This window comes from Bos taurus, chromosome 7 (assembly GCF_002263795.3).
Source record: "Bos taurus isolate L1 Dominette 01449 registration number 42190680 breed Hereford chromosome 7, ARS-UCD2.0, whole genome shotgun sequence".
NCBI classification, from domain to species: Eukaryota; Metazoa; Chordata; class Mammalia; order Artiodactyla; family Bovidae; genus Bos; species Bos taurus.
The window spans coordinates 73,741,539-74,029,896 of record NC_037334.1 but is presented as its reverse complement, the minus strand read 5'-3'; the positions used below and the strand labels follow the sequence as shown (position 1 = coordinate 74,029,896).

Sequence of the window (288,358 nt, the reverse complement as noted above, 5' to 3'; positions counted from 1 at the left end):
TGTGTGAAAGCTCAGAGTAGGACTTGAAGAAAATTACGTAAGTAGCACTGAAAGACTAATCTTCCTCTTTTGTTATTTTGCTTGGCTCTAGTCCTTCTGTCAAAGTCCTTCCAAGGTTAGAACTATGGTTTTTCCTTGCAGTGAGAAAATGTGCTTGAAGGCTTTTCAGAACTCTAGAAGTCCAAGGGCAAGAAAACCTTCAACAAAGATTTTTATAATAGGATACTGAAATGGATAAAAGCAATGGAAGCCTTCGCCAATAACTTTGTCTTTGCCCAGTGAAAGTTTAGCTTTTATAATAGCTACATATTTAAGGTTGAATAAATGTTATTGGCATTTAGCAACATAGGATCTTGTTCCAGTACATATATGACATTTAAAAGCTGTTAAAAAGCTTTTTATTAAGTTGATAAAAGTTTATCATCTGGAATTTTTTAAAACATCTGGGATTTCCTCAAGGAAGTATTTTACTAAGAAATTGTCCAAAGGAGGCCCAAGAAATGAAAGGTTAACATAACTTGAGAGACAAAAGATGAATGCATTTTAAGTTAATCTGATCTTGGAGACTTCTGTGGTGATCCAATAGTTAAGACTTAGCCTTCTAATGCAGGGAGTCCAGATTTGAGCCCTAGTTGGAGAGCTAAGATGCCATGTGCCTCATGGCCAAAAAACCAAATCATAAAACAGAAGCAATATTGTAACAAATTCAATAAACACTCTTTAAAAAATGGTCCACATCAAAAAATATATTAAAAAAGAATCTGATCTTGACTTGGGACCTAGTTATATCTGTGATCATTTGACATCATACAGTATGCAGTTTCAGATTAATCCTGTGATGTTATTTGTTCAGTGCAGTTCACTTCCCCACTTTTTTTCCTTTGTAAGCAAGTGAAGTGAAGTCGCTCAGTTGTGTCCTACTCTTTGCAACCCCATGGAAGGGGATTTTCCATCCATGGGGTTTTCTAGGCAAGAGTTACTGGAGTGGGTTGCCATTTCCTTCTCCAGGGAATCTTCCCTACCCAGGGATCGAACCCAGGTGTCCTACATTGTAGACAGACGCTTTACGTCTGAGCCACCGGGGAAGCCAAACAAACCTGCAAATACCAACAGCAAAGAAACCAAAGCAAAGGAAAAAAATTGCTCAGACCCAGAAACTGTGTGGTAGGAACCCGTTGAAAAACAAGTTTACAGTCTAATCCCAACCTCTCCCACCAGACTATAAAGTTAGATATAGCATATAAGAAACCAATCGCCAGTCCAGGTTCGATGCAGGATACAGGAAGCTTGGGGCTGGTGCACTGGGATGACCCAGAGGGATAGTATGGGGAGGAGGGTGGGAGTGGGGTTCAGGATGGGGAATAGCAGCCCACCCGTGTACACCCGTCGCGGATGCATGTTCAGTTCAGTCGCTCAGTCGTGTCCGACTCTTTGCGACCTCCTCCCGGTCCATCACTAACTCCCGGAGTTCACTCAGACTCACGTTCATTGAGTCAGTGATGCCATCCAGCCATCTCATCCTCTGTCGTCCCCTTCTCCTCTTGCCCCCAATCCCTCCCAGCATCAGAGTCTTTTCCAATGAGTCAACTCTTCGCATGAGGTGGCCAAAGTACTGGAGTTTCAGCTTTAGCATCATTCCTTCCAAAGAAATCCCAGGGCTGATCTCCTTCAGAATGGATTGGTTGGATCTCCTTGCAGTCCAGGGGACTCTCAAGAGCCTTCTCCAACACCACAGTTCAAAAGCATCAATTCTTCAGTGCTCAGCCTTCTTCACAGTCCAACTCTCACATCCATACATGACCACAGGAAAAACCATAGCCTTGACTAGATGGACCTTTGCTGGCAAAAGTAATGTCTCTGTGTTTGAATATGCTATCTAGGTTGGTCATAACTTTCCTTCTAAGGAGTAAGCGTTTTTTAAATTTCATGGCTGCAGTCACCATCTGCAGTGATTTTGGAGCCCAGAAAAATAAAGTCTGACACTGTTTCCACTGTTTCCCCATCTATTTCCCATGAAGTGATGGGACCAGATGCCATGATCTTCGTTTTCTGAATGTTGAGCTTTAGGCCAACTTTTTTACTCTCCACTTTCACTTTCATCAAGAGGCTTTTTAGTTCCTCTTCACTTTCTGCCATAAGGGTGGTGTCATCTGCATAGCTGAGGTTATTGATATTTCTCCCGGCAATCTGGATTCCAGCTTGTGTTTCTTCCAGCCCAGCGTTTCTCATGATGTACTCTGCATAGAAGTTAAATAAGCAGGGTGACAGTATACAGCCTTGACGTACTCCTTTTCCTATTTGGAACGAGTCTGTTGTTCCATGTCCAGTTCTAACTGTTGCTTCCTGACCTACATACAGATTTCTCAAGAGGCAGGTCAGGTGGTCTGGTATTCCTATCTCTTTCAGAATTTTCCACAGGATGCATGTTGATGTATGGCAAAACCAATACAATATTGTAAAGTAAAATAATAATAATAATAATAAAAGTTAGATATGACTATTTTTGGAGTCCACCTGTTTGCTTTACTTAATTTTTTATTTCAACGGTGTTGTTGAAAGTAAGGTGAAGTCCTGTGCCAGATGGTCACACAGCAAAAAATAAACTTTCTCAAGCTGTTTGGAAATAGATACATCTCCTAAGTTGAAACTTTCCAAAACAAAGTCATTGGAATTAGAGGCCGGTAATGGAGAGGGTGTGATGAAAAGATCACCATTAGTCATAAATCAACATTTATGATTTCTAACTCAGAGATGACTTAAGTAGTCAAAATACATTCAAGTTTGTTATAGCTCTTTACACATTTTTAATTGGATGGTAATTTTATTAGTTAGGGCTACCATAACAAAGTACCACAGAATAAATGGATTAAACAACAGAATATATGTTCTCATAATTCTAGAAAAAGTCTGAGATCAGGTTTTAGCAGGATTGGTTTCCCTGATGCTATCTCTCCCCTTGACTTGTGTATGGCTATTTTCTCCCCATGTCTTCGCATGATTTCTTTTAAAACTGTGTCCTAATGTCCTCTTCATATAAGGATACTAGTGATAACAGATTGCTAGGAGCTCCCCAGGTGGCACTAGTGGTAAAGAATCCGTCTACCAATGCAGGAGATGCCAGGAGATGCAGGTTTGATCTCTGGCTAGGGAAGATTCTCTGGAGGAGAAACTGACAACCCACTCCAGTATTCTTGCCCGGAAAGTTCCATGGGCAGATGAGCCTGGTAGGCTACAGTTCATGGCCTTGCAAAGAGCTGGACGCAACTGAGCACACACGCAAGCGTAAGCATGTGTTTGCTAGAGACCTGAATAGAGGCATATCAGATTATGGCCCATTTTAATTTAATTGCACTTTTAAAGTCCTAACCTACAAATACAATCACATTCTGAGGTACCAAGGGTGAGGACTTCAGCATGTTAATTCTAAGGAGACACAATTCAGCCCATAAAATAGATATTTATATTTTATAAATGATTTTATATACGTATACTGATGGATATGTAATCATATACACTATATGTGTGTCTGTATGTACATATATATATATATATATATATATATGATATACGTGTATATGTGTGTGTGCATTTAACTCAGTGGGGAATAAAAACACTGTACTATGTTGCTTTCTCTTAAAATCTGTAGATCTGAGTACATATGACTTTTATTTACCCAAGGTAACAATTGGTTAGATAATTTTTACTTGGTTTTAAAATGTCTTAGCGCTGTCTTAGCTCTTAGCGCTGGTCACGTTTTCGGGTGCTACGGCAATTAGAAAGGCAGCCGAGGAGCCCGCGGCTCTGTTGCCTGAGGACACCTGCTCATGTGTCAGCCCAGCCCCCACACACAGACCACATCAGTTATTTAGGTTCCCTACCTGGCCTGTAGGCATTTGAGCTTATAGCAGATGCTCTGACCACTTACAGAACATGTGAATCGTGCCAACTAGCCTGATTTCTGGCTTTCTCTTCCTGGAGGGAATGAATGGTGGTTTTGATTTATTGTCGAACATTTAGGAGTTTCTGAGGGCATGGCTTAGTTAAGGCTTATAGCGCAACATCAAGTAAAAGTGGTTCAGTATGTTTGATGTTTGCTTGGCTGGTTATCTCTGAAAAAGAGTATCTTCACACATAGACTGAATCTCCTTATTTGATACAGCTCTGTCAATGCAGTTGTCGGTTAAAACTGGGCAACTTCCTAAGTTGTGCAATGGTAAAGAATCTGCCTGCCAACCAGGATACACAAGATATGTGGGTTCAATTCCTGGGTCAGGAAGGTCACCTGGAGAAGGAAATGACAACCTACTCCAATATTCTTGCCTGGAAAATGCTATGGACAGAGGAGCCTGGCAGGCTAGAGTCTATGGGGTAACAAAGAGTTGGACATTACTGAGCACAGCACATCAGCAATTAAAACTGTTTATATAAAAACAATTGAAAAATAAAAAATTAAGCCAAACTCCTATGGTTGTATAACTTACATTATACCATATAATAAGCTATTTCATTTATTTTTCAATAAGTTAACCAAAGTGCATGCATGATTAGCTATTTTTTTGGAAGGAAATGAAAAACACAAATAAAACCAGGTTGTTTGTCTATTATATAATTTTGGAAGAGCTACTTAGATGATAGAATGTTTTCACTTTTTCCTGGATTGCTACTCTGGGATAAACATGATCACAGATACTTATGAAGTTTGCTTTCTATGAAAGCTGGAAATTTGCAAGGACTGGAGAAGGAAATGGCAACCCACTCCAGTACTCTTGCCTGGAGAATCCCATGGAGAGAGGAGCCTGGTAGGCTACAGTCCATGGGGTCGCAGAGAGTCGGATACGACTGAGTGAAGACTGCATGACCAATTATGTGGAGAAGGAAATGGGAACCCACTCCAGTATTCTTGCCTGGAGAGTCCTGTGGACAGGGGAGCCTGGTGGGCTGCTGTCCATGGAGTTGCACAGAGTTGGACACGACTGAAGTGAATTAGCATGCATCATGCATTGGAGAAGGAAATGGCAACCCACTCCAGTATTCTTGCCTGAAGAATCCTACGGACAGGGGAGCCTGGTGGGCTGCTGTCTATGGGGTCACACAAAGTTAGACATGACCGAAGCGACTTAGCAGCAGCAGCAGCATGACCAATTATGAATGGTTTCAGATGATTATAAAAAGAAGAGGCTTTCAAAGTTTTAACTTACACCAACAGTCAAGTAAATAATAATAAATGAACCTCATTATAGTCTCACAAAATATTTGTGATGTGTCTAATTTCATGGAATTCTGGGTTTGATCTACCTTGAATGAATTTCATAGAGACAGATTTTATTCTTCAAGTGGTTCACATCCAGGATGTATCATTCTAAAGCTCTTCAGGTGGTAGAGTATTTGTGCATACACAGCTCAGGTGCTCTCAGAGCTGGTGAAAAATGAAAATATTAAATGAAAAGTGAATATATTAAATCAGATATTTTCCTTTTTATCTGCTTTCTTTTCTTTTTCATTTTATTTATTTTTTTAAATTTTATTTTATTTTTAAACTTTACCAATTGTATTAGTTTTGCCAAATATCAAAATGAATCCGCCACAGGTATACATGTGTTCCCCATCCTGAACCCTCCTCCATCTTCCCTCCCCATACCATCCCTCTGGGTCATCCCAGTGCACTAGCCCCAAGCATCCAGTATCGTGCATCGAACCTGGACTGGCAACTTGTTTCATATATGATATTATACATGTTTCAATGCCATTCTCCCAAATCTTCCCACCCTCTCCCTCTGCAACAGAGTCCATAAGACTGTTCTATACATCGGTGTCTCTTTTGCTGTCTCATACACAGGGTTATTGTTACCATCTTTCTAAATTCCATATATATGCGTTAGTATACTGTATTGGTGTTTTTCTTTCTGGCTTACTTCACTCTGTATAATAGGCTCCAGTTTCACCCACCTCATTAGAACTGATTCAAATGCATTCTTTTTAATGGCTGAGTAATACTCCATTGTGTATATGTACCACAGCTTTCTTATCCATTCATCTGCTGATGGACATCTAGGTTGCTTCCATGTCCTGAGTATCATAAACAGTGCTGCGATGAACATTGGGGTACACGTGTCTCTTTCCCTTCTGGTTTCCTCAGTGTGTATGCCCAGCAGTGGGATTGCTGGATCATAAGGCAATTCTATTTCTAGTTTTTTAAGGAATCTCCACACTGTTCTCCATAGTGGCTGTACTAGTTTGCATTCCCACCAACAGTGTAAGAGGGTTCCCTTTTCTCCACACCCTCTCCAGCATTTATTGCTTGTAGACTTTTGGATTGCAGCCATTCTGACTGGTGTGAAATGGTACCTCATAGTGGTTTTGATTTGCATTTCTCTGGTAATGAGTGATGTTGAGCATCTTTTCATGTGTTTGTTAGCCATCTGTATGTCTTCTTTGGAGAAATGTCTATTTAGTTCTTTGGCCCATTTGTTGATTGGGTCATTTATTTTTCTGGAGTTGAGCTGTAGGAGTTGCTTGTATATTTTTGAGATTAGTTGTTTGTCAGTTGCTTCATTTGCTATTATTTTCTCCCATTCTGAAGGCTGCCTTTTCACCTTGCTAATAGTTTCCTTTGATGTGCAGAAGCTTTTAAGTTTAATTAGGTCCCATTTGTTTATTTTTGCTTTTATTTCCAATATTCTGGGAGGTGGGTCATAGAGGATCCTGCTGTGATGTATGTCAGGGAGTGTTTTGCCTATGTTCTCCTCTAGGAGTTTTATAGTTTCTGGTCTTACGTTGAGATCTTTAATCCATTTTGAGTTTATTTTTGTGTATGGTGTTAGAAAGTGTTCTAGTTTCATTCTTTTACAAGTGGTTGACCACATTTTCCAGCACCACTTGTTAAAGAGATTGTCTTTAATCCATTGTATATTCTTGCCTCCTTTGTCAAAGATAAGGTGTCCATAGGTGCGTGGATTTATCTCTGGGCTTTCTATTTTGTTCCATTGATCTATATTTCTGTCTTTGTGCCAGTACCATACTGTCTTGATGACTGTGGCTTTGTAGTAGAGCCTGAAGTCAGGTAGGTTGATTCCTCCAGTTCCATTCTTCTTTCTCAAGAGCACTTTGGCTATTCGAGGTTTTTTGTATTTCTATACAAATTGTGAAATTATTTGTTCTAGCTCTGTGAAGAATACTGTTGGTAGCTTGATAGGGATTGCATTGAATCTATAAATTGCTTTGGGTAGTATACTCATTTTCACTATATTGATTCTTCCAATCCATGAACATGGTATATTTCTCCATCTATTAGTGTCCTCTTTGATTTCTTTCACCAATGTTTTATAGTTTTCTATGTATAGGTCTTTAGTTTCTCTAGGTAGATATATTCCTAAATATTTTATTCTTTCCGTTGCAATGGTAAATGGAATTGTTTCCTTAATTTCTCTTTCTGTTTTCTCATTATTAGTGTATAGAAATGCAAGGGATTTCTGTGTGTTGATTTTATATCCTGCAACTTTACTATAATCATTGATTAGTTCTAGTAATTTTCTGGTGGAGTCTTTAGGGTTTTCTATGTAGAGGATCATGTCATCTGCAAATAGTGAGAGTTTTACTTCTTCTTTTCCAATTTGGATTCCTTTTATTTCTTTTTCTGCTCTGATTGCTGTGGCCAAAACTTCCAAAACTCTGTTGAATAGTAATGGTGAAAGTGGGCACCCTTGTCTTGTTCCTGACTTTAGAAGGAATGCTTTCAATTTTTCACCATTGAGGATAACGTTTGCTGTGGGTTTGTCATATATAGCTTTTATTATGTTGAGGTATGTTCCTTCTATTCCTGCTTTCTGGAGAGTTTTTATCATATTGAAGAATCCTTGCATCCCTGGGATAAAGCCCACTTGGTCATGGTGTATGATCTTTTTAATGTGTTGTTGGATTCTGATTGCTTGAATTTTGTTAAGGATTTTTGCATCTATGTTCATCAGTGATATTGGCCTGTAGTTTTCTTTTTTTGTGGCATCATTGTCAGGTTTTGGTATTAGGGTGATGGTGGCCTCATAGAATAAGTTTGGAAGCTTACCTTCCTCTGCAATTTTCTGGAAGAGTTTGAGCAGGATAGGTGTTAGCTCTTCTCTAAATTTTTGGTAGAATTCAGCTGTGAAGCCATCTGGACCTGGGCTTTTGTTTGCTGGAAGATTTTTGATTACAGTTTCAATTTCCATGCTTGAGATGGGTCTGTTAAGATTTTCTATATCTTCCTGGTCCAGTTTTGGAAAGTTGTACTTTTCTAAGAATTTGTCCATTTCTTCCACGTTGTCCATTTTATTGGCATATAATTGTTGATAGTAGTCTCTTATGATCCTTTGTATTTCTGTGTTGTCTGTTGTGATCTCTCCATTTTCATTTCTAATTTTATTGATTTGATTTTTCTCCCTTTGTTTCTTGATGAATCTGGCTAATGGTTTGTCAATTTTATTTATCCTTTCAAAGAACCAGCTTTTGGCTTTGTTGATTTTTGCTATGGTCTCTTTTGTTTCTTTTGCATTTATTTCTGCCCTAATTTTTAAGATTTCTTTCCTTCTACTAACCCTGGGGTTCTTCACTTCTTCCTTTTCTAGTTGCTTTAGGTGTACAGCTAGATTATTTATTTGACTTTTTTCTTGTTTCTTGAGGTATGCCTGTATTGCTATGAACTTTCCCCTTAGGACTGCTTTTACAGTGTCCCACAGGTTTTGGGTTGTTGTGTTTTCATTTTCATTCGTTTCTATGCAAATTTTGATTTCTTTTTTGATTTCTTCTGTGATTTGTTGGTTATTCGGCAGCGTGTTGTTCAGCCTCCATATGTTGGAATTTTTAATAGTTTTTCTCCTGTAATTGAGATCTAATCTTACTGCATTGTGGTCAGAAAAGATGCTTGGAATGATTTCAATTTTTTTGAATTTACCAAGGCTAGATTTATGGCCCAGGATGTGATCTATCCTGGAGAAGGTTCCATGTGCACCTGAGAAAAAGGTGAAATTCATTGTTTTGGGATGAAATGTCCTATAGATATCAATTAGGTTTAACTGGTCTATTGTATCATTACACAAACAAAACACAAACAAAAGTTTGTGTTTCCTTGTTAATTTTCTGTTTAGTTGATCTATCCATAGGTGTGAGTGGGGTATTAAAGTCTCCCACTATTATTGTGTTATTGTTAATTTCTCCTTTCATTCTTGTTAGCATTTGTCTTACATATTGTGGTGCTCCCATGTTGGGTGCATATATATTTATACTTGCTATATCTTCTTCTTGGATTGATCCTTTGATCATTATGTAGTGACCATCTTTGTCTCTTTTCACAGCCTTTGTTTTAAAGTCTATTTTATCTGATATGAGTATTGCTACTCCTGCTTTCTTTTGGTCCCTATTTGCATGGAAAATCTTTTTCCAGCCCTTCACTTTCAGTCTGTATGTGTCCCCTGTTTTGAGGTGGGTCTCCTGTAGACAACATATGTAGGGGTCTTGTTTTTGTATCCATTCAGCCAGTCTTTGTCTTTTGGTTGGGGCATTCAACCCATTTACGTTTAAGGTAATTACTGATAAGTATGATCCTGTTGCCATTTACTTTATTGTTTTGGGTTGGAATTTATACACCGTTTTTGTGTTTCCTGTCTAGAGAATATCCTTTAGTATTTGTTGGAGAGCTGGTTTGGTGGCGCAGAATTCTCTCAGCTTTTGCTTGTCTGAGAAGCTTTTGATTTCTCCTTCATACTTGAATGAGATCCTTGCTGGGTACAATAATCTGGGCTGTAGGTTATTTTCTTTCATCATTTTAAGTATGTCTTGCCATTCCCTCCTGGCTTGAAGAGTTTCTATTGAAAGATCAGCTGTTATCCTTATGGGAATTCCCTTGTGTGTTATTTGTTGTTTTTCCCTTGCTGCTTTTAATATTTGTTCTTTGTGTTTGATCTTTGTTAATTTGATTAATATGTGTCTTGGGGTGTTTCGCCTTGGGTTTATCCTGTTTGGGACTCTCTGGCTTTCTTGGACTTGGGTGATTATTTCCTTCCTCATTTTAGAGAAGTTTTCAACTATTATCTCCTCAAGTATTTTCTCATGGTCTTTCTTTTTGTCTTCTTCTTCTGGGACCCCTATGATTCAAATGTTGTAGCGTTTAATATTGTCCTGGAGGTCTCTGAGATTGTCCTCATTTCTTTTAATTCGTTTTTCTTTTATCCTCTCTGATTCATTTATTTCTGCCATTCTATCTTCTAATTCACTAATCCTATCTTCTGCCTCTGTTATTCTACTATTTGTTGCCTCCAGAGTGTTTTTAATTTCATTTATTGCATTATTCATTATATATTGACTCTTTTATTTCTTCTAGGTCCTTGTTAAACCTTTCTTGCATCTTCTTAATCCTTGTCTCCAGGCTATTTATCTGTGATTCCATTTTGATTTCAAGATTTTGGATCAATTTCACTATCATTATTCGGAATTCTTCATCAGGTAGATTCCCTGTCTCTTCCTCTTTTGTTTGGTTTGGTGGGCATTTATCCTGTTCCTTTATCTGCTGGGTATTCCTCTGTCTCTTCATCTTGTTTAAATTGCTGAGTTTGGGGTGTCCTTTCTGTATTCTGGCAGTTTGTGGAGTTCTCTTTATTGTGGCATTTTCTCACTGTGTGTGGGTTTGTATAGGTGGCTTGTCAAGGTTTCCTGGTTAGGGAAGCTTGTGTTGGTGTTCTGGTGGGTGGAGCTGTATTTCTTCTCTCTGGAGTGCAATGAAGTGTCCAGTAATGAGTTATGAGATGTCTATGGTTTTGGGGTGACTTTGGGCAGCCTGTATCTTGAAGCTCAGGGCTGTGTTCCTTTGTTGCTGGAGAATTTGCTTGATATGTCTTGCCCTGGAACTTGTTGGCCCTTGTGTGGTACTTTGTTTCAGTGTCGGTATGGAGGTGTTTGATGAGCTCCTGTCAATTAATGTTCCTTGGAGTCAGGAGTTCCCTGGAGTCAGGGTTTGGATTTAAGCCTCCTGCTTCCAGTTATTGGTCTTATTTTTACAGTAGTTTCAAAACTTCTCCTTCTATACAGCACCATTGATAAAATATCTACATTAAAGATGAAAAGTTTCTCTACCGTGAAGGTCACCCAGACAGGTTCACAGCATTACATGGAGAAGAGAAGAGGGAGGAGGGAATTAGAGGTGACCCAAATGAGATGAGGTGGAATCAATAGTGGAGAGAGTGGGCTAGCCAATAATCACTTTCTCATGTGCACTCCACAACTGGACTGCTCAGTGATGTTCACAGAGTTATACAGAGAAGAGAAGATGGAGGGAGACAGAGGTGGCCAGAAGGATAAAAGGGGGGAATGAAAAGGAGGGAGACAGATCCAGCCAGTAATCAGTTCCCTAAGTGTTCTCCACTGTCTGGAGCACACAGAAATTCACAGAGTTGGGTAGAGTACAGAGGGGTTAGGGAGGAGACACAGGTGACCTGGTGGAGAAAAAGGAGAGTCCAAAGGGAGAGAGAGCAGTTAAGCCAGTAATCTCATTCCCTAGTGAAAAATGGGTACTGAAGATTGGGTTCTCAAAGGTACAAAATTGGTAACAAATACATAAACGCAAAAATTAAAAATCTAGAGTAGAGTTTGGAATTGTAAAAATACAATGTTAAAGAAAAGAAGAAGGAAAAGAAAGAGAGAAAAAACGAACAAACAAATACAGACAAGGTTGTGAAAATTATAAAGAAAATATAGGTACAAAATAGATAACTAATACCAAAAAGCAAAAGTTAAAAATCTAAAGTAGAGTTTGGAATTTCAGATATACAATGTTATATAAAAGAAAAAGAGAAAGAAACAGAGAAAAAAAAAAGTCATAGAAATTATAAAAAAAACTATAGGTACAAAATTGATAACAAATACCAAAAAGCTAAAATTAAAAATCTAGAGTAGAGTTTGGAATTTCAAAAATACAATGTTAAAGAAAAGAAAAAAAAAATACCATGGTCACAAAATTATAAGAAATATATATATGAAGTTTGCTGAAGAAAAAAAAAATAGGGTCTTTTTCTTTTTTTTTGCAAAGTAATAGGTTATAAAAATGAAAATTAAAGGAATAAAAGAGGACTTAAAATTTAAAAAAAAAATTAAAAAAGAAAAAAAGAATGATCGTAAAAATAGTAAAAATATATCGAGGACTTTCTCTGGTTTTGTTGTGAGTATTGGGTTCAGCTCATTTTTGGCTAGTTCCTTGGTCCGACTTTTATTTCTCAAGATCTATAGGCCCCTTCCTATGTAGTCGGTAGTAACCACAGGGTTTTAATCTATTACCTGTAGCTTCCAAGGCGGTTCCCTCTGTTATAGCTTCTTCTGTTTGCTGGACTCCAGTGTCTGGTTTCCGCCCTGGCACAAAGGGGACGGTGGAGGATACTTTTTTTTTTTTTTTTTCTTTTTAGGCTCACTTGTTCAGTCGTGCTGTGGGGAGGGAGGGAGGGATGCTGCAAACAAGTAACACTGGTGTGTGCTCGCAGTGCCTCAGCCACACTGGGTCTGCCCCCACTCACGGCGCATGTAGCCTCCCTGCCCACACTGCTCAGGCTCTAGGTTGTTCTGCCGGGAACCATCCAAGGCCAGCTCTGGGCTGCCTGCACCTCCCAGGTCCAAGCTGCTCAGGTTCAGGCACTCGGGTAGTCCTCAGAGGCGCAGACTCGGTTGGGCCTGCGTTTTGTGCCCTTCCCAGGTCCGAGCAGCTCAGGTGATGAGGTGTTTAGCAAGCGTGATTGCTGTGACTTATCACCTCACCGCCGCTCAGTTATCTAGGTGTACAACCTGTGCACCTTCTCAGGGAGATGTTGACCGTCTAGACCCCCAAGAAGTTTTAGTTAGCAAAGAAGCCTGCTTACAGTTTTATAGATAATGTCTCTCTGGGGCTGCGATTGACCCCTTCCTGCTCTGGCTGCATGTCACTGGAGGGGGAAGATCTGCAGCCATCTATCTCTGTTCAGTCCTTTGTTCCGTGCGTGGGCCTGGCGGTGTCTTAGGTTAGGGCTGGCTTTTCGCGTGGTAGATATCCCACAGTCTGGTTTGCTAGCCCAGATTATTTTGCTCAGATAGCGCTCAGGGTTTTCAGGTCAGGTCCTTACTCTAAGCGATGCAGCCCACACCGCGCCTCCCTGCCCAGACCCTGCTTGCTAATGGCGTGTGCAGGCATCTGCGCTGCTTCTCCTCTGGGGGCGTTACCGTAGGGCTCACATCTGCGAGTTTTAATTGTTTATTTATTTTTTCTCCCTGTTATGTTGCCCTCTGTGCTTCCAAAGCTCGGCACAGATTCGGCAGTGAGAAGGTTTCCTGATGTTTGGAAACTTCTCTCTTTTTAAGACTCCCTTCCTGGGATGGAACTCCGTCCCTCCCTCTTTTGTCTCTTTTTTTGTCTTCTATATTTTTTCCTACCTCCTTTCGAAGACTTGGGTTGCTTTTCTGGGTACCTGATGTCCTCTGCCGGCATTCAGAAGTTGTTTTGTGGAATTTACTCGGTTTAAATGCTCTTTTGATGAATTTGTGGGGGAGAAAGTGTTCTCCCTGTCCTACTCCTCCACCATCTTGGCTCCTCCCCTTCTTTTTCATTTTAATCTATCATTATCTTATCACTTTCTGATCATCTTTCAGCAAATACTAGATGGCCATTGAGCCCCCCTTTCCCCCTTTTATTCGGCATCTGTTGCTGAGAATGTAACATTTGCATTTTGGAGAAAAGCTAGTACAGATTCTATTTATCCTGCCTGAACACAGCTTGCATTTTACCAGCCTCTACTCCTGCTTTTGTTTACTAATCTTTCTCACCTTGGTCATGTAGATTCACCTTAGCAAACTGAGATGTAGTGAGGCAAGCAGAAAAGTCAAGCCTTTGGCTGGGTTTTCCAGTTGTCATTTCCAAAGGGTCCATGAAGTACATCAAAGATGGCAGTTTAATTCTGTAGTGATCTATGCTGCATATCTCATTTGAGGACTCACCTGATTGAAAGCTTCCCTTGACTTTGGGATATCGAGGTGATTACCGTGGCCTGAGATACCTTCACCTTATGCCTGTACATCTTGAGCAGGGTGAAAGCCAAGTCTGTTTCCTTTCTGTATTGTGTCACTGAGCAGGGAACTGCCAGCCCACTACACCACTATGACTGGCTAAAGCCCTGGGCAAATGTGCTTTGTTAGAGATGACAGCAGGAGATGGGGTAAAGAATAAAAACCAGATCTTGTTTGAAAGAAAGCGTTTCTCAGTGAGGCTGACATGGCCCCAGAGGCTCTGGCAAAGAACAGAAATGTGACCTTCATGATTTGGTAGGCAGCTTGGCATCTGCCTTGGCACGTTCTGCAAAGATGCCCTGAAGAAGTACAAATTCTAAACTTCCCTCCTAGGACTGGCTGGAAATACAAGCCAGTCACCTTATATATTGTGTCACCTTATATATATATATTGTGTGTGTGTATGTGTGTGTGTCACCTTATGTATTGACATTATATTAGGTGGTCATTCCATTTTATTTTTGCTGATTAATTAACATCCAACTTAATTGCCAGCTCACCACTCCTAAATTCATTCACAGCCATTGACTGATTTCTCTTCCAATCCTGCGGAGTTTTAACCTCCCACTGGCTGCAGCCCCAAATGACAGTTGTTTTTCTCCCTCATTCCTACATTATTTTTGGTGAAGCTGGAGGTTTCAAATGAAAGGTGATCTTGCAGAGAAAAGACAAGCTTCTTTACAATCACAGCAGTACCTCCAGTCAGTTCTTCAGTTCTGATTCAAGGTGACTGCTTTTTGTGTTGCATTTCTTATCTTAACATTCTGTTTCAGGAGCTGCCAGAACATTTATTTCATTTTTAAAATGAACGCAAAATTCCCCAAAGCCTCTATGGGACCACTTGAGGCTTGCTAATTAGATTCATTAAACATGCTCTCAAGAGGAAGGGAATTTGGCTCTTACTCTGTGTTTGTGTCCCCCTCACTGCACACCACCACCCCCCCCCCAAAGATTACCTTTCCACACCACTTTATTAAATAGTGTGCTGTGCTGAATGGTCTCTTTTGGCTAAAACACTGGGTCACAAAGTGTCAGCTCATTAGACCTTTTCTCAGTGCCCCTGGATTAGTGTCAATGTTTCTTCTGCTGTGGCTATGTCCCGGATGCTGTTATTCGGGGAGTTATAAAATAAAAAAATATGATTGGCATGACATCTAATTTTGGAGCTATAAATGTACCAGAGGAAGTAGCACAGAAAACCTTCTTGAGGATTCCTTTTATTTTAAGCAAGAGGAAAATATTCTGTTACTGTATTGGTTTTTAAAAATTCACATAAAGCAAAAGTCACCTTTCTTATTGTACATTTCCAAGTTTTAACACATCTGAAACTTATGTAACAACCATCACAATCAGGATACAGAATGATTCCAACAGCTTAAAGAAGGCCCTTGTCATATGACAAAGTTGAAGGGTTAAAACTCCAGGAGATCCAATCCAATCATAGAGGAATCCCCCACCTCCACATTTCTGTTAGTTTTACCTCCAGAAACTTTACCAGGTTCTTATGTGAATATTATGGTACATAATATACCATAATCTCCTTGTACCTTCACATAATCTCCTTGTACCTTCATGCTTCTGGTAGGGGGAGGGGAACTCTAACCATTATGAAATATTCCACAGTATTGTGTTCTTCTTAACAAAACCTGCCTCAGGAGAAACTAGTTAGCCAGAGACCACCCCTGCTTGAGTTTTATCAGAGCCACACCTAATTTGTTGCTGTCGTTCAGTCCCTCAGTAAAGTCCTATTGGAGCTTCAACTTCAGTTCTTCCAATGAATATTCAGGGTTGATTTCCTTTAGGATTGACTTTGATCTCCTTGTTGTTGAAGGGACTCTCAAGAGCCTTCTCCCACACCACAGTTCAAAAGATCAGTTCTTTGGTGTACAGCCCTTTTTATTGTCCAGCTCCCACATCTATACATGGCTATTGCAAAAACCATAACTTTGACTATACAGACATTTCTAGACAAAGTAATGTCTCTCCTTTTTAATATGCTGTCTAGGTTTGTCTTTGCTTTTCTTCCAAGGGGCAAGCGTCTTTTAAATTCGTGGCTGCAGTCACCATCCACAATGATTTTGGAGCCCAAGAAAAGAAAGTCTCTCACTGTTTCCATTGTTTCCCCATCTATTTGCCATAAAGTGATGAGACCAGATGCCCTGATCTTTGTTTTTCCAATGTTGAGTTTTAAGTCAGCTTTTTCACTCTCCTCTTTCACCTTCAGCAAGAGGCTCTTTAATTCCTCTTTGCTTTCTGCCCTAAGGGAGGTGTCATCTATATATTGGAAGTTATTGATGTTTCTCCCAGCAGTGTTGATTCCAGCTTGTGCTTCATCCAGCCCGGCATTTTGCATGATATACTCTGCATATATTAAATAAGCAGGGTGACAATATACAGTCCTAATGCACTCCTTTCCCAATTTAGAGCCAGTCTGTTGTTCCATGTCCGGTTCTGACTGTTGCTTCTTGACCTGCATACAGGTTTCTCAGGAAGCAGGTAAGGTGGTCTGGTATTTCTATCTCTTTAAGAATTTTCCACAGGGTTTTTTTTTTTTTTTTTTTTTTGTGATCTACACAGCCAAAGGCATTAGCCTAGTCAATGAAGCAGAAGTACATGTTTTTTTGGAAACTCTTTTGCTTTGTCTATAATCCAGTGAGTGTTGGCAATTTGATATCTTGTTCCTCTGCCTTTTCTAAATCCAGCTTGCACATCTGGAAGTTCTTGGTTCACATACTGTTGAAGCCTAACTTGAAGGATTTTGAGCATTACTTCGGTAGCATGTGAAATGAGTACAAGTGTGCAGTAGTTTGAACATTCTTTAGCATTGCTCTTCTTTGGGATTGGAATGAAAGTGGACCTTTTTCAGCCCTGTGACCACTGTTTAGTTTTCCAAATTTGCTGGCATATAGAGTACAATACTTTAATAGCATCATCTTTTAGAATTTGAAACAGCTCAGCTGGGATTTCATAACTACCATTTGCTTTGTTATAATGATGCTTCCTACAAAAGTAAGCTTTCATACTTCCATGTACTGTATGAACAGGCAAAAAGATATGACACCTACTTTGGGGAAGAGAAATACCAACTCCAGCCCACTCTACCCATCCTGTCATACTTAAGGTGCAAAGAATTGAAAAAAACTAAGAAGCACTGGTAAGTGTCACAGGCCAAGGGCACAGGCTCACAAAAACTGAGACCTAATCATGGAGCAACAACAACAAAAAGGGCAAAACAGCAAGATGGCTGCTTGAGGAGGCCTTACAAATAGCTGTGAAAAGAAGAGAAGCGAAAAGCAAAGGAGAAAAGGAAAGATATACCAATCTGAACGCAGAGTTTCAAAATATAGCAAGGAGAGATAAGAAAGCCTTCCTCAGTGATCAGTGCAAAGAAATAGAGGAAAACAATAGAATGGGAAAGACTAGAGATCTCTTCAAGAACAGTAGAGATACCAAGGGAACATTTCATGCAAAGAAGGTGTCAATAAAGGACAGAAATGGTATGGACCTGACAAAAGCAGAAGATATTAAGAAGAGGTGGCAAGAATACACAGGAGAACTGTAAAAAAAAAACAGCATCACAACCCAGATAATCACAATGGTGTGATCACTCACCTAGAGCCAGACATCCTGGAATGTGAAGTCAAGTGGGCCTTAGAAAGCATCACTATGAACAAAGCTAGTGGAAGTGATGGAATTCCAGTTAAACTATTTCAAATCCTAAAAGATGATGCTGTGAAAGTGCTGTACTCAATATGCCAGCAAATTTGGAAAACTCAGCAGTGGCCACAGGACTGGAAAAGGTCAGTTTTTATTCCAATCCCAAAGAAAGGCAATGCCAAAGAATGCTCAAACTACTGAACAATTGCACTCATCTCACATGCTAGGAAAGTGATGCTCAAAATTCTCCAAGCCGGGCTTCAGCAATATGTGAACCATGAACTTCAAATGTTCAAGCTGGTTTTGGAAAAGACAGAGGAACCAGAGATCAAATTGCCAACATCCGCTGGATCATGAAAAAAGCAAGAGAGTTCCAGAAAAACATCTATTTCTGCTTTATTGACTATGCCAAAGCTTTTGACTTTGTTGATCACAATATACTGTGGAAAATTCTGAAAGAGATGGGACTACCAGACCACCTGACCTGCCTCTTGAGAAACCTATATGCAGGTCAGGAAGCAACAGTTAGAACTGGACATGCAGCAACAGACTGGTTCCAAATAGGAAAAGGAGTACGTCAAGGCTCTGTGTTGTTACCCTGCTTATTTAACTTATATGCAGAGTACATCATGGAGGAAGCACAAGCTGGAATCAAGATTGATGGGAGAAATATCAATAACCTCAGATATGCAGATGACACCACCTTTAAGGCAGAAAGAGAAGAAGAACTAAAGAGCCTCTTGATGAAAGTGAAAGAGGAGAGTGAAAAAGTTGGCTTAAAGCTCAACATTCAGAAAACTAAGATCATGACATCTGGTCCCATCACTTCATGGGAAATAGATGGAGAAACAGTGGAAACAGTGGCTAACTTTATGTTTCTGGGCTCCAAAATCACTGCAGATGGTGACTTCAGCTACGAAATTAAAAGACACTCCTTTGAAAGAAGGTTATGACCAACCTAGATAGCATATTAAAAAGCAGAGACAATACTTTGTCAACAAAGGTCCATCTAGTCAAGGTTATGGTTTTTCCAGTAGTCATGTATGGATGTGAGAGTTAGACTATAAAGAAAGCTGAGCATCAAAGAATTGATGCTTTTGAACTGTGATGTAGAAGACTCTTGAGAGTCCCTTGGACTACAAGGAGATCCAACCAGTCCATCGTAAAGGAGATCAGTCCTTAGTGTTCATTGGAAGGAGTGATGTTGAAACTGAAACTCCAATACTTTGGCCACCTGATGCAAAGAGCTCACTCATTTGAAAAGACCCTGATGCTGGGAAAAATTGAGGGAAGGAGGAGAAATGGACGACAGAGGATGAGATGGTTGGATGGTATCACCAACTCAATGGACATAAGTTTGGGTAGGCTCCGGGAGTTGGTGATGGACAGAGAGTCCTGGCGTGCTGCAATTTTGGGGTCGGAAAGAGTTGGACACGACTTAGTGACTGAACTGAACTGAGCTGAATCATGGAACTGTAGAATACTTCCTCTCTCCTGACAGACACCTTGCCACTATGTTACTAAAGTCTTATTTACTGCAATTTCTTTTACCTGGCAAACCGTGTCCACCTTTCAACAAAAATTATGCATTTAAAAGAGACAGAGAAACATCAGAACCAGATTCTGATATGGCAGGGCCATTGGATTGTAAGTATGGGAGTTAAAACAACTATGATTAATATCCTAAAGACCCAAATGGGTAAAACAGACAGTATGCAAAAGCAAATGGGCAATATAAGCAGGGTGATAGAATTCTAGGAAAAAAAAAAAACAAAAACAAAAATGAATGCTGGAGATAAAAAAAATCTAATAATAATGAGGAATGTTTTTAATGCACTTACATTAATAGCATGACCATAGCTGAGGAAAGAACCTCTGGGCTTGTGGATATGACATAGGAACTTACAGAACTGAAAAGCAGAGAGAAAAATGACTTAAGAAACAAACAACAAAAAAAAGAATAAAATGTCCAGGGACTAAGTGACAGCTACAAAAGATGTAACATATGAAGAAATATGGAGAATAGGAGTATCAAAAAGAATAAAGAGAGAAAGAAACAAAAAAATCTGAAGCAATAATGGCTGAAAATTTTCCAACATTAATGTCTGACATCAAACCATAGATTCACAAAGTTCAGAAAATACCAAGCAATTCAGTTCAGTTCAGTTCAGTCACTCAGTCATGTCCAGTTCTTTGAGGCCCCATGAACCACAGCACGCCAGGCCTCCCTGTCTATCACCAACTCCTGGAGTTCACCCAAATCCACGTCCATTGAGTTGGTAATGCCATCCAACCATCTCATCCCCTGTCGTCCCCTTCTCCTCCTGCCCTCAATCTTTCCCAGCATCAGTGTTTTTTCAAATGAGTCAGCTCTTTGCATCAGGTGGCCAAAGTATTGGAATTTCAGCTCAACATCAGTCCTACCAATGAATACCCAGGACTGATCTCTTTTAGGATAGACTGATTGGATCTCCTTGCAGTCCAAGGGACTCTCAACCATCTTCTCCAACACCACAGTTCAAAAGCATCAATTCTTCGGCGCTCAGCCTTCTTCACAGTCCAACTCTCACATCCATACATGACCACTGGAAAAACCATAGCCTTGACTAGATGGACCTTTGTTGACAAAGTAATGTCTCTGCTTTTCAGTATGCTGTCTAGGTTGGTCATAAATTTCCTTCCAAAGAGTAAGCGTGTTTTAATTTCATCAAAATTATTGCAGTCACCATCTGCAGTGATTTTGGAGCCCAGAAAAATAAAGTCAGCCACTGTTTCCACTGTTTCTCCATCTATTTGCTATGAAGTGATGGGACCGGATGCCATGATCTTCGTTTTCTGAATGTTGAGCTTTAAGCCAACATTTTCACTCTCCTCTTTCACTTTCATCAAGAGGCTCTTTAGTTCTTCACTTTCTGCCATAAGGGCATTGTCATCTGCATATTTGATATTTCTCCCAGGGATCTTGATTACAGCTTGTGCTTCCTCCAGCCCAGCATTTCTCATGATGTACTCTGCATGTAAGTGAAATAAGCAGGGTGACAATATACAGCCTTGATGTACTCCTTTTCCTATTTGGAATCAGTCTGTTGTTCCATGTTCAGTTCTAACTGTTGCTTCCTGACCTGCATACAGGTTTCTCAAGAGACAGGTCAGGTAGTCTGGTATTCCCATCTCTTTCAGAGTTTTCCACAGTTTATTTTGATCCACACAGTCAAAGGCTTTGACATAGTCAATAAAGGAGAAATAAGATATTTTTCTGGAACTCTTGCTTTTTCCATGATCCAGCAGATGTTGGCAATTTGATCTCTGGTTCCTCAGCCTTTTCTAAAATCAGCTGAACATCTGGAAGTTCACCGTTCACGTATTGCTGAAGCCTGGCTTGGAGAATTTTAAGCATTACTTTACTAGCATGTGAGATGAGAGCAATTGTGCGGTAGTTTGAGCCCCACCAAGCAGGAAGAATGCTAAAAATGATGATGATGATGATGATGATACAACCAGGTGCATTGTTTTGAAACTTTAGAAAACCAAAAAATAATGAAAAAAATCTTAAAAGAAGATACTGCAAAGTTCTTTCAAAACAAAACAAAACACAACAAAACAAAACACCTTTTCATAGAGGAGCACAGATAAATATTGCACCTGAATCATCTGACTTCTCAGATACTATTCGGGAAAGAGAGTAGAATGAAATATTTACAGTGCTGATAGTAGTGAGCAAAGTCTTTTCCTGGGTAGCTATACCATTTCCCACCAGCAATAGTTTCCAGTTGCTCCACTTACTAGCCAGCATTTGGTATGATCAGTGTTTTTCACTATAGGCCTTCTAGCAGGTGTGTATAAGTATGGCATTGTGATATTAATTTGCATTTCATTAATGACTAATAACATTCAGCATCTTTTTATGTGCTCATTTGTAACCCATGTATCTTCTCTAAAGTAGCTGTTATCTTTTTGCCCATGTTTTGATTGAGTTGTTGGTTTTCTTTTTCTTGATTTGTAAAAGTTACATGTATTTTCTAAATATCAAGTATTTTCTTAAATAAACATGTAAGTTGAAATATATTTAAGAAGTTTTTGCCCGACTGAAGGATGCATAGTTTATTTTTTCCTATGTTTCCTTCTAAGAGTTTTAAAACTACATTTTACAATTTATTCCACAATTCATTTTAAGTTAATTTGTAGCAGGCATGGGTTGTGATATTACATTTTTTACTCTGTTTTCTTTTTTTAAAACAATGGACAAATGTTGAAGCAGCATTTCTTAAAAGTACTCTCCTTTCTCCATTGAATTGCCTTTTCATTTTGTTAAAAAATCAATTAACCACATTTATGTAGGTATTTTCCCCTAGTTTTTCTATTTTCTTCATTGATCTATTTCTATTCTTTTTATGATAATGTACAGTTTTGATGGCTATAGCTTTATAATAACTATTTTGACTGATTCTTTGGTCTTTACATGCAAATATTAGGATTAGTTTGTCTACATCTAAAAAAAATCCTGCAGGACTTTTGATTGGGATTGACATCTTAATTATATTGAATCTTGCAGTCAGTGAACACCACATATTTCCTTATATATTGGATCTTATTTGACATCTTCAACTAGGATTTTATAGTTTTCAACATATATGTACTATGTGTTGTTAGATTTATACCTAAGTAATTCATTTTGGTGGAACTCATGAATGAGAGTCTAAAAATATCTTTGTTTGTTGATAGTATATTAAAATATATTGATTTTATTATGTTCACATTCTATTCTGTGACATTGCTAAACCCATTAGGAACTCTTATACAAATTATTTAGGATTTTCTACATAGAAAATCTTGTCTTTCATGAATAGGGACAGTTTGATTTCTTTCTTTCCATTTCAGTGCTTTTTTTTTCTTGTTTCACAGTGATTAATAGAATTTCTGTATAATACTGAGTAGGAGTGGTGAGAATGAACATCCTTGCCTTGGATTTAACCTTAAGTAGGAACATTCAGTCTTTCACAATTAAGTATGATGTTAGTTTTATGTTTTATGTGGCTGCCATTTATTGAATAAAAGAAGGTTCCTGCTTTGTGATTTTTTTTTTTAATCATGAATGGATATTGAGTTTTGTCAGATGCTTTATTTCATGTACTCTTGTAATCATGTGCTTTTTCTTTTTAAGCCTGTAGATTTCATGGATTATATTGATTGATTTTCTAATATTGATTTTTAATACTGCAGTCCCCAGATTAACCTCATTTTGCCATGTTTTGTTTTTTATTTCTAGATTAAACTACTAATATTTTGCTGAGGATTTTATTATCTGTGTTTATTATTGATATTGCAATGTGATTGTATTTTCTTATACTATTATTCTCTGATTTGGTTATGAGAGCTAAACTGACATCATAAAATGAATTGGCATTTCCTTTTCTGTTTTCTGGAAGATATTATGTAAGATTTGTGTTATTTTTTTTCTTTAAACATCTGGTAGAGTTCACAGTAAAACCACCCAGACTTGACATTTTCTTTCATAATAGGTTCTAACCATGAATACAATCTCTTAATTAGATTTAGGACTTTTAAATTATCTCAATCTTCTCAGGAAAGTTTTCTCAATTTGTATTTTCTAAAGATGATCCATTTATCTCGTGTTGTCTATTTATGTTGTTAGTGTTTTCTGTGGACTGAATGGTTGTGTTTCCCCAAACTCTTAAGTTGAAACCCTAATTCCAAATTGATATTTGGAGGTGAGGTCTTTGGGAGATAATGAGGTAATGAGGGTAGAATTTGCAGGAATGGAATTATTGCCCTTATAAGAAGAGACCAGAGAGCTCGTTAGGTTTTTGTCCATCTTGTGATGAAATAGAAAGAAAGCAGCCATCTATGAACTATTTAATATGAAGAGAGCATTTACCAAAACCCTGACCATTCTGGCACTTGGTATGGGATGTCCAGCCTTCAAAACTGTGAGCAATAAATATATGGTATTGATAAGCTACCCAGTTTGATATTTTTTATGGCAGCCTGAGTTGACTAAAACTGTGTTGTTCATAATATTCCCTCATCAAATTTTAGTGTCTGTGGAGCTTATAGAGATAATTACTTCTCTCATTCTTGGCTACTAGAACTTCAAGTTTACTCGTTTCCTTGTTCACTGGCTAGAGTTTATCAGTTTTATTGATGTTAACAAAGAATGTGCTTTTGATTTAATTTTTTCTATTGTTTTGTTTTCAAGTTCTTTGATATCTGCTTATATCTTTATTTTTATACATAATTTGGGTCTTGTAGTTTCCTAAGTCCTTGAGGTATAAAATTAGTGATGTGAGACCTTTATTCTTTTTTCACAATGTTCATTTGCTGCTATAAATCTCTGTAACTCCTGACATTGCATTCCACAAATTTTGATATGCTGTATTTCACTTTCCTTCAGTTCAAAATAGGAGACTTCCCTGGTGGCTCAGACGGTAAAGTGTCTGTCTACAATGTGGGAGACCCGGATTCGAGCCCTGGGTTGGGAAGATCCCCTGGAGAAGGAAATGGCAATCCACTCCAGCAGTATTTCCTGGAAAATCCCATGGACAGAGAAGCCTGGTAGGCTACAGTCTATGGGGTCGCAAAGAGCTGGACATGACTGAGCGACTTCACTTGCAGTTCAAAATACACTGAATTTATCCTGAAACTTCCTCCAGTCACTATCCATTACCAACTCCTGGAGCTTGCTCAAACTCATGTCCATCGAATTGGTGATGCCATCCAACCATTCTCCTCCCACATTCAGTCTTTCCCAGCACCAGGATCTTTTCCAATGAGTCAGTCCTTCACACCAGGTGGCCAAAATTGGAGTTTCAGCTTCAGCATCAGTCCTTCCAATGAATATTCAGGGCTGATTTCCTTTATGATGGACTGGTTGGATCTCCTTGCAGTCCAAGGGACTCGCAAGAGTCTTCTCCAACACCACAGTTCAAAAATATCAATTCTTCAGGTGTTCAGCTTTCCTTATAGTCTAACTCTCCCATCCATACATGACTACTGGGAAAACCTTAGCTTTGACTAGATGGACCTTTGAGGGCAAAGTAATGTCTCTGCTTTTTAATAGGCTGTCTAGATTGTTCATAGCTTTTCTTCCAAGGAGCATCTTTTAATTTCATGGCTGCAGTCACCATCTGCAGTGATTTTGGAATGCAAGAAAATAAAGTCTGTCACTGTTTCCACTGTTTCTCCTTCTATTTGCCAGGGAGTGATGGGACCAGATACCATTATCTTAGTGTTTTGAATGTTGAGATTTAAGTCAACTTTTTCAGTCTCCTCTTTCACTTTTCAAGAAGCTCTTTAGTTTGTCTTCACTTTCTGACAAAAGTTTGGTGTCATCTGCATATTATCACAAGTTATTGATATTTCTCCCTGCAGCCTTGATTCCAGCTGTGCTTCATCCAGCCTGGCATTTTGCATGATGTACTCTGCATATAAGTCAAATAAGCCTGGTGACAATATGCAGCCTTGACATCCTCCTTTCCCAATTTGGAACAAGTCTGTTTTTCCATGTCCAGTTCTAATTTTTGCTTCTTGACCTACATACAGATTTCTTAGGAGACAGATCATGTGGTCTGTTATTTCCATATCTTTAAGAATTTTCCACAGTTTGCTGTGATGCACACAGTCAAAGGATTTGGCATAGTCAATAAAGCAGATGTTTTTCTGCAACTTTCTTGCTTTTTCAATGATCCAATGGATGTCGGCAATTTGATCTCTGGTTCCTTTGCCTTTTCTAAATCCAGCTTGAACGTCTGGAAGTTCATAGTTCATGTACTGTTGAAGACTGGCTTGGAGAATTTTGAGCATTACTTTACTAGCATGTGAAATGAGCGCAATTGTGTGGTAGTCTGAGCGTTCTTTGGCATTGTCTTTCTTTGGGATTGGAATGTAAAGTATCTTTTTCCAGTCCTGTGGACACTGCTTTTTCCAAATTTGCTGGCATTTTGAGTGCAGCACTTTCACAGCATCATCTTTTAGGATTTGAAATAGCTCAACTAGAATTCCATCATCTCAATTAGCTTTGTTTATAGTGATGCTTCCTAAAGCCCACTTGACTTTGCATTCCAGGATGTCTGCACTAGGTCAATGATCATACCATCGTGGTTTTCTGTGTCATAAAGATCTTTTTTTATAGTTCTTCTCTGTATTCTTGCCACCTCTTCTTAATATCTTCTGCTTCTGTTAGATCTGTACCATTTCTGTCCTTTATTGTGCCCATCTTTGCATAAAGTGTACCCGTGGTATCTCTAATTTTCTTGAAGAGATCTCTGGTCTTTCCCAAGTGTTTTATCTGGATAAACAGAAATTCCCACCAGCCAATATTAAATATTATTTCAGTCTCATGCATGCTTTAAATAACTTAAGAGGAGAAAAATGGCTTATGATTTTTATGTATATATTTACCATTTCTTTTATTTTCTCTTATTTCCCATTTTTAAGTTTTCTTTTTTTTTTTTAAGCTTCAGCTCACTTTTTTTTTTCTAATTTTATTTTTAAACTTTACATAATTGTATTAGTTTTCTTTTGAAATCATTTTTATTTTGCCCGAAAATCTGTCTTTAACATTTTGTTAATAGGACTTGAAAAAATATTTTAGTTTTCCTTTATCTGAATATATTTTTACTTTATTATCATTTCTGAATATTTTTGCTGGATACAGAATTTTTGGTTAGCTTTTAAAATCATTGTTTGCTTTCAGCACTTAAAAATTATGTTCAGCTTTCTCCTGGCTCCAGTAGTTTGTAATAAGAAATCAACAGTCATTAGAAATACTACTTCCCATACATATCTCATGAAATATTTCTGGCTGTTTTAAAAGTTATTTTTTTCTTTATCTTTGATATTAAGCGTTTTAATTAGGAGGTGTATAGACATAGTTTTCTGTGAGCTCTTTCTGTTTTCCGTTCATGGTGTTTCTTAAATTTGCAATTTTTTTTTTTCTTTCACCAAATTTAGGCAGTTTTTCAGGTATTATTTTTTCATTTGGGTAAGGATCAGAAAACTTCTGCTATTTTTATGAGACTACAATGCCAAGAATATTAGACTTTTTGGTCTTATTCTATAGGTAGGTCCCTGAAGCTTTTATCATTATTATTTTTTTTTTTTCAGTTGTGTGTGTGTGTGTGTGTGTGTGCGTGTGCATGTGCCTCCTTTCTGTTCAGATTGGATTATTTCTGTTAGTTTATATTCAAGTTCACTTACTCTTCCCTCTATAATTTCTAATCCACTTTCTTCCCTATATAATTTTCAAAACAGTGTTGAATCCATTAAGTAATTTCTTAAAATTTGGTTGCTGTGGTTTTCACTTTTAGAATTTTCACTTTTTGAATAACATAGTACTATAATGAAATTTTCAAGTTTTTATTGGTTTTAAGACCCCTAATTCATCTGGATTGGTTATAGTAATCGCTCTAAAATCTTTGTCTAATCATTCCAAGATATTCAGTCTTTGTGTTTCTCATGAACTCATTTCTATTTTTCTTGAATGTCATTGAGATGTACTTCTCTCTTTGTACATTGATTACTTTTGTATCATGTCCCAGATATTTGATATATTATTTTCTGAGTCATATTAAAATCCTCTAGAGAATCTTGACTTTTTTGCTTGTTTTAATAAATAATTAATATTACTTAATTTAGGCTTCAGTTCCTCTTCTGTCTTATGAGGATTTTGGTTCTAATGTCAGTTCAGTTTTCAAAGCCTTTGTTTTGCTATCTGGATCAGGCCTGCTTATGTCACATTCAGGAATGCATCTGGAAACTGGGTGCTGACCTACACCATAGGGCAGTTCTCAGATAATTACTTTGAGGGTCATTTCCTTAGATACACGCTACAATTTCATGTATAGCTCTTCTTCCTTATCTTCTTATCAAGCTTTGTATTCCCCATAATTTCCCCAGCTCACTGTCTTACAGAGCCTACTCTTCTTGTTCTCTGGCCAGAAAGCAGGATTTTTAATCCCCACATTGTTGTGAATCTTCTGCAACTATTTTCTTCTCCAGGGTAAATAAATGGACCCAGATGTTGCAACCAATTCCACAGCCTAGAAGTGAAGTTTGGGGACTGGGTTTGCAGGCAGATCTAGGAGAGAAAAATAAAAAAGGAGTATATCCACCACTTTCTCTGTTCCAGAGATTTCTTCTCCCTCTCTGACCAGAGAGGAAGGGATTTTCCATGGCCACACTCTTTATGCAGTTGCCAGTTCATCAAGACTATGAGTCCAAGAAACATAATAGAAAGATAAAGATAAAAAGTGGGAGCTGGCCAGTGTATCAGCTTTTCTTCACATTTTTATTTTCCTTTCCAATACACCAGCTGTTATTTACCTTTTAGAGTCCTTGTTTTTATGTACTAAGTACTTTTATGTAGTTTATCCAGAGTTTCAAATTGTTATATATGGAAGAAATTGAATATCTACTCTATCTTCACCATACCAGAATTCTGCTGTATTGATGTTTGAAAATATTGATGTTTAAAGACTTAAAAACCATTCTTTTCCTAGAAAGTTTGAGAATTAACTCTAAACTAGGAAAAGAAGTAGGGACAGAAAATGCTTACCTCAGTTACTGCATCTATATGAAGATGGATGGAATTAATTGATCTTCATTGATCTCAGTGGTCTTTTGGTTTATGCTGCATTTTATATTCATGCTAAATGAGGGGAAGGATCACAGGGTGAGTTGCAAACATAAAGCGCTACACCTGAATTTCAGAGATATCCTTTTATTTCACCACCTGCACAGCCTCACCTCAAAAAACAGATTAATTTTCCAATATAGTGGGAAAGTGCAAGCTAAACACTTCTATGTGCAATCCTGAAAGAGAAGAGCCAGTTTCAATAATTTTTCAAGCAGGAATACCTATTTTCTTTCCATGGAAACAACTTGGCCCAGTTTTTTTCTCCCAGAGTCTTGGGTCTTCCAGATGAGATTGTGTGAGGGATCACCAGTTTCCAACACAGAGAACACTCTCTAATAGGTTCACATTTGAGGGAGCTGCAGGAGGCTGGTGTCAATCTAGCATTTTATATCACAGCATATGTGAATTGCTATGTGGCAGATGTGTGTATATATGAGACTCCATTCAGTAGAACATTTCAACAATTTCCTTCAAGGAGTGAAGAATGAATATTAAAAAGGAAAAAAAAAAGCCTAACAATTGTTTAAATGAAGTCTCTGAAAATAGCAACCCAGTTTTTTCCTCCAAAATCTTCCAGATGCTTTAATTGGAAAGTCTTACAGAAAAATGTTTAAAAACATCTCTTCTCTTTTAAAATGTAATGTGTATCCTATGCACTTAAAAAATCCTTTAGTTATTAACATATTTAAGTAATAAATTTTCATTTATGAACTTCAAGGGACTTACAAGAGTTTGTAGGAAATATGATCCAAAAGACTTTGGTCTTGAGTGGAAGCAACCTTGACATTCTTTTCCAAATCATCATGTTCTATATTCTGTCTGTCTGAGATTCACAGAATGACATGACTTGATATTCATATTATTAACTTATTGGTATTATAACTTTTGTTGTCATCAGAATTCATGAAGTACTTACCATATGCTGGGAACTGAACTAAATCTTTTCATACATTTAATTCTCACAATAACTGAATGTATTACATACTGTTGTTATTTCCACTTTTAAGAAAAGTAAGGGAAGCTTGGAGAAGTTAAGTATATTGTCCAATGATTAACAGATAGAAAACAGCAAAGCCAGGATGTACATATAGTCCTGTAGGACTTCAGTGTGCATGCTCTAAACTATTACAGAACTCTTTAAATTAAGACAAAGAGGTTAAAGGCTAAAAATGTAATTGCTGACCTATCAATAAAATATAAACTAAGCTATCAATGCTGAAGGCCTAGAAATCCTGGTCATTGAGAGAATTTCGAGCAGGTTACTTGTTGATATAATTTAAGTTAGAGGCATCTTTCAGTAGCCTTTATATCATAAATACCAGGGGATTGACCATTGAACCTATGAATAGGTTGCACCTTGGTACCAGTACTGTATCAAATCCCCAAAACCATGTGATATTATACAAAGGAGCCTATCCCAGATCGCCATGATTATTTCTGTGAATGCAAATCTGCAATACCTGTGTTAGTGAGATGATATATATGTTTTTTAAATGTTTGATTTGCCTATTTGTCTGCCCCAGATCTTGGGCTTCCCTGATAGCTCAGTTGGTAAAGAATCCACCTACAGTGCAGGAGACCCCAGTTGGATTCCTGGGTCAGGAAGATCTGCTGGAGAAGGGATAGGCTACCCACTTCAGTATTCTTGGGCTTCCCTTGTGGCTTAGCTGGTAAGGAATCTGCCTGAAATGCGAGAGACCTAGGTTCAATCCCTGGGTTGGGAAGATCCCCTGGAGAAAGGAAAGGTTACCCACACCAGTCTTCTGGCCTGGAGAATTCCATGGACTGTATAGTGTATGGGGTCACAAAGAGTTGGACACAACTGAGCGACTTTCACTTCACTTTTACTGCCCCAGATCTTATTTGCAGCGCTTGGGATCTTTAGTTGCAGCATGTGGGATCTAGTTCCCTGATGAGGGGTCAAACCCCAGTCCACTGCATTGAGAGCATGAAGTCTTAGCCATTGGACACCAGGGAACTCCCAAAATGATACATGTTAATTCCAGGGATTATCAAAATGTGAATTATAGCTTACTGTGACCAATAAATTCAATTTAGTAAATGGTGCCAACATTTAAATATGTTGTATTGCCAGAACTATTGTTTTATAAGGCCTCTCAGGTAGCTGAGCTGGTAAAGAATCTGCCTGCAATGCAGGAAACCCCAGTTCAATTCCTGAGTCAGGAAGATCCCCTGGAGAAGGGATAGGCTACCCATTCTAATATTCTTGGGCTTCCCTGGTGGTTCAGATGGTAAAGAATCTGCCTACAATGCAGGAAACCTGGGTTCAATCCCTGGGTTCAAAAGAACTATAAAATGTTTATTTCTTTATAAATGCTAGTATTCAGTCAGTTCACATAAGGATTCACTGAACCATTTGTTAACAGTAATGAAGTATTTGTCTATAGTTAATAAAAAGTCACAGACTCCTTGGCCCCTGGTGCCCTCTATCCCAGGACACAGCAATCCCTTGGGTCCTCCCATTAGAGCTTTTCAGAATCTAACAGCTCAAGAGATTCCTTGATATGTTGGGGTCTTCTAGCACTACCACCACTATCAGTTTTGATTGATCAGGATCCATGCCAAAATAATTGTTTAATGTTGCATATATATATATCTCCATATATATATATGTATTTATTCATACATATACATACATATATGTATGTATATTTGGGTACTGGGTTGGGATTTGAAATGTATATTTTATTAATGACCATAGAAAAAATTAACCGCCCCAAATTAGTCAGCATAATCTATATCAATAATTCTCAATCAGAAACCTTTTTCTCCTTTGGAGAATATGCAGCAGTGTCTGGAAACATTTTTGAAATATTAGAATGGAGATGGGAGAGTCGAGGAGAGGAGTCTTACTGGCAACCAGCATGTAAAGGGCCAAGAATGCTGCTAAATATCTGACAGTGCATTAGACAGCCTTTTGCAGGATTAAATGGCCCAAAATGCAATAGGGTCAAATTTAGGACATATGGTCTGTCTGGTACCATACAGAGATGAGGACTTCTGTTTTCTTGTATATGATGTCCTATAATTATCATTCTATACCCATTATCATAAGTAGCTTTTAATTTTCTATATGTTCTAAATTAATCTCACTTGGGCAAGCTGTTTCCTCTGAGATTTGGAAAAGTCTGCTCTTCATTTGCATGTAGTTTTTCATTTTGTTTACTACTGTATCTGGTTTGTGAAATGCCTTTTTCCTTGTTTGAGTTTTGATTTGCAAGATAATTCCCACAAAATTATAGTTATTATAATCTGAATGGTTTTCATCACCTGGATGACAAATGAGTTTGTTTTCCTGATGAGAACTATGAATAACCAGGCCAAGGCCACTTCTGGGTCTGTTGTTGGATTTATAGGCTGTGACTGAGTGAACATTCACAAATTGGCAGTAGATTACTTCTTTATACTATGCAAATTACAATGCTGGGTTTAGGATAACTGTTGCAAAGCAATTTTATTGAATTGTACAGTTTCCACTTAAATGTGTTTTGTAATATATTTTTTTCCTGAAAGTGATGTGAGCAGAAAATTTTAAAAAGAAAATTAATTTCTGATATCTCTATTGTTTTTGATATTGCTGTTTGTACTACTGACATTTTAAATTTTAAAAATAATTTATGTGTTTGGCCAAAATATGAACTATTTCAGGCCCTAAGCCACTATTAAAGTTTCTGGGTATTTAATACTCTACCAATTGAAAAATTACACTTATTTTACAAATTTAGGCTTATACTATAAAATATGTTCTGAACCTTACTTTTTGGGTAAATAAACTTTGGAGATTTTTTTTTATATCAGCTTGTATATTTCTACCTTACATTCATATTGTGATCATAAGTTGAAGACAGCAGGAGTATAATACTTAACAATTTAATATATCTCTTAGTGATGGATTTTTGGAGCACTCTCTCTCATTACAAACAATGCTTCATTAAACATTTATATTTCTGTATTTGTTCAGGTATATTTGCAGAGTTGATTTCTAGCAGTGAAATCATAATATGAAATGGAACATGTGCTTTAAACTTTGATAAAAATTGTCAAATTTATAAAATCTGATTTTTGACACCCAGATTATTAAAATAAAGTGTTAATATTGGAGAAGAAACAAATATGTGAGGTTGAGATAAAGAAAAGGTTGACTTTTCAATAGATTGCTGCCATTTTATGTCTAGGAGACAGATTAAATGGGATTAGATGGGATAAATAATAACAGTCAAAAGTAAAATTTTTCATTAGAAGCTTCTTGTTACCTTAGTCTTCATAATGTTATGATCTTGTAGTTGCTAAGTTTTCTAGTGTGTTTAATCTTATTCTAAACTGTATCTTTTTTTTTGAATAGGTACTTAAGATTTTTATTCACTATCAACTTGTATTACATAGAAGAAGGGTAATTTACTATAATCAAATGTGAAAAGTTAAGATTCAATTGTTTGAAGACAATTTCTGTTTAAATTCAACCATCAAACCATAACCTGAGCACTGCTGTTCTCTAGTTGGCAGCTTAGACAAATTACAAAGATAATATGTAGGAGTAAGTAGGCTCATGTGTACCAGAATATTAAGTGATAGCAAACAAAATAATTAGTGATTATTTTCTTTGCATATTTCATTGATGCACACTATCTAACAATTTGCTTCCAAGTTTATTAAATGTTGCTCATTATAATATTTGTTGTTAATAAAATTCATCTTGCAGTTTGGAATATAGGATACATGTTTATTGAAAACTAAACTATAATAACAAAGAAATAAGATTGATATCTTTTTTCCCTTTTTCTTTGACTCAAATATTTCATAATGTCTTGATAACTACGTTTAGTCCCAATCTGTTAAAAGACTGTAAATCTATTGACAAATTTATTCATCTTGGGGGCTTCCCTGGTGGCTCAGACTGTAAAGAATCTGCCTATAGTACAGAAGACCGGTGTTCAGTCCCTGGGTTGGGAAGATCCCCTGGAGAAAGGAATGACTATCCACTCCAGTATTCTTGCCTAGAGAATTCCATGGACAGAGGAACCTGGTTGGGCTACAGTCCATGGGGTTGCAAAGATCTGGACACGATTAAGCAACTTTCACTTTCCCTTTTGAATCAAACATACCAAGGAAGTTAGGAGTAAAAGTCAGTGTTGTATTCTTTCTAACCATAACAAGAGCTACAAATATTGTTGAGATGCAAGGAAACAGAAATACTCTTTCAAAGCCTAGGGAACAGAAGAATGGTTCTCTGTGGTTTTTTTATTATTCATTTTTACACTTGATGTCACAGGAACAGTCTGTTGGTTTTACAGGATTTGTGAATATGGCTTGGATTGTCTTTTATTCTTCTAGAATTGTTCATTTTTAGACACTTTTTTTTTCTTTTTTTATAGCATTCTAGTTTAACCACTATGCTTTCAGGAGTTGATTGCTATTCCTTAGAAACTCTTTAATCTGTATAATCTGTTTATATTTGTTGCAGCAGTCTAAAGTTTTTCCTCATTACTTCCAATACTCCCTTTTATATTGTTTCTTTGTACTGAAATCCCTCAGAGGGCAACAACTTTGTTGCTCTGCATTTTCTACTTTGTGCCTAGCCTCAATTCCTTCGCCAGTTGGCACTTCACTAATTGTATTTCCACTGAGCATTATAAACTGTTCACATTTATAGAAGAGAAGAAGGATAAATTAAGATGTATGTATTCTAAAATTAATGTGAAACTGGCACCTTGATGATTCTGTAAATGGAGATTAAGTTAAAACCACAAGGAATATAATTAATATAATTACTTTAGGAGAGTGTACTTTTCTTTCTATTTTTTTCTAAACAACTTTATTATTTGGAGAAATTTTTAGTGAGTGAAGTCGCTCAGTCGTGCCTGACCCTTTGCGACCCCATGGACTGTAGCCTACCACACTCCTCTGTCCATGGGATTTTCCAGGCAAGAGTACTGGAGTGGGGTGCCGTTTCTTTCTCCAGAGGATCTTCCCAACCTAGGAATCGAACCCGGGTCTCTAGCATTGTAGGCAGACGCTTTACGGTCTGAGCCACCAGGGAGAAGTGTTTGGTTCAAAGCAAAATTGAGTGGAAGATAGACATCCCTAGTGGACCAGTGGTTAAGACTCCACGCTTCCACTGCAGGGTACACTGGTTCAGTCCCTACTGAGGGAAGTTTTGCATGTCATGAAAGAAAAAATGAGTGGAAGGTGCAGGGGTCTCCCGCATAGCCTCTTGACCCCACTTGAACATAATCTCTCTCTATTACCAACATCTCCCACATTTGTTACTACTGGTTTACCTACACTGACACATCAGTGTAATCCAAAATCCAGTTCACGCCTGTGAACTATACAGTTACACTACAATTCCCTCTTGGTTTTGTGCAGTCTATGCATTTGGACAAACGTATAATGATGTGCATCCATCATTATAGTATCATATGATGTAGTTTTACTGCCTTAAAATTCCTCTGTGCTAAGCCTACTCACCCCTTTCTCTGTCCAACACTTAGCAACTATTGGTCTTGTTTTTTTTTTTTTTTTTTTCCACTATATCTTTCTTTTTGTCTTTTCCAGTAGGTACTATAGTTGAAATCATACGGTATGTATCCTTTTAAACTGGTTTCATTCATATAGTAATATGAACGTAAGTTTCCTACATGCCTGCTTGGTAGTTCATTTCTTGATAGTGCTGAAAAATACTCCATTGTCTGTATGTATCACTGTTTATCCATTCACCTACTGATGGGCATCTTGGTTGCTTCCAGGTTGTGACAATTATGAAAAAGCTACTACAAATATGTGGGTGCAAGTTTTTGTGTGGATGTGATGTAGAGCATGTTTTCATTTTTTTTTTTGCCATACAATATCTTCTTTGACCTTTGACCACTATTTAATCAGTTTGCTTATTTTCTTATTGAGTTTTAAAGGTTCATTTTATATTTTGGGTAACAGTCCTTTATCAGATGTATATTTTGCAAATACTTTCTCCCAGTCTGTGGACTTCTTTTCCTTTTCTTGAAGCCACAAAGTTTCAATACTGTAGCTTTGTGATAAGTCATGCATTGTGAATTCTCTTTGTCCTCCTCTTTCACATTGATATAATGTGATTTTTTAGAAGTGTGTGACTTTTTTTGAGGTGAAAATTACAACTTTAATTATGTTACTGTCATATTGCCAACCCACTCCAATGTTCTTGCCTGGAGAATCCCAGGGATGGCAGAGCCTGGTGGGCTGCCATCTATGGGGTCGCAGAGTCGGACATGGCTGAAGTGACTTAGCAGCAGCAGCAGCGTATACCATAGAAATATTGATTATTAAAAATGACTAGGAATGTGCATTTTTCAATGGAAAAGAAGGCTTTTACATAAGATGGGAAAGAGAGTGGGATAGGATATATGCTAAATCATAATTAAAATGAAGATGGCTTGAAGAAGCTATTTATTGTGTTTTCATGCTAATATTACTGAAATACACATAAGATAGTGTTCACTGTTATAAAATAAACTCTACTTAATATAACCTTGAAAATTATTAAGACTTTAACAAACATGGAGTCTTCATTCCTGATAAGAAACAGATTGATAACTGAGAGTTAAAGATGATTTTATGTAAGAGTTAACAGAGTTTTACCTGAAATTCATCAGAAGCAAGTGAGAAAATAGAATAAAAAGAAATAGGCATAATATATCCTAGTTATAGACAGCATTGTTTATATGGCTTGAAAAGTTTCTTTTAAGGATCATACAAATCATTTATGTGCCTCTTAATGGTTTCTCTGACCTGCCTCTTGATAAACCTGTATGCAGGTCTGGAAGCAACAGTTAGAACTGGACATGGAACAACAGACTGGTTCCAAATTGGAAAAGAAGTACGTCAAGGCTGTATATTGCCACCCTGCTTATTTAACTTATGTGCAGAGTACATCATGAGAAACACTGGCCTGGAAGAAGCACAAGCTGGAATCAAGATTGCTGGGAGAAATATCAATAACCTCAGATATGCAGATGACACCACCCTTATGGCAGAAAGTGAAGAGGAACTCCAAAGCCTCTTGATGAAAGTGAAAGGGAAGAGTGAAAAAGTTGGCTTAAAGCTCAACATTCAGAAAACGAAGATCATGGCATCTGGTCCCATCACTTCATGGCAGATAGATGGGGAAACAGTGGAAACAGTGTCAGATTTTGGGCTCCAAAATCACTGCAGATGGTGATTGCAGCCGTGAAATTAAAAGACGCTTACTCCTTGGAAGAAAAGTTATAACCAACCTAGATAGCATATTCAAAAGCAGAGACATTACTTTGCCAACAAAGGTCTGTTTAGTCAAGGCTATGGTTTTTCCTGTGGTCATGTATGGATGTGAGAGTTGGACTGTGAAGAAAGCTGAGTGCCAAAGAACTGATGCTTTTGAACTGTGGTGTTGGAGAAGACTCTTGAGAGTCCCTTGGACTGCAAGGAGATCCAACCAGTCCATTCTGAAGGAGATCAGCCCTGGGATTTCTTTGGAAGGAATGATGCTAAAGCTGAAACTCCAGTACTGTGGCCACCTCATGCGAAGAGGTGACTCATTGGCAAAGACTGTGATGTTGGGAGGGATTGAGGGCAGGAGGAGAAGGGGCCGACAGAGGATGAGATGGCTGGATGGCTTCATTGACTCGATGGACATGAGTTTGAGTGAACTCTGGGAGTTGGTGATGGACAGGGAGGCCTGGTGTGCTGCGTTTCATGGGGTCGCAAAGAGTTGGACACGACTGAGTGAATGAACTAAACTGAACTAAGGGTTTCTCTGGTGGCTCAGACAGTAAAGAATCTGCCTTCAAAGCAGGAGACCTGGGTTCAATCCCTGGGTTGGGAAGATCCCCTGGAGAAGGGCGTGGCAACCCACTCTAGTATTCTTACCTGGAGAATCTTCATGGACAGATGAGCCTGGAGGGCTACAGTCCCTGGGGTTGCAAAGAGTCCGACATGACTGAGAGACTAAGCACTAAGCACTAGGACAAAGCGTCCTTACACGAACAATGCAAAGAAATACAGGAAAACAATCGAATGGGAAAGACTAGTGATCTCTTCAATAAAATCGGAGATACCAAGGGAACATTTAATGCAAAGGTGGGCACAATGAAAAACAGAAACAGCAAGGACCTAACAGAATCAGAAGAGTTTAAGAAGAGGTGGAAAGAATACACAGAAGAACTGTACAAAAAGGTCTCAATGACTGGATAACTATGATGGTGTGGTCACTCACCTAGAACCACACTACCTGGAGTGTGAAGTCATGTGAGCCTTAGGAAGCATTACTATGAACAAAGTTAGTGGAGGTGATAGAATTCCAGCTGAGCTTTTCAAATCCTAAAAGATGATCCTTTTAAAGTGCTGCACTCAGTATGTCAGCAGATTTGGAAAACTCAGCTGTGGCCACAGGACTGAAAAAGGTCAGTTTTCATTCCAGTTCAAAAGAAGGGCAAAGCCAAAACATGTTCAAACTACCAAATGGCTGTGCTCATTTCACATGCTAGCAAGATTATACTCAAAATCCTTCAAGCTAGGCTTCAGAAGTACATGAACCAAGAAATTTCAAGTGTATAAGCTGGATTTAGAAAAGGCAGAGGAACCAGAGATCAAATTGCCAACATCCTTTGGATCATAGAGAAAGCAAAGGAATTCCAGAAATAATTCTATTTCTGCTTCATTGACTACACTAAAGCCTTTGATGTGTGGATCACAACAAGCTTTTAAAGGTTCCTAAAGAGATAGAAATACCAGATCACCTTACCTGTCTCCTGAGAAACCTCTATACAGGTCAAGAAGCAACAGTTAAAACCAGACATGAGCGGACTGGCTCAAAATTGGGAAAGGTGTATATCAAGGCTGTATATTGTCACCCTGCTTATTTAATTTGTATGCAGAGTACATCACATGAATTGCCAGGCTGGATGAAGCACAAACTGGAATCAAGATTGCTGGGAGAAATACCAGTAAACTCAGATATGCAGATGACATCACCCTAATGGCAGAAAGTGAAGAGGAACTAGAGAGGCTTTTGATGCGGGTAAAAGAAGAGAGTGAAAAAGCTGGCTTAAATCTCAACATTCAAAAAATGAAGATCATGGCAGCCAGTCCCATTACTACATGGCAAATAAATGGGGAAAAAAGTGGAAGCAGTGGCAGATTTTATTTTCTTGGCCTCTAAAATCTGCGGACACTGACTGCAGCCATGAAATTCAAGATGCTTGCTCCTTGGAAGGAAAGCTATGACAAACTTAGGCAGCATATTAAAAAGCAGAGACATTACTTTGCTGAAAAAGGTCCATCTAGTCAAAGCTATGGTTTTTCCAGTAGTCATGTACTGATAGGAGAATTAGAACATAAAGAAAGCTGAGCACGGAAGAATCGATGCTTTCAAATTGTGGTGCAGGAGAAGACTTTTCTTTTTTAATTAATTAAATTTTTATTGAAGAATAAAAATGTTGAGTTTTAAGCCAGGGTATCATGGGAGAAGACTTCTGAGAGTTGTATGAACTGCAAGGATATCAAACCAGTCAATCCTAAAGGAAATCAGTTCTGAATGCTCACTGGAAGAACTGTTGCTGAATCTGAAGCTCCAGTATTTTGGCCACTTGATATGAAGAACTGACTAATTGGAAAAGACCCTAATGCTGGGAAAGATTGAGGGCTAGAGGAGAAAGGGGTGACAGAGAATGTGATGGTTGGATAGCATCACCAGCTCAATTGACATGAGTTTGAGTAAACTAAGGAGATAGTGAAGGACAGGGATCCCTGGCATGTTGCAGTCCATGTGGTTTCAGTAGTAAGATATGACTTAACAGCAACAATATAAGAGCAAAGAAAGAAGTCCTGGTGTCAGACTCAAAACTCAATTCCCCAAGCAGGCTGTAACTGCAAATGTCACTAGAAAAGGGTCCAAGAATGAAACAATTGTAAAAAAAAAAAAAAAAATCCAAAGACACCAAGTCAAAGACAACAGTGGCCAATAGAATTGAAAAAGAGTTTTATGTCCAGGGGTCTGGAACCCCGGGTAGTCAAAGTGAGATATGAACTTGAGAGAATGAACAAGTAGAGTAGGCAGAACATCAAGAAATATACATATCTATATTTTAGATTCCTCCCTATCAGGGGGCATTTTTCATATGAATAGACACAAAACCTCCTCAGATAATGACCTTAGAAGTAAGGCAGCTTTTCTAAATTCCACAGTTAATCTATACTATGAAATTAAAAGACGCTTACTCCTTGGAAGGAAAGTTATGACCAACCTAGACAGCATATTCAAAAGCAGAGACATTACTTTGCCAACAAATGTTCATCTAGTCAAGGCTATGGTCTTTCCTGTGGTCATGTATGTATGTGAGAGTTGGACTGTGAAGAAGGCTGAGCGCTGAAGAATTTATGCTTTTGAACTGTGGTGTTGGAGAAGACTCTTGAGAGTCCCTTGGACTGCAAGGAGATCCAACCAGTCCATTCTGAAGGAGATCAGCCCTGGGATTTCTTTGGAAGGAATGATGCTAAAGCTGAAACTCCAGTACTTTGGCCACCTCATGTGAAGAGTTGACTCATTGGAAAAGACTCTGATGCTGGGAGGGATTGGGGGCAGGAGGAGAAGGGGACGACAGAGGATGAGATGGCTGATGGCATCACTGACTCGATGGACGTGAGTCTCAGTGAACTCCGGAAGTTGGTGATGGACAGGGAGGCCTGGTGTGCTGCGATTCATGGGGTCGCAAAGAGTCGGACGCGACTGAGCGACTGATCTGATCTGATCTGATTGTGTATGTTAGTTGCTCAGTTATGTCCAACTCTTTGCAACCCCATGGAGTGTAGCTCACCAGGATCCTCTGTCCATGGGATTCTCTAGGCAAGAATACTGGAGTGGGTTGCCATTTCTTCAGGGGAACTTCCCGACCCAGGAATCAAACTCTAGTCTTCTGGATTGCAGGCAGATTCTTTACCGTCTGAGCCACCAGGGAAACACAATCTAGAATATTAAGATAAAATAATACAAAGCCCACATGTGTGTCATAGATCTACCACTTGTTTCTAAATTAAACTTTTTTAACCCTCAGTTTGCTTTCTACAAAATAGGATACTACGAATAGACTAACCTTGTGAAGTTTTGGAAAAATTAAATGATAGTGTATTTCCACAGACTTTAGCTTTTCATCAGACATGTAAGAACACTTGATAAACTTAGCTGTTTTGAGTCCTTAGCTCTATGTTCCAAGTGTAAATGTCATGAGTGGGAAGGGGAGAAACTGTACCAATGCATTTATTAATTTATGACCCAATTAATTTAATTTTGGGGGCAAGTTTCTACTCTAGCCTTTAAAGATACAAAAGAAAGTGAAAAGTGAAAGTGAAGTCGCTCAGTCATGTCCGACTCTTTGCGACCCCATGGATGGTAGCCTACCAGGCTCCTCTTTCCGTGGGATTTTCCAGGCAATAGTACTGGAGTAGATTGCCATTTCCTTCTCCAGTGGATCTTCCCAACCCAGGGGATTGAACCCGGGTCTCCCGCGTTGTAGACAGACGCTTTACCATCTGAGCCAAAGATAAAAACTAACCAGCAAATTTCCTATCATCTGTGAAATTTGGAGGGTCCCAGAGTCTAGTTGGAGGAGGAACAATATTAGATATGAATAGGATAACCCTTGCTCTCAATGTAGGCTCCCCAGTGCCAGACCTGTAAAATAGTCAGTTTTCAATAAATAGTTTATCAAAAGATATGATGAAGAATGCCTGACTAATACACACACAGACATACAACCAATAGCCAAAAGGATATAGATAAGCAACAGATGGATAAAAATAGGAAAGGATATTGAGTTGAATTGAGTTAGGAGGTAATAAAAATGGGCCATTCAAGATATGTGATGTGAACTGGGTGTGAGGTAGTATGCAAATTGTAAGAGATTTCTGTGATCCTTTAATGGCTCCAAAACCCTGCTAACTCTAGGGGATATGAATGTAAATTACACAGCAATCTGCCCTGAACATTCCTAAAGAGACAGATATAAAAACAAAAGTTGGAAATACAGCAGATTGGTTTCATCATGTACATGCCCATTGCTGTTTATCTCTCACACTTATTGCAATGCCCAGTACATTGTAGAAATATAACAATTTTTGATGCATGATTAAAAAAACTAATTAAGCTAACTAAAAAACAATGAGAAATGCCTAACTCTGGCCAATGATATTAAGAAAGAATTCACAAAGGAGGTAATATTTCACCTGGTCTTGCTGATCAGAAATGACTTTGAGTACCCTGATGGGTGAAAAGAATGAGTAGTCTGTGCTGTCTTTTGCTTTACATCTAATTGGTGGGTTGAGTATGATATGCCACTAAGAAGAAGGCGTAATTCCTGCCCCTAAGTATCTTACTGAAGATAGGTTTCGTTTTCCTTTGAACTATATTCTTCTGAAATTATAGCATTCGAGACTTATAAAATAATCACCTTCTTTACTACTAAATTGAAAAGATCAGTTTACTGATTGCCTTGGTGTAGCTCAGCATGTAGGTGTTTTGTTTTTTTTTTTCCTTCTGTTACTACAGTCTTTCTCCCTGGTTAACTATAATTGAAATTGTAAATTGTCATTTTGCCACCAGGAATGGGAATTTAATCTCAGAGTTTATTAGGAATCAACTCCTTTAGGTACTGGAATCAGTTATTCAGCCTCCATAGAGCTGACTTGATAATTTGTTAGGAAGGTTTCTGCTTTGAGATGCTTCTATTTCCAAATCTAGCCCTTTTCGTCAAGTAGGTGACTTCAAAGACTGCCCCTTTCTCAAGGAACATCTCCTGGTTTAGATACTTAATCCATCATTTATTTGTCCCTGATTCATTTTCTCTGAGTGTTATAATCAACTTCATAATCATTGATCATAATCAAATTTTAATTCTCTCATATTCTTACTGATAAACATTTATGATGATTATAAAAGAAAACTTGAGTGCAAAATACACCTTCATTAGGTGTAGTTAGGAAGTTTCTCATCTAAGAACTTTCAACAGGAATATTTCAAACCCCTAACAATCTGTACTCAGCACTGCACACGATCAGGTATTCATAGATTTGTTTTCTCTGTTGAGGTTAGTAGGATAAAGTGCTAGCCCAGCATCTCAGTATGGAAATCTATGCCCTCAAGACACTGTACTGAACCCCCATAACAACTTCTTGTTACGTCCTCCTGTGCTTGGCTTTTCTAGCCTCTGCATTTAGTTAGAAATTCCTTGTGCATCCAGAAGACTCCTGTTACTTATTCCAACCAAGAAAGATAAAATGCGCCCTGCTTAATCTTTTACCTTCCTGCCACCGCTAAGTCGTTTCAGTCGTATCCAACTCTGTGCGACCCCATAGACAGCAGCCCACCAGGCTTCCCCGTCCCTGGGATTCTCCAGGCAAGAACACTGGAGTGGGTTGCATTTCCTTCTCCAGTGCATGAAAGTGAAAAGTGAAAGTGAAGTCACTCAGTCATGTCAGACTCCTAGCGACCCCAGGGACTGCAGCCTACCAAGCTCCTCCGTCCATGGGATTTTCTAGGCAAGAGTCCTGGAGTGGGATGCCATCCTGAAAATAGCTTAATATTCTGCCTGTCTCTGAAATCCTGACACTCTTTGTTGATGACAGCATATCACATGAGTCAGTTTGTCAGGATTTGTTGATCATGACAGAAATAGTGCCAGTGACTGTTTCCAAGACAAGGGCCTGGCGAGAGTTTAGATGGTTTCCTTTTTGGGGATAGGAAACTGTCCAAAAAGGAAAACCCTCTCATTTAATGAAATAAGAAATTTCATCTGTAATTTGTATTGTTAATAAAGCATTATCATCTGATGGGGGAAATCACTTTGACAGGTAGATGAGAGCACCATGAGATGATGATAATGCAGATTGAGTACGTAGACTGATGGTTTGACTCAAGGTGTTTTTCTTTTATTTTTCTTCCTTCTTTCCTTCATTCTTTTTTTAAATTTAGAAAGTAAGTAACATTTCACACACTGTGGAAACATAGGGAAAGATAGATTCTTTAAAAAATTCTCCATTCAGAGGATGAACAACCTTGAAGATCTTAAAAGTTGTTCATGGTAAAATTACCACCTTTATTATTGCTGGTTTCTACTGGTCATGTGTCCCTTTAGAAAGTCTACAGTGAATACACTTACCACTTCTTTAATTTTATGAACTAAACTGTTCCCTAGTTCTTTTTATGCATTATAAGCAATTTAATTTATGTCTTTTCTTAGATATGTCTGCCTGAGCTTCTAACATGTTTGGTGCCGCATGGCAAATCTACAGATATTTGAGATTATTTTTGTTAATAGTAATTAAAATTTTATATTTTCATTATTTATCAGCATGGAAAATTGAAAATCAACGAGGCCCCTCTGTTATCTCAGAAACTCCACTTGCAGTTAGCAAGATCAATCAATTCGACTTATTCTTGAGCTATCTTCTTGTAGGAAAATTATCCAAAATTTGAAAAAAATAAAAATGTTGATTGTATGACTTCAGTATGATGCTAGATTATTTTCTAGTAAGCCCATCTGAGTGATATCTGATGCCACTAGAAAATGTAATTTTGGCTAATGGTCAGAGCTTGGATGTTTTTTACAGCCCTCTTGCTGCTGCTGCTGCTGCTGCTAAGTCGCTTCAGTCGTGTCCAACTCTGTGCGACCCCATAGACGGCAGCCCACCAGGCTCCCCCATCCCTGGGATTCTCCAGGCAAGAACACTGGAGTGGGTTGCCATTGCCTTCTCCAATGCATGTAAGTAAAAAGTGAAAGTGAGGTCGCTCAGTCGTGTCCGACTCTTCTCGACCCCATGGACTGCAGCCCACCAGGCTCCTCCGTCCATGGGATTTTCCAGGCAAGAGTACTGGAGTGGGGTGCCATTGCCTTCTCCGACAGCCCTCTTAGTTAGCCATTAACTTGTAGAAACTGATGTCAAATAATTGTTTTCCTCTCCAATAGAGATGATAATCCCAAAGATCATGGTTTGCTGTTTTGTAGGATATTCTCCAGTACTGCAATCTTATTTCAGCAGTCCTTTCCCTGCTATGCATGTATGCCACTTTTTCAAATCCTTTCTACATCATCTCTTACATTCTGCTGGTTCTCTAATTAATACACAAATTAAATTTTGGTGTATATTTATTCTTTATGTGTATGAAAATGATGTGTTTAACAGTTTGAAAATTGTCTTTATTCTGTAACATCTTGAGTCATTCTGGTTGAGTACACAAAGGTTTTTAAAGAAAATAACCAATACATGTAAAAGATGAATCTCCATGTTTATAATTTCACATTCACTTGGAGAAGGTACAATAGAGGGATTAAGCATGATTTTTAAAAAGTATCATTGAATATGAATTTGATATTTTGAGGGATTTGTTTTTGCTTTTTTTAATTTCATTTTATTTTTAAACTTTACATAATTTTATTAGTTTTGCCAAATATCAAAATGAATCCACCACAGGTACTACATGTGTTCCCCATCCTGAACCCTCCTCCCTCCTCCCTCCCCATACCATCCCCCTGGGTCGTCCCAGTGCACCAGCCCCAAGCATCCAGCATCATGCATCGAACCTGGACTGGCATCTCATTTCATACATGATATTTTACATGTTTCAAGGGATTTGTTTATTCAAATCTTTGGTCATATTTAGGTAACAGTATCCTAAATGATTTACAAATACTAAATTTTTAAAATTATTAAATAGTAGTAAAAGTAGCTATAGCATTCATATTCTATGACTTATCAGGAGAACATTTATTTTAATTGAGAGAACAATTTCTTCCCCTGTTAAAATCTTCCATGTAACAGATCAGAAACAAATGGCTCACTCACTGACTCCCTAATTTGAAAGGCATGTAAGTCTCAGTCCTGTGGGACTGGCCAAGTTGAAGGTGTTGGGCACACACAGATCACCTCTTTTTTTTTCTCTCAATAGCCATATAGGCCACCCTGTTAAGTCACTTGTGAATTATGAGAGAAATGAGCTCATTTATCATCATTACACTTTCTTTTTTAATTTAATTTTTATTTTATATTGGAGTAGATTTACAATGTTGTGTTAGTTTCAGTTTTACAGCAAAGTGATTCCGTATTTCATACACATACACACACACACACACACATTCTTGTTTAGATTATTTTTCTGTATAGGTTATTATGTGCTTCCCCAGTGGTGTTAGTGGTAAAGAGGGAGAGGGTGGGGAGATTTGGGAGAATAGCATTGAAACATGTATAATATCATGTATGAGACGAGTCGTCAGTTCAGGTTCGATGCACGATACTGGATGCATGGGGCTGGTGCACTGGGACGACCCAGAGGGAGGGTATGGGGAGGGAGGAGGGAGGAGGGTTCAGGATGGGGAACACAGGTATACCTGTGGCAGATTCATTTTGATATTTGGCAAAACTAATACAATATTGTAAAGTTTAAAAATAAAATAAAATTTAAATTTAAAAAATAAAAAAAAGTCTTCAAAAAAAAAAAAGAACCTGCCTGCCAATGCAGGAGAGTTCCCTGTGCAAGAGTAGGTGCTTGTTGGCTATCTATTTTATATATTGTATATATAATATACCCAACCTGTTAATTTCCAACCTCCTAATTTCCCATTACACTTTCTGTGGGAAGGATCTTTTGACAGGCATATTTCTGGCTCAGCTAACTCAATTGTCATAAATACGGGGTCCTTGATTACAGCGACTGTGTCCTGAGGCAGGAGAACCAACTACAGAAGCACAACAAGCCATGGTAGTAGCATTATCAAGGACAGGAAACTTGAGATGTCAAGTGGGCAATTGAGAGAAGACTATTACACACTTACCCCCAGTCAATTCCATGATTATTAGAAGAGTGGCAAGTTTTACTTCTATTTCTTTTGTTCTGTTCATGTCTAATCTTTTCTTCATTGCTCAAGAGTTATTCAATTTCAAGTTATATATCAACCTCAAAGCAGTTTAAAAAAACAAAAAAAAAATACTGTAAAATATGCCTGTCAACAGATCCTTTCCATAGAAAGTATAATGAGAAAATAAGAGGTTGGAAATTAACAGGTTGGGTATATTATATATGCTATATATAAAACAGATACCCAACAGAGACCTACTGTATAGCACAGAGATCATGACTCAGTTGGTAAAGAATCCACCTGCAATGCAGGAGACCCCAGTCAATTCCTTGGTCAGAAACATCTGCTGGAGAAGAAATAGGCTACCCACTCCAGTATTCCTGGGCTTCCCTCGTGGTCAGCTGGTAAAGAATCTGCCTGCAATGTGGGAGACCTGGGTTCAGTCCCTGGGTTGGGAAGATCTCCTGGAGAAGGGAAAGGTTATCCACTCCAGCATTCTGACCTGGAGAATTCCATGGACTGTATAGTCTGCGGGATTGCAAAGAATCGGACACAACTGAGCGACCTTCACTTTCACTCAGATGGTCTTACTGAGACTAACTAAAGAACAAATAATTTGTGAACATCCTGACACATTGAAATTACTTACTATCAGATGAAATCACAGCCAGAAACTGCTTTTTCTTGTACATACTTACTCTGGAAAATAAGTAAGAGTTTTACCTCATTCTATGGAGATAAAAGATGTTCTTCTGCTTCCCAGAAAGAAGCCAATGCCTGAAGCAAGAGTCCCAGGTGAATTTTAGGGAGTGAAAAATGGAAAACGAGATCAGAGAGAGAGAATGCGCATTGATATCCATAAGAGTTGGCTCTGTGTGGACTGAAATGATGTAAAAACAGTTTTTTTACACTGTCTCAACTACATATGCAAGGCTGCCTCTCACACATACAATGCCTTTGTGGGATTAACGGGGAAAAGCCAATTTATCTGCCTCCTCACGGCATATGAATTAGAAAAAGGCACTCTTCTTTGTTTATATAGATCCATGAAAAACAGGTTGTTTAGGATTGTGAGGCCTGAGGGGTGAACCTCATTCAATTCTTTTACCCTACAGTTGCCAAATCTATAAAAATCTGTGTGAGTGTGTCTGATTGGCTATTAATAATGATGCTAAAAACTTGGCCTCTGTGCACCAGTGCTGAATTGAATCTCAGAGACAGAGTTTTGGGTGAAGTATTAATAGAAAAGAATAGCTTTATTGCTTTCCAGGCAAAAGGAGAAACAGCAGGCTTGTATCCTCAAAAACTGTGTGTCCCAACTTGGGTAGGAGGAAATTTGATGAAGAGTTTTATAACAATGATTCAAGGACAGGGTTGCTGATAAGGATCAGGTTGTGTACAGATCCTATACTCTTTTGATATGGCCTCAGGTGGCCTGGAGAAGTATCAATAACCTCAGATATGCAGATGACACCAACCTTATGGCAGAAAGTGAAGAGAAACTACAAAGCCTCTTGATGAAAGTGAAAGAGGAGAGTGGAAAAGTTGGCTTCAAACTCAACATTCAGAAAACTAAGATCATGGCATCTGGTCCCATCACTTCATGGCAGATAGATGGAGAAACAGTGTAAGACTTTGTTTTTTGGGGCTCCAAAATCACTGTGGATGGTGATTGCAGCCATGAAATTAAAAGATGCTTATTCCTTGGAAGGAAAGTTATGACTGACCTAGAGAGCATATTCAAAAGCAGAGATATTACTTTGCCAACAAAAGTCAGTCTAGTCAACGTTATGGTTTTTCCAGTGGTCATGTATGGACGTGAGAGTTGGACTGTGAAGAAAGCTGAGCACCAAAGAATTGATGCTTTTGAACTGTGGTTTTAGAGAAGACTCTTGAGAGTCCCTTGGACTGCAAGGAGATCCAACCAGTCCATCCTAAAGGTCAATCGTGGGTGTTCATCAGAAGGACTGATGTTGAAGCTGAACGTCCAATACTTTGGCCACCTGATGCGAAGAGCTGTCTCATTTGAAAAGACCCTAATACGGGGAAAGATTGAGGGCAGGAGGAAAAGGGGATGACAGAGGATGAGATGGACTGACTCAATGAACATGAGTTTGGGTAAACTCTGGGAGTTGGTGATGAAAAGGGAGGCCTGGTGTGCTACAGTTCCTGGGTTTGCAAAGAGTTAAACAGGACTGAGCGACTGAACTGAATTGAACAATGGGAAAGGCATTATTTGAAGAGTTGAGCAGGCATTATTTCATTTAATCTTTTACAACAACTCTAAGTAATTGATATTAGCTAGAAACTGTTGGTGCTGAAACACCAGTCATTATCAGATCAGATCAGATCAGATCAGTCGCTCAGTTGTGTCCGACTCTTTGCGACCCCATGAATCCCAGCACGCCAGGCCTCCCTGTCCGTCACCAACTGCTGGAGTTCACGGAGACTCACGTCCATCGGGTCAGTGATGCCATCCAGCCATCTCATCCTCTGTCGTCCCCTTCTCCTCCTGCCCCCAATCCCTCCCAGCATCAGAGTCTTTTCCAATGAGTCAACTCTTCACATGAGGTGGCCAAAGTACTGGAGTTTCAGCTTTAGCATCATTCCTTCCAAAGAAATCCCAGGGCTGATCTCCTTCAGAATGGACTGGTTGGATCTCCTTGCAGTCCAAGGGACTCTCAAGAGTCTTCTCCAACACCACAGTTCAAAAGCATCAATTCTTTGGTGCTCAGCCTTCTTCACAGTCCAACTCTCACATCCATACATGACCACAGGAAAAACCATAGCTTTGACTAGACAAACCTTTGTTGGCAAAGTAATGTCTGCTATTTAATATGCTATCTAGGTTGGTTATAACTTTCCTTCGAAGGAGTAAGCTTCTTTTCATTTCATGGCTGCAGTCACCATCTGCAGTGATTTTGGAGCCCAAAAAAATAAAGTCTGACACTGTTTCCACTGTTTCCCCATCTATTTCCCATGAAGTAATGGGACCGGATGCCATGATCTTCATTTTCTGAATGTTGAGCTTTAAGCCAATTTTTTTCACTCTCCTCTTTCACTTTCATCAAGAGGCTGTTTAGTTCCTCTTCACTTTCTGCCATAAGGGTGGTGTCATCTGCATATCTGAGGTTATTGATATTTCTCCCGGGAATCTTGATTCCAGCTTGTGTTTCTTCCAGTCCAGCATTTCTCATGATGTACTCTGCACATAAGTTAAATAAACAGGGTGACAATATACAGCCTTGATGAACTCCTTTCCCTATTTGGAACCAGCCTGTTGTTCCATGTCCAGTTCTAAATGTTGCTTCCTTACCTGCATACAAATTTCTCAAGAGGCATATCAGGTGGTCTGGTATTCCCATCTCTTTCAGAATTGTCCACAGTTTATTGTGATCCACACAGTCAAAGGTTTTGGCATAGTCAATAAGGCAGAAATAGATGTTTTTCTGGAACTCTCTTGCTTTTTCCATTATCCAGCGAATGTTGGCAATTTGGTCTCTGGTTCCTCTGCCTTTTCTAAAACCAGCTTGAATATCTGGAAGTTCACGGTTCACATATTGCTGAAGCCTGGCTTGGAGAATTTTGAGCATTACTTTACTAGCGTGTGAGACGAGTGCAATTGTGCGGTAGTTTGAACATTCTTTGGCATTGCCTTTCTTTGGGATTGGAATGAAAACTGACCTTTTCCAGTCCTGTGGCCACTGCTGAGTTTTCCAAATGTGCTGGCATATTGAGTGCAGCACTTTCAAGGCATCATCTTTCAGGATTTGGGATAGCTCAACTGGAATTCCATCACCTCCACTAGCTTTGTTCGTAGTGATGTTTTCTAAGGCCCACTTGACTTCACATTCCAGAATGTCTGGCTCTAGGTCAGTGATCACACCATCGTGATTATCTGAGTCATGAAGATTTTTTTTGTACAGTTCTTCTGTGTATTCTTGCCATCTCTTCTTAATATCTTCCGCTTCTGTTAGGTCCATACCATTTCTGTCCTTTATCGAGCCCATCTTTGCATGAAATGTTCCTTTGGTATCTCTGATTTTCTTGAAGAAATCTCTAGTCTTTACCATTCTGTTGTTTTCCTCTATTTCTTTGCATTGATCGCTGAAGAAGGCTTTCTTATCTCTTCTTGCTATTCTTTGGAACTCTGCATTCAGATGTTTATATCTTTCCTTTTCTCCTTTGCTTTTTGCTTCTCTTCTTTTCACAGCTATTTGTAAGGCCTCCCCAGACAGCCATTTTGCTTTTTTGCATTTCTTTTCCATGGGAATGGTCTTGATCCCTGTCTCCTGTACAATGTCACGAACCTCATTCCATAGTTCATCAGGCACTCTATCTATCAAATCTAAGCCCTTAAATCTATTTCTCACTTCCACTGCATAATCATAAGGGATTTGATTTAGGTCATACCTGAATGATCTAGTGGTTTTCCCTACTTTCTTCAATTTAAGTCTGAATTTGGCAATAAGGGGTTCATGGTCTGAGCCACAGTCAGCTCCTGGTCTTGTTTTTGCTGACTGTATAGAGCTTCTCCATCTTTAGTTTGACTCAAAAACCTCAGCACTATAGCTATGCAATTTATAATTTCTTTAAGTGGACTGTGGGAATTCAGCTACTCTAATTTTTCTCCAAGTTAGATAAATTCTGTATTTTCACTGTGAATTCATACCATAGGGGAACAAATTTTGCCACCCCAAAATGTGTCTCTTTGGCATGAGATTTAATTTAGGTTGATTATTTTTAGGACACATACGCATCAGGAAGTCTTTTTTATTTTACTTCCCCTTAGCTTCCTAAAGGTTCTGTTTCAGTAACAGAGTATCACCAAAGACAGATGCAAAGAATATGTTCTAGGTATGGTGAAGAAACTTAAGCAGGGCCTAGAGATCAGAGTCTACTCTTTGTCCTATTGTCTCTGTAGGGCCCACAAATCTTTATCAAATATTTTATTTTCTGTGTGTGTTGTTTGTTAGTGGCTCAGCGTGTCTGATTCTTTGCGACACCATAGACTGTAGTCTTCCACTTTCCTCTGTCCATGGGATTTTTCAGGTAAGAATATTGGAATGGGTTGCCATGCCCTTCTCCAGGGGATCTTCCTGACCCAGAGATTAAACCCAGGTCTGCATTGCAGACAGATTCTTTACCACCTGAGCCCAGGGAAGCCTGTCCCCATATGAATTGCCTTCCTACCTTTTGAGGTCCCAAACCACTACCCTCTTTTGTCTTTAGATGATATTTAGGAGGACTTCAGCCATTTTGGTGAGTTACTCAGTTATCCTTGGTCTCTTCCATTGTAAATGTTATAAGTTTTTGTTTGATTTTCTCTTGTTAATCTGCCTCATGTCAATTTAATTCTTAGAACAGTCAGAAGAACCTAGAGAAGTAGAGGAAAATTTCTTCCTCACCAACAGCACCTTGTGTTAGGCTCAGAATCAACTACCTCCTCAGGTTCCATTCCTCTGTTACTGTCTTTTCTTTCCTTCATATCGCACATCCTTTTAATTCCCCTGCCTCAAGTGACACCTGCTCTTCTGAAAGTGAAACGTGGCATTTATCATTTATATTTGCGACACTCAGCAGTGTCCTGCAAAACAAATATAAAAATGAGAGCTCCACTCCACACTATCTCTGGGTTTCACACTTTTGTTTTTCTTTGCAAATCTGGGGACAGTTCAGAATTTTTTTCAAAAAAGTTGTTGATGAAACATACTGCTTCCATTTCCTGACCTTTACAAGACTCCCGCAGTACCTATCTCTTGAGGAACAAAAAATACAAAATAAAGCAACCACACAGCCTCCCTAGAGAGAAAGAAGAATGTTATTATGCCTAGTCTATCATCATTAACATCACCAGATAGTGTTTGCTAGGCTCCAGGAGCACGAGGCAATGGGGTGGTTAAATTGGCATCTTTTCCTCCTCCCAAGAGCTTTCAGTTTAAATAGAAACAGAACAGCAAAGACAAACATATACAAGGTCAGGTTGAGACCAACACTAACACATTAGCATACTCATTAAAATAGAATAGGGCTCATTATAATTCAGTATGAATGGGACCAGCAAGATGCACTATGAAAATATGCTGAACTAGGAGTCAAGGGGCTTTGCATCATGCAGAACATGTGGGTTTGGGCACATCACCTTTCCAACCCTAAGACTTATAGGCTTCCTGGGAAGGTGAACCAAATACAGACTAACATGGAAGTTTCTAAAATGGAAACTTCTAACATGGAAGAAACTGAGTCTTAGAAAAGTCAAGTTCTTGCTTCAGCATCATTTTGATTCGAAAAAGCAGAGGCCAAACATAACTAATGACATAGGGAATTGTAAGGAATGGAATTACAGAAAGTTAGCCTTGGGGAGAAGGTGATGGCACCCCACTCCACTACTCTTGCCTGGAAAATCCCATGGACAGAGGAGCCTGGTGGGATGCAGTCAATGGGGTCGCCAAGAGTCGGACACGACTGAGCAACTTCCCTTTCATTTTTCACCTTCATGCATTTGAGAAGACAATGGCAACCCACTCCAGTGTTCTTGCCTGGAGAATCCCAGGGACGGGGGAGCCTGGTGGACTGCCATCTATGGGGTCGCATAGAGTCGGACACGACTGAAGTGACTTAGCAGTAGCAGCAGCAGCAGCCTTGGGGAAATGGGAAAGTGAGCAGACTGTTCTTTCTGCGTCTTTCTCCCTTGGGTTGTAAGGCTCATCTTTTGGATCATATGTATAATGTAAATATATAAACATATGTATTCAGGGAATATTTATTAGTGTTCCTACTATGGCAAGCACAGTTACATGGACTTAAGATCCCATGGTATACATGAGTATAGTGTAAACCCTGACAGTTGGGTTTTCTTTTTTAACTGCTTGACTTAAGCTTTGATTACTTGGATTACTTCAAAGATGGCTATCTCAAATAAACTCATTGCTGTTATAGGACTAGATGGAGGCAGGCTACACACTTCCTCCTATCCCCTCTCACTCCACCACCAACTCCTTTGTTTTAGAGATCTTTGTAGGTTCCATTAACTAATTGTTTAAGCAACATTTCCCACCCACCCACCCCCCTTTTCTGCTCTTTAAATTACACTGTTATGTTTTAAATTCACTAATAAAGAGTGAGTCTACCAAACCCTAGGGTCTTACCCTCACCTCCAATAAAAGTAGAATCCCAGGCACTCACACTCTTTTTTACCATCTCTGTACCCATGATCTCTCTATATGGCCCCAGGTAAGCCATGTAATTTCCAGGACGTATAAGCAATAAACGTTTTATCCAGTTTTCTGGTGGGTTGCTGAAGGGCATCTTGCAGTCATAATAAGAATCACAAGAGCTGATCCAACCACAACTTTGGTTACATATAGGCTGAGAAAGGCACAAAACAATGAGCAATTAAGTTTACCCTCTTTGTGGAGCTGCTGTTCTAGGACATGTGGAGAGACAGAAGATAAGTAATCAAAAACACAAGAAAATACCAGATGAAAGGGAGTGTCAAGTAAAGAATTAAAACAGGATTGTGTTATAATGAGTTATTAGATTTCTTCTTATATCCAGGAGTCAGAGACAACCTCTTTTGCATTTACTATTTAAGGTAAGACCTAAATAATACATAGGAAAATGTTGAAGATAGGAAAGAAATAGAAGTCAACTAGGAATGAAATCCTTGAGATTATAGAAGAATTTCTCCTTTCCACAAAGCAGCAGCACCTGCATGAGACTCCTAGTTTCTGTCCCAGTATTCTAGGCCATCGCAGAAGGTGGTGGCACCCCACTCCAGGACTCTTGCCTGGAAAATCCCATGGACAGAGGAACCTGGTAGACTGTCGTCCATGGGGTCGCTAGGAGTTGGACACGACTGAGTGACTTCACTTTCACTTTTCACTTTCATGCATTGGAGAAGGAAATGGCAACACACTCCAATATTCTTGCCTGAAGAATCCCAGGGATGGGGGAGCCTGATGGGCTGTCGTCTATGGGGTAGCACAGAGTGGGACACGATTGAAGTGATTTAGCAGCAGCAGCGTACTAGGCCATATACTAGGCAAAAAAAAAAAAAAAAAAGCAGAAGAAGAAGAAGAGAAGCTAAAGGCAAAGGAGAAAAGGAAAGATGTATCCAATTGAATTCAGAGTTCCAAAGAATGGCAAGGAGAAACAAGAAAGCCTTCCTCAGGGATCAGTGCAAAGAAAGAGAGGAAAACAATAGAATGGGAAAGACTAGAGATCTCTTCGAGAAAACTAGGGATACCAAGGGAGCATTTCATGCAAAGATGGGCACAATAAAGGACAAAAATGGTGTGGGCCTAACAGAAGCAGAAGATGTTAAAGAGAGGTGGCAAGAATACACAGAAGAGCTATACAAAAAAGATCTTCATGACCAAGATAACCATGAGGGTGTGATCACTCACCTATAACCAGACATCCTGGAATGTGAAGCTAAGTGGGCCTTAGGAAACATAACCAGGAACAAAGTTACTGGAGGTGTTGGAATTCCAGTTGAGCTACTTCAAATCCTAAAAGATGATGCTGTGAAAGTGCTGCTCTCAAAATGCCAGCAAATTTGGAAAACTCAGCAGTGGCCACAGGACTGGAAGAGATCAATTTTCATTCCAATGCCAAAGAATGTTCAAACTACCGCACAATTGCACTCATCTCACACGCTAGCAAAGTAATGCTCAAAATTCTCCAAGCCAGGCTTCAACAGTACATGAATCGTGAAATTACAGATGTTCAAGCTGGATTTAGTAAAGGCAAGGAACCAGAGATCAAATTGTCAACATCAGTTGGATCATCAAAAAAGCAAGTGAGTTTCAGAAAAACGTCTGCTTTATTGACTGTGCCAAAGCCTTTGACTGTGTGGATCACAACAAACTGTGGAAAATTCTTCAAGAGATTGGAATACCAGACCACCTGACCTGCCTCCTGAGAAATCTGTATGGAGGTCAAGAGGCAACAGTTAGTACCAGACATGGAACAACAGACTTCTTCCAAATCAGGAAAGAAGTATGTCAAGGCTGTATATTGTCACCCTGCTTATTTAACTTATATGCAGAGTACATTATGTGAAATGTCAGGCTGGATGAACCATAAACTGTAATCAAGACTGCTGGGAGAAATATCAATAACCTCATATACATAGATGACACCACCCTTATGGCAGAAAGCAAAGAAGAACTAAAGAGCCTTGTGATGAAAGTGAAAGAGGAGTATGAAAATGTTGCCTTAAAACTCAACATTCAGAAAACTAAGATCATGGCACCTGGTCCCATCACTTCATGGCAAATAGATGGGGAAACAATGAAAACAGTGAGAAACTTTATTTTTGGGGCTCCAGTACCACTGCAGATAGTGACTGCAGCCATGCCATTAAAAGACGCTTGCTCCTTGGAAGAAAAACTATGACCAACCTAGACAGCACATTAAAAAGCAGATATGTTACTTTGCCAACAAAGGTCTGTCAGGTCAAAACTATGGTTTTTCCAGTAGTCATGTATGGATGTGAGAGTTGGAAAGAAAGCTGAGCACCAAAGAGTTGATGCTTTTGAACTGTGATGTTGGAGAAGACTCTTGAGAGTCCTTTGGCTTGCAAGGAGATCAAGCCAATCAATCATAAAGGAAATCAGTCCTGAATATTCATTGGAAGGACTGATGCTGAAGCTGAAATTCCAATACTTTGGCCACCTGATGCAAAGAACTGACTCATTGGAAAAGACCCTGATGCTGGGAAAAATTGAAAGCAGGGAGAGGATAAGGGAATGACAGAAAAAGAGATGATTGGACGGCATCACTGACTCAATGGACATGAGTTTGAGCAAGCTCCAGGTATTGGTGATGGACAGAGAAGCCTGGCGTGCTGCAGTCCATAGGGTTGCAAAGAGTAAGATATGACTGAGTGACTGAGCTGAACTGTACTGATACTAGGCCACCCTTTCAGCTAATCTGTATCTCACTTCCAAACTAACTAAATAAATAAATCTAAAAAGAAAATCTCTTTACTACAGACTAGCTGTAGTATAGCAGGGTCTTTGTACTAGACAAACATGCAAAGGATATGTGGTTTCTTATTCTTTATCTGTAACATATCTATACTTTATATTCAGCACCCACCTCCTACTTCTGGGCACAAAGCAGACTAAAAGACAATCATGTTTGTACAGCCCATATATTCTCTTTGGGACAATGACTTATATGTAGTATTTTAAACAAGACAAGGATCAGTTTTGAAACTAGGCCTGAATTCAGATTAAGCAATGGCCAGAATAATTGTGCAGTACAGTCATCAACAATTTGTAACATTTCCCCTACCCCAGCTTCTTGAACAAATAATATAACAGATAAAACAAATATGAGCAAATAATGTGAATCCTAGGGTAATTTTTTCCAGCTCTTAAGAATGTTGAAATGTTATCAAAATTGTGAATTATTATTTATTCTGTTTCACTCCCAATTCCAAAAAGTCTTATATTGTTACTCAAAATCCATCCTGCAGTGGTCATCATAACCAGTGATGCCTTTATATCTTCAGTTGTTTATGAAGATCGTCATTTTTTTTAAGATGACTATGGTATGTGATAGAATCATGTCTCTAAGAAACAAACGGACCAAAATTTCATCTGTTCTTCTTAATGTCAGAAGCAAAATATTAACTATTTATTCTTTCATTATTGCAAATATTGCCATAACAAGCTAATTGCCTAACATTATCTTGGATGCTTTGGTCCCCAGGAAAAGTGTCAAGCACATGGAAATGTGAAAGAGAAACAATAATATATTTTAAAATATTACCCTCTTATATGTTGTAAACTCTTCCTCTTTCTAACAGGAATGGCCTGAAATCAGGGGAACTTATTATATAACTAACTCTTTCCAGGCAGTATAGATGCACAGCTTTAAAAGGGGGATACTTATGGGGAAAGCATGGTGGGCATATAAAGGTTACCATATATATTTATACAGCCTATCATGGCTGAGTGATTAGAAAACTCATAATCCTAGCAATCATCACATCTTGTGCTAGATTTTGCTGTTACAATTTGAATTTTCACAAGAAAAGTTTGTTGACTGTGAGAAACCTGGGGTTATCCCTATATTTATTACTGTAAAGTGATCTCTAACTAGTTGCATTTCCAGTTCAGTCGCTCAGTCGTGTCTGACTCTTTGCGACCCCATGAACCGCAGCACGCCAGGCCTCCCTGTTCATCACCAACTCCCAGAGTCTACCTAAACTCATGTCCATTGAGTAGGTGATACCATCCAACTATCTCATCCTCTGCCGTCCCCTTCTCCTCCTGCCCTCAATCTTTCCCAGCATCACGGTCTTTTCAAATGAGTCAGCTCTTCGCATCAGGTGGCCAAAGTACTGAAGTTTCAGCTTCAACATCAGTCCTTCCAGTGAACACCCAGGACTGATCTCCTGTAGGATGGACTGGATGGATCTGCTTGCCATCCAAGGGACTCACAAGAGTCTTCTCCAACACCACAGTTCAAAAGCATCAATTCTTCGGTGCTCAGCTTTCTTTATAGTCCCACTCTCACATCCATACATGACTGTTGGAAACACCATAGTCTTGACTAGATGGACCTTTGTTGGCAAAGTAATGTCTCTGCTTTTTAATATGCTGTCAAGGTTTGTCATAACTTTCCTTAACTGGGAGTTAGTAATTAATCAAGAAGCTTCCAGGGCAGGATCAGTTTGGAGGGAAAAGAATACAGTGGAAGGGATAGAAGCTGAACAGCTGACATGCAGCTGGTAAAGGACTCTGCTCCCTTCACAACTGGGAACTGAGCCAACTCTGCACCAAACTCTGGAATTCTGAGCAGTAACATTCCTATTGGTATGAGCAAGTTATAAGCAGCAACTCTTCCTCCAAAGAAATTAGACTCAAGGGACCATCTGATAAGAAGTGGAGAATGTCAGTCCCTAGGGTTGGCAGGAGCAGACCAATTAGCATCTCATTTTCTACCAGAGCTAATTAAGCCACTGTCTGCCACATTCTACCTCAGCACTCTCTGTCTCAGAACCACAGTGCCTCTTAAGCCTGAGGCTCGAAGGTTGCACTTTACACTCTGTTTCTCTTCAGCTCGAAGTCACTTTCCCTCTTGAAATTAATGGAGTGAGACAGGTTCCAGTATTGCCAGGAACTTGTATGTGAGTGAATCATTTCCTAAGGGTACTGGTTTCATCAGAAGTGCAGAAATTCAACTGTGAACAGGTCAAGAAAGGATACTAAAGGCAAATTTGATGTTTAGTTTTTGGAGACCACGTCATCTTCTGCTGGCAGTAATAACTAGGGTTTATTGAATGCTTAGTTAATATGAAATAAACACTGTACTAAAGATCTTGCCTCTTGATGAAAGTGAAAGAGGAGAGTGAAAAAGCTGGCTTAAAACTCAACATTCAGGAAACTAAGATCATAGCATCCAGTCCCATCACTTTATGGCAAATAGATGGGGAAACAATGGAAACAGTGACAGACTTTATTTTCTTGGGCTCCAAAATCACTGCAGATGGTGACTGCAACCATGAAATTAAAAGGCACTTGCTCCTTGGAAGAAAAGCTATGACCAAACTAGACCGCATATTAAAAAGCAGAGACATTACTTTACCAACAAAGGTCCATCTAGTCAAAGCTATGGTTTTCCCAGTAGTCATGTTTGAATGTGAGAGTTGGACTATAAAGAAAGCTGAGCATGAAAGAATTGCTTTTGAACTGTGGTGTCGGAGAAGACTCTTGAGAGTCCCTTCACTGTGAGGAAATCCAACCAGTCAGTCCTAAAGGAAATAAACCCTGAATATTCATTGGAAGGACTAATGTTGAAGCTGATGCGAAGAACTGACTCATTTGAAAAGACTCTGATGCTTGGAAAGATCAAAGGAAGGAAGAGAAGGAGACAACAGAGGTTGCGATGGTTTGATGGCATCACTGACTCAATAGACATGAGTTTGAGCAATCTCCAGGAGTTGATGATGGACAGGGAAGCCTGGCGTGCTGCAGTCCATGGGGTCACAAAGTCAAACACAACTTAGCAACTGATCTCAAACACTGTATCATGAGTTTTTGTTCTAGTTGTTCTTTAGTTGCTAAGTTGTGTCCAACTTCTTGTGACTACATGGACTGTAGCTTGCCAGGCTCCTCTGTCCATGGGATTTCTCAGGCAAGAATACTGGAGTGGGCTGCCATTTCCTTCTCTAGGGGATCTTCCCGACCCAGGGATCAAACCCATATCTTCTGCATTGTAGGCAAATTCCTTACCACTGAACTACCAGAGAAACTCTAAGGAGTTTTACATGGATTATTTTATTTCACCCTTATAACCATCTCATAAAATAGGAATTTCTACCCTTTGACAGATTAGAATGTATTCATAGAGCTATAAAGTTGTAGCCTGAAAGCAAACCCAGACCAGTTGAGCCCAGAGCCAGTACTCTATCCATTGTAGTATATGATCTTGGAATACATACATATTAAAAGTTCTGTTTCTTGATTCTCTTTAATCTCAGAAGCATTAACTCTTTTTCTCCTAATCAGTTTTCAGTTAATGATGAATAGATGATTATTTAATAACTAGTAAATCCATTTTATCAAGCCCTTAATATATACATCAAAGTATCTATAATATATTTGATATAGATCAGGTTTTTACACATTTATTTTGCATATTATATATTTGATACATGTTTTCAGGGAGGGGGAAATTTCCCTCTCTGCTTTTCTTTAGTTCTTATGGCTGAACTAATAATAAAAATTGACACAAGAGAGATTGACAAGAGAAAAAGAAACAAATTTTAATTCATATGCATGGAGGTCTCTTAGAAATGAGAGGGTAACAGACAGGAAGGCCAAGGGTCTCCAAACATAGGAAATAGGCTGCAAGTGTCAGACATTTTTTCTCTCTCTCTTAAGTGGCAGGAGGAAACAAACTGGTGTTACTTTTTTCCCCCTTCTCTATACAAATTTAAAAACAGGTTTCTCTTAAAATTCTGTGTTGCCATAATGATACCTGGTTCCACCTGAACTTAACTTTTCTCAAACCTTGAGCTAACAAATGCATTTTTCTTATGGAAATGTTTGTCTTAAGCTTTGTTAATGTACTATGCATTTACCCTAAACTCTATCTTTAAGTCGGTCCGCCTAAAGGCTCAGATTTAGGCTCAGAACCGACTTGACAAACCAGTATGTTATACTCATGCATTATTCTCCTAATCTATGTTAATGAAACTATATATTTGTATGGATCTCTGCCTTTCTTCAAGATTTATGTCAATTGTTTTATGGCCCGGGATGGCTCACCTGGTGCCATTCTCTGAGTTTTGAGACCTTTCCTTTCTCTAATTAGCAGACTGCTAGTAGCTATATAACATTCAGCTAAATACTAGCAGGGGGGTACTCTTTCTGCCCCCTTCTGATGTCTATGTCAGAAGCTTTCTCTATCTCTTTTATACTTTAATGAAACTTTATTACACAAAAGCTCTGAGCGAGCAAGCCTCGTCTCTGGCCCTGGATTGAATTCTTCTCCTCCAGAGGCCAAGAATCCCAGCGTCTTTCGTGGCTCAGCAACAACTTTGCAGAAATAGAACGTGAGAAGTGACCAAAGCAGGCAGCTTTCATACTTTTAGACCATGAAACAGTCAATTTGTGAGGAATTCACCGAATGAAGAAACTTAGGCTTTGTTTGCTTAATTAGTGAAGAATCCTAGATAGAGTTTGGGCTTGGGGTAGTAAATTAAAGAAGTAACGAGGCTTGTTTATCCAGTCTTGGTTGGCTCCTCTCTCTGATGATGATAAGGGAGTCCTTTTACCTCCAGATGCAGGGAGCATACCTTTCATCTGAGAGATTTATTTCCCACTTTATGGGAGACAAAGGAGGAGGCTCAGAACATCCTTCTTGCATCAGCTGCTTCTTGAGCAGCTTTAAATCAAAATAATCAATATGCCATTGTGGCATATTTGGGGGCTATCCACTCTGAGCCTCATCTATCACTCTATATATGGTTTTTATACAAACACATATGTATATGGTTTATACACATGTATGTATACATTATATATATATATATATATATATATATATATATATATATATATATATATATATATATTTCCTGTCACTATATTTTTAGGAGTAAGAAGTGAGAAAATCACAGCCAAAGCAACAGCTACAACTTTCAAATTAGGGAAAGTCAGTTCATTTAAGTTCTTAGCTGTTTCTTTAGGATAATTCAGTTCCAACTCATCTTCATAATGATGATACTAAGGCCTTCCCAGATATTTAATTATCAAAGAGTAATGTTAGATTATTTAGAAGTAGTTCATTATTATGATAAGACTGTATGGTTTATGTAGATTTTCAATTATAATGATTGAAATAAAGACATTTATAGTTACCTCTTCAATACTCTTATATCTAATTCCCATACTCCATTTCTAAATCATTCTAGAAAATTAACGTCTTAGTGTATGTGGTATGTACTATGTATTTAAAAGTTATTGCTCTTCTGTCCAATAAAACCTGTGTGGTGTTTCAGTCACTTAGTTGTGTCCAACTCTTGTGACCCCATGGACTATAGCCCAACAGGCTTTGGAATTTTCCAGGCAAGAATACTGGAGTGGGTTGCCATTTCCTTCTCTGGGGGATCTTCCCAAGCCAGGGATTGAACCCAGGTCTCCTTCACTGCAGGTAGATTCTTTACTGACTGAGCTACCAGTGGATACACACATAAGTGCATGTATAAATAAGTGTGTGTCTGTGTGTGTGTAATAATGAGCAGTTCTAACTCTGGGGACCATCAGATCTCAGTGTAAATCTCAGCCCTTCTACTAACTTGCTATGTAAACTCAGGAAAATTACTGAAACTCTGTAAGCCTCATTTTATAAAAGCCATTAGAGTTACTGTAAGCATCAGATAAAATAACTGCATGTGAAGCACTAAGCCTAGTGCGTGGCTCATGATAAACAAACCCTGATTAGTTGCTGCTGTTTATTTTTTTTCTGAAATCACAATTTGTTCCACTTGTCCATCTTATTCCTGTTACAAGAAACTGGAAAGAATCACAAAGGTTTCTGACCTTTTTAAAAAAATGTCATTGATAATGGTATCATTTCTTGTTTTCTTCCTCTCATCTCTTCCTTTCTTTTCCAGCTCACTGCTTATGTTGCCATCAAATTTTCATATTGTTGAAAGGAAAAAAATTCCTATTGATGAAAGAAAAAAATTAGGTATAAGCTATACCTTCTATTTTCTATGTTTTGACACTTTGACATCAGAAGCCTTGCTGACCCTGGAGGTACTGTCCTCCAGGGTAAACCACTCCTCCAAGAGCAGGCTTTTCAAATGAGCACCAACCAATCCAGAGCCCACATTCTCAACTACCTCATTCCTGGGGCTCTCACATTTCTGCACCACTATCCACTTTGCCCTAATCACCCCAGGGCCAGGTACCAGACAACTAGGGACAGCGTTATAGCCCCTGAGGCCACTGGAATCATTCAAACCAGCCAAGCCTAAGTGTGCTTATTCTACCTCTCCCATTCCTTCCCATATAAACCACTATGAAGACTTCAGTTCATATTTCCCTGTCTTCCTCTCCTCCTGACCAACCCCAGTGCTTTCCTAGTGGAGCCCATGTGTGACATCATTATTTTCTTCATTTTCTTGGGATCTGTGAGAGTAACAGATTCTCTTTTTAATGGTAGATGTCTCCTGATCTTTTGGCCTCTCTTTACCTAAAACACACAGAACCTTGTATTTTAAAATAATAATTAATTCCAGAGTTAGCAACAAATAAAGCTACCTCTGTCCTTTGACTAGAGGTACCTTGAAAAGAGAGATCATGTCTACACCAACCAATTGATGCTCAGAAAATATTTGTTAAGTGAATGAATATATTATATATCTAAAATGCACTGACATATATCTGTATTTGGAGAAAATGTCTGCATTGTGAGAAGTCGAAAATGTATATTCTTGTATGTCCCCTAGTTGTTCCCTAACAGGAGTTTGTTTGCCATTTAAATGTGCTTTAAAGAAAAATGCTTATTAGCTATACCAATGGGGAAAACATAATGCAGAATTAAAGGACATTACTGGCACTCTGGAAACCTGCCAGAATATGAGGAAGAAAGGGTTCAAGGTTAGGTGTCTTTAACTTTTTAATGGAGAACAGAAGATGCATCATATTCTATCAGAGACTTAATGCTGTTGGCAAGCTTCCCAAGGCCGCTTTCTACTAAGGATATATATATATATATATATATTTTAGGTAGGTAGAAGAGGAAAAAGGAGTCCAGAATGGCCGTGGCTAAAAGACAAAGAAAGGAAAAGCCTGTGAAAATAGAATAAAGGAAGGTCCGAGGACCAGAGTGAGGATCTCAGGTAAAACAAACAGCCCTCCTGGCTAGCCCAATTTATATAGGGCAGGCTCAGGGGGAGGAGAAAAAACATATAAAGAAGCCAAAATTGAGCCTGGGGTTTCTCTTCTCTTTGTGTCTTTTGGGTAGGCCCACCCTCACACCTCCAGGATATATTTTCCTTTGTTAACCAAATAAAACTGAGCTGCAACATGGAGCTAGAACACTGGTTCATCCATTGCTTCAAATTTTTGCTGCAGCAAGACAGAACTGAGGAAATTACACACTCTCCTGACATATATATGCTCCAATAATTCGCATGAGATTAGGAAACCTCTTTGGCAAGAGATAAGTATATTAAATGAATCTGTGGCTCAAGGAGAACCAGGGATTTAGGAAGAGAGAGAATCTTGCATTTTTGGAGTAGCAAGTGGTCTGGAAATAGCCTTTACAGAACTTTTTGGATATTACTATATAATAGGGGATCCTTTGAAATATTAAAGACTAATCTAAAATGTCTTTCTGCTTTTTATAACATCTGCTCTGACAGGCTGAAAATAATGTCAGATAAACTTATTTCTGTTTCTTCTTTGAAGTGTTTTATGTACACTCAATAAATTTGTTGTGGTTGTACTCAATAAACACACGTTTGACACACAGATCTATGCTGAGGTGCATCTTTTCTAGTATCACTTGGGAGACATCTGATTCATTAACATTTTCTTGCTAAGAAATTGAAATGTTTCTGAAGAATTCAAGCTTATATGTATATCAGTTCAGTTTAGTCGCTCAGTCGTGTCTGACTCTTTGCAACCCCATGAATCGCAGCACACCAGGCCTCCCTGTCTATCACCAACTCCCGGAGTTCACTCAGACTCATGTCCATCGAGTCAGTGATGCCATCCAGCCATCTCATCCTCTGTCAGGCCCTTCTCCTCCTGCCTCCAATCCCTCCCAGCATCAGGGTCTTTCCCAATGAGTCAGCTCTTCACATCAGGTGGCCAAAGTATTGGAGTTTCAGCTTCAACATCAGTCCTTCCAAAGAACACCCAGGGCTGATCTCCTTCAGAATGGACTGGTTGGATCTCCTTGCAGTCCAAGGGACTCTCAAGAGTCTTCTCCAACACCACAGTTCAAAACTATCAATTCTTCGGTGCTCAGCCTTCTTCACAATTCAACTCTCACATCCATACATGACCACTGGAAAAACCATAGCCTTGCCTAGACAGACCTTTGTTGGCAAAGTAATGTCTCTGCTTTTCAATATGCTATCTAGGATGGTCATAACTTTCCTTCCAAGGAGTAAGCATCTTTTAATTTCATGGCTGCAGTCACCATCTGCAGTGATTTTGGAGTCCCCAAAAATAGTCTGACACTGTTTCCACTGTTTCCCCATCTATTTCCCATGAAGGGATGGGACCAGATGCCATGATCTTTGTTTTCTGAAGGTTGAGCTTTAAGCCAACTTTTTCACTCTTCCCTTTCACTTTCATCAAGAGGCTGTTTAGTTCCTCTTCACCTTCTGCCGTAAGGGTGGTGTCATCTGCATATCTGAGGTTATTGATATTTCTCCCGGCAATCTTGATTCCAGCTTGTGTTTCTTCCAGTCCAGCGTCCTCGTGATGTACTCTGCATATAAGTTAAATGCAGGCCTTACAAATAGCTGTGAAAAGAAGAGAAGTGAAAAGCAAAGGAGAAAAGGAAAGATATAAGCATCTGAATGCAGAGTTCCAAAAAATAGCAAGAAGAGATAAGAAAGCCTTCCTCAGCGATCAACGCAAAGAAATAGAGGAAAACAGCAGAATGGGAAAGACTAGAGATCTCTTCAAGAAAATTAGAGATACAAAGGGAACATTTCATGCAAAGATGGGCTCAATAAAGGACAGAAATGGTATGGACCTAACAGAAGCAGAAGATATTAAGAAGAGGTGGCAAGAATACACAGAAGAACTGCACAAAAAAATCTTCATGACCCAGATAATCACGATGGTGTGATCACTGACGTAGAGCCAGACATCCTGGAATGTGAAGTCAAGTGGGCCTTAGAAAACATCACTACGAACAAAGCTAGTGGAGGTGATGGAATTCCAGTGGAGCTATTTCAAATCCTGAAAGATGATGCTGTGAAAGTTCTGCACTCAATATGCCAGCACATTTGGAAAACTCAGCAGTGGTCATAGGACTGGAAAAGGTCAGTTTTCATTCCAATCCCAAAGAAAGGCAATGCCAAAGAATGCTCAAACTACTGCACAATTGCACTCATCTCACATGCTAGTAAAGTAATGCTCAAAATTCTCCAAGCCAGGCTTCAGCAATACGTGAACCGTGAACTTCCAGATGTTCAAGCTGGTTTTAGAAAAGGCAGGGGAACCAGAGATAAAATTGCCAACATCCGCTGGATCATGGAAAAAGCAAGAGAGTTCCAGAAAAACATCTATTTCTGCTTTTTTTGCCTATGCCAAAGGCTTTGACTGTGTGGGTCACAATAAACTATGGAAAATTCTGAAAGAGATGGGAATACCAGAATACCTGACCTGCCTCTTGAGAAGTTTGTATGCAGGTCAGGAAGCAACAGTTAGACCTGGACATGGAACAACAGACTGGTTCCAAATTGGAAAAGGAGTAAGTACTTCAAGGCTGTATATTGTTACCCTGCTTATTTAACTTATATGCAGAGTACATCATGAAAATGCTGGGCTGCAAGAAACACAAGCTGGAATCAAGATTTTTGGGAGAAATATCAACAACCTCAGATATACAGATGACACAACCCTTATGGCAGAAAGTGAAGAGGAACTCAAAAGCCTCTTGATGAAAGTGAAAGTGGAGAGTGAAAAAGTTGGCCTAAAGCTCAACATTCAGAAAACGAAGGTCATGGCATCTGGTCACATCACTTCATGGCAAATAGATGGGGAACCAGTGGAAACAGTGGCTGACTTTATTTTGGGGGGGCTCCAAAATCACTACAGATGGTGACTGCAGCCATGAAATTAAAAGACGCTTACTCCTTGGAAGGAAAGGTGTGACCAACCTAGATAGCATATTGAAAAGCAGAGACATTACTTTGCCAACAAAGGTCTGTCTAGGCAAGGCTATGGTTTTTCCAGTGGTCATGTATGGATGTGAGAGTTGGACTATGAAGAAGGCTGAGCACTGAAGAATTGATGCTTTTGAACTGTGGTGTTGGAGAAGACTCTTGAGAGTCCCTTGGACTGCAAGGAGATTCAACCAGTCCATCCTAAAGGAGATCAGCCCTGGGTGTTCATTGGAAGGACTGATGCTGAGGCTGAAACTCCAATACTTTGGCCACCTCATGCAAAGAGTTGAGTCATTGGAAAAGACTGTGATGCTGGGAGGGATTGGGGGCAGGAGGAGAAGGGGAAGAAAGAGGATGAGATCACAGTAACTGGCTTAAGTCCTGTAAGAGGCAGTTTTTTTCACTACATTCATTTTAGCCACTCAGTCATGTTTGACTCTTTACAACCCCATGGACTGCAGCACGCCAGGTTTCCCTGTCCATCACCAACTCCTGGAATTCACTCAAACTCATATCCATTAAGTCAGTGATGCCATCTAACCGTCTCATCCTGTCATTCCCTTCTCTTCCTGCCTTCAGTCTTTCCCAGCATCAGGGTCTTGTCCAGTGAGTCAGTTATTCAAAGTTGGACAGTTGGACAAAGAACTGGAGCTTCAGCTTCAGCATCAGTCCTTCTAATGAATATTCAGGAATGATTTCATTTAGGATTGACTGGTTTGATCTCCTTGAAATCCAAGGGACTCTCAAGAGTCTTCTCCAACACCACAGTTCAAAAGCATCAATTCTTTGGCACTCAACTTTCTTTATAGTCCAACTCTCACATTCATACATGACTGCTGGAAAAACCATAGCTTTGACTAGATGGACCTTTGTTGACAATGTCTCCACTTTTTAATATCCTGTCTAGGTTTGTCATAGCTTTTCTTCCAAGGAGCATGCATCTTTTAATTTCACTACATTAGAGATGAGATGAAACTATATTACTTTAATTATTCTTTCAGAGATTACTAAAATGCTAAGTATTCAACTTCTGGCTTTTTTTTAGCAGCTAAATGGTAAGATGACTTCCTAGAAATACAGGTAGCACACAAGGTAGCTTGCTGTTCTAGCAGTTTTAAGAGGACAGAGAAACTCTCTCTTCCACAAGGCCCCTCATAGACACAGTTCCATAATTAGTAAAGTAGATGGATTTCCTCTGTCTCCTTCCCATTTATATCTTTTAATATGTATTTATTTTTTCAGGGAAGACCCTGGCAATCATCAGACTTTAGGAAACAATGATAAAAGGTGACCATAACAATGCAAATAATGGCAGGAAGTAAAACTACACTCATATTTTGGGTAAAATGAGTGCCTGACTTCTTGTTCCCTCTGCTTTGTCTTTTTAAAGAATATTACAGTCTGGCAGGGAGAGAACTTTCAGTGCTAATAGTAGTGGCTTTATTGTTGCTTTGAGATGTTTTGGCCCTTCAGAGTTTCCCTCTCTCTCTCTTTTTTCTTTAATAGGGCAGGTGGCCAAATAAGGCAGCCTACTTTGTTGTCCGTTGTGTGTTCATTGCCCATGTTGGAGTTCTAGTAGGAATGCAGTCTTTATGACATGAGTGAACGAATGAAATGGCAGTGATTTATCTCAAAACACATGTTGCAAGAAGCAGAAAACTTGTTCCATATAGGCTGTAATAGCTACTGTTCACAATAAGTTCAGTGTTAGTGAGTGGAACTTCCTGTTAGATTCTCCTACAGAAGAAAAGTAGGGAACCTGTGCAAACATATAATGTATAACAGCCCACACAAAGAAATACTCTAAATAATCAGAGCAATAAAACTTTGTATCTGAAAAAGATTTTATGTAAAATCAAGAGGGGGTTATAAAAGCTGTCTAATCTATGAAATTAAAGCAAGCAGATGTGAAGTGTGAAAAATCTAAAGATAGAAAAGTACATCTGATGAATAACACAATTACTAAATTGAAAATAAAGATAGAGAAAAATCCAATATGTATGGAAGACAAAATTGAGATAGTCACTGAAATCCACAGGATAAAAATAAAGTTATATAATAGTTGAAAGACAGTAATATATGCAAGTTGCAGTTTCTATGTATGAAGATGACTTAATTTGGGGGGAGCATGGGTCATGTTTTAAAGAATGGACACAGGAGAAGAAATAATCAATGAAATGATACGTCATACTTCAAATTTTTCTGAGTGGACAATTTGGACATACAGATCACTAAAATTTACAAAGTTTAAAAATTCACACCTAGGTCTGTTATTTCAATTTTATTGAAAATTCAAGAACAAAGAAAATGTAACCTTTAGAAATCAAGGGGGAAAAAGTTACCCACACAGGAAAGAAAAAGGCTGTCTGGGAATTTTCTTCTATAGCATGAAAGACTAGACAGCAATCCAATGATGTTAAGAGTTTTGAGAAAAAGAATTGTGACTCAAAAAGTCTGTGTTGGTTTAAGTTGTCAACTTACCTGTGGAGATACATGATAAATAGATTATAGAAAACACTGTGTGTGTGTGTTTTCAGAAATCCTAAGGACAAGTTAAAAATTTGTATCTGTTATAAATCCTTTATGTTGGAAATACTCATACATGCATACACAGCCTGAAAAATACGTTTACAAATTTAAGATTGGGTAAGTGAGAGTATAAAATAGCTAATGATGTTCAATAAAGTCAGGTATTCAAAGTTAATGTTATAAAACTGAGTCTTCTCTGAATACCGTTTTCAGTTCAAGAGGGGAATGGAGGAGAAAGACCTATTTTGACTTAAGCTTATGCCACCTTCTCCAGTATTCAGAAGCCCTTTGTGTAATGAGTCAGTACTGTTCCAGAATAATACAGTAAAATTCTATTCCCTATTTGAATATTCATCCTTTATTATATGTTCCCCTAACTTACAACCCCCCAAAAGCAGAAAGATTGAGTGTGGCCCCCTTAACCGCTAACATGCAATTAATAAGGGACTATTCTCTTGGAGAAGGCAGTGGCACACCACTCCAGTACTCTTGCCTGGAAAATCCCATGGACGGAGGAGCCTAGCAGGCTGTAGTCCATGGGATCGCTAAGAGTCCAACACGACTGAGCGACTTCACTTTCACTTTTCGTTTTCATGCATTGGAGAGGGAAATGGCAACCCACTCCAGTATTCTTGCCTGGAGAATCCCAGGGACTGGGGAGCATGGTGGGCTGCCGTCTATGGGGTCACACAGAGTCGGACACGACTGAAGCAATGTAGCAGCAGCAGCACCATCTCTTGGGTGCATCTCTTAAGGACACTGTCCTTACTGAGTTAAACTGCCATCGATTTCACTTCCAACGTTAAGAATAAATCACCAGTATCGTGCATCAAACCTGGACTGGCAACTCGGATACTGGATGCTTGGGGCTGGTGCACTGGGATGACCCAGAGGGATGGTATGGGGAGGGAGGAGGAAGGAGGGTTCAGGATGGGGAACACATGTATACCTGTGGCAGATTCATTTTGATATATGGCAAAACCAATACAATATTGTAAAGTTTAAAAATAAAATAAAATTTAAAAAAAAAGAATAAATCACCAACCTTTGAAAAAGAGTTTTTAATTATAAATTTTAAACAATACAGCCTTCTCAGCCTTGCTGAAACTCTTAAGGGTCTTGCCATGGGAGGGTCTCCTTTGAATGGTGAGAGGCATTGAAAGTGCTGTATTGACCCAGCTCTGGGAGCTCTATGGAAAGATCATTAGTGACAAGAGTATTGTAAAGAAAAGGCCTCTGAGCATTTATTAAAATCAAAGTTTTGCTATGAAAAAGAAGTTTTTCAACTATATACTGTTTAACTGGGATACTTGTAAGAGGTTGCAAAACAACCAGGCAACTTTTCCAAATGTTTTGCATTCATGGCAACATCATGAATGGCTACAAAGTATGAGATTCCTATCTTCTTTGGTTGTATAAAGAAATCCCTTCTTATGTTCAAAGAACTAAATAAACAGGGAGAGATATACTAATTTCAGACTCCTGAGACAGCAATCACTTCAAGGCTTCTTGGCTTTGAAGAGAATTGCTTTTTTGTGTGAAAGAGAGGGCAGGAAAAAAGAGAAAGGTGGTGGGATAATAATTGCTAGCTCTGTCAGTAAAGGTATGTATCTTTACTACCAGTCTATGCTTGGCCAAAAAACAAAATAAAAATGTTTAAACTTTTTAAATTGTATTGGGATATTGCTGATTAACAATATTGTGATAGTTTTAGATGGATAGCAAAGGGACTTGGCCATACATGTATATGTATCCATTCTCCCCCAAATTTCCCTCCCACCCAGGCCACCACATAACATTGAGCAGAATTCCCTGTGTTATACAGTAGGTCTTTGTGGGTTATCCATTTTAAATATAGCAGTGTATACATGTCAATCCCAAACTCCCTAACTATCCCCGTCCCCCAATCCTTCCCCCCGCAATCATAAGTTCATTCTCTAAGTCTGTGAATCTGTTTCTGTTTTGTAAATAATTTCATTTGTATCATTTCTTTTTAGATTCTTCATATAAGTTATATCATAAGGTATTTCTCCCTCTCTGACTTACTTTACTCACTATGACAATTTCTAGGTCCATCCATGTTTTTGCAAATAGCATCATTGCATTATTCTTAATGGCTGAGTAATGTCCATTGTTTATGTACCATTGTTTACATCTTCTTTATCCTTTCCTCTGTTAGTGGACATATAGGTTGCTTCCATATATTAGCTATTGTAAACAGTGCTACAATGAACATTGTGGTGTATATATTTTTTTGTATCATGTTTTCCTCCAGATATATGCCCAGGAGTGGAACCAAAGGGTCATATGGTAGCTCTATTTTTAGTTTTTAAAGGAACCTCCATACTGTTCTACATTGTGACTCTATGAATTTACATTTCCACCAAGAGTTTATGAGGGCAAAAAACAAATTTTAAGCAGGGTTTTATTTAACATTATGACAAACCAAATTTACCAAACAGAATATAGTGAAAAAAAATGCAAATAGAAAATAATTCTACTTCATTTTTTTAAATTAACTATTTTAATTGGAGGCTAATTACTTTACAATAGTGTGGTGGGTTTCGCCATACATTGATACAACTCAACCATGGGTGTACATGTGTGCCCCATCCTGAACGCCCCTCCTACTTCCCTCCCCATCCAAACCCTCAGGGTTGTCCCAGTGTACCCTCTTTGAGTGCCCTGTTTCATGCATTGAACTTGGACTGGTGATTTGTTTCACATATGGTATCTAGCAGTAATTCTAGCTGTGCTAGATCAGGTTTATAGGGCGATTAAACATTGCCTGATGGCTAACAATATTGTTTGGTGAGGTCTATGGTATTGTTACTCTAACATGATAGTTCTACAGAAGAGGAAATTAAAATAGACTCAGTTCACCCCGTTATACCTCTGGTGGTGATGTACAGATCAGCTAAGATGGCTACAATATAGACTCAGATTTATAATGGCGTAATGGCCTTTCAACACACATACACAGAGAATTCTGTAATAAATGAAATTCCTTTATAAGATGTTTTTGTTAAAGAATTTTATAAGCAATGCTGTTTTAAAGGTTGGAAAATGATTAAGTGGATGCCTATTAATTTTTTCCCTTTTTGATTCATGAATTGCATGATGCTGATTAGCTTTCTTACATTCTCCAGATTGGCCTTCTTATTATACAGGCTTTTCTCTGCCTCCCGAAGGCTAACCTTTATGGATTTATTGTTCTCTTCCATTGGGTTGACAAATGGAAAGATGGATAGAGGGCATTAGGGGCATTTATTGTCCCAATTCTGTGGTTTCTCTTTGGCCTGACTGCATCCTGTAGCTGAAGGTTGAATCTCTCCAGGTGGCCATCTCCACATGACACTCTGAAGATTTCTTATATAAGTGCTCTGTCCGCTCACCTCTTCAGGGGTATAGACAACCCTGGGGTTGACCCGGTCACATCTCTGTTAAGAGCCTTTTACTGAACTCCCTTGAGTTATCCAATTTGAATATGCCATCTGTTTCCAGCTGGTACCCTGACTAATGTGCACTTGATCAGATCTCAAAACAAAGTAGCACTAGAAGCTCCTGGTGATTGGATCAGTTCTGTCACTCACTCAGTTGTGTCTGACTCTGCGACCCCATGGACTGCAGCATGCCAGGCCTCCCTGTCCATCACCAACTCCCGGAGTTTACTCAAACTCATGTCCATTGAGTCAGTGATGCCATCCAACCATCTCATGTGTGTCGTCCCCTTATCCTCCTGCCTTCAATCTTTCCCAGCATCAGGGTCTTTTCCAATGAGTCAGTTCTTCACAACAGGTGGCCAAAGTATTGGAGTTTCAGCTTCAGCATCAGTCCTTCCAATGAATATTCAGGACTGATTTCCTTTAGGATGGACTGGTTGAATCTCCTTGCAGTCCAAGGGACTCTCAAGAGTCTTCTCCAACACCACAGTTCAAAAGCATCAATTCTTCAGCACTCAGCTTTCTTTATATTTCAACTCTCACATCCATACATGACTACTGGAAAAACCATAGCTTTGACTAAATGGACAAAATAGATGGACTAGTTGGCAAAGTAATGTCTCTGCTTTTTAATATGCTGTCTAGGTTGGTCATAACTTTCCTTCCAAAGAGCAAGTGTCTTTTAACTTCATGGCTGCAATCACCATCTGCAGTGATTTTGGAGCCTAAAAAATAAAGTCTCTCACTGTTTCTACTGTTTCCCCATCTATTTGCCATGAAGTGATGCGACCAGATGCCATGATCTTAGTTTTCTGACTGTTGAGTTTTAAGCCAACTTTTTCACTTTCCTGTTTCACTTTCATCAAGAAGCTCTTTAGTTCTTCACTTTCTGCCATGTGTGGTCATCTGCCTATCTGAGGTTGTATTATTTCTCCCGGCAATCTTGATTCCAGCTTGTGCTTCATCCAGTCCAGCATTTCTCATGATGTACTCTGCATATAAGTTAAATAAGCAGGGTGACAATATACAGCCTTGCCATACTCCTTTCCCGATTTGGAACCAGTCCCTTATTTCCATGTCCAGTTCTAACTGTTGCTCCTTGATAATAATTCAGAAACTAATTCCAAGTGGTTTCTTCTATTTGACAAGTCACAACCAGTATAACAAGGGTCTGCTAGACTTCTTGGATTGTTTTCCCCATTAGATATTTTCATCCTGTTCCTCTTATTTAATTTTTGCAGGATTTTCCAAAAGTATCTCCCTTCTAGATAAAAAGGAATTGAATACCCCACTTCAAGTCTTTTTATACCATCCACATACCACAAACACCAACCTTCACAATTGAATTTCTTTCTCTTCCTTCTTTGGAATTGCTTTAAATATCTTCACCTTTGAAAAGCCATGCCAGATGGTGCAATACTGGAATCTGTGCCACTTTTCTGTGTTTCTTTAATATTTTATATTTATTAGGATACAGCATGTATTTTAAAATATTTAAAGTGCCTATGTAATTGCTACCTATATCCATATGTATATGTGTGTGTGTGTGTGTGTATAAAATATGATACTCTTGAAGACAAGAACCCCGCCTTGTTCATTTGTGCAACATTACATGTACCCCAGTACTGACACATAGCAGTCACTCAGTACAACAGTCCCCTCTTGTCTATGGGGTATATGTTCAAAGACTCCCAGTGAATACATGAAACGAGAGAATACCAAATGCTATATGTATGTCCACAATGGTTTTTTCCTGTACATATTATAAAACGTGATTCATAAATTAGTCACAGTAACAGAATATCCAGATTGCCAGCATCAATACTCTTGTACTTTGTGGCCATTATTAAGTAAAATAAGGGTTATTTGAAAAGAAGCATTGTGATACTGTGACAGTACATCTGATAACCAAGATGGTTCCTGAGTGACTAGTGAGTAGGATACTCTGGAGAAGGAAAAGGATGATTCCCATCCCAGACAGGATTTCATCATGTTACTCAAAATGGTATGTAATTTAAAACTGATGAATTGTTTATTTCCAGAATCTTCCATTTAATATTTTTGAACCATGGTTGACTGTAGGTAACTGAAACCACAGGTAAGCAGCAACTATTGTACTGTGGAATAGAGCTATGAACACAGTAAAGTCGGATTGAGTTTAACTAGCACGGTACCTACAACCGCAAACGTGTCCCTAGATTTAAGAAGACACAGGGGGATTGTAGAACAGCCCAATTCTCTATGATCTTTGACTCCCCATGATACCTGTATGTTGAGGGCTCAAGGTTAGCATAATGAAAAGAGTTCATTAAGGTGTTGTTGAAGCAAAAAGGAAAATTTAATGATTAAATTTTTTTTTAATAAGTGATAATTTTTTGTTACTGTTCCAGAAAGTGTATCAGGACACCTAGATCTTTAATACACCAATATTTCATTAGGGACATAATTTATTTTCAAATCTTAATACAATATAGTATATGTATTTAATCCTAATGGAATTTATTTTTTCAGTAGCTCAATAGCTCATTCTGGCATGCACTTGTAAAATCCTTCTCTATTATTTAGTTCACTTAAGGAGGAAACTAAAGAGCATCTGTTTTTAAAAATAATATTTTGCAATTTAGATAATTTATTTAAGAAATTACTTATGGTAATTTGGACCTTGACATTTTTTCTTAACATAAGTCCTAATGTACCTAAGAATTGCTTAAAAAATACATAAATATATGAATGCAATGAATAAAAATATGTAAGCAGAATGAGTAAATAAATAAGGTTTATAGAAGAAAATTTGAAACACCAGAATAATAACAAGTTGTCATCATACAATTCACCAGGTTTTTAGGAACAGAATAAGACATTGAAATATTCTTCCATGAATGTTTCAGTTCAGTTCAGTTGCTCAGTCATGTCTAATTCTTTGTGATCATCCCATGGATTGCATCACACCAGGCTTCCCTGTCCATCACCAACTCCCAGAGCTTGCTCAAACTCTTGTCCATTAAATCGGTGATACCATCCAACAATCTCATCCTCTATCGCCCCCTTTTCCTCCTGCCTTCAAACTTTCTCAGCATCATAGTCTTTCGCAATGGGTCAGTTCATCACATCAGGTAGCCAAAATATTGGAGCTTCAGCTTTAGCATCAGTCCCTCCTATGAATATTCGGGACTAATTTTCTTTATGATTGACTGGTTTGATCTTGCAGTCTAAGGGACACTCAAGAGTCTTCTCCAACACCACAATTTAAAAGCATCAATTCTTCAGTGCTCAGGCTTCTTTACAGTCCAACTCTCACATCCATACATGACTACTGAAAAAGCTATAACTTTGACTAGACAGACCTTTGTCAGCAAAATAATGTCTCTGCTTTTTAAAATGCTGTCTAGGTTGGTCATAGCTTTTCTTCTAAGGAGAAAGCATCCACGAATGTTTAGATACCTCCTAACTCTGATCCTGTAAAAGATTTAAGTGCAAAACTCAGCAGTGGCCACAGGACTGGAAAAGGTCAGTTTTTATTTTAATCCTAAAGCAAGGCAGTTCCAAAGAATATTCAAACTACGATACAATTGCACTCATTTCACATGCTAGCAACATTATGCTCAAAATCCTTCAAGCTATGCTTCAGCAGGATGTGAACTGAGAACTTCCAGGACCACAAGCTGGATTTAGAAAAGGCAGAGGAACCAGAGATCAAATTGTCAACATCCACTGGATCATAGAAAAAGCAAGGGAATTCCAAAAATCATCTGCTGCATTGAATATACTAAAGCCTTTGAGAGTGCAATCACAACAAACTGTGGAAAATTCTTAAAGAGATGGGAATACCAAGCCATCTTACCTGTCTCGTGAGAAACTTGTATGCAGAAAAAGAAGCAGCAATCAGAACAGGACATGGAATAACAAACTGGTTCAAAATTGGGAAAGGAGTATGTTAAGGTTGTATATCATCTCCCTGCTTCCTTAACTTATATGTGGAGTACATCATGTGAAATGCCAGGCTGGACGAAGCACAAACTGGAATCAAGATTGCTGGGAGAAAAATCAACAACCTCAGATATGCAAATGATACCTCCCTAACGGCAGAAAGCCAGGAAGAACTAAAGAGCCTCTTGATGAAGGTGAAAGAGGAGAGTGAAAAAACTGGCTTAAAACTAATTATTCTAAAAACTAAGATCATGGCATCCACTTTCATCACTTCACTGCAAATAGATGGGGAAAAAGTGGAAACAGTGACAGATTTTATTTTCTTGGACTCCAAAATCACTGTGAACGGTGACTGCAGCCATGAAATTAAAAGATGCTTGCTACTTTTAAGAATAGCTATGGCAGACCTAGACAGTGTATTTAAAAGCAGAGACATTACTTTGCTGACAAAGGTCCATCTAGTCAATGCTATGGTTTTTCCAGTAGTCGTGTATGGATATGAGTGTTGGACCATTAAGATGGCTGAGTGCTGAAGAGTTGATGCTTTTGAACTATGGCACAGGAGACAAAGGAGATGCAGGTTTGATCCCTGGGTTGGGAAGATCCCCTAAAGAGAAAATGTCCACCCATTTCAGCATTCTTGCCTGGGGAATCCCATGGACAGAGGAGCCTGGTGGGCTACAGTCCATGGGACTGTCTGACTGTCTGACTCGCAAAGAATCAGATACAACTGAGTACACACACATCACAGGTTTTATCCAAAGGACATATTTCCTTCTATTAAACCCTTTGATGAAATAAAAAGGTCAGGGCTCAGTGGTTTAAAAACAAAAAATAATAAAAAACAGCAAATTATCTCTCACTGCCTTACTATCTCCTGGTGTTTGGTTCTCTGATGAGACTTCAGCTTGATCACAGGTATTAAAAATAGAAATAATGATTATTTAACCCCTACTCTTAACCATCTTGTATGTTCTACTTATCTTTTTTATATTACATCATTTATTTTTAGACAACCGTATAATGTAGCTTCTACTCTAAATGTGTGATAAGACAGTCCATATTTAGGCAAATTAAGTACTTATACATGATAATGACACTCATAAATGGCAGATCAGACTGAACACCATGCCCATCAAACTTCATTGTCATATTTTTATGCTGTAATATTTACTCTCTAGATTACTCTGTGCAACTCTCTCTGTCAAGCCTTAATAGGCTTGGCTTCAGTTTCTTTCAAGCTTTGTTTGTGTACAATTTTCAAAATGTTCGTATGTATCATCAGTACTGCAACTAATCATCACTAACACATAATGTCTACAATATTTGGTCACTGTTCTGAGCATTTATTTGTATTAACAAATTTAATCCTCCAATAATCCTATAGGTAAATATCATCTCTGCTTTGAACAGAAACAGGTTCATTCCTAAAGAAGTTAAGTGACAGAGTTAGAATTTATATTGTAGTCTGACCCCAGAGTTTGGGTTCTTAAATGTTATACAGTGTTTCTTCTCAATGTTATAAAATTCTTAAATATCTTTATTAAATAGATTCACTATGTATACATTTTATTTTAAAAATCTTTATTCATTTTCACTATAAATACTAGTTAAATATCTAATACTTTTTTAAAAAATTGAAGTATAGTTGATTTATAATATCATGCTAGCTTTAGGTGTACAGCACAGCACAACAATTGTACAGCACAGCAATTCAGTTCAATTATGCATATATATACATACATATATATATATATCTCTTTCAGTTTATTTTCCCTTATTGTTTTTTAAAAACTAGTGAGTATAGATCCCTGTGCTATATAGAAGGTCCTTGTTGGTTATCTATTTTATATATATTAACTATTAATTATATTAATAGTAGTGTATAAATGTTAATTAAGACCTCATTTATCTCCCCATGCCCCTTTCACCTTTGGTAATCATAAATTTGTTTTCTTTGTATGTCTCTTTCTGTTTTGAAAATAAGATAATTTGTATTATCATTTTTGTTGTTGTTGTTGCATTTATAAGTGATATCATATAATATTTATCCTTCCCTGACTGGGCTCCTTCACTTATTATGATCATGTCTAGGTCCATTCATGTTGCTGTAAATGAATTATTTCATTCTTTTTTATGGCTGAGTAATATTCCATTGTATACATGTACCACTTCTTTATGCATTCCTCTGTCAATGGACATTTAAGTTGCTTCCATGTCTTGGCTGTTAGAAATAGTGCTTCAGTGAACATTGGATTGCATATGTCTTTTGAATTATAGTTTTCTCCAAATGTATGCCTAGGAGTGAGCTTTCAGGATCATATGGTAGGTCTATTTTTAGTTTTTTACAGAAGCTCCATGCTTTTCTCCATAGTGACTGTATCAATTTACATTCTCACCAACAGTATAAGAGGGTTCCCTTTTCTCTGCACCATTTACCATATGTATTGTTTGTAGATTTTTTATAATGGCTTCTGACTGGTGTGAGGTAATACCTTATTGTAGTTTTGACATGCATTTCACTAATAAATTCATGATGTTGAGCCCCTTTTCCTATGTTTGTTGGTCATCTCTATGTCTTCTTTGGAGAAATGTCTATTTAGATCATCCACCCATTTTTTGATTGGGTTGTTTTTTTTTTTTAAATGAGCTGTATATGCTACTCATATATTTTTGGACTTAAAATCCTTGTCATTCTTTATAAGTGGCATCATTTGCAGATATTTTAATCTCATCTTGTAGGTTGCTTTTTGATTTATGGTTTCCTATACTGTGCAAAGGCTTATAAGTTTGATTATTAATAGGTTCCATTTGTTTATTTTTGTATTTTGTTTTCATTATTCTAGAAATGGATCCAAAAAGATACTGCTGCAATTTATGTCAAAGTATATTATGCCTGTTTCCCTCTTGGAGTTTTATATTATCTGGTCTTACATTTAGAACCTTAATCCATCTTGAGTTTTAAATTGTATATGGTGTTGAAGAACATTCTAATTTTATTCTTTATATATAACTGTCTGGTTTATTCAAAACCACTTATTGAAGAGACTGCCTTTTCTTCATTGGATATTCTAGCCTTCTTTCTTGTATATTAATTGATCATAGCTGCATGGGTTTATTTCTAAGCTTTCCATCCTGTTCCATTGAACTATGTGTCCTTTTTTGGTGCCAGCACCATACTATTTTTGTTTTTAATTAATTTACTTTTTTTATTGAAGGATAATTGCTTTACAGAATTTTGTTTTCTTTCACACCTCAACATGAATCAGCCATAGGTATACATATATCCCCTCCCTTGTGAACCTCCCTCCCATCTCCCTCCCCATCCCACCCCTCTAGGTTGATACAGAGCCCATGTTTTAGTTTCCTGAGCCATACAGCAAATTTCCATTGGCTATTTAATTTACATATGGTAATGTATGTTTTCACGTTACTCTTTCCATACATCTCACCCTTTCCTCCCCTCTCCTCATGTTGATAAGTCTATTCTCTATGTCTGTTTCTTCATTGCTGCCTTGTAAATAAATTCTTCAGTAGCATTTTTCTAGATTCCGTATGTATGCATTAGTATACAATATTTATCTTTCACTTTCTGACTTACTTCACTCTGTATAATAGGCTTTAAATTCATCCACCTCATTAGAACTGACTCAAATACGTTCCTTATTATGTCTGAGTAATATTCCATTGTGTATCTGTACCACTACTTCTTTATCCATTCATCTGTTGATGGACATCTAGGCTGCTTGCATGATCTAGCTATTGTAAATAGTGCTGCAATGAACAGTGGGATACATACGTCTTTTTCAATTTAGGTTTCCTCAGGATATATACCTAGGAGTGGGATTGCTGGGTCATATGGTTGTTTTATTCCTGGTTTTTAAAGGAATCGCCATGCCGTCTTCCATAGTGTCTGTATTAATTTACATTCCCACCAACAGTGTAAGAGCATTCCCTTTTCTCCACACCCTCTCCAGCATTTATTGTTTGTAGATATTTTGATGAGGGCCATTCTGACTCGTGTGGGGTGATATCTCATTGTAGTTTTGATTTGCATTTCTTTAATAATGAGCAACACTGAGCATCTTTTCATGTGGTTGTTAGCCATCAGTATGTCTTCTTTGGAGAACTGTCTCTTTAGGTCTTTTCCCCACTTTTTGATTGGGTTTTTTGTTTGTCTGGTATTGAGTTGTATGAGATGCTTGTATATTTAAGAAATCAATCCTTTGTCAGTTGTTTCATTTGCTGTTATTTTCTCCCATTCTGAGGATTGTCTTTTCACCTTGCTTATAATTTCTTTTGCTGTGCAGAAGCTTTTAAGTTTAATCAGCCCCACTTGTTTACTTTAGTTTTTATTTCCATTACTCTAGGAGGTGGGTCATAGAGGATCTTGCTTTGATTTCTGTCATCAAGTGTCCTGCCTATGTTTTCCTCTAAGAGTTTTATAGTTTCTGGCCTTACATTTAGGTCTTTAATACATTTTGAGCTTATCTTTGTGTATGGTGTTAGGAAGTGTTCTAATTTCATTCTTTTACATGTAGCTGTCCAGTTCTCCCAGCACCATTTATTGAAGAATCCCTGCATCCCTGGAATGAACACAAGTTGATCATGGTATATGAGCTTTTTGATGTGTTGCTGAATTCTGTTTGCTAAAATTTTGCTGAGGATATTTGCATCTATGTTCATCACTGATACTGGACTGTAGTTTTCTTTCTTTGTGTTGTCTTTGTCTGGTTTTGGTATCAGGGTGATGGTGACCTCATAGAATAAGTTGGAAGTGTTCCTTCCTCTGCAAATTTTTGGAATAGTTTTAGAAGGATAGGCATTAGCTCTTCTCTAAATGTTTGATAGAATTCTCCTCTGAGGCCATCTGGTCCTGGACTTTAGTATTTGTGGATATTTTTGATCAGAGCTTCAACTTCAGTGTTTGTAATTGGGTTGTTCATAATTTCTATTTCTTCCTGGTTCAGTCTTAGAAGATTGAACTTTTCTAAGAATCTGTCCATTTCTTCCAGGTTTACCATTTTATTGCCATATAGTTGTTCATAATGGTCTCTTATAGTCCTTTATATTTCTGCATTATCTGTTGTAACCTCTCCTTTTTCATTTCTACTTTTGTTAGTTTGATTCTTCTCTCTTTTTTTCTTGATGAGTCTGGCTAAAGGGTTGTCAATTATGTTTATCTTCTCAAAGAACCATGTTTCAGTTTTATTAATCTTTACTATTATTTCTTTCATTTCTTTTTCATTTGTTTCTGCTTTGATCCTTATGATTTCTTTACTTCTACTAATTTTGGGGTTTTTTCTTATTGTTGTTCTTCTATTTCCAGTTGTTGTAGGTGTAAATTTCAGTTGTCTATTCAAAGTTTTTCTTGTTTCTTTAGGTAGGATTGTATTGCTGTAAACTTCCCTCTTAGATCTGCTTTTGCTGCATCCCATAGGTTTTGAGTTGTTGTGCTTTGATTGTCATTTGTTTCTAGAAAATGTTTTATTTCCCTTTTGATATCTTCAGTAATTTGTTGGTTATTTAGAAATGCATTGTTTAATCTCCATGTGTTTGTGTTTCTTAGAGTTTTTTCTTGTAATTGATATCTAGTCTCATAGCACTGTGGTCAGAGAAGATGCTTTGTATGATTTCAATTTTCTTAAACTTACTGAGGTTTGATTTGTGACTCAAGATGTGGTCTATTCTGGAGAATGTTCCATGTGCACTTGAGAAGAAGGTGTATTCTTAGGCATTTGGATAGAATGTCTTGAAGATATCAATAAGTTATCAATTAATCTCATCTAATGTATCATTTAAGACTTATGTTTCCTTATTAATTTTCTGTTTTGATGATCTGTCCATTGGTGTGAGTGGGGTATTAAAGTCCCCTACTATTATTGTGTCACTACCAATTTCTCCTTTTGTGTCTGTTAGTGTTTGTCTTATGTATTGAGGTGCTCCTATGTTGGATGCGTCAATTCAGTTCAGTCGCTCAGTCGTGTCCAACTCTTTGTGACCCCATGAACTGCAGCACTCCAGGCCTCACTGTCCATCACCAACTCCCAGAATTCACTCAAACTCATGTACATTGAGTCAGTGATGACATCCAGCCATCTCATCCTCTGTATCCCCTTCTCCTCCTGCACCCAATCCCTCCCAGCATCAGAGTCTTTTCCAATGAGTCAACTCTTCACATGAGGTGGCCAAAGTATTGGAGTTTCAGCTTTAGCATCATCCCTTCCAAAGAACACCCAGGACCGATCTCCTTTAGAATGGATTGGTTGGATCTCCTTGCAGTCCAAGGGACTTTCAAGAGTCTTCTCCAACACCACAGTTCAAAAGCATCAATTCTTTGGCGCTCAGCTTTCTTCATAGTCCAACTCTCACATCCATACATGGCCACTGGAAAAACCATTCCCTTGACTAGACGGACCTTTGTTGGCAAAGTAATGTCTGTGCTTTTGAATATGCTATCTAGGTTGGTCATAACTTTCCTTCCAAGGAGTAAGCATCTTTTAATTTCATGGCTGCAGTGACCATCTGCAGTGATTTTGGAGCCCCAAAAAATCAAGTCTGACACTGTTTCCACTGTTTCGCCATCTATTTCCTGTGAAGTGATGGGACCAGATGCCATGATCTTAGTTTTTTAAATGTTGGGCTTCAAGCCAACTCTCTCTCACTCTTCTCTTTCACTTTCATCAAGAGGCTCTTCAGTTCCTCTTCGCATAGATATTTACAATTATTATGTCTTCCTCTTTGATTGATCCCTGATCATTATGTAGTGTCCTTCCTTATTTCTTGTAATCTTCTTTATTTTAAGGTCTATTTTGTCTGATATGAGGATTTCTACCCCAGCTTTCTTTTGCTTCCCATTTGCACGGAATATATTTTTCTATCCTCTCACTTTCAGTCTGTATGTGTCTTTAGGACTGAAGTGGGTTTCTTTTAGACAGCAGATATATGGGTCTTGTTTTTGTATCCATTCAGCCAGTCTATGTCTTTGGGTGGAGCATTTAATCCATTTACTATTTTTTTAATTTAAATGTATTTATTTTAATTGCAGGCTAATTACTTTACAATATTGTATTGGTTTTGCCATACATCAACATGAATCCGCCATGGGTGTACACGTGCTCCCCATCTTGAACCCCCCTCCCACCTCCCTCCCCATACCATCCCTCTGGGTCATCCCATTTACATTTAAAGTAATTATTGATATATATGTTCCTATTGCCATTTTATTAATTGTTTGAGGTTTTTCTTCTCTTGTATTTCTTGACTATATAAGTCCCTTTAACATTTGTTGTAAAGCTGGTTTGGTGGGACTGAATTCTCTTAACTTTTGCTTGTCTGTAAAGCTTTTGATTTCTCCATCAATTTTGAATGGGATAACTGTTGGGTACAGTGATCTTGGTTGTAGATTTTTCCTTTTCAGTACTTTAAATATATCCTGCCATTCCCTTCTGGCCTGCAGAGTTTCTGCTGAAAGATCAGCTGTTAAACATACGGGGTTTCCCTTGTATGTTACTTATTGCTTCTCCCTTGCTGCTTTTAATATTTTGTGTTTAGTCTTCATCAGTTTGATTAGTATGTGTCTTGGCATGTTTCTCCTTGGGTTTATCCTGTATTGGATTCTTTGTGCCTCTTGGACTTGATTGACTATTTCATTTTCTGCATTGGGGAGATTTTCAACTATAAACTCTTCAAAAATATTTGGATACCCTTTCTTTTTCTCTCCTTCTGGGACCTCTATAATTCGAATGTGGTACATTTGATTGTCCCAGAGGACTCTGAGACTCTCCTCAGTTCCTTTCATTCTTTTTACTTTATTCTGCTCTTCAGAAGTTATTTCCACCATTTTACCTTCCAGCTCACTTATTTGTTCTTCTGCTTCAGATATTCTGTTATTGTTTCCTTCTAGAGTATTTTTAATTTCAGTAATTGTGTTGTCTGTGTCTGTATGTTTATTCTTTAATTCTTCTAGGTCTTTGTTAATTGATTCTTGCATTTTCTCCATTTTGTTTTCAAGGTTTTTGATCATTTTACTATCATTATTCTGAATTATTTTCCAGTTAGTTTGCCTATTTCCTCTTCATTTATTTGGACTTCTGTGTTTCTGGTTTGTTCCTTCATTTCTGTAGTATTTCTCTGCCATTTCATTTTTTTTTTAACTTTATTGTGTTTGAGGTCTCCTTTTCCTGGGCTTCAAGGTTGAATTCTCTCTTCCTTTTGGTTTCTGCCCTCCTAAGGTTTGTCCAGTGGCTTGTGTAAGCTTTGTATAAGGTGAGATTTGTGCTGAGTTTTTTGTTTTTTTTCTCTGATGGGCAAGGCTCAATGAGGTGGCAATTCTGTCTGCTAGTGATTGAGTTTGCATTTTTGTTTTGTTTGTTGTTCAGACTAGGCCTCCTGCACAGGGTGCTACTGGTGATTGGATGATGGCAGGTCTTGTATTCAAGTGGTTTCCTTTGTGTGAGTTCTACTTGATGCTCTCTAGGGTTAGTTCTCTGGTAGTCTAGGGTCTTGAAGTCAGTGCTCCCATGCCAAAGACTCAGGGCTTGATCTCTGGTCAGGAACGAAGATTCCACAAGTGGCTTGTTATGGTATTAAGTGCGATTAAAACAAATGCCTGAAACGAGAAACCAAAGGTGAACCCCAGGCAAGTAACATTTACAAAGTTAGGCAAATGGAATATACAGATATACCTATACACCCATAAGCAAAGTCAAAACAGCCCAACAAAAATAAAGTACAGTAGATTGACCTGGCAAACAAAGGAAATAAAAAATTATATGTACCAGTTAAGTATAAAACTAAAGCACAAACTGGGAGGAAAAAAAAAAAAAAAAAAACCTAAAGCAAGATGCCAAGTGAGGAATAAAGCAATGAAAACAAAACTAATAAATATGTTGAGAGAAAAGGAGAGAAAGAAAAGAAAGAAAGAATAGATATGCAAAGTTAAATATGGGTAGATTAATAAGATCTATATACATTAAATATTAACTGCAAGGGGAAAAGAACAGTAGAAAAATCAAGCAAAGGATTAACTGTAGAAAAATATAATATGTTTAAAAATTAAAATTATAAAACAGAGAAAAGAAAAGAGAGAAAAAAAAAGAAAAAGGAATATTCCACAGAACTGCAAAAGCCCAGTGTAGAGGCAGAGGTTTATAATAACAGTAAAAAGTGTAACTGAATATACACATATACATATACACCCATAAGCAAAATCAAAACAGCCCAACAGAAGTAAAGTAAAGCACAAAGATTGACCCAGTGAACAAAGTAAACCAAAAATTATATCTACCAGTTAAGAACAAAACTAATTAAAGCACAAACTGGAAAACAAAACTAAAGCAGGGTGCCAAGTGGGGAATAAGGCAATGAAAGTAAAACTAACAGATATGTTGAGAGGAAAGGAAAGAAGATAAAGAATAGATATGCAAAGTTGAATAGAGGTAGATAAAGAAGATTTATATACATTAAAGATTAACTGCAAGGGAAAAGAACAGTAGGAAACTAAACAAAGGAAAAAATGTAGAAAATAATAACAATACATTTAAAAAACTAAAATTAAAAAAAGAGAAAAACCAAAAAAAAAAAGGAAAACTCCACAGAACTGCAAAAGCCCAACAAACAGGCAGATTAAACTGTGACTGAGAAAACAATAAAAAATGTGACTGAGAGAAGAAAAAAAAGCTTGATTGGATTTCATAGTGCCAATAAAATCGACAACTACAGGTGAGGCAGAAAAAAGGAAGAAAAAAAGAAAAGAAAAGGAAAAAAAATCCAAAACAAAATCTACAGAACAAGTCAAAACATAAGAATAATATATGTTTTTCTAGAGTCACTGCTGCCAGAATCCTTTCCCTCTCTGGGAGTCAGAGTCCACATCACCTCCCTAGGATGCCCTCCAACACTGTGCTGATCTCTGGACCTGCTGTGGGGGCAGCTCAGATTCTGTTCTGGCCCTACTCCTGTGTTTTCTTGCCTCCAAATGTCCACAGCTGTCAGAACTCATGCGTTTTCTTTTGTGGGAGCTCTCAATGTCCTTTTATATATTCCATAGACACTGAGTCTGCCTAGTTGTGTGAATTTAATCTGCAGCTTGTATAGCTAGTGGGAAGCTTTTGGGTCTTCTTCCTTAGCCACACTGCCCCTGTGTTTCAATTGTGGTTTTACTGCCACCTCTGCATGTAGGTCGTCCACCAGGGTTTGCTCCTAAGGCTGCCCTGGAGGATTTGGGTTTGCCCCTGTGAGGGCCAGGTGTTGAGGTGGTGCAGCTGCTTGGATCGTGGGGGTTCTGGCAATACCAGATGCTCAGGGGAGTTGGCGGCTAGGACAGCAGGAAATATAGTGCTCTAGAAGGGCATGGCAATGGGTATTGGCCAATACATTCCAGTATTCCTGCCTGGAGAAACCCCCTGACAGAGAAGCCCAACAGGCCACAGTCTACAGGGTTACAAAGAGTTGGACATGACTAAAGTGACCCTGAGCTGCATAGATGCAAGACTTTTTTTGCCTGTGGCAGCTCTGCCTCCGTGAGGGTTGAGGGTGAAACTGGAGCAGCTGCTTGGCTTGCAGATAGCCTGGTGGTGCCAAGAATGCAGGAACACGGACTGCACCTGCCATAGGAGTTATGGCCCTATCAGAGTCTTTTTTTGGAGCCTCTGTAGCTGGCGATCAGAAGGCCTCTTTTGCCAGTCTTTGTAGCTCCGCCCATTCAGACACTTAGAGGGCTCCCTTGTCTGGGGTCTTTATTATTCGGCAGGTCAGGCACATAGAGGGACCTCCCTGGCTGGGGTCCTACTTTGTAGATTGGTGCATCAGGCACCTAAAGGGGCACCCTGGGTGGGATCCTACTCTGTAGTTCATTGCATCAGGCGTTTGATGGGCCAGGCTCTCTACTGTTCAGCTGCCATGCTGGCGTGTGGGGCGAGACAGGCTGTGGTGATGGCTCCACCACCTACGTGTGACTCAGCAGTACTTCCTTGCTTCCATGGCTTCCCAGCTTTCCTCCACAGGTATTTCCCACCACAATCTCCTCCTTCACATCCCTCGATGTGTCTCTTTGCAGCCAACAGGAGCGCTCGCCCTGGGATTGCTCTACAATCCCTAAACTCCAGCTTCCAGCCGCTGCTCCTTCCAGGGGACGTGCGTCCCTGTCAGGGTATGTATGGCTGTGGCAAGGACTGCCTGATTCTCATTCCATTTAGGCTGCCACAGATCAGCTGTTTCATTCTCAGCCTTAAATGTTTCTCCTATTACTCAGACACTTGCCCCAAGGTGGGTATCGGACCCCTGCTTCAGTTCCCCCACACCTCGAGGGCAGGTCCAGTTCTACTAACACTCTTGTTTTTCCCCCTAGTTCCTTTGTCCTACCAAGTTTTGCATGGTTCTATATATTCTTTTCCACTGGTCAGGAACTCCTGTCCGCTCTCAGCTGGTGGTTCTGCATGTACTTCTGTATCTGAAGGTGTATTCCTTATGTATCTGCGGAGAGAGATGTACTCCATGTCTACCTACTCCTCTGCTATCTTTTCTCCCATACTGTCTTAATTACTGTATCTTTGTAGTATAGTGTGAAGTCAGGGAACCTGATTCCTTCAGCTCTGTTTTTCTTTCTCAAGATTGCTTTGACTATTCTGGATTTTTTTTTTTTCAGTAGTTCAGTAACTATTTTTTTTTATTACAATGTATTTATTTTTAATTGGAGGATAATTGTTTTACAATGTTGTATTGGTTTCTGCTATACATCAACTTGATTCAGCCATATGTGTACACATGTACCCTCCCTTGTAAATCTCCCTCCCACTTCCAACCACATCCCATCCCTGCAGGTTGTCACAGAGCACCGGGTTTGAGCTCCCTGATGTTGTACAGCAAATTCCCACTGGCTATCTTTTTCACATGGGGTAACAGAGGCTGGATGGCATCACCGATTCAATGGACGTGAGTTTGAGTGAACTCCGGGAGTTGGTGATGGACAGGGAGGCCTGGCGTCCTGCAGTTCATGGGGTCGCAAAGAGTCGGACATGACTGAGCGACTGAACTGAACTGAACTGAACTGAATGTATGTTTCAATGCTACTTTTTCAATTTGTCTCACCTTCACCTTCCCTCACCATGTCCACAAGTCTGATCTCTATGGCTGTGTCTCCATCACTGCCCTGCAAATAGGTTCATCAGTAGCATCTTTGTAGATTCTGTATATATGCATTAATGTTCAAAGTTTGTTTTTCCCTTTATGACTTACTTTTATCTGTATAGTAGGCTCCAGGTTCATCCGTCTCATGAGAACTGACTCAAATGGGATCTTCTGTTGTTCCATACAAATTGTAAAGTTTTTCGTTCTAATTCTGTGAAAAATGTCATTGGTAATTTGATAGGGATTGCGTTGAGTCTGTAGATTGCCTTGGGTGGTATAATTATTTTGACAATATTGATTCTTCTCACCCAAGAACATAGTATATCCTTCCATCCGTTTGTCTCATTTTCAATTTCTTTCATCAGTCTTAAAGTTTTCAGAGTACCAGTCTGTTGCCTCCTTACGTAAGTTTATTCCTAGGTGTTTTTTTTTTTTTCTTTTTTTTTTTTCATTTATTTTTGGTGTGATGATAAATGGAAATGTTTCCTCAATTTCACTTTCTGATCTTTCATTGTTAGCACATAGAAAAGCAACAAATTTCTGTATATTAATTTTGTATCCTGCAACTTTACCAAATTCACTGATGAGGTGTAGTAGTTTCCTGGTGGCATCTTAAGGGTTTTCTTAGTATATTATCATGTCATCTGCAGACAGTGACTAGTTTACTTCTTGTTGCAGCTTAGATCCCTTTTATTTCTTTTTTCTTTTCTCATTCTATAGCTGGGGCTTCCAAAATTATGTTGAATAAAAGTGACGAGAGTGGACATCCTTGTCTTGTTCCTGATCTTAGAGGAAATGCTTCAGTTTTTCACTGTTGAGTATAATGTTAGCTATGAATTTGTCATATATGGACTTCATTATGTTGAGGTGTGTTCCCTCTATGCCTGCTTTCTGAAGAGTTTTTATCATAAACTGGTACAGAATTTTGTCAGAAGCTTTTTATACATCTATTGAGACGGCCGTATGGTTTTTATTCCTTAATTTGTTAATGTGGTATATCACACTGATTGATTTGTGGATATAGAAAAATTCTTGTGTACCCAGGATAAATCCTACTAGATCCTTTCCTTTTAATGTATTGTTGGATTTGGTTTGCTAGTATTTTGTTGAAGATTTTTGAGTCTATGTTCATCAGTGACATTGGCCTGTGATTTTCCTTTTTCCTTGTACTTTTGCTTTTGGTATCAGAGTGATGGTGGCCTCACAGAATCAGTTTGGAGGTATTCCTTCCTCTGTAAATTTTTGGAATAGTTTGAGAAGAATAGTTCTTAACTTTTCTCTAAATGTTTGGTAGCATTCACCTGTGGCGCCATCTGGTCCTGACTTATGTTTGTTGGGAGTTTTTAAATCACAGAATCAATTTCAATGTTTTTACTTCATTTTTTCATATTTTCTATTTCTTCCTGGCTTAGTCTTGGGAAATTCTAACTGTCTAAGAATTTGTCTATTTTAGTTGCTTATAGTCATCTTTTACTGTGAATAATTTTTATCATGAATCACTTCCTTCAACACATATAATACCAAATATTTACATTATCTTATCTTTAAATTGAATTTTCATTTGTAGATTTTTGTTAAACAGCCACAGAAGCATGAATCACGAAACTCATCCCCCTACCCTGGAGTAAGGTGTTAGTCAACAAACTTCCTCTGCTGGATCATCTCAACATACATGCAACATTAGCTTTTGTTTTCTCTGTATCTTGAATATTACTCATGACACAAATCAGATGCTAGAATTGTAATTCTGATGCATAGCAAGTAAGATCAGTCTTGTGGAACGTTTTGCCATAGATGTAAAAGAATAAATACCTATACCAATAGACATTAAACAATTTAACTGTAGCAATGACTGTTTAAATAACAATTTTCTCCTCAGGATTTCCTTCATAGTCTCATTTACAGCAAAGATAACAAATGGGTTTCAACTCTTGTTTTAATTCTGGTTACTTTGTGTACTGTGAGTACATTCTCTCTTGTGCACAGCTTCTAAAATCAGTGTTTATTCCTGGCCAGAACTTGGTAGGTGCTCAAGTAATGTTTATTGAATGGATGAATAGGTGGATGAAGAGTGTTTGATAGAGAATTGTCTTGAGAAAGAATTTGTCCCATCCTCTAACCTGAATGTTAAAGAGTGGTACTACTTTTCTATATAGGCAGAAATAGTGAAATTTACCTCCTACATTTGCCAGGCTTGTAAAACAATGCTTTCTTCAACACGTATATACAAGTGAATCATTTGAGGATCCTTTTAAAATGTAGATTCTAAATCCATAGGCATGAGATAGAGCCCCAAATCTGTTGATTTAACAAGTTGTCGTGGGTTCCCAAAGTTGTTGGTTTTAGGCAACACTTGGGTATCATGAGCTAGACTGAACAGTGGTCCTTGTTAAAACCCAGATTGTCCCACCCACAGAGTTTCTGACTCACTGAATTTTCAGTGGAGCCTGATGATTTGCATTTCTAAGAAGTTATGAGCAGATGCTGATGCTGCTCTTTGCCTTACTGTGCTTTGAGAATCATGGATCCAGAATATGCTGGTAAGAAAGAGTGTAATCTATTCCCCTCCACCCCCCCAATAATGATATATGAATCAACAAGTTTTATGGCATAGCTCCTTGAATTTTATGACCCAACTTGGGTTATTTCCAGTTGCTGGTGTTTCCTTTCTCAGCACTCCAGAAGGAGTCCTGAACTGTTATCCATTTAAAAGATTTCTAAGAAAGCAATAGCATTTGCAAACTAACTACTTGTATATGTGTTGAGGATGAAGAGAGAAATTATTTTCTCTCTACCTCACACATTTAGATATTATAGAAATTCCCCAGGGTTTTTTGCTAAACCATCTGTCCCACTAAAGAGAAAAACAATCTGATATCTATAGCTATGTGTCAGTCACAGCTCAGGACACTTATCTTCTGCTTAGGGAGCTTTAAATTAAACAAACAAAACAGAGTCCTGAGCATGATTGTATCTGGCATTTATCCATAATGAGTTATCTATAGCTGAGTTGATGAGGTATCGACTAACCTTTTAGAAAGTTTCATTTATCACTCTTCTATGAACTGTGAAATCGTTTTCAGAATTTGGTGCATCTAGCTTTGTGGTTTGTCATTTATCATCATAATATTGGGAAAAGAAAGACCACACTGTGCCATTTGAGTCCCTAGAAAAAAATACTAAAGCGATAAGAAGAATCTGATGATTTCTGGGAATGTAATTTCCATACGGCAAGAAAAAAAAAATACTTTATGTTCAAAATCCAGGAAGCAAAGGGTTTGTCCTTATTTATACTTTCATGGCCAAATTTTGATATCTTTAAAATGTAATTTATGAATTAAAATGTATTCTTTGATACATCTGTAGGAGAAGGGGAAGATCCATTTGCACGTGTAATTTGAGATCTCACAATTAAAATAAGCTATTGTTAGAATTGCTTTTTAGATGACTGAGAACGATAATAATTTCATGGGTTTTTATCCATGAAATACTTGCTGATGAAGCATTCTATATTATATTTACAATCCACAGATTTTCATATACTTACCCCACTCCAGTACTCTTGCCTGGAAAATCCCATGGACGGAGGAGCCTGGTGGACTGCAGTCCATGGGGTCACTAAGAGTCGGACATGACTGAGCGACTTCGCTTTCACTTTTCACTTTCACGCATTGGAGAAGGAAATGGCAACCCACTCCAGTGTTCTTGCCTGGAGAATCCCAGGGACGGGGGAGCCTGGTGGGCTGCCGTCTATGGGGTTGCACAGAGTCGGACACGACTGAAGCGACTTAGCAGCAGCAGCAGCAATGCCTTGTTTGGTTAACCTTGCCTAGCATTAGAACCATGGGAAGAGCAATTAGCAAGTTTCCTTTAGAATTCAGTTTTCCTTTCTAGTGCAGAATAGCAAGTTGTTAAACAACTCATGTATACTTATTGATCAATTATGTTCATTTGTACATGCTATATTTCTTTTACAGTATGAATGCAGGTTCAGGCAGCATTTCTTATACTAATGCCTGTGATACAGGCTAGGGCTTTGATTATATTCTCTGATAGTACAGGAAAAAAGAAATCAGTGGTGCTAGATTTTAATCTTGGGTCTGGCACTTTTTAACTATAATGCTGGCCAAGTCACTTTAACTTTCTGTCTTTATCAATAAAATGGGAACACCAAAACTCCTCACTGTGTTGTTGCAAAGACTAAATCAGGTTGTTTATTAATGCCTATAGTATAGTATGGCAGCCCACTCCAGTACTCTTGCCTGGCAAATCCCATAGACGCAGGAGCCTGGAAGGCTGCAGTCCATGCGGTCGCTAGGAGTCGGACACAAAACTTCACTTTCACTTTTCACTTTCATGCATTGGAGAAGGCAATGGCAACCCACTCCAGTGTTCTTGCCTGGAGAATCCCAGGGATAGGGGAGCCTGGTGGGCTGCCATCTCTGGGGTCGCACAGAGTCGGACATGACTGAAGCGACTTAGCAGCAGCAGCAGCAGCACAGTATAGTACCTGACACTTGCAAACCCTCACTAAACTATAATTGTTACTATCATTACAGCATTCCCCCTGCCAATAGAGGCATTTACAACCCCAACAGATTAATTCTCTCAGAAAGGCACTATAAGGGAAATGTAAGATTTTTGAACCTCAGGGTCTTCAAACATTGCTCTGATTTGAAAAGCAGTAGGCACTCTTCCCTCACAGCATATCATAGTGTATTGTTATCTTCCTATGCACAAAGCTATATATATATATATATATATATATATATATATATATATATATATATATAAAATCCATTTTGAAGTATAAACATATAAATAATCAAATGATTTTTTGCTTTCTCTACAATTTTATTGTGACAAAACAGGTACTAGTAAGGGACATTTCTAGCTTTTAAAATACAAGCTTATATATAAAACTGATCTCATTGCTTATTCTTTTTGAAAGGAATGTTTTTATTGCAAAATTTATGTTTTATTCCTTTTTTATATTGGATAGTTTTACATTTCCTTTTTAGTTGACATAATTAATGAAATACCCTACCATAATAAAGCATAAAGAAATGACATTTTGGTGGGAGTTCCAGAAATAAATCATAAATGTTAGAAGTGAACAACTTATAGAACATTACTTCATTCAGTGAATATATTTGATAACACCTTAGATTTTTCTTTCTTGAATTCCTAGAAATTATTCTGACTGAAAAAGAGACATTTTAGAAAAAAATACTTAATGGATTTTGAGATTTTTCTGATTTTTTTCTCCTAGCTCAGAAAAACTGGGCATGGTCTATAATTAATAGTATATTTTATCAACTATTGCCAAAAGCATCTTGGAAATATAGCTTGGAAATCATGAGACCAGCAGTTGAAAATGGTGTCCCACTACTTATATAAAATAAAACTGTCTATCCAGCATACAAGAAGATAACAGTTTTGTCTACATGGATTGCTTGCAGAAATTTGCAGAAGAAAAAATTAGAAGAAGATATGGATAGCTTAGAAATGTATTAAACAGTTTATGAACTATTTATAAAATGAGAGCTTATATCAAGAAATGCCACAACCCTCTTTAAAATCAACTAAATCTTTAATAGAAATATGCCTCAGTTGTTCAATAGTGTCTGACTTTTTGCAATACCATGGACTCTAACCTGCCAGGTTCCTCTGTGTCCATGGGATTTTCCAGGCAAGAATACTGCAGCGGTTGCCACTTCCTGTTCCAGGGAATCTTCCCAACCCAGGGATCGAACCCAAGTTTCTTGTGTTTCCTGCAATGGTAGGTGGATTCTTTACCACTTGCTCCACCTAGGAAACCCCAGGAAATATACCTCAGGAAGCACAAAAATAATAATTAAGATATAAGCCTTAATAGTAAATACTTTCCATTTGGATATTAAAATATTTTAAGAGACTATTTTCCTCGCACTAACAACTACAGCAGAAGTTGTTAGCAGAAACTAAAGAAGATACAAAATCATCATCAAAAGGAGAAAAAAAAATTTAAGAATTGAATATTCAGACCAACAATACCAAAAAAGTATATGAACTCAAGTTCAAAAAATGTTGAATCCCTTTAAAGAGGGGAAAGCCTGCAATTGCTTTGATTCCTGGTAGAGAGAGAGGAGCATAAGAAATCTTCCAGAGAGAGGCGTGTGGAGAATTTAATAAACATTTAATTGCCATTTGTGGGCTGGTTTGATAGAATACTAAGGAGCTGCAGCCACTGAGCTGCTTTCATCCTTTGACTTTCTACAAGCTACCTCTTTAAGCCGAGGCAGGAAAAGATAGTCAAGGGAGATCCACCCCACAGCCCACACCAGAGGCGCTTTTCCATGTGCAAGGCAGCGGCTTACTGAAGCAGAACAGGGTTGAAAAGCTGAGATCAGTCCCCTGTGGTGCAATAGACAGAAATTTTGTGAGCTCAATTGTGTCTGGCTCTTTGCGACCCCATGGACTGTAGCCCTCCAGGCTCGTCTGTCCATGGGATTTCACAGGCAAGAATACTGGAGTGGCTTGCCATTCCTCCCTCCTGGGGATCTTTCTGACCCAGGGATTGAACCCAGGTCTCCTGTGTCTCCTTCATTGGCAGGCAGATTCTTACCACTGAGCTATCTGGAAAGCCCTTAAGGGGCAACAGACTATCATCAAATCTCAGCCTTCCCAAAGGCTGGGAAGAGGGTAGGAAAGCTGAGATTAACCCCTCAAAGGTGGCCCTCCAACTCTTCTCTGAGTGTACTGTAGCAACCTTACTGAAACCCCTGCAATTCTGGTGTTTACTGACAATGTTGCAGTGGTGCTTTAAAGGGTTAAATGTAGATTAAAGGTTAAATCTGTTGCACTCTGCTCAGTTGTGGCCAAAGAGATAGGATTATCTCATGTAAGTAAGTATATTACTAAGGCCCATCTATTCATGTGGTAAATGGTAATGTGTAAGAATGGAGCATGAACTAAACAAGAAAGATGTATTTATTGCAAAGTTTTGACCTCAAAAGTTCATTCTGTGTACCCAATAGTAAAGTGTATATATGATGCAAAGTGGAGTACCTAACATATAGTAAGACAATAACAGGTTTTTTATTATCATAGTAATAATAATTGTTTTAAAATGTAAGAGGGCATATAGCATGGTGTGAACCTTTTTTAAGTTCAGAATATTTGCTTATTCTTTTTTCCTCCTTCATTAAAAAAGAAGGACAACTACACAATGCAAAGAAAATTATTTGATAATCACTATGTCTTTTTGTTCACTTGACTTCTGTTTTTATAGCATCATTTGAAGGGTGGAATAGTTCAAAATAGAGCCATATCATAAATGTATGCCCTACTCATGGCAAATATGTTGCATATATAATAGAACAGTTAATCTAGAATAAAAAGAAAGTATATGATTTCCTATAAGTACACTTCTAGTCTGTGTTACCACTGTTAAAAGATCAATTGAGGCACATTAAAATTTTCAAGAGTTTATTTGAACAAACATCAATCAGAATCCACCAGTGCCAAACGGAAAGTAGTTAGGAGCATACCACCTGATAGGAGCCGGGGGAGAGGTTTTTATAGAGAGGATGAAGAAGCAAAGCAAGGACACTGTTGATTGGCTATCACTGAAGCTTCCCAGATGACAGAGTAATAAAGAATCCACCTACCAATGCAGGAGACGCAAGAGTCACAGGTTAGATCCCTGGTCAGAAAGATCCCCTGGAGGAAGAAATGGCAACCCACTCTGAGGAAGAAATAGCAACCCACTCCAGTATCCATGCCGGGGAAATGGCATGGACTGAGAAGCCTGGTGGGCTACAGTTCACAGGATCACAAAGAGTCAGACATTATCGAACACAGCACACTTACAGTTGTAGCTGAAGCAGTTGCCTTATTCGGGAAAGCCTAGGTAGCTGTGATTTTGTGAATGGTTGTTCTTTCATTTTCTTGGATTCAAGTGCATTTACTCTGCCTTAGGTTTTTGTTTTTGTTTTTGTTTTTTTTTTTTAAATTTTTAAACTTTACAATATTGTATTAGTTTTGCCCAACATCGAAATGAATCTGCCACAGGTATAGCCGTGCTCCCCATCCTGAACCCTCCTCCCTCCTCCATCCCCATACCCTCCCTCTGGGCCGTCCCAGTGCAACAGCCCCAAGCATCCAGCCTTTGCTTAGTAGTCTGCCGAAGTATTAGAGCCATCCCAGTCCAACAGCATCCTCCTTTAATTAGTCTATACCAGCTTTTGCTTGATGTATATGCACCTCATTCTGTGAATCATAAAATAGCTGTAAACAGCATCAACATGAATACTGCTTTTATAGTGATGAAGAAGGTGGTACATAGCTGGACTGCATAAAATATTTTGACTATTAGACCATAATTTTCTTCGGGCCTGGATATATTTTGATCCTTACTTTATCTCTTCATTCAGTAAAGTGCTGGTATGGTGTTGATACACATTAAGTATTGTTATGTAAAGTTAAGACATTGCATTTTCCTTTGTCCTGCTTCACCTATTCTTTATAATGAACATTTGAAGATTACCTCATGGGATTTTGAGAAATTTATGATGAGTTACCTCACATTGCCCCTATTAGTTTATGTAGATAAAAAAATTTTAATGTATTTTATTCAATGTTAATGGAATAGTAAATGAGAAAACTGAGATTACAAATAGATCTTCTGATTAAATAACGAATGTTCTTTTCAAACTTAAAAAGATGCATAAAAGTTAATTAAAATAATTCCTAATCTCCCCAAAAGAGAAGTCTCCACTGAAATTTTAAGTAACTTTCAAGAGACCCCATCAGTTCAGTTCAGTCGCTCAGTTGTGTCCAACTCTTTGCAACCCCATGAATCGCAGCAAGCCAGGCCTCCTGGTCCATCACCAACTCCTGGAAACTCATGTCCATTGAGTCAGTGATGCCATCCAGCCATCTCATCCTCTGTCGTCCCCTTCTCCTCCTGCCCCCAATCCCTCCCAGCATCAGAGGCTTTTCCAATGAGTCAACTCTTCATATGAGGTGGCCAAAGTATTGGAGTTTCAGCTTTAGCATCAGTCCTTCCAATGAACACCCAGGACTGATCTCCCTTAGGATGGACTGGTTGGATCTCCTTGCAGTCCAAGGGACTCTCAAGAGTCTTCTCCAACACCACAGCTCAAAAGCATCAATTCTTTGGTGCTCAGCTTTCTTCACAGTCCAACTCTCACATCCATACATGACCACTGGAAAAACCATAACCTTGACTAGATGGACCTTTGTTGGCAAAGTAATGTCTCTGTTTTCAATATGCTATCTAGGTTGGTCATCACTTTCCTTCCAAGGAGTAAGCATCTTTCAATTTCATGGCTGCAACCACAATCCACAATGATTTTGGAGCCCCAAAAAATAAAGTCTGACACTGTTTCCACTGTTTCCCCATCTATTTCCCATGAAGTGATGGGACCAAATGCCATGATCTTCATTTTCTGAATGTTAAGCTTTAAGCCAACTTTTTCACTCTCCTCTTTCACTTTAATCAAGAGGCTTTTTAGTTCTCTTCACTTTCTGCCATAAGGGTGGTGTCATCTGCATATCTGAGGTTATTGATATTTCTCCTGGCAATCTTGATTCCAGCTTGCGCTTCTTCCAGTCCAGCGTTTCTCATGATGTACTCTGCATATAAGTTAAATAAGCAGGGTGACAATATATAGCCTTGACGTACTCCTTTTCCTCTTTGGAACCAGTCTGTTGTTCCATGTCCAGTTCTAACTGTTGCTTCCTGACCTGCATACAAATTTCTCAAGAGGCAGGTCAGGTGGTCTGGTATTCCCATCTCTTTCAGAATTTTCCACAGTTTATTGTGATCCACACAGTCAAAGGCTTTGGCATAGGCAATAAAGCAGAAATTGATGTTTTTCTGGAACTCTCTTGCTTTTTCCATGATCCAGAGGATGTTGGCAACTTGATCTCTGGTTCTTCTGCCTTTTCTAAAACCAGCTTGAACATCTGGAAGTACACGGTTCACATATTGCTGAAGCCTGGCTTGGAGAATTTTGAGCATTACTTTACTAGCGTGTGAGATGAGTGCAATTGTGCGGTAGTTTGGGCATTCTTTGGCATTGCCTTTCTTTGGGATTGGAATGAAAACTGACCTTTTCCAGTCCTATGACCACTGCTGAGTTTTCCATATTTGCTGGCATATTCTAAGAAGATACATAGAAACAGAAATTCTTTATTTTTATATATTTTTTAAAATTGAAGAACTGTTGATTTACAATGTTGTGTTAGTTTTAGGTTTACAGTAAAGTGATTCAGTTATGTGTACATACACACACACGTACATACACACACACACACACACACACACACACACACCCCCCGTATTCTTGCCTGTAGAATCCCACTGACAGAGGAACCTGGGAAGCTACAGTCCTTGGGGTCACAAAGAATGAAACATGACTGAGAGACTAACACTCTCATTTTTATCATATATATGTGTGTGTGTGTGTGTGTGTGTGTATATATATATATATACACGTATTCTTTTTCAGATTCTTTTCCAGTACAGGTTATTATAATATTTTGAATACAGTTCCCTATGCCATACAGTGGGGCTTCCCTAGGGGCTCAGATGGTAAAGAATCTGCCTATAGTGTGGGAGACCTAGGTTCAGTCCATGGGTTGGGAAGATTCCCTGGAAAATGGAATGGCTATCCACTTCAGTATTCTTGTCTGGAAAAGCCATGGACATAGGAGCCTGGCAGACTACGGTTCATGGGGTCACAAAGAGTTATACATGACTGAGTGACTAACATGCCATCTAGTAGGTTCTTGTTGGAAATAGAAGTTCTTGATTTGAAAACTCGTATTACTATAACGTATGCTCACTAAGGGACCCACCCACTGCATGCTGCATTTTAGAAGAGCTAAATTAAAACTTACTGAGCTGTATGTAGGTTCATTGATACATATATATTTACTACTTCTGTCATATATTTTCTCTAATTAGTATAACTGTTATGTCATTCTGCAAATAGCAGGCAAAATGTTCTTTGGAACGATTTTCACTAAATCATTCCTCTTCTCAGTAGTATTCGGTGACACACTGTCTTAAAAGAACCTAACATATCAAATTATCTCGTGTATTAAGCCCAACGTTCAAGGTCCTTCTTCAATTACTCTATTTCTCAACCTGTCTGTTCTTACCTCTTGTGACATCCTTTATTCCCACAGAGCTTATTTACTTTTTTTAAAATTTATTTATTTTAATTAGAGGCTAATTACTTTACAATATTGTATTGGTTTTGCCATGCATCAACATGAATCCGCCACGGGTGTACATGTGTTCCCAATCCTGAGTACCCTGTTTTTTTGTTTTTTTTTCTTTAAAAAATTTTATTATTATTATTTTTTCTACTCCAATACATGCTCACTCTAACTCCTACTGAAATCTTCCCCAATATGACATGAATTTCTTGATTAGCCATTGTAGCAACCTTTGCTGTTTCTACAGCTTAAAATTCTACCCTCTTCTTGGAAAACCTATTAAATATAATCTGATTGCCAATGTGGAATTGGGCTCTTTCCTATTCTGAATCAACTTATTTCTAGTGAATCTGGTTAACACTGAATGAATATGGTAATCAGGAGTGATATTTGTTTGGAATGATGAAAAGAGTATCCGTTTCACAGAGATCTGAGGCTTTTTACTCTACTGGAATGGTCTTATTCCATGTAGAGAAAAAGGCAAGGGCAAAGGCTTTGAGCCAGTAATGGACTTTGCATTTTTGAGCAACTGAGAGAAGACGTAGTAGGTGTAGTGTGTAGTGAAGGACTGGGGAACCGTGGGAGGTGGGATTGAAGTTTGCCGTGGTGTTGATTTAGTCACTAAGTCATGCACAACTCTTGCGACCCCATGGACTGTAGCCACCCTGCTCCACTGTCTATGGGATTTTCCAGGCAAGAATACTGGAGTGGGTTTCCATTTCCTTCTCCAGAGGATCTTCCCAACCCAGGGATCAAACCTGGGTCTCCTGCATTGCAGGCATATTCTTTATTGACTTAGCTATGAAGGAAACCCCATGTTCAGTTTCTGAATTTTATGTTATGAGTACCAAAATCTACCAGAAAATTTTAACTTTAAAATTTAGAAAGTCTGTATGATAGACATATATGGATAAAAATCAACTTGAATTTGAAGGGAGAATGTGCTACACGGTGTTACAGTGTAAGCCTACTTTCTGGTTATGAGCGAGCCCTCTCCTGCTGTCAAATGAGGGTTACAGTTTCACTCAGTTCAGCTCAGTCGCTCAGTCATGTCTGAGTCTTTGCGACTCCATGGACTGCAGCATGCCAGGCCTCCGTGTCCATCACCAACTCCTGGAGTTTACCCAAACTCATGTCCATTGAGTTGGTGATGCCATCCAAACATCTCATCCTCTGTCCTCCCCTTCTCCTCCTGCCTTCCATCTTTCCCAGCATCACAATTTTTTCCCAATGAGTCAGCTTTTTATATCAGGTAGCCAAAGTATTGGAGAAGGCAATGGCAACCCACTCCAGTACTCCTTTGCCTGGAAAATCCCATGGGCAGAGGAGCCTGGTGGGCTGCAGTCCTTGGGGTCGCTAAAAGTCAGACACGACTGAGCGACTTCACTTTCACTTTTCCCTTTCACGCATTGGAGAAGGAAATGGCAACCCACTCCAGTGTTCTTGCCTGGAGAATCCCAGGGACGGGGGAACCTGGTGGGCTGCTATCTATGGGGTTGCTCAGAGTCGGACACGACTGAAACGACTTAGCAGCAGCAGCAGCAGCCAAAGTATTGGAGTTTCAACTTCAACATCAGTCTTTCCAATGAACAGTCAGGACTGATCTCCTCTAGGATGGACTGGTTGGATCTCCTTGCTGTCCAAGGGACTCTTAAGAGTCTTCTCCAACACCACAGTTCAAAAGCATAAATTCTTCAGCACTCAGCTTTTTTTATAGTCCAACTCTCACATCCATACATGACTACTGGAAAAACCATAGCTTTGACTAGACAGACCTTTGTTGGCAAAGTAATGTCTCTGTTTTTTAATATGCTGTCTAGGTTGGTCATAACTTTGCTTCCAAGAAGCAAACGTTTTTTAGTTTCATGGCTGCAGTCACCATCTGATTCTGGAGCCCCAGAAAATAAAGTCTGCCACTGTTTCCACTGCTTCCACATCTATTTGCCATGAAGTGATGGGACCGGATGCCATGATCTTAGTTTTCTCAATGTTGAGCTTTAAGCCAACTTTTTTACTCTCCTCTTTCACTTTCATCAAGAGTCTCTTTAGTTCTTCTTCACTTTCTGCCATTAGGGTGGTGTCAACAGCTTCACTATGAAGAAATAAATATGGTCTTTTATGAGAAATATTTAGGCAAGGATGTGATAAACAGTAACAATATTAGAAAAGATTTTGGAATTTATATAAAAAATCTAATGTAATGGAAGGAGCAAAATGTCTAGTCAGGAACTCAAAAGAGTTATATAATAAAATATATAAGTTATTCAGAATAGCAGAAGGAATAAAGGAGCAAAACATTTTCTGCTGAGCAAACTTCCTAACTCTTGGGTTTCCCTTGCCCTTGATATGATTTGTGCCAGCGCCCTGATGACCTTGTACAACAGAGGCCACGTGGATAGGCTCAACCACAAGTGACACAGCCTATCAGAATGCCCTGTGTGTCTTCAGCAACAGGGAGAGTTAAGCAGTGTTGTGAGGAGTTGATGCAAAGCAGTTTCTCATTCACTTCCCTATCTTGAGAGAAGCCTTCACAAGGCAGTTTCTCATCTGTCTCTCAATGGACATGAGTTTGAGCAAGCTCTGGGACTTGGTAATGGACAGGGAAGCCTGGGGTTTTGTGGTCCTCAGGGTTGCAGAGTGGACACGACTGGGTGACTGAACTGAACTGAGGGCTGGCAAATTAGAGAGGCTGGTAACTCAAAAAAAGATTTTAGGAAACATATGGACTAACACTCAGAGACCCATCCCTGAACCAGTTAAAGAATTGTTGGCCTTTAAAATTCCAGCAAACAAAAAGAAGGCCCAGCATCTAATAGGCCTATTTGGGTATTGGAGTTAGTTGATACTTCATATGGAGATACTACTCACCCAGTTACATAAGAACACTGAAATGACAGCCACTTTTGAAAGAGGTGGTGGCCAACACCAGACCCTAGAATCTATCCACCAAACTGTACACACACTAATGAACCATGACTAACAATTATATGGATTGGAATTTTTGGCAAACAGTTGTTCCCACTAAGGCAACAATGCCTTCTGGGCCTTTGGACACAGCACGTGCCTTCGTCTGGTGCTTGGTGTACCTCATTGGGTGACAGTTATTGATTTGTTACTGGATGTTGGTGGAGACTGAGAGACTAAGCAACAGTAGATTGATCCCTTGACATCCTTATCTGAGACTGGGGTTTCCCTGGTGGCTCAGATGGTAAAGAATCTGCTTCCAATGCAGGAGACCCAGGTTTGACCCCTGGGTTGGGAAGATCTCCTAGAGAAGGGAATAGCAACCCTCTCTAGTATTCTTGCCTGGAAAATTCTATGAATAGAGAAGTTGGTCCACATGAAAGTACCAACAATAAGGGCACTGACCAGTAAGCATCTATTTTAAATGGAATTAGTATGTCCAGAAAAGAGGTAAGCCGAGGATTAAACAAAGCTACATTAAAAAGTGCCTGCTGCTGCTAAATCACTTCAGTTGTGTCGGAGTCTGTGTGACCCCACAGACGGCAGCCCACCAGGCTCCCCCATCCCTGGGGTTCTCCAGGCAAGAACACTGGAGTGGGTTGCCATTTCCTTCTCCAATGCAGGAAAGTGAAAAGTGAAAGTGAAAGTCAGTCAGTCGTGTCCAACCCTCAGCGATCCCATTGACTGCAGCCTTCCAGGCTCCTCCGTCCATGGGATTTTTCCAGGCAAGAGTACCGGAGTGGGTTGCCATTGCCTTCTCCGTAAAAAGTGCCTAGTCACCCTCAGATGGGACCATCTCAAATGCGGGGTCTACACTGGTCCTTTTATTCTCTGCATTCCTCCTCCACTCCTGTGACAACTCTTCTGTATCCTTCCATGCCAAGGAATTTGGAGGTGTCCTTCCTGGCCTGCCCTTCCTGATGGCCATTGCCTATGCTTGGTACTCCCACAGCCCCACTGAATTGAATCCCTCCTGTATTCTATTATCTCAAGGGCCTATTCTTTGTTTACTAGCGTGTTTGCTTAATTCATGTCTATCTTCATGGTAATTAATGTTAACAAGTCTAATGTATCATCCAGTCTTTCAACTTTGTGCCTCTTTAGAGCTTTTAAGACTAAAGTAGTTACTGATGTAGTAGATTTTAGACCTGGGGACAAAATAATGAAGGAGATTTTTCCCTGCCCCAAGAGGGACGGTGTCTTCCTCTGTTCCTTCTTGCTTTCCCTTATAGAGTGGAATTTGTGGTAAGAGAGAGGAAACTTTACAGAGAGAAGCAGCGTCAGCACAGCCCAGAAAACACACGATGCAGGGCTCCACCCCACGGCCCTTGAACCAGAGCATCTGGTGCAGGTCGCCTCCTGCCATCACTCTTGTGTTTTAAGGAACCCTTCATGTGATTCTGATGCCTTTTTAAGTTTGAGAATCACTGGGATAAATTCATCGATGGACTTAGATAAAGTGTTTCTAACTAATTTGTTTTTATGTGGTATTACTACTTGTCTGTAGTCAAGGACTATTTTTCCAGCAAATAGAGGAGAAATTCCAGGAAGAAATGCAAGTTTTAAGGCTCAAATTTTTCCATACTGCTATGACTCACCAAGCCAAAAAATCTTATTGATAGTTTCTTCTTGTTTGAAATAAGAGTGTTGTGTTCACTTTGAGATTCAGCTCTGTGACCTCCAAGGCCTGGTTTCTGGGGTGGACTCCATCAGGGGCCTGCTGTGAGCAATAATTGCTCCTCATCTCTCGTCTCCCCTTCTCTCTCTGTTCACCCTCCATCCCCTTTCAGCACTAACCTACTCTAAAATACCGTTAGGGTAGCAGTTATATAACTTGAGTTTAGACCAAACACCTGTGTGTCCCCATTTATATATGCAATGGAAGGGTTAATACTTATTTTACCTCTCCCAAAGGTTTTTCAGAAAGCTGAAATAAAATCACATATGTGAAGTTATTTATAAACTGTGAAGTGCTTTGCAATCATAAGATGGGAATAGTAATAGCATGATTCTAAGCTAGACTTTTTTAACTCCAAGAAAGCAGAATTCTTGCTTGGTCAATTGATGTGTAAATTTTGTAAGGAGACTTGATTAAAATAATAGTTTCTACTGTGAATGTTTTCACATATTGAGAGAAAGAGGGAAGAAGGGAGGGGGAAAAGGGAGAGAGAAGGAGAATGAGAATAACATATTGAAAAAAAAAGGTATTTATTTTCTTATTTCAATAATCTAGTTTACCTTCTGGTAGTAAGAATAGGAGCTAAAGCCATCACAAGTATTTAGCCTGGAAAGATGTCTCCTGGTTTCTGTCTCCTCCTAGGTTCAACATTAATTTCCTTTGGGGCATTAAAGAAAAAAAAAAAAAAACAGGAAAGACAAAAATGAACAAATGAAGGCCTGGAAAACAATGTCATCATATTTTGCGAGTTGCCATAAGTATTAGTGAAACCACCCACCCAAGAAAACGAAAACTGGTCTTTGTGGACTCTTAAATTCATCTCAGAATTCACCAGGGCCTTCATAGAGGCACACTTAGCAGTTGGGTCATATTTTTCAACAATACTGACTGAGTCAGAATATAACTGATCGTGGCCCTAGCAGAGGGAGGGGAGAAGGGACAGTTTGTTAATACTTGAGCCAAAACTATGATCCTGACTCCCCCTCACCTCCAGAATTGAGCCCATCTGTGATGATTTTAAAAATGTGTTATCTCGTTTTTTGATACTCTTCCCTTGAATTGGTCTTGACTTAGTATTTATGTCTAAGAAATAGAATGAAGCAGAATTAATGGTATCTTGCGATAAGCTATAGAAGCACTGGTACTTCTGCTCTTTCTCTTGGGTCATTTTTAGTGGGGGAAGCAAGCTGCCATGTTGCTTGCTCTGGAAAACAGCCTGTGAGGACTGGAGGCTTGCCAAAAACCAAAAGAGCCATGAGACTTTAAAATTTTATTTTAAAATACTAATTTGGGGAAAAATTGGTTACACAGCAATAGATAGCTGACACAATATATCTTGATACAATTAAATGATTATTTAGGTCTTTTGCTTTTGCTTGCGGACTCTGGGAGTTGGTGATGGACAGGGAGGCCTGGCGTGCTGGGGTCATGGGGTCACAAAGAGTCGGACACAACTGAGCGACTGAACTGAACTGATCCCCAGTTGACTGGGCTTCCCAGGTGGCACTAGTGGTAAAGAACCCATCTGCCAGTGAAGGAGACACAAGAGACATGATCCCTGGATGGAGAAGATCCCCTGGAGGAGGGCATGGCAACCCACTGCAGTATTCTTGCCTGGAGAATCCCATGGACAGAGGAGCCTGGCAGGGTACAGTCCATAGGGTTGCAAAGATTTGGACATGACGGTGCACCTCAGCACACACAAATGACTGGGAAGGTATTTTATGACAGGAACAGACATGGACACTTGTTCATATTCAATTCAAGGACTTTTTCTGCAAAGTATTTCTGCTAAACGATTTGAATCTTCAAAACTATCTTTTTATTAACTGAGACATTTTAAAGACATTTTAGAGCAGTTTTAGATTCACAACCAAATTGAGAGGAAGGTACAGAGAGGTCCCATATCTTTTCTCCTCCCACACATGCAGAGCCATGCCCTTTATCAATACCACCACCAGAATGGTACCTTTATTACAGCTAGTAAACCTGCATTGGCGTATCATTATCACCCAAACGCCAGTTTAGGGTTCGCTCTTGGTGTTCTACATTCTACAAGTTTGGGCAAATGTGTCAAGACATGGATCCATTATTACAGTGTTACACTAAGTAGTTTCACTTACTTCAAAATCCTCTGTACTCTGCCTATTTATCCTCCCCATAGACCACAATCGCTTTATACTATCTCCACTGATCTTTTTACTAACTCCATAGTTTTGTGTTTTCCAGAATATTATTTAGTTGGAATGATGCAGTATGTAGCATTTTTCAGTGACTTATTTTACTTGGTAAAAATATACATTTAAGCTTCCTCCATGTCTTTTCTTGGCTTGAAAACTTGTTTCTTTTTAGCACTGAATAATATTTCAATATCTTTCTGTTTTGTTTATCCATTATCCTACTGAAGGACATCATGGTTACTTCCAAGCTTTGGTCATTACAGATGAAACTACTATTAACATCCATATGCAGATTTTTGTGTGACCTGTTTTAAACCCCTTTGGGTAATACCAAAGAAAAGGATCATATAGTAAGAGTATGTTTATTTTTGTAAGAAACTACCATACTCTCTTACAAACTGGCTGTACCATTTTGCATTTCCACCTGTGATGAATGAGAGTTCCCATTGCTCTACTTCCTAGCCAGTGTTTGGTGTTGTCAGGGTTCTAGATTTGGCCATTCTACTGGGTACCAAATGGTATCATATTGCTGTTTTAATTTGTTTTTCCCTGGTGACGTATGAGATGGAATATCTTCATGTGCTTATTTAGCATCTGTGCATGTTCTTTGGTGAGGTGTCTGTTAAGGTCTTTGTCCCATATTAAAATTGGTTGTTTATTTTCTTGTTGAGTTTTAAGGGTTCTTTGCATATTTGGGTTAGCAGTGTCTTTTGTTTTTACGATGTGTCTTTTGTCAATATTTTTTCTCAGTCTGTGGCTTGTCTTTCCATTTCCTTTAAAACTAAGACTTTTTGAAAAAAAGTCTCATGACTCATGTGTCATTGCTAAAACTTGATCCCAGGAGCTCATCTTTACCTTTCTGCAGCAAAAGCTGTTCTGAGCACTTGTTATATAGTGTGCAAAGTTATAAGCACTTTGGATTAGACTGAACAAAACAACTTCCAGCCTCCATTCAGCATTGATCATCAGGTCTGATTTTTCTTTACCTGATCACTAGAATTTTCAAAGCCATCGTGACAAAATTTGTATCACATCCCTCTCTCATTTCCTTTACCCTCATCTTATAGGAAAATAGTCTGCAAGAAAGGAGAGAGGTCATATTTGTGTTAGTTTGGGGAACATGGGCATCAGAAGGAAATGACAAAATTGTATCCTTGTGTGAATATCTATTTTTTTCTAAATACAGATGAAATAACATTTATTTGTTTATTTTATTAAGGAAGTGATACATATTCCTCTTGAAAAACACAAGTACAAAATCAAATATTACATATAAGTACACAGAACATGGTAGTAATTACAAGTTTTTTCTAACTCTGTTCCTCCAAATGTTTTTCTCTCTTTGTATCTTTGATGTGCATGTGTATGAATAGGTGTAGAATAAAATATTCTGGCGAATCCTTGCATTGACATAGAGCTTTATGGTTTAAATATTGTTTTAAATCATCTCTAATTGCTCAGTTAATAGTCACTGGACTTTGAAGCCTTTAGAGGCAGAGAGTACGTTGTCTAAATTTTCCATGTCTGTCATAGTTCCTAACATGTATATGGATCTAATCATTGTTGAAAGTGTTATTCCTATTTTATATAAAGTAAAATGACTCAAAGATAAAGCAGAGGGCATATTCAAGTCATACTGTTAGTTCTCAATAGACTCTGGAACAAGAGCTACTGTAATTGCACTGAAACTTCCTCTTTTCTGGGAAGGCACACAGCTGCCTCTGGGAAGGTGAGGTGCTCTCTTGGGAAATAAATTAGTGGAGAGAATGACCAGACCTTGGAGATCGGAATGTAGTGGCCCTTTAAGCCTGGCTTTCCCTTGTAGTTTTGAAAACCTGCAGTGTTTTACCCACAGCTAATCAAAGACCCAAGTCCAGTTAGAAGTGAGAGATGACAGGAGAAAGACCACACCATCGGAGTCTGTTAGAAGTGTGGCTTTTGGAAAAGTATAGTGCTTTTCGTTTCCAGAGTATGTCTGCAGACGGTATAGAGCAGAACCGTTTTGGATTTTTAATGTTTTGTTCACAAAAAGCTATTTCAGAAATCGTCTCAATGCTGCTTGCTCAGTCTTTTCATTCACACCAGACAGAAATTCTGTCAGAACTTGTCACTTTTATTTAAGTAGGGCCCTGACACAGAACAGCTTTATTCTAATCATGTTTGCATTCAGTTTGACACTTGCATGCTATTTTGTGTGTCCAGTGTACATGCTCAGATAGATAATTTATCACTAAACATTTCTCTTTAGCCAACTGTAATAGATTCTCACCTTCTTCTAGCTCAATTTCTGGGGAGCAATAAAGTCTACATTAAAAAGTATTCTAGTTTTCCAGTTCTCTGTGGATGGTATGAGAAGACATATTGTAGAAACAAACACAGTTTTATTCGTTGAGGGGCAGTGAGGGGGTAGGCGGGAAGCCAGTACAGAAAAGATGTAGTTCTCATAGAGAACTGAATCCTGAACTTTCTGATTTTCTCTTAGAATTCTATTTTCCCAAAGGAATAGATCACATTCATTCAGTTGGTTTTGTTGGAGTTTACAAAGCACATTAAAATGCAATTTTAAGTGTTACATTAATAATGATATGTAAACTGAATCTTTTAGTTCTATCTAGCCTTAAAAAAACTGAAGGTCAGAGGAGGACATTACTGAATAATCAGCTTTCATTGGTGCTGCACGAAAAACATTTTCATAGTAATAATATTAGTATTTCTAATTTCTTGAATGTGTATTAAGGCTCAAGCTTTCTATTTGCTTTTATACAGTATTTCATATATCTTTGCATCTACTCTGTGAGGCATTATCAGCTCTACCTTGCAGAAGAGGAGAATGAGCCTCAGAGTAGACAGGTGTCTTGTTCAAGGTCATTCTTTAAAAAGGTTGTTTCAGGGAGATGGTCATCCCTGAATTTTCTATGTAGACAATTAGGTAAATCTGTAAATATTTTTTGAGAGGTGGGGCACAAGTGTGTGCCTTGTTATGGGCCAGAAAACTGATGGGGGAAAATGCTAAGAATGGACTTTGACTAGCAGCCTTTTACAATGTATCAGTCAACAACACACCTCAATCAATGAGGAAACTAAAGAGTGATTTCCCATGAATTGCAGCACTTAATTTGCATCTGTAGGTGCGTGTGTGTTATCACTCTCTACACCCAAACCAAATTTTGGGTGGGGGGTCCCTCCTGTCTCTGAGGGATAGCCAGGTTATCTTGTATGTTTCCTAAAAAGGGGATAATAGCATCTCTTCTGAAAAGTTCTTATGAAGGGAAATAGGAATTTAGTGCATTGTCTGAAAGTCTTACTTCTTACTGCAGAGGGACGTGGTCTTAGACAAGACCCCTTGGCTTTCAGGTGACACTCCTACCCCTGCTCAATTCAGGTTTCTACTTAGATGTCACCCATCAAATAGGATATTCTAACCACTCCAGCTTATACAACATCTCACATACCTTTCAGTATAATTCTCCAAATTAATACCGCTAATGCGTTTGCACATGTTCTGTTAACTTGTGAGAGAAAAAAACGTATGTTTTGTTTTTACTTAGTAATACCCGATTAACTATGTAGCTCTGGATGTGGGTATCATTATAGAAACTGATATGTGCACATCTATGGTTCCTTTTTTTCTGATAATAAAAGTAAACCATGTACATTGTCTAAATTTAAAACCATACATACAGGTAGAAAGAGTAAAATAGCGTTTCCCCTTCCAATTGTTCCTCCTCCTTCCACTTGTTCCTCCTCCTTCCACCTACCCACCTGCCCTCCCTTTTGCTTCTCTTCTTCTCTCCTGAATGTCCTTCCTTTCTTTCCTCTTCATACCCTAAACATGACATACTGTGCTGAGATCAGCATTCTCAGGAATTTAGTGTAAACTCTTATATATTTGAAAAATATTCATTTATGATGCAGTGTATCTGTATATATAGGAGTAGTATGCCTTCTTTACATATGGACTGTAAGTGCAAAATCCAACTTTGCAACTTTTATATCTATCTATAAATAGATATCATTTTACAGTGTGCTTTTTCCACTTACCAATGTATTATGGATTTTTTTAATGTCAGTGAGCTTAGATCGACACCTTTATTTTAGCTGCTGCATAGTAACATATTACATGGGTGTACGTTGCTTATAATAATCAATCTCTTCTTAATGGCTGCTTCAAGTTTATATTAACATAACTTCAGCAAGGCATATATTATATATTACCATATCCTTTATAAATTTGTGTGGACATTATGTTATGCTCTGGTAGACCAGTAAGTAAATAGATCAGATACAGATTCTGAAAATAAATATATATTGATGTTGTATGGCAGAAGAAGAATATACATTTTTTAACTTTTAATTTTATATTGGAGTATAGCTGATTAACAATGTTTTGATAGTTTCATGTGGACATCAAAGGGACTAGGCCATACATATACATGTATCTATTCTACCCTAAACTCCCCTCCCATCCAGGCTGCCACATAACATTGAGCAGAGTTCCCTGTGCTAGACAGTAGGTCTTTGTTGGTTATCCATTTAAAATACAGCAGTGTGTTCATGTCGATCTTAAACTCCCTAATTATCCCTTCCCCCCATCCTTCACCCCTGGTAACCGTAAGTCTGTGAATCTGTTTCTGGTTTGTGCATAAGTTCATTTGTATCATTTCTCTTTAGATTCCACTTGTAAGAGATATCATATGATATTTCTCTTTCCCTGTCTTACTTCACTTGGTATGAGCATCTCTAGGTCCATCCATGTCGCTACAAATGGCATAATTCATTCTTTTCAATGGCTGAATAATGTTCCATTGTATATATGTACCACATCTTTATCCATTCCTCTGTCAATGGACATTTAGGTTGCTTCTGTGTCTTGGATATTGTAAACAGAATAGCATGTACTTTAATGTGGGAGGTAATTGGTTCATGAATAATTTTTTTGAATTAAGCAGTTCAGTATATACACTAAATCCTTTAAATCACACAAAAATAAATTCCAATAGGAATAAGTAATTTAAAAATAATTAAAATCACAGAACTGTTACAATTAAGTATACAAATATAGTTTTCATTCACTGTTTAGGGAAAACTTGCTGAAGAAAAAATACAGAAACTTAATGACAATGAATTGAAAACTTCCGTATGCCACAACAGAAAGTCTAAAAAACAGTGGACAAACTGAGAGAAGGTATTTACAACATCTACACATTTATAACAAAGGCTAGCTATGCAGACCACACAAAAACAAAGCCTACTATGAAGAAGATCAAAAAGCAGAATAAATAAAGAGATATGAAGAAAAACATATCATTTATATGAACAGCTGATTTACAAAAGAGATTTGCATGATCACAAAGATAAGGAAAGATTTGGAAACTCGTTAGTATAAAAGAAATGCAATTTAAAACAAAGCAGCACAATTTCACACGCAATAGCTTAGAAAAAATATTAAAAATTGTAAGGTACTATGTATCAGCAGGAGTATGAAAACATTATTCGCTCCCATTTTTTTCTGGTGAGAGTCTAAATTGATGCAGTTAGTCTGGAGAGAAATGTTAGTAGGCAGGACAGGATGAACATGACCACCAGCATTTCTTTCAAATTATGTACACTGAAGGTTCTTTTTTGATTTGAGTTGGAAAAAATACACACGAGTTTAGAGAATTTACAGAATCCCTGAGATCTAACCCTTAATATTTTAGGCTGTTTATTAACTTCTATACCCCTGGTATATCATTTCCTTGTTTGTGGACTAACAACATTATATAATGATCATCTAATGACTCGCAGAGCCCTTATGGGAGACTGTGAATAATTTAGATACCTCAAAGCTGCTTGTAGAGCAAGAAATGGAGCTTTCTGTGTTATAATTCACCAGTGGTAGAATTCTAGCTGAGAGACGGGTGACTGACTGCCATAGACTGAAGTCTATGTACCTCCAGAATCTGTACATTGAAAACCACTCTCCAGTGCAATGGTCTTTGGAGGTGGGACATTTGGGAGATGACCAGGTCCTAAGAATGGAGCCCTGCTGGACTGGATTAGTGCCCTTATAAAAGGAGCCCCAAAGAGCTCCCTGTCTCCTCCCACCATGTAAGGACAAAGTGAAAAGATGGACATCTTTAAATCAGGAAGTGAGCTCTCACCAGGCATCAAATCTGCCAGCACTTTGATCTTGGATTTCACAGGCTCCCAACACAATGAGAAATAAATTTTTGTTGTTTATAAGACATCTAGAATTTTTGTTGTTTATAAGACATCTAGTCTATATTATTTTGTTATAGCATCCTGAATAGACTATATATATATATAGTATATATATTTATGTGTATAGATTTATGTATATATTTATATATATATTTATGTGTGTATATATATTTATGTATATATTTAATTATCCAGGAGAAATCAAAACACATATATAGAGAGAGAAAGACACATAGAGAAGAGAAAGCCCTGTGAAGACAGAAGCAGAGATTGAGGTTACGCAGGCACAAAATCAAGAAAATCCTGGAGCCACCAGAAACCAAAAGAGACAAGAAAGAATTCTGCCCTAGAGCCTTTGGAGGGAGCATAGATTTGTTGACAACTTGATCTTGACCTTCTGGCCTTGTGGATTGTGAGAGAATTGATTTCCTTCATTGTCAACCGAGAAACTAATTCAGAGTGAAAACAATTTAACCTCTTAGAGCTAGATTCTCCCAAGTGCTCAGGTTAAGTGATTGGACAGTAAGTCAGTCTTCTCGATACTGGTTAACTCTGCTTCAGGCCATAGTAACTAACCCTGGCAAATTTGACTCTATTGCTGTCTATCCTTTACAACTAGACAAGACTCTTGAAAATTCACATAAATCAGTGAGGTATTTTGGCAAGCACATTTGATATTTGTGTCTTAGATGTAATTTATCATTGGCTAACTTTTTAACTTTTGTCGAGTTACTTAAGTCTATGGGTCTCCCTTTCTTTGTAAAATATAGAGGTGATGTAAGGGAGAACAAATTAAAGCAGAAATCAAAGGAATTTCATGTAGAAAAATTTACTTTGTTTCTCTGGTTCCATTTATTCTTCTGTACCAACACATTTGCTTTATGAGAGCACAATGATTCTTGGTTTTGAGAAACTATTTCAGGCATTTACACCTTTCTAATGTATAACATTAGGTTAAATAGTAAAAATCATTTGAGAAGTATGACTTTCAGCTCTGTCACTGCTTACTTCACTGGTGACATTTACGGATCTTCCTATTGCTCCTCATCATTTACTGGAGAATTAAATATCTGACTTACAGCCTTGCTTCTCGCTCTAAGTCCTAAAAAAATCTCAGTTTCTTCAGTGTCTATATGGATCACTCATCCAACAACATAACTTGAGTCTTTATCAGTTCTCAAGACCTTTGACCTTCAGTCAACACCAGTAAGCTGGACATTGCTATTTTCAGTATCTCTTTCCTCTGATCTCCATAGTCTTGTTTCATCTCTTTCTCTCACCTGTTCTTTTTAGTGCCAACTAAGTCACTTCCCAAATGCTTCTTCATGAATCAGGAAATGTTTCTATTTCATAGAAATTATTTAGGATGTTGTTTAAAAATATAACCTTAGGGTCAGATACACAGAGATTCTGATTCTTTGTATCTGGATTGGTGTTTGTGAATTTGCATGACTTAGATTTATTCTGTGACCCTTCACCATCTCAGTCAATATTTATCGCCTTCCATCTCCTTCCTGGATCTTACGATGCATCAGGTGCATCATATCTTTTTGACAAATGGCACACACACCTCAGTACCAATCTTTTGTTGTTCTTTCTTCAATCATGAAGTGAATGGCATTTCCCTTCACCTATGTATCAGGTCCCACTACATTCAGTCTCCTTAAGAATCTGGGTCATCCCTGATAGAATTCATTTTCTTAGTCTTCAACCTTTGTTTTCTTTGGCTCCTTCCCAACAGTATTTAAACCTGTGAAATTCTCTCCCATCTTTAAAAGATTAAACTTTGCCTTCACCTCTTTTAGGCTCCCTAGAGCTATTTTCTTATCTCTCTCCTTCCCTCCACATCCCAGTATCTTAAAGAAGTTGCCTACAATTGCTGTCTCTATTTTTTTCACCTTGCATTTGTACTTCAGACAACTCCAGTCTGACTTCTGCCACCTCCACTCAGCTGAAATTGTTGTAGATAAAACCACTGTTTACTTCTTGGCTACTAAATTCAATGGAAACTTCTCAGTCCTAGGTTGAGTTAACCTTTGTGCAGAATCTGATCAGTTCATGAACCTCTCCTTGCATCACACTGAACTTCAGAGGGATTGAGGTTGCTGAGATGCTACACTTTTCTTGCTGTGTCCTACTGGGCTTCCTTGTAAGAATTTTCTTTTATTTTAACTCAGGGTTACTCTTTTTTTATTCTAAACACTTTCCTTCAGTTATCATATTCATTCCCTGATCTTCATGTACTGTTTTATGTTCTAATAATTTAGACTATACTTTTATCTCATTTTCCCCTTCTTGTCTCCAATCTAAATATCTCAGATCCAAGCATCTACTATATTATCACTACTTGGATGATAATACTACTATTAAATGTAAAGATCATAATAATTGAGAAATAACCATGGACCAAATTCTCTGAAATTTCCATTTCTTGAGTTATTTCACCATAAAGTGTCCCCATTTTAAGATGAATGAACTGAGTCTTGAAGATGTTTAATAAATTACTCACTGCATACAGCTAGAATCCAGATGTGTTTGATTCCCCATTCCTTACCATTATTTATTTTTAATACTGCTTCTAATGATAAATATGCAAGGGTTTCTCCACAAAAACTCAAATCCAACAGATCTAAACTGAAATATTTCATTTATTTCTCTATTGCAATGATTTTCCAATCTCCTTCCATTTACTCAAGCAAGAATTTTTGTCTTACAAACCATATCTAGTAAATCACAAATTTTCTAACTTCTCCTTCCTTAATACCTTGAAAATACAGCACATTCTACTTATCCCCATGGTTCAAAACACTACTAACCCTCCCCTGAATTGCAGCTTCCTAGCTGGTCTCCCCGCTTCAGGTCATGACCCCTCCAATCCATTTTTCACAATGCAGTCTGAGTGATTTTGTGAAGTCAGATCCAATCATGTCATTTCCTTGCTTACTTCAAGCCTGTCAATGCCATTCTGCTGCCCTCGGGATAATGTCTGCTCTCCTTACCAGGCGAGGAAAGGTCATTCGTGAGTGACCTAGTACCTCTTTAAATCTGTTTCTTCTTCTCTGTCCAACTGCTTACTTCATTCTAAGCTCCAACCATTGGACCCTATTCGTAGATCCCTAAGCGGGGTGCACTTTCTTTTCCATTCTAAGATTTTAACAAGATTTTTTTTTTTTCCTCCAGCCTAAAATTTTTATCCTTCCTCCTCCATTCAGTGAGTTAACTGTAACCCATCTTTCATGATTCTGTCTAGATGGAGTTTTCTCTTACAAGCCTTCTCTCTCTCTAACCAAGATCCCCCTATGTTCTTCTGGAGTGCAGAGTGGTTTTCCTGATAATAGAATTCATCACACTAGTGTCATTGCCCATTTTCTTGTCTGACTTTGTAACTACACTTTATCTTCCTTTAAGAATAGGTATCATGACTTTATTTTAGCCTTGTTTTCTTTAGAAGAATAGCCTTAGAGAGGGATTATTCAAGTGCAGATAATTTTACAGGTGTCTTGGGAAACTGGGGACAAAAAGGAAGTGAAATAGGGAAGCTAAATAGACAGTGAAGAGTTCAAGTGCCACTCTGGATAAGTGGATATTAACATGTTGAGGCATTCTGGGAGCCACTTTAAAATCTGTGCCTTACAGTTATCCCAGGCTAGGACAGAGTTGGCATATTCATATACTATCTTGGTTATGCTAAAAGTTACACTTTTAGCACAGGGTAAGCCCTTTATCCCAGATAAAACAGTGTAGTTAATCACCCTGCCACCAGCTCCCCTCAGTTAACTTTTGAAGGTAACTGAGAAGAGGTCAGGGAATTGGAAGAGAGGACATTAATTTCCTAACGCTTGTAACCTACCATGTAAAAAAACAAAATTAACTGCAATAACCAACCCAAATGCACCCAGGCAAAGAAATTTAGGAGCTGGCAGTTGAAGGCTGGGCAAGTATACAATATGTATAGATCCCTACCTTTGCTATAGGTTTACTCTTCTAGACTTAATGCCCCAGTGTCTCATACACAGCATGTAGTCAGTTAGTTATTAAATAATGGAATACTTTATTTTCTAAAAAAGAAGCGCGTTTCTATGACTTTATTATTCTGTCCTCAGCATGGAACATGACCTCTAACACTTGTGTGTGTTCACTAAGTTACTGTGAATCAGTGAATCAGTCACTAAGTTGTGTCTGATTCTTTGCAACCCTATGGACTGCAGCATGCCAGGCTTCCCTGTACTTCACTGCCTCCCAGAGTATGCTCAAATTCACGTCCACTGAGTCGGTGATGCCATCCAACCATCTCAATCTCTGCTGCTCTCTTCTCTTTTTGCCTTCAATCTTTCACAGCATCAGGACCTTTTCCAGTGAGTTGGTTCTTCGCATCAGGTGACCAAAGTACTGGAGCTTAAGCTTCAGCATCAATCCTTCCAATGAATATTCAGGGTTGATTTCCTAGAGTATTGACTGGTTTGATCTCCTTGATGTCCACGGGACTCTCAAAAGCCTGCTCCAACACCACAGTTCAAAAGCATCAATTCTTCAGTGCTCAGCCTTCTTTACGGTCCAACTCTCACATCCGTATATGACTACTGGGAAAATCATAGTTGAGACAATGCAGACCTTTGTTGGCAAAGTGATGTCTCTGCTTTTTAATATGCTTTCTAGGTTTGTCATTGTTTTCCTTCTAAGGAGCAATAGTCTTTTAATTTTATGGCTGCAGTCACCATCTGCAGTGATTTTGGAGGCCAAGAAAATAAAGTCTGTCACTGCTTCCACTTTTTCCCCTTCTATTTGCCATGAATTGATGGGGCCAGATGCCATGATATTAGTTTTTTTAATGTTGAATTTCAAGCCAGCTTTTTCATTCTCCTCTTTCACCCTCATCAAGAGATTCTTTACTTCCTCTTCACTTTCTATCATTAGAGTGGATCACCTGCATATCCAAGGTCATTGATATTTCTCCAGGCAATCTTGACTCCAGTTTGGAATTCAGCCAGCCAGGCATTTTGCATGATGTATCTGCATGGAAGTTAAATAAGCAGGGTGACAATATACAGCTTTGTCATATTCCTTTCCCAATTTTGAACCAGTCTGCTGTTCCATGTCCCGTTGCTTCTTGACTTGCATATGGGTTTCTCAGGAGACAGGAGGTGCTCTGGTATTCCCACCTCTTTAAGAATTTTCTAGTTTGCTGTGATACACCCAAAGGCTTTAGCTTAGTTAATGTAGCAGAAGTAGATGTTTTTCTGGAATTCTCTTGCTTTTTCTGTGATCCAGCAGATCTCTGGTTCTTTTGTCTTTTCTAAACTCAGCTGGTACATCTGGAAGTTCTTGGTTCATGTACCGCTGAAGCCTAGCTTGAAGGATTTTGAGCATATCCTTGGTCACTTCCTTCTGAACAATGTTATAAACCTCTCTCCATAGTTCTTTTTTCTACCAGATCTAAACACTTGAATCTATTCATCACCTCCACTTTATAATCATAAGGGACTTGATTTAGATCAAACCTGAATGAACCAGTAGTTTTCCCTACTTTCTTTAGTTTAAGCTTGAATCTTGCTATGAGAAACTGATGGTCTGAGCCAGCCACAGTCAGCTCCATGTCTTGTTTTTGCTGACTGTATAGAGCTTCTCCATCTTTGGCTCCAAAGAATATAATCAGTCTGATTTCAATATTGACCATCTGGTGATATCCATGTGTAGACTCCTGTCTTGTTGGAAGAGGATGTTTGCTATGACCAGTGTGTTCTCTTGGCAAAGCTGTTAGTCTTTGCCCTGCTTCATTTGTACTCCAAGGCCAAATAAGCCTATTACTCCAGGTATCTCCTGACTTCCTACTTTTGCATCCCAGTCCCCTATGATTTAAAGGAAACCTTTTTTTTTTTTTTTTTGGTGTTAGTTCTAGAAGGTCTTGTATGTCATCATAGAACCATTTAATCTCAGCTTCTTCAGCATTACTGATTGGGGCATAGACTTGGATTACTGATACTGAATGGTTTGCCTTGGAAACTAACAGAGATGATTCTGTAGTTTTTTAAATTGCACCCAAGTACTGCATTTTGGATTCGTTTGTTGACTGTGAGGGCTTCTCCATTTCTTCTAAGGAATTCTAGCCCACAATAGTAGATATATTGGTCATCTGAATTAAATTCGCCTATTCCAGTCCATTTAAGTTCACTGATTCCTAAAATGTAAGTGTTCACTCTTGCCATCTGATTGACCACCTCCAATTTGCCTTGATTCATGGACCTAACATTCTAGGTTCCTATGCAATATTGTTCTTTACAACACTGGACATTATTTCACCACCAGACACATCAGCAGCTGAGCATCATTTTCGCTTTGGCTCAGCATCTTCATTCTTTCTGGAGCTATTAGTAATCATCCTCTGCTCTTCCCCAGTAGCCTACTGGACATCCTCTGACCTGGGGGGCTCATCTTCCAATGTCCTATCTTTTTGCCTTTTCATACTATTCATGTTCATGGGGTTCTCATGGCAAGAATACTGGAGTGGTTTGCCATTCACTCCTCTCTCTGACATTTTGTAATTACTCTCCACTATTTTGGAGAGTATTTTGGGTGGCCCTGCATGGCATGGCTCACTGCTTCACTGAGTTACACAAGCCCCTTTGCCAGGACAAGGCTGTGATCCATGAAGGGCCTCTAGCACTTATTAAGTGCTTAACAAATATTTTGAATGAGTGAAAAATTAAATAGATGCATGAAGTAGAAGACCTTCAAGGTCCTTGTAAGATGTGAGGATCTATAATATTAAAAAAAAAAATTCAATATGCGCCTTCCACTGTGTCCTCTAAACAGGTCACTTCATTATCTCTGTGTGGGTACTGTGGAGGGCAAAGCAGACTGTTTAATCATTCTTAAGCAGTCCACATTAGGGAAAAGGAATGCTGCAACATTATTCCATCAGCCTCACAGCAAAGTAGTTGTGACTAATTGGAGGAGGGCTACCATAACCCATTTTTGGGGCCCTGTCACCGTAGAAACATTGAATACCACACTGTGGGATGGTGGAACACAGACTGACTGTTGCCACATGAGCTCCCCTAGTGATGGAAATGAAAGGAGAACTCTGATCTCCAGAGCTATTACCTTGGTTCTTCCCTTGAGCACTTTCTGTATTTTTCAGAAAGAGAAGAATGAAAGTGGAGGTGTGAGTGTAGGAAGGGCTGTCTTCAAATAGCTTCTTGAAATGCCATCTGACACAGGAAGGGCCTGGAGAAGAGGACAAAGGGAATGTGTGTGAGCTATAGCAGAAAGTGAACGTGCTCTATTTCTGGTCTTCAGAACACTGAACATTTAAAGAAACTCTTTCTCTTGTATGTGTGGTTTTGTGTGTATGAATATGTATGTACCACTGCACTGCAGTCTGCTTTACCAGAAGAGTGTCTTGTTCTCTAAGAAAGTTCTTTTCTAAGCTGACTACATAAAATGTATTTTTAAAATCTAGATTTTACCACAGCAGTTTTAAAATTTAAAAACATATCCATTTTCTGATTATAAGATTAATTCATGTGAATAACTGAGGATTTTAGAAAACTCAGATGAGGATTTTCTTTAAAAAGCAATGATCTCCAATGCTCTAAACATCATAAATATTTTTATCATTTTTTCGTATAATTTATCTGTTGTCTATATCAATCTATCTGTCTAGCTAACAAACTTGGAAGTTATCTTTGTGGTTTTCTGATTTAAAATACACCAGGTAGTCCACTCAGAACTTTACTTTGAAGTACCCAGTGTTAGGATCCCAGAAAAGCTGCAGGTCCTGATTTGCTTTGAACATATGTGGCTTTCACGGTTCATTTTGGAATGGGTGGCAGAAGTCTTGATTTTCCTTGGAAAGCTCTCTCTGAAAGCTGACCTTCAAAGTGACTAAGATCTCTGTGCAGCTCAAGGATCATGTGACTCTAGTCAAGGGAGATAAGGCTAAAAGGTATTAAGGCTGTGAATGGAGAAAACTGATATTTCAGGTCACGTGACAAAAAGACCATTTTTATGTGCCTAAATCTTGGTTGGCAAATGTATATAGCACAGATTAGGGTAAATAGCATTAAGGGGTTCCTCATCTGGTCAGAGTTCATAATCTCAAGCTAAGAAATGAAGAATGGATATGGATTTGCATTAATTTTCACAACTGGATTATTCTTTTCATACATCTTTGTAGAATATTTTCCAAGTGCTAAAATGTTATCTTAATTTTGTTCTACATGGAATTGTATAGTAAAACTTGTGACCAGTGTTAAGAACTGCATTTTGTAAAGTTAACTAGTATAAATATAAATAAACATAATAACAGGTCTGCTGATAATGAACTGTATCCATCCTCTTCATTCTTTTTCAAAGGAAGTACTGGTACTTGTGATGTTTATGTGAAATTTCATGCATAGTTTATATGTGATATAAGAGGTAAACTTGGGAGTTCCATGTGGTCCATATCTCTCATTAGAAAAGTCTGAGCCGATTTTCCACCCCCTAAGGTTACAATCTTATTTACTTGTAAAAAAAACAGAGATGGAATAAAATTGATTTCATTTTCTATCAAGATCCTTTATCTTGTGCCCCATGGCAACTTCTCATATATTGGATCTGAGAAGGGATAAGAATTTTGTAATCAGAATCATTAGTTATGCATTAATAATTCTTACCAACTACTGCATTTCATGGAGAAGGCAATGGCACCCCACTCCAGTACTCTTGCCTGGAAAATCCCATGGACGGAGGAGCCTGGTAGGCTGCAGTCCATGGGGTCACTAGGAGTCAGACACGACTGAGCGACTTCCCTTTCACTTTTCACTTTCATGCATTGGAGAAGGAAATGGCAACCCACTCCAGTGTTCTTGCCTGGAGAATCCCAGGGACGGGGGAGCCTCTTGGGCTGCCATCTATGAGGTCGCACAGAGTTGGACACGACTGAAGCGACTTAGTAGCAGCAGCAGCAGCAGCACTGCATTTCAAACTTAATACTTTTTGGCGTGATACTGTAAACTTTATACAGACAAACCCTATGCCATGACAGCTCCAAAGCATAGTTCAATGTTTGGCATATGATGGGTGCTTAATGTATTTACTGAATTGAATCACATCTTCCTTACTTTCCAAAGGGATCAAGTCTTTTTTGGAAAGAAAAAAAAAAATAATCAAAGAGTGAAAGGGAAGACAGAGTCAGTAGATGTTTAGAAGAGGAAAGGAACTAAACTGAAGTACCATGTAGACTTGCCCAATCTTCTGTTCAGGAGGGTTAAAATCTGGTCCTAATGAGGACTTACTTCCTCTCCTGACTTTCAAAGGAGTGAGGACTCTGCTCAGTGAGGCAGTCATAGTCTTGTACATGGCTGGACACTAGGCTCAAAGAGCCTGTTGAATTTATCTGGTCTCCAAATGGTTCAACTGTAATCACTTCCAGTTAAGTTATATCAATTAAGTTTTAATTGTCCTCTAGTCATTTTGGTTTTGCTATTTTTGCTATTAAGACTGGTTTTGCCATTTTTAGCCTTGAACTCAGAATTGTATCCTTGGGTTTACACTGACTCAGAAGCCTTGCCGTTTTAAAACTGAGCAATAGCAAATGAGAAATACTGGATCAGAAGGTCCACTCTCTCTAAAACATCTCCAGGCTGCTTTGGACTGCAAATCACTGCCTGACATGGCATCCTTGCCATGGGGCTCACCATAGGGCCATGGCTATTAACCCACATTAACTCCCAGAAAGCAGTTTTCTGAAGGCATTTGCTTGATGGTTGTAAAGTCAGTTGGAAAGTTATTTGTGCTGAATAGAATACATGGTCTCTAGAATTCCACTGTGATTCTTTTTAACGATTACTTTTTTCATGCAATAGAAACCATTGAAATGACATAAATATCACCTTTATCATCAGAGAATTATGATAACTAGTATACAAAACAAAGAGACTATGCTGTTATGTGCTAATTTGGGGAGAGATTTTCTGGATAATTTCCATCCATTCCTCTAGATTGACTTTCTACCCTCTCACTATGCAGTATGCCCCAGTGAGGCTAACCTCTGTTGCCCACACTATCTGAGTGGGTTTCCTTGTCTTCCACTATCTATTTGGTTTGACCAACTGATCAAATAACAGGCTGCTTTATGAAGGAGAAGAGAATTCTGGGTAATTATCCTCACCCTCCCTCTCTGTCTGACCACTATTGGAAATGGCTGTATCATTTGTCCAAAGTCACAGCTCCTGTTGGCTTGTTCTGCAGCATGTTCTGGGTCTCGTTACGGCTCTTTCCTCTTGTTAGGACTAGAGAGGTATGATAGGCAGAATAATTGTCCCCCCAAAGATGCTCATGTTCTAATCCTCAGAATCTGTGAATAAGTGTACCTTATTTGGTTAAAAAAAAGAAGGGTGGGTGGGGGGAGATGGTTTGTAGATGGGATTAAGTTAAGGATTTGGAGATGAATAGATTTAAATTTTCCAGGATTGTTAGGTGCTGTTATTTGGGCTTCCCTGGTGGCTCAAACAGTAAAGCATCTGCCTGCAATGAGGGAGACCTGGGTTCGATCCCTGGGTTGGGAAGATCCCCTGGAGAAGGAAATGGCAACCCACTCCAGTATTCTTGTCTGGATAATTCCAAGGACAGAGGAGCCTGGTGGGCTACAGTCTATGGGGTCACAAAGAGTCAGACACGACTGAGCCACTAAGTGACAATGTTATCTCAGTGGTTCTTGCAGGTCAGAGTTCAGAGCTAGAACAGGACATGTGAGGAAGGAAATAGGTTGTACTGATGTGATTGCTGTTTTTGAAGATGGAAGAGGACCCACTAGCCAAGAAGTGCAGGGAGCCTCTATAAACTTGAAAAGCAAAGAGCATATTCTCCCTTAGAGTATCCAGCAAAAACTCAGCTTAGAAGACCCTTCTGTTTTAGCCAGTGAGACTTCCACTGTTCAGAGGTGATGATGAATTTGTGCTGTCATTAAGTCCCTAAGTTTGTGGTTATCTGATACAGGAGCAATAGGACACTAATTCAGATGGTAATGATAGACATGAGTTTGAGCAAGCTCCGGGAGTTGGTGATGGACAGGGAAGCCCAGCGTGCTGCAGTCTGTGGGATCACAGAGTCGTATATGACTGAGCGACTGAACAGAACTGAATGACTTTCCACTCCTGGTAGACCCATGGTACCACCGCATCCTTTTATTGGTGGATCTTAACCTTGCCCATAACCTTGCAAGTAACCCCTCCATTCATTTTTCTTCACTTATCTCTCTGAGTATACCTTCTGATATCTGCTTAGACTCTGTTGAATGCTTATGCCTTTATATTCAACAAAGCCAATTGTTGGTATTTGTTCTATGAAAATTCTGGGAAATATATATAGTATCTGAGATATATATAGATATTGATTGTAGAATTATTTATAACAACAAAAATAAACAGAATAGGGACTGGCTAAATAAATTATAATATAGATGTATGATATAATAATAGAATGCCAGAAAATGTTTGTTAATTCATGCCTAACTGTATGAAAAATCAGGCTGCAAAACATATCTATTGTGTGTTTTTACCTATGCCTCTATTGTATTTATCTATATATCATTTATCTATCTGTTTAAATACATAAAGAAAACTGAAAAAGGAGAAAAAGATAAATGATGCTTTTAGAGGTTAACTCTTGCTAGTGGATAAAGGATAACATTTTTTTTCTTTGTGCATTTTCATATTTTTCAAATTTTCTACAAGGCTTTCCTTAGTAGCCAGAAAGAAAGCTTTAAAGCAGTAATGGGTCCTTCTCACACATGGTGGAATGCTTTGTATTACAGAGGGAATCTTCTCTGATTTCACCCTCAATTAGAACAGTTTCTTCTATCTACAACTATTTTGCACAGCTTCATTATATTTACTTGCATTCTTATCTGACTCCTCTATCATATTATGGACATTTTGATGCAGACCATGTCCTGAAATGTATCTCGTCCTACATCACAGTGACCTGTATGAGGCTTGCAATATGCACTTATTGAAAGCTTTATATTGAATTGCAGTAGATGCTTAATCAAAACTTTTTGATGGGGCACTTATTTTCAGATCCATAAAAATTACAAATAACAGAAAAAAAAAAAAAACCTATGAGGCAAATTTGCATAGCAGGGAGATAGATGGAAGATAAACAACCTGATTTAAGATGCAAATGGATAGTGAATTATTTATATCATATTCTTGTCACAGAACTGTTCATTTAAAATGTGTTTACTATGAGGATTAGATGAATTTAAGTGCTTAGCTGAGATAAATATTAGGATTAGACTATTCAAAAATCTCATCAAGTACTGGAAAGGATGAAAAAAAAAAAAAGCCTATTATACTTTAGTCAGACTGGAAAGACTTCTTGAACCAGGTAGAATCTTTAATTAGTGACTCTTCAGTATGTTGAGCTGAAAAAGGTATTCTAGGAATATGGCACTATTTTAGAAACTACTCAAGGAGGAAATAGGACAGATGTGTCAAGATATCTATATGGAGACATGGCAGAGTTTGCTGCTAAGTCGCTTCAGTCATATCCGACTCTGTGCGACCCCAGAGATGGCAGCCCACCAGGCTCCCCCATCCCTGGGATTCTCCAGGCAAGAACACTGGAGTGGGTTGCCATTTCCTTCTCCAATGCATGAAAGTGAAAAGTGAAAGGGAAGTCGCTCAGTCGTGTCTGACTCCTAGTGACCCCATGGACTGCAGCCTACCAGGCTCCTCTGCCCATAGGATTTTCCATGCAAGAGTACTGGAGTGGGGTGCCATTGCCTTCTCCGATGGCAGAGTTTAGGAGAATCTAAATGGTAGATGGTAATCAATAATATCATACCATAATAAACAGAGAGGAGTGATAGAATTAAGACATGTCAGGAGAAGCAACTAAAATTGGAAGAACTTCAGATGTGACTTAAAAATCTCCATTCTTGGTCCAGTGACATTTTTTTTCTTTTTTTTATGGACAGAGCCCTCAGTAGTGATTAATGAGTCCTCATGTTCATTTCACTAAGGATTTTTGAAACATCTACAAAACAATGTATTGATTTATATCACAAAAATACTATATTAAGATAGAACTACATATTTATTTATGTTACACATGTTTATTTAACAATCTTTTTAGGGATTTAAATATTTTAAGAGAAATCATGTTTAATTTTCAAAAGGTATCAACGTTTGTATCTTCATACATATCACATACAGTGATTTAAATAATATACTGTTCCACTTGAGAGTAGTCCTCTGTTAATACTTAGCTCTATAATTTTCTTTATGTACGTGAATTTCCCAAATATGGGATGATAATACCACATTCCCACAAAGCAGAACAATGTAGTAATTAACTTCATAAATGACAATCATTGTTCTTAAGCCAAGTAGACTATGAGCCTCCTGCTCTTTGTTTTATGATATTTCATATCTGTGCTAAAGAAAATTACTAAAAATCCAATAACTCCTCAGTATTACTTCAGTCACTCATTGTAAAAGAAACTGAGGTAGAGAAACATTGAATATTAAGTCTTGACAGGTCTAGGATTTGAACCTGTGTAATCTGGAGTAAGAGTGTTTGCTTTTCCATTTTGTTTCAAAAACAATAATAAGGGAAAACTTAAAAAAAAAAAAACCCAAATAGAGAAAAATAAAATCACAACTGGATTTTGTAATTGGTATCTAACCTCAGACCAAGTATTAATAGAGTACTTCTACCACTTTTCGGATACAGTGGAAAGAATGAGCCAGTAGAGACAAAATATAAGAAACTCTGGTTTTCTGTTCTTCCACACCCAGAGAGAAAAAGGGGCAACTCTGTCTGGGTCTAGAACTTTTCAGATTCTTGGAGATCCCTTCTTTCAAGCAGAATTCTGAAAGCAGTGAATAACACTGGAAAGTGACTAGAAATAGAATGAAATAAATGTAGAATCCATCAACTTAACTCTGTTGCTACATATTTTAAAATTTGTCTCATTGCAATTAAAATGAAGTCAAGATCAAAGAAAGAAGGCATCTTCAAATTTGACAGATCTTAAAGCATGAAGAGGAAGATAATGTATTCCAGATTTAACTTCCAAATCCTAAAACACCGTGAGGGTCAGTAGAAAGAGTAATGCTTGGGTGGCTGTTCCATGTTTGCCATTAACTGTGTGACCTTTGGCAACTCAGTGAGCATTAAAATTATATAGCAGAGCTATCGGTGTAGGTCATTCTTTCTTTCTTCTACATGTTAAACAAAAATCCATAGTGACAAGGCATAGAGATAGTAGTTTTTGACATAATCCCCAATGACCACATCATTTGGCTAAATGTAATTTGACCTTCGTTAGAGACAAAAAGCATTGCTACTAGTCAGAATAATACTGAGACTTTAAAAAGGGGATGGAAGCTAAAAATAAAGGCATTGAGTTAGACAGGAAACAAGACTGAAATGAAAACTAATTTTTTTATGTGTCTGGAAGGTGAGAAATAGATGTTTAAATTGAATGCAGGAAGACATGAGGGGCCAAGAGAATGATAGCAAGAGGAAGGTAGGGTAGCTAGGTTTGTAAAGGATTATGCTAACTGTTACCCCACTCCAGTACTCTTGCCTGGAAAATCCCACGGACGGAGGAGCCTGGTAGGCTGCAGTCCATGGGGTAGCTAAGAGTTGGACACAACTGAGCGACTTCACTTTCACTTTTGATTTTCATGCATTGGAGAAGGAAATGGCAACCCACTCCAGTGTTCTTGCCTGGAGAATCCCAGGGACGGGATGGTGGGCTGCCGTCTTTGGGGTCACACAGAGTTGGACACGACTGAAGCAACTTAGCAGCAGCAGCATGGTAACCATTCTGAGGAATTCAGAGGACTTAAAAATATGATACTGTCTCTGGAGCATGGTTCCCTATATTTTTAATTTGAGGGGGTGGTTACAGAGACAGGTTCTTTGGCTTTGAAAATAATATAATATGTGAGATTTTTCAATAACAACTTAGATTGTCAGCCTGTAGTATAAAGAATGGTTTGCAGTGCAGTTACTCTTTCAAAATGAAACATCATGCTACAGGGCCTCAATTAAGACATATTTGAATATTGCCAGATGCTATTAGCTGATTTGATGGGAGTGGGAGGAGCCCAGCAGCAGAGCACTGGTGTCACCACATGGGGGGGCCTTATTACACCTAATTCATAGCTGGTAAAATGGAGGCTTATAAAGGCTGACCTGACAATTGTGAAACAGCTGGTCTCTGGTAGAGATGGGATCCCAGTGATGGCTGACACCAGTGTCCATCTTGTTAGCCTCACCAAAGTTTTAGGCACAGAAGTCTTGAGCTACTCCTTCATGCCGTTTCTTTATGTCTCTACTCCACACTCCAAAAACCATCTCTTAATTTCTTTAAAGTGAGTATCATGCAAAACATGATCACACTGCTCACAACTAAAATTTACATAAAGGGAAGGCAGTGTTGGGGAGTGAGACAGAGAAGAGGGATCAGAGAAGAGACAAACAGAAAGTGAAGTTTGTCTCTTTTAAGACAAACAAGTCCAACCAACCACTGACCTGATGCCATGGCTTAGAATGCAGCATTTTTATTGTAAAAGTCCACATATTAGGCAGTTCCCATTGTGAAAAGGTTTTCATATACATAGACCGGGAGCAGCTGATAATTAAGAATCAGATTATATATAATATATATTTATTTTGCCAATACTATGCACACATTGGAAAGCTATCTTTTTTTCTTGAATGTCCCCATTAACGGAATACATTTCAAGTTGACAATAACATGTTTTCTTGTCACTGAAAATTTGCCAACAACTCTCCCAAAGAGTCAACATTTAATATGTTAACAATTCAAAACAAGAAAATAATTAATTCTATTTACACCTGTTTGAGGTTATATACTACAGCACTGATACAGTAAAGGTTTGTAAATTTGGCAGCTATATGTATTTCAAGATTCATCCAGATGACCTGATGATGACTTTACATGGTTTTCTATTAACAATGACACTTTCTCTTCTTTTCTACTCATTGTAGATTATCTGTAGCTATGATTGAATTCTGACTTAAAAGAAATGATTGCCAAAAGGCAGAACTGGTGAAGGACGCAATTTTAGAAAAATAGGAATTCAGGATGAGTACATGAAAACGGAGCTCAACTCATCAAGTCTTAAGCCTGGGATAGCCACTTCGTGTGAGTACAGTCTGGTCAAATGGGGACACAGTCATAGGCTCGACTGCCTTCTAAGTCTTTCAGGTTTCTTTAATCTTGTAAATGTAAACTTCAGTACATTTTGCTTTCCCCAGAACAAAGGATACTGCATTTGAACACCAGTCAGGTATAACTCCTGTTGTTCCTGTCTATGTCCTCGGTGAAAAAGTGGGGGGTCAGGACTGACTCACCCCCAGACCTGGAACCATACTACACAGATTCTAATTATGCCCTGGTAGACTCATTTCTGTACAGAAATATAGGATGTAAATATTGTTCTAAAAGGAATATGGTCTTTGCCTAAAGTAAATGTGTAATAATGAACAAAATAGTCAAAGTTCTTTGGATCCTTCTGTTTACTTCTACAAGATCAAATAGCACTGGACAACGCCTGTGTGAAAAGGTGAATCACTGGTTCCAGACCAGTTCAGAGAGCTTTATCAGAGGCATCTAAAGCCAGTTCACTACAAACCACATTCACTGGCACCAACTGTGTGCCGAGCACTCTACATGGTGCTGAGGACCCAAAGAAGAGATGACAAAGATTCTGCCCACAAGGCACTCACAGTCACGGGAAGCAGATCTTGAGCGTAAGTTCTGTGATGACCTATATCCTAAAAAGAAGAAAAAGTAGCAAGCACATACATTTATTTACTTTATACTCTATGAAATTGGGCATATTTCGAGGTGGCAAATGTCAATTATCCAGTCTGTATTTACTTAGTGTTGTAATACGTCTTACAAGGAAAAAAAAAAAACAAAACAAAACAAGATGTTTGAATCTTCATGCGTGAGGGAGAAGATTCCTCTCTCCTGTTCCAAACCCAAACCCATATAATTACATTCATGATTCATTTAGAGCCCAAAGACACAGAATAAAAGACAATATGATGTTAACGTCAGTCCACTTGTTTCAGCTCTAGAGATGCATGCATTAAACTTGAAGCATTCTATGTTACTGAAATATTTACATCATTGTACATGTGATGTGGAGGAAGTTTCCTTCATATCTTGGAAGGGAGATATAATAGATTTCTAGTCTAGGTTCCTATATTTAAAGCAGGTTGTGATTTTTCTCAAATTAGGGAGATATCCTTTGGGAATCAAATTTACCACAACTTGATCCCAGAACAGAGGGTACACTTTTGGGTCTTTTGCATCTAATTGTATTTTGAATTCAGGAAGGATAACACCATTGTAAATAATATTGGCTTTCACAATTGCAATTGTTGTAGCTGAAAGAAAAGCTTGTTTTGTTTCAATGTTCTTGCTCTAATTTCACTTTGCCTTGCAGGTTTTGAGACACAGCAAACATTACACTTCAAATTACACTTAGCATAGGAGAGTTGGGTGCAAACAATATGACATGAATACAATTTACCAGGCTGGAACACGGAAACAAATTCAAAGTATGGTAAACTACACAGGGGATTATGTAAGTAGACTTAGAAAGGACATCTTCTCTTCATGAGATTTAGTGAGTAAGACCCACATCAGTAACACCCATACCTCTTCACAGGTAAAGGTAGGAGACCCAATAAACCAGATTGAACAAGCAGAAAGCAGTGGGGAAGAAGATCCGCGCATAGGAGTCCATCTTGGCAATACGGATGTGTATCCTCCCGTGTCTCCAAGCCCCTGTTCGGCAATCTTCAAAACAGCAGAAAAAACTGGCACAGTCCTTGCCATCCAGACACTCATACCCGTATTCTTCATCTCTCTCTTGAAGGTGTGTGGCATTGTTCATTTGAATGGTTGCTGATCGTGGGCGGATGTCAATTGTAGGGGCCTGAGATGGAGTAGGGAAGGAGCGGGATAAGAGTTAGTTTTACCTGATAAATCCCAGACCATGTCTCCACAATGTCCCCAGTGTGCGAATGATGAATCTGAAAATGAGTACTCAGGGAATTGCTATGACATCATGATCTACAATGGTGAAATTGAACTTAGAAGGATAGCAGTTGCAGATTTCAAATTTTGAGCTTAAGCAGTGCAGCTGAAAATAATACCACCAAGCTAATAAGCTATAGCAAGAAGATTGAACACCAAAAGAACTCAAAGTTTGAAGATTTAAATCAAACAACTACATGGAATCTTATTCTAGTAACTATTAGATGTGAGGTTGGTTACATGAAGGCATTTAATGGTGTTGCATGTGAGTAGGATAGAGAAATAAAAATGAGTCAATTGTGAAATCAAATTTTGTGTACATGCTTATCTATATAGGCAAATAGTAAATCCCGTTACACTGAGCAAATGTGTTAAACGCTTTTAACAGAAAATGTTAAGCTGTGTATAAATACAGAAGCTTCCTGAGTTTATACCACAATGGTGGGGTTTATACTTTAAAGTAATATAGTACTTTGCCTAACATCACCCTTTAGAAGCTTCAGAATGTCAGCAATATTAAACTACATGTGAGTGAAATTTTTTAAATGTTACTAGCTGTCAAACTCTCTTGAGGATTTGAGAAGAAACTAGTACCAATTAATTAAATGTTAATCTAATCTTTGCTGCTGCACCAATTATAAAATTGCTAGAAAATTCAATTTATTTAATGTTAATTTGGTAAGTTAGTTTTAGGAATGATATATATATGAACTCTATTGTCTCTGAATCAGCTATCAGAAAGTTTAGCTGAGAATAGAAATCTCATTGAATATTGTATGATAGAGCCAAAAGGCCCCTGGATAACCCTGGAAGGAAGGGATGGGTGTTTTAATCTAAAGCATTTCAAAGACAGTATCATTTTTATAGAGCCAAAAGGTAGAGTTCAGGCCAATGGAAATTTTTATATGTACTTATTGAAAAACAATCCTTTTTTGAATTAGGACTTACAGAGTTAAATTTTAGGACATAAATGGAACTTGGTAGGTACAACCAGTGAAACTGGATTCCATTTTTATCTGCATAGAGAGGGTAAGTCTTGGCTTTGATGTTTAATGAGGCCCACTTCACTAATAACATCTCATAGAGCTTAGAGATTTTTAGTCTCATGTTAGGTCAAAACCTCTGAATTAATGTAGGGTTGCTGAATCAACTCTAAAACTCTAAAGAACTTTCTCCATCTTAAATGTGTTATCTCTAGTAGAATGCTTAAAAGTCTATTCATAAAAAATAAATAAAACACCATGTAAGCATTAATAGTTAGATCCAGCAGTTGCATGCAGTGAATTTCCATTCCAAAAACATTATACCTTGAAGGAAAACATCCGAAGAAGCTTTGGGTTTGTAGACAGAAAAGAGAATCGCATTTTTTTAATTAAAAGAAGGGAAAAAAGGAAAAAAAAAAGAGAGACAAAATAAGATAAATTAAAAATACATTTTGAAAACATAGCAAGTGAAATGAACTGAAATTATAAACACAGAAGGACAGTTCTGAGCTTAGAATAAAGTATATGCCTAATTTGGAAAATGAAATTTTGGTGATTCCTAGTGAAATCTTTGATAAATTAATCTATAATGATCTAACTGCAATATTCAGTGCTGCCCACTTATAAGGAAGCTTTGTTGCCTATTTTCCCTGTATAGAAATGCTGATTTTATTTTCTGATTATCATTAAGGAGGCCTTAACTAGGAGAGTCTTGACATAATGAACCCAAGAACATATTAAATGGGAAAGTGAAATTTTAGCTTCTCAGTCACAACTTGGACTCTAGCTCATTCTGATAAATCATCTAATCGGCTTAAAAGGGAAATGTGCACAGAGTTCTTGGGTACTTTCACTTTTGCAGTTTCTTCAATTCCCTTTCTCCTCTGTCACCTTTTCTTTCTGCCATCCTCAGGACCAGGACCCTGGTCTAAGGAATCCAAGTGCTTCTGTCTCTGCAACAAAATCCACTCTGCAATAGAAAGGGCCAAAGGGCTTTGTCCACTGTCAGTCCTCACTGCCTTATTACTACTGGCAGGAAATTTGAGGGGAAAATGAAATGGCAAGTGAAGAAAGGGGGGAAAATAAAAAACAACACGACAAGGAAAATAAACTAAGGATAGAAAAGATGCAAAGGTAAAGAGAGGCCATACAGAAAAAGAAGGGGCTGCAGAAAGTGCAGTGATCGGGAAATTGAAGATAAGCATTTCTTTTACATTAATCATCAAGAACAATGATGCATCTTTCTTTACCTGTTATAATGTTTCACAGTCAAATAAACGTGTGCCGTTTGTCAAATTTCACCTGGGTTTCTGAAGATGCATCAGGATTCAGGCTAGAATCAGCTAGAATCAGTGGTTATAATTCAGCTCCCCAAAGTCCATGGGTCAGAAAGCTAGCCACTGTCATGGCCCTCACCAGGAAAGGCTATAAATTCAGGAGGGTGGGTAAGCTCCTTTGCCCCATTTTTGGAAAGAAATGCACCTTCACTTTCATCGGGCCTCCTGTGAACCAAACACTGGATTTAAGTGGGCAAATGCGTAGCTACGTGCTCTTTTCAGCATCCATAATACAAAACAATTATGTTAGGCTTTTATAAATGTGCTTCTTCAACTCTGTTTAAAGTTTGGTGGCAAGGTAAAGTGTTCTTACCTGTTTCCAAATCACTGAACTCAATCCAGGTTGGTAACTATATAAATCATCAACGTCAGCCATCATCATCATTTTAATACCAGGTACTATTTAATGTCTTTTATATCCATTACACTTATTTCTCACAGCAGCCTCATAAGATATATATAAAATAATACTCATTTATATACGAGAACATGATAACACAGGGAGGCTAAAAATATATATTTTGAGTATAAAACCAACAGAAGTCCTCTGGCAATGCACACACACATACACACACACACACTAAATGATTTGCAAAAAAAAGTATGGTGATCCCTGAAACTTTAAGAACCTCATGGCTTCCTATTGGAAAGCAGTGGATGAAGGACTTAAAACATCAGTAATTTTAAAACATTATAGTTAAGAGTCAGACAGCTGAAAATCAGGAAAACCTAAAATGACAGCTACTAAAAGATGAATGCAGTTTCCAGTCATGGTTATTCTCCCAGTGAAATGAAGAGAGCTACAGTCTGCCTCAGTGAATCAGGTCTCTCCTGATTAACTGATGACCATAATGAATCCTGGGAGCCTGGCCAAACTCACACATGCTGTCTTCACCTTGGGGCCCAAAGTATGGATAGCCCACAATAGGCCAAGCAAGGCCAAACCAAAACAAAGCCAGGTGATCTTTCGGCGTAAAAATGTCAAAGGGCCCAATGAGAAATGATACATACAGGGTTTTTCTTCTTTTTGTCTTTGTCCTTGCTTGGTTTCCGGTTGCTGACAAAATAATGCAGAGTGCCATACTCCACCAAAGCAGAGAAGACAAAGATGAAGCAAACAGATACAAAGAGATCCATCGCTGTGACGTAGGAGACCTTGGGGAGAGACTTCCGGGCAATGGTGCTGAGGGTAGTCATTGTCAGGACAGTGGTGATTCCTGGAGGAAGGCAGGATAAAACAGACCCTGTGACCACATCAGCACATTGGATAACTGCCTCCCTGGTGAGACTAAATGTGTTTTGTGACTTCTGAGGAGTGGCCTCAGTTCTGGGGAAGGAGGCTTGACTGGAATTCATTCACATTGTTCACAGATATGTATCGCCTGCCTACCATGTGTCATCTCCCGTATGTGCTGAGAAATGTGCTAAGAATGTGCTGACTTAGTGCTGAGAAATAAAATAGACAAGGTCTCTGCCCATATGTCCCTTATGTATGCCCATATGTATTTCAGTGAGAGACACCACCATGAATCAAGAAAACAGAGAGAAGTATAATGACAGATTATGGAATGCACCGTGCAGAGGACAGGGGCAGTGAGAACTTAGGTGGAAGGCCTGTTTGAGGAGGTGATATTTAAGGTGAAGCTTAAAAAATTAGAAAAAACCAACCTTCTGGCTATCAACGCTAAAGTAGCAAGGAGTTGGACACAACTGAGCGATGGGACAGAACTGGCTAAATTAATTAAAGGGAGGTTCTGAGGAAGGGAAACCTTATCTGGTTTTGAATTTTTAGAATACCTGGGATGGGCGGCCAAGTCACAGTGATGCTAGGTAAATAGAAGTTACCTAGTTAAGTTATGCAGAGCCTGCCCAGGAGTTTGCATTTTATTCAAAGTGTAAGGAGAAGCCCTTTAAAGGTATTAAATAGAGGAGGTACTTTGTGTGTGACTGACAGGTTCTGATGTATAAATTCTTTAGAGACGATTATATGATGAAAACAGGCATCTCAGAAATGATATAACTAATATTTACTGAAAATGTCCTTGTGCCAGGCACTATGATAAGTATTTCATGTGCATTCTCTCTTTGAATCTTTACAGCAGATATTTTCATTTTGATTTTATAGTTGAGGGAAAGGAAGCCAAAAGGCAAGCTCTGTGTCAGATAGTAAAGTAGCAGAAAGATTTGAGCACAGAAGTTAAATGGCTGATTTCAAAACCCTTCTTTTTCCCATTGTACAACAGTGCCCAAGAAAACTAGTTATCCCCAATAATTGTTTAACAACAAAGTGAAGACAAACTCTATGTATTTACAGCTGTGCTATTTATAACAAGGCAACGTGGATTCAGTACTTGAATAGGTTCTAGCTCATTATAGTAACTCAATTCACTTCAGTATTCTAGGTTTCAGTTTCTGCATCTGACTATCTTTTTGAAGACCCATCCATTTCTTATCATGCTATGATTTTAATTCAACATTTCTTATCATGACTGGATGCAACTTTTCTGTACTCCAAAAATGGTCTTCCCAAGCTTTTACCATCTATAGCCTTGTGACTTAACATTTTTGTTGGAGGCAGGGGAGAGGGACGTTTCCATTGTCTAATGCTGTATGTTAATTCTCACTATTACTAGGACCAAGATACTTCTAGGAGAGAGTCAATGCCCCTGCCTCAAAGAGCAGTCCTGGGAAACTCAGAAGGAATCAGACACGTGAAACTTGAGGAGCAGGGGAAGGAAGCCACAGAGATTAAGAACAGTATCACCATACAGGAAAAGAGAAATAGGATTTTATTCTCTCTTTACAACATGGGTACAGAATGCTCCAAAGATGGTTAAGGGGAGCCAGCCACTCTTGAAGAAAGGTTAAGCCAAGAAGGACATTGACCTTTCTCTTCCTAATTGCTCAGGTTTTTTTTCAGAGCCATTTTTGAAGAGTTTGGGTATGTTTCTAAGAACACTTAGCTTAGTATCAGGTTTGTATGATACATTGTGTGTTATGAAATTCTAGAGAAGGGGAAGATCAGTGTTGGTTAAAAGAACTACACAGAAAGAAGTGCCTTTAATAGAGGCCCTCCACAAGGAAACTTAGTCATAAAGACTGAAGCCTCTCTCGCGTTCCATCATTAGCGATTATGGAGTAATCCATCTCTCTGTCTAGTCTACATACTTTGTGATGACAGATAAAACATGGCTCTTGATGTCCACTGTAACCCCACAGTGAGTATAGAGCTAGGACTCAATATCTGTTGAAAAAATAAAACGATTGAAGAATAGTGTATACATGAAAGATCAAAGAGACTCAACCTACATATGAAAATAGGAATCCATATTGATGATTTGGGAGGATCATTTTAGTTGTACATAACAGTAGCTAACATTTAAGAATCTCTTCATTTGACCAGATACTATGTCAAGCATATGTATAATAATCCCAGAAAACCCTCAAAATGAGGTAATAAGCACTGTTATCCTTCTTCTTGCAAGTGAAAAAAAAAAAAAAAAACAGCACAGAAAGAATAAACCAGTAAGAGAGATAACCTACAAGCCTAGCAAGTCTGACTTTAAATGCAATGTTCTAAACCACATTGTTGTATTTCCTCTCTATAAATAGGTCCATAATGTGCAGGATGAAGTGCCACATTCTTAGGAGCTATTAGGGATTTAGCTATCCCAAATCCCTAATTTGGGATATGATGTGGATCTGTGAATCTTCCATGTTGTCATGATGGAAACATAAGCATGGTCTAGCTTCTCAAGTACAAACTGGGGATGGTAGTGACTTCATAAGGCGCTCATGAAGATTAAATTAAATCACGAACATAGAGTGACAATTCCTAGTAAAGTCTCAATAAATATAAGGTGTTATTATCATTTACTTTAGAGAAGAAAGATATGCTTCTCAAAGTAAAAAAGCTTCACTTAGGTTGTCTATGTATTAATTCACATAGAAGTTCTTGATTATACCTAATCACAGCTGATATTTTTGTGGGATAATTTCAAAAATTAATTAGCACTTTCTTCACTTCATTCAGGCCTCAAAGCAAAAATGACCTATGAGAAGTGAAAATTTCAGTATGCATAGCAGATATCATGCATAAGTTCACTTAAGAAAATTTGGTATGTCTGATATTATTAGGCTACATGGACATTCATCACAGGAATGTAAAGAAGAATCTCAAAAAGTTCCTTCAAGATATTTTCAGGTCTGCTTGGAGCCACAGAGAACAGTGAAGAACAGGACTCTAACTGACTTACCAACCAACAACAAGATAGCTTAATGTGTTTCATTTGTTCCATGGGGTTTTTCAGTCCAGTTTTGCTAAGCAAAGAAACTAGACTTCTCTTACTTGAGATGGATGAAAAATATCTATAAGCTTTTTTCAGTTCCTTCAGTCTTGGCATGAAGTAAGCTCTTTAGGCATGTTGCTTACCTCATAACTTGGGTGAAAAATGCCAAGAGGTATTTTCCTTGTTTAATCCATCATCCTTATACCATGATTAAACCTCCCCAGCTACCACCTGTGTACTAAACTCTACTCAAGTGTTATAACCTTCAAAATGACCTCAAATGTTGTGATCTGCACTTAGAAAGCAGTCACTCTCTTAGCCACATGCATATATTTATCTCACTCCTCAAACAACGTGGCTCTCTGCTTTGTGGCAGTAAACTTTTAGGTTCACAGGCATTCACTGTCATCTGGTTCAACTCTTGATTGTAAACACTGGAAAAGGTAATTGGACCCAATAATCTAGGTCAGTGTTCCTAAACCTAAACCTGATCACGCCTTAGAATCACCTGAGGAATTTTTTATTTTTTTATCCTAAATTCCACCCCCCACCCCCCACCCCACCGTGTGCTCTCAAGAAATTAAATAAGCATATCCTGGGGTTGGACAAAGGCAGTTGTACTTTTGAAAGCCCTCTACTGATTTAAATACACAGTTGGACTTAATAAGCAGTGATAGAGACCTGATACTGCAAAGCTAAAGTTGAGAAATTGGCTCAGCTCACCATCCCACCTCCCACAAGTGGCCCTTCAACAGGGCCCCACACCCAGAGCCAATCTAGTTCTCATCAGCCAAGGCACACATCTGCTATCTGCTGGCAGTGGCCTTGTGCGTGCCATTTAACCTCATGGCACCTCTGGTTCCTTAGTTCTAAAAATGTGATACTAACCTTTGTTTTCATTACAACTTCTGCATGCAGTTATTCTAAAAAGTAGGAAAAGCAGGAGGACCACACTGAGGATGACTGGCTTACGGTAAATGATCTATGAGCAAGAGGAGCGCCTACCTGCTATTTGTTCTGTCCCTCTTCCTCAGCCTACTCTCCTTCCTTTCTTCTCCCACTAGGGTCTCTTGCCGGTGAGCACTCATTGATCAAGTGGTGGAAATGAGCTAGTACTAAAGCCTTAAGAGGGTTTTTTAACCAGCAGGAATCTAGACTTCAAGAGAAGAGATTGATTTGAAATCTTTCCCTAAAGATATTTTTGGGATTGGTGGACTGGAACGCATCAGTGTGCTTGTTCCATCCACTCATATGTGCATATATTACTTGAGTAATCATAGAGGTACCTGCCGTGGACCAGGCACTGTGCTGGGAGTGAAGAAGACATTGATTGATACCCTGATGTGACAGACACAGAAAGCGAGTAAGTAATGTGGTACATTCTACTCAGGATGACAATCGTCCTAAAAAGTAGCAACATATTTTGGGTCTGTCTTAGCATGTAGCATTAGACAAGATATTATAATTGTTAAATACAGCCTGTAACATAAAGTACCGCCTATAACAGAAAAAATCAAAATAACCTTATTTTGAAACAGATGGGAGACTAAATTTGGTTTGGAGAAGAATAAATATGCAAATGATGTCCTTTTTTCCCAGTAATCATTGCTGCTCTCAGTTTTAATAACCTGGTACAGATCACTTTGTTAGAAAATGACTGTAATTGCTCGTATTTCTGAGGCCCTACTGTGTTTTGTGCTCTTTGCATGGAGTGCCTGATTTAACCTGATACAAACCCCAACAGTTAGGTACAGGAAATGATATTCCACACGTGAATGCCGTTTGTAGTAAAATGTGGTTTGTAGAGACTAAAGGACGTATCTAAGGCCATACTGTGTATGAGGGTTGAAATCCATTTGTTGGATTTCAAAATCCAAGCTCTTAACTATTACATGATACTGCCTCTAGCCAAAGAGTGAACAGGAATTGTGGTTCTAGTTGTCACACAGATGATTAAAGAGGATAGCAGCCTTATAATTCATTTTTCAATAGCTTTAGTTAAATCTTTAGGAAATATTATGTAGTGTGAGAATTCTATTCATGGACCTAGCCTCCAGTGTTCCTGTGAGTCTGTGGCTTTGTAATAATCTTTGAGTCCTCTTCCTTATGTGAGGAAAATGATGTGAAACTCCAAGACAGGTATCACCAGACAAGAGATTAAGCAAACTCCAAATAATCCTTCATAGGTAATCATATTTTCTCAAAATAATCTTTCCAACAGCTCTTCTGTATAGAGCCAGTTATGTATACGTATATCTTCAAATGTCATCATCATAATTATGCATGTTGAAATTAATCAGTAGCCAGTGGTATGCTAGTACATGTGTAATAATTGATTCCCTAGGGAAAAGGTGCCCCTGATTTTTTGTGTTTATCTGTTTCCATGGTGTTAATATTTGTACCTGGGTTGATTTCAAGCTACCAAACTGGCATCACTGAAAACAATATTGGAAAAGGATAACTACAACCAACTCTTATGGGTATACAACTGCCCAGAGACCAAAACAAACAAACAAAAAATTTCCTAAAAAGAAGTTTTTAAAAAATTTTTTATCCCCAGTTACTTTATTTAAAAGATTACCTGGATAAAATCCAGGTCTAGTTGGGAAGATCCCTTGGAGAAGGGAATAGCAACCCACTCCAGTATTCTTGCCTGGAGAAACCCATGAACAGAGGAGCCTGGCAGGTTACAGTCCATGGGGTCACAAAGAGTTGGACATCACTGAGCAACTAACACTTTCAAAGCAAGGAGAGAATTTAGCAAAACACAACTAAGAAGCTTTAAACACTGTTTTAATATGCTAGTTTTAAATAAATGGCATTTCTATGTTATTACTAACTGAATTAAAAGCAAATCAACTTAGAAGGGGGAATAAAGATTAGTGTTGTTCAGTACTTACCTTGGGACAGTACAACACAAGAAACTGTCTCTCACCTAAAGAAGTTCTGGCTGGAACAGCATCCTTATTGATCCAGAAAGACACCCAAGATAGGACAACAATGAGTGTACAGGGGATGTAGGTCTGGATGGTGAAGTAGCCCATTCTTCTGCTCAGGTCAAAATAGACAGTCATGACCACATAATCCCCTGGAACAGAGCAAAGGTGGACCATGAAAACCCTTCACAAAACTGGAAAGCGTCTCAGATAAGCACGCATATCACTCTTAGCTGCACTTGAAAGTTTTAATCCACCTGCATTAAGAACAAAAAACAACAAAAAGCAAAACCCAGCCTGTATTCACTGCTATATTTTAAATGGATAACCAACACGGTCCTACTGTAAAGCACTGGAACTTTGCTCAGTCTTCTGTGGCAGCCTGGAAGGGAGGGAGGTTTGGGGAAGAATAGATGCATGCATATATGTGACTGAGTCCCTTCCCTGTTCACCTGAAACTATCACAGCATTGTTAATCGGCTGTACCCCAGTACAAAATAAAACGTTATAGAAAATACCTAACCATACTGAATTCTGATCCTTTAAGAAGCAATGTGACTGCTAGATGAAAGGAAATACCTTTGAGCATATTGCTCATATTTTCTTCTTTCAGGCGATCTTTTACTTTGCCGTCTCTGCTGACTTAATGCACACAATGTAGTTTTACATTTGGTGAAGAAGTAGGGGAATCTTTGTTTCTACCCTGTGCCTCTCTTGCCTGCAATGAATTCTAAGATTTGTTACAATTTCTTCTTGTTCTCAGGACCTTTCTCCATTACAAACCAGGGAATTATCTTTGTGCTTGACACTAATAGATGACTATTTACTCAGTTTATAACCAAATTCCTGTGCTGAGACATTTTCTCATGTTTCCATTGAATCAAGTGGTTTTCCTTTATAACAGTTGCTTCAGTTTGTAACTTCTTGTCCATCCCTGTGGTTGTTTTTGTAAAATCTGTCTCATTGTTAACTTATATCTGCATGAGTCCACAGACTGTGCTTACCCTAGCCCTTCCCTGCCCCTATCACTACACTTAGCATCCCACTGGATTCCAAACAGCCACTCAGCAACATTTGTGAGTAAATGATTAAATGAACAATGTATTTATACATTTAACTATAGAGAAAGAAACCAAAAATCAGGAAGTTGTATTTTGGGACATTTTGGTTATAAAGAAATGTATATAAATATTCCAGAGAGTAGAGTAATTAAGGAATCCAAGAATAACTATACAGCTATGCATGAGAACAGTGTAATGTGACACAGTCTCAAGTCTCTGTAATTTGTTAAGATCATGATACATGCATTGTATTCACTTTACAGTACAAACTGTGAAGTACTTATATAGTATATACCATATTGTACCTTATAGCTCAGACTGATTTAAGACAACATCACTTTCAAACACTGTATCTGCTCTCTTAATGTGAGGCGACACATGAGACTACTTTTCAAATGTTGTGTATTCTTTCCTTATAATTTGTCCTAAAATAAATGGGCAATGAAATCCAGATCATGTGTTTTTGTTTTTTTTTTTTTTAATTACTTGACTTCATGTCTGTGTTTCTCTACTCACTTCAGTTCAGTTCAGTTCAGTCGCTCAGTCGTCTCCGACTCTTTGGGACCCCATGAATCGCAGCACACCAGGCCTCCCTGTCCATCACCAACTCCTAGAGTTCACCCAGACCCATGTTCATCGAGTCAGTGATGCCATCCAGCCATCTCATCCTCTGTTGTCCCCTTCTCCTCCTGCCCCCAATCCCTCCCAGCATCAGAGTCTTTTCCAATGAGTCAACTCTTTGCATGAGGTGGCCAAAGTACTGGAGTTTCAGCTTTAGCATCATTCCTTCCAAAGAAACCCCAGGGCTGATCTCCTTCAGAATGGACTGGTTGGATCTCCTTGCAGTCCAAGGGACTCTCAAGAGTCTTCTCCAACACCACAGTTCAAAAGCATCAATTCTTCGGTGCTCAGCTTTCTTCGCAGTCCAACTCTCACATCCATACATGACCACAGGAAAAACCATAGCCTTGACTAGACGGACCTTTGTTGGCAAAGTCATGTCTCTGCTTTTCAATATGCTATCTAGGTTGGTCATAACTTCCCTTTCAAGGAGTAAGTGTCTTTTAATTTCATGGCTGCAATCACCATCTGCAGTGATTTTGGAGCCCAAAAAAATAAAGTCTGTCACTGTTTCCATTGTTTCCCCATCTATTTGCCATGAAGTGATGGGACCAGATGCCATGATCTTCGTTTTCTTAATGTTGAGCTTTAAGCCAACTTTTTCACTCTCCACTTTCACTTTCATCAAGAGGCTTTTGAGTTCCTCTTCACTTTCTGCCATAAGGGTGGTGTCATCTGCCTACTTGAGGTTATTGCTATTTCTCCCGGCAATCTTGATTCCAGCTTGCGCTTCTTCCAGCCCAGCGTTTCTCATGATGTACTCTGCATATAAGTTAAATAAGCAGGGTGACAATATACAGCCTTGACGTACTCCTTTTCCTATTTGGAACCAGTCTGTTGTTCCATGTCCAGTTCTAACTGTTGCTTCCTGACCTGCATACAAATTTCTCAAGAGGCAGGCCAGGTGGTCTGGTATTCCCATCTCTTTCAGAATTTTCCACAGTTTATTGTGATCCACACAGTCAAAGGCTTTGGCATAGTCAATAAAGCAGAAATAGTTGTTTTTCTGGAACCCTCTTGCTTTTTCCATACTTAGATGACTTAAATCTGATTTGAAAATAAGGCACTTTAAAGAAGACTGTCTTAGCTGGATGAATTATTATTACTTAGTCCACTCCTTCCTTCCCTCTCTCCAGCTTCACTCCACATTCTTCTAAGCTGCTGAGACAGAAGACCCTTCACTGGGTACTCCTCGAGGGAGTCAAGATTCTCTGCTAACCCTGCAGTATTTCCTAAGTGGGGCTATGATTACTTCCTAACACTGCCCTTCGGGGCACTGACAGACTATCACTTGTCTGAATCAGGCCTGGTTAAGGCAGTCATAGTGACCCAGATACGAATTACGGAATTAAGCTCCCATTAGAACATACAGTTCCCTCTCTGAGAGCAGTAATTAGCCATTATTTAGCAATTATCTTTGAAAAGTTAAAGGTAGAAATTTTCTTATTGATCATAAATACATTTGTGCTAGTTCTCTGAGATGATGCTTCTCTGTGTTGATTTATTTGGATTTAGGCTATTTAAAGTCATAGCATTTCATATATTTGTTTGGTCTCTGCTTTTGTTCTAATCTAGAATATTATTCAATTACAGCCTGCCTCTATTTATTATAAAAATATTTAATTGAAGATGATCCCTATTAGTGTCTTTTTCTTTCATGTTCCTTTGACCACAATACCAGAGGCAAATGTAAGTTTCTTATTCTACCTAAGAAACACAAAGAAAGAAAGGGTTTCTTTATAAATAATCATATTCGGGGGCACTTCTTCTCCCTAATTTTTCAAGTCCTTGAGAATTCTCTGAATGCAAATTATAATATTTTAAATAAATCTAGACAATTTTAGTAACATCTTTTTACTCTTTATCATGCACGTAAATGAGAATCTACACATTGGCATTAATGATCTGACTCTTTTAAAGGTGAACTTTAATTTTGCCTCAAGTTAACAGATAATTATCTCAATTCAATTTTCCACTTCCCTTTAGGTCAGAATCTTGACTCCCCTAGCCTATTTATCTATCAATTCCTATTTTAAGGTAATAGCTTCTGAGCATCTTTCATCTTTGCCAACAAATCTGAAGCTTTTCTATCACTAGATTATGGATTCAAACTTGGGAACAGGCCATTTAAAAGCCAAGCAGCTCCACAGTGACAGCCTGACATCTGTCTTATCTCTAAGGCCACATCACTTTTTGTATTTTTAAAAACTCTCAGGCTGAGAAGCCTATAAAATCAAATCCCCTGAAAGTGCCGCATCAGTGATTTCCCCAAGTCCAAAAGCTTTAAATGCCCACCAAGTCAAAGGTGGTTATTTCAGCCACTTCAGATTTATTCTATTGATTTATTCTAACATGATACTTAAAGCCATAGCATCTTAAAAAAACTAGTTTGGTTCCCTGTCTTTGTCCTAATTAAGAATGTAATAGAAACAGGCTATGACTGAGAAGATATATCATTTGAATAACACCCATTAATGTCCATTATTTTTTGTAAGATTCTTATGTCTAGTTTTAGGAAGAGAGCAACGTCAGTGAACAATGGACTTCAATAATTATTTTTTTAGTTGTTTGTCATATTAACAATTTGAAAGCTTTAAAATTCAAATTTATTGGAGTGTTTAGGCTCATACGTGAAACTACCTCCTCGTCAAAACTTGATGGCATGATAAGACATCTGCCCCTCCCGGATGCCCCAAATAATAAAAATAATGGTTTTCTAGTTACAAGTAATAAGGGCCTACTATGTGCAGACACTGGGCTGAATAGTTTGCATATATTTTCTTTAAAATTCTAAACATTTTGTCATGGTGGTGAAAAAACTAAGATTTCACCTGGTTCCTCTCCCATGATTCTTACTCCACTTAACTATAGTTGAATAGAGTATATATTACTCTACTGGATTAATTTTGAAAGCATAATTAGTGTTGATATACTCTACTTTCCTTTCTCTAGTCTCTTTTTATTTGTCAATAAATATTTTTAATCACTTTTATGCAAAGAGCACTAAATTAGGTAACATGGAAACTAAGATCTATGAAACCTCACAGACAGATTCTAAATTAAATGGATTAAATGAGAACAAGATTATTTCATCTCTCACTACAACTCAGAGAGAGAGGTATTGAGACAATGCAGTGAATTTCCTTTATCACTCCTTGTTAAACACTTGAATCTGTGGCCTGGTTCCACAGGGCTGGTTTTGACCACAGGAAGGTAGGGGAGTTCACTTTCTGCAAATTCATTTGGGGAAAAGTGTTTTCTGAAATTAGATCTATACCTCACCTAACACACAACAACACATTTGAGATGTATCGAAGATTCAGATTTAAGCATGAATATAAATACTATCCCAGAAAGAAATGTAAGAGAACACCTTCATAATCTTAGTGTGGAAGACACTTTGTCAAAGCACAACATAAAATACAGAAGGCATAAAGGAGAAAAAAATTATATCATGTTTAGAACTGTATTATACTTCTTTAAGTAATTTTGAAAGGCAAAATACTGCATTTGAATAAAATATTACCTATATAAATAAATCAAAGGCTAATATCACTGATATATAAGTAATTCTCATTAATTATTGAGAGAGAGACCCACATTTTTAACTGGGCTGAAAAAATGAATGAACAATTCATAGACACTAAATATGAAGAAAGATTCTCAACTTCATTAGTGATCAGTGAAATGCAAAGTAAAATAATAGTATTTCATTTTTAGCCTATAATATTGGGAACAAATAAACCGGTAATTTCCTGTACCACAAAATGTGGATGAAGAGCAGAGCTATGTACTCTTGGTGGGGTGTGCACTGATATAAACTTAAAGGTAACCTGGAAGCATATACAATTATTTTACTTCTGTATATTTGGAATTAGCACTATAGAGAAAAATGGTTTTTAAATATTGCCTTTTGATTGGCACCAAGTTTTTTTTCCAGGTTTGCTCTGCGCCCAAAAGTATGAATAGAATACTCAGTCCTTGGGCAGAATCCCAACCCCTGAGTTTATGTGCCCAGTGGAATAGAGCATAGTGGAAGAGAAAAAACTTTCAAATTTAATCGTGCTGCTTACTTCTATGCTGCTGCTGCTAAGTCGCTTCAGTCGTGTCCGACTCTTAGCGACCCCGTGGACTGCAGCCTCCAGGCTCCTCCGTCCGTGGGATTTTCCAGGCAAGAGTACTGGAGTGTATTGCCATTGCCTTCTCCCTACTTCTATGCATGACACCCCTAAGTATTCTGCATCCCTCACTGGCCCACCATTCCCAGGCATGGCTTAGGCCTGCAATTCTTCTGAAATTACATTCAACACTTTTCCAGCAACTAGGTCCTTGGAGGTCAAGAGTGGGCAAAACAACTAAGCTGTAATCCTTGCCACAGGGAGTCCTCTGGGTAAGAACGACATACGAATACAGCATCATTACTCCGTGGCATGCATGCATGCTTAGTTGCTCAGCTGTGGTGTCTCCTGCACTGGCAGGTGGATTCTTTACAACTGCAGCACCTGGGAAGCCCTAATCCATGGCCCGAGGACTATATAAAACAGAGCTGTTAGTTTGCCTTATACACCCTGATTAGATGAAGTTTCTGGCAAGCATATCTCTAAAAGTTCTGCTTAATAATGTTAATATTCACAAACCTTAAAGAGATCCATTCTCTTCACAGATAGTCCAAACTCCTTAGTATGGCCTGTAAGGCTAACTGTAATTTGAATTTAATCTAGGTTTCTCTCCCTCATCATTCTCTTCATGTTCCCAAGGTCCTAAACAAAATAAATAGTTTCATTTCACACTTCTATGATTTTCCTGTCTTTATTCTTCCTGACATGTTATCTCTCCCAGATTCCTGCTGCTGCTAAGTCGCTTCAGTCATGTCCAACTCTTTGCGACTCCATAGATGGCAGCCCACCAGGCTCCTTCGATCATGGGATTCTCCAGGCAAGAACACTGGAGTGAGTTGCCATTCCCTTCTTCACCCAGATTCCTAGCTTATCTCTTTAATCCTTTTTACTCATTCCACCCTTCCAACCACCCACAGCAGCAGCACACACTGCACACACATATCCATACTGTGACTAGACCTGTGCTAGGTGGTAGCAATCTTAAGTAACATTTAAAATTAAAAATCAATTCCTTCAGTTGACCAAGCCAATATTTCAAGTGTTTTAATATTTATTTAGAGCTAGTGGGTACTGTGGGCTTCTCTGGTAGCTCAGATGGTAAAGAATCTGCCTGTAATGCAAGAAACCTGGGTTCAATCTCTGGGTTAGGAAGACCCCCTGGAGAACAGAATGGCAACCCACTTCAGTATTCTTGCCTGGAGAATCCCATGGATAGAGGAGCCTTGCAGGCTATAGTCATAAAGAGTCAGACATCGCTGAGGGACTGACACCTTCAGTGAGTAATATAATAGCACAGATTATAAAAGTTACTAAGTGATAGAAAGTTCAATTAGATAGTGCTGGTCTAAGCTAATCTTTCTAGAAGGCATTTATGCTCATGCCATTCCCTTCCAAGTTTTTCAGAATAAAATCCATACTACTCAACACATGAGTCTAGTGTACTTTCCCCTGATCCACAACGAACCATCCCATTTGTATCTCCCACCATTCATAATCTCTCCATTTTATGCCCACCCAGCCTGATTTACCTTCTGCACTTCCAAGGGATACTGTTGTCCTCATTTTCCTATGATGTCTTCAATTTCTCAAACACTCTCCACATCTCCAATCGTATGATTCACGCATATCTTCAAATCTTTTCATTATTGCCCATTGATGTTAAAAGCTAAATTAAGTTTTTAACTTGTTCTGTAGGAGTTCTTATGGCATTTCCCTGACTACTCTCCATCTTCATCTTAAATAGTATTTCTTCACACTCCAGCCGGGGTTCTTACAGTTACTTTAAATGCTCCCTGCTACCACTCGCAAGGTGGCGCAGTGGTAAAGAATCCACCTGCCAATGCAGGAGACAGAAACATAAGAGACACGGTTCGATGCCTGGATCAGGAAGATCCCCTGGAGCAGGAAATGACAACTGGCTTCAGTATTCTTGCCTGGAAAATCCCATGGACAGAGGAGCCTGGCGGGCTACAGTCCATGATGTCACAAAGGGTTAGACACAGCTGAGTGACTGAGCACACACACACACCTCTTACCTTAGAGTCTTATCACATGCTGGTTCCCTCAGCTCAGAGTCTGATATCTCCATCTCTACTTAACTCCATTCTTTCTTGAGATGTAAATTAATGTATCCCATCATCTGAGAAGCCCTTAGTAAATCAGATGTTCTCAGTAAGATCTCACAGCACCATATGACTCTCATAGTGCTGATCTTGCTAGGAAGTATGTGATTGGTGTGAATATTGGATTACACTCTAGGTTATAACTAATCCATGAACTCTATGAAGTAACTGTAGCTATTTATCTCCAGTATCCATTTACTCTCTATTTACTGCAGCTATTTACTCTTAGTATCTAGTACAGTGCTGGTACACACAGAAGGAATCCAACAGTTATTTGTCAAACGAATAAACGTTTGAGCTCATATGGCCATGAAAAATACCGTGGGTGAACTATACACCCAAAGCATTAAGACCAGGGCAGAAATCAAGGTGGGGTTTTAAAATACTAAATTTTACTTTAGAAACTATTGCTTCTGGAGATATTTCTTACTGGATACCCTGGTGGACTTAATCTCCAGAGATGTAGATATAAGGTCACAGAGAGCTGTTAGCAGCCCTGACTGCTTGCCAAGAAGAAATGAAGGAAAATCAGCCACATCAGAGTGGCTGCATAAAGCTTATTAGAGAATCGATTGGTGATTTGAGTTTTCCAACTGGATGCAATTAGGGAGAGAAAAGGACAAAGGGGCTTGGCTGCTGAAACAGCCGTCACTATCTTCCACATTAAGTCTAATAGGTGTGTTTTTGTTTCAAAACTTGACCATTATTATTTCATCTGTTGCTTGTTCAAGCTCACATGGTGATGAAAAAGAACAACATAGCAATTGGGGAAAATACAGTGAAAAATAAAAAGTGTAATTTGTAATTATTTTCTGGGCTAAATAAATCTTTTCTTTTCAAGACTTCCTCTGACTTCTCCACTGAGGAGTGGGAGCAGGGTTGTCAGGAAGAACAGGAGATGCTTCATGCCAGAAGGCAAGGAGAAGTCCAGAATCCCTGCAGGGGTGACGTTTGGAGCTCAGCTATGGGAAAATGAGGAAAGCACAAAAGGGCAGGGGGACCTGCTAAGGCTAGATTTGCTTCAGCCCAAGGAAGAGAGCTTCCAGGAGGTTCTAGAACAAAGTGCACAAGCAGAGTTAGTGCCACTTGAGACCAGACTGGCAGTCACTTGTCTCCCACAGGCTGAGGTGGGGTGGTGTAAATCTCCAAGTTCAGATGGCCCTACATTGCTCAAGGACATTCTCCAGAGAAGGGGACAGTGATACACTGTTAGCATCCAAACTTTGTAGCACCTGGAGAATGGGGCGCACCAGCTCAGAGAAGGTGAGGTGAAAGAGGGGACATCAAAACTGTCACTGCAAGGACTGGTGTTAGGCTGGGTTCAAAGGTTCTAGTCCAGTCACTCACAGGTTGTGTAATTTTAGGCAAGTATAGAAATGATAAGAGAATATACCTCACAGGGTTATCATGAACTAACATATATAGTGTGCTTGATAAGTTCCTGGTACACAATAAAATGTCCATTAATGTCAGTTATGATTACAAAGTAGTTTAATCTATGGAAAATAATTAACAAAATTCTGGCATGTATAAGCATAGAAATACAGTCCATGTAATTCTCCAGGCCAGAATACTGGAGTGGGTAGCATTTCCCTCCTCCAGGAGATCTTCCCAACCCAGGGATCAAACCCAGGTCTCCCACACTGCAGGCAGATTCTTTACCAGCTGAGCCACAAGTGAAGCCCAAGAATACTGGAGTGGGTAGTCCTTCCCTTTTCCAAGGGATCTTCCCAACCCAGGACTCCCACATTGCAGGTGGATTCTTTACCAGCTGAGCCTCAAGGGAAGCCCAAGAATACTGGAGTGGGTAGCCTATCTCTTCTCCAGCAGATCTTCCCGACTCAGGAATCGAACCAGGGTATCCTTCATTGTAGGTGGATTCTTTACCAACTGAGCTATCAGGAAAGCCCAGTTTAATCTATGGAAAATAATTAACACTATTCTGGCACATATAAGCAGAGAAGAAATGCTACTAAACATTCAGAAAAGAATAAAAATTAGAAAGGGTCCTAGCATTTATTCATGTCAATCAATTCTATCCTCTCACAGGTTAAACAATTGAAATCCACTTAAAAAGACAGAGTTGCAGACCCAAGACTCCTGCCTCCCAAACCAATACTCTTTTTGGAGTAAACAGCCTGCCCATTTTGAGCCAGTGGTGAGGATCATGGAGATAACGCAAAACAGAAAGCAGGATAAAGCAAAACAGGAAGTGGAACAATTACTGAATAGTGTTAATAAAGAAATCTGGTATGGATGACTAGGAGCCCCAACCACAAGAAAAATTCCTTTCATTTGCTTTTAAACCTTGTATAATAGACTTGTTACTTTTAAAAGAGTGGAAACTCATTAGTCTAGAATTCCAGACTAACACAACAACCATTCTAGAATTGTCCTTCTGGAGAATAGCTCTAGATGAAAGGAAGCTCAATATTTGCAAAGCCTCCAGGTAGTGAGATAGCCGATAGACAGACTCCAAGTTGGAAATTCACAATTGGCCAGTCTCCTCTCTGCAGTTCCTGAAGCAAGAGATAGGTGGGCTCCGCTGAGAAATTTATACTCATCTTCCCGTTTGCTCTCCAAAAGGGAAGTAATAACAGAAATAAATAGGATAAATAGCCAGTCTTTGTCTCTTGTAAACACCTCAAGAAAATAATCATGGCAAGGACAAAGAGAGGCAAAACCCTGTCTGAGTAAAGGATAAGGGAGACACTACACATGCACTAAAAGTAGTCAAAAGTCGGGATAATTCCAGGTCAAAGTGAGTCTTGCTCCTCCCAGAAGCATTCACTTTGAGATCAATCAGTGTGCATGCTGAATTTCAACTGAGCTATTTCAAATTCTAAAAGATGATGCTGTGAAAATGCTGCATTCAATGTGCCAGCAAATTTAGAAAACTCAGCAGTGGCCACAGAACTGAAAAAGGTCAGTTTTCATTCCAATTCCAAAAAAGGGCAATGACAAAGTACTTTCTTTTTTATTTTATTTTATTTAACTTTACAATATTGTATTGGTTTTGCCATATATCAAAATGAATCTGCCACAGGTATACATGTGTTCCCCATCCTGAACCCTCCTCCCTCCTCCCTCCCAAAGTACTTTCAAACTATCACACAAACAAACTCATTTCGAATGCTAGCAAAGTAATGCTCAAAATTCTCCAAGCTAGGCTTCAACAGAATGTGAACTGAGAGCTTCCACATGTTCAAGCTGGATTTAGAAAAGGCAGAGGAACCAGAGATCAAATTGCCAACATCCGTTGAATCAGAGAAAAAGCAAGAGAATTCCAAAAAAAAACATCTGCTTCATTGACTATGGTAAAGCCTTTGACTGTGTGGATCACAACAAGTGGGAAAATTCTTATAGAGATGGGAATACCAGACCACCTTACTTGCCTTCTGCAAAACTTATATGCAAGTCAAGAAGCACTAGTTAGAACAGGACATGGAACAATGGACTGCCTCAAAATTGGGAAAGGAGTACATCAAGGCTGTATATTGTCATGCTGCTTATTTAGCTTATATGCAGAGTATATCATGTGAAATTCCAGGCTGGATAAAGCATAAGCTGGAATCCAGATTGCCAGGAGAAATATCAATAACCTCAGACATGCAGATACCACCACCCTTAATGCAGAAAGTGAAGAGGAACTAAAGAGCTTCTTGATAAAGGTGAAAGAGGAGAGTGAAAAAGCTGGCTTAAAACTCAGCATTCAAAAAACGAAGATCATGGCATCCAGTCCCATCACTTCATGGTAAATAGATGGGGAAACAATGGAAACAGTGACACTTTATTTGGGGGGCTCCCAAATCACTGCAGATGGTGACTGCCGCCATGAAATTAAAAGATGCTTGCTCCTTGGAAGAAAAGCTATAAAAACTAGACAGCATATTAAAAAGCAGAGACATTACTTTGCTGACAAAGGTCCATATAGTCAAAGCTATGCTTTTTTCAGTAGTCATGCATGGATGTGATAGTGGACAATAAAGAAGGCTGAGCACTGAAGAACTGATGCTCTTGAACTATGGTGTTGGAGAAGAGTCTCTTGAACTGCAAGGAGATCAAACCAGTCAATCCAAAAGGAAATCAATACTGAATATTCATTGGAGGGACTGATGCTGAGGCTGAAGCTCCAATACTTTGGCCACCTGATGCGAAGATCTAACTCATTGGAAAAGACCCTGATGCTGGGAAAGATTTAAGGCAGGAGGAGAAGGGAAGGACAGAGGAGAAGATGGTTGGATGGCATCATTGACTCAATGGACATGAGTTTGAGCAAGCTCCAGAAGTTGGTGTTGGACAGGGAGGCCTGGCGTGCTTCAGCCCATGGGGTCGCAAAGAGTAGGATACACTGAGTGACTGAACACAACTGTGTTCATGCACACCCCAGGGGAGGGTCCTGAGACAAATTAACCAAGAGGGGACAAAGCAAGATGATTGGCCTGAGGGAAGACAAAGACACAGAAAACTGCGCCTTTATAAAGTATCTAAACTTCCCAAAGGTAGGACTCTCTCTCTCTGAGCTTGCCTACCGTGGGCCTTTCTGCACATACTTTTCTTTTCAATAACCTTTTTACTTTACTCTTTACTCTCTGCCTCCTCACCTGAATTTGTTCTTGACTAGGCAGGCAAAGGCTAGGGGCCTTAGCCCTAACTGCTGGTCCCTATGGTCCAATGGTTAGGACTCCCAGGCTGGGAAGCTGAGACACTGCTTCCAGCTACCACTCTGCTGCTTGCTGCAAACTGCTGCTTACTGCTGCACCTATCCAAAATCAGTAGTGGTTTTCTCTTGATTCACATGGGATCTAGGTATTTGCTAGGATCTCAGTTCTTTGTTCTCTTTTAATGGAACACTTTTTATTAGTGTACAGTAAGTCCCCTGCATATGAACAAGTTCTGTCCTGAAAGCATGTTCATAAGTCCAGTTTGTTCCTAAGTCTGAAAAAGTTAGCCTGGATATCCAACTAACACAGTCAACTGTATAGTACTGTACTGTAATAGGTTTATAGCACTTCTCAGAAATAATACATTAAATAAACAAAAATAAAACATTTTTAATCTTGCAGTACAGTGCCCTGAAATGTACAACAGCTGGTGCACAGGGGATGGACAGAGGGCAAGCTGCAATTTCATGCCTGGCATTGATGGCACAGGTTTTGGCTCTTTGCTGGAACCAGGTGGACGTTCGCATCTTCAAAAGTTCACAACTTGAAGGTTTGTATGTAGGGGACTTACTGTAATAGCTCCTCTTCCTAACCCTCTGAAAAAGACACCGCTGATTCTTAGCTTAGTGTGGCTTTTGTAATTTTGAGCCCATCGTCAAATTCCAACAAAGCAGCAAGTGAATGCACCTTGGGATTTATGTAAATAAAAATCTGGCTCAGAATTCTAAAGCTGAAGACACAAATGAATGCACTCGCTACTTTGATCCATCCAAAGGAAATGCATGTCCCAGCATAATTAAATCGAACTCCTTACAAACATCTGACTAGCTACTAAAACACGTTTCACAGAAGGACAGAGTCTCCAGTCCCAGAATTCAAGTACTAGAGATGTCATTACCGGGTGCAGGGATTTGGATGGATTGTTCAAATTCCCCCAGTAAAATAGGGATAATCATACCTATCACCAAGGCTCCAGTGAAAAACCTTATTTTCTAATGATAGGAAAAGTGTTTTGTAAACTTTCAGAGACGATGCAGGTAGACATGCAGCTTCCTAAGGACAGCTGTCTTGCCAAATAGCATCTATGATATTGGTAGAAAGCTTCTTGTTCAGTGTTTTTCTTTGATTTGTAGCTTTTGTTAAAAGGCTACCTGCAACTGTGAGGAATGATAGTAAAGAAGTCAACCTTGTTCTTGCTAATGTGGCCTTTACCATATCCACCAAAACCACTGATGCCATCATTTTAATACAGTTCACAAAATTTGTGTCCCCAAAATTACACATTCTTTTCTGTTCAACGTGGACTCTGAAGTACAGATAAATTATATAGTAACATGGCTTGAGAGAGAAAGATAACAAAATGCCCATTTATGTGTGGTTCCTTCTTATGTAGAGTATTATTGTGATACCACCAGATCTCACAATGTATCTTTCTGAGAAGTCTCATTTCAGGGAAAATTTTTCAACATGAATTTCTATTCCAGTTCTCCTGGCTTTATGTTACTGACTAGAAATGTTTTTAATAGCTCAGAAGAGAGATACCAATAATGAACACACACCATACAAGAGCTGTATCTGTCAACTTTGATAAGAAACTTAGACTGGCTTAATGGAGGTATCAGTGGAAATATGAGAAATCCTGAGAAAGATGCAGTCGTTTACTTCCAGTCAACCTTAGGTACATGCTAGCTGAGGAAGGACTTTATTCTCTTTGTAACCAGTCAATCCTAAAGGAAATCAACCCTGATTATTCATTGGAAGAACTGATGCTGAAGCTCCAATACATTGACCACCTGATGCAAAGAGCCAACTCAATGGAAAAAGACTCTGATGCTGGGAAAGATTGAGGGCAGGAAGAGAAGGGAATGACAGAGGATGAGATGGTTAGATGGCATCACTGACTCAATGGACAGGAGTCTGAGCAAGCTCTAGTAAAGAACAGGGAAACTTGGTGTGCTGCAATCCATGGGGTGGCAAATAGTCAGATACTACTTACCAACTGGACAGCAACAACTTGAGTTATCATATTTGTAATCTCAGAGCCACAGAAAGGGCACCAATATGTTATATTTTACTCTTCTGGCATAGAAATGATGAGATGATACTTCTCAGGAAATGAGTAGAAATCCTATTTGTGATATTTGGAAAGAATATTTTCCAGTAGGAAAAGGCATGGTTCAGAATTAAGTCCCTGGGAATTGAAGTCTTTAGCCATTATCAGTCAGTTTCTGTCTTCTCTCACTTTTTCCTGACCCGTTAAATAGGAATTTCTACCTTTCAGAAGTACTGGAAAGAAAAGATTCTCCTTTGACTTCTTCCCAATTTTTTCATTCTATGTACTCTGATTGATGAAATTGGGACAGTTACACAATTTCCTAATTTGCGTTTCCTTCTAACAATCACTTTTGTCTGCTCTCCATTTGCTTAGGTATCCTGTGTTAAGCCACAGGCTGATTTTTAGAGGTTAATCTAGAGCTTTATCTTAGTTCCTACTATAGGGATGTAGTTGGAGCCAGTCAGTTAAGCAAGTATGCTGGTCTTACACATGCAACTCTCCTTTGAGTTGGTTAATACCAAAGATTAGATTTGGATGAAATATAGTAAGAATCCCAACTGTGATTACAAATTGATCCTCTAAACCAATACTACCAGCAATGAAGATGATATTTAAATTCTGCTGAATTTATGAATGCATCTCACAAATAGTTTCTAAGTCAAGAAACAAAGGGAAATATTGATAATTAGGTGGCTCAGCTGCTCATTGTAGATACAAAGGCCAGGTTAGACCCTGGTTTGATTCCTAGGTCAGAAAGATCTGCTGGAGAAGGTATAGGCTACCCTCTTTAGTATTCAAGGGCTTCCCTAGTGGCTCAGATGTTTAAAAAATTCACCTACAATGCAGGAGAGCTGGATTCCATCCCTGGGTTGGGAAGATCCCCTCGAGGAGGGCATGACAACTCACTCCAGTATTCTTGCCAGGGAAATCCCATGGACAGAGGAACCTGGTAGGCTACAGTCCATGGGGTCGCAAAGAGTTGGACATGACTGAGCAACTTTCACTTTCACTTTTCACTTTTATACATCAGAACCCAGAAAACTCTTTTGGAGAAAGAAGCAAGCAAAAATTCTTTATTTTTTCATTTTTTTTCCCTCTGTCAATGGGCCTAGCATAACTTTGCCTTTGGAGCCATACCTGATGAGTCTAACCCAGGCATTGACATTTGCTTAAAAAAATGACTCCACAGAGGCTGAGAAACCTAATGTTACCAGAATACCAAGCTTTCTAAAATGACTTTTAAAGCAGTTGGAAAAAGAACATCTGAATTCAGGCAACGGCAGGCAGTGATTGCAAAAGGTCAGATCACAAAATGTTCCCCAAGATGTCAAACCACTCCTGGGGATACTCTGCACAATTGTAGGCTTAAGAACTTGACTTCACTTGCTCTTTGCTCTATGCCCAAGCACTGCATTTTAAAGGTTCTGTTTTCTTTCTTTTTTGTTCCTTCCTACTGGAATTCTCTCAACCAGGAAGTTTTACATTTTGTGATATTCAAGGTAGTTTTTAAATGTCTGTCAAAAGTCATTCAGTTCAGTTCAGTCGCTCAGTCATGTCTGACTCTTTGCGACCCATGGACGGCAGCATGCCAGGCCTCCCTGTCCATCACCAACTGCCGGAGTTTACTCAAACTCATGTCCATTATGTCAGTGATGCCATCCAACCATCTCATCCTCTGTCGTCCCCTTCTCCTCCTGCCTTCAGCCTTTCCCAGCATCAGGGTCTTTTCCAATGAGTCAGTTCTTCACATCAGGTGGCCAAAGTACTGGAGTTTCAGTTTCAACTCAGTCCTTCCAATGAATATTCAGGACTCATCTCCTTTAGGATGGACTGGTTGGATCTCCTTGCAGTCCAAGGGACTCTTAAGAGTCTTCTCCAACACCACAGTTCAAAAGCATCAATTCTTTGGTGCTCAGCTTTCTTTAAAGTCACTACTAAAATAAAAACTATCTAATATATCATAAATTATATCCATTACATGGAGTTGATTATAAAAGAACAGAATATCTCTGAATCATGGCTTTATCTTTTGGGTGGAAAAGCACTAGATTCAAAATGAGCTGACTTATGTACTAATTTATTCTGGCTACAATCTAGTTGTGTGATCTTGGATAACTCACTTTCTCTTTTGTCTTTATAAAATATGACTAATTCAACTAGATAATAGACCTTGTGGAAATTCTATACCAAATGTTAAATATTATTTAAATATTTAAAATGTATTATTAGTGATGTTATTTAAATCTGTGTATTTGAAATGTATGTCCAGATTTCACCAATCAGAATTTAAAAATTTATTTTAAAAGTAAAAGAATGAGAAATTTCATGGAAAAAAAAAGAAAAAATACTCACTATTTCTTAGTTGGAAATTCATTTGCTCCATAACCTTGAGCATGTTATTTAAGGTCTCTGGTCTGTTTTCCCACATGGAAACACAGAGATGATAGTCACTCTTAAATCACAGAGTCATGATGAGGATTAAGTAGAATGATTCCTATAGAGTTTGTGATAGAGACTGAGATACAGTAAGTGCTTGATACATGTTCCTGAAAGTTATTACCATTTTTTTCCCTTTTAAAATGTCTTTACATAACTCAGAGAATCTTATGACCTTGAGAATTTAACTGTATATAGAGCTTTTCATTTTGATTTATATATACCATAAGTATTTCTGTTTTTCCCCATCTGTCATAAAATTGAAAGCCTAACCTCATTCCTTCCTATTCTAGCTTTAAACCTAAAGATTCTACAGCTCTACCCCTGACAGCACAACTCCTTTTGCATTGTAGTGGCCACTTGGGGTAAAAGACAAGAGAGCAGAATAAACCATTCTCTTCTTTCCCCTAAAGCTTCCCTGGTGACTCAGATGGTAAAGAGTCTGTCTGCAATATGGAAGACCTGGGTTCAAACCCTGGGTCGGAAAAATCCCCTGGAGAAGGAAATAGCAATCCACTTTAGTATTCTTGCCTGGAGAATCCCATGGACAGAGGAGCCCGGCAGGCTACAGTCCATAGGGTCACAGAGATTCAGACACGACTTTCCTTTTTAAAATGTCTTTATGTAATTCAGAGAATCTTATGACCTTGAGAATTTAACTGTCTATAGAGCTTTTCATTTTGATTTATATTTACCATAAGTATTTCTGTTTTTCTCTATCTGTCATAAAATCAAAAGCAACTTCACTTCTTTCCCCTAATGAGCCTCTGTTATAGACAAAAGGATAAGGCCACAGGGCAGCCAGGTCAGACAAGCTCCCCGCCGCTGGAGGGCAGCAGGCTTTGAGCTCTGGACATGAATCTGCAGAATCCTTCAAGGCAAGGGTCCACCTCTGCCCTGCCTCTCCTCCACAGGCAGCATGATCGCCTCTGTCTGTCCACCAGAACACCCCTGTTGTGGACTTGATTGTGTAATTGAGGAAAATAATATGAAAGCTTGAAAAAGGTCGGCAACTATATCCACTTCCGATTATATTTGGGATTCAGGCCTCAGGACTCTCTTGGTTTCAATTGATATGCCAGAGAAGGAATTCCAGCATTGATGTGTTGTCCATGTGGAATGTTGTGTCTTTTTTACTCTATACAGGGCCATCTAGATTAGGGGGCTGAGGCCCAGCATTCTCTGTCCACAGGGAAAAGGAAGATTTTGTTTCTGAGCAAAATGGCCCTCTGGGAGCAACCGCTCTGAAAGATGGATCATGTGAATTATAGTTGTGGTATTTGCTTTCTATCTGATTTCTGCTATAGCAGGAGTGATGTAGAAGATTATAAAAAAACCTTCCAAATCCATGTGGGTTTTTTGAGTTGGCAATTGCTTTATTTTCGCAGATGGTATTCTGTGTCTAATCAACATCAAGAACAATGGTGTAATGTTCTGCTCACCGAAACTGAAACTGGCCTCCTTATGTAGAGTTTTCAGTGCTTTCATTGTTGAGTTAGAATTGGGATTTGATCCTACAGTGTCAGAGCTGCAAGAGTTTAAAGATCAGACCAGTCTCTTCATTTCACCAAAGAGAAAGTGGGGGTCTGAGAAGTACAGCTTCTTCCTGAAGGTCAAGGTTGACACCTGCACCAGCAGCTAGGTCCCTCAATTTGCCCCCCAGAATTGTTTCATGTGTCATTTAAATAACTAAACTATGAATTGTAAAACTGAACTGTAGTCTTATGCATTAAAGATTTAGTTAGATTTTTCTCTCTCCTTTCCTATGTTTGAGTTTCTGAATAAACTTAGAGCCAACCAATCTTTGCTATAATTGCTTTTATGATTTGCAAAGAAGCACAAGAATGATCTTTAATTTTAGAGTGTTACATTCTTTGCTTAGCACTATTGTTCTTTCAACATTGAGGTTAACAACTCCTAGGCAGCTGATCAGGAGAGATTTCCCAAGGAGGACTTGGTGTTGGCATAAATGAAACTGTAGCCCACTTGGAATCCCATGTGGCTCAGTGGTGAAGAATCGCCTGCAGGAGATGCAAGAGATGCAGGTTTGATTCAGGAAGGTCAGGAAGATTCCCTGGAGAAGGAAATGGTGACCCACTCCAGTACGCTTGCCTGGAAAATCCCATGGACAGAGGAGCCTGGAGGGCTACAATCCATGGGGTTGCAAAGTCAGACACGACTGAGCTAGTGAGCGATTAGAATCTGGTATTTAAATAGGGAGAAGATGGAAATACCTTTCTTCCCATCTGTAGCCTTCCCTGAAGGGAGGAAATTCCTCACTCATTCCTTTCAAGCAGTTTTTATAGGATGTGTACTTTGTAGTTTATTAACATTAATGTATAACTCATTTGCCCCAATGAATTCTGTAACACATATTGGGTTTTTTGTGACCTGGACATAGTAATGGAAAACATTTGTAAACTGGTTTGCAACTACAGGACATTATAGAATTAAAAATAGCTGCCTTAAGGCATATATTAGCATCTTTAACCTTATTAAATTTAGGTAAGATACTCCTGGTGATGTTTTAGGACTTATATTCCACAAAAAAAGAAAATCCCTCTTTTTTTTTCTTTGCTATGTGTCAGTTCTAGTGGACAATTTATTATCTACCCCAATGTCAGAGTCACCAGGCTTATGTGTAGTTGAGCTTCTGTAGAAAGATCAAAATCTTGTGGTAACATAAACATTCTCCATGTTTCCTCATAGTTCTCCTATGTAGTCCGGTCATTGATCTTATTTAGACAAGACACTGATAAATAAATAATAGAATGTAAATAGACCTCCTTCATCCCCAGTTCTAAAATCATTCCTTTAAACTACTATTGCTTGAAAGTAAGTAAAATATGTATTAAAAGAAAAAAAAAGATAGTATATAGTTTAGATTATTTAAAATTGGAAGGAATCGTAAGCACCATCTCATTTAGCCATAGCTGGAACTCAGAGACTCAAAATTATACATCCAGGTGTACAAAACGTCATATCTAAAAGATAAAATTTCAGTAGCTTGAGTCTCAGAAATTTTCTCAGACTGACTTTCCAGTGAAGACATTGCACCGATTTGGGGGTATATGACACTGAAATAATAGCACAATAACTAAGCCATAGAAATATGCAATTTTAGACCTCAACTTGTTCAATTCTTTCATCTCAGAAGTGAGGAAAGTAAGAGAGACCCATCACTCCCCAATCCTCTCCTAGAGAACTGGAGGTCACCGTCCCTCGTCTGTCATAGGTTACCACCTGTGGTAGTGGGGAAGAAGGCAAAGAGAGGAGAGAGAGCAGGTTCGCTTTGGGGAAAATTGATTATCTGCCTGCCGAGAGCTGGGCTTGGAGCAAAAGTATTTTACAAGTGCTAATGCTTCCTTCCTCTATGTCATGAGAAGAGAAGCCAGGGCAGTTTTAAGCATTCTTCCTTGAAGAACTGTGGCATCCTGTTATGTAAAACAAAGCTATACAAGGGAAGGGATGCCAACAAACAGTCTCACTATACTTAGTCAACTGTCCTCCAGGGAGAGATGACAGAATCTCTCTGCCTCTATGAGTAAAAGAACTCCACTTGCTGAATGTAGGTTGAATGACCCAGATGAAACTCTGAGCTGTAATCAATATAGCTCCTCACTGTGTCTCAGCCAGGGAAGAAAATTCAGGACAGCTAAGCAGAAGAGAGACTTGGCTTGCATGTTGACACGTTTGCATGAAAGGAAAGGCAATCAGGAAGCTGGACCAGCAGTTTTAAGAAAACAGTTTCCCTTTTTTTCTGCTTAATTCTGAAGCTCTAAACAAAAGCGTGATACAAGGTAAAATTATTGAGTTGGCCAAAAAGTTTGTTCAGGTTTTTCTGTGCCATCTTTTGGGAAAACCCAAACGAACGTTTTGCTCGCACAGTATATCATATGTTTTCTGTTTCTCGAGTCCTGCCTCTTGACAGTCTGTCCTGGGTGACCGAGGATGAGCGTTTTACCCACTGCCCAGATTCTTACAGGGCTTTTGGGCCAGGCCACACCTCAATACTCCTCATGTCTGGAGATGGAGCTTCCAGCAGCTGGATTACATGATGAGCAAGAATATTCCTAATTCTAAAATCTTACAAAAAGCTTAGGTTTAGTCATAAACTTCAGAGCGAGTCTACAGGTGATTAGATAAAGGGGATAGATAGACCGAAACATCGTAATATGAAGCTATAACAACCTGAATTTTTAGCATAGTTTTAATTTGTGATGGGGAGCCATTTACCCCAAATAACTCAACTATGCGCAGTAGTGAAAACATGACTTTCATGCCAAAAGAAATGACATTCGTATTCAAAAGTTTTATCAGTGTGTGATTTGATGACTTTGCTAAAAACAATTCCTAACGTGAATCTAGGTGCTCCAAGCTATCTTGGTCCCTTAATCTCCATTACTTCTGTGTATATACTTAAGATTTTTTTCTTTTATCATTTAAAAGTGTTACTAATGAATTCTAATAAGGTAGATTTTAAAGGGGGATGATATCTGGGAATTACATCTGGAATTTTAGAACAGCGAATATAAAAAATTTCAGGAAGATTATTACTGGGAATTGAATAGATTTATAGCAACCAGTGTTTACTGACCACCTGTTATAAGCCTCCTCCGGGAGTAAGAGCTGATGATGCAAGAGTAAACAAGATTGTCCCAGTACAGAGTGCCACTTAGGTACTCCAGGTAACCAGGCAATTTGTAGCTTGTTATAAATGCCATGAAAGAGGAGAATAAAGGAAGAGAGTTGCAAACAGTCTCAGAAGTTGCTTCCTCTCAACTGAATGAGGAAGGACAAAAAGCAGTTGTCAAGTGAAAAACACAAAAGTGGACTTCCCGGGTGGCCCAGTGGTTAAAAATCTGCCTGCCAATGCAGGGGAAATGGGTTCAATCCCTGGTCCAGGAAGATCCCACATGCCACGGGGCAACTAAATCCATGTGCCACAACTCCTGAGGCCACGTTGTGGAGCCCATGCTCTGCGACAAGAGAAGCCACCACAACGAGAAGCCTGTGCACCACTACAAAGAGTAGCCGCTGCTCGCCACATCTAGAGAAAGCCCTCACACAGCTGCAAAGACCCAGCACAGCCAAAAAAGTCCAAGAAGAACATTCCACAGAGGAAGCAGCAAATGCAGACTCCCTGAGGCCCTAAATATGCCAGCGAGAGACTGACATATTTAGGAAACTACAAACAGTTATTGTGACTGTTGTAGAGTGTTGGGATTAGGTGAAGGAGTAGGTAGAGAAGGAAAGGTTGGAGAAGTAGATATCCAGTTTCATATATGCCCTACTAAGGAAAGCAGAATTAGTCCTGAGTGCAATGTGAAGCATGCTGTAGACCTTCTACCAATATTATCAGGCAGAGTAGCAAAACTCCATGCTAGGATAATATCTGCCTTCCCCCAAAGTTTCAACTTTATTTAAAGGGGTCAAGTGGAGTCTCACACTCATGAATAATCCCATCCTCCCCATCAGAGGTAAGAGTGAATCAATGCACTAGTCTAAGACCATGACTCTTCAGGCCTTTTCACTGATCAGGGACCAACTCAGGTGGGAGGTTGGCTTGCACACTGGAAACATGTGCTTCTCCACAATGCTGTTCCTCATTGATGGGGAAGACTGAGTTGCAAACAACTCCTCCCCAGCCATATCCTCAGCAACCACATCAATACCAGCTACCTTGAATCTACCATGTCTAATCTTAATATGCCCTGACTTGCTTCCCCGAATTACTTGAAGACTTTTAATCCTAGCTCACTGCCACACTCTCTGACAGCCCTGATATAAATTCTCTACAAAACTCTGTCCTGTGAGTTGCTTGGATTTCTCTAGTCTGATGATGCAGTGATGTTGATCTCAGCACTACTCCTTTCACACACTTGTGTGGCATATTCAACATCACTTTTTAAAAAAGTAATACCTGCTACTGCTGCTGCTGCTGCTGCTAAGTTGCTTCAGTTGTGTCCGACTCTGTGCAACCCCACAGACGGCAGCCCACCAGGCTCCCCCGTCCCTGGGATTCTCCAGGCAAGAACACTGGAGTGGGTTGCCATTGCCTTCTCCAATGCATGAAAGTGAAAAGTGAAAGTGAAGTTGCTCAGTCATGTCTGACTCTTCGCAACCCCATGGACTGCAGCCTACTAGGCTCCTCTGCCTATGGGATTTTCCAGGCAAGAGTACTGGAGTGGGTTGCCATTGCCTTCTCCGGTAATACCTGCAGCTTGAACATAATCTCCATTTTATGAACCTTGCTACGTGACCCACATCTCATTTGTTTCTCATTAACTCCCTCTGGGAGTCTAGTCTCTACAACCTTTTGGCCTAACTGCTGCTGCTCTGCTCAGTCGCTTCAGTCCTGTCCAACTCTGTGCGACCCCACAGAGGGCAGCCTGCCAGGCTCCCCGGTCCCTGGGATTCTCCAGGCAAGAACACTGGAGTGGGTTGCCATTTCCTTCTCCAATGCATGAAAGGGAAAAGTGAAAGTGAAGTCGCTCAGTCGTGTGCGACTCTTAGCGACCCCATGGACTGCAGCCTACCAGGCTCCTCCGTCCACGGGATTTTCCAGGCAAGAGTACTGGAGTGGGGTGCCACTGCCTTCTCTGTTTGGCCTAACAAGGACCCTTAATCCATTGTTTCTGTAACATTTTTCCTCTACCTCACCTCATCAATGTCCTCTCTGTCCTTACCTGTGTGAATTCTTTGATCATTACAGTAACTTCTTTGCACTCTCTCAGCTTTACTGCCATTCATCAGACTGACCTAGCAAAACCATCACCTTTGTTAGACCCAAATTTCCTTGTGCTTGATGCATAATCCCAGCAAAATGACCTCTTGCTATTCCTTAGACAACACAGGAATCCTTTTGCCTTGGTGACTTTACAGTAAATGCCAAGTGGTGGCTAGAAATCTGGGAATCATAAGGCTCCAAAAAGCATGTACAGAACCCCAATAAACATTACATACCAGTCCTTAAAGTATAGCTGCTATATACATTTGTACTGAGGCCTTGTTGGTGTCCGTTTCACCCATCATGTCGGTGGGAAATGGCTTAGTCACTCAAACTTAGACATTATTTTATAACTTCATAACAAAATATCAAATGATTTGTAAAAACAGACACTTATTAAAAAAGGGTACATGAGGAGAGAGCAAGATAACAGTGAATATCTAGAGGATTAAAAAGGACCCCAGTATCAAATACAGTTAGCGGAAGATTCAACCTTTAGCAAATAAATATAAATTCTTAGAATTAAGAAAAAAATACAGACAATAGATTCCTTTAGTTGTTCCTTTACCAGATGAAAATGTAATCTTGGAACGAAGTGAAGTGAAGTGAAAGTCGCTCAGTCATGTCTAACTTTGCAACCCCGCAGACTAGCCCACCAGGCTCCCCTGCCCATGGAATTCTCCAGGCAAGAATACTGGAGTGGGTTAGTCGTTTCCTTCTCCAGGGGATCTTCCCAACCCAGGGGTGGAACCCAGGTCTCCCTCATTGCCAGTGGATTCTTTACCAGATGAGCCTTTGGGCTTCCCTGGTGGCTAAGATGGTAAAGAATCCATCTCGGAATTCAGCATGTTTATCCAAAATCTTACCTTTTTCAGATTCAACTATATGAAATACTGAACATAGATGGCTGAAAAGATAGCACAACCCGTGGTGAGAAACCTTGTCTTAATGCTAGTTTTCATATGCTTTAGTGAAAATATACACAAATGTCCTTCTAATCCAAAAGGATTAGAAGGGACCTTATTTCTTTCAAGACTGTTCTTATGTTTAGAAAATGCTCTTTTTAGGTCACTTAGGAGATCCTTTGAGCTTTTTGCAGTTCTATTTAATTGCCACTGGGAATATTTAAGAGGAGCTAGTAATGAAGGAGTGAATCTCTACATTTATGTAAGGTAGAAAATGAAGAAAAATAGCCAAGGAACTTCGCTGGTGGTCCAGTAATTAAGAAGCTGCCTTCCAGTGCAGGAGACACAGGTTCATCCCTGGTCCAGGAACTAAGATGCCACATGCTGCAGAGCAGCACGTATCAAAATCAGAGAGCCCACATGCTGCAAGTACTGAGCCTTTGCACTCTAGAGCCTAGGCTCTGCAATGAGAAGCCCTTGCCCCACAAGAGAAGCTTGTGCATCACAGCTAGAGAAAGCCAGCATGCCACAAGAGAGTCCACATGCCTCAACGAAGGCCCAGAACAGCCACAAAAAAAAAAAAAAAAAAAAAAAATCAGGGGGATTTTAGGTATAGATTTTCAAGTTGGTCAAGGTAGAGGATGTTTCATTGCCACTCCTGATGTCTCCCTCCCTGTGAAGAAACTCTATTAGGGTAACTATTAGCCTCTCTACATCCTTTCAGCCCACCCCAGGGAAGATTGAGTTACTGTGATGAGTATAAAGAGCTTTAGAAGGATAAACTGGACATTCATCATCAAATTCTTCCTGTTCATCCTCATTCTTGGGAGGGAGAGGCCTACAGGGCACATGCATTCTACTCTGCTTACTCTTAATTCTTCTGGGTGGATAATTCTAGTTCTGTGGTTTAGTATTATAACATTCACTCTCTCACAGGTGTATATGAGATTTTTCACTATTAGCGTTGCTGGTAACAAAGATGATGCTTTGCTCACTTTCTACTTACTTGTGTTTAATTTTCCAATTGTTTTTCAACACGAGAGACAAAAACAATTCTGAAAGAGATGGGAATACCAGAGCACCTGACCTGCCTCTTGAGAAACCTATATGCATGTCAGGAAGCAACAGTTAGAACTGGACATGGAACAACAGACTGGTTCCAAATAGGACAAGGAGTACATCAAGGCTATATACTGTCACCCTGCTTATTTAACTTATGTGCAGAGGACATCATGAGAAACACTGTGCTGGACGAAGCACAAGCTGGAATCAAGATTGCTGGGAGAAATATCAATAACCTCAGATATGCAGATGACACCACCCTTATGGCAGAAAGTGAAGAGGAACTCAAAAGCCTCTTGATGAAAGTGAAAGAGGAGAGTGAAAAAACTGGCTCAAAGCTCAACATTCAGAAAACTAAGATCATGGCATCTGATCCCATCACTTAATGGGAAATAGATGGGGAAACAGTGGAAACAATGGCAGACTTTATTTTGGGGGGGCTCCAAGATCACTGCAGATGGTGATTGCAGCCATGAAATTAAAAGATGCTTACTCCTTGGAAGGAAAGTTATGACCACCCTAGATAGCATATTCAAAAGCAGAGACATTTCTTTGCCAACAAAGGTCTGTCTAGTCAAGGCTATGGTTTTTCCAGTGGTCATGTATGGATGTGAGAGTTGGACTGTGAAGAAAACTGAATGCAGAAGAATTGATGGTTTTGAACAATGGTGTTGGAGAAGATTCTTGCGAGTCCCTTGGACTGCAAGGAGATCCAACCAGTCCATCCTAAAGGAGACCAGTCCTGGGTGTTCATTGGAAGGACTGATCCTGAGGCTGAAACTCCAATACTTTGGCCACCTCATGCAAAGAGTTGATTCATTGGAAAAGACCCTGTTGCTTGGAGGGATTGGGGGCAGGAGGAGAAGGGGACGACAGAAGATGAGATGGCTGGATGGCATCACCAACTTGATGCATATGAGTTTGGGTGAACTCCAGGAGTTAGTGATGGACAGTGAGGCCTGGTGTGCTGCGATTCATGGGGTTGCAAAGAGTTGAACAGGACTGAGCGACTGAACTGAACCAAACTGAACTGACTGGATTCCTTGAACACTCAACATTCACCAGTGCTTGAGTAAGCTTGGTCCTTCCTGTTTCTGAGCCTTTATCTGTGCTATCACCCTCGCCCAATTGCTTCTCTCTCTTCAGCCTATCAAAACCTCTCTTCAGAATGATCTCAAGCACTCTGTTTCCCAGGGGGCCTTCTTTAGTTTATCAAGCATCTCTGTGCCTATACTGGTCATTGCTTTAACTCCAGTTAATCCTAATCTTAACTTGCTGCTTCTACTCTATTTTGCTCATGTGGACATAATAAGATGATATACTTTTCACCTGGATTTTATGATGACTGTTGTTTAAAAACATTTCTTGTATCACTAGAATTATTTCAAATGTTTCACACACAGATAAGAGCATTAACACAGTATATTCCTTAGAGTCACACAGGTCCTAAGGAATTCTCTTGGATGCCACATTCTAGGTGACCTCAGCCAAGGTTCTTAACCTGTTTCTCAACTTTAGAATAATAATAATTCTTCATAGTTCAGTAATAATAAAATATATAATGCAGTAAGACACTTAGCTTATCTCCTAACACATAATAAATAGCCAATAAATGATAGCATACATTAGTCTTTATAAATATATCTGTGTGCAAAGACGTGTACATGCATATATACATTTTCATTTGTGATATGATTCCCAAGGCATTGAGCTAAACCAGATGTTTCATATTTGTTTTGAAAATGCATAATCATTTTTTATTTGTTAATGCCCATTAAACTCCAAGGAAAACATTATTAAATATAGACAAGTATTTCATGAAAATCCCATAACCATACAAAATAGTTACCCAGTGGATAAAGGGAAGTCTCATCTATACATAGAAAATTTTGAAAGATTTCAATAAGCATGACTACATCCCATCCATCAATAATTCCAAATAAACATATCCTTGGCATTCAATATGTGCTTAAAGCTGGAGGCAGTAGACTTTAGAAAGGAAGTAATATTAGAAAGATAATTTTCAGACCTTGTATCTATGCCCTATCTTTCCCAAAGATGGTTGCTAAGGCTTTGTAGAATATCCAAATATTTAATTAGTCATCTCTGAACTAAAAGCACTAAGCACTTTGTTTTCAAATATATAATGATTATCATGTTCAATGTGTTCTAAGGTGTTTTAATATTAGTACTGTCTCCATTATGCCAGAATATACTTGTCTGACAGGTATTGTGAGATAATATTGATTTTAAAATGTTTTAACTTTAGTCATATTAAAATGTAAAATAAATATGCACCTTAGAATCAATGAAATAAGATGATTTCTCTCAGTAATATTTTTTGAGAAAATATTTCAGATTCTATGCCAGGGTGTAAAACAGGCAGTTTTCCTGCTCTCATGAATGTCAGGAAAAATTATATGGGCAATGTATGAAAAACAAAGTTAGGGCTTAAAAGAAATGATTTTTATAAAAAAATTTTATTCATAGCTAATTTTGACTTAATTGTAAAGAGAAAATTCGAAAATAAAATTTTAATGCATGATAATAATAATTAGAGTTAAGAAAAATAATCATACTGACTTTTACTTCAAGTTATAAAGGAGAAGCTTGTATTTCACCAAACTTCCTGATGAGATAAAACTATAAAAGCTGGATAAATTTTTTTAAAAAGGAAATGAAAATATATTACTTGAAGGCATAAGGGAACAAAGGAGGCATCCAGAAGCTCTCTCAAAATGTTAGAGAAGAAAATTGCAGTAACTCTCACTTTTTGAGTCAATAGTTTTATGATGCAATGGTAGTAAACGTCAGAGTTCCAGGACAGACCTAGAAGATGGGCTTTAGAAAATAACCTATACTAGTAATCTATGCTTGTTGATTTTCTAATTATTGTTTCTAGTATACAGAAATAATTTTCTAGTGGCATTTGATTTAGTGGCAATGTTAAATTTCTATTCGAGTGGAAAATCTTCCAAGAGTTTACAATGTATCATGTTTGATATAGGTTTGTGCTTTATTTATTTATTTTTTTTCATGTGTTGAAAAATTATTTTATTTTATTTTTTTATAGTTTTTTCTTGTATTTTTTCTTTTTTTTTTCTTTAATAGAAAATTATTTAATTAGTATACATGTGTTCCCCATCCTGAACCCTCCTCCCTCCTCCCCCCCCCACACCATCCCTCTGGGTTGTCCCAGTGCACCAGCCCCAGGTTTGTGCTTTAGATATCATTTCTATTCCCATTTTACTAATAGCCTTTTATCATTCATGAGACGTAAGTTTTCCAAATGAAGTTTCTACATCCACAGAGACGATTGCATGGTTTTCCCTTTTTATTCTCTGAGGGTGATGACTTTGACAGATATTGTTTGAATTCATATATGTGTGTGTGTGTGTGTGTGTGTGTGTGTTTATTAAGCCAGCCCTGCATCCCTGGAATAAAACTGTCCTTGGTCATGAAATACTATCTCTTTTAGGTAAAATTGGGGTAGATTTGTCAATACTTTGATTACAATTTTAGTTCATGAGCAAGACTGACTGCATTTTCTTATTTCTTGTTCTTCTCATTCTTGTTCTTTTACTGCATTGTCCTTGTTCTTCCTTTTGTTTTTTTTCTTCTTGTCTTTCCTCCCCCTGCACCCCTCCTCCTCCTTCCCTTCTCCTCCTCTACCCTCCACAACTCCTCCTCCTCCTTTCGCTTGCCTTATGATGCTTTGTCTATTGTGATGTCTAATGAAAAATGTGTGGGACCTACACACAAACAAATGCATGTAAACCACATGAGTGCAGTCACAAACTAGAGAGTATGAATGAGATAAAACTAAAGTTCTAATTAAAGGGATACAATATATACCTTATTCATGGAAGGCTCAATATTGTAAAGATGTTAGTTATCCATAATCTAATTTATAGTTCTATGTAGTATCAATCATAATTTCATATACTAATTTTAAAACTGATAAACTGTTTTGAAATTTATATAAAAATCAAAAGAACTAATGATAGCCAAGAGAAAGAATAAAGCTGAGGAATTATAAGGCTAAAATCAAGATATGTATAAATTAGAGTAATTGAGACAATGTGACACTAGCAAAAAGAAAATCAGACTAGATTTCTTCTCAAGCACACATACAGTCAGTGTATTACTAAGTTGCCACTGAAATGCATTGTGGAAAAGACTATATTCAAAAATTACAGATGGACCTGTTGAATATACATTTGGTAAAACTTATTTCTTAATTGCTACATTACTCCTTACACAAAAAATGATTCTAGATAGATCATGGTCACAAATATTAAAGGTCTAACTGTAAAATGTGAATTCTAAAATATAGCATAGGAAAATTTCTTCATGACATTGAGATAGGCAGATATTTCTTAAACAAGGTAAAAAAAAAAAAAAAACTACTGCTAAAAAAAACTGTATTGCTTTAAACTTAAGACATTCTGTTCACTAAAAGACATTATAAGTGAGAATGAAAGTCAGAGGATAGAAGAAGATATGTATTTATTTGTTAAAAGACATATCCAGAGTCCATAAAGAAATCCTAAAAACCAATAAGAAAAAGAAGATACAAATGATGAACAGGGATGTCTCTGGTGGTCCTGTGTCTAAGACTGTGTTCCTGAGGGCCCAGGTTCAGTCCCGGGTCAGGGAACTATATTCCACATACTGTAAATAAGAGTTTGCATGCTGTAACTAAAGATCCTGTGTGCATGTGCATGCATGCTCAGCCATGTCTGACTCTTTATGACTCCATGGGCTGTAACCCACCAGGCAACTCTGTCCATGGCATTCTCCAAGCAGGAATACTGGAGCGGGTTGCTATTTCCAACTCCAGGGGATCTTCCCAACCCAGGGATCAAACCCATGTTTCACTGGTCTCCTGCGTTGGCAGGTGGATTCTTTACCACTGAGCCACCTGGGAAGCCCTAAATATCCCACATGCAGCTCAAGGATCCCACATGTTACAACTAAGACACAGCACACCAACCCCCTTCCAAAAAAATAAATAAACAAAACCAATGGACAAATTCCTGAGCAAGCACTTCACAAGGAAGAATAGGCAAATGATCAATAAACACATGAAAAATTGTTCAACTTCACTAGTCATCAGGGAGATGTAAGGTAAAACTACAATGGAATGTACCTATTTAACCATAAAAATGGATAACATTTTTTAAATTAAATTTTTAAAAAGATACTGAAAATCTAAGTATTGCCTAGTAGAGTATCTGAAACTTGTAGTGAGAGTGTAAATTGATATAGTCACCTTGAGAAACTCAGTTTCTACAAAAACTGAGTATTAGCATACATCATAATACAGAAATTTCACTCATGGATAAATATATATATATATATACACACACACATACACATGGAAAAAAATGTATAAATGCACCAAAAAGACATGTGCATGAATGTTTATAGCAACATTATTTATAGTACTAAAACCCCAAAAAATTCATGAGTAGAATAGAATATATTCATGAAATTGCATATTTCAGTGAAAAAAATGAACTATTGCTGCTCAAAATATAGATGCATGCTAAGATAAATCTAAGATACCAGATGAAAAGTTATACATACTATATAATCCTATTTATGAAAATGTTAAGACTAAAAGTCCGCCAAGAAAATAAAAATCAGAATAGTGATGGGGTAGTGATAAGTGGGTATTGAAGATTTATTAGGGAGTCTTCTGTGGTGTTAATAATAAAACTCTGTATTTTTAATCTAGTTAGTGACAACATGAGTGCATTCCCTTTGTTAAAAATTCTTTGAGCTGATATAGTAATCAAAACAGTGTGGTACTGGCACAAAAACAGAAATACGGATTCAGTGGAATGGAATAGATAGCCCAGAAATAAACTCACCCTCTACTGTCAGTTAATCTTCGACAAAGGAGGCAAGAATATACAATGGAGAAATGACAGTCTCTTCAGCAAGTGGTGCTGAGAAAGCTGGACATCCACGTATAAATCAGTGTAGAACACATCTTCACAGGATACACAAAAATAAACCCAAAATAGCTCAAAGACTTAAATATAAAACATGACACCATAAAACTCCCAGAAAAGAACATAGGCTAAACATCCTCTGGCATAAATCACAGAAATGTTATCTTACGTCAGTCTCCCAAAGCATAGAAATAAAAGCAAAAATAAATAAATAGGATCTAATCAGCTTATAAGCTTTTGCACAGCAAAGAAAACCACGAAAAGACAACTTATGGACTAGGAGAAAACATTTGCAAATGAGGCAACCGACAAAAGCTTAATTTCTAAAATATACAACCAGCTCATACAACTCAGTAACAAAAAAACAAACAACCCAATTGAAAAATGGGCAAAAGACCTAAACAGACATTTTCCAGAAAAGACATACCGATGGCCAATAAACACACGGAAAGATGCTCACCATCACTAATTATTAGAGAAATGCAAATCTAAACTATAATGAGGTATCACATGGATCAGAATGGACATCATTGAAAAGCCTACAAATAATAAATTCTGGAAAGACTGCAGAGAAAAGGGAACCCTTGTGCACTGTTAGTGGGAATGTAAGTTGGTGCAACCACTATGGAGAATGGTATGCAGGGTCCTTTAAAAACTAACAATAGAGCTGCCATATGACTTAGCAATCCCAGTTCTGGGTATATCTATCTAGAGCAAACACTAATTCAGAAAGATATGCACCCAATGTTCATAGCAGCACAATTTACAATAGCTAAGACATGGAAGTACCCTAAATGTCCATCAACAAATGAGTGACTAAAGATAATGTTTTATATATATATATATCTCATACACACACATGTACATATATATGTATGATGCGGAGTCACTTCAGTCATGTCCAACTCTTTGCAACCCTACAGACTGTAGCCCACCAAGCTCCTCTGTCCATGGGATTCTTCAGGCAAGAATATTGGAGTTACCATGCTGTCCTCCAGGTGAATCTTCCCTGACCCCAGGGATAGAACTCATCTCCTGCATCTGCCCATATGTATGTATACATACATACATATATATGTACATATGTATCACATATCCAACATATAGTGGAATATTACTAAGCCATAAGAAGAATGAAATAAGCCATTTGCAGAAACATGGATGGACCTAGGGAATATAATACTAAGTAAAGTAAGTCAGACAAAGACAAATATTATATGATATCCCTTATATGTGGAAGCTAAAGTGTTAGGCAATCTACAATATGATATAAATACATTTATTTACAGAACAGAAATAGACTCGTAGACATAAAAAATAAACTTATAGCTACCAAAGGCAAATGGAGAGGAGGGTTAATTAGGAATTTGGGATTAGCAGAGAGAAACTACCATATATATAATTAGATTAACAGGTCTTAAAAGGCTGTATATTGTCACCCTGCTTATTTAACTTATATGCAGAGTACATCATGAGAAACTCTGGGCTGGAAGAAGCACAAGCTGGAATCAAGCTTGCCGGGAGAAATACCAATAACCTCAGATATGCAGATGACACCACCCTTATGGCAGAAAGTGAAGAGGAACTAAACAGCCTCTTGATGAAGGTCAAAGAGGAGAGTGAAAAAGTTGGCTTAAAGCTCAACATTCAGAAAATGAAGATTATGGCATCTGGTCCTATCACTTCATGGGAAATAGATGGGAAAACAGTAGAAACAGTGTCAGACTTTATTTTGGGGGGCTCCAAAATCACTACAGATGGTGACTGCAGCCATGAAATTAAAAGACGCTTACTCCTTGGAAGGAAAGTTATGACCACCCTAGATAGCATATTCAAAAGCAGAGACATTATTTTGCCAACAAAGATCCGTCTAGTCAAGGCTATGGTTTTTCCAGTGGTCATGTATGGATGTGAGAGTTGGACTGTGAAAAAAGCTGAGCACTGAAGAATTGATGCTTTTGAACTGTGGTGTTGGAGAAAACTCTTGAGAGTCCCTTGGACTGCAAGGATATCCAACCAGTCCATCCTAAAGGAGACCAGTCCTGGGTGTTCATTGGAAGGACTGACACTGAGGCTGAAACTCCAGTACTTTGGCCACCTCATGCAAAGAGTTGACTCATTGGAAAAGACCCTGATGCTGGGAGGGATTGGGGGCAGGACGAGAAGGGGACGACAGAGAATGAGATGGCTGGATGGCATCACCGACTCGATGCACATGAGTTTGGGTGAACTCTGGGAGTTGGTGATGGACAGGGAGGCCTGGTGTGCTGCAATTCATGAGGTCGCAAAGAGCTGGACACGACTGAGTGACTGAACTGAACTGACTGACAGAGCTGAAAAAGAATTCATTGAGGTGAAAACATTGTTTCTGCAATTTTCTCTGTTATTTTCAATAAAAATGTTCATTAAAGTAAAATACTGCTGCAGCTAGAAAAGCAATATGAAGCAAAGTTTTAGCCTGTGAGTGGTATCTAGATCTATTTAATTATTTGACTCTGATTCATAATCAAGAGGTCATAAAATGACATCTCATTAACTGACATTCATTTCATGGAATTTCCTAGACCCCACAATAAATTTTCAATAATACTTTCTTAGATTCCTTTCTGGAGCTTCTAATACCACTAATGTAAGTAAGATTTAAAGTATACAGAAGAACCAGAGATCAAATTGCCAACATTTGTTGCATCATGAAGAAAACAAAGGAGTCCCAGAAAAACATCTATGTATGCTTCATTGACTACACTAAAGCCTTTGACTGTGTGGATCACAACAAACTGTGGAAAATTCTTCAAGAGATGGGAATACCAGACCACCTTACCTGAGAAACCTGTATGCTGGTCAAGTAGCAACAGATAGAAGCAGACATGGAACAACTGACTAATTCAAAACTGAGAAAAGAGTATGACAAGGCTATATATCATTACCCTGCTTATTTAACTTATATGCAGAGTACATCTGTGAAATGCCACGCTGGATAAACTCAAGCTGGAATCAAGATTTCCAGGAGAAACAGCAACAACCTCAGATATGCAGATGATACCCTCCTCTGAGGACAGAAAGTAAAGAGGAATCAAAGAGCCTCTGGATAAGGGTGAAAGAGGAGAGTGAAAAAGTTGGCTTGAAACTCAGTATTCAGAAAAATAAGATCACAGCATCCGGTCCAACCACTTTAGGGCAAATAGATGGATAAAAAATGAAAATAGTGACAGGTTTTATTTTCCTGGGCTCCAAAATCACTATAGATGGTGACTGCAGCCATGAAATTAAAACATGGTTGTTTCTTGTGGGAAAAGCTATGACAAATCTAGACAGCATATTAAAAAGCAAGACATCACTTTGCTGACAAAGGTCCATCTAGTCAAAGCTATGGTTTTTCCAGTAGTCATGTATGTATGTGAGTGTTGGAAGATAAAGAAAGCTGAGTGCTAAAGAATTTATGCTTTTGAATTTTAGCCCTGGAAAAGACTCTTGAGAGTCCCTTAGACATAGAGGACATCAATCTGTCAATCCTAAAGGAAATCAACCCTGAATATACGTTGGAAGGATTAATGCTGAAACTGAAGCTCCAATACTTTGGCTAACGAATACAAAAAGTTGACTCATTGAAAAAGACCCTAATGCTGGGAAAGCCTGAAGGCAAAAGGAGAAGGGGCAGCAGAGGATGAAATGGTTGGATGGCATCACTGACTCCATGGACATAAATTTGAGCAAACTCCAGAGATAGTGGAGGAAAGAAGAACCTGGCCTGCCACAGTCCATGGGTTTGAAAAGAGACAGACACAACTTAGCAACTGTACAAATGTAACACATGATGAATTGTGGATGGAGAAGCCAAGAACAGATTCATACAATATTTTAAGTCTCTACATTTATGAGGAAACTTTCACCAATGATAAAATCCCTATAGTGAGTGGAAGACCTGATATCATAGCCATCAATGTCTGCTGTTTTTAAGCAAGCTCTGGCCTATTAAACCCAGTGTTTTGGATCTGCTGCCTGGTGTTTTTAAGCCTCAACTTGCCCATCTCTACTGAACAGGTCTAATTCTGCTTTATTGATGATGCCAAGCCTTTGACTGTGTGAATCACAACAAACTGTGGAAAATTCTTAAAGAGATGGGAATACCAGACTGCCTGACCTGCTTCCTGAGAATCTTTATGCAGGTCAAGAAACAACAATTAGAACTAGACATGGAACAACTGACTGGTTCCAAGTCAGGAAAGGAGTACGTCAAGGCTGTGTATTTTCACCCTGCTTATTTAACTTACATGCAGATTACATCATGGGAAATGCTGGGCTGGATGAAGCACAAGCTGGAATCAAGACTGCTGGGAGAAATATCAATAACCTCAGATATGCAGATGACACCACCCTTATGGCAGAAAGTGAAGAGGAACTAAAAAGCCTCTTGATGAAAGTGAAAGTGGAGAGTGAAAAAGTTGGCTTAAAGCTCAACATTCAGAAAACAAAGATCATGGCATCCCGTCCCATCACTTCAAGGCATATGGGGAAACAATGGAAAGTGAGAGACTTTCTTTTCTTGGGCTCCAAAATTACTGCAGATGTTGACTGCAGCCATAAATTAAAAGACCCTTGCTCCTTGGAAGAAAAGCTATGACCAACCTAGACTCATATTGAAAAGCAGAGACATTACTTTGCCAACAAAGTCCGTCTAGTCAAAGCTATTGTTTTTCCAGTAGTCATGTATGGATGTGAGAGTTGGATTATAAAGAAAGCTGAGTGCCGAAGAATTGATTCTTTTGAACGATGGTGTTGGAGAAGAGTGTTGAGAATTCCATGGACTGCAGGGAGATATAACCAGTCAATACTACAGAAAATCAGTCCTGAATATTCATTGGAAGGACTGATGCTGAAGCTGAAGTTTCAGTACTTTGTCCACCTGATGCAAAGAACTGACTCATTGGAAAAGATCCTCATGCTGAGAAAGATTGAAGGTGGGAAGAGAAGGTGACGACAGAGGATGAGATGTTCAAATGATATCACTGACTTGATGGACATGAGTTTGAGTAAGCTCCAGGAGTTGGTGATGGACAGGGAAGCTTAGCATGCTGCAGTCCATGGGGTTGCAAAGAGTCGGACCAACTGAGCAACTGAACTGAACTGACTGAACAGATTGGGGCTTCTGGTTGAAGAATTCAAAATATATACTGCAACATGCTCATGGAAGAATGTTAAGACAAAGTCACAGCCAACCAACTTTAAGAATTATCTTTGGAATTTCTTTTAAAAGATTCTTATTTTATACTTCTTAGCTCATACTCCTCTATATTTTGCAATCCATATTGTTGATCTCAGTGGAGTTTACAAATAGCCAGCTTGGTAAACGGATTTATATCTCTTAGCCTGTATTTATTTTTGCTTTGCCATTCATGTTGTCACTGACACCCACAGAGGTTACTCAAAAATTGTTCAGCTACAGCTTCATTTTCTTGGGGCTAGTAACTTATGCTTGTGCTGTACATAAGAATGCTCACAAGCGTATCTTGATTTTCCTATCTCTCTTAAGCTATTTTGCTAAGAGAATAATTCAATTCTAGAATGCGTTGAAGATAAATCTATTATATGAAATACTGAATACCCATGCACTCTACTCTGCCCTCTCTATTATTCATTCCAAATAAACTCTGAAGTACATATTTTCTTCATTTCATAGATGAAAAAAATGTTCATTTAAAATAAATAGCATGAGTGACTCATAAACTTGTCAACTAGCAGTTTGTAGTTTAATACTCAATTTTTCCAATTTCTGAGGCCATACTTCTATCTTGTTTAAAGAGCTGAAGCCTGTTGTAAGTTAATGATTCTAAGGTACAAATTAATGTCTCTTTAGGTGCTTCCTTTTGAAATATGTGAGTCTCCACCGTACTGTCGGGCCATAGAGATACCTACATTACCAAACAACTCAACATATTTGACCAGATGTTATACTAAGAAACAAACAATTCCTTTTGTTACACCCCTGCCATTTCTAAAAGCAGAACAAGAGTTCCTTAGTATTCTTTGCTCTCTCTGGATTAATTTTCTGAAGAAGGTTAATGTACTCTCCTTTTCCAGGAGCTGTTCTAGGACCTTCACTTAGAAAGCCCAGGTGGCAACCACTGGCAGTAAGAGAGGTACAACGAAATATGCCAGGGGACTAAAGAACATATCAAATACATTATAAGGGACTTCAAATGATACCCCTGGAAGCAGGGATGCAGGATGTATTACACAAGGGACTATGGGAAGAAATTTGTTGGGCTGAGACAGAATCACTTAGGCAAGAGGAAATAAGGCCAGTTTATGCTTAGGATCTGAGGCAGCACTTCTCAAACTTTATTCCCCCTTAGAATCACTTTGGGATCTTGTTAAAAATGCTGTCTCTAAGGTCACACCTCTGGAGATTCTAATTGTCCAAATATGGGGTGTGTGTGATGTGGGGGAGGTCCAGAAATCTATACCTTGATAAAGTAGCAGGAGTGATGCTGAAACACCCATAATATATTGTGAGAATTCATACTCTAAAAAAAAGTCAAAGGGATAAAGGACTGATCAACAAAGGTTTGCAATAAAGCAACCGCTGAGTGGTTCCAATCCTACCTTTGGAAAAAGAAAAAATCAGTATAATTGCTTTATGATGTTGTGTTAGTTTCTGCTTTATAACAACATGAACCAGCCCTACATGTACATATGTCCCCTCCCTGTGGAGCCTGCCTCCCCTATCCCACCCCTCTACTTCATCACAGATCACTGAGCTGAGTTCCCTGTGCTATACAGCATGTTCTCACTAGCTACTTTACACAGTGTAGTGCATATATACGAAAATGTATGGATGCTCATATTTTAAATAAGATGAAGTCTACGACAAGTTTTCTGTCTTTTTAGGTCAGTTCTTTCTGTCAAATGAGTTGAGATCAAGTCATGTTATTTTTATGACAATAGGAAAAAATTTTAATTTTCAAATAAACACTGTAACTTGAAATCAAATATTGTGGATAAGATACTATGGACTGTAAAAACTACAGCTTATTAACTCTTTAATATTTGCCTAGCATTGTAAGTCGGAGAAGGCAATGGCACCCCACTCCAGTACTCTTGCCTGGAAAATCCCATGGATGGAGGAGCCTGGTGGACTGCAGTCCATGGGGTCGCTGAGTCGGACACGACTGAGCGACTTCACTTTGACTTTTCACTTTCATGCATGGGAGAAGGAAATGGCCACCCACTCCAGTGTTCTCGCCTGGAGAATCCCGGGGACGGGGTAGCCTGGTGGGCTGCCGTCTCTGGGGTCGCACAGAGTCGGACACGACTGACGCGACTCAGCAGCAGCAGCAGCATTGTATGTGGTGTTTTCTATATGGTTTCTTATTATTGTTGTTTTCACAATATTTCTATGAAAAATGTCTTACATGTCTTATTGTAAAGATGAGGAAACTGAAGCCCAGGGGGTTAAAGTGATTTGCTGATTTGCTCAAGGACGGGCTAGTGAGTGGCAGAGTCAGGTTGAGGACATAGCGGATCTGACTTTAACAATAATAATTTTTTTGTTATTGTATGGTATTATTGCTATGCTCCAAAGTCCTCCCATTACAACTAAATTAAGAAAGAAAAGTGTGCTTCAGTGGTAATATGAATACAAGTTTAAAATCTCTTTTCATTAACTGTTAAATGTTTATTAAATGTATGTTATACTTTGGTAGAATTCTTTGTGCAGTTCACAAGTATTCCCATTCTCCTTTCTCTCTGGACCACAGTAGAAAACCACTCATTCATCCCCTATGGAGATACACATGGCCTGTGATTGCTATGATAGCATCATCTCAAAAGACCGATATAGCACTCATAACCTGCTGTTACCCAGCTTTCTCATTTTGCGTCTACATTATTGATTTTAGTTTCTGTTCCTAATCTATAAAGTGACCAAAATAGACACCAATTAATAAAGCTGTATAATAATTTTGTTGTTGAAAAACCACTATTTCCTACCCTGAGCCATTTCTACCAACAACATATTGTCAAAGGAATACAAGAAAATATATTCTGCTTAAAGTCTGACACCATAAATTGCTCTTAAATTCTAAGTTTAATAGTACATCCAGGTTCGATGCACGATACTGGATGCTTGGGGCTGGTGCACTGGGAGGACCCAGAGGGATGGTATGGGGAGGGAGGAGGGAGGAGGGTTCAGGATGGGTTACACAGGTATACCTGTGGCGTATTCATTTCAATATTTGGCAAAACTAATACAATATTGTAAAGTTTAAAAATAAAATAAAATAAAACAAAATATAGACTTTAAAGGAAGGTTTAAGAGGAAAATTTCTTAGCAATCTGAAACTGTAAATGTAATAAATTTAATCAAAATCTAAAAAAAAAAAAGAAATGGTCAATTTGTCGTTAACATATTTTTAAATTGATGTTTCTTATTTTTTATTTTATTATCACTGGGATTTCATTCTAATATCCTCTAGGCTTAAGCAAAAGAGCACCAGCGTTATGGATCTTTACAGGTCATTTACTCACTAGCCTCTCCTTCCCTTTTTCTTTTACCAATTTTCCTAATTTCCTTTTGGAAATTTACTCTGCTCCTTTCTCAGCCATTGAATTTGGATGGTAAACACCGCACTCCAGATCCTAGGATGGAGATTAATGTAAGGATCCTATTCCCAGCACCTAGAGCAGTTGGCTTAGGAATGTGAACCTGACCGAGTTTAAAGCCAACAGAAGGGAAATACTAGGAACACCAAGGAGCGAGCCTGCCTTTGACAGTGCCGTGGGAAGAGTCACGGTCTGTTCTCAGCACAGCCATTTTACTATAACCAAGGGAGAATATGGATCTCCACAGTGGTTCTGTGTGCAGTCTGAAGATGAAGCCAACAGCATGGATAAAAGGTGGATGACATGGAGAGAAGCCAGATCTTGATGGACATTTTCTGAGCTACTGAATCTGCTATTTGTGACTTAAAATAATCCTGTCACATATCTTGATTCTAAAAATAATTTTTTCTTGGACCACATTGAGACAAAAGGAGTATAAGGATTTTTCCATAACTTGAAAGATGTTGACTGTGTTTCCTTGAGAAGACCCAGTGACCAACTAGGCTTCAGACATTTCCCCAAGAATGATCTAAGCTTCCACCACAGAGCCACTCATAACTGTGCCACAAGAGGAGTCTTTAATACATGTGTTTTCAGCGTATTTACAGTCCATTTGAAAAGGTAAGAAACATGTTTCTTAAATAAATGTGTTTGGAAAATAATTTGAAAGTATTGGTACAGTCATTATCTTTAAGTGCTATTGTAATTTATAATTGTTCCTGAGCAGCTCATGATACTCAGGTGATGCAGACGAGTCCAGGGGCTTATTTTTTCTTCAAACATGTTTTATGTTTATTAAACTAGCAACAATGAAATGCTTGATAAAACACCCTGTTCAAGGCTGTACAGAAACATATGCTGTCATCATTGATGGCGGGAAGTACAAAATTCCACAAGCCTTTTTGTGGGGAATTTGGCAATATCTCATAAAATTAAATACATACATACTTACCTATTCTTCCACTAAGCAACTGAAGATACACCTATGCAACACTAAATGATACACACACACACACACACACACACATGTTTATTAGTCATGTATTTGTAACAACAAAAGTTTCAAAACAATACATATTTGTTAATACAGACTGGTTAAATAAACTAGCCACACAGTGAAGTATGATACTTTAGGACAAACTCTATGAGTTGTTATGAATTTCTAAGATGTATCAGGTAAAAGAAGTCAAAGTATAGAACAGAATATGGTCTGCTACATTTTGTGTATGAAGGAAAGTAGAAATAACAGCCCCCCCCCACACCCCCCAACACACACACATGCACACGTATTCCAGGGGATTATTTTAGCAAGTTTGTAAACAATGGTAAGTTCTGGTAAGTACCTTGGCCACAAACTTGTCACAGTATCACTAGACCTAGGTCTGAAGGTTGTATGTGATTTATCCATAGAGGAAATGACTGTTTCAAGAAGAGGGATATAACAGTAGTGGGATGCTAGTGGAGAAATGGATACCACTCCACCATTTACTGTATCAGTCATAGGTAAGGCCCATTTCCTACAGTGTGTTCCTAAGCATCTCATGATAATCCTGTGTTAAGAAACAATACTAACTGTATTTTATAGAAGAACATGGCAGTTTAGTTTTGGTTTGATTTGGTTCTTACATGCATAATCTTGCAGCAGGCCTAACTTTCATAGTTACTAGAACAAAGGACCTATGAATGGCACTTAAATATTTAATTTTTTCCTTAATTTTAACCAGTAAGACTTCCATTTAACTCTGAACAATTCAAAATTACTTCAATTATATAAGTAGATAATTTGTCAGATTATAAAAGAAGCATATGCATCATTTTTGTTTCTTTGTGTGTCTCTGTATGTACCTTATACAGTCAGCAAAATATTTTAAGTTCTAGACTAGTGAAATATGGAAATTATTAAAATTATTAATAACAATGTGATTATTAAATAATATTTAATTTAATATTAAATTCAACCTCACAAATTGTATTGTGCTGCTTTATATAATTTTAATAATTTTAATCTGATTTTGCCTTGAAAACAAAGGCATTGCAATATTAGTGAGATAATTAATTTATCCCTGCATGCATGTATGCTTCCTGTGACACTTTGATATCTAGCTCTTCCACATTTTATAGGTAAAAATATTGGAGTGGCTTACCATTTCCTTTTCCAGGGGTCTTCCCAACTCAAGGATTGAACCTGGGTCTCCCACATTGTAGGCAGATTCTTTACTGTCTGAGTCACCACGGAAGCCCATTTTACATGCATAGACTTTCAAGTGCCAAACTAAGATCTTTTTAGCAAAAACAGGAATTAATTTTCCTGATGTCATATTTTTGCTTCTCTGTTGAAGACCAACAATTGTGAGAAGTACAAGCCCAGAATGGTAAATCATTTATCTGAGATATGCCTACATCTTAAATTACATTAAACCATGATCCCTTACTCTCAAGAGGACACACTGATGCTCTTTCTACTCTGAACTAATAGAAGCAGAAGAGATTAAGAAGAGGTAGAAAGAATACACAGAAGAATTGTACAAAAAAAGCTCTTAATGACCCAGATAACCATGATGATGTGATCACTCACCTTTGCCAGATATCCTGGAGTGTTAAGTCAAGTGGGCCTTAGGATGCATTACTGTGAACAAAGCTAGTGGAGGTGATGGAATTCCAGTTGAGCTATTTCAAATCCTAAAAGATGAAGCTGCACTTAATGTCAGCAAATTGTGAAAACTCACCAGTGGCCACAAGACTAGAAAAGGTCAGTTTTCATTTCAATCTCAAAGAAGGGCAATGCCAAAGAATACTCAAACTACTGCACAATTGTGCTTATTTGACATGCTAGCAAAGTAATGCTCAAAATCTTTCAAACTAGGCTTCAGTAGTATGTGAACTGAGAGCTTCCAGATGTTCAAGCTGGATTTAGAAAAGGCAGAGGAACCAGAGATCAAATTACTAACATCCATTGGATCATAGAAAAAGCAAGAGAATTCCAGAAAAACATCTACTTCTACTTCGTTGACTATGCTAAAGCGTTTGACTGTGTGGACCACAACTGGAAAATTCTTCAAGAGATGGGACTACCAGACCACCTTACCTCCCTCCTGAGAAACCTGTACGCAGGTCAAGAAACAATAGTTAGAACCGAACATGGAACAATGGACTGGTTCAAAATTGGGAAAAGAGTACATTGGGAATGTATATTGACACCCTGCTTATTTAACTTATATGCAGATTACATCATGTGAAATGCCGGGCTGGATGAAGCACAAGCTGAAATCAAGATTGCTGGGAGAAATATCAATAATCTCAGATATGCAGATGATACCACCCTGATGGCAGAAAGTGAAGAACTAAAGAGCTTCTTGATGAAAGTGAAAGAGGAGAGTGAAAAAGCTGGCTTAAAACTCAACATTCCAAAAACGAAGATCATGGCATCCAGTTGCGTCACTTGATGGCAAATAGATGGGGGAAAATGGAAACAGTGACAAACTTTATTTTCTTGGGCTCCCAAGTCACTGTGGACAGTGACTGCAGCCATGAAATTAAAAGACACTTACTTCTTGGAAGAAAAGCTAAGACCAACCAAGATAGCATATGAAAAATCAGACATGACTTTGCCAACAAAGGTCCATATAGTCAATGCTATGGTTTTTCCTGTAGTCATGTACAGATGTGAGAGTTGGACCATAAAGAAGGCTGAGCACCAAAGAACTGATGCTTTTGAGAAGTGGTGCTGGAAAAGACTCTTAATAGTCCCTTGGACAGCAAGGAGATCAAACCAGTCAATTCTAAAAGAAATCAACCCTGAATAATCTTTAGAAGGGCTGATGCTGAATCCAAGACCCTGATGCTGGGAAAGATTAAATGCAGGGACAGAATAGGATGACAGAGGATGGATGAGATGGTTGGATGGCATCATCAATTCAACGGACATGAGTTTGAGCAAACTCCGGGAGATAGTGAAGGACAGGGAAGCCCAGCGTGCTGCAGTCCATGAGGCCACAAAGAGTTGGACCCGACTTAGTGACTGAAAAATAACAACTGCTCTTTTCACATTTCTATAAAGATTTTTCCTATTTTCAAGGATTAGTTCAAATATTTCTATCTCAATATTGTTTTTGCTAACTATCGTCCTTCAATTCTACAACAGACATTTATGAAGCATCTACTCTGTGTCAGGTCCTGTAGGAGCTGCCAAGGATAATGAAGTTGTACTCTATGGCAGTTTGTCTGTCCTCAGTCTTATAAAGGAGATACCCTTTCATCACATAGAAAGGGCTTATGGTAGATCAGTTAATCAGAAGTGGTTTTTATTATGTTTTAACACATATGATTTATATCATATTGTAAAATGCGTTTTAATCGGACTTCCCTGGTGGTCCAGTGGCTAAGAATCTACCTGCAGGATTTGATCTCTGTTCTAGGAAGATTTCACACGCAGAGAAGCAGCCAATCCTGTGAACCAGGACCACTGAGCCTGTGCATCCTAGAGCCAGTGCTCTACAGTAAGAGCAGTCACCAGAGCAAGAAGTCTGAGTGCTGCAGCTGGAGAATAGCAACCCCCACACCCACCACAACTAGAGAAAACCTGAGCACAGATTAGCAGAGAAGTTTCCATTAAAACATGGTACTGAAATCCAACATTGCTTTCACTAACCAAGGCGTTCTTCAATTAGCTACTATGGTTAGTGAAAGCAATGTTGGATTTCAGTACTATGTTTTAATGCAAATTATTCATCTAAGCTGGTTGGCTTCCTTCCTGTACAATGCTATACAAATGATCCACTAGAGTTATATAGTTCCTTGTAATTACAAAGCCCCTGAAATTTCATTTAATTATTATATAATCAGTAATTGTATAATGTAATTATATAATTTATTTTTGCTGTTTAGTCTGTAAGTTATGTTCTATTCTTTACAACCCCATGGACTGTAGCCCACCAGGCTCCTCTGCGGGGAGCGAGCTCCGCCTCTGGCAAAGGTCATGAGGAAGGAGGCTTGGCATACGCAAAGGTGGGATCAAGCCTCAGGAGTCTCCCTGGAAATTCTCGAGCAATCTACCCCCAAAACCAGAGTCTGCCTACTTTCTGCTTTGTGCTTTCACCTACACCTCTGACTTTACGGGGGGCTGTCCCCCACTACCTCTCTGAAAAAAGAGTTAGCTTACAGCTCCAGTTACTAATTCCTGGGTGTGACAGTGTTTAACCTACAAACTCCTTTGGAAATCCTCTAGCCTGCCTGAATAGGTTTTTCCGGCCTCATGTGATTGTTCAGAGCCTCCCAACTGTGAGAGGCAGGAGATGTTCTAAACTGTCTAAACATAGATTCCTTTGAGTAGTTAAAAGATTGATTAGAAATTGTATTGGTGAAGGGTTTTTCACTTGTTGCTGCTGCTAAGTCGCTTCAGTCATGTCCGACTCTGTGCGACCCCATGGACTGCAGCCTACCAGGCTTCTCCGTCCATGGGACTCTCCAGGCAAGAACACTGGAGTGGGTTGCCATTTCCTTCTCCAATAGAAACCATATATCTATCTAATATATTTTGAATGAGTGTATCCACTGCTGCTGCTGCTAAGTCGCTTCAGTCGTGTCTGACTCTGTGCAACCCCATAGACGGCAGCCTACTAGGCGCCTCTGTCCCTGGGATTCTCCAGGCAAGATTACTGGAGTGGGTTGCCATTTCCTTCTCCAATGAGTCTACCCACTAATTTGCATTAATTCCCTAACCTATATTGAGTTTCTATTGCTAGAGTTGGTGAAATTCAGTGCTAAGTAAGCCTTAGAAATAAGGAAGCACATTCAGGTGCCTGACAGGTGACCTTTACAATTTATCAGTTAACACATGGTAACAGAACACCATCCTTGAACCTGCCTTCAACATAACCCAGTAGTGTTTTGACAAGTGCCTCCTAGGCATGCTGGTCTCAGCTTACAGTGATTTTTAAATAAATTTTACATCCAGAACTCTTTTTCTTCTTCCTCTTCACCCTCATCCCTCACCAAAGGCATCTTTGGAAAGAATCTTACAGAGCAGGATGTTTAAGAACCTGGAATTTGTGGTCTGTTTGATCTGATTTCAAATCCCCTACTTATCTTATTGACTGTGAAGGCTCAGACTAATTTCCTTGAGTAACAGGAAAAAAAAAAAAAACAGTTTCTTCTTATCTCTGAAAGTAGGGGACTTATCATATCTGCTTTGAGATACTTGTAGGGATACTTGAAAGAGATACTTTATAGAAATTGCCATAGGCACTTTGTTGCACATAGTATACTTTCAATAAATCGCATGATTAATTATTACAACGCTGGATAACTGTGATGTTGTAAAACACAAAATACAGCAATTATCTTGATAGAGGTGTTCAAGGAAGCCATCAGTTCTCAAGAGATGAACATCTGTTTCTCTCAATCCCAAACACAACAGAAACTAGCACTAATGCAGAGTGTTGTAATTTTCCTTGCATCATCATGTAGATGCAAGAGACTGCACTGAATGTTTTGAAATGAAATGATAATCCACTTAAAATCTGTTTCCAAATCTCTACGTGAATTTTTATTTCAAAATGTTTGCAATCCTACATTCCTCATCTCAAAGCTGAACTTTCAAGTCCCAGGAAAGTTAGATGACCGAATGTTCCTTGCTCTGCTTTCCCTCAAATCTCCATGGGCTTTTAACACTGCCAAAGCTTCAGGGCTCTTATTGGCTTCCTTTGAAAGCCAGGGGTCATCCAAATTCCCAGGGTGAATCCTGAGGGTCACCCAAATTCCTTCTTTCTCTGTCTTCCTCTGAATATTATTCCCTTCATCCTTTAATTTCCACTTTTTGCCTTGATCTTTTAATAGCAGTTCCCCCTCAAGAGTAGCAAAAAAGAAAAAAAAAAAAAAAAAAACTTTTATGTGTCTTTAATAATATTCCTGATTATTATTAGCTTGTTATCCTTATTAGGTTTGGTGACAAAATCTGATCACAGGAACCCAGGAGGGAGAAGCAGGAAATTGAGTCACATTCCCAGTCTTGCACCTTCTGGAACGGGGAGGAATGATTCATTTTTCTCATGTCTCAATTTCCCTACTGGTACAAGGGTGTGAGTATCTGAACTCTAAGGCATGACTTTAGAACTTCAGATCTGAAGGGTCCTCACGGGTAGTTATTAAAGCCACATTGGTGATGCTTTGCATGTGCTGCATGCCTAACTTGATTGTAAAGCATGTTCACATTCACTATCTCATTTCACGTTTGATTCTCTCCATACTTTTCTGAAAAAGGACTCCAGTTAATGCCACGTATATCTGACAGAAAAGAAACTCACACACAAATGGTTTTGATCAAGGATGTGATGGAACATGTTAGAGACAGGCCTGGAAATAGAATCTAGGTTTTAAGACTCTCTACTCTAGCTTTCTTTCATCACTCCAAGATATTTCAACTAACACTGCATAGTTACAAACACCATCAAAAATGCTGAGCCACAAGTACGTTAATCCTCAGAAAGCAATGACTGCCAGCATCTTCCAGAGAACACAGAAAGTAGACATAGGTCACCTTCTAACTCAGTCATTCTTTCTCTCTTAATTTTTATTTTTCTTCTATTTTCTTCTATTCCAATATCTGATGCAAGATAGAGGAGATGCCAAAGTAAACTTTTGAGTTATAGAACTTAACAGAGAGGCTTAGATGAGATCTGGAAGCCAATTGTAAAATGCTTCATTTCCTATGAAACTAGATGGGAGAACTTAGGCAAGCCGTTTCACTTCTCTGGACTTCATTTTTTGTTGTTGTTTTTGTTTTTAATCTAGGGAATAAGGTAACTTGATTGGACAAGTCCAGGGTGTCTGTGACGTGCATGGTTTTGTCTTTATTATGTAACCACAGCACAGAGTATTGTTAGTAATGTGAAATGAAAAATAATGAACTCCTCTGATGCATCTGGCAAATGTGTATGTGTTAGACATTCCAAATCAGTCCAGATCAGTCAACAAGTCAATTTAATCATACCTTCCCAAATCCTCAAGTACTTTTCTTTCAAAGCCACTCTACAGAACAGCTATTAAAAGAGCACTCCCACTCACACTTCTGCCCTTTTTTGGACACAATTCGGCTTTCTTCCTTTTCTGTGGTCTCGCTGGAAGTTTACAAAACAAGCAAGAGTGGATAACTGAATAAATCACTGAAGTGAAGTGAAGTCGCTCACTTGTGTCCGAGTCTTTGCGACCTCGTGGGCTGTAGCCCACGACGCTCCTCCGTCCATGGGATTTTCCAGGCAAGAGTACTGGAGTGGGTTGCCATTGCCTTCACTACCTTCTACAAATTTTCAATATGTTATAAATCACTTTTATTTTCTCAGATTCATTAAATATGCCTGGAATTTTCATGCAGAAACTTTTTAATTACAAAATTAGAGAAAGGAATGAGAGAGGAGAAAGTACAATTATACTATGATCACATTGTCATCTATTTCCAAAGCTATCCACAGTTTCCTATGCATTTTCAGATGCTTACCTCAGTTAAATCTCATAGCAACTCTGATGGGACAATCAATTTTTCCATTTTACAGATAAGCAGAGTAAGGTTCAAGAGGTTACATGATTTGCCCAGATGTATGTACCTACTATAAGGCCTGTTAGGACTTAAGGCCAAATCTTCTTAGCCCTAGCCAAGAATTTTTTTCCCTTCAGATTTTACTAAGAATGTTTTACTAATATAGCATTGACATAATTGTATCCAGAGTTTTCCTTTCTGTCATAGTGTTTTCGGTACTAGGAAGCATTTTGCCCAGTCTTGTTCAAGATACTTCTATTAGTTCCTCTTATCTTTGTAAGAAGAAAATTGGACCTACCAGGATAGAGTCAGTTATCAGCACTTTGAATACTGCCATCAACTTGAATAACAAAACATACCAGGTTGTTGCAAACATGCAAGTGACATAAGGTACGTTGAAAACATGTGTTCTTTACTACGTTACACACATATACACATAATACACACACACACACACCTGTTTATGTGGATAGCCTTCTCCTTAATGGAAACGAAATCACTGCTTCCTACAAATGAGACCCAGCAAAAACACTGTGGCCCCCTGTCAGAGCGCACATTCAAATCCTGGCTCTGCCACTTACCAGCTATAGCATCAGGGAAATAACAAGACGTACCTCGTAAAGCCGTTCCAGGTTTACATAATCTTGTAAAGTACTTAGTATAGTGCTTCTCATATGTGAAAGGTTCAATGAAAGCTGGCTTTAATGTACACATCATCATATCATCATCAACTCTATTTATTTCTGTGTAGATTAGTAGTTGGAAGATTTTTAGAACTAAAGAAAACATATCTTACTACTTGCTAATTCAGTATCATCCAATTAAATGAAAATTTATTATTATATTAGCTTAGTGTTAGGTAGTGGCCAAGATATAGTAGCTTGGGGACATAGATGCCCATTGATAAGTTCTAGTTCCACTAATAACTAGCCATGTAGAAATGTTTTAAATTATTGATAGCACTGTATTTTATGTACTTTATCTCTACAACAGAGGAACAGAATTAATTTTAAGACTGTTTTAGAGAGGAAGTAGTTAAATTATAGCTCATTGAAACTGCTCTGTTCATACTCTTTTCTTATATAACACCATTAAAATATTAAGGATATTTTTCCTTGCAAAAAGTAACAGTAATCAAGAAAGCTTGAGCTTTTCATCATTTTGTGGCCATTCATTATTAAATCATGTTCAATTATTTACTCCTCCTGACAAGAGGGTGATTCTAGTTAATTGTTTCTTAGAACTTACCCCTACCTAATATCTGTAAAATTGAATTTAGCATGGGACCACTGTTTATAGACTTGTTCTCTATTATAATTAATAACACTGTCCCAGCAGTATAGCAAGAGGTATCTTGCCCAGATATATAAAACTTGACAGTTCCCATCACCCTACAATAATTTTCACATTAACATTGTGTATTTTTACCTGCTCCTTCTGAAGCCAATTTCACATGAATAGGAAACCATGACTCTAGGTCACCGGAAAGTGAAGCAGGCTTGACAAAAATTCCCTTTTCAAGAGGAGAATTCTCAGGATAAGGGACATTTTCAAGCCTGGGCTCTATTTTCTTTGGGAGTAAGTTATTCCTTTCCCTTGCTGTGGTTTGGCTTATCCTGATATGTGACTTTGAGCTACAGGTGGGAAATGTATAGCATAAAGATTATAATAGTGGTAAGTTTGGTTACAGTTTTGTAGTTTTAAATATTTGCTATCCTTTTGTCCCAAATCCATTGCTATAGAAGCCTTCAGGTGGCCCTTTGAGTAAAAGAAGTATGTATCTCACCTTATAGACATCAGACTTGCTCATGGGACTTGTTTTGGCAAATAGAACAAATGACTTATGCCTATCAAGCAGAAATTTTAAGAATCATTTTAATTTTCTATCATTTCACCCATTGGCCCTGAGAATGGCTTGCCACAGAATGAAAAGCACAGGGGAAAGAGCAATAGAAGAATACATATATAGTAGTATGCATAAATTTTAAACCACTAAGATTTGAGAATTATTTTCTTCCATAGCATATTCTAGCATAATCTGACAAATACAGTCTGATTCTACCTTACTTGTATGCAGTCAGCTTTAGATAGATGCCATAACAATAACAAGAAAACAAATTACACTCTAGATTAAAAAAAAAAAAAAAAAACTATAGCCAAGGACAAGTCTTTCTGCAAACACAAATTCAGAAACAGCTCAATCATCACTATATTGGAAAACTGACCTCTCAGGAAACATGGATGTCTGTTTAGTAACAGATTCTATGGTTTTGGAAGTCTCTACCCTATTTGGATACTTTTCTACAAGATAGGTTGTACATGATAATGCCACCTGGAAAATGAGTATCACCTTAAAAAATTACTGGGAAAAGTGAATGAGATGATGTATATAGAAAGGGCTTACAGATTCTAGTGCATTATATTCTCATTATTATAGAGTTGGCAATATCAGTACTATTTTAATGGACTGCCGATTCATAGCAGCCTGATTTATATAATGAAACACAAAATGATAAATTAAGCTTATACTATGCACTCTCGATTCCAAGTGTTCTTTCTGTATGAGGATACCCAGTGTCTCTTTTTTTTCCTCTCTGAAAGCCATGCAACAGCCACTGTCCTATCTTTGTCCCTTTCAATTTCTCACTCACAGTGAATCCAATGAAATTCCACCCTCACTCCTCACACCTACAGTGGCCCTATTTTTCCCAGGCCAAGTTCATTTATTCACACCTTAACTAATTTACCAACCATATCTATGGCAACCCCGTGAGCCTCTTGCACCACAGTTGCTAGCAGAGTCCTCAATACCTGACAGATAAAATAAATCTTTTAATTTCTGAGTTTTATAGAGTAAGAAAACATGAAAAAGTCCTATTAGGAACTCATGGGAACAAGGAAAACCTAAATATCCGCCATACGTTTGCATTATGACAGAACTGCTAAGTATCAGGAAATACAGAAGAGCAAATTTTAGGGGACCTTTACACTTAATCTAGTTAAATTTTTTATTTGGAGATGAAGATACTGAGCATTGAAAGAGAAAATGACTTGCTCAAGGTCATTCAACTATGGTAGCAAAACCACAAAGGGAACTCTTAAAAGGAATCATAGTTTTTGTGTGTATCTGCTATATCCAGCTGTCTCATTTCATCAAAGAGGATGAAAGAAAAAGTGTTAATTGGTTATGCAAGACTGCTAATGAGTAATGTGCAGGAAACTTGCAACAAAGCTTCTAGCTGCCTATATATAAGCTGAAAGGAAAGAAAGAAGAAAATATGAGTGAACTAGATGCACAGATGTCCATATATTGTGCTTCACAACTCTGTTTATTTAAAATCCATTTTCCATGAAAGCTCATCATAGAGATTAAACTGAATTAACTTAAAATCGATTTGCACTGTATATGCTAGATACTTATGATAAACAAACCCTTTTGTAGAATGTGAAAAGCAAGTGACACCTAGGCTGGCTAGGTTCTGACACTTCTGTGCAACTCACTATCCTCAGTAAACTTCCATTGATTAACAGTCTTCACCATTACTTACTATTGTTTTTTTTATCATTTTGTGACAGAAATTCTCTCCTATGAAAAGTAAATGAATATTCTGCATTTCCATAGAGACATATGTGCTCTCATTTGGAAACTGATAATCCTTCATTTCCCCCTACATTGAGTGAGATATAGATGCATATAGTTTTCCAAGATAAGGTAACAATGATGATCCAAAACTTATGGGATATAGAAAAAGCAGTTCAAAGAAGAAAGTTTACAGCAATACAATTCTACATGAAGAAATAAGAAAAATCTCAAATAAACAACCTAACCTTACATCTAAAGCAACTAGAGAAAAAAGAACTAAAAAAAAAAAAACCCAAAGTGAAAAGGATATAAATCATAAAGATCAAAGCAGACATAAATCAAATATAAATGAAGAAAAAATTAGGAAAGATCAATTAAACTAAAAAGTATGCCTTTGAGAAGATAAACAAAATTGATAAACCTTTAGTCAGATTCATCAAGAAAATACAGGGAAAGGAGTCAAATCAATAAAATTAGAAATAAAAAAGAAGTTTAAAATGACACCACAGAAATACAAAGGATAAGAGACTATACAAGCTACTACGTGCCAATAAAATGGACAACCTGCAAAAAATGGATAAATTCTTAGAAAAGTACAACCTTACAATACTGAACCACGAAGAAACAGAAAATATAAACAGATCAATTACAAGCAATGAAATTGAAACTTTGATTAAAAATCTTCCAACAAACAAAATTCCAGAACCAGATGGCATCACAAATGAATTCTATCAAACATTTAGAGAAGAGCTAGCACTCATCCTTCTCAAACTTTTCCAAAAAAAAAAAAAAAACTGCAGAGGGAGAAACACTCCCAAACTCATTCTACAACACCACCAGGATACCAAAACCAGATAAAGATATCATTAAAAAAGAAAATTATAGGCCAGTATCACTGATGAACTTAGACACAAAAATCCTCAATAAAAAACTAGCAAAATGAATCATTGAAAGAAATATACACCATGATCAAATGAGATTTATCCCAGGGATATAAGTAAGGAAATAAGTCGCTGTTAGTCACTCAGTCGTGTCTGACTCTTTGTGACCCCATGGACTGCAGTCCACCAGGCTCCTCTGTCCATGAGATTTTCCAGGCAAGGATACCAGAGTGGGTTTCCATTTGCTTCTCCAGGGGATCTTCCCAACCCAGGGATCAAACCCAGGTCTCCTGCACTGCAGGCAGATTCTTTACCAACTGAGCTACAAGGGAAGCCCCAGGGATATAAGGATTCTTCAATATATGGAAATCAATCAATATGATTCATCATATTAACGAATTGAAGAATAAAAACCACACGATCATCTCAATAAATGCAGAAAAAGATTTTGACAGAATTCAACATCCATTTATGATAAAAAAAAAAACTCCCCAGAAAGTGGACACAGAGGGAACCTATCTCAACATAATAAAGGCCATATAAGACAAACCAACAGCAAACATCATTCTCCGTGGTGAAAAATTGAAAGCATTTCCTCCAAGATTAGGAACAAGACAAAGGTGTCCACTCTCACCACTACTATTCAACATAGTTTTGAAAGTTCTAGCTACAGAAGTCACAGAAGAAAAAGAAATAAAAGTATCCAAATTGGAAAAGAAGAAGCAAAACTGTCACTGTTTGCAGATGACATGATACTATATATAGAAAATCCTAAACAGGCCACCAGAAAACTAGTACAGCTAATCAATAAATTTCATAAAGCTACAGCATAAAATGTGAATATGCAGAAATTACTTGCATCCTATACACTAACAATAAAAGACCAGAAAGAGAATTCAGGAAACAATCCCACTGACCTTGCAATGAAAAGAATAAAATACCTAGAACTACATCTTCCTAAGGAGGCAAAAGATGGGCTTTCCTGATGGCTCAGTAGTAAAGAATCCGCCTGCAGTCCAGGAGATTCGGCAGGAGCCTCAGGTTCTTTCCCAGGTCAGGAAGATCCTTGGAGTAGGAAATGGCAAACCATTCTGGTATTTTTACCTGGAAAATCCCATGAACAGAGGAGCCTGGCAGGCTATGGTCCACAGGGTCGTAAAAGAGTCAGATACAACTGAGCAACTAAACAACAACAAAGGAGACAAAAGACTTGTACACAGAAAACTATAAGATATTAATGAAAGAAATCAAAGACAACACAGACAGAAGGAGAGATGTAACATGTTCTTGGATTGGAAGAATCAATATTGTGAAAATGACTATATGACCCAAGGCAGTCTAGAGATTTAATGCAATCCCTATCAAGTTACCAGTGGCATTCTTCACAGAATTAGAATAAAAAATTTTACAGTCTTTATGGAAACACAAAAGACCCCAATAGCCAAAGCAATCTCAAGAAAGAAAAATGGAGCAGGATGAACCGGGCTCCCTCACTTCAGACTATGTACTACAAAGCTACAGTAATCAAGATAGTATGGTACTGGCACAAAAAAACAGAAATATAGACCACAGGAACATGATTGAAAGCACAGAGATAAACCCAGGCACCTATGGTCACCTAATCTATGGCATAGGAGAAAAGAATATACAATAGAGAATAGACAGATTCTTCAGTAAGTGGTGGTGAAAAAACTGGACAACTACATGTAAAGAATGAAATTAGAACATTCCCTAACACTATGCACAAAAATAAAATCAAAATGTGTTAAAGACGTAAGTGTAAGACTCGATACTATAAACTCCTAGAAAAAAAAATAGGCAGAATATTTTGACATGAATTGCAGCAAGATCGTTTTTGACACACCTCCTAGAGTAACGAAAATAAAAACAAAAATAAACAAATGGGACCTAACTAAACTTGAAAGCTTTTGCACAGCAAAGGAACCCATAAACAAAATGAAAAGACAACCCTCAAAATGGGAGAAAACATTTGCAAGCAAAGCAACTGATGGGGCTTAATCTCTAAAATATACAAACAGTTCATGTACCTCAATATTAAAAAAAAAAAAAAAAACCAAACAACCCAATCAAAAAATGAGCAGAAGACCTAAATAGACATTTCTCTAAGACATATAGATGGCCAACAAAGCATGAAAAGGTGGTCAACATCACCAACTATTAGAGAAATACAAATCAAAACTACAATGAGGTATTACCTCATACCAATTAGAATGTACACCATTAAAAAAAATCTACTAATGGTAAATGCTGGAGAGTGTGTGGAGAAAAGGGAATCCCTTTAAACTGTTGGTGGGAATGAAAATTGACAAAACCACTATAGAGAATAGTATGAAAAGTCCTTAAAGAACTAAAAATAGAACGACCATATGACCCAGCAATCCCATTCCTGGACATAAACCCAGAGAAAACATTATTCAAAAAGATATATGCACCCCAGTATTCACTACAGCACTATTTACAATAGCTAGGACATGGAAGAAACCTAAATGTCTATCAACAGAGGAATGGATAAACAAGATGTGGTACATATATACAATGTAATATTACTCAGTCATCGTAAAAAGGAATTAAACAGTGCCATTTGCAGAGACATACGGACCTAAAGACTGTCATAAAGAGTGAAGTAGATTCTTCAATATTTGCAAATTAATGTGATATACCATATTAACAAATTGAAAGATAAAAACCATATGATTATTTCAATAGGAGCAGAGAAAGCCTTTGATAAAATTCAACACCCATTTACGATAAAAACTCTCCAGAAAGTAGGCATAGAAGGATCATACCTCAATATAATAAAAACAATATATGACAAACCCACAGCAAACATCCTCAATGGTGGAAAATTGAAAGCATTTCCTCTAAAATCAGGAATAAGACAAGGGTGCCACTCTTACATTACTATTCAACATAGTTTTGGAAGTCCTTGCCATAGCAATCAGAAAATGAAAAGAAATAAAAGGAATTCATATTGTAAAAGAAGAAGCAAAACTGTCACTGTTTGTGGATGACATGATACTTTACATAGAAAGCCCTAAAGATGCCACCAGAGAATTAATAGAGCTAATAAATGAATATAGTAAACTTTCAGGGTATAAAATTAATACACAGAAATCCTTTGCCTTCCTATATGTTAACAATGAAAAAATCAGAAACAGAAATAAAGGAAACAATCCCACTCACCATTGCAATGAAAATAATAAAAAACTTGGGAATAAATTTACCTAAGGAAATAAAAGGCCTATATACAGAAAATAATAAAACACTGATGAAAGAAATCAAGTATGACACAAACAGAAGGAGAAATATACCATGTTCTTTGATTGGAAGAATCAATATACTGAAGATGAATACAGTACCCAAAGCAATCTACAGATTCAATGCAATCCCTGTCAAACTACCAATGGCATTTTTCACAGAACAACAAATAATTTCACAATTTGTATGGAAACACAAAAGACCCTGAATAGCCAAAGAAATCTTGAGAAAGAAGAATGGAACTGGAGGAATCAACCTTCCCGACTTCAGACTATACTACAAAGTTACAGACATAAAGACAGTCTGGTACTAGCACAAAGACAGATATATAGATCAATGGAACAAAATCAAAAGTCCAGAGATAAATCCACACATCTATGGATACCTTATCTTTGACAAAGGAGGCAAGAATATACAATGGTGGAAAGACAATCTCTTCAACAAGTGGTGCTGGGAAAACTGGTCAACTATGTGTATAAGAAAGAAACTAGACCTCTTTCTAATATCATACACAAAACAAACTCAGAATGGATTAAAGACCTAAATGTAACACCAGAACCTATAAAATTCTAAGAGAAAAACATGGGTAGAACACTCTCGGACATAAATCATAACAATATCCTCTATGACCCCCCTCCCAGAAAATGGAAACAAAAAGAAAAATAAACAAGTGTTTATTAAAAATAAACAATAAACTTAAAAGGTTTTGCACAATAAGGGAAACTATAAGCAAGGATAAAAGCCCTCAAATAGGAGAAAATAATCGCAAACAAAACAACTGACAAACAATTAATCTCCAAAATTTACAAGCAGCTCATGCAGCTCAATACCAGAAAAATGAACTACCCAATCAAAAAGTGGGCAAAAAACCTAAACAGACATTTCTGCAAAGAAGACATACAGGTGGCTAACAAACACATAAAAAGATGTTCAACATCACTCATTATTAGAGAAATGCAAATCAAAACCACAATGAGGTGTCATCTCACACCAGTCTGAAGGCCATCATCAAAACATCTACACACTCATACAGAAATCACTTATTTAAAACTTACAATGAAAAATTGCTATAAGCTTACAATGAAAAAACAGAAAGAGAAACTAAGGAATCAATCACATTCACCACTGCAACAAAAATAATAAAACATCTAGGAATAAACCTATCTAAGGAGAGTTCGTGACACTGTACAGGAGACAGGTTTCAAGAACATCCCCATGGAAAAGAAATACAAAAAAGCAAAATGGCTGTCTGGGGAGGCCTTACAAATAGCTGTGAAAAGAAGAGAAGTGAAAAGCAAAGGAAACAAGGAAAGATATAAGCATCTGAATGCAGAGTTCCAAAGAATAGCAAGGAGAGATAAGAAAGCCTGCCTTAGCAATCAATGCAAAGAAATAGAGGAAAACAATAGAATGGGAAAGACTAGAGATCTTTTCAAGAAAATTAGAGATACCAAAGGGAACATTTGATGCAAAGATGGGCTTGATAAAGGACAGAAATGATATGGACCTAACAGAAGCAGAAGATATTAAGAAGAGGTGGCAAGAATACACAGAAGAACTGTACAAAAAAGATCTTCATGACCAAGATAATCACAATGGTGTGATCACTCAGAGCCAGACACCCTGGAATGTGAAGTCAAGTGGGCCTTAGAAAGCATCACTATGAACAAAGCTAGTGGAGGTGATGGAATTCCAGTACAGCTATTTCAAATCCTCAAAGATGATGCTGTGAAAGTACTGTACTCAATACGCCAGGAAATTTAGAAAACTCAGCAGTGGCCACAGGACTGGAAAAGGTCAGTTTTCATTCCAATCCCAAAGAAAGGCAATGCCAAAGAATGCTCAAACTACTGCACAATTGCACTCATCTCACACTCCAGTGAAGTAATGTGCAAAATTCTCCAAGCCAGGCTTCAGCAGTACGTGAACCATGAACTTCCCAATGTTCAAGCAGGTTTTAGAAAAGGCAGAGGAACCAGAGCTCAAATTGCCAACATCCAATGAATCATCAAAAAAACAAGAAAGTTCCGAAAAACATCTACTTCTGCTTTATTGACTATGCCAAAGCCTTTGACTGTGTGGATCACAATAAACTGTGGAAAATTCTGAAAGAGATGGGAATACAAGCCCACCTGACCTGGCTCTTAAGAAACCTGTATGCAGGTCAGGAAGCAACAGTTAGAACTGGACATGAACAACAGACTGGTTCCAGATAGGAAAAGGAGTTCGTCAAGGCTGTATATTGTCACCCTGTTTATTTAACTTATAAGCAGAGTACATCATGAGAAACGCTGGACTGGAAGAAACACAAGCTGGAATCAAGATTGCCGGGAGAAATATCAATAACCTCAGATATGCAGATGACACCACCCTTATGGCAGAAAGTGAAGAGGAACTAAACAGCCTCTTGATGAAGGTGAAAGAGGAGAGTGAAAAAGTTGGCTTAAAGCTCAACATTCAGAAAACGAAGGTCATGGCATCTGGTCCCATCACTTCATGGCAAATAGATAGGGAAACAGTGGAAACAGTTTCAGACTTTATTTTTGGGGGCTCCAAAATCACTGTAGATGGTGACTGCAGCCATGAAATTAAGAGACGCTTACTCCTTGGAAGGAAAGTTATGACCACCCTAGATAGCATATTCAAAAGCAGAGGCATTACTTTGCGAACAAAGGTCCGTCTAGTCAAGGCTATGGTTTTTCCAGTAGTCGTGTACGGATGTGAGAGTTGGACTGTGAAGAAAGCTGAGCTCTGAAGAATTGATGCTTTTGAACTGTGGTGTTGGAGAATACTCTTGAGAGTCCCTTGGACTGCAAGGAGATCCAACCAGTCCATCCTCAAGGAGATCAGTCCTGGGTGTTCTTTGGAAGGACTGATGCTAAAGGTGAAACTCCAATACTTTGGCCACCTCATGCAAAGAGTTGACTCTTTGGAAAAGACTCTGATGCTGGGAGGGATTAGGGGCAGGAGGAGAAGGGGACAACAGAGGATGAGATGGCTGGATGGCATCACTGACTCAATGGACGTGAGTCTGAGTGAACTCTGGGAGTTGGTGATGGACAGGGAGGCCTGGCGTGCTGCAATTTTGGGGTTGCAAAGAGTCGGACATGACTGAGTGACTGAACTGAATTGAACCAAAGGAGACAAAGACTGTACACAGAAAGGTATAAGACATTGATGAAAGAAATCAAAGATGACATAAACAGATGGAGATATATTCCATGTTCCTGGGTTGGAAGAACCAATACTGTGAAAATGACTAAGCTACCAAATGCAACCTATAGATTCAATGCAATCCTTATCATATTACCAGTGGCATTTTTCACAGAACTAGAACAAAAAATTACACAGTTCTAATGGAAACTCAAAAAAACCCAAATAAACAAAGCAGGCTTGAGAAAGAATAATGGAGCTGGAGGAATCAACGTTCCTGTCTCCAGATTATACTACAAAGCTATAGTCATCAGGACAGTATGGTATTGGCATAAAAACAGAAATATAGACCAATGGAACAAGATAGAAAGCCCAAAAATAAACCCACACACCTATGGGTATCTTTTTTTTTTTTTTGACAAAGGAGGCAAGAATATACAATCAGGCAAAGATAGCCTCTGTTGTCCCCTTCTCCTCCTGCCTTCAATCTTTCCCAGCATCAGGGTCTTTTCCAATGAGTCAGTTCTTTGCATCAGGTGGCCAAAGTACGGTCAGAATGGCCATCATCAAACAGTCTACAAACAATAAATGCCGGAGAGGGTGTGGAGAAAAGGGAACCCTCTTGCACTCTTGGTCAAAATATAAATTGATACAGCCACTATGGAAGATGGTATGGAGATTCCTTTAAAAAAAACTAGGAATACAAGCACCATATGACCCAGCAACCCCACTACTAGGCATATACCCTGAGGAAACAAAAATTGAAAAAAACACATGTACCCCTATGTTCACTGGAGCACTATTTACAATAGCTGGAGCATGGAAACAACTTAGATGTCCATCAACTGATGAATGGATAAAGCTGTGGTACATATATACAATGGAATATTACTCAGCCATAAAAAGGAAAGGCTTCCCTCATAATTCAGTTGGTAAAGAATCTGCCTTCAATGAAGGAGACCCTGGTTCGATTCCTGGGTCAGGAAGATTCCCTGGAGAAGGGATAGGTTATCCACGCCAGTATTCTTGGACTTTCCTTATAGCTCAGCTGGTAAAGAATCCACCTGCAATGTAGGACATCTGGGTTTGATCCCTGGGTTGGGAACATCCCCTGGAGAAAGGAAAGGCTACCCACTGTAGTAATCTAGCCTGGAGAATTCCATGGACTGTATAGTCCAGGAGGTCCCTGGACATGACTGAGCGACTTTCATTTTCACTTTTCATCGTCATAAAAAGGAATGAATTTGAGTCAGTCCTAATGAGGTGGTTGAACCTAGAACCTATTATACAGAGTGAAGAATGTCAGAAAGACAAAGATAAATATCATATACTAAGACACATATATGGAATCTAGAAAGATGGTACCAATGAATTTATTTGTAGGGCAGCAATGGAGAAACAGACATAGAGAACAGACTTATGGACATAGGCAGGGGTGGGGAAAGAGAGGGTGAGGTTATAGAGAGAATAAGATAGAAACTTATACCACCATATGTAAAATTGATAGCCAATGAAATTTGCTGTATGACTCTGTATCAACCTAGAGGGGTGGGATGGGGAGGGAGATGGGAGGAGGTTCACAAGGAAGGAGATATATGTATACCTATGGCTGATTCATGTTGATGTTTGACAGAAAACAACAAAATTCTGTAAAGCAATTATCCTTCAATTAAAAAATAAAAAAATTAAAAACAACTAAAACAAACTAAACAAAACAACTAAACAAAAGATGTCTACTAACGATAAATGCTGGATAGCGTGTGGAGAAAAGGGAATCTTATTACACTGTTGGTGAGAATGCAAATTGGTATAGCCACTCCATACTGTTCTCCATATAGTGGCTATATGGAGAACAGTATGGTGATTCCTTTAAAAATTGGGAATAGAAGTACCATATGACCGAGCAATCCCACTGCTCGGCATGTACCCTGAGCAAATCAGAATTGAAAGAGGCACATATACCCCAGTGTTCATCGCAGTACTACTAACAATAGCTAGGACATGGAAGCAACCTTGAGGTCCATCGGTAGATGAATGGATAAAGAAGCTGTGGTACATATACACAATGGATTATGCCTCAGCTATGAAAGGGAAAGCATTTGAGTCAGTTCTAATGAGGTAGATAAAACTGAAGCCAATTATACAGAGTGAAGTAAGTCAGAAAGAGAAAGACAAATACTGTACATTAACACATATATATAGAATTTAGAAAGGTGGTACTGACAATCCTACATACAAAGCAGCAAAAGACACAAAGAAAAGAGTTTTGGACTCAGTGGGAGAAGGCAAGGGTAGGATGATTTGAGTGAATAGAACTGAAACATATACATTACCATATGTAAAATAGATGACCAGTGTGAGTTTGATACATGAAGCAAGGCATCCAAAGCCTGTGCTCTGGGAAAACCTAGAGGGATAGTGTGCAGAGGGGTGTGGGAGGGGGGTTTGGGTTGGGGGGGAACACATGTATACCTATGGCTGATTCATGTTGCTATATGGCAAAAATCGTCACAGTATTGTAACGTAATTATCCTCCAGTTAAAATAAATTAATTTAAAAACAAAAGAAAATAAATTCAATAGGAAATCTTAAAATCAAAACATATCTTGGTGTTTACATTTTACTTAAGCTAAATTACTACCTACAGATATAATATTTCTTTCTATAAGTACTTTTTAATTCTTCAATGTTGATTTTCTATTAAAATTAATTCCAGTTTGTAGATCTACAAAAAAAAGAGTGGAGCAACTCAGAAAAATGAATATCATATATTAACACATATATGTGAAATATAGAAAAATGGTATAGATTATCTTATTTGCAAAGCAGAAATAGGGACACAGGTGTAGAGGTAGAGAACAAGTGTTTGGATACAAGGGGGCGGGAAGAACTGGGAGATTAAGACTGACATGTATATACTATTGATACCATGCACAGAATAAATAAAGAGAACCTGCTGTATAGGACAGGGAATTCTACTCATTCTCTGTAGTGACCTAATTGGGAAGGAAATCCAAGAAAAGAGGGGATATATATAAACACACAGCTGATTCACTTTGCAACTATACTCCAAAGAAAATTAATAGGCAAACAAGGAAATAGTAATTCAAGAAGAAAATCATATAGTCCTGAAAATACAACAGGGGGTGGTAGGAATTTTGTTAAAAGAGATCATGTGCCTCACCCACTGGGAGAAGTGAGAATTCAACTTTACCCAATCATTTTCAAATGCAAACAACAAGCTAGATATTTAGGGTATAAAGATGTTTCAATTTTCATACAAAATTTCTCAATTGTTCAATGTTGATGGAAATGAAATTTAACCCTGTCCATGTTTAATGATCTGCACTCTAGGTTAGATTTACAAAGAATTATTTTACCTCTTTGGAGTAATTACCCAAAGTCAAATTACAGTTGGTCTTAATCTTTCATATTTAGCCCTAAAATTTTATTTTTCTATCAATCTAATTCTATTCTCAGTCACTAACACTGGTAACAAGAAATCAAAAAATAAAATATAATCATTAGGCAGTTACAATTAGTGATTGGATTATATTATCTCTTTAGCAAGGAGGTATTGCAAAGCTCATGATTTACACATGGCCTTTTATATTTCAAAGCTCTTCAACTCTTAGTAGTGAACAATAGATATAATGATGAAATTCGAGATGCACAATGCTGTAAGTCATATGAGTAAAGGCAGATTAGAAATCATATTTGGAACCTATTTAGGTAAACTCAATTATCTACATTGAAGCTTTCATTTTGTTATCAAGGTCATTTACTGTACTTCAGTATTCACAAGTAAAGTTACCATCTTATAGAGCTGATAGAAAAATGAATGAAAGTGAAAGTTGCTCAGTTGTGTCTGACTCTTTGCAACCCCATGGACTATGCAGACGATGGAATTCTCCAGGCCAGCATACTGGAGAGGATAGCCTTTCCCTTCTCGAGAGGATCTTCCTAACCCAGGGATTGAACCCAGGTCTCTCACATTGCAGGCGTATTCTTTACCAACTGACCTATCAGGGAAGCCCAAAGTGAAAATCACTCAGTTGTGTCCCAACTCTTTGTGACCCCATGGACTGTAGTCTGCCAGGCTCCTCTGTCCATGAAATTCTCCAGGCCAGAATACTGAGTGAGTAGCCATTCCCTTCTCCAGGGAATCTTCCCAACCCAGGCAATCAAACCATTGCCTGGGTCTCCTGCATTGCAGGCGGATTCTTTACCATCTGAGCCACCAGGGAAGCATGTTTATGGGAGAAGAACTAGAGAAAATGCTATTTTTTATTGTTTCCTTTTATCTCCCTAAGATATGGTATATAACAAGGAGTAGGTAATTTGGAAATGGATCAATTTAAAACATTTATTATGTGATTTATGTTAAATTTGAAACGTTGTCAGTTTTTGAATAGCAGAGACACCATACATAAAAGTAAACAAAAAATAATATACTGAGTCATGTTTAATATATGGGTCAATTCTCTAGTCCTTGGGCTTTCCTGATCTCTTTCTGCTGCTCTGAAATGGATGAATAAAACCAGCTGTCCTTGATTTTCCAAAAGAGATAGATTACAGGAATGGCAAGAGAGAATAGTAAACAAATTCTGGTCAGCCCCAACTTGTAAACCCCCAAAATTCTTTTCAGGGTTATTATGTAATATAACGTTCTGTGACCTTCATAATGACCTCCTTTTGAAGAAAAGAAAGTAAATATAAAAAGAAAAAACATTCTTTTCCTCCGTGCTATTTGACACCCTTTCCATTCCATGACATGCCTAGATTTGCAGATGTGCAATTCTGGGCAGCATTATTTTCTGAAAATGCAAAAATGAGATGAAGGAATTATTTGATTGCATCAAACAGAGTGAAAGGAACCTTCAATGATGTCTGTAGTCAGTCCTCCTCATTCATATTTTGGTATATTTTAAAATTATTTCATCTTTTACATTTACATGAGGACAGCAACTTAACAGGAGGGCTCCATTAGTTATATCATTCACATTGATGAAAGTGTCTTTTAAACATAGCAAAAGAATTTCAATTGAATTAGGAAATGCCATATCTTGGATAAAAATTAATGTTTTCTTGACCTGACTGGTTTTGATAGTCAGAATAAGATATTAGTCCTCAAAATTACTGTAAATAGTAGTCATGCAACCCTTCTATTATGCTTTTTTCTGATGATATTTTTCTGCAAGTAATATATTTACACAAATACACTGGATCCAATAGTTTATTAGTTAAGGCCAGATTTCCATGGTGACCCATAGGTTCATTCAGCGAGTGAATAACACCTTATAAGCAATAAATGTGTTTCTGAAAAAGGAAAATATATTGTCACTAAATTGTTTCTCACTTGAGGTTTTTGCTGTATGTAAATACAATTGCTATTCCTATAAGTTAAAACATTTTATTAATTCTGATATCAATACCTGTACATAGATCTCATATTATGTGTACTACTTTATTGCATTGTCTTGGTAAACTTAGCTGTTATCAGGCTGAGGAATAATTTTTATCTTATTAATTCATCTCTTTTATCTTCTGTGCTTATAAGAGGTAGTGTGGTAAAAGTTTGGGATCTGGGTAAATAACTCTTACTGAATAGTCTTGAACAAATTACCTAGCCCTTCTAGATTTAAGCTGCTCCATCTGTCAACTGAGAAAAATATTACCTCTTTGAGAAGCTTGTTGTGAGAAAAACAATGATATCATGCATGCTAGAAAGTTGTAAAACCTACTGTCCCTTCCTAGCACACAACTGAGTGACACTTCCCAGCCAATTTGATCTCCATATTAACATACAGCTGGTTCTTGCCAATGGAATATAAGAAGAAATGAAGTGTGTCACCCTGGAACCAAACAATTTTTTTAGATTTTCTTCAATTTCCTATGCCTTCTCTATGCAGCCCCTCTCCACTTCTAAAATGCTATATCCTCACTAGGTACTGTCAGAGCAACCTTAGAATTTAAAATTCCAACGTGGGATTTTTTTTTAATAGCTAAATTGTTTATAAATTGAGGTAGGGGCTTCCCAGGTGGCACTAGTGGTAAAGAACCCACCTGCTAATGCAGGTTAGACTTCAAAGATGCAGATTTGATTCCTGCATTGAAAAGATCAGCTGGAGGAGGGCACAGCAACCCACTCCAGTATTCTTGCCTGGGGAATCCCATGGATAGAGGAGCCTGGCAAGCTGCAGTCATAGGGTCTCACAGAGTTGGACACAACTGAAGTGACTTAGCACACACGTATAGTTGATTTACAATATTATGCTAGCTTCTCATGTACAGTGATTTTGTTATATATATACATACATGCTGCTGCTGATGCTAAGTTGCTTCAGTCGTCTGACTGTGTGACCCCATAGACGGCAGCCCACCAGGCTCATCTATCCCTGGGATTCTCTAGGCAAGAATACTGGAGTGGGTTGCCATTTCCTTCTCTATATACATACATATATTAATATATCATAATATATATATTAATATAGATTCTTTTCCATATTCTTTCCCATTATAAATTATTACATGACATTGAATATAGTTCCCCATGCTATACAGTAGGACCTTGTTGTTTATCTATTTTATATATGGTAGTTTGTATCCGCTAATCTGAAACTACTAATTAATTCCTCCTCCACATTTTAACTTTGACAGCTAGAAGTTTGTTTTCCATGTCTGTGAGTGTTTCTGTTTTGTAAGTAAGTTAATTGTTATCATATTTTAGGTTCCTCATGTAAGTGGTATCATATGGTACATGTCTTTCTATTTTAACTTATCTAACTTAGATGATCATCTTTAGGTCCATCCATGTTGCTACAAAATGCATGCTTTCATTCTATTTTACGGCTGAGTAACATCCCATTGTATATGTGGACCTCACCTTTTTTTCCATTCATCTATTGATGGACATGCAGTTTGCTTCCATGTTTTGGCTATCATAAACAGTGCTGCAGTGAACACTGGGGTGCATGTAGATTTTCACATTAGAGTTTTCTCCAGATATACCCAAAAGTGGGACTGCTGGATCATACGGTAACTCTAATTTTAGTTTCTTAAGGAACCTTCCTACGGTTAAGAACCTTCATACTGTTTTCCATGATAATTACACCAACTTTCATTCTAAAGTGGGATTTTTAAATGTAGTATATTAATTAGTTCAGTTCAGTTGCTCAGTCGTGTTCGACTTCACAACCCCGTGGACTGTAGCACACCAGGCTTCCCTGCCCATCACCAACTCCCAGAGCTTGCTCAAACTCATGTCCATCGGGTCGGTGATGCCATCCAACCATCTCACCCTCTGTCATCCTCTTTTCCTCCTGCCTTCAATCTTTCCCAGTATCAGGGTCTTTTCCAATGAGTCAGTTCTTCACATCGGGTGGCCAAAGTATTGGAGTTTCAGCTTCAGTATATTAATATTCAGTATAAATACAATGTCATATCATTAATAACAGGTTTTTAAATGGAGTAGGAATGTCATCTTTTTTACGTTAAAAGTCTAAAGGAGTATAATTTTGCATTTGACTCACTTTGTAAATGTTGAAAACTAGATGAAGCGAAACATTCTAGGAAAACATCAACTATAAAGAAAGTTGCTCCCACCCTGAGACATCTATAGTGTAACCTTGGTTATATCAAAGAGTATAAATTAGTCTAAGGACTTTAAAGAAACATCTAGTCAAATACATTATCTTTATAAATAAGGAATTTCCATCCCAGAAAGGACAAATGACTTCTCCTTGGCCATTCCTGGCCCAGCTCTCTTTACATAATGCATTCATTTTCCTCTCCTGAAACCAAAACTAATTTTCTAAATTGAAGGCTAAAAATACAAATCTTTTACTTTGCAGTCTTTCATACTGATTTAATTTGATACATTAGTAGTTTGAAAAGCTTATTATTGACTAAAAAAATGGGCTCACAACTTAACTATGACTCAAAAACTGAAGACTGTCGGACTGGTGCTGAAGTTGTTTATTTCTTTTCTATCATTTAGATTTATTATTTTGTTCATTCCAATCTTCTTAATGGAAAAATTACCGTTAACTTTTTATGTTTTGATTTCCCTTTTTATTTCTCCCAAAATAGTTTACTTCAGTGATGAGTAGCTTTACATGTGTCTCCTTGGTTTGCCAAAGACATATAGATTAAAATACAGCCTAGAAAGTGGGAGCTATTTTTCTTTCTTCCTATTTGGAGAATTATCTGGCCAGTAGGTATATACTAATATAAGCAGAGAAGTTTAAACTTGAGCTTAGTATGAAGAAAAAATAGAGCATTGAGATCTGAAGTAGGTATAGCCCCTCCAAAAAACCTCAGGACAATCAAGGGAATGGTGGGAGAATAATGGGCAAGGTTTGAAGATATAGGGTGGATTACATACACTTTAGAAACCAAGCAATTAACATGAACTTCATCCACAGAGCTGGTTTTCTAAAATTGTGGTCTGCATACCACTCTTGAAAAGTAAGGTGAATTTAGCAGTTTATCTTTTAGCAGTTCAGTTTTTTTAATTTTAGCATTTATGCCTTTCTTCTAATAGGAATCAAGAAAACATAACTTGCACATGAAATCAAAGCCAGGAAAGGTGGATTAAAGACAAAAAGGAGGTAAGTAATATTTAAGGTAATGGGAATACCAAAAAATTATGAAACAATGATGTTTACATTTCTAAAGATGATACATAAGATTTAATGGTTTTCTAGACTTAACAATGGCACCCCACTCCAGTACTCTTGCCTGGAAAATCCCATGGATGGAGGAACCTGGTAGGCTGCAGTCCATGGGGTCGCACAGAGTCGGACACGACTGACGCGACTTAGCAGCAGCAGCAGACTTAACATGGTGATCATTTTGAAATGTGTAGAAATATCAAATCACTGTATTGTGTACAAGGAACTAACATAGTGTTGTAGGGCAATTATACTTTAAAAACAAACAGCTCAAAAAAAAAAGAGCTATTTGTGGTTACTAGAAGTGGGAGGAGGAAGAATTGGATGAATGTAGCCAAAAGGTACAAACTTTCAGCCATAAGATAAGTAAGTACTAGACATTTAATGTACAACATGACAAATATAATTAACACTAAGTAAGAAAGTGTTAGTCGCTCAGTCATGCCCGACTCTTTGCAACCCCATGAACTGCAGCCCACCAGGCTCCTCTGTCCGTGAGACTTTCCAGGCAAGGATACTGGAGTGGGTTGCCATTTATATGTTAATTATAGAACACAAAAACAAGTTATATTTACAAGAGAGTAAATCCTTTGAGTTCTCATCACAAGAAAAAAATTTTGTTTTCTGTTTATTTATCATCTATATGAAATGATTGATGTTCACTAAAGTCATTAGGATAATCATTTCATTTCATAATCTATTTACAGTAAATCATTATGCTGTATACCTTAAACCTATACAGTGTATGCTCAGTCACTCAGTTATATCCACTCTTTGCTACTCCATGCACTATAGCTCCCCAGGCTTCCCTAATGGAATTTTCCAGGCAAGAATACTGGAGTGGGTTGCCATTTCCCTCTCCAGGGGATCTTCCCAACCCAGGGATAGAACCTGTGCCTCTGGCATCTCCTGCATCGAAAGACAGTTTCTTTACCATTGGGCCACCTGGGAAGCCCTAAACTTATACAGTTCTGTATGTCAATTTTATCTCAGTAAAACTAGAAGAAAGAAGATTCAACATTTTTCTAATGTAGGAACAACATGATATATTTCTTTTTGATTCATAATAATGGAATCCCAATGAATGGAATCCCAAGAATGTAGGTTCCCCTAAGAAACTCATTTACCTATTTTTCTAGCCCACATTTCAAAATACTAACATTAGGAATAAAGCCTTGCTTGATACCACATAGATATCACACAGATATCACATAGATAATATCACATAGATAATCTGGTGAACTGGCCATGGCAATGTGACTAGAAAAAACAAGATCTCCAACTTCAAAGTAAACAATGAGTAATGGAAAAAATAAGAGAGTTCTGAATTGCTTATTTGAGATAAATTTTATGGCTTTATCAATATAATTGTCACAAGCAATCCATTTTATAATTACCTACAAATCAACAATTCTAAGCAAACCACCAGGCTAATAGCATCATGGATACAAAGATGATTATAAGAAGGCTTCCACTGGGAAGACTAATTGGAGTGAGAGGGCAGAAAAGAGGGAACAACTGTCCAAAAAAAAAAAAAAAAGGCAGAAATTATGTTTTTATAAGGTGGGTGAAGGAGAGGGAACTGGCAACCCACTCCAATGTTCTTGCCTGCAGAATCCCAGGGACGGGAGAGCCTGATGGGCTGCCGTCTATGGGGTCCCACAGAGTTGGACACGACTGAAGCGACTTAGCAGCAGCAGTAGTAAGGTGGGTGAAAATGCTCTGAATTTGATAATGATGATGGTGCTCTCTATTTAATGAGTCCTTTCTATGTGTTAGGCACAGTTTTAAGTATTTATAATGGATTATTTTACTTATTCCTGAGAGTAACCCTGTAACATTGACGATATTAAACTTTTATATATTCTATAATGTATACAAATCAATGTTGAAACCTCAGCTGCTGGCTATAAGAGTGCACATTCTTAAAAACTGCTCCAGGTTGTTTGGGCATTACCATCTGTAAAGCCCTCATCAAAGAGAAACCGTTTATTTATGTTTTAAATTCATAAAGAAAGTATGGATGATCTGACAAGCCACTCAAAAGAGAAAAGATTAAAATTCAACGTGTATATAGGATTGGCTATTTATATTCAGGAAAACATGGACAGAGTAGTTCTGTTACCAGCCGAGAAATTATAAAAACCAAGCTGGAAAATTCCCAAGATCTCAGGGGCTTATATATCAGGAACAAAGTTTATTGTTGTTGTCATTTAGTCACTAAGTCATGTCTGACTCTTTTGCGACCCCATGGACTACAGCCTGACAGCTCCTCTGTCCATGACCTTTTCCCAGCAAGAATACGAATGTGGGTTGCCATTTCCTTCTCCAAGGGATCTTCCCAATCCAGGGATTGAACCTGCGTCTCCTGCCTTGGCAGGAGGTTTTTTTTTTTTTTTACTACTGAGCCACCAGGGAAGCCCATTATAGCTTGTGCTTAATTGAATCTCCTGAATTCTTGGGATATGAGGAAAGTCGTGGTTCAGAAAGACTCACTGGGCCACAGTGCAAATAAAAATAGTGCAGTGACTAAGAGCATGAGTCTGAAAGCAAACCACCTGAATTCATGTCCCAGCTGCCATATCTGATCCCTGTAATAAACGAACCCCTAGAATTCTATTTCCTTATCCACAGTGGTACCCTCAGTGTTAATGACACTAAATATGACTGTAGTTATAAGAATTAAAGTAGGTCATTTATATAAAATGTTTGCTATGGTACATGTAGTTAGTGCTCAGTAAGTGCTAGCTTTTATGATTAATGTATAAAGGATAGGCTGTAGGAAAGAGACTGACAGCAGGAACATAGTTTAATAGGCTCCCAACACAGTCCAGATGAGAAAAGATAAAATCGTGAACTAGGACAGTGGCAGTGGCAATGGAAAAGAGGACAGTTACACAAGATATTTCAGAGGGCTAAGTGCCTTCGTGATTCATTAGATGTGGGAGGCAGACATGTGACTCTGAGTGTTCACGCCTGGCTCACTGGGACAATGATGGTGCTGTTACCAGATATAGAACAATCAGGAAGAGATGGTTTGCAGAGAAATCATGGATCCAGAATCTATTTTGATGTATTGATTATGGATTGTAGGTATTCTTCAAGCCTTATCAATCCACCACCAAGGCAATATTTTTCTCAAGAGTAATGCAGATAAATGATAAAGATGATTCAGGTGGTGTATACAGAATTATCACACAGCATTGAATTATATGTAAGAAAATTCCTTCCTGCTTCTTCTATTCTTCAGTTTAAATCAAAGAAGTGTTTTACTTTGATGCTGTTTATCTTTTCCCTTTTCTCTATCTTTTCTAACATATTCAGAGTCTGGGAAACACAAATATGTGCACTTAAAATTTAAGAGCATTTCTTTATTTTTCATTATATTAATCAATTTCTATTCATGTCAAATGTTTCTGGTTTTCCAATTGTGGTCCTAATATGAACTTCCCTTTTAAAAATTCATTTTATTAATAACAAGGAATCAATTTAAAGAAAAAAATACTAAGGAACCCACAGAATAATCATTACTTTGATATAACAAAATCATGAAAGGTGAACTTGAATGAGAGAATGTTAGAAATCCATACAGTAAACTAGACCAAATTTTAGGTAATATTCTTGCCTAGTTTTGACAGTTTTCTCAAAAGAAGACACATTTGCTGTAAATCTAAGAGAAAACCACATTGTTTGTAACAACCAGCATTCAAAAAATCTATAACTGTGATCTTCTGATAACTTCCCAAGAAAGTTGTTAATGTAACTTCTTTGTAGGTATCAACTAGTTATGGAGCAATGCTTTGAAGATAAGAATGGCATCAGAAATAAAACAAAGTAACACACAGACTTTTGATCATTACACAGTCAACTATTACAAGAATCAAGATGCCCCTCAGCATTGGTGTTTCCTTTTTCTTAACAGAGGCAATTGAAATGGTACCGCACACAAAAAAACAAACCAGCAAGAACTGGGAGTGGACAAAAAGACCAAGATGGAGGCTAACTCCCATATTAAATTTCATAAGGAATTGATGCAATCAATTAAATGGTGCTATTCAATATCAACTCTGATATCAATACAGGTTTGCTTTGATTTTTCTAGGAAGAAAAATAGTTCAGTGATGCCTTGATAAATTTTCTTGTCATGCTTTAAGTAAACAGATTATTTTCTTTTGGAAGTATCTCTTATTAGACAGTAAATACTCATTATTCTCAGTATGAGACTTTGGGGAGGGGTGATATTAAACCCTATGATATCAAATCAACACTTCCCTGACCATTAGTTGGTTTTAAGGCCATTCTGGGCTCAAATGACTAAACAAAAAATCTGCTAGTCATAAGTTTGTGGGTTCTGTTTTAGGGTGCTATAATAACTATAGAGATATGAATACACAGCAGAATTTAACACCCTTTTTCTTGTTCTGGAAGCATGCAGACTTAGAGAATATTTTTACATATGTTCTTTCACAGATGGAAGACCTGTTCTAAGACAATCCTGAATCTGTTAATGGGGACCAAAATAAGGACTGTTCTAGTACTTGATGGTCAGGATTTCCAGTGAATAAGAGAACATAAGGCCACATTTTAAAAAATAGACTAGAGCAGTTCTTGATTTTCTTTTGGATTCTATTTGCTGCTTAAGAGTTTTTTTTTTTAAGAAAGCTGAAAATGCCAAAAACAATATTAGGGCCAGATAGCTTTGATTTAAAGGATGGTATTTATGAAGGTAGAATCTTAAATTCCCATGTTTGTCTAGGTTTTTGTTTCTTTCTGTACCATAGACCAAAGCTTTTTAGTCAACACAAAACTATCTCCTATGAATTTCAGGGGAAGAAAAATTAGTATGTATAAATAAATAATCAGAAAGCAACTTAAGGAAACAAATATAAAAAGATATATCTTAATAGATGGTAAGTTGTGAACACAATGTTTATATTTGAAATTAGGACATATTTAAATTCACATAGCTTTAAAAAGGAGTAGCTGGAGTAATTTTTATGGAGTTTGTACTTAGCATTGCAAAGGGTTTGTATGAACCTATACCCACCCGTGAGATAGATGTGGTCTAGAAATATGTCTGATTTGTCCCACATGTTTTTAATACTGTTAAAATTATGATAGTTGATATAAGATTATAGAGTTTTAGTTTTTCTTGAAAAAACTGAAGCCCTGACCACATTAGGCCCCAGACATACTTGATAATTCTAATCAATATTATTAGGCACTACTACTTACTGAATGTTCACTGCCAGGTTTTATTCTAAGCATTTTATCTTTTATTTTCATACACGCAATATGCCCATGAGGCAGATCTTTTTGTGCACACTGTTTCTCTGAGAAAGCTGGTCTCCTGAGACATTCAGTAAATTCTTAAAATTTGTAGCTGGTAACTGATGGAGTTGAGATTTGAACCCAGGCCTGTTTGACACCAAAACCCAGTCCCTTATTCACAATGAGCCAGTTTAAACCATTTCATTACTGAATAGGGAATTAGTCCATATATACTATGGTGACTTTTCTTCATTTTTGTAAAGTTAATCTTCCTCGTGATATTTTTTAATATAAATTTATTTATTTCACTTGGAGGCTAATTACTTTACAATACTGTATTGGTTTTGCTATACATTGACATGAATCCTCCACAGGTGTACATGTGTTCCCCATCCTGAACCCCCCTTCCACCTCCCTCCCCATACCATCCCTCTGGGTCATCTCAGTGCACCAGCCCCGAGCATCCTGTACCATGCCTTGAACCTGGACTAGCAATTCATTTCACATATGATAATATACATGTTTCAATACCATTTTCCCAAATCATCCTACCCTCACCCTCTCCCACAGAGTCCAAAAGACTGTTCTATACATCTGTGTCTCTTTTGCTGTCTTGCATACAGGGTTACCATCTTTCTAAATTCCATATATATGCGTTAGTATTACTGTATTGGTGTTGTTCTTTCTGGCTTACTTCACTCTGTATAATAGGCTCCAGTTTTATCTACCTTCTTAGAACTGATTCAAATGTATCCTTTTTAATGGCTGAGTAATACTCCATTTTGTATATGTACCACAGCTTTCTTATCCATTTGTCTGCTGATGGACATCTAGGTTGCTTCCATGTCCTGGCTATTATAAACAGTGCTGCGATGAACATTGGGGTACACGTGTCTCTTTCCCTTCTGGTTTCCTCAGTGTGTATGCCCAGCAGTGGGATTGCTGGGTCGTATGGCAGCTTTTTTCACACTGTTCTCCATAGTGGCTGTACTGGTTTGCATTCCCACCAACAGTGTAAGAGGGTTCCCTTTTCTCTACACCCTCTCCAGCATTTATTGCTTATAGACTTTTGGATCACAGCCATTCTGACTGGCGTGAAATGGTACTTCATTGTGGTTTTGATTTGCATTTCTCCGATAATGAGTGATGTTCAGCATCTTTTCATGTGTTTGTTAGCCATCTGTATATCTTCTTTGGAGAAATGTCTGTTTAGTTCTTTGGCCCATTTTTTGATTGGGTCATTTATTTTTCTGGAATTGAGATGCAAGAGTTGCTTGTATATTTTTGAGACTAATTCTTTGTCAGTTGCTTCATTTCCATGTGATATTTTAAATGCAGCTATTTCAATATATTATGAAACATATTTCTTAAAAGAAACATTATATCTATGCCTAATAAATATTTTCTTCTTTTTAAATAATAGACATTGATTTTTCTAAAGGAAATTAAGCAAATGATTTACTTATCCAATTTGAATCTAACTTGCTTTAAATTGATAAAATCCATTTATGTTTATGTATCATGCTAGAATACCAATTATAGTTGTCTCTAGTAAATTAAGACATTTAGTTGGCTGAATATCATTTCTAGACAAGTACTGAAAGCTTCTAAATCATTTATACCAGAATTTAAACTCTGGAAAGGTCATTTAAAATTATTTTCAAGTGCATCTTACCAGAAGTCGTCTTCACTACTTCAGTGGTATTTCTCAGTCCAACAAATGAAAATTGATAAAGTCTCCAAGACCTTGTGTCACCCACTTCAACAGAACTACGCTTCCACTGATAGACAATTTCTTCACGTGGATAGCCATCTGCCATGAGATAGGAAACATATTTAAAATTATTAAAAATGAATATACGTAGCAACCACTTTCTATGAACAACACACTGAGGGAAATAACCAAAGAAATAGTTGTGACTTGGATGATGATCCTGTATTAAAGAGCATTCAGTTCAGTTCAGTCACTCAGTCGTGTCAACTATTTGTGACCCTATGGACTGCAACATGTCAGGCTTCCCTGTCCATCACCAACACCCAGAGCTCAAACTTATGTCCATTGAGTCAGTGATACCACCCAACCATCTCATCCTCTGTCATCCCCTTCTTCTCCTGCCTTCAATCTTTCCCAGCATCACGGTCTTTTCAAATGAGTTAGCTCTTCACATCAGGTGGCCAAAGTATTGGAATTTCAGCTTCAACATCAGTCCTTCCAATGAATATTTAGGACTGATTTCCTTTAGGATGGACTGGTTGGATCTCATTGCAGTCCAAGGGATTCTCAAGAGTCTTCTCCAACACCACATTACAGGAGAGAAAATATATATCCTAACTGGGAAATCAGATTTTAAAATCATGAGGTCAAAATTACCTGTGAAAAGCATGTAAACTGAGTATAAGGTATACTAAACAGAGTTTGTATATACTATATGAATACTTCATATTGTCTGGGGTAAGATATAAATAGCATATAATAAATACTATATACTATCAGTTCAGTTCAGCAGTGGCTCATCATGTCTGACTCTTTGCAACCCCATGAACTGCAGCATGCCAGGCCTCCCTGTCCATCACCAACTCCCAGAGTTCACCCAAACCCATGTCCATTGAGTCGGTAATGTCATCCAACCATCTCATCTTCTGTTGTCCCCTTCTTCTCCTGCCCTCAATCTTTCCCAGCATCAGGGTGTTTTCAAATGAATCAGTGCTTTGCATCAGGTAGCCAAAGTATTAGAGTTTCAGCTTCAGCATCAGTCCTTCCAATGAACACCCAGGACTGATTTCTTTCAGGATGGACTGGTTGGATCTCCTTGCAGTCCAAGGGACTCTCAACAGTCTTCTCCAACACCACAGTTCAAAAGCATCAATTCTTCGGCACTCAGCTTTCTTCACAGTCCAACTCTCACATCCATGCATGACCACTGGAAAAACCATAGCCTTGACTAGACGGACCTTTGTTGACAAAGTAATGTCTCTGCTTCTTAATATGCTGTCTAGGTTGGTCATAACTTTCCTTTCAAGGAATAAGCATCTTTTAATTTCATAGCTGCAATCACCATCTGCAGTGATTTTGGAGCCCAGAATAATAAAGTCAGCTTCTGTTTCCACTGTTTCCCCATCTATTTCCCATGAAGTGATGGGACCAGATGCCATGATCTTAGTTTTCTGAGTGTTGAGCTTTAAGACAACTTTTTCACTCTCCTCTCACTACATATGCAGGATAATATTTACAGTGAAAGGGACTCAAAAGGGTGAGATTTTGAGTCATGTAGAAATAGAAAATAATGGAAGAAGTATCTAGGATGTCCCCGATGGCTCAGTGGTAAAGAATATGCTTGCTATGCATGAGATGTGGCAGAAGCCACAGGTTCAGTCCCTGGGTGGAAGGAAAGCAGATTCAAATCCCTGTCCAGGGCATGTCCTTGGAGTAGAAGGAAAAAATTACTTCAACTATTTATATTATTCTCACACTCAATTTGTTGAGGCTTCTTTTTAATATACAACTATAACTAAAAGTAGTAAGTAGAAATGCCAAGGGGAAGATACCTATGAGAACTATGTCGATTCTTTAAGGTTCAGTCATGTTCAGCCAAAACAACAGAAGGCAATCATGAAACAAATGTTACATGGATAATGTAGTGATCAATAGTACCTTTTCCTTGCTTACCTTTTCCATAATACCCTAGACAAGTTTCTTAATTTTTCTCCTAAGTTATTTGTTCACCTATGGGTGTACTTACATGGCGGTGATTGTACTTATTTTGTGGAATTGCTTTTCAATATGTATTTGTTGAATGGATAAAAATTACAATTAAGTAAAGTGTAGGGTAAACTCAAGTAAAATAGATAGCCCATAAAACTAGAAATCTTCTCCACTGTATATCTTCTAATAATTCTGTGGAAAGGTAAGTTTTGACTATGGAAGGTGATTGACTCCTTGGAATAAAATCCCTTGTCTCTTTTATTCTTTGGTTTTGGTCCAACTTTTTGTCCACTATATTAATTAATTTAAAAGAAAGAAAGAAAGCAGGTTGCTATTGAGAGGGCAGTGGCAGGTGGTAGGGCAGGATGTGATGAAAACTGAGAATTTAAGGAATATTAATATAATAATATTATTCCTGATAATATTAAGGAACTTCCTATGGAGAATATGTTGGTGATTGAATTGTTTTGATAGCAATAAGTAATACTAAGTTGATTTTGGGCTCAGAAGACAATTGTCAATCAGCAACCTGATGGCATAGAGATCACTGTTTCTTAAGTTTTATCTAACTCAGGAGAGGAGTAGTCTCAGTTGGAAAATTAAAAGAAAATAAATACCATATCCTAAGCCTTAGGGGAGTTTTCACTTAAAAATAGTCTATCCTTGGACAAGGTAAAACATATGAAATAAGATTTATAATGAGAACTTTTCTCAATATATATAAAATATACAATGAATTTTTTCTTTGGTGCCCTTTGTTTTGCTTTTTTTGTTTTGTTTTTTGTTTCCCTCTGGAAATGTTTGTCAAAACAGGTGACTGTTTTTCTAATCTTTTTTTGAAAGTATTGTTATTATGATTCAGTTTCTTTTTAGGCATCTCCATTACTCCCTGGCTGATAAATTGTACATACATTAAATTTTTAAAATTCATACTTTTTCATTCTACACAATATACACAATTGACAGTTCAGAAATAAGGAGGAGGTAAGCAATCTAACATGAATACAGAACAAATAGTCAGGCACATGTGGGAAAAAATGAGGCTTGTTTTTGATTTAGGCAGGAAATACCTATGAAGGTTACTAAAGCTTAATTCCTTCTAGAATCATCAAGGATCTTCTTGCTATTGGCTATTATCTCATGATAATAATAATAATAAAATAATACAGCTACTGATTGAATCTTATTATGTGTGAGGTAGCATAGGCTTTTTACATATATTATATGAACAAAACAATATTGAGGTGAGGCAGGTCTTATAATCTCTATGGACACCTGTGTTGTGGACTCATTGAGAGATTTAGTAATTTGTTCAAATCTATAGTGTTGGGTTTGGGATTTTAACTGAACCCAATAGGGCTTCCCTGATGGCTTAGTTGGTTAAGAATCTGCCTGCAATGCAGGAGACCCTGGTTCGATTCCTGGGTCAGGAAGATCCCCTGGAGAAGGGATAGGCTACCCACTCCAGTATTCTGGCCTAGAGAATTCCATGGACAGTCCATGGGGTCACAAAGAGTTGGACATGACTGAGTGACTTTCACTTTCACATGACCCCCAAATCAGTCTTTTGCTCACTGGCAGATAACTAGTTTTAGATATTACTAGAACTCCAGATGGAGGATGTAATTTTCAATTTTGTTATTTTGCTGTTTTTGTTCATTTGCTCAGTCATGTTCAACTCTTTGCAACTCCGTGGTCTGTAGCCCTCTGGGTTCCTTAGTCCATGAAATTCTCCAGGCAAGAATGCTGGAGTGGGTAGCCATTCCCTTCTCCAGAGTATCTTCCCAACCCAGGGATCAAACCAAAGTCTCCTGCACTGAAGGCAGATTCTTTACTATCTTAGCCACCAGGGAAGCCAACATAGGGAGAAAACAACTAACAAATATCCTGCTAATCTTTTCTGGGTCCATGGAGGGAGTGATATTCAGTTCAGTTCAGTTCAGTCACTCAGTCGTGTCCGACTCTTTGCAACCCCATCAATTGCAGCACCTCTTTCTATTGAGACAAGGCCAGGCTTTACAATCCTTCCCAACACAGTCATTCAGGAACCCACTGCCAATTTATTCCAAGTTTATGCCCCAATGAAGTCTATTTGTAATTTCTGATAAAATAGATTCCTTTTTTAATGATGAAAGGGATTACCAGAATCTTCAAAGTCAACAACACTGCATAATGCAATTTTGCGTTCTCCAAGTTTCCCAATGAATTGGTATCGCAGTGAGAAAGACTACTGGTGAGAGGGGATACAGAATATAGAATGAGTAATTACTTACAACTGGAGAATTCCAGGGGGCAGGAATGTTCATCCATTGGAAAATTGTGCAACTGTAACTGGCACTCAGCATCAATTGTCAGTCTAAGTAGAAAGATATGATACAAAGGTTTTAGACAGTTTAAAAAATTTTAAATATGTATTAGCACTTTCTAATGACCATTCATTTTTATTCCTGGACAGTATCTCACCCATTCTTACTGATAATACAAGGTGATCCTCACTGAAGTCCAGGATAAAATTGTGTAAGACTTAATGTCCATTTATTTTCCCAGACTAAACAATTCTCACTGACCTCAACTTCACTTATTCAGTACTTATTATCCCATATTTTTTTTGGCAAACTAACTGCACACATGGGATTGCTCAGTGAATTCACTTAACTTACTTAATAGAACAAACTCTTTTAAGAACTTAAGCTCATTTACTGTTTGCATGTAAATGAATGCAGATAATTCTCAGAACTTATCTGATAATTACAGCAGAACCTTCTGTGTGTAAGTACTTGCTAGCTGTTATATTTAAATTACTATATGTGAGTTTAAAAATACCTGTGTTTCACAACAGAGTATTAAGCGTTCTTACAAAGGAACACTATAAAGCAATTATATAGGATGTTAAAGAGTATAAGAATATCTAGTAGCAGCCAGATGTTAAATGCACAGATGTATCAGAAAAATGTCTGCCATGGAGTCCCTGAAAGAAAGTGCAGTCGCTCAGTCATGTCCCACTCTTTACAACCCCATGGACTGTAGCCCACCAGGCTCCTCTGCCCATGGGATTCTCCAGGCAAGAATATTGGAGTAGGTTGCTATTTCCTTCTCCAGGGGATCTTCCCGACCCAGGGATCAAACCTGGGTCTCCCTCATTGCAGGCAGATCCTTTTAACCTCTGAGCCACCAGGGAAGCCCTTGGAGTCCCAGAGGCGCTTATTAAACATACAGATTTTCTTTCCCAAAAGAGGCTAGAACTCTAGGAGGGATAAAATTTAAAGGAGTCCTAGATGTTTTGACCACATTTGGGGAAGTATGACTATAATGTTAAATTGTAATGGTGATAGATTGACGATATTTTAAATTCCATATGTGTTAGCTATACTTCTTATAATTACAGATACCAATCTTAACATAAAAAACTTTATTTTATAAACCTTTTATGTTAAAAGTTCAGCATAAGTTTAATTTTTCTATGGTATAATAGGGCAATTACTGGTCCTAAGATATAACTAATCATCATTGAGCCCTTAATTGTCAGCATGGCACTAGGTAAGGTGAATTTTTCTCTCATTTAGTAAGTGTTATTATGGCTTTATTGTACTTAGACTTGTCTGAAGTGACAAAGCTAGTGTCATGGTTGAGATGTGAGCCCAAGACTGTGTCTCCAAAGCTGGAAGTTTTTATCATTGTCACTCAGTAATTACATGCTCTTCAAAGAAAAGATAAGCTTTATTCATAAGTGAAATTATAATTAAATTTGATATTTTATTAGTATCATTTCTCCAAATTAAACTGGAATTATTAAAATTGAAGATAATACAGATTGCAGATAGTTACACAGATATATATCTATGCACATATATATACATTGGTAACTCATTATAGATAAGCAATAAGAATGAAATCATCTCTTTATATAGGTTAGCAAACTCATTCAAATCTTGAATGAATCTCATGAGTGATAATTTTGATGTGGCTTCCATAATTAAATATTGTATAGTGTTTCTCTAAGTTAATAGCAGTGAAAAAATAACCATAATATTATGGAATGATAAAGTGACTTCAGATAGCATAACTTTACTTAATACTTCAAAAGCTAGACTGAGCTCTTATTTAGCAGACAAAATTTGATTTCCACTAGATTCTAATTCCAATCTTTACCTCACATCTAATTTAATAAAACCCATGATGAAATCAAAACATATGCAATGAATTTCTTTTGCAATTGTGACTGTTTTTCCTACTAACTGATGTAACTCTGATGACAAGAGCTATGGATCCAGTTTAAAGTATTGAATTTTATATCTTGAATATTACATATGGCATAAAATATACCTCAGAAGGGCATTTAACATGAAATATTTTGAAGCTATAAGATCCTGGATACTAAGATCTAGAAGAATCACATTATTCATATTTATTACTGAAAATAGATACAAATAGTTTAAATGTCTGCTTGTGCTTACTTTTTTATTAGGTTCTGTGTTAAACATAGATAGATGGGATTTCTTTGGAAGGAATGATGCTAAAGCTGAAACTCCAGTACTTTGGCCACCTCATGCGAAGAGTTGACTCATTGGAAAAGACTGATGCTGGGAGGGATTGGGGGCAAGAGGAGAAGGGGACGACAGAGGATGATATGGCTGGATGGCATCACCGACTCGATGGACGTGAGTTTGAGTGAACTCTGGGAGTTGGTGATGGACAGGGAGGCCTGGCGTGCTGCAATTCATGGGGTCGCAAAGAGTCAGACACGACTGAGCAACTGAACCGAACTGACTGATGTTAAACACCAGAGAAGCCAATGGCACCCCACTCCAGTACTCTTGCCTGGAAAATCCCATGGACAGAGGACCCTGGTAGGCTGCAGTCCATGGGGTCGCTGAGGGTCGGACACAACTGAGCGACTTCACTTTCACTTTCATTCATTGGAGAAGGAAATGTCAACCCAGTCCAGTGTTCTTGCCTGGAGAATTCCAGGGATGGGGGAGCCTGGTGGGCTGCTGTCTATGGGGTCACACAGAGTCGGACACGACTGAAGTGAATTAGCAGCAGCAGCAGCAGCAGTTAAACACTTTGCATATCACCCCATTTAGTCCTTATTACCACTCTGTAAAGTAATAATCATTAACTCTATTTTATAGAAGTTTAAAATAAATGAAAGGTGCTCAGTTGTCGTACTAGGGTAGGGGCATATGTCATGGCGGTAGAGGTACCTCCTTTGCCATAATCCCCATCAATTCTCACCTCATTCCTCTAAATAAAAATGTAACTAAGTAAAAACATCATACTCAGCATACAAATAAAACTTTGGGATACTCCTAGCAGCTAGACCCCTGCTACCAGATAGCTGCCTCTAGTCCTGTACATATTCTCAACTATTGCCACTCCTGTAGAAATCCTGGAGAACTGCCCTAATACCTACAAATAATATAATACGATTCAGGAGCTTCCCAGGTGGCCTTATTGGTAACAAACCCGCCTTTCAGTGCAGGAGATGTAGAAGACGTGGCTTTGAACCCTGGGTTGGGAAGATCCCGTGGAGGAAGGCATGGCAACCCACTCCAGTAGTCTTGCCTGGAGAATCCTATGGACAAAGGTACCTGGCAGGCTACAGTCCATAGGGTTGCACAGAGTCAGACACAGCTGAAGCAACTAGGCACAGCACAGTATGATACAGAGCTAATCATCAAAGCCAGATTTGTCTGATTCTTAAGTGCGTGTACTTATCTATTATGTTGACTTCATAATATACTCTCACCCATGAGAAACTTCAACATAAAAAATTTAAATGTATCAATTATGAAGTGCTAAGATGATGGCATTAATTTAAGTCAAAAACCTTTCTAATGTTGGCTTAATATTTAAGTTCAGAAAATAAATGATACCTCCTTTTAAAGTTTTCCCCAAGAATATCTATTCCAAAAATAGCAAAAAAAAAAAAAAAAAAGTCAAATAGCCTATCAACGTAGTGGGGAGTAGATGTTGGGAGATGGAATTCATTCTAGTTGTGCCATTGTGCAGCTAAAAAGAAAAGGATGTACAGATTCCCACATCAAAAATTCTCCTTGAGTAATGATTTTTTCCTTTGAAACAGAAACATTTCCAAGCATATCAACTCCTAAGGATGACTATTTTTTAGTGTCCATATTTTAAAGTAGCAGGGCATACACATAAAAGCCAAGACTGGTATAAAGGTTAGATGATCTCATAAAGGCAAGGGAAATTTCATATCCCTGTGAGAAAAGAGTTCCTACATCAGTCACAGAAAATGTTTTAATTATATCCTTTGAAAAAGTTCATTGATAAGAGGAAAAAAAACACGAAACTAATTTTGTAGCATCACATATTATTTTGCTCAAGCGCCAATCCTGATTTAGGTTTGACATGTTAGCTCTTTTTGTTCTAAGAGAACGTAATTGATCTTTGTTTTATTCCCAACAATTACTCATTTCCTTTTCCAAAAGAATACCTTAAAGTGTAGAGCACTCGACCATCATTCCAAATTCTCAGCATCCTATTAGGGGTGGTTATCCAGTGTGCGTCTGCCTTTTTGGAATTTCTGAAGAAAGTGTCTGGAATCCAGATTTTCCCCACCATGTTGCTATTCAGTCGGAGGACTTTAATGGTGCTGTTAAATTTCAGACGTCTGTCATACCATGTTTGGGCAAAAAATATATCAATTGTATATTCCTGTTTTAAACAAAAAGGTGAAATGGAACATCTTTAATATAGTAGGATTGTATTATAGGCCACTTGTTTGTATTTATCACTTACGATTTCATTGCCAATACCAAGCAAAGCTACTTTGGGTTTGAATGATCCAAAAGAAAGCAAAAGCTTGGCTAAGGAGACTCACCCATCTTTTGTAGACAAGTTAATACATTATGAACAAATAGACCTGTGTAAATGAATTCTGGCAAAAGATCATAGCCTTGATACACTTGTTTGCATTTGGTATTTATGGGGAAGAGTTTCTCATGTTATTTTTGGCCAGCTAATTCTTTGGTGTGGGGGCAATTTTGTGTATTTTAGGATGTTTACTAGCATTCTTAGCTTCTACCCACTAAGTGCCAATAGCACCAACAAAAAATCCCACCCCCAAGTCGTGACAACCAAAACTATCTCCAGACATTGCCAATTGTCTTTTGAGGAAATAGGTTCAAAAAGCCACTGCTACAGAGTAAAACAAAGTCCAGAACACTCAAAAACAGTTCTAAACTAGAGCTCTGGAGTTTAGGTCACCTCGCAATAAATTGAGGCCACCAGAAGACCTAAGCAGTGTGAAGATAGAAAAGGGGAACACACCCTATACAAAAAAGACTTTGTGCCCTGTCTTGCAGATGGCAAACACTCAGTGTAAGGTAACTAATTTTATTTTTTTACTATTACAATTGTCTTTTTTTCTAAACAAGAAGAAATGGACCAATTAAAAGATAATCTTTATTACTGTACTAATCTGTCACAAAACATATGCAAAAAGTGCTATGATGACACGTGACTGATGATTACCCTCATGTACATGATTGACTTTAATTAAAGAAAAGAAAGTTTGATGTGAATTAGACCTGGAGCCGTAACACCCAAGATCTGCTTGGCTGTCATATTTAGATTTTATTTAGTATTATTTTACAGCTCGATTTTAATCTGTATACACATGAGAAAATTAATGGAAAAAACCCTTAGTGTTCTTAGAGCATGACCCTAGCAGTCTTAGAATATGAGAGGTGAAGAATAGAAACTATCCACATTTCCTAATCTAATCCCCTTGACCCATCACCATTTATGATGAAGAATACACATCAAAAGAAAAAAAGAAAACACCAGAAACCACAGAGAGATTATTTCTTTGCCTAAGAAACACAGCTTGTCAGGATCAGACTAGAACCTTCTTCCTTTGCCTGATTTCTGTTGTTCTGGATTGTATCCTTGCACTCCTGCCCTGTATCTCACTGGAACTGGCTGCATTTCCACTGGGGTAAGTCACACCACTTTGTTTACGATTTAATTCTATATTTGCAGTCCACAAGTAATGAAAGGGGAACCTGCTGTGCCAGTAGATAGAGCAACTGAAGAATTTCTGACCTACATTTTGGCCAACACAAACACGTTTTAAAAGTCTTTAAACCATCATTTCATAAACTATGATCCTGGGACAGTAGTTCTGGGTACCAGTATTCCTGAAATCATAAGTTTTGTGTTAAAATAAACTACATGTACAGCTGATTCTTCTTAGATGCTCACAATCATCATCATAATTCTAAACAGTCTGAGAAACATGTTGCTATTTGTTTCATGGTTAAACAAGCAAACCTATTTGCATGGAGGGTGCAGGTGGTGGTACAGTTTTTTTAATCAGCCTCATTGAGAGCAATAAATGTTTCTCGTATCTGATTCAGCAGAGTGTCCTTATTGCTTATTTGGTAAATTGTGTTTTAAAGTTATACTATCACTAACATTACATTACATTGTTCTACTCTATTCTACTCTACCGTCTTCTGCTCCAAGCTAATTCGTTATTTCAGATTTTGATAGAAAGCTTTATAAAAAAAATAAAGTTACATTTGTTGTTAAATCTAATGCACTATTTCTTCTCTGAGAAACAATTCTGATTTGAAATATAACCTCTCCACACCATGAATATTCTAAAACACAGTAAAGCACTATATTTTACTTTATAGTAAGCAGTACCTACCAAATAAGCAATGAGTGTTGAATTTTAAGATTATAGCATTTTACATAAGTTAATTTTATACACATGATCACATTTAATTTTTAATACAAATCATTAAAAATAATTATATTACAAGAGGGGAAAGAAAAGATATGAAAGGTTCTCTCTCTTCCAATTTTTTTGTAAGGATAGTCTTTGTTATTTCCATGATAACACACTACCTCTCTAGTTTGTTAATGAAATAAACAATTAGAAACTTACCATATTGATAGCATTCACTGGACCAATGCTATTCACATACATGTCTGTGTGAATTAATGTTGGTTTCACTGTAAAGAGAACCATAGAAATATATGCATATGAAGAAGCATAATGTTTTAACACTAGCCCTTGTTATTCTAGAAATATTTATTTTGCTACATTAGAAGTGATTTATTCACAACTAATGTGGAGTTAGTGACTAATTCACTACATTTAGCTATTTGCTTTCAAAGAAATATCTCCTTTTAAGCACATTAAGGCATTAACTAAGCATAGCACAGTTTTGAAACTGATTTTCTTTTTAAGACTACATAAAAATGAATAAGTAAGAAAGTACTGCCCAGATTTTCTTCTTCCTTCTTCATATATCATGACTTTTATTATTTTTTTTCTTAAAGCTCTTGAATCGATTTGGGCATTGTAACCTGACATGCCCCATATAGAAAAATAAATAACTATTGTGTGACCTAGAGAATAAACTGCATTAGAAATATGAAGTAGACATAAAAAGCAACAAGTATTATGAATTGTTATTGAAATATTGCTCCCTGTTGATTCCTTTTATGACCACTTTATCCTCATTCACCTCTAGCCAACACAAAATCAATTTTCCTCAATGATTTAATGACTTCCGTGACTCATCAAATGAGAAAACCATATGGAAACCCAATACACACCTATTTGTCAAAGAGGACTGATAGTAAAAATCTTGTAGTATTACATCCATGGTCTAATGAATGCGCTCCATTTTCATTTAATATTTAATGAACAAGGATTCATAACATCATTCTGGGCTTCAATTCAATAAGTACACCTCCCTCATCTTTATCCATTTTCCTTGAAGTGCCATGCTCTAATTGTCTGTGGGGGATTGGACTCTTCACCTATATCCTTGCCTTCACATTAGTGAGGCTGTTTCTCTGACTCTGAACTTTGAGCGTGACCATTTGATTCACACTGGTTAATAATATATGGGCAAAGGTGAGTGTGCTAGCTCTTATTCCAAGCATTAAGCTTTGCTGTTGCTGCTGCTGCTAAGTCGCTTCAGTCGTGTCCGACTCTTGGTGACCCCATGGACTGCAGCCCACCAGGCTCCTCCATCCATGGGATTTTCCAGGCAAGAGTACTGGAGTGGGGTGCCATTGCCTTCTCCAGCCTTAAGCCTTATGAGCTTCTATTTTTTTCTCTTATTCTTTGCTATCATCATGAGAAGGATACTCCTAGCTAGTCTGCTGGTCCCAGGAGGAGAAACGAGAGTAAAGCTTTCTTAAATGAGCAGCCTCAACCTGGCTGACCTTAGATTAGGCCACCCCCAGCAAAGCAGCAAATAAATGCTTATCACTCTATACCTCTGAGATTTTGTGCTTGTTACACAGCTATAGATAATCAGTATGTCCTTCCTTTCTTTTTTTAACTAATTTTTATTGGAGTACAGTTGATTTACAATGTTGTGTTAGTTTCTGCTGTACAACCAAGTTCATCAGTTATACATACAAATATATCCACTCATTTTTAGATTCTATTCTCATTTAGGTCATTACAGATTGAGTAGAGATCCTTATGCTATACAGTAGGTGTGTACTTGTTTTTGGTGTTACTTCATAAAGAAGCTGTCACTTTTTTTTTTTCTATAGTCTCTCAGTCTAGGAAATTTTAAATTACTATTTCTCAAGTTAGTTTGAATATCATCTTTCTTCATTTTGAACTTATCGATGCTCCATCTCCTCCCAGACTTGAAAGCAGTTTATTCATTATTTTTACATTTAGTAAAAGTATCATTTATATCCTTCTGGTTATTGAAATAGGCTTATGCTTTGTTCTAATGCGGTAGGCCTCTTCGTTTGTATAAAACCCACATCACAAGAGGCTTTAACATACCTCCTATATCAGGTCGAAGTTTATTATCATATCCTTCCAGGAGGTTGTTTAAGATGACTGTGACATCACCCTCCGGAACTTTTGGAGTCAAGACCCATGTTTTGTTAGAAGCATAATCTTCATAGTCATCATCAGATTTTTGTCTAGTGAGGCTAAGAAAAAAAAAAATTGATCAAGAATCACATAGACTCCATCCAAGTTGACTTTTAGTCACAGACCTTTGGTGGAAAATGAGAAACGAAGTAGGGTGATGGGAGTGTGTTACAATGGATTGCAGGGAAATTCTCAGCCGAGGGTTAGTCTAGCTAATTAAACTTCACAGAGGTAGATTAAAATCTATTCAGGTGTACTCTTTGGTTTTACAGAATGCTCTGTCCTCCCATCTATAAATATACTACGCTCTACCAGTTATCTTTGCCTTTTCTTTTGTTGATGTTCTTCCTGTCCACCTGCCCAACTTCACAAAGCACTTATTAAGGAAAAAATCACAAGCATTTTGTTGAAAGCAATGCTTAAATGATCATAATCTAGTCTAGGCGTTCAGGCATAATGTCTACTTCTTTCTCCTTTGAGAAGTTAACTTGTTCCAACCTATTAATGAAATAAGAGGCTGATAATTAGATTCATTCCCACACACCACCAGACAAATCTCTTCCTCCTCAACTGAACTACTAAGGAGAGCGTCAGTCTTGCTGCATTTTCTTCCCCCGGGGTGTGTGTATGTGTACTTTTCTCCCCTCCCTTGCACTGGAAGCAAGGGTGGTTCATTTATCCTTGATTGCTAAGAACCTGGTACTATGAAGAAAGATGTAGCTGTAGACTTTAAAATACTCTTTATTGTAGTAAAAGTTCCTAAGCTGGAAATTCATACTAATGGTTAATGTATTATTTATATAATCATAGAAATCAAATGATCTATTTTGAATGATCAAAAAGTGACATAATATTCTGATTCAGTTTTTTATGCCAAAACCTGTCAGAAAACCCACAACTAAACCCGAAGCTAAGGCTGATTTTGGAAGGATATTGAAATTCCTATAGTTTGTCTCCTCCTTGCCCCAAACTCCATGCCCCTGCCCCCAGCACACACATATACATAAGGTGATCATAGTTTCCAGACCTAGTGGGAGTGCAAACCTTGCCATTTTCATTTTCATCAATACTCAGTAAATATTGGTTACTTTTGATGTTTATGGTGAAATTAAAAATTACAAAATACTTTCTCATACCGATCCTCATCTTCAGTTTATTTGCTTAAAGATATGGTAAGAGTGAATCTTGTCAGAAATCAAATCACTGTCACATTATCCTGAATATACATCATGTTCTTAAACCATGTATTATACTCAATTGTCAATATATATATATATATATACAGATATATATTTGTATGTATAGACAGATAGATGACTAAAGATGGTAAGTGAAAGCTGATTTTGTGATTAATTTTGTTTGAGAATGAGGATGGGAGATGAAGTTTTAAAAGTAATCACTGGCATGCATCAACTTAGTGAGTAATCTTTTTATCCCTTCAAAGCTTTACAAAAGGAAACATAAAAACTGAGTCACACACTCCCATGAAACCTAACATAGCCAATCTTAAATCTTGCACTTCAGTTAGCATAAGAAGTTAAACCAAATTTGAATTTCATAGATCACCCACAGAGGGTATGTGTGAGGGGCTGGACAAAGCTTCAGCCAGCACTCAAAACTACTTCAGTGCAGGCAGAGAGCAGCTGTCTGCTAGGAAAATTCCTCTTAAGCCTCAATTCATCATTTCTCTAGAGCACTGATGAACCCTGCGTAATAGAGTTCTAATCCTATGACCTGAATCTTACTAGTTTAAGAAGAAAAAAAAAAGTTATCTGATAAAGAAAATTTCAAATCCCTCTCATAACTCATTGAGAAAAGAATGTAGTTGACCCACTGGATGTTGGATGTCATCATTATGAAATTTTATCACTGTTTAATTTGTTCAGGCAAAAGTGCATTTTCTAAAGAATCTCAACCTCTTGCTTCCTTCCCCCTGAAGCTTCTCTCTCACTCCCTCTTTCCTCTCTGAAAAAATGTACCCTCTCAAAGTTTCTTCAAGGAAAGGAAATATATATTAAATAGCTATGTTTATTCACAGTACGTATTCATACTAGCAAATAAATAATCCAAGTATGATGGTGTCATGTTACCTTTATTACTATTTTCTGGAAAACCAGGAGGAAAAATACATTAAGTGAAAAGAAAAGGGATACTTCTTTAAAGGAATACTACTTTCTAGAATTTCACCTAGTAATTCTCTTGGAGCCATCATCTATTGGATGCCAAAATAGTAATCAAATAGATTATCTCAGGTGAAAGTGTCAGTGACAGATTTGGTCATAATTCAGGTTGCCTACTTAGCCACAAAGAGGTAAAGTGGAGTAGAGAAATTAAGAGCATATACTCAGAAAGTACCAGGTTTGACTTCTGGCTTCATATCTTGCCTGTCACTTACTCTTTTATGACCTTGGGCAAATGATTTAATCTTGCTAAGCTTCACAAAGTTCTCATCTTTAAAATAGAGTTAATACTATTATTCTATCACATTTTTTGTGCAAGATAACACTTGCTTCCCTGGTGGCTTGGGCAGTAAAGAATCTGCCTGCATTGCAGGAGACCCAGGTTCAATCCCTGGATTGGGAAGATCCCCTGGAGAAGGAAATGGTAACCCACTCCAGCATTCTTGACTGGAGAATCCCATGGACAGAGAGGCCTGGTGGGCTACAGTCCATGGGGTCTCAAAGAGTTGGATCTGACTGAGTGACTAACACTTTTAAGATAATGCTTATTAAGTGCTTAGGAGAGTACCTGACACATAGCCCTGAAAGTAGATTTATATAAAAAGTTTCAACCTCATAACTAAAACCTGAATCTTCAGACACCACTTCCAGGCTTTGATCTAATATGGGCTGAGAAGAACTAAAAACAGATGTTATCCAGGAAGAAAAATAATGAACCCCTACATTATAAATAAATGAAGTTTTTATTCTTTAGTGTGTTCCCAGCTGAGGTCTAAATTAACGGGGCTGATGAATAATCTGGGATTGTTTCCAGATTTGTTTAAAAAAAAAAGAAAAAAGAACCTCTCTCATTCAAAATTGGCTGTTTCTCCAGAATTCTCTGCTGTTAAGGTCACCTCACTTATAGATGGGAGCTCTAGTAATAATGACAATTAGATAAGGCATTCTGTGGTACTGTGAACTCCATGAAAACACCTGGGCAGAAATAGATTGATAATGATGCAAGAAAACTGATTAACAGTTGTGTGTGCTGAGAGCAAACTTGAACTTCTAGCTCAAGGCACCTACCTAAATGTAATGGCCTACGGAAATGATTATTTCTTCTTGTACCCTTTATAAACTGAATATAATCTTGCAGAGGAAAAGGACTGAAATTAACATTACTCTTACCATAATGAAAAACATTTTTTTTTTTTTTTGTAGTCTGAGTGATAAGTCCTAAAAGACAGTGCCAGAAAAGGTTGTGAAGTTTTCATCTTTGAAAACTTTCAAAAAAAAAAACCTGTTAGAAAGCCATCCAATCAAGAGCCTTGAACCAACAGCATGAGAATTTCCTGGGAAATTTCTAGAGATGGAGAACCCTGGGCCAACCTGGATTCCTGAATCAGAATCTTTATTTTAACAGGTCTTCAAATGGTTCACATGCATATCAAAAGTTGAGAATCTCAGTCACAGAGTGAACCTGGGGTGCTTACCCTTGTGTGTGTGTGTCTGTGTGTGTGTGTGTGTGTGTGTGGTGTGTTGAGGTAGGCCCTTTAAAAAAGCACAGATTTCCAACTTCCTACTTTAGCTTTTCCAACTGAAATTCTCTGGTATAAATTAGAATATTACTTTTAATTTTCATCTTTACAGTTACATGCATGATTTGAGTGTAATGAGTTTATATTTATAATGAGGAAAATCAATTTAAGAAAAAAGTGACAAAAAAATAAATAGTGAAGAGATGAAAGGTTGTTCTCAATTAGACAGTAGGTCTTAAATATCTGAATGTTGGTACTTATTTTGGATAATTGACACTGTGAAGATAATCATGAAGTTTATACACTTTTAAATTTTAATCCAAGTATTTCATATTTTCACAGATTCAATCAAGCTCTCAGTTTTGTAGGAAGAAAAATCTAGTCATTGTACTTGCTTAGGGCAGTATATCAGCACACATTTGGATGAGAAACAATAAAAACATTTGTTTTCTCACTTGGGTATCTTCACATCCATTGGTATTTGGCATCATAAATACAGGATATATATTTTTCTTTCTCTGCCTAAAATCTCTTCTCTCCACCTCCCAAAGTGCTACTGATCATAGCTTATTCCTTATAAGCTTTCAATTTTCAACACAAAAATCACCTTCTCGGTATCAGTAGGGGTCATTCCTTACTGTTTCCTCTGCCTTTGTCACCCACCTGATCCTTCGTCTCTTCTCATCAGTCCTTCGACTGCTTCACAGCGTTTGTCACAATGGGTATTTACCGATTCGCATATTGTCTGTTTCCACTACTAAACTACAAATTCTATGAGTGCATATGAAATTTACAATTAAAACTTATGAAAAGAATCATTTTTTTCTGACTAGTTTTCCTAAGATAAATAATACCAACAATGGCTATTGTTATGTATTCACCATGTTCTACACATAAACTTTAAGGACTTCACATACATTCTCCCACTTTGACCTCTAAAACCCTGATACTCCTATAAATATCTCCATTTTACAGATGAAGAAAAACAGTGATATTTGCCAATAGTCGTTTAGTTTGCCAAAACCAAAATGTTTAACCATTATGCTGTGAGGGTTTGAGAAAGGAAATGGGGCCAAAGAATCTGCGATTTTACACTTATCAGAAAGTAAGATCAACTAAAACAAATGGGTGTTCAAGCTCATTTTCCCTTAGGACAATAAATTCGCTTATGCCTGAGTTCAATAAGAGTATGGCACCTTCAGCACAAAGTTAATAACATTCAAATTTCATAAACTTGCCATTGCAGATACCAATGATTTGATCTTCTCACACTGAGGAATAAAAGTGGAGCTTGTAATTTAACTTAATGGATGTGATCAACTTACTCTCTAAGTTCTTTCATGACTTGGAAAGCAGTGCATGCTGCAGTGTTAAGGCATAAGTTTATTTCAAAGACCATCCTCCAGCTACTGCAAAAGGTGGACTTGGGTATAAAGTGTAGGAGCAGCTATGCTAGGTAAGTATATATCCTCAGGGGGTGGAGGGGACTTAGAATCTGATCATAGGAGGAGGAGACTTCATTCTGTACATCCCTGAAGGATAAGGGATTCTTGAGCAACACTGTGGTTTAGTGAGAAGGAGAACCGGGGCACAAGCTGCTCTTTCATATGCGGCCTTTAGTGGCCAATGGAATTCTGTATCTCCTAGGGAGGAGACGTAAGAACCTGTGCAGAACCTTTCAGGAAGGGTGCTCTATGCACAGGTGTGTATGTGAGTATATACATGCACAGAGGCTAGAGTAAGGGTAGGCGTATGTCTAAGGATCAATTCTGATGAATTGTTCTACTTACAGTGACGCCCCATTAGCTCATACCATGCTCAATATTTTTTTCAATTTTTTTTTCAATTTTATTTTATTTTTAAACTTTACATAATTGTATTAGTTTTGCCAAATATCAAAATGAATCCATCACAGGTATACATGTGCTCCCCATCCTGAACCCTCCTCCCTCCTCCCTCCCCATACCATCCCTCTGGGTCGTCCCAGTGCACTAGCCCCAAGCATCCAGTATCATGCATTGAACCTGGACTGGCATCTCGTTTCATACATGATATTTTACATGTTTCAATGCCATTCTCCCAAATCTTCCCACCCTCTCCCTCTCCCACAGAGTCCATAAGACTGTTCTATACATCAGTGTCTCTTTTGCTGTCTCGTACACAGGGTTATTGTTATCATCTAAATTCCATATATATGCATTAGTATACTGTATTGGTGTTTTTCCTTCTGGCTTACTTCACTCTGTATAATAGGCTCCAGTTTCATCCACCTCATTAGAACTGATTCAAATGAATTCTTTTTAATGGCTGAGTAATACTCCATTGTGTATATGTACCACAACTTGCTTATCCATTCATCTGCTGATGGACATCTAGGTTGCTTCCATGTCCTGGCTATTATAAACAGTGCTGTGATGAACATTGGGGTACACGTGTTCTGGTTTCCTCAGTGTGTATGCCCAGCAGTGGGATTGCTGGATCATAAGGCAGTTCTATTTCCAGTTTTTTAAGGAATCTCCACACTGTTCTCCACAGTGGCTGTACTAGTTTGCATTCCCACCAACAGTGTAAGAGGGTTCCCTTTTCTCCACACCCTCTCCAACATTTATTATTTGTAGACTTTTGGATTGCAGCCATTCTGACTGGTGTGAAATGGTACCTCAGAGTGGTCTTGTAATTAGGTCAGACGGAGGAGCCTGGTAAGGCTGCAGTCCATGGGGTCGCTAAGAGTCAGGCACAACTGAGAGACTTCACTTTCATTCACTTTCATGCATTGGAGAAGGAAATGGCAACCCACTCCAGTATTCTTGCCTGGAGAATCCCAGGGATGGGGAAGCCTGGTGGGCTGCCGTCTATGGGGTTGCACAGAGTCGGACACGACTGAAGCAACTTAGCAGCAGCAGCAGCAGCTGTTGGTAAATGTGTTTATTTGACTAAGTCAACTATCAGATGTGTATATTCCAATGTAAAATTGCAAGCTGTTTATTAACAATTGCTGAAGACCTATATCAAATAAATGACTGAGGGGTTTTATTAGCAAAGATGAATTTTATTGCAAGTATCAGAATATTTGGGCTTCTCAGGTGACTCAGTGGTAAAGAATCCATCTGTCAAGCAGGAGATGCAGGCTCAATCCCTGGGCCAGGGAGATCCCCAGGAGAAGGAAATGGCAACCCACTCCAGTAGTCTTGTCTGGGAAATTTCATGGACAGAAGAGCCTGATGGGCTGAAGTCCATGGGGTCACAAAGAGTTGTAAACTACTTAGTGACTAAATAGCAAACAGCATCAGAATATTCAGACTAAATTGGAAGGGATATATAATTTTAAACCTAGTGTAGTATAAGCTTCCTGGTGCTTCAATTCAGCTTCTCATCTATGTATTTAACAACTTGGATTCTTTCTATATTGTCCTTCTGTCCTCCATGGTATCAGCTTCAACCCAAAGATGGCTTAACTGTATGATCAGAACTGAAATGAAACTCGCTCAGTCATGTCCGACTGTTTGTGACCCCATTGACTATACAGTCCATGAAATTCTCCAGGCCAAAATACTGGAGTGGGTAGCTGTTCCCTTCTCCAGGGGATCTTCCCAACCCAGGGATCGAACCCAGGTCTCCTGCATTGCAGGCGGATTCTTTACCAGCTGAGCCACAAGGAAAGCCTGTATGATCAGAAGATGCTAACAAAAACTTTCCTCTATGCATTCTTATGTACATCCATGAAAAGAGATAAACTCTTCTAGATATTTAGTTTTCTAAAAGTCCCTAGAAGTTCTCATTTTGTGAATCACTAGCCTGAATACATATGAATTTATACATAAGAAACCAAATCTATAGCTAAAGGATGGGACTATGTTCATTATTTTGGTGTAATTATATATCCTTCCACTAGTATCAAAGATGAAATCGTCATCCCCAATGACATATGGACTTCAGAAACCAAATGAAAATTGGGATATTTAAGATAAGGACAGAAAATATGGAGAAGACAACCATAGCACTCACTAGGAACAGAAGGTGTAAACAGAAAAAAAGAGTCCATGTCAGGTCATATTCTAGGCTTATTATTAAAGTCCATTTTCTTTGGGCTAGCCCCCTCACTGTGATTTGCTGTTGCTGCTGTTGTTTATTTGTTAAATTAAAGTGAGAGAATATGGACCATCTAGGACTCATGCACAGCTGAAAGGAAAACATTGTGGCATTATCTGCTAATGATGAACACATATGTATCCTATTGCCGAGAAAGTTTATTACTATATTTAATCCAAAAAGAAATGCATAATGTATCTGGTACAAGAATAGATAAGAATGTTCATAGTTGCATTATTGATAATAGAAATTCATATAACAAATAGTAGAATGCACAAATAAAATATGGCATATTTACATAGTGAAGTGTTATACAATACAAATTAGTGAACTACTGCTATGTGCAGCAAAACAAATCTGAAAAATTTAGTAGTCTCACAAGCACACCAAAACCATAACTCTCTGCGGAACAACCATGGCTGAAAAAGACTGGAAACTATCATGGTGCTTTTCAGGTCTACTACATCCTTCTACTTTTCTGTATTTTCATTCTATTCATTTTTGAGGGTCTTATATTGAAACTCCAACTAAAAATTTTAACTTATCTATTTAAAAAATAAGTACTATAATGGAACTATCTGTAACTTCGTTCTGTATTTTCCAAGTCTCGTGTAAATGTATTATTATACTATCATAATTTAAAAAATAAACAGAAAAAAAAGACTAGATCCTACCAGAAAAGATCTTCTCCAACCGAAGACATAAAGAAAGAACTACAGTGAGATGGGTAGGAGGGGTGGACTCACAATTTAATCAAATCCACAAAGTGGAAAATAATTGTATTGGAGAGATTCTTCCACAGGAGTGAGAGTTATGAGCCCCAGGTCAGGTTCCACAACCCAGTGTTCTAGTAGGTGGAAGACAAGCCCAACAGAGCATGTGGCTTTGAAGGCCAGCAGGGCTTAACTGCAGGAGCCTCACAGGACTTCCCTGGTGGCTCAGATGGTAAAGCGTCTGCCCGCAATGCGGGAGACCAGGGTTTAATCCCTGGGTCAGGAAGATCCCCTGGAGAAGGAAATGGCAACCCATTCCAGTACTCTTGCCTGGAAAATTCCATGGACTGAGGAGCCTGGTAGGCTACAGTCCATGGGGTCGCAAAGAGTTGGACACGACTGAGTGACTTCACTTCACTTCACTAAGGACTAAGGAAAACAAGAGTTCACTCTAACAGTGCACACAAAAACCTCATGCACACTGGAACCCAAGGGCAAGATCAGTAATTTGTTAGGAGCATGGGCCAGACCTAACCTGGTCTTGGAAAGTCTCCTGGTATGAGCTATGGCTCACTTTGGGGACATAGAGGCTGGCACCAGATGTATTGCAGAAACACAGCAGCTGCCGTATCGACTCATTAGGACCAAGATCTGGCCCTACCCAGAAGCCTATGGGTGCCAGTGCTGGGATGCCCCAGGCCAAACAACTAACGGGGCAGGAGCATGGCCCCACCCATCAGCAGACAGGCTGCCTAAAGTCTAAATAGCCCAGCAGCATCTGAACAAAGCTGGGCTTGACAACCAACCAGACTCGGGACCAACTAAGCCTACCAGACCATCCCCATAGTCAGATGCCACAGCAGAAGGACCCAAGCAGACCTCTTAGGGGAAACTCCTAAAGTATATAGCTTGGGTGACCACGGGGACTGCTCTGCTGGGACTCATAGGATTTCTCCAAGGTCAAGAAACTGAACTATTCTACCACAGAAATAAAAATATAAACAGCAACTTAGACAAAATGAGGCAACGGATGAAGGAACAGGATAAAACCCCAGAAAAACTAAGTGAAATGGAGACAGGCATTCTATTGGAGAAAGAGTAAAGAAAAATGATCTGAAGATGATCAAAGAATTCAGAAGAATGGATACAGAGAATGGGAAGTTATAAGTTTTTAACAAAGAGAAAATATGAAGAAAAACTAAAAAGATGAAGACTACAATAACTAAAATGAAAAATACACTAGAAGGAAAAACAATATTCTCACGTTCTTGCTTGTGTACATTTTGCCGCAAATAGGAAGCCGTCTTCAAAACCTGAATTATTTGGACAAAACTCATCCTGTACACTATACACCAATGCAGAATTTTTAGAAGGCAGTTAGCTGAAGTGGAGTTCCAAGTATGTTGCTCTTATGCAGTAAAAATTTTTCTACACGGTGGCAGAACTTAGACACTATACTTGCATTGTTATTGGACTGTGACCACATGGTGACAAATGAGGCCACTGCAACTTTGGGGCCACTCTCCCTCACTCTAGAAACACACGTGAAGTTTGCCTTTTTTGCTATATTCTGACTACTGACATCCAAGACCAATTTTAACCACAGAAGATAGCAAACTATAAAGTTAATATCAGAGAAGAATATAATTATTTACCCTCAAAAAATAGTTCAAGAAGGAAATACTCTGAATTTCTTCATTTATATGATGACTGTCATTCACCAGGAATGTGAAATGTCCAGCCTAGACTGAATGTCTGATACTGAATACAGACCAATTGTTCTTATTCTCGCAGCATGTTAAAATTACCCAGAGGGCTTAAAAAAATAACAGTGCTGAAAGCTTACCCCTTAAGATACTAATTTAATTAGACTAGGATGAGATGGCAGCAATGATATTCACTAACTCTAAAGTGCAGCCTGGATGAAGAGCTACTGCAAGTGTGTGACAGAGCTACATGGACTTCCTTTTCTAAATAAACAGCATGTTGGTAACTGCTCTCAAGCAAGTCAAATAAATGTTACTTACTACAGTGTTTCAAGGTATACTGCAAATTCAAATTAGCATCATTTTGAATCAAGATCCTATGTCTTACTAAGATCACTTTATATCAGTGTTTCCCAAAGTCTGAGCCACTAGCTGCTAGTACCCAAAGCCGTTTTAAGTGTCATTTATGCATAGCATTAAATGATACTGAAATCTATAATTAGAAAGTTTTCCTCATTTCACACTAGCTCATCCAATCATATTAAAGATAAGTCTCAGTTTATCTGTAATGTGTCTTTATCCACATTCTGCAATTCGCTAACCTACTTTCTCAAGAGGAGTACCAGCAAGCTTTACACCTCTGGTAGACAACAACGTATGATGAAAACTTGATAACATTGTTGTGACTTCACTGTATTTACTTTATGGTTTTCTTCTATTATGAAAAATGAAACTTATTTTCTGGGTTTAATACTTTTATTAAGTTTATTAAATAAACTAGTTAGATTTAAGGGCTTCCTGACGGCTTGGGCTTCCCTCATGGCTCATATGGTAAAGCATCCACCTGCAATGCGGGAGACATGGGTTTGATTCCTGGTTTGGGAAGATCCCCTGGATGAGGGCATGGCAACCCACTCCAGTGTTCTTGCCTGGAGAATTCCATGGACAGAGGAGCCTGGTGGACTACAGTCCATGGGGTTGCAAGAGGAGGACATGAATTAGTGACTAAGCACAAGCACAAGCTAGATTTAAAAGACATTGATTTATGAAAAATAGTAAGCAAAAACATAACCTATTGTCACTGAAATGTGGCAAGAAGGTGGGGGAATTTGGGAAATAATGTCTTGTGAGTTTAGATTTCTCTATCCTTCAGTTAATCAGCCTGTATTTGAGAATCTTTTGTGCAAAGTACCATTGCAGATGGAAAGATGTGCAAAGCACAATGCTGATATCAAAACACATCTCATCTATTTTGGGAGACAAATACCTGAACAGCTAGGGAAAAAAATGCAACACTTAAATCACAGTGCAAGGCAATAACAGAAACATTGTCACATGGTAGAATGTGGCTGATCTCTGTCTACCAGCACTTCCAACTTGATATGAAGGTTATTTCTATCAACATGCATCTGTAATCAGTTCCACATCTCCCTTTCTATGATAAGAGTAATATTTTTCTCTAGAGCATAAAACATTTGGGGGAACTGATAAAACATCTATTTCTGTTTTATTGACTATACCATAGCCTTTGACTGTGTGGATCCCAATAAACTGTGTAAAATTCTGAAATAAATGGGAATACCAGACCACCTGACCTGCCTCTTGAGAAATCTGTATGCAGGTCAGGAAGCAACAGTTAGAACTGGGCATGGAACAACAGACTGGTTCCAAATAGGAAAAGGAGTACATCAAGGCTGTATATCATCACCCTGCTTATTTAACTTATATGCAGAGTACGTCATGAGAAACACTGGGCTGGAGGAAGCCCAAGCTGGAATCAAGATTGCCGGGAGAAATATCAATAACCTCAGATATGCAGATGACACCACCCTTATGGCAGAAAGTGAGGAAGAACTAAAGAGGTTCTTGATGAAAGTGATAGAGGAGAGTGAAAAAGTTGGCTTAAAGTTCAACATTCAGAGAACAAAGATCATGGCACCTAGTCCCATCACTTCATAGCAAATAGATAGAGAAACAGTGGAAACAGTGGCAGACTTTATTTTGGGGGGCTCCAAAATCACTGCAGATGGTGACTGCAGCCATGAAATAAAAAGACAGTTAACTCCTTGGAAGGAAAGTTATGACCAACCTAGACAGCATATTAAAAAGCAGAGACATTACTTTGCCAACAAAGGTCCATCTAGTCAAGACTATGGTTTTTCCAGTGGTCATGTATGGATGTGAGAGTTGGATTATAAAGAAAGCTTATACAATATTTTAAAGTAATTAGCCTCCAACTAAAATAAATAAATTTATATTAAAAAAAAAAGAAAGAAAGAAAGCTGAGCACCGAAGAATTGATGCTTTTGAACTGTGGTGTTGGAGAATACTCTTGAGAGTCCCTTGGACTACAAGGAGATCCAACCAGTCCATCCTAAAGGAGATCAGTCCTGGGTGTTCATTGAAAGAACTGATGTTGAAGCTGAAACTCCAATATTTTGGCCACCTGATGCAAAGAGCTGACTCATTTGAAAAGACCCTGATGCTGTGAAAGATTGAAGGAGAGAGGAGAAAGGGAAGACAGAGGATGAGATGGTTGAATGGCATCACCTACTGAATTGACATGAGTTTGAGTAAACTCTGGGAGTTGGTAATGGACAGGGAGGCCTTGCGTGCTGCAGTTCATGGGGTTGCAAAGAGTCGGCCACGCCTGAGCAACTGAACTGAAAAACTTTTGCTTCCTCTTCTAGAAAAATAGAAGGTAATAAACATGAACATTCAAAGTTGTCCTCTTACTTACAAGGGGGCAACAAGTGGATAGAACTAATGTGTGTTTTCTCATGGTCCCAGAACAAGAGGTCAAACAGTTCTAAAATAGTATACAGGTCCTGGAGAACCAGTTTATAAAAAGGAAGTCTGGTTATGCATCCATTATCAAATGTATTCAGATATGTATTCAAATATACTTTAGATGTATGGACAATTTATATTGCTATAGTTTGTGTTATTCTGTCGTAGCAAGAAATGAAATATTATCCTCATTTTGTTAATATACAGATGTTTCTAACTAGGAGCAAATTTGTTTAGGGGACTGACTGAATTTTCATTTTTACATGGAAATTTTACCAATATGTATACATCCTAGTGACCATGAGTCTGGGAATTTTTCTTTAGAGAAAGAAAATTTTCTTTTTTTTCTTTTCTAAAATTGTGCTATAGTCTTTTAAGTTCGATTCATGCAAATTTGAAATTTGTTCCTGTGGTGTGACCACTTTTAGAAGACTATTCTTAAGTTTTCATTATTTGGCTCTTCCTAGATAAACATTTTCTGGAGAAGGCAATGGCACCCCACTCCAGTACTCTTGCCTGGAAAATCCCATGGACGGAGGAGCCTGGTAGGCTGCAGACCATGGGGTCTCGAAGAGTCGGACATGACTGAGCGACTTCACTTTCACTTTTCACTTTCATGCATTGGAGAAGGAAATGGCAACCCACTTCAGTGTTCTTGCCTGGAGAATCCCAGGGACCGGGGAGCCTGGTGGGCTGCCGTCTATGGGGTCGCACAGAGTCATACACGACTGAAGCGACTTAGCAGCAGCAGATAAACATTTTCTCAAAATCAGTGTGTTATCAATCACTTAAAAAAGTTAATCAAGTTTTAGGTTTCAGCCTTGTTGTTAGTATTTTTCTTCCTCCCCTTCCCTCTCCCTTCATTACATGAATAGTCCATTTTATTTCTATTCTACATCATGTAAGTTTACATAATTAAGAATTATGAATACTCCAGAAGTTGTGTATTTATTCACTCATTTGTTATTATTCACAGACATCGTCTATGAGCTGAACACTATTCTCAGCTTTTTTGCCTATGAAAATATAGTAGATGTTGTTTTAAAAAGTTCCACGCTGGCAGTAAACATAGAAAGTCCAAAATTACTTTTGTTCTTAGAAATCTGGAACAATGTAAAAGAAATTCCCAGTGGAATTTGAAATATCACAGCTTCACCCAAACCTTAAAGGTGTTTTAAATCAGCATGCTGGCTTTGTAGAGAAACTAAAAGTTTATATGATAGGAAAAAGGTCAATTTGTGTCATTTACAGTTTTACAAATTTAGATCCTTGTCACACAATAGGTTGACTGCTTTATCATTGTCATTATAGGATAATGAATTCATGTTGCAAAGAATATGTCTTAAGGGAATAACTTACTGTCTTTTCTCAGTAGTGAATTTTTACCTTTTTCAAGAGATTGCAAACATGTTGCACACATTAAAAAAGGAGCTCCCACAGAATCCATGCTTCTCCCTGCATTACCCCTATCATTATTCTATCCAGTCTTTCCAATATCCTCAGGTACATGGTCACAAGTAGAATCAAAGCAGATCACATAGCCATTAAGAAATGTATCAATTCAATCAAGAATGTATTCTCAAGTGAAATAAAGGAAAACACTATTTTGTCTGGAAAACTTGATATGATCATATTTATGTAAGCATTTCTGAAAAAATTATCACATAAGTATAAAATCCATTATTCCAGAATGTAAATTTTCAATCCTCCCAGGCAATCAGAGTGGGGTTGTTCAGTAATGTTAGCCATATGCTTACTCTTACACAAAGTTGCCAAATTGATCCCCATTTTTAGTTCTCACCAGTAATGTATGAGAGTTCCATTTGGTTCACATACTTACCAACACCTGGTCTGGTCAGTATTGTTTTTGTTTTACCCATTCTGGTTGGTGTGTAGTGTTACCACATCATGGTCTTAGCTCGCATTTATCTCAAGGTAATGTGGGACTTCTGTTCATGTGCTTACTGACACCACAGTAACTGAGCTGACTCTCAAAGGCAGTATGCTGAATCTACACATATGACATTCCTGAAAAGGAAAACTACAGTGATGAAGTAGTAGTTGTTTCCAGGAGTTAAGAGTGGGGGAAGGATGTGGCTACAAGGGGTTACAGGAGGAACTTTTGTGGCTGCTGGTAGAACTGTTCAGCAGCCTGATTTGGGATACTGAATTATAAGAATTTACATGTGTGTTAAAATTCATACAATTGTACACTGATACAGGTCAGTTTGCTGTCTGTATGTTAACTAAAAAATAAAACTATTATGCTGTAAAGTAAATCACTGAATTTTTCAAAATATTCATTGACATGAGACTTTTGTGAAATTTCCTAAAGTGTGAGGTAAGTGAGTCTAAGCACTAAAAAATCTCCTGGGGAAAAGGAAACTTTTTATTAATAAAATGGCAGTTTTTCTTTTTCTTATTTGATGTGTAGATTTTTGTATATCTTTCAAGCTCTAAGAAGTATTACCTTCTGTGGTTCTATTTTATGTAGATGAAGTTCAATAATATATTTTATGGATGGGAATAAATGTACATTTGTTAATGTTCCCTGTGAGAATCTGTTAAAATTTAAAAATCATTCAGGCCAATAACTGCTCCCCAGAAAACCTATTAATTTGGAATTAAACTATCTTTTCCATTTTTTAGATGCAAAACATTTATCTTTATAAAAATATATGTTTAAACACACAACTTAAATATAAATCATTTCATAGTGCCATAATTTTATGGCATTCATAATGATGCCAAAAAAAAGACCATGTTTTAAGTAATTGATATAATAGCAGAATCAATAGTTTTTTTTTTTTTCCTGCTAAGATTTTGCAGCAAGATGTAGAGCAACACTATATATAATTCTAAGGAAGCTATAGGTAAACAGTTTAGTTAATTGCCAAGCAACTTAAAATTATTAGGCAAACTGCAACCCTCACCATTCCCCAAATCATAGAGGCACACTTCTTCCATAAGAACAAAACTGATGGTATTATTATATGAAGTATTTTCCTGAATTTAAAATATTCACTATGGCCACAAGACTACACCATACAAAGTAGCCTTCTGCTTCCCAAATCCTATATCCTGACCTCTTCATCCATGATCACTGTCCTCTATACATGTGGGCTATATTTTATTTCCTGACCCACACCAAATTTTTCCTCTATTCAAGGCCCTTGAACCTGCTGTTACCTATAATAAGAAAGGGCTTCTCTTCAATCTTTTCATGGCTAAATTTTTTTTAATATGCTTACAATCTCAACTTCTTATCCATTACTCAGATAGGACTTTCCTGAGTTTTCTAATATAGATTGTTTCTTTTTTCACCACATCACACCTTTTAGTTATGTAACATTTATCACAGTTTGAAAGTTGTTTATTTACTATCTGCCTGTTCCTAGACTGCAATGTCTAAGAGGATTATGAAGATGTCTGTTATTCCATTTTAATCTCCAATCCCTAGTACAGTACTAAACAAGCATTAGGAATGCAATAACTATTTATAGCAAGAAGGCAGGAGGCAAGAAGGAGGAAATTTGTCTACTTTGCATTTATTTTCATTCTGCATTTAACATAGTGCTTGAGAGCTTGATTCGTTTTTATGTTCATTATATTGAAAACTAATATGTATGTGTACATATGGGTGGTGGTTTTCCTAGTTGCATACATTTGAAAAATTTAACTCTACTCTTAAATTCTTAACAGTTCATTGAATCTAAATTACATCTGTATTTAGGAAAATAATTGTTAGGAAAAAAGTTTCTCTGCTGTATGGAGAATGAATCAGAAGGCAAAAAACCGGCATCAGAAAGGTCCATTAGATGGCTGATGCAGTAACCTAGGGGACAGATGGAGTTGGATTTTACTCTGTTATCAGATCCATAAGGGACACGCAAAAAAAATGGGGAATCAGTCAAAAACTTGAATAGAAAAACATCAGCTCTCTCTTCTTTGCATATAGTTAAAGAAACTGTCTTCAGGAAGAAGGCCTATATGTCAGCACATATTTCATTGTTATTGGGACTTGGCCCATGCATAATAGACATTTTATTATATATAATATGGATCTAAAATGAATGAACAGTATTGTCATTCCAGAAACTTAGGGAGCTTTATTCAATTTTCTCATCTTACACAAATTAAGACAGGGGAATAGAGAATTACAGAATTTTTATCAAAAAACCCCTCTCCTGTACTTTTCCCAAGTTCAAAGTTTAGTAGCGGTGGAGAGGCTACTTGTGCCTCTTGGGATATCCCAGGAAATAAATAATGACCCTGTAGTAGTAAAAACAATAACAACATATAAGAGATGCTTACCATGTGCCACGTTCAATGTATTATGTCAATTACTACTCAAAATAAGCTTAAGGGGAATTATTGTCTTTTTTGTTTTTATACAAAGAGACTAAGGATGAATGAAGTTAAGTAAATTTACTGAGGGTCATCACGTAGTGAATGTCAAGGGTAGAAATATGAATACTAGGCAAGTGCAGGTCCATGGCTTATGCTCTTACGGACTGCACTACACTGTAGGACTTGCTCTTTTGTTTTGGTCACCAGCCATGTATGCTGGACTTAGGTGCTATGGAAAAGATGAAAAGATTTTTTAAAAAGAAGATAAATTTCAGGGAAAGGGAGATGCCATTATTATTATTAAATTCATTAAACAGTAATTCCAGTTTCCTGGTGGCTCAGAGGTTAAAGCGTCTGCCTCCAACGAGGGAGACCCGGGTTCAATCCCTGGGTTGGGAAGATCCCCTGGAGAAGGAAATGGCAACTCACTCCAGTACTCTTGCCTGGAAAATCCCATGGATGGAGGAGTCTGGTGGGCTACAGTCCACGGGGTTGCAAAGAGTCGGACATGACTAAGTGACTTAACTTTCACTTTTCCAGTTCCAGTTCAGTCGCTCAGTCGTGTCTGACTCTTTGTGATCCCATGAAACAGTAATTACTGAACATTTATCAGAAGCAAGGCACTTTTCTAACAGTCTGGAGTATAGCAGAGGACAAAACAGCATCTCTGTTCTCGTCCATCCTAGATTCTAGCTGAGTGAGACAGAAAGTAAAAAATTAAAATAATAAATCAGTAGGTGTCATAATACGAAAATTTTCTAATTACTGAAGACTGTAAATACTAAGGAAAGGTGAAACATAGAAGAGAACTGGAGTTGTGAATATAGGATTGATGGACATTTGCAATAGTGCACTGAATGATCAGTGTAGGCATTGAGAAGGCAATATTTGAGCAAAGATGTGAAGAAGGTGAATAAAGTAGTGGATATCAGGAAGAAATGAATCAAATAGGGAACATAATACTAAATATACTTTCTTAAATACTTAAAAATTATCATAACAGAACTGAGAAAAAATGAGAAATGTTATGTTCTCATTTAACACCAATGTGATGGATTCCCAAGAAGAGGCAGAACTTGCTAGAGAAAGCCAAAAACCACTCCTGCATTCTTTTTCCTTCAGCCAGTTTGGGACCATATAATGGAAGTTAAAAGATTCAATGAGAGAGCAGTTCTTATGGAATAAGGTTGTTGGCCTAACTGCAGAAAGAGCTACAGCAGTTTCATATTCCCTCCTCACAGTGACATATGTTCCACCTCTCCCTCAAGGCAAGTGGAAAACAAAGTCAAGAAACTCACTCATAGATGAAGTTAGTGAAGACTAACAGAGATAACTGCTATCTCTACCCATAACAGAAAACTTGCATTATTTACTTCTTAATGCTGTTTCAGCACAGGGTAGACAGAGAATTCTTAGCAAAATTTGGCCTGTGGTCTCTATAATTTAAGCAGCCTAAGTGACTAATGTGGCTTGATTCTTTCCTGAAAAAGTCTAAAGAAGATAAGCTGGTTTGAACAATCCCTATAGTGAATCTGAGTCAGAAAAACACCATTACTTTCAGAAGCTGACAAGTAATTTTTCAGAGTCTGTTTTTCATTCATTCATTCTTCCTGAGCTAAATGGATGCCAGAAAAATAGTCATGCTGGAATCGTGCTGTTTATTTAGAGTTTATAGTGCAACTCTAGTAATAAAATGCTAGTATAAAGTCAGAGTGGATGTATTTTTGGAGTGGAGCGAAGGACTGTCATGAAACATCAAGTCCCTACAGCATGACCCATGTCAGGGAATAGTGCAATTCTCAAGGTTCCCAGGGGGAGGAAGGAGGAAGAGGGTTAGCTTCACAGAACCCATCCAACTCCCCCATGAAAGAATGACTCAGTATGCAGACCTCTTTCACCCAGAAAGTACAGTAAGATCTTTCTGCAAATGTAACCGTCCTTCCTACCTCGACCCTAATCTTGAAAAAAGCCAAAAGCAGCATAATAAAAAGAGGGGGAGCCTTTAGAACATGATGTAATAGGTGGGCTGCAGAAATCTTAAGTCAGGCCTGATGAGAGAACAGAAAAGATAAAAAAGAAAAAATTGAAGTGAGTGAGAGATTGAAGGATCAATTTAGATGAATTTAATACCTGAAAATGAGATTACAAACTCTAAAATGAATGGAAAGTTTTGACATTGGATATATATTGTCCAGATGTGGTGTTGGGGCGGGGAGGGGTAGATTCAACAGATGATGTTTAAAAAGAAACATAATTTCTAGACCATAGCTATGTAATTCCAGCATGTTCAATAAATCAGTTACAGAGAAATTCAACCATATTTTAAGTATCATTTCATAATAGAAGGCTTACAATGAAAGATGCTTAAATTAATAGCATCTAAACATGACTATATTTCTGTTACCATTCACTCTCCCAATTATTAGGGGTGAACATCACCTATCACAATATATCAATATAATTAAATATCTTACAGATATTAAACAAGTGGTAGTTATAGGGTTAAGGGACTTCCCTGAAATAATTTAGTTTATAAATTATACCATACACAAAAATAAACTCAAAATGGATTAAAGACCTGAGTGTAAGGCTGGACACTATAAAACTCTTAGAGGAAAACATAGGCAGAACATTCTGACATAAACTGCAGTAATATCTTTTTCAATCTATCTCCTAGAGTAATGAAGGAAAAAACAAAACAAAACAAATGGGACCTAATTAAACTCAAAAGCTTTTGCATAGCAAAAGAAACCATAAGCAAAACAAAAAGACAACCCATGGAATGAGAGAAAATATTTGCAAAGGATGCAACTGACAAGGGATAATCTCCAAAATTTACAAACAGTTCATGCAGCTCAATATCAAAAAAACAAACAATCCAATTAAAATATAGGCAGAAAACCTAAATAGACATTTCTCCAAAGAAGACATGCAGATGGCCAAGAGGCATGTGAAAAGATGCTCAACATTGCTAATTACTAGAAAAATGCAAATCAAAACTATAATGAGGTACCACTTCACACCAGTCAGAATGGCCATCATCAAAAAATCTAACAATAAATGCTGGGGAGGGTGTGGAGAAAAGGGAACCATTCTACACTGTTGATGGGAATGTAAGTTGGTTCAGCTACTACGGAAAACAGTATGGAGGTTCCTTAAAAAATTAAAAATAAAACTACCATATGACTAGCAATCCCACTCCTGGACTTAGGTGAAAGGAGGAGATACTAGAATAAAATAGGTAAAATAGATTTTAAAAATTGATAATTTATTAACATAATTCCTTGGAATTATGTTAATAATTTCAGCAATCTATTCTCTTGCTGAAAGATTATAGTTTCTTATTATTGAAAAGTAACTTGAGGGAGTTCCCTGGTGGCTTAGTAGTTAGGATTCTGGGCTTTCACTGCCATGGCCCAAGTTCAATTCCTGGTCTGCGAACTCAAATCCTGCATGCCTCACAGTCTCCTTCTGCACATATTTTTAAAGGTCATACACAGTACATTTTGCACATAATTTTAAAATCTTCAAAACTCTATTTTTTATCATATTGTATCCAACTCTGAAATTAATTGATGCTCAACAGGTATTTATATTTAAGACAGGTGTGTGTGTGTGTCTGTTTTTCCCTTTTTGACATAGTTGACTATATTGGGTTGACAAAGAATCAGGGAAGATGCCTCAGCTGGAGGCAGTGGTAGGATAATAAATCTACTTTCACGCATCTGTAACTTGAAGACCTATTTACTGGATGGGGGTGAGTAGAGCATAAGCCTTTCAACTGGCCATTGATTGGTAAATTTAGTTTGTGTTAAAATAATGTCACATATGATGTATTACATTATTTAATTATCCTTAATATAGTTCTAGTCTACTACATAACTTTTAAATAGTAAAAAAAGAAATTGTTTTTAGAACATTAAAAAATTTTCACCACTTTTCTTCCAAAAAATACCACTCATTTTTAAGTGAAAAAAAACCTCTTCAACTGAGGTTAAAAAAAAAAAAAACACAGCAATAACTATTATAACAAAGAAAAGGATGTTGAAATATTAAAACCAACAAATGAGATGACTGTAGATCAGTTTTAGCTAGTTTGTGGCCCTAACTTAATTTCTCTGTCCTATGCCTTCACCAGTTAGAAAACTGTCATAGTCTTTCATAGCACCATATGACTTTGCTGTGTAGTATTTATCTAAGGTAAAATTAGTAAAACTTTGATCATTGCCTGCCACCCATGAGACTGCAAACTCCATGAGGACAGAATTATGGCTTTTGCTACCCCATAATAGTTATATACCGTTACTAGCATAGAACTAGCTGAAATACTAGTCACTTCTATAGTTTATATCTAGAGTTTTTCCCTTACTTATTGTATCTCAAATGTGTTTTCAAAAGCAATTTATAAATTATATAGTTATATACCGTTACTAGCATAGAACTAGCTGAAATACTAGTCAATTCTATAGTTTATATCTAGAGTTTTTCCCTTACTTATTGTATCTCAAATGTGTTTTCAAAAGCAATTTATAAAAAGGGACTGTTAACCTGCACAAAAGAACACAAATAAGTCATTTATTTCTTTCTACCAAGGTTATATTGACAAGTTATATTCAGTTTGTTTTGGCCATGTAATTTAAATGTGCCTAAATAAATTATAGAACTTGCTATTTATCTATCTCACTACATAGACTTTGGTTCTACTACGATACTTGTGTTCATGGCAGGGTTTCAATTATTACAAAGGACCTTGGCTTAAAAAGCATCTTTTGTTTTCTACACTATTACTTATTTGGTATTCATATGGTTTTCTTTTTTTTTTTTTATATGGTTTTCTTTATAAGTGAGTAGAGAATGTAATATCAGGACTACTTATTAGCATTTACATAGCACTTTGTCTTGAGAGTTACATAATGATTTCATAATAATATAGAATTATTACCATATTTGCCCTCTTATTTTATACTGTAGGGATTAATGTGATTTGGAGTTAAATTTTATTTTTACCCTAAATCACTAATATGTAACTTAAAAGTGTTTTTTTTTTTCCTTTTAAAAGATTCATATTCTCTAGAATACAGAAGAAATGAATAGGAAATAACCTTCCCAGTAAAGCAAACTGGAGAAGTCTTTTACACCTCAAAACAATCCAAGTATTTTTCTTATTTTTACAGAGAAAAAGGAAGACTGTAGGTGAATGGTGTGGTGTATTGCTCTAGAAATATATGACTGGGGAAATCTTAACCCCTACTCCACCACCAAAATTCAGGAAGAGTTGGACTATTTTCAGAACTATTCTATGACTTGTTTTCAAAAGTCAAAAAAGTAAAATATTATTTTCCTCATCTAACTTACAAAGCTACAGAAGGAGAAAAAGTGTGCACACCAACAGTCTCAGGAAAAAAAGCCCCAATATCTGGAAAGTGTAAATTGTTTTCCTCTAGAAATGAAAAAAGCACTTTAAGTTTTCACATACCAAAGAAGTTAATCAAGCTGTTGCTTGTATGACTGAGGTGATTAAAACTGTTAACTTTAAATATCTATACACTGAAGATAAAGATATCCAGATATTGAAGCAGCAACATTTTTTTCTACTTTCATATTCAGTATGGTTGCCTCAATATATAATTTTTGTAGGAAAACTATCCAACAACATTCAACAAGTCATCCTGTAAATTTTCTCAATAGAAGACAAAGTTTTTTTGAAAATGGGATGAAAAAGAGTGGTTAACTTTCTGGGTAATGACTGAATTACCAGATTAAACTATGCTTTAGTTACACATAACCATTAAGAAAATATACTTTCTAAACAGTTTTCCCAGGTATTAAATAATATTATTTAGTATGTTATTAAACTAATAAAATAACTGAATACTGGATTATTTCTAAGCATATCTTTTAGAGCTTTCAATCAAAAATGCAAGATAAATTTAAAAATGGAGTGACTGATGCAGACTGAGGACCTCAAGCCACACTACTAGGTAAATTCAATCTTTATTTACTGGGCTAATAGAATGTATATCCATACTAGCTTCTACTGTATGATGGTAGAATCAGATACTTATAAAAATTAAAATTGATCAGTTAAATACACTTATAAGTAAGCAGTACTGAGCAAATGAACCTGATGAAAAAAATCAGAAGAAAAAAGCAAAACAGAAAACAAAATTTGGAAAATAGTGACAGATACAAAATGAAACCAGTTATCACTATCATGTATGAACATATAATTCTAAAATATTTTTGGAAAGAACATGCCAAATCACCTTTTATTTATACAGAAAAGTCATATTTAGCAAAGGACACATCAAGGTCAGAGTGGCTATGGCCCAAGAGACAAGGCAGGGAGGTGACAGGCCTTCGGAGATCCTGCTTCAGGACAAGGGGTCTGGGGCAAAGTGATGAGATGATAAGTAAGTGGTGAGTGCTGGCAGCCACAGAAAGGAGAAAGCTCCAGTTGCATCAACGCAGTTGGCAGGTCATGCGTGGAACTCACATCAACTCACTGCTACTAGCAGTGCTGGGGAGGGGAGGAGAAGGGTAGGGGGAAATTAGTGGTATTAACTGGAGTGAGAGCCACTCCCTGGTTCCCGGAAAACTCCCACCAAGCGACACAGCAACGAACCCCAGGATGGTGTGAAATGTATACAAATGTACACATTTATCGTTATAAATCTCTATTTCTATCCACATACATGCTTAATCATTATTTTGTTACTTCTAATTATCTGTTGCTTTTAAGCAAGTCTAAAGTCTCTATAATCTTGGCTTCCAAGTCAAATGTGGTTCACAAAAACTACTTAACAAATGTTAGTAAAATTGTGTGTGTGTGTGTGTGTGTATATACACACACATGATATAAAATAAATATATTTTATACATTGAAATAGGTTGCACAACTTTGTATATGTTCATTAAAATCTATATTATATATTAATATTTATATGTAAAATCTGGTTCATTGTATGTATACACATGACACAAGTAGATTGGAAAATCTGAACTTGATGTTACATTGTTACTATTTGGTTTCTGACTTTGAAGAAGTCACATAGGTCTTTTATAACCCACGTGGATTTCTTATAACCAGTAGCAGGAGGATGAATTCTTTCTTTCATAATTGCCTGAATAAGAAATGTGCCCACCACAACTGAAATCCTGTATCTTTAAGCACTTAAATTGTTTGGACACCTGTGATGGTCAAACAGTTTCTGAAATGCACTAACTATAAAGTTTTTGCCAGTCTTCCAAGGTCTTTGATTTTAGCAGAAGTACTTTGGACAGTCATGTAGGGGAGGAAAATAATTTTCCTTCTACACTTGTAGATTCTTGGTTGAGACATCATTGCATTAATAAGATTCACAAGAGAAAAGAAAAAAAAAAGCAAACAGAAATGTAATAACATGTATACTTTCTGTACACATAGGAGATACCCAGGAAAGCTAAGTCCTTCAAATAGCCCAGGCCACCTCCTTACATACAGTGTCTGGTTAAAGACAAAAGAAGATGTTGTGAGCAGGGGGAGCCAGTTAAGGGCAGTTATTGAGTAAAGCACTGTCAACAAGGGGATGATTGTTAGGCAGATTCAAATCTCTGCCTTCACCACTGGTAAGTTTCTAGATATTTAGCCAAACTCTTCTTTCTGGTAGAGGGATGGAGATACTCATAAAAATTGAGATTTTTGTTATTTGAATGCCTCTTACAAAAGGTAACTTCCACTCAGTTTTAAGCTTCACACCTGTATCTGCTGTTTGTTAAAAATAATAAGCCTAAAATAATCCTTATGCCGAAGAGGCATATTTTGGGTTGGCAAATTCTGCATCTCTTCAACAAGTATTATGTCATTTCAGTAAAGCCTGTGAAAGTCACTCGGTAGTGTTCTCCAGGCCAGAATACTGGAGTGGGTAGCCTTTCCCTTCTCCAGGGGATCTTCCCGACTCAGGATCGAACTGGGGTCTCCTGCTTGCAGGTGGATTCTTTACCAACTGAACTATCAGGGAAGCCCTGGTAAAGCCTATTTGTACTTAAATTGTGGAAAGTCTGTCTTGGAATTACTAGGAAGTTATTCTAGTCACAGTCCTAGCAAAATAATATTTACAACAAAGATAAAATCTCTAAACTCAGTCCTACATTCTTCCAGTTTGAAGAGAAATTCTTGTTGATATGATGCAAATTTTAAAATGTGTAGCACAGAGGCCTCTATTGCTAAATAGTTTGTAATTCAATTATCTTGAGGAGATTATTCTAAACTGAGTCTAAGATATCAGATGCATTTATGTAACTAAATTAAAAGCTGATTTTTAAATTTCTGCCTACGTTTTGTCTAGAAGGTAGTAGGCAGCTGGATCCTGGGAAATACTGAGTGATAAATATTTCTCTCTCTCTCTCTCTCTCTCTTTTTTTTTTTACAGATGTATGTTTGTCTCAGGGTAGACACTACTTGAAATGTTATATCTATAACTAAGCAAGTAAATATGCTGAGGAAGTGATTTTGATTTTTCTTTTCTAATAAGGCGAAGTGGAAAATTTGGAAAGGTAGGGAACAGCAAGCTTGTTTGGTTCAAGAATCATACAAGTTTAGAAAGTTTCCCAGATGACTCATATGATAGCATTGTATAAAAGATATGTGATAGTTTAGATAGTTTTGGGTTTCAGAAATTAACTATCCCCCACATAAGAGATATTAGCTATAAACATCCTCATGCCAATGACTCATATTCCCACACAATCTAATTAATTTAGTCAATTTTAACGAGGGACATTTTTCTTTGAAGTTATATAAATAAAAAGTCGTTAATTTTTTTTAATATTCCTTCAACTTTCTGATTCTACTACCACTGTTTACCCAAAAAGCCTTTTTTAAATTTCTCCTAGAAACTCACATTTTTCTAGTCACTTGCTGTCCTTCAGGATCAGCTTCAGAGATCAAAGCTACTATTTTCATTCAGTTCTATTCAGCCATTCAAATGGCATTTTTTTTTTTTTTCTTTTTATGGGATTGCAACAAACTGAAACTCTGATCACATTCTCTGCACCAAACTACAGTGACTCCATTCTCTGTCATTACAGAGAAAATGTGAAAATCCTCCTATTGAAGAGTTTTCTTGACACATAACTCCCATTATTTAGAGCTACTTATAAAGCTCATCTAGATACCATGCTAGGAATTGAAAATTAAAATATATCCCTAATATTAGTTTTTATATAATATTTGAGAAGGTAGGACTGTTGCTATAAGAAGACATCTTAAATTTGATACGCTTACAAATAATAAAATTGCATGTTTTTGGTTAAAATAAGTCCCTTGGAGATAAAATACATAAAAATGTACTAATCTATTTAAGTATAAAGTTGCTTACTAAAATGAATCTAAGTGTGTGGGAAGGAAAGTGTATTTTAATCCACAGGTTTCATAAATGGTAGGAACATGAGAATGATGTTTTTCTATCAACAAGTAACTAAATTCCCCAATTTCTGAAACAAATTAAAGGTTACATACTACATTAAATAGTAAAATGTGTATAATTTTTAATTAAAAACATTGTTTTTCCAGTATGCCACTAAAATGCATAACACCTAAACTATCTTAAGTAAAAGGCCCTCTTCTGAGAAAGCTACTTAATCTGACACTCTTAAAGAAAATGCATTCAATTTTTAATGTAATGCGGGAAGGTATGAAAAGTACTGGTAGATTAAGCAGGCCCTTCTCTTTACTTGCAAACTCCCAAGAGAGACTTTCACTCCTTGTTTTGCTTGGGTCTCCTTTTTACTGAAATCTTTTCCTCTGATTATCTACTCCAGAGAATGCAGGACCAGCACAGTTAGCTTTTCAATAAAATAAAAAAATATTTTCACCTTCATCTCTTTTATCTCCCTTCATTACAACTACTACATAGCAGTGTCAACTCCCAGGAAAACCTTAGGCAATGGCTTGGTTTCTTCTATAGCTAGTTTTTCTTTTTTTTGAGTTTTGTCTCAAAGTGACAGTAAAGCAGAGTGCAACTAATATAAGTACAATAGACCTCTAACCTGCCTTTGGCTCTGGCTGGAAATCCTGATGGTGTGTGTTGAGTCAGGGGGGTTGTTTTTGTGGGTGGATAAATGATGAACTATTTGTGAAGGGATATTTCCTTGATATCTTTGGTGCAAAGAAGTTAAAAAAAAAAAAATTAGGTGCAAAACACTTCACAACACAATCTTTTCCCATCTTTTCCATTCAATGTAATAAGGCTCTAAGACATTAATGCCTAACTTCCCAATTAGGCATCACATTTACCTGGCTCAGCATATTTTTCAACACTACAGCAAAGCCAACTCTTTTCCAGACCTATATCCCTCCATGCATTAACTACATTCTCCACCCCATGCCCAACAATGCCCCTCCTATCTCAAGGAGGGGGAGAGGATAATCAAAGCAGGGTCCCCAGACATCATTAGTGCTCCTTTGCTCCATCGGCATTCTGTCTTACTATGACAATGTCCTATGTAAATATAAAGTTGTCTTATGGGATTAGACAAGCTTCTTTTCCTTTGGCCCTGACAGGACTGCTGTCCCTGGTGCTGAACCATGTTACCCCCACCAGGGAGTCTGCTGCCAGGTCAATGGGGCTGGATAGAAAACCTGGCTCACTCATCTTAAGAATGCTCAGGTGCAGAAACAAGAGATACTTTGGTCACAGGAGCAGAACCCATCCCCCAACACATACACACACACACACACACACACACACACACACACACCCACAAACACATCTGCCGGGTATACGCCAGGACCCCATTTGTAGTTTTCTCTTCCAGACCCCCACCCAAACGCCTCCAACATGGCCTCAAATGCCAGCATGTATCAGCACAGCCCACCTAGACATCAGATTGCAGTACTATCAAAATGCTACTCCCCAAACGCAAAGTCTTTATGGCGTTAGCTTTTCCATTCTAAAAGAAAGAAATAAAACCCATTAAATAAATAAATAAACGAAAATGACCTTCCTTTTCTCTCCCTCCTTTTCCTGCCCCACATATTCACATTCTCCTAAATAACAAAGCCCCAAATCCCAGAAGAGTCTTTTAAATCTGGGTGGTCTCCCTAGTTCCTCGGTCCCCACCCCTTCCCCCACCTCTGTGAAACAAAACAACCCCGAAAAGGGCATATCTTACCCCGGGTAGAGCGATAGCAGGAGCAGAATCCACAGCGTCATTTTCTGTGAAAATACAGGAGTCGAGTAGACTGAGCTTCCTGTGCTCCATATATTTGTCAAACTCATCGTTTTTTTTTTTTTTTCCCTCCCCTGCCTCTAGCCTCTAGGTTGCAGAAGAATCCCTCCCCTTTGTATTATTATTATGCTTATGATCTGATGGTGGCTCCCCCCACCTGCCTCTAGTAGGTCCGTCACTGGGGAGCCGTATTGCTACCAGCTTCGGGAATTAATATTCAGGGGGCAGAAATAACATCAGCACAAACGCTTGCAGATACCATCAAAGCATCAGCTCAGGGAGCAGCTTTCAAGTCTAGGGGAATAATATAATTGAGGCAGGGGGAGGGTACAGGGACAGACGCATAGGAGACAAATAAGAGAATGAGAAACGCGGGCACACTCTTACACATATTCATGTCCCCCCACCATTCACACATACTCTCCTAGGTCCATCGTTTTATGTTTGTTTATTTGTTTGCTTTGCTTTGATTTTTCTTTTAGAGGGCAGCAAGTATGTATGTGTGCTGGGGGTGTGTGTATGTGTTTAAAAGAAATACTCGAGTCTCTGCGTGATTAACCATCACGCAGATTAACTATGAGGTCAAAGTGGAAGCGATGCGTGCTGCTGCAGAAGGAATTAACACATGCGTGGTGTCTTTCCAGCGCTGTTTAACTCTTTGGTGCACACACAGGCATGCAAAGAGAGGCTTTCCTGGGGACAAGAGATGCTTTAGCAATTTATATACTATATCACCAGTGACAGAAGGTGTCTCTTCAGATCTGCCAAGAATCCTTATTTAAAATCATGCAACATTAGAAATCAGGGTTACATCGTAGGGGAAGGGGGAGCAGGTGTTGGGGGAGGAGTGGTTGTTTCTCTGTAAACCATCCATTAAGAAAACAGATTCGGTGAATTTTTAACTTGAATGAAGGGAGAAAACATTGATAGAATTACAAAACAAGAAGAATCTATGCTCTTCAGTATTCACTCCTCCTCTTTCTGCTCCCTATCCCTAGTGAAAATGTAAAGACACAAACTACTTGGATATTAAATAATATAAATATAAATGCATGAAAATAGCTGCCTAAAGACTATAGACCACAGAATAGGGGCCTGCTTCTTGAAAGGATGGTGGATAAAGGGGAAAGTCAAGATGACATTAACAATATAAAGGGAATTCTATTTGCTCTGTGGGATTTGACTTTTGTTGTTGTTCTGCTTGGTGATAATTCTGAAAATTTCTGGAGTGGAAGAGTGGTGTTACCATGCTTCTTTCTTGTCTAGAATGTTACCATGGATACTGATACATGGGAGATATCCTTTTATGTCAACTTAGTTCATCCACTGCAGAGGAAACCCCATTCTCTCATCATGGAGAAGCAAGTGGAGGAGTGTTTCAAGGCTCCTGCAACACTGAGACCATAGCAAAGATGTTCATGAAAAATTCCAAGTGAAGAGGACCAATCAGACTCCCTGGACCACAGCAGGGAGTCAGTCCAAAACCAGTGGCTCTTCTACAAGAAAGTCTTCCAGGTAGGGAACTTCAGTAAAGAGTCCAGGATGCATAGGAATAGAACATGGGATGAGTAGATGCACACTTCATCTGCAAACATAGAACATACTTAACGACAGTAGAGAGAAGAACTGTTGGCTTCCTTTAGACTGAGGAAACATATTCTGACACTAAAGCAAAAAACGCCTAACAGACATGCCTGGAAACCTGCATGCCTTCAGAACTTAGGCAGTTATTTATGGCATTTGAACAAAATCCAATTAAAACAACAACAGCATTCACATGTAGTAGTCAACTTTTTTTTTTTTTTTTGGTGGTGATTAAATTAGAGACAGAAAAAAATGAAAGTGTCTTCCTTTGCAATTTGCTTATTCCTTACTGCACTGTGAGGAATTTTGGCCCTCCTTATATTTATCCTTTTTTTTTTTTTTAGAAAACAAGTCTATGTTGTTAATAGCTGTGTATTTATTTTCAGTTAAGACATTCTATCATATTTTTGTAGGCCAAAGCTTACGTGTTCACATGCCTACAAAAGCCAAGCAAGTGAGATAAGTGAAAAAAGAAAAGAAAGAGCTAGTTCTGAATCAGTATAGTAGTGGAAACCATGCACACTGGAGTACTTGTACCCCATCTGAATGGCGTTGCCACTGTTCTGTTCCAGTCAGTTGCCAGAGGAAATAGGAATACAATTATAAGAAACATCCTAATTTTTCAAATACACAGGAGGCCAAACTGAACAGATATACAGACCATTAAGCTGCAAATAAAAACTGATGTGACAATTCTGTCTTCTACCAAATAGAACATTTCCAATTTTCCAATATAAGTTATTTTTTTCCTTTGAATTTAGTGACAAGCATAGTGAACCAGTGAGAATGAATGCTATCACATTCACAAAGTAGTAATTCAGATTTGATTCCTTATTGGTATCATAATGATCCCTGTAAATTATAAGTTATTTCAATAATGGAATACATGCCACCATATTAAGAGAAATCTATAGAGGAAATTATACTATTATAATATCTGGGTACAATTTTAACTATGCTATTCGTGGCTTGCAAGTTGCAGTTTGCCTTGGTGGATCTTTCCTATCTGGTGGCTGCTATTTGAAAAAAAAAATCAATATATTTTCTAAGATTTAACCACATACATATTCACTGGTATTTGTAAGAGATTTTGTCTAATAATTTTTTGTAATCACCTTCTAGTTGTGAGTATAATCACCTTTTATTCTTGCCCATTTTTAAGTTTATGTTTGATGCATCTTTAAACAATCATAATTTGATAAATATGTTCATATTTTCACTGCAAACAATATATTTGCTGTGTGAAAAGTGAAAGTGAAGTCACTTAGTCATGTCAGACTCTGCGACCCAACGTACTATAGCCCACCAGGCTCCTCCATCCATGGGATTTTCCAGGCAAGCATACTGGAGTCGGTTGCCATTTCCTTCTCCAGGGGAATCTTCCTGACCCAGGGATCAAACCCAGGTCTCCCACATTGCAGGCAGACTCTTTATCAACTGAGCCACAACTTACACTAAAATTTTAAAATTATTAAAAAGTAGAAAGAAAAAACTACCACCTGCATCTTCTTATTCAAACAAGTCACTGTCAATATATTGGAGAATTGTTTGGTAGACTAATTTTATCTGAATGAAGATTATTTTAATTTGATATTGTGTTATTATTATTAGTATTACTATTGTCACTGAGAAACGCTGGGCTGGAAGAAGCACAAGCTGGAATCAAGATTGCTGGGAGAAATATCAATAACCTCAGATATGCAGATGACACCACCCTTATGGCAGACAGTGAAGAAGAACTAAAAAGCCTCTTGATGAAAGTGAAAGAGGAGAGTGAAAAAGTTGGCTTAAAGCTCAACATTCAGAAAAATAAGATCATGGCATCCGGTCCCATCACTTCATGGGAAATAGATGGGGAAACAGTGGAAACACTGGCTGACTTTATTTTTTGGGGCTCCAAAATCACTGCACATGGTGACTGCAGCCATGAAATTAAAAGATGCTTACTCCTTGGAAGGAAAGTTATGACCAACCTAGATAGCATATTCAAAAGCAGAGACATCACTTTGCCAAAAAAAGGTCCGTCTAGTCCAGGCTATGGTTTTTCCAGTGGTCACGTATGGATGTGAGAGTTGGACTGTGAAGAAAGCTGAGTGTCAAAGAATTGATGCTTTTGAACTGTGGTGTTGGAGAAGACTCTCGAGAGTTCCTTGGACTGCAAGGAGATCCAACCAGTCCATTCTAAAGGAGATCAGTCCTGGGATTTCTTTGGAAGGACTGATGCTAAAGCTGAAACTCCAATACTTTGGCCACCTCATGCGAAGAGTTGACTCATTGGAAAAGACTCTGATGCTGGGAGGGATTGGGGGCAAGAGGAGAAGGGGACGACAGAGGATGAGATGGCTGGATGGCATCACCAACTCGATGGACATGAGTTTGGGTGAACTCTGGGAGTTGGTGATGGACAGGGAGGCCTGGCGTGCTGCAATTCATGGGGTCGCAAACAGTCAGACATGACTGAGCGGCTGAACTGAACTGAATTGACTCATTACTATACACAGAAGTAAATTATGAAATCTAAAGTTGGATCAATTTGGTTGTCAACATCAAATCTCTTAACTCTTGTAGAATTAAGATAAATAACTTAGGTTCTAGTTCTGCTAATGATGAAGTAGGCCAACCATTATGCAGATAACATTTATAACTTGTGGAGAAATCATTAAATAAAAACTATGTACATCCTAGAAAGTCACCAAAAATGGGCCAAAAGTGATGAAGATTTGACCATAAAATGAGGAAACTGGATTGGATGAGGTCTAGGGTTTCCCTGAGGGCACTTAAAAGATGATAAAATTTTCCTCATTTACTGGAGGCTTCCCTGCTGGCTCAGAGGTTGAAGCATCTGCCTGCAATATGGGAGACCCAGGTTAGATTCCTGGATCGGGAAGATCCCCTGGAGAATGAAATGGCAACACACTCCAGTATTTGCTTGGAGAATCCCATGGACGGAGGAGCCTGGTAGGCTACAGTCTAAAGGGTTGCAAAGAGTTGGACAGGACTGAGCGACTTCACTTTTACTTTCTTTGGTTTCAGCATGGAAAGTTTCATTCTAGGAAACAGTTGCAGAGATATAGGATGATTAACATCAGCAGAAGGCAACAACCTTAATTAACTCTTAGAGCAGCTCAAATTAAGGGAGAAATCAGAGAAACAAAATAGCAACAGAAAGGTTAGACTCCAGATCCATAAACAAACTTTGTTTAGATACCTGTTTTTGAAGGGAAAGAGCAACAAGGCAAAGAAACCTAAAATAAAGCAAAAATGGATCAACACAATTGAGGTCAGGAAACAGTGGATGATACATTTAATGTGCTGAAAATAATCTATACATAGAATCAAATATCCAATATACAGATCTGTCAGAAAAGTAAGGGGGAAAAAAAGACCTTTTCAAATAAATGAAGGCTGAGAGAATTTGTCACCAGCAAAGATGAGATAAAAATAATGCTAAGGTAAATTCTTCAGGCTGAGGAAAGTGATGCCAGATGGGAAGCCAGATCTGTGACAAATGAAGAACCCTGAAAATGGTCAACATATGAAGAAACTATATATACAATATGTAGTATTATACACATTATATATATAAATAAAAATATGTATACACAGTGTATTTATTTGTTCTTTTAAAAATCACCTGACTTTTTAATACAAAAATTTTAACAGTGCATTTTGGGGTTTATAAAACATATATATGTATAAAATACATGTCAACAATTGCACAAAATATCCCAGAGTTGGGGGTAAATAAAATTATACTTTTATAATTGTTTGGTTATTTCAAGAAATAATATGGCAACTATACATAGAGTTTGATAAGACAGAGGTGAATATGGTAATCTTTAAAGCACCACTAAAAGTAATATTAAAAGCTATAGCAAACAATCATTTAAAAAATACTAAAAAAAACCCTCATAAATACAAAAGAAGGTAGAAAATACCAAACAGGGGGAAAAGACAAACAGAATGCAGACAGCAAAATTGTGGCAGAATAGCAACATAACCACAAGGAGTATTACAAGAGATAAAGAGGTGTTCTATATGATGACAAAAAGATCAACTCATCAAGATGACATAAGAATTACAAAATTTTCCACACCCAATAACAGGGCTTCAGAATAAATAGGAGCAAAAACTGACAGAACAGGAGAAAGAGATAAATCTCACAATCACAGTTGGAGATATTAAAAGTCCTCTGACTTAACATTTATAGAATACAATACCCAACAATTGAAGAGTGAAGTAAAAAAGGTACATCATTTTCAACTGTTCATAAAATATGCCTCAGTAAGTATCAAATTTTTGGAAGCTTACATATTCTCTAACTACAATAGAATTCATTAGAAATCAATACTATATGTAGAAACATCTCAAAAACTTTGAAAGTAATACTTCTAAATGATACACAGATCAAAGAAGAAACCACAGGAAAAGTTGTAAATGTTTCAAAACAAATGAAAATGAAAATACAACATATCAAAACTTGTTTTGTGGAGTTAAGGCAAGCCTTAGAGGAAAGCTTAGAACTATAAAATACATAGAAAAAGGAAAGGTTGGAGACAATAATGTAAGCTTCTGACTTTAAAAGCTAGAAAAAAGAACAGAGTTCTATGTATATTCATTTGATTTTCAGTAAAGGTGAGGCATTTCCAAGGAGGAAGATTAATGATTTAAAATAATGATGCTGAAACAAATGATTAGATTATTTTTAAATAGCATAATGTTGAAAATAACATTTGCCCTTTATTTCATCTCTTATGCCAAAGCTAAAATTAATAATTTTAAGAAAAGAGAATATGTTTATAACGTTGGGATTGACAAAAAATTCTTAGAGCAGGCATAAAGTAGAAAATATAAAATATGACTGATAAATTGGTCTTAATAAAAATGAAAAATATCTGTTCATAAAAAGACCACTAAAAAATGAAAAGGCAAGTCACATACAGGCAGAAAATGTTTGCATTATAAATAATAAAGGATTTGTATCCAGAATACATGAAGAAATTCTTCATTTTAATAATGAAAATTCAAGCAACCTAATAAAAAAGGTCAAAGTCCTCGAACAGACCAAAAAAAGTTGTATGTATCTAATAAGAACATGAAAAAGCTCTCATCAACAGTGTTCATTAAGAAAATTAAAAATGAAGCCACAATGATATCTTTTCTTGTGGACTGTAATGGCTAAAATTAGGAGAAGTGACAATATTACATTTTTGAGGGCATAGAACAACCAAAATTCATATTTCCTAGTAAGAATGTAAATGGTAATTGTATTTGCAAAGGATTATGACATTTGCTTTCAATGTTAAACAGTCACTTACCACATGAACAAGTCATTTTACTTCAAGATATTTATCAGAGAAAAATAAATGTATGCATATTCCAAAAAACTCTGTATAAGAATTGTGTAGATTTATTCATATTTGAAGTAATCTGAATATCATTAATAGAAAAATGGATAATCAGATTTAAGGGTATATTAAAAAATGAAAAAACATGATTGAAGAGTAATCTTATGAATCATTCATTTTCATAAACATATACACAGATAAATATGCATATATATATACACACACATACATACATACATATGACAACATGCTTGAATCTCAAAGCTATTATGTTAAAAGAAGCTAGGCAAACCACAGTATGTATTATATAGTGCCATTTATGTGACCTTCCAGGGAAGCAAAAGAAAATCATGTGATTAAAATCAGAATAGAGGTTGCTTATAATGGTTGAATCACAAGAGAAATTTCTGGGGTAAAGGAAATATTCCTGATTAGGAAAGTTATTACCCAGGCTAATACACTAGTAAAATTCATAAAAGCATACTCAAGATCTAATCATTTCACTGTGTATTAATTTCACATTGGTAAAATTATTGTTAAAATAGATATTGCCCTTATCAATAAGCATGAACTGTGACAGCCAAAGTACTGTGTATGATAGGCTTTATTTGATCATCATAAAAAAAGAACAAACAGAAGGCAAGCCATATTACTTTCAAATTTCTGCATATGGGAAGTTTAAAGTTTAGAGAGACTAAACAACTTGTCCAAGATAACCCACAGTGTCCACTATAGTCTATAGCAGAGCAGATTTTAAACCCAGTTTGCAGTTTAAGCAACTGAACTCTTTAGCATGTTTGCACACAGTTTTCCAAAAAGTATGACTGGTAATAAATAACATAGTTACTAATTCATTTCCTTAATCATGAGCTACAATAAAATTTTAGAGGAAACATGATGTAATACAAAGATCAGAGAGTCTGGAGTCAAAAATTTTAGTTCTGTCATTACCTTTGTGACTTTAGGGAAATTACTTCATTTCCCTAGATCTTATTGTCTTATCAATAAATTGATTGGTGAAACAGGTGATATATAAGGATCTTTTCAGTTCTAAGTATTCAGTTCAGTTCAGTCGCTCAGTCGTGTCCAACTCTTTGCAACCCCAGGAATCACAGCACGCCAGGCCTCCCTGTCCATCACCAACTCCCGGAGTTCACTGAGACTCACGTCCATCGAGTCGGTGATGCCATCCAGCCATCTCATCCTCTGTTGTCCCCTTCTTCTCTTGCCCCCAATCCCTCCCAGCATCAGAGTCTTTTCCAGTGAGTCAACTCTTCGCATGAGGTGGCCAAACTACTGGAGTTTCAGCTTTAGCAGCATTCCTTCCAAAGAAATCCCAGGGCTTATTTCCTTCAGAATGGACTGGTTGGATCTCCTTGCAGTCCAAGAAACTCTTAAGAGTCTTCTCCAACACCACAGTTCAAAAGCATCAATTCTTCAGCACTCAGCTTTCTTTATAGTCCAACTCTCACATCCATACACGACTACTGGAAAAACCATAGCTTTGACTAGATGGACTTTGTTGGCAAAGTAACGTCTCTGCTTTTTAATATGCTGTCTGGGTTGATCATAGCTTTTCTTCCAAGGAGCAAGCATCTTTTTATATCATGGCTGCAGTCATCATCTGCAGTGATTTTGGAGCGCAAGAAAAGAAAGTCTGTCACTGTTTCCATTGTTTCCCCATCTATTTCCCATGAAGTGATGGGACTAGGTGCCATGATCTTATTTTTCTGAATGTTGAGTTTTAAGCCAACTTTTTCACTCTCCTCTTTCACTTTCATCAAGAGGCTCTTTAGTTCTTTGCTTTCTGCCATAAGGGTGGTGTCATCTGCATATCCGAGGTTATTGATATTTCTCCCGGCAATCTTGATTCCAGCTTGTGCTTCTTCCAGCCCAGCATTTCTCATTATATACTCTGAATATAAGTTAAATAAATAGGGTGGCAATATAATATAGACTCTTTGACTATTTGTTCAAATCTAAAAGTTGAGTCTTAGAGTGTATCCTTGGAAACATTGTGCCAGTTTACATTTGCAACAAAAATGTATGCATGCCAGTTTGGTCATTCTTTAGAAGCCACAGGAAATTTACATATACACACACACAGAACACACACAGACTCATGTGTGTGTGTGTGTCAAAGCTAAGGCCTGTAAAACGAAGGCATTCTCAACACTGACTCAGTTTGGCATGTGAATCAATGCTGTGAATTATTGTGTAATGCTTTTCAGATGGCTTAGGCAATCATGACATAGTAAGAGACTCTCCCAGGCTAATGTCTCTCAGTGCTAATGAGATGCTTCCAGGGACTTTGTTTCAGACTTTGAGTCACCAGGGTGTCATTTAGTGTGACTATTACTGGATGGGACTGGTAGGACAGGTAGGCCTGGAACCATAGTATCAATTTCCCCCTATTGGCTTCAGAATCCCTTCACGTACCCAATAAAAGAGGATTTTAAACTGTAGGAGAAAATAAAGGACAAATGAAAATGACAGCAAATGATTATAGTGATAATTTATGGCATTCTTAGAATTCTCTTAATTTCCTTTTGGGGGGGATTCAGTTAAAAGGTGAATCAGTTCTTAAGTGATTGATTTCCTTTATTAAAAATTTTAATTATAAAATATAAATATAAGTAAAATTATTGTAGCCATTAAAATTTATTTGGCACAGTTTACATCAGAAGAAAAAATGTAAAAAATTAGAAAATATAATATTTTATTGAGGAAAATAATTTCAGCACCTCAAGTTAATACTTAAAAGAAAACATGGCTTCTTTCAAGTTATAGAAAGTACATAAAAATTTCTATTGCCTTTGTCAAAAAACAAGAGGTTTCCGCAAGAAAAATTAATCCATTGTAATTTTTAAGTTTTATCAGAAATTTTAAGTTTTACATTTTATCGGATATTTTATGATCATGCCTATGTCACAACTGATAAAGATTTTTTACATTTTACAATTGTGTCATTTTTATTTGAGCAAACAATACTAAATTCATAGAGCTGTGTGGATTAAAAAAATTAATATATATAAACACTATATAATTTCTGATCCATATTGATTATTCATTATAATTATTATGTGTTTTTTTTTTATTATTCAACAACACTCACCAAAATTTATTAGCATTTAATAGGTACAAGCGTCAACCTAGGCATCATTTAAACAAAGCTGGATTAAATACGTTTCCTGCCCTTGAGGAGATTATAGTTCAGTGACTTAAATTTCTACCTTTCTCACTAGAACACAACATAATAAATCCTTTACCAGTGCTCATTGATTTTTCATAAATATATATCTGACTGCCTTGCATACCCCTTCAGAGTCTCCTGGAACAACAAACTCTGTCTATCTAAGACATAAGTTCATAAAGGGGCTTTCTCATAAAAACTCATTTCTGGTCTCTGTGGACTCCTCCTTTCTTCCATGTGAAATCCCAGGCATAGCTCACTGTTTTCCCTGTCATTGTAGCTAACAGATGAAGAAGGATTTACTAGTTCTTACAGGTAAAATTCTACTTAACTTAAAACTCTAAACACTGCAATTTAAAACATTTCTGCTATACCAAAAAGATTTCCTTCAGGATAAGAAATCTGAAAGGGGAAGGAGAAGACTAAATGACATGTCTGAGTTTTCTTGGTATACCTTTCCCCTCATTTTTTCCCTAACACAGAAACATTCCCACACACTTACATACACACGTGCAAAGACATAAACAGGTATGCACCCTATAGCTGCTTTTTAACAAGGGGAGGAGGTGAATGGAGATACCACTTGACTGGTACATTAAAATCTGATGTCAGAATCTTAGATACACAGTTATTCTCTTTTATGAGGCATTTTTGAGATGTCTTAAGAGATACCTGCTAAGGGCTACCAAGAAGTTTTTTGGTATAGAAAATGTCTAAGTGGAGGTGATGATCTCAGTTGCTGCATCTCTGGGAGATGCCAGTCTTTTTGAAATGAACAGAAGTTCTTTATGTGAAATCTTTCAAGATGGTATACAGCCAACCCTCTTTCCTGGGAGTCACATATGACTCATGGAAAACACACATTTTTTTTGCCAAGCTCTGAAAGTGCAGAATGTTTGCAGTATACCCAGTCTTTTCCGCTATTACCAGAAAGCTCTAGCCATAGCTTCTTGCCTTTAGATTGTTATAATTCTGAATTATGTATAGGTCCCTATGTCCTCCAAATTCTTTAAGGAATGTCTGTCATTCTCTTTAAGTAGTTCTCTTTAACTCCAAACCTGTGGCTCAAAGTGCGAGGTCAATTCACAGTATCTAAAAAGTGGAAGCAAGCCCAGTGTTCATCAAGAGATAAATGCATAAGCAAAGTGTTGTACATATATATTCACAAGAGAATATTATTCAGCCTTAAAAAGAAAAGAAAGAAAAGAAAGTGAAGTCACTCAGTCGTGTCCGACTCTTTGCGATCCCATGGACTGTAGTTTCCCAGTTTTCTCCATCCATGGGATTTTCCAGGCAAGAGTGGGTTGCCATTCCCTTTTCCAGGGGATCTTCTTGTCCCAGGGATTGAATCCAGGTCTCCCGCATTGCAGGCAGATGCTTTACCCTCTGAGCCACAAGGAGATTCTTAAATATGCATAGAACAGATGAACTTTGAGGACATTATGTTACACGAAATAAGCTAGTCACACACAAAAAAAACAAACATTGCATGATTCCACTTATATGAGATACTTATTGTTGTTGTTCAGTCACCCAATTGTGTCCAACTCTTTGAAACCCCATGGACTAGAGCATGCCAGGCCTCCCCGTCCTTCACCATCTCCTGGAGTTTGCCTAAGTTCATGTTCATTGCATTGGTGATGCCGTCCAGCCATCTCATCCTCTGACGCCCTCTTTTCCTTCTGCCCTCAATCTTTTCCAGCATCAGGGACTTTTCCAATGAGTTGTCTGTTCACATCAGATGGCCAAAATACTGGAGCTTTAGCTACAGCATTAATCCTTCCAGTGAATATTCAGGGTTGATCTCCCTTAAGATTTACTCGTTTGATCTCCTTGCTCTCCAAGGGACTTTCAGGCATCTTCTCCAGCACCACAGTCTGAAGGCATCAATGCTTTGGCATCCTGCCTTCTTTATGGTCTAGCTCTCAGAACAGTACAAGACCACTGGGAAGACCATAGCCTTGACTATATGGATCTTTGTTGGCAGAGTAATGTCTCTGCTTTTCAGCACACTAAGTTTGTCATTGAGATACTTACAAGTATTCAAAATCCTAGAGACAGGAAATACAATGGTTGCCACCATCAATAGTGACATGGGAATGGGATCTTAATGTTAAAGAGGTACAGAGTTTCAGTTTTTACAAGATGAAATGACTTCTGAAGACAGATGGTAGTCATGATTATACAATATTATGATAATAATCAGGAGAGAAAATTCCTTTGGCATTATCTTCTCAATTCACATCAGTAAAGCAGCTATTTACTTATAATTTATTCCTACTTGTTTGAATCCTATTTCTAATAAAAAAAATTGAATCGAATTATCCATAAACCCAGGCAAACAAGTATGATTTTAAGTTGGTTTATCAACTCATTCATTTAACAAATACTATTAATTGTCAACTAAAGAATCAGATACTGTGCCAGATGCTAGAGCTATACAGGTGATTAAGCCATGATTTTTGTCCTGAAGCTCCACAGATTCATGAGAAGGCACTATGTGTACATCTTGGAAAAATGATTTAAGATGGTGAAACAAAAGGTGACCATCTGAGAACTTAAACAGGGCTGGCTGTGAGTACTTGATATTGAATGGAGTATTATTTAAATCTTTGTGAATTACTGTAGCTCATTGATACTATGTTTGTGAAATTAGATAGTATTAACACTTTCATGGACATCACCAGATGGTCAACACCGAAATCAGATTGACTATATTCTTTGCAGCCAAAGATGGAGAAGCTCTATACAGTCAGCAAAAACAAGACCAGGAGCTGACTGTGGCTCAGACCATAAACACCTTAATGCCAAATTCAGACTTAAATTGAACAAAGTAGGGAAAACCACTAGACCATTCAGGTATGACCTCAATCAAATCCCTTATGATTATACAGTGGAAGTGAGAAATAGGTTTAAGGGCCTAGATCTGATAGAGTATGATGAACTATGGAATGAGGTTCGTGACACTGTACAGGAGACAGGGATCAAGACCATCCCCATGGAAAAGAAATGCAAAAAAGCAAAATGGCTGTCTGGGGAGGCGTTACAAATAGCTGTGAAAAGAAGAGAAGTGAAAAGCAAAGGAGAAAAGGAAAGATATAAACATCTGAATGCAGAGTTCCAAAGAATAGCAAGAAGAGATAAGAAAGCCTTCTTCAACGATCAATGCAAAGAAATAGAGGAAAACAACAGAATGGGAAACACTAGGGATCTCTTCAAGAAAATCAGAGATACCAAAGGAACATTTCATGCAAAGATGGGCTCGATAAAGGACAGAAATGGTATGGACCTAACAGAAGCAGAAGATATTAAGAAGAGATGGCAAGAATACACAGAAGAACTGTACAAAAAAGAGCTTCATGACCCAGATAATCACGATGGTGTGATCATTGACCTAGAGCCAGACATCCTGGAATGTGAAGTCAAGTGGGCCTTAGAAAGCATCACTATGAACAAAGCTAGTGGAGGTGATGGAATTCCAGTTGAGCTATTTCAAATCCTGAAAGATGATGCTGTGAAAGTGCTGCAGTTTTGTGTTTTTTTTTTTTTGCTGCATTATGCCAGCAAATTTGGAAAACTCAGCAGTGGCCACAGGACTGGAAAAGGTCAGTTTTCATTCCAATCCCAAAGAAAGGCAATGCCAAAGAATGCTCAAACTACCACACAATTGCACTCATCTCACATGCTAGTAAAGTAATGCTCAAAATTCTCCAAGCCAGGCTTCAGCAATATGTGAACCATAAACTTCCAGATGTTCAAGTTGGTTTTAGAAAAGGCAGAGGAACCAGAGATCAAATTGCCAAGATCTGCTGGATCATGGTAAAAGCAAGAAAGCTCCAGAAAAGCATCTATTTCTGCTTTACTGACTATGCCAAAGCCTTTGACTGTGTGGGTCACAATAAACTGTGGAAAATTCTGAAAGAGATGGGAATACCAGACCACCTGATCTGCCTCTTGAGAAATTTGTATGCAGGTCAGGAAGCAACAGTTAGAACTGGACATGGAACAACAGACTGGTTCCAAATAGGAAAAGGAGTTCGTCGAGGCTGTATATTGTCACCCTGTTTATTTAACTTCTATGCAGAGTACATCATGAGAAACGCTGGACTGGAAGAAACACAAGCTGGAATCAAGATTGCTGGGAGAAATATCAATAACCTCAGATATGCAGATGACACCACCCTTATGGCAGAAAGTGAAGAGGAACTCAAAAGCCTCTTGATGAAAGTGAAAGTGGAGAGTGAAAAAGTTGGCTTAAAGCTCAACATTCAGAAAACGAAGATCATGGCATCCTGTCCCATCACTTCATGGGAAATAGATGGGGAAACAGTGGAAACAGTGTCAGACTTTATTTTTCTGGGCTCCAAAATCACTGCAGATGGTGACTGCAGCCATGAAATTAAAAGACGCTTACTCCTTGGAAGGAAAGTTATGACTAACCTAGATAGCATATTCAAAAGCAGAGACATTACTTTGCCAACAAAGGTCCATCTAGTCAAGGCTATGGTTTTTCCTGTGGTCATGTATGGATGTGAGAGTTGGACTGTGAAGAAGGCTGAGCACCGAATAATTGATGCTTTTGAACTGTGATGTTGGAGAAGACTCTTGAGAGTCCCTTGGACTGCAAGGAGATCCAACCAGTCCATTCTAAAGGAGATCAGCCCTGGGATTTCTTTGGAGGGAATGATGCTAAAGCTGAAACTCCAGTACTTTGGCCACCTCATGCGAAGAGTTGACTCATTGAAAATGACTCTGATGCTGGGAGGGATTGGGGGCAAGAGGAGAAGGGGACAACAGAGGATGAGATGGCTGGATGGCATCACTGACTCGATGGACGTGAGTCTGAGTGAACTCTGGGAGTTGGTGATGAACAGGGAGGCCTGGCGTGCTGTGATTCATGGGGTCGCAAAGAGTCGGACACGACTGAGTGACTGATCTGTTCTGATCTGAACACTTTAATTGGGTTTCCCTAGTAGCTCACCAGGTAAAGAATCTACCTGCAATGCAGGAGACCTAGGTTTAATCCCTGGGTTGGGAAGATTCCCTGGAGAAGCGAACAGCTACCCACTCCAGTATTCCAGCCTGGAGAATTCTGTGGACAGAGGAGCCTGGCAATCTACAGTCCATGGGATCCCAAAGAGATAGTTTTAACACCTTTATTACTTCAGACATTTTCATTAATCAGTACCAAATTAATTACTCAGTGAAAAACTATTCAATGTAAGAGTTAAAAGTGACTTTATCCAACCAGACCTTCTCTTTGAACTAAAAAGGCAAATTAGGTCCAGAGGCGTTTAATGACTGATCTGAAGTTACCCCTCTGAATAGCAACAGAGCCAGCATGGGTAATGCAGATTTCCTAAATGGGTTTCCCAGGTGGCACAGTGGTAAAGAATCTACCTGCTGACTCAAGAAATACAGGTTTGATTCCTGGGTCAGGAAGATCCCCTGGTGGAGGAAATGGCAACCCATTACAGTATTCTTGCTTGGAAATTTCCATAGAGAGAGAAGCCTTTCAGGCTACAGTCCATGGGGTCACAAAGAGTTAGACACGACTGAGCGACTGAGACACACACACAGATCTCGCCTCTACCTGTGACCTCTTCCTCAAGGGAAAAACAAACAACCCAACAAACTTCAGTTTGCAGATTAAGACAAAGATGAAGATTATCACTACAAGTATTTTTTTCAGTTCTTTTTATTGAATAATCTTCAGTTTATGAGATAATTTCCTGTTTATTTTAATCCAGTCACCAAAAGATCATTTACTTTTTGAGTGCAGATATTTAACTCAATATATTATAGCAGAGGAGAAGGCAATGGCAACCTACTCCAGTACTCTTGCCTGGAAAATCCCATGGACAGAGTAGCCTGGTAGGCTGCAGTCCATGGGGTCGCTAAGAGTCGGATATGACTGAGCATTTTCACTTTCACTTCTCACTTTCATGCATTGGAGAAGGAAATGGCAACCCACTCCAGTGTTCTTGCCTGGAGAATCCCAGGGACGGGGGAGCCTGGTGGGCTGCCATCTCTGGGGTCACACAGAGTCAGACATGACTGAAGCGACTTAGCAGCAGCAGCAGCAGCAGCAGCAGCAGCAGCAGCATTATAGCAGAACATGATTTATCATTTGTAACGCTGGAGATACAGAAGAAAAGAGTGCTAGAGGTTGGAGGGCATCCAGTGAGGTAGTTTTGGTCACCTAAGAGTTTATTTTAATGACAGAACTTGGTTTGAACCATTAAGTTGGTGACAGTCTCAACCTCCTACTCTTCCCTTCAGATTGTTTTCCTTTATTTCTTCCTTGAAATCTCAATTCTACCCAGGTAATTACCCAACTGACAGCCAACTATTTTATTTTGGTTACTTCGTAAAAAGTACTTTGTATACAGGAGGTCTACAGCAATATAAGTAGTGATTAAAAGTCTTATTTCTATGTGAGACAAATTTGTTCATTTCAGCTAGGTTACCATAAGGCTTTTGGTATGAGCAAAGAAAAATGAAAAACAAAATGTTCCCTTCTAACATAAAAACTCATACTTTTCAAACATTTTTCATTTTCCTTTAGACCATATTAACCTTGTCATCTCCAGCTGCCTGGGGAGACCATATTTAGTCATTTATCATTTTGTTTCAGACTTTGGGCTTCTGTCATCAAATGAATGAAAAATTCTTAGAAAATTCAAACTCCAATGTGACATGTAGCTACCTAAAGGGACTATTCTTTATTAAAAAGCATAGTTAATTATAATAATAAATGCATGATTTAGTGAATGGTTTGTGCCTTACAAAATCTTGACTATGCCCACATTATTTCTGAGAAATATAAGCCTTTATATTTTTATAATATTCACTTTTTGCTAATTGTAGAAAGAACCCATATTCCAAGTAAAATGTTTGGAAAAGATATTGAATAAAAATCTTTGCAATTCCCTTTTAATGCTGGCTATTTCATTGGTCATCACATATTTTTTGAAATCCTTATTGTCATAACTAGATAATATTTCATCATTTTTTATATTCCAGTTTTAACAGTCCTTTTATTGTCATCTATGCTATTTCCAAATATTTTTGTTGTTATTCAGCTCCACCATTATAAATAATATAGTAAGAACATTTTTGTAGATAAAGCTTTGATTGCCTCCCTACTTAATTTCCTGTGATCATTTCTAGATATCAGGTTGTTGAGTCAAAGGACACAGGTGTTTTTATAATTCTTGGTTTTTTGACCAACATTGCCAAATCATTGGAACAGGGAAGCAACCAAACCTTAAGAATGGTCTCTCCAAGGTAACAGCTCCTTTCTTCCACTTGCTCAACTGCTGACATCTCTATATTCTCATGTTCTTTTCCTCATGAGATACCTCCTGTCTTCACCTTGTATTAGTTAGGGCATTTAATACAAACACTTAAGTATTAAAAGTGTTAATACTTAACACTTTGGAAAACCTATTATGTGCTGAACAATGTGCTCTAGATGTCTGGAGTACACCAGTGAATAAAACAAGAGGGATCCATTCCTTCTCTGAGTTGGTTTTCTAGTTGGGGAAATAGATATTAAAGAGAAAAACACACTAATAAATATGAACTAACAAGTTGTAATAAGAACCATTGAGAAACTAAAGAAGTTGCACAGAGACTGAGTAACAGGGTGGAGGATGTATTATTTATATTGATATGGGGCTCAAGGACGGCTGCATTTACTCCTTAAGTCCTGCTTTCTAATGCATCATTTTTTCTAATTAAGAAGTGCCTAGTAGCAACTTTCCCCCGCTTTATCATAATATCTTACATCAAAGATATCAAAGCCAGTAAGTAAATACATTAGGTTTTACTCCCATAGTCACAGAAAAATATTTTATAGCTTAAAACTTAATACAAATCTAGAATCCATAAAGGAGGTTTAGGAGAAAAAGAAATCTTCATGACAAAAATGAACTGTAAATGTAATCAAAGTTGAACTATACTATGAATTAAAAAAAAATCGACTCAAAAGTTTTTAATATATTATTCCACAAAGAGCTCCTATAACTGATAAGTAATTTCATCCCAACAGAATAACAAGAACAGGCTATAAAAGTTAACAAATGAAGAATTGCAAAAGGACAATAAATACATGAAAAAAGGCAATAGTTTTTTGGGGGGATCTTCCCAACCCAAGAATTTAACCCATGTCTCTTATGTCTCCTGCACTGGCAGGCAGGTTCTTTAACACTCGAGTCAGCTGGGAAGCCCAATGTCTACCACAGATATTTTCTATCTTGAGGGGAGAGGCTGCATCAATTTAATGGATATAAAATGGTTGTTTTAATATGGTTTTTCTCTGGCAACTGTTGCCAGAGGTGGGGGGTAGGGGACAAACTCCTGCATTAAGTACCACTGTACCATGTGAGAATATCTTGTAATCACCTTGGAGAGCTTAGGAGGGATAATCTGATAACAGGAGGGGAGAGAGACCTGGAGACAACTGTCTTCACCGTCCGAATAAGAGTTACACAAGACTATGGTTCTTATTTAAATAAACTAAAATTGATAGTTTCCATTAGTTGTAACTCAAAGTAGCCTGATAATATGCAAACACTATCAATGGTAACAAATTATGAAAATATATTTGGATAATCATCAACAAATAACTGTAAGTAAGTTGAAATGTTCACCTCTTGCTGCTCTAGCTATCAATACTAGAAACTCTAAGGAATATGTCCAATTTAAATATAGCATATATCTTGTAACCTTAATTTTAAAAGCAAAATGATACAGATAAAGCCAAAAAACCCAAAAGCCTTTGCACAGCAAAGGATACAAATAAAATAAATGAAAAGAAAACCCACAGATTAGGAGAAAATATTTGCAAATGATGTGACTGACAAGGGATTAGTCTCCAAAATCTACAAACAGCTCATGAAGTTAACATAATCAAAACAAACAACCCAAATAATAAATGGGCAGAAGACCTAAATAGACATTTCTCCAAATACATTCAGATGGCCAACAAACATATGAAAAGATGTGGCTTCCCTGGTGGCTCAGACAGTAAAGTGTCTACAATGCGGGAGACCTGGATTCAATCCCTGGTTTGGGAAGATCCCCTGGAGAAGGAAATGGCAATCCACTCCAGTACTATTGCCTGGAAAATCCCATGGACAGAGGAGCCTCATAGGCTACAGTCCATGGGGTCACAAAGAGTTGGACATGACTGAGCAACTTCACTTTCACCTTTCATCCTCTGTCCATGGGGATTCTCCAGGCAAGACTACTGGAGTGAGTTGCCATGCACTCCTTCAGGGAATCAGCCCCAACCCAGCGGTTGAACTCAGGTCTCCTGTATTGCAGGAGCATTCTTTACTGTTTAAGCCACCAGGAAAGCCCAAGAATACTAGAGCGGGTAGCCTATCCCTTCCAGACCCACGAATCAAAGTAGGGTCTCCTGCATTGCAGGAGGATTCTTTACCAGCTAAGCTACCTGGGAAGCCCCAGTAATTACTAGAGAAATGCAAATCAAAACTATGAGATATTATCTCATACCAGTGAAAATGGCTATCATCAAAAAAATCAGTATCTATTAATACTGGAGAGAGTGTGGAAAGAAGTGACCCCTCCAACACTATTGATGGAATGTAAATTAGTACAGCCACTATGGAGAACAGTATAGAGGTTCCTTAAATAAAACTAAAAGGAGAGCTACTATATGATCCTGCGATCCCACTCCTTGGATATACCCAGAGAAAAGCTTGGTTTGAAAGGATACATGCACTCCAATGTTCACTGCATCACTATTTACAAAAACCAAGACATGAAAGCAATGTAAATGTCCATCAACAGAGGAATGGATAAAGAAGATGTGGTGCCTATATACAATGGAATATTACTCAGCCATGAAAAAGAATGAAACAATGCCACTTACAGCAACATGGATGGACTTAGCGTGTGTCATACTGGGTGAAATAAGTCAGATGGAGGAGAAATAACATATGGCATCCCTTATATGGATAATCTAAAAATAAATGATACAAAGGAAATTATTTACAAAACAGAAAGAGACAGACTTAGAGAACAAACTTATGGTTGCCAGGGAAAAAGAATGGGGGCAAGGGATATTTAAGGAGTTGGGATTGACATGTACCCACTGTTATATTTAAAATGGATAACCAATAAGGTCCTGCTGTATAGCACAGAGAACTCTACTCAATATTTTGTGCAGCCTGTAAGGGAAGAGGGATTGGGGGGAAATGAATGTATATATGGCTGAGTTCTTTTGCTATCTATCTGAAACTATCTCAACATTGATGATAAGCTATACTCCAAAATAAAATAAAACACTTGGAAATAATAGAAAGGCCCTTCCATAGACATATGACTAAGAAAATGTGGTACATTATGGAATATCATTGAGTTCTATGGAAGTACTTATAAAATTTTAAAATGTAAAAGGTAGATCTAACAATACTTAGGTTGGAAAGTGTTAATGTCAGTGCAAGTTATTTATCTATCTACTTATCTATATGTGTTAGTCACTCAGTTGTGTATCTTTGAAACCTCATGAACCGTAGCCCCGGAGAAGGCAATGGCACCCCACTCCAGTACTCTTGCCTGGAAAATCCCATGGATGGAGGAGCCTGGTAGGCTGTAGTCCATGAGGTCGCTAAGAGTCAGACACTACTGAGTGATTTCACTTTCACTTTTCACTTTCATGCATTGGAGAAGGAAATGGCAACCCACTCCAGTGTTCTTGCCTGGAGAATCCCAGGGACGGGGGAGCCTGGTGGGCTTCCATCTATGGGGTCGCACAGAGTTGGACACGACTGAAGCGACTTAGCAGCAGCAGTAGCAGAACTGTAGCCCACCAGATACCTCTGTCCATGGGATTCTCCAGGCAAGTATGCTGGAGTGGGTTGCCATTTCCTTCTCCAGAGGATCTTCCTGACGCAGGAATTGAACCCAGGTCTTCTGCATTGCAGGCAGATTCTTTACTGTCTGATATTTATTCATGTATTTATTGTAAGATCCCATTTTACAAAATAATCACGTATTAGACAAAGTTTAAAATTATTTTCTTAAGCAGAAAGGGAAAACTATAATGGAATTTTGAATAGTTTTTAATCATCTTGCTGCTAAGTCACTTCAGTCGTGTCCGACTCTGTGTGACCCCATAGATGGCAGCCCACCAGGCTCCCCTGTCCCTGGGATTCTCCAGGCAAAAACACTGGAGTGGGTTGCCATTTCCTTCTCCAAAGCATGAAAGTGAAAAGTGAAAGTGAAGTCGCTCAGTCATGTCCGACTCTTGGCGACCCCATGGACTGCAGCCTACCAGGCCCCTCCATCCATGGGATTTTCCAGGCAAAAGTACTGGAGTGGGGTGCCGTTGCCTTCTCTGTTTAATCGTCTTAAAGATCATCTATTCCAACCTGCCTATTATATGAAAAGGCCAACTGAGTTCTGAAAGGGGGTGTCCTCAGATCTCACAGACAGAAAATAATCCCAGCATCCTGAATTTTATATCTATAAATGGATAAATTTGTCCCTGATGATCACTGTCTCAAATTAGCCTATGTACAGGGGAGATCACAGCAATATTATTTTAGAGTTTCAGAAAAGTCCTCTTCTACATTTAAGTGATGCTGCTAGTTTCTTTAGGGACAATATGCCTTAGTGCTTACGACATTAAGTGCTGGAGTCAGAAACATTTAAACTGAAATTCTGAACTTGTCATTTCCAGTTCTTCAATCTTCCTTAGTTTACTCAATCTGAAAAATGACTTCTTGCTTTATATAATGGAAATAACCAGAATAGTCTGTAAGAACTATTTCAGAGGCTTAAGAAGCACATTAACATATGAAAAATATTAGAATTTACCGTCCTACAACTGTGTAGTGCCAAAGTTCCCCTAATCTTTTTAAGAGGTATACTTTATTTTTTTTAATTTTATTTTATTTTTAAACTTTACATAATTGTATTAGTTTTGCCAAATATCAAAATGAATCCATCACAGAGGTATACTTTATACCAGAGATTTCTAGTCCTCAGTCTGCAGAGCAGTGCACAGCACAAGATAAAGAATGGAGAGGTATCATTCCCTTACATTTTGCTATACATTGGCAGATGCTTTGATCTTGACACTTGACTATCCTATGCTCATGTGTACAAACAACTCATGTGGAAGTTGCAAGAGTCATTATTAAATACAATTGCCAACTGAAGTTTAGCCAGCAGCCGACATAACCACCAAATTCCATTTTCTGAAGGCTTTGCAGCACAAACTTGGGTTGATGCTGAATGGAACACAGAGGGGTTATGTTGAGTGATAGCTTTCCAATTTGACACAATTCTAAAACCTCATCCAATCAATAGACTAGGAATTACGGAATCAAACAGTCTATCAGCAGCCTTATTTTTATATTTATCTATTTATCTATCTATTTATATTTATCTATCCAGCTTCTGCATGCCTTATTGTGTCCTAGTAGGCAGGGTTCACCAGCCTCTATTATAGATCAATGGGCTATAATACCCCTCACCCCATGCCCAAGCAAATGGGAACAAGCAGTGGACTCCTGGTCAGTCTGCACATGCGATCACATCAAATCAAAGATGAATGGTTGCTTTAGACATTGATCAAGGTGGTAAATGTGGTTAGTATTAAGACTAGTCTTGAGATACGATCTTTGCTGTATTTCCTGTTACCATTATTCCCTGATGTTACTGGATGAAAGTTGTGAGTAGAAAGAACATTATCACAGGATAGAATTCAACAGAGTTAAATTAATGCCTGTTTAATCCAACCCTCAGCTTCCCTTGTAGCTCACTTGGCAAAGAATCTGCCTGCAGTGCAGGAGACCTGGGTTCCATACCTGGGTTGGGAAGATGCCCTGGAGAAGGAAATGGCAACCCACTCCAGTATCATTGCCTGGAAAATCTCATGGACAGAGGAGCCTGGTGAGCTGCAGTCCATGGGGTCACAAAGAGTCGGGCACGACTGAGCAACTAACACGCAATCCAACCCTCTCATTTTAAGAAAGTCACACTATATCCTGTGACTATGTAGGCTGTCTAAATTTGCTGTGTCTTGCACATCACTAATCATCACATAAAAACAAAAATAATAATCCTATATATTCACAACCTTGAAAAAGTTTTGAAGGACACTGGAAAGTTTGAAGGACTTTTCAAAGTTACTTAGAAAATTTTGAAAATCCATAAGCATTAATAATAGTGTGATAGGTTATTTTTTCCCCAACTCACACTTAAATAAAACTCCATATGGAGTGTTAAATAATTTCTTTATTCCGTTTCATTCAGAGCATTCCTGACTTTTCTCACCTTTTGGTCTTATTCTTTTATGAGGACTAGGAATCTAAAAACAAACAAGTAGGATGTGGGTCGCATGATATTTGTAGAGAAACTTCAGTGAGACATGCTTCTATATTTAAAGTGCAAAATCTTTGGCCTGATTAAAGGGAAGGTGAACCTATTCAAAGACTCATTAAGAAAATAACTCTGGAGGCCAGATTAATATTTTAGGGTCCAGATCACTGGGAAAGAAAGGTACAACAGGATTCTGCCACCCCATAATAGATTCTAACAGTCTAATGATATAGCCTAAATTCTTCAGATACTATTTCTTTTATGGAAAGGGTAAAGCATAGAACAGAATAAATCTTAGCAATATTTTTCAAAGTCTATTATACAAATCCCAAATCCCATGAAATGATACTCCAAGAGAAAAAAAAAAGTATTATAATCAAATGAATTTGAGGAACAATGTGGCAATGTCTCCCATTTAGAGGAGAATCAAAAAAGCAGTTTAGAGATTTAACATCTTCTAAAATGTTCTTAGGAAACCTATTACCTTTGTCAACGTATTTCCCAAACATACTTGCTAGTGGAAACATTTTGCAGAACTTTGCATTAGGTGGAATTAATGTTATGGTGGTTAAAGATCTGAGCACTGGTGAAACCTGCAGCTGTGGCTAGACATGAGGTGTTGGAGAAGGACTGAGGTGGACCTTGGGCATTTGACATGTAACACAGGAAGATTAAACCTGTCTAAGCTGATTTGAATACTGTCTAAATTCCACAACTCTTTTTTGAAATCTTATAGCTTGATTTCCCTTGTGATGGACAATTCACAATGGAATAATAGTGATATATCCTTCTACAACCGATTCTATTCAATCAATCAGACACACTTCATAGCTCCTGAAAAGAAAAAAGGGTATCTCAAATGCAGGAAGTGTTGACCTGGATTTAGTGTCTTGCTGTGCACACACATACGCACACTCACAAACACATACACACACACACACATGAACACCTACCTCCAATAAAATGCATCCTAAAAACTTGGCGAAGAACTGGCTTCTGTGAGGGTCAAAATGATACAGCTCTTATCAGTTTTCTTTTTTAATGTAGTATATGCTAACTTGTAGCTCAATTGGTAAAGAATCTGCCTGCAGTGCAGGATACCCGGGTTCGATCCCTGGGTTAGGAAGATCCCCTGGAGGAGGAAATGGCAACCCACTCCAGTATCCTTGCCTGGAAAATCTCATGGACAGAGGAGCCTGGTGGGCTGCAGTCCATGGGGTTGCAAAGAGTTGGGCATGACTGAGCAACTAATACTTACTTATGCTACAAATAAGATGCAAAGCCTGAGTCCTCAATTTAATCACACCACAGGTGACAAGCAGGTCATGATAGTGGCTAATGTCAGGAATCTAAAGTAATACTACTTTGTTCCATCTCTTTTAAAATTTTGTTTAATATTTGGCAAAACTAATACAATATAGTAAAGTTTAAAAATAAAATTAAATTAAAAAAAAAAGAGAGCAATGTCTCTCTCTAAAAAAAAATTTTTTTTTGTTTGGGGTTTTAGTTTTTATTTAATCCAAACAATACCTATATTAAATACATATATAAAAATATCTTATTCTCATTAAATGATTTTTAAATTATATATAAAAGATTACTTATAAAAAATGTAAAGAATAAAGATATGGTGATTCCCTATGGGCACAACCTTCAGTTTAATTAAAAGATTATTAGCATTTCCCTCAAGTTCTTTACGTACTCAATCCTTTCCCCATCTCCTTTACATCCTTAGAGAGGCCACTGTATTGAATTTCTTTATTGTTCCTTTGCTTTTCTTTAGCTGCATACATTTATATCCCTAAAAATACCCTGTTTCATTTGGAATATATCTTAATGATATTATATACTCTTCACTATTTTTAGTCAGTTCAATCTTGATTCATTCATGTTGTTTAATGCAGCTATAATATAGTAATTTTGTCTCTGATGTGGGATAGTTTATTGAATTAATATATTACAAGTTATTTATCTGTTCTAATATTGATGTTGATATTTATGGTTATTTGGATTATTATTTTTGGGTTACAAACTATTCTTTTGTAAGCATCCTTGATTACTTCTTCTGGTGCACATATACAAGGGTAGAAAATATGAAGCATATTAGGAATGGAATTGGTGCAACTCAAGTATGTGCAATTTTATCAGGCAATGCTAAATTATTTTTTAAATTCATTATATCAATTTATCCTCCCACCAGCAATATATTCCAACAGCTCAAACTGTCACTAATAGTTGATATTATCTATTCATGATTTTTAAGAGGTATTAAGATTACCACTTCATAGTCTCTAATCAGTAATTAAGTACATAAACCTTATAGCTGCTAATCAGTGATCAAACACAGAGCCCTTATCCTCTCATTTAGAAAACATTTACATTCATCAACACACATTCCTCAGAAAAGATTCATATATATATAGCTAAGAGCACAATGAAGCTAACTTCCTATGATATGGTTTAAACTTTGTAAAACCACACTTGTGATTTGTTTATTCAAAAGCACAGATAAAATTTATCTTTAAGTATGGTTGTATAAAAACCCACTTGCACACCTCCCATCACTCAAAGTCTTTCAGCTGTCATTGGGCAGAAAGCATTACATTTCTTTAGTGTCTATTTTATATGGGTTGAAAGTTTTACACTTAAAATGTACATTCATTATGAATAAACATTATGTTTTGGGGCTTCCCAGGTGGTGCTAGTGGTGAAGAACCCATCTGCCAATGGAGGAGACATTAAGAGATGAGGTTCAATCCCTGGGTTAAGTATACAATATATTAAATCCCTGGCATGCATGTACAAATACGAGTGTGTGCATGCTAAGTCCATTTCAGTCATGTCCAACTCTCTGTGCCACTCTGGACCATAGCACACCAGGCTCCCCCGTCCCTGGGTTTCTCCAGACAAGAATACTGCAGTAGGTTGCCATGCTTTCCTCCAGGGGATCTTCCTGACCCAGGGATGGAACTAATGTCTTATGTCTCCTGCTTGGCAGGCAGGTTCTTTACCACTAGAAAACATGGATTGTATTTACTACGAAAACAACTGGAATTCTCCAGGCAAGAATACTGGGATGGCAAGAATACTCCAGGTAAGAATACTCCCATATTCCACATATATTTTGGAAATATTTCAAAGCTTTCTTCTGCATGGATATACCTCAAGCAGTTATAGCAATCAATGTCTCTGTGCTAAGTTAGTATTTATCGTAATTTTACTTGTAACACTTATTGTAACAATATATATACATATATATATATATGATTTTATACTTTATTTCCATAAAATAGATGCTTGGTGTGAGTAGCTAGGTCCAAGGAGGTATACTTTTAAAAATATTTAAAATTATCCAGAAAATGTTGCAATAATTTACATCACCATTGATAGTGTTTGAGATACAGTATGAGTCTATTTGGGTCCGGACGTTAACAGACAGTGTTTTATTTAAATAAAAGAAAATTTCTCATAAACAGAGGTCACAGAAAAAAAGGTGCTCTCCCATAATAATAAAAATATTTAAATTATATTTAAATAAACACCCCAGGTGAAAGTGTTAGTTGCTCAGTCGTGTCCAGCTCTTTGTGATTCCATGGACTGTAGCCTGCCTGGCTCCCCTGTCCATGGAATTCTCCAGACAAAAATGCTGGAGTGGGTTGCCATTCCCTTCTCCAGGGGATCTTCCTAACCCAGGGATCAAATCCAAGTCTCCTTCATTGCAGGAAGATTCTTTACCATCTGACCCACCAGGGAAGCCCCAGGAATACTGGAGTGGGTTGCCATTCCCTTCTCCAGGGTACCACCTCAATTCTCTAGTATATTTACAGGACTGAGATTCACAGCACAGTGTTTTTTCTTCAATATTACTTGTGAATGTGTGCATAATTTTCTTTTTTCTTGAGAGGTCGGGGGATAAAAGTTCAGGGATGTAAATAGACAATCTTGGCTGAGCTGTTAAATTTCATGTGTATCAAGCTCCCTGGCTTGCCTATGCCCCACTGCAAATACTCCAGTGCTAATACGTGTTGTGAGAGGTGAGGGAGAGGATACAAGGAGGTGAGTTTTCATGTGAATTATGATAAAATACTGAATTAATTCTTGGGATTTCATGTAATTGAATAAATTAACAGAAGTTACTTGGTAGGCAAATAAAGTCACATTCAATTCTCAGAAGATTCTTAGAAAAGAAAGGAGCACTATTTATCACCATTACAGAGAGACAGCAAGTGGGGAAAAACAAATATCCATTCCTCAAATAGCCATCCCTCATGGGCCTTATAAAAAAGGGTGCTAGAGAAACAGAGGACTGAACATCTGTGGAAGAAAAATTCAGGAGGACATGATGATTGTTCAGACAAGGTATAAAGGAATTAACAAAAAAGGAATTCTGCTTACCACATCTTGCCTTCAGCAAAGGTTCTTGGTATATGGCACCTGTCACATCTTGTATCTTTTATACATTTTGAGCTTTGTTTTGGAAATACAGATATTTCAAAACCAGGCACACAAGTCACAGAGAATTCAGATTTGCCTGTGCTTATACAATAAGACTTAAGCTCTAGTGAAGTGAAATTCTTTGCAATAAATCTTCAGTAACACCTTGTCAAAGCTAACACAAAATAATTAAAGGAAGCAAAGAGAGCAGATGGCTCTACTTTCACCTTTAGAGATTCTATCATTTCAATTAATAGAGGCCAAAAAATGCCATATCTTTTTTGGTAATAAGAATGTAAATATTATTTTAATCATTATTTGGCCATAGAAAAGCAATATGTAATTACAATTTACAATGCTATTTCTGAGTTTAATATGTGCTACCTGGTTTGCCTTCGTTTGTCCTCCACACAAAGAATATTCTTTCTGTCCAAAGTCAGTGGTACATTTTTCCCCCCGTAAGGCAAATTTCTACCAGCCTTGGCATAGAGAGTTTTTATTTGATGCTATCAGGAATGAAAATTTACAAGTGAAAATTTAACTTAGAGGTTACCCTAGTAAAGTACAGCTCAGTTCAGTTGCTCAGTCATGTCCAACTTTTTGTGACCCCATGGACTGCAGCATGCTAGGTTTCCTTGTCCATTACCAACTCCTGGAGCCTACTCAAGCTCATGTCCATTGAGTCGGTGATGCCAGCCAACCATCTTATTCTCCGTTGTCCCCTGCTCCTCCTGCCTTCAATCTTTCCCAGCATCAGGGTCTTTTCAGATGAGTCAGTTTTTTGCATCAGGTGGCCAAAGTATTGGAACTTCAGCTTCAACATCAGTCCTTCCAATGAATATTCAGGACTAATTTCTTTAGGATTGACTGGTTTCATCTCCTTGCAGTCCAAGGGACTCTCAAGAGTCTTCTCCAACACCACAGTTCAAAAGCATCAATTCTTTGGCGCTCAGCTTTCTTTATATTCAACTCTCACATCCATACATGACCACTGGAAAAACCATAGCTTTGACTAGATGAACCTTTGTTGGCAAAGTAATGTCTCTGCTTTTTAATATACTGTCTATGTTGGTCATAGCTTTTCTTCCAAGGAGCAAGCATCTTTTAATTTCATGGCTGCAGTCACCATCTGCAGTGATTTTGGAGCCCCCCAAAATAAAGTCTCTCATTGTTTCCCCATCTATTTGCCATGAAATGATGGGACCAGATGCCATGATCTTCGTTTTCTGAATGTTGAGTTTTAAGCCAAATTTTTCACTCTCCTCTGTCACTTTCAAGTTAGTGGTCAATAAACATAAAAGTGTATTACCATGGTACTAAGAATTTTGTGGCCATCGATTCACTTAAATTTTTTTAGCCTGAATTGTTTTCCATTACATTATAAACAAGAAAGTGTTTGGTTCATACAAGCTGTGAACAGTTAATTCAGGACAACCATGGGTAGTGCTCATATAGCTACAGGGTATTCTGACTACATTTCTCCCATTTGCCTGGTTGATTACTGATATTTCTAACATTTTCAGGAAGAAAGAAAGTAATTACCAACTTATGGATTGACATGCCCCTTCCACTAAGGCAGATCACTCTCCTCTCACTATTAGAACCATGTACAACAAGTCTAACAATGGCAAAAAGGCCTTTTGAAATTGTAAGGAACAAGAATTAGAAAAAATAATCTCCCTTTTTTTCGAAGTTATCCTACCACAGGAGCCAATTATTCTTTTAAGAAAATGTCCTTACTATAAAGTAATATCTATGATTAAAAAGAATATTAGCAGTAGAAGGATGCATCTCCATCTGAGGAGCTCTATGACTCTTTCTCTGAAGCAATATTAAAGAAATGGAGAGCAAATCTGAATTTGGCCTGACATGTATGAAATTCAGGCTTCAAAATGTTGCAGCTGAGTTGTGTATTTCATTAAATGTGGCTTTGACAATGACTAGCTCTCACAATTGTGACAACTTACTTAACCATCTGCGGTCACACTTATTTACTACACAATGGAGATAATACTTTGTAAAGTATTGGGATAGTTACTACAGATAACCTGCGTAGAGTGTTTGACAGTGTATTGAGTACCTAGTAAGTGATAGTTCTCAGGATTTTTATTGGGACTCTGTGGGGCTCCTTTGCATCAAGCAAGTTTGTTCACAGGTCATCAAGGGCAACAAATGTCAAATAAAATTTTTCTCAATGTCCTTTAATCTTTAATTCTAGATGTCAGAGTTTATATTTAGAATGGGAACATCAAGTTATATGACACGTAAGGAGTTGACACTATACTTAGGGAGCTTTTAAACACATTCTTCTAAGAGGCAATTTAACCACCTATATTTTGGAAATATTTCAAAGCACGAATATACCTCAGGCTGTTACAGCAAGAAATGTCTCTTTGTGCAAATTTAGTATTCTTTATTTCATATTGGATTGAGCTCACTGGAGGTAAATGAAAAATCAAGGACATTTACTTGCAATAGGTTTGTGATTTTACAAATGTAATTCTGGTAAATACAAATGACTTGGCTTTATTTTTAACATCCACAAACATCACTTCAGAGTGGAGAGAAGGATGTGAGTTGAATTAAGTTAGAATCTGAATGTCTATATGACCCTGAGACATAAGTACTGTCTCTAATTAAGCTGTGTTTTTTTGTTTTTTTTGTTTGTTTTTTTTTTTTTGCTTGCTTGCTGCTTAGGAAAAATACCACTTACTTTCTTTTCTTTGAGTTTGGAAAACACATTTTTGAAGGAGAATAATTTCTATCTTAAGGTATTTTAAGTTTTAAATGAAAAAACTCCCTTATGTAAATTTTTTTGTCAAGTAACATTATTATTTAAGTCCCAAAGAACTGCACTCTCAGAAGAAATCTTTTTTATGTATCTTAAATACAGATAATAACAGCCACAACCAAATGAGTACCTCTTAAATATGCATTTTAAAGAAATGGGGAATAGCTCCAAGAATTTCAAACTTCAAGCAAGCTTCAAATTATTTATATGTGTCCCTGATCAGAGTACATCTAAGATATATGTTAATCAAAT

The 288,358-nt window shown here is 38.0% G+C and overlaps 1 protein-coding gene across 2 annotated transcripts; it reads right to left on the bottom strand.

Moving 5' to 3' along the window:
* Nucleotides 1-128,445: 128,445 nt before the first annotated feature.
* Nucleotides 128,446-257,769, bottom strand: GABRG2 (gamma-aminobutyric acid type A receptor subunit gamma2). 2 transcript variants are annotated; one of them, NM_174545.1, is given in 10 exon segments: nt 130,605-130,880; nt 132,289-132,312; nt 134,313-134,518; nt 140,526-140,678; nt 215,914-216,051; nt 220,215-220,297; nt 224,402-224,622; nt 226,865-226,932; nt 228,743-228,894; nt 257,338-257,444. In NM_174545.1, coding segments are annotated over 10 exon segments (1,428 nt in total).
* Between the last annotated feature and the right edge of the window lie 30,589 nt (nt 257,770-288,358).

Excerpts from the sequence above, each read along its gene's own strand:
- GABRG2 (XM_005209697.5), bottom strand. The coding sequence starts at position 257,444 with ATGAGTTTGACAAATATATGGAGCACAGGAAGCTCAGTCTACTCGACT. Across the intron at positions 220,298-224,401 it reads CGAGTGCTCTACACTTTAAG|ACTGACAATTGATGCTGAGT; the intron begins GTATTCTTTTGG and ends CTTTCTACTTAG. Across the intron at positions 140,679-215,913 it reads AGTAGTGAAGACGACTTCTG|GGGATTATGTGGTCATGACT; the intron begins GTAAGATGCACT and ends GCTCTGTTCCAG.